Source organism: Panulirus ornatus, chromosome 3 (assembly GCF_036320965.1).
Source record: "Panulirus ornatus isolate Po-2019 chromosome 3, ASM3632096v1, whole genome shotgun sequence".
NCBI classification, from domain to species: Eukaryota; Metazoa; Arthropoda; class Malacostraca; order Decapoda; family Palinuridae; genus Panulirus; species Panulirus ornatus.
This window is the reverse complement of record NC_092226.1, coordinates 73,495,184-73,741,574: the sequence shown is the minus strand read 5'-3', so window position 1 is coordinate 73,741,574 and position 246,391 is coordinate 73,495,184. Positions and strand designations below refer to the sequence as shown.

The 246,391-nt window shown below is 38.9% G+C and overlaps 8 protein-coding genes and 1 non-coding gene across 22 annotated transcripts; 5 read left to right on the top strand and 4 right to left on the bottom strand.

The window, feature by feature from the left end:
• Window positions 1-5,031: 5,031 nt before the first annotated feature.
• Window positions 5,032-29,106, bottom strand: LOC139763610 (endoplasmic reticulum-Golgi intermediate compartment protein 1-like). Its single transcript, XM_071689830.1, has 8 exons — window positions 28,951-29,106; window positions 27,092-27,226; window positions 24,836-24,927; window positions 23,418-23,546; window positions 20,467-20,625; window positions 19,373-19,473; window positions 16,941-17,063; window positions 5,032-13,291 (listed from the first exon to the last, which is right to left on the bottom strand). The coding sequence occupies exons 1-8, from the start codon at window positions 29,004-29,006 to the stop codon at window positions 13,184-13,186; spliced, it is 903 nt and encodes a 300-aa protein (XP_071545931.1). The 5' UTR covers window positions 29,007-29,106; the 3' UTR covers window positions 5,032-13,183.
• Window positions 29,107-36,765: 7,659 nt separating this feature from the next.
• Window positions 36,766-47,186, top strand: LOC139759909 (uncharacterized). The gene is made up of 6 exons (XM_071682501.1): window positions 36,766-36,966; window positions 39,971-41,104; window positions 42,243-42,352; window positions 42,918-43,018; window positions 43,333-43,472; window positions 47,043-47,186. Exons 2-6 carry the CDS (start codon window positions 39,994-39,996, stop codon window positions 47,129-47,131), a joined length of 1,551 nt encoding a protein of 516 aa, XP_071538602.1. The 5' UTR covers window positions 36,766-36,966; window positions 39,971-39,993; the 3' UTR covers window positions 47,132-47,186.
• Window positions 47,187-49,527: 2,341 nt separating this feature from the next.
• On the top strand, window positions 49,528-60,157 carry LOC139759611 (uncharacterized). The gene is made up of 7 exons (XM_071681943.1): window positions 49,528-51,142; window positions 51,849-51,928; window positions 54,059-54,153; window positions 55,328-55,445; window positions 55,909-56,047; window positions 56,391-56,530; window positions 57,544-60,157. The coding sequence occupies exons 1-7, from the start codon at window positions 49,528-49,530 to the stop codon at window positions 57,718-57,720; spliced, it is 2,364 nt and encodes a 787-aa protein (XP_071538044.1). The 3' UTR covers window positions 57,721-60,157.
• A 1,841-nt stretch (window positions 60,158-61,998) lies between these two features.
• Window positions 61,999-67,958, top strand: Rrp4 (exosome complex component Rrp4). The gene is made up of 7 exons (XM_071689818.1): window positions 61,999-62,262; window positions 63,010-63,119; window positions 63,826-63,953; window positions 65,318-65,452; window positions 65,968-66,141; window positions 67,314-67,445; window positions 67,748-67,958. Exons 1-7 carry the CDS (start codon window positions 62,141-62,143, stop codon window positions 67,817-67,819), a joined length of 873 nt encoding a protein of 290 aa, XP_071545919.1. The 5' UTR covers window positions 61,999-62,140; the 3' UTR covers window positions 67,820-67,958.
• On the bottom strand, window positions 67,081-90,125 carry Dus2 (Dihydrouridine synthase 2). Of its 3 annotated transcripts, none has more exons than XM_071689790.1 (11): window positions 89,966-90,125; window positions 88,957-88,989; window positions 88,641-88,811; window positions 87,536-87,674; window positions 85,704-85,803; window positions 83,473-83,705; window positions 81,493-81,637; window positions 78,624-78,766; window positions 77,490-77,718; window positions 75,571-75,683; window positions 67,081-72,587 (listed from the first exon to the last, which is right to left on the bottom strand). In XM_071689790.1, the coding sequence occupies exons 2-11, from the start codon at window positions 88,973-88,975 to the stop codon at window positions 72,248-72,250; spliced, it is 1,632 nt and encodes a 543-aa protein (XP_071545891.1). In that variant the 5' UTR covers window positions 88,976-88,989; window positions 89,966-90,125; the 3' UTR covers window positions 67,081-72,247. The 3 variants fall into 3 exon arrangements, with proteins under 3 accessions (XP_071545891.1, XP_071545899.1, XP_071545907.1); XM_071689798.1 differs by having other exon boundaries at window positions 90,065-90,087; XM_071689806.1 differs by lacking the exon at window positions 88,957-88,989 and having other exon boundaries at window positions 90,098-90,101.
• A 2,046-nt stretch (window positions 90,126-92,171) lies between these two features.
• Window positions 92,172-102,279, bottom strand: LOC139759908 (translin-associated factor X-interacting protein 1-like). Its single transcript, XM_071682485.1, has 13 exons — window positions 102,036-102,279; window positions 101,308-101,457; window positions 100,675-100,758; window positions 99,995-100,101; window positions 98,883-99,058; window positions 98,445-98,538; window positions 97,937-98,081; window positions 97,538-97,707; window positions 96,548-96,626; window positions 96,072-96,188; window positions 95,416-95,568; window positions 94,922-95,087; window positions 92,172-92,859 (listed from the first exon to the last, which is right to left on the bottom strand). Exons 1-13 carry the CDS (start codon window positions 102,174-102,176, stop codon window positions 92,717-92,719), a joined length of 1,725 nt encoding a protein of 574 aa, XP_071538586.1. The 5' UTR covers window positions 102,177-102,279; the 3' UTR covers window positions 92,172-92,716.
• A 7,162-nt stretch (window positions 102,280-109,441) lies between these two features.
• LOC139763519 (uncharacterized) lies at window positions 109,442-174,188 on the bottom strand. 7 transcript variants are annotated; one of them, XM_071689708.1, is made up of 18 exons: window positions 173,479-174,095; window positions 170,931-171,002; window positions 169,163-169,204; window positions 167,276-167,519; window positions 162,727-162,965; window positions 159,599-159,716; window positions 156,882-157,314; window positions 153,862-154,093; window positions 149,482-149,706; window positions 147,190-147,331; window positions 146,356-146,564; window positions 140,538-140,765; window positions 138,323-138,487; window positions 137,226-137,499; window positions 128,034-128,581; window positions 124,198-124,407; window positions 118,841-118,981; window positions 109,442-114,590 (listed from the first exon to the last, which is right to left on the bottom strand). In XM_071689708.1, the coding sequence occupies exons 1-18, from the start codon at window positions 173,749-173,751 to the stop codon at window positions 114,444-114,446; spliced, it is 3,942 nt and encodes a 1,313-aa protein (XP_071545809.1). In that variant the 5' UTR covers window positions 173,752-174,095; the 3' UTR covers window positions 109,442-114,443. The 7 variants fall into 7 exon arrangements, with proteins under 7 accessions (XP_071545809.1, XP_071545790.1, XP_071545781.1 ...); XM_071689689.1 differs by having other exon boundaries at window positions 112,841-114,590; window positions 162,727-163,109; window positions 173,479-174,188; XM_071689680.1 differs by having other exon boundaries at window positions 112,841-114,590; window positions 162,727-163,124; window positions 173,479-173,899.
• Window positions 174,180-240,833, top strand: LOC139763543 (syntaxin-7-like). 6 transcript variants are annotated; one of them, XR_011716191.1, is made up of 10 exons: window positions 189,654-189,776; window positions 191,835-191,982; window positions 194,057-194,126; window positions 196,827-196,971; window positions 197,135-197,231; window positions 200,509-200,657; window positions 201,897-202,052; window positions 210,676-210,774; window positions 235,426-235,509; window positions 240,752-240,833. XR_011716191.1 is itself a non-coding variant. In XM_071689760.1 (9 exons), exons 2-8 carry the CDS (start codon window positions 191,880-191,882, stop codon window positions 209,834-209,836), a joined length of 813 nt encoding a protein of 270 aa, XP_071545861.1. In that variant the 5' UTR covers window positions 174,180-174,297; window positions 191,835-191,879; the 3' UTR covers window positions 209,837-209,843; window positions 210,676-210,810. The 6 variants fall into 6 exon arrangements, 5 of the variants coding, with proteins under 5 accessions (XP_071545861.1, XP_071545845.1, XP_071545876.1 ...); XM_071689760.1 differs by lacking the exons at window positions 189,654-189,776; window positions 235,426-235,509; window positions 240,752-240,833 and adding exons at window positions 174,180-174,297; window positions 209,744-209,843 and having other exon boundaries at window positions 210,676-210,810; XM_071689744.1 differs by lacking the exons at window positions 235,426-235,509; window positions 240,752-240,833 and adding an exon at window positions 209,744-209,843 and having other exon boundaries at window positions 187,275-189,776; window positions 210,676-211,178.
• On the top strand, window positions 181,943-182,024 carry TRNAS-GCU (transfer RNA serine (anticodon GCU)). Its single transcript has one exon. It is a non-coding gene; the product is annotated as a tRNA-Ser (tRNA).
• Window positions 240,834-246,391: the final 5,558 nt, after the last annotated feature.

Sequence of the window (246,391 nt, the reverse complement as noted above, 5' to 3'; positions counted from 1 at the left end):
TCTACCTTACATGCTTGATGCAATTAGTATTGCAGGTGATCACTAATTAGTCACCTTTCTGGTGAATGAAGAACACTTTTCTGAGGAGAAAATCTAAAATATGATTATTTGGTTTAGGTATATTTTGACAAACATTCATCAACTGGAAGATACTCTGAATTGGATTGTCTTTCATCTCATTATATATATATATATATATATATATATATATATATATATATATATATATATATATATATATATATATATATTGTTTTTTCCTAGCGCTACCTCGCACACATGAGGGGGGAGGGGGATGTTATTCCATGTGTGGCAAGGTGGCGATGGGAATGAATAAAGGCAGACTGTGAATTTTGTGCATGTGTATATATGTATGTGTCTGTGAGTGTATATATGTGTACATTGAGATGTATGGGTATGTATATTTGCGTGTGTGGACGTGTATGTATATACATGTGTATGGGGGTGGGTTGGGCCATTTCTTTCGTGTTTCCTTGCGCTACCTCGCAAACGCGGGAGACAGCGACAAAGCAAAATAATATATATATATATATATATATATATATATATATATATATATATGTGTGTGTGTGTGTGTGTGTATGAATATGTACATGTGTATATATGTATGTCTGTGTGTGTATGTATGTATACGTTGAGATGTATAGGTATGTATATGTACGCGTGCGGGCGTTTATGTATATACATGTGCATGTGGATGGGTTTGGCCATTCTTTCGTCTGCTGCCTTGTGCTACCTCGTTAATGTGGGAGACAGCGACTAAGTATTTTTTTCTTATGTTCCAAAAGGAGGAACAGAGAAGGGGCCAAGTGAGGATATTCCCTCTAGGGCTAAGTCCTCTGTTCTTAACGATACTTCACTAATGCGGTAAATGGTGAATTAAATATATATATATATATATACCCCAGACGCTTCACATGTCCTGATTCAATCCACTGACAGCACGTCAACCCCGGTATACCACATCGATCCAATTCACTCTATTCCTTGCCCTCCTTTCACCCTCCTGCATGTTCAGGCCCCGATCACACAAAATCTTTTTCACTCCATCTTTCCACCTCCAATTTGGTCTCCCACTTCTCCTCGCTCCCTCCACCTCCGACACATATATCCTCTTGGTCAATCTTTCCTTACTCATTCTCTCCATGTGCCCAAACCATTTCAAAACACCCTCTTCTGCTCTCTCAACCACGCTCTTTTTATTTCCACACATCTCTTACCCTTACGTTACTTACTCGATCAAACCACCTCGCACCACACATTGTCCTCAAACATCTCATTTCCAGCACATCCACCCTCCTGCGCACAACTCTATCCATAGCCCACGCCTCGCAACCATACAAAATTGTTGGAACCACTATTCCTTCAAACATACCCATTTTTGCTTTCCGAGATAATATATATATATATATATATATATATATATATATATATATATATATATATATATATATATATATATATATATAAAACACGTTCAGTATCAATTAAGAGCATTGTTGGCCTTTTTGAGTTCCAATTTTCTGAAATGTATTAAGTCACTGATATCTCCTTCCCTGCTCATCTAAACTGACCAAATATGCAATAAAAAGGTTATCATAGTATGCTTAGCGTAAGTATGAAGGTGTATTCATATTGTATATTAAAGTAATAAAATAAGGGATTACACTGTTTCATTTCCATTGTTTTATATACCTGGGTTAAGCCCACTACCAGCATGTTGCCTTCATATCCCAATGTACTACGTCAAAACAAATCAACCTATTCCATGCCTGTTTCTCACCTTCCTGTACGTCCAGGCTCTAATACACCAAAGTCTTCATTACATATTTCAAACTCCATGATCTAACCCCTTCCTCCCTCCACTGTTGACATGTAGATGTTCTAAATCTGTCTTTCTTTTTTCATCCTCTTCGTATATCTAAGCCATTTCAACACGTCCTGGTCAACCCTCTCAAAAGAGTCGCTTATCACCAGACACTGCTTACACAGTCAGTCAGTTTGTTCATGATCAATCTACCTCACACTACATATTGCCCTTAGTCATTTCATTTGTAACATGTTCATCCCCATCCATTCTTTCGCATTCATGGCCCAAGAGTCGCATTTGTTGGGCCTGCTGCATCTTCAAACATACCATTTTTTTTTCTAACAGACAACACCCCATCCTTCCACATGTTACTTAATGCACCCAGGAGTCCATATCCCACTCTCCTATCATACAACTCACATCCATCCTGGAGGTTTCCCATTTCAGGTACCTCTACAACTCCACATTCTACTTGTACTCCCCATTTACATGCACACAAACCGTCCTGTTTCAACCCCCTGCTTCACCTCATTACCTTAATTTTATTACCATTAACTCTCAACTTCTTCCCTTCATATACATAACCAGACTAATGCACCAGCTTCTGGGGTTTCTGTTTGGAGTCTCCAGTCATATTTTTGACACCCAGTAGACCTTACCATACTGTAGACATGCTCCTAGCTTCAAGACCCATCTATTCAGACTTGCTCCTCTCAAATAACTCATTTTTACAGCCTGGATTCTTGAACTTTGTGACCCATGTCCATGTTTTGGCTGCATAGATCAGGGTTGGGAGGAATATGTTGCTCCTTTTATTCTTTAGAAATGTGTAAGAATATTCATACATCAACTCAGTGGCTTGTACGAAGACAGGAATTTGAAGACCTAGTTACATCTCTTCATGAGGAAAGGTTTGGGCTGGATTATTACATTGTTATTTTGCTTATGTTTATCCATTTAGTATTACAGACTTTGTCCATTTGTCTTCTATGATCCATTCATAAAGAAACCTGAGAAAAGGTTGTTCATAGTTATTTCACATGATTTGTTTCAATGTCTGTTTGCCACATTCTGCATTAGTGAGGTATTGCCAGAAACATGAAAAAGTGTGACTTGCTCACATTTATCTCTGAAGTTATGTCCATTGCAACATTCACAGAGAAACCCCACTAACCATTCCATGGCTTCCCTTGACCAATTTAAATGCCCTAGTTAAGCCGACCGACAGTGCATCACCCCCTATATAACACATGACTCCAATTTCCTCTGTCCCATGCATGGTTCTCACCCTTCCAAGGGTTCAGGCACCAGTAACTCAAAGCTTCCTTAACTTCTCCCATCTTTTCCTTGGTCTCTCAAATGCTCCTCCACTTGTGGCATGCATGGACTCCTATGGTGTAGCATAACATTAGTGTTCCTGACCGTGACACATTCATGGGTTGCCCAGGGTCAAGCACATAGGTTCAATTCCTGGTTGTGGCAGTCGGTCCACAGTCAACCCAGTTGTTCATCCACCCCTAGGGGTTGGTCAATAAAATGGGTACCTGGCTCTGGTTTGGGTATATGACAGCTAGAGAGTGAATGTCAATGGATGTGGCCTTTTTTGTCTGTTTTCCTGATGCTACCTCGCTGAAGCAGGGGGCAGCAATGCTGTGTCCTTGTTGGATGGGATGGTGCCAGGAATGGATTGAAGGCAAGCAAGTATGAATATGTACATATATATGTATATGTCTGTGTATGTATGTGTATGTACGGTATATAAGTAGACAGGTCATTCTTTGTTTCCTGGCGCCACCTCACTGAGATGGGAAACAGCGATCAATATATGTATTAATTTATTATCATTATTATACTTTGTCACTGTCTCCCGCGTTAGCGAGGTAGCGCAAGGAAACAGACGAAAGAATGGCCCAACCCACCCACATACACATGTGTATACATACACATCCACACATGCACATATACATACCTATACATTTCAACATATACATATACATACACAAGACATATACATATATACACATGTACATAATTCATACTTGCTGCCTTTATTCATTCCCGTCATCACCCTGCCACACATGATATGACAACCTCCTCCCCCGCACTCGCGCAAGGTAGCACTAGCAAAAGACAACAAAGGCCACATTCATTCACACTCAGTCTCTAGCTGTCATGTATAATGCAATGAAACCACAGCTCCCTTTCAACATCCAGGCCCCACAAAACTTTCCATAGTTTACCCCAGACACTTCACATGCCCTGATTCAATCCACTGACAGCACATCGACCCTGGTATACCATAATGTTCCAATTCACTCTATTCCTTGCACACCTTTCACCCTCCTGCATGTTCAGGCCCCAATCGCTCAAAATCTTCACTCCATCCTTCCACCTCCAATTTGGTCTCCCACTTCTCATTCCCTCCACCTCTGACACATATATCCTCTTTGTCAATCTTTCCTCACTCATTCTCTCCCTGTGACCAAACCATGTCAATACACCCTCTTCTGCTGTCTCAACCACACCCTTTTTATTACCACACCTCTCTCTCACCCTTTCATTACTTATTCAATCAAACCACCGCACTCCATGTCTATAACAGATCACTAACCCTGTTCTCATCTTTTTTCACACTTCTTCACCATTTCCTGTGTAAACAAAATAGCACCAAGAACATATGAAAAAACTGCATCATTTGCTCCTTGTTTCATTGCTATTTTTGTCTGTTGTCTATATACAGTAAACTTAATAAAAAACAAAAACAATGTATAGTGTGCTAAAGATGGTTGAGCATGAACTAGAATCCCAGTCCTTCAGTAATGATGGAGTAAAAATTTGAATTTCAAATTGAAGAGGGATAATATTCAAGAGTGAGTAAGACATTACCAAATGACTTCGAGTCACAAGGAAGGGAGCGCAAATTGGAAATAAGGGCAAAGGGGATACTCTAATTATAAGTGTAACTATGTATGATACTGTAGCACACACACACTTGGGTGTATAAGTTCAAATATCTAGGGAAAAGTTTGTACATAAATCAGTCCTTACATATTTTCATTCCTTAAGGTCAAAGTTACTTCAAATCCATTGGATTCCAACATGCATGTCACAAAAGATTTCAAGTTTGTGATTACATATGCACCCTTCTACCAATTAAGATTCCTTAGACAGAAGCATTAGTTAAAAAAAAAAGGAAAATATTTAATTCTTGTTTTTATTAAACAAACAGTAAGAAGAGTATAAAAATACATACTAACATTATAAGATTAACAATGCTGTCAATACAGAAATGAAACTGTCCTTACCCTTATTCACTGACACATTATCAATTTAGTACATAAACAAAACACTCCCTCATAGGCTTTTATTGTTTCTGATTAATCCTGAAACCTCATAGCTGTGAAAAATATAAAGAGAATTGTATTTCTAATTATCTAATTCCATTTATTGGGGTGGATCAAGTGCACATAAGCATGCACCTTTAATGGGGGTTAAAGTTGCTGAAATATGGTCCCAACCATAACTCTACAAGCTAGCAAGAGGGAAGAGATGCCCAGTTTCCTATGAGACTTGCTGAACTGCACTTCTAAGCACATACTGCATAAACAACTGATGATTTCACTAAATATAAAATGAAAATAAACTATGCCTCCTATCTGAATAAGTTCTTATGTTTTCCCACCACAGCGAGGTAGTGCCAGATTAGACAAAGAATGGCCTCATTTCCTAACATCCAACTCTCATATATAAGGCACCAACACCAGAGCTCCCCATCCACAACAAGGTTACAAAGACCTTTCCATGGGTTCCCCTGACCACTTGATATGCCTTGGCTCAGCCCAATGATAGCACATCACAGTCTGTATACCAAATCATTCCAATTCGCCCTATCCCATGCACACCTCACACCCTCATGCAATTATGGCCTCTTCCACTCTATCGTTTCACCTCCGCCTCAGAGTCCCCCTTTTCTTTGTTTCCTCTACTACCAACATATATACCATCTTCGTCATTCTCTCCATATGTCCATAAAATTTCAGTACACCCTCTTCAACTCTTTCATACATGCTCTTACTACCACACTTCTTCCTTACTCTATCACCTCTTATTTGATACACCCTTCTCACATCACACTGTTCCCAAACACTTCCTTTCCAACACATTCACTCTTTTCTGTACCTTGTTATCTAGGGCCCAAGCCTTGCATCCATACCCTACCATCAGGACTACTATACCATCAACTGTACTAATAATTGCCCTCACAGATAGTGATCACTCTTTCCAACTTTGCCCCCTCACCCACCCTATGGCTCAATTCACTTTAAATCGAAATGGTTGCATTCACTACCATTTCCACTTCCAAGAATCTAAAACACTTCACTTCCTCAAAGTTCCCTCCATTCAAACTTACACTCCAACTGACCTGTATCTCCCCATTGCTAAACCTAAAAATCCTGCTTTCCTTCACATTTATTCTCTACTTTCTCCTTTCATAAAATTAATCTGTCTCAGAAACCAACAGTCCATGGCCCATCCACTCGTATACACATAAATATGCATAAACGCCCATATATATACATATACATTGTGCCAGGAATGGATGAAGGCAAGCATGAATGAATATGTACATGTGTATGTATGTATATGTCCTAGAGAGCAGCTAAAAAGGGAGGGAGCGGGGGGCTGGAAATCCTGCCTTCTCGTTTTTAATTTTCCAAAAGAAGGAACAGAGAAGGGGGCCAAGTGAAGATTTCCCTCAAAGGCTCAGTCCTCTGTTCTTAAGTCTACCTCGCTAATGCGGGAGATGACGAATAGTATGAAAAAAAAATTAATATTTCATACGTGTTCACCATTTCCCAAATTAGAGAAGTAGCACCAGGAACAGACGAAGAAAAGGCCTCACTTGCTAACAACTCATTTATCTGGTAAGGTACCTAGAGAAATTACATGTCAAAGCACTCAGCATCATTTACTGTCCCCTGACACATCTAGCAAAAGATAATTGACACTCCCTTCCACAAAAATGACAAACAAATTTGCAAGCTAACTTTATAACTGGCCTCTAAGCTAACGTTATTCACACAGGTTTCACCTCCAAAATTCCTAAGTTCTAAACAAAGGTTTCACCTCAAGCAGTCTTTCTCTAACCCTCTTATATCATATCCTATATTACCTCCCATCACCTGCAACAGACCAAATTGTGAAATCCCTCTCGTTTGCAAATGACTCCATAATCACATCATAGCAACATTAACATTACTCAAGCAACGACAAACATGGAATACTACATTATGCATTTTGAACTAGCTCACTTAAAATAATGCATGCATCCCTAAAACAGAAATGAATCCAACCTACACTTTCCCATAACCCTGCAGGGTCAACCACTCCCACTCAATAGGACTTCAGTCATACTGGGTGTCACAGATGAGACACACAACATGCACTCCCCACATAAACTTCAACATAAAATTCGTACACAAATTAAATACCTTCAGAAAACTTACTAGCACAAGTATTGGACATGGAAAAGAATTCCTTAGTATCCTCAACAAACATTTCATCCACTCCACCCTTAACTATGCCTCAACTGCCTAGTCATACACCCTGCCAAACACAAATACAGCAAAGTTGCAAACTACACAAAACAAGGCACTAAAAACAATCACCAGCTGCCTAGCAACCACAGACATTTTAATGAGAGTTATACCTCCAGTACAATCTCACTTTTGAATGCTCACTACTCAGTTCTCTGCAACATCATTAGACCCCTCCTACCTAAACTATTCCAATAACCACCTAGCAACCACCAACCCAAGTAAATTTCTTACTCCTGCTTCAAACTACAATAACCTATACTTACAGATCCCCCTTCAACAAATATAACACTGACAAAACATAGAAACATCCTAATAACTCAACAAGCACAAACACCTACTTATTCTTAATCTTCCCTCTACCAACTGTACACCCATCCAAAACTACACTCTTATGGCATGTATGAGGTATGCTTTCTCATATGTATTGTGGACACCAATCATCTCTCCAACATTACAAACAATGATTCAACACATAACAAGACCCTTCAAGCTCAAGTTGCACCTTCCACACTCAAGAAAATTAATGCTTCCTCCTCATCTGTATTGTGTTCATTCTATAAAGACACACACATAACTAAACTTCTTGACATGTAATCCCACCCGCTGGACATGGGGAGCTTCTAGAGACTGTGGAAGCACCATACAGAGGAAGCCTAAGGCAGGAAGTATGTAAAATCAAGCTCATCAATGCCAGAAAAACAATTACTGTACACGTTAAGCCATCCGAACTGTGAAGCATAACCAGCATTAATTTCCAAAATCCTTAAATAAAGTATAGATCAAAATGTTTCAGTAACTGGTGAAATAGAAAATAAAGTCTTATTAACCCTTAAACGTCGGGAGTTATGACAATTTGTGTAGAAAGCACTGGGAGCGATCATGTGAACACTAGTTTTCATGAGCTTATTTTGAACCTACTAACATTTTGACATTTATACAGCTGCTGTGTGTCTCTGTCATTACAGGTGCTTCCTACAGAGACTACCACTCTCTAGAAGTCATCCTGAAGTGAAAATATATATGTATAAATATCAAGAGAATCAGGTGTATGTGCAAGCAGGAAGAGGGTGAGTGGTTCTAGGTGAAATGGTGTTGTGCTGCCAATGGCCTAAACCAGGGTATATGAAGAGGTCAGGCTAAACCATAAAGAAATCTGTGAAGCTTTGCTTGAGGATAGGGAGACCTGGTTTTACGTATCAAGCATGATACCTAGAGAGTTGATGCAAGTGAATGATGCCATTCTTCATCCATTCCTAACACTACCACTCTGACCAGGGAAACAGCAAAAAAGAATGAAAAATAAAGTAAATGTGTGTATGTAAGCACTGCATGTTTAATACATGAAAATATGTGTAAATCACAACCTCTATGGCTCAGTCATCTGTTCTGGATGCTATCTCTCTCACATGGGAAGTGGTAAGCATATATGGAAGAAAAATGTACTGTGGTAAGTGTCATTTAGTAAAGTGGGTCAAATAGGAATGTGTTATCCAGTGAATATGAGTCAAGAAGCTTTCAATCACCATTTCAGGAATTACATATCCTTAGGGCTACCTTATGGCCACCAAGTTATGCTGGTTTGTTTCTACGCATCCTTTATGTTTACATGCATTTCCTTCATAAACAGTTATGACTCATTTCTGAATTTGCATCATGTGCTCACCTGCCCTTCCTCCACCTCCAACTTTCCCCCTCTGCATCCACATTGGGGGCTTTTAACTTTAGCATCATACTATGGAAAATAAATCATGTTAGCTCATTTTTTTTACACATCCTTTACTTTTATAAGTCTCTCTGAATTTGCAATGGGAAACAAAATATGAAGACTTTTTTGTTCATATATGAAGCAACTGTTACAAAAAAAAGTTATCCGGCGTTTAAGGGTTAAAGATTCTTCTATACTACGAAGTCAGTACCAAATGAGAAGCTCTATACTTTAATGACTATTCAACCTACACTATGTACAATCTTTTCATTCATTTTCGAACTCAGGAAAGTTTATGAACTTGCTCAGTAAAATCTAATATCTCTGGCTTATTACTAATGCTTTGCAGGAATAAAAATATGCCTTTGTCAGTCAACATGACAAGACGTAGTTATACACAGTGCAAATTACTAGGCAACATTAAGGAAACCATAAAAAATAAAACATATAAAATTAATGGTAAAATAATAATTTATACACACATATTGTAAACAATACTTACCATAAAATGCTTATCTTACAACATCCTTTGCACTTCCCTCTTCAACTGACAGTTAAGCGTGCAAAAAATTATTATCGGGCTAAATTGAAAAGTTATCAGGTTTGCAAATGTCTCCTCATAAAATTCAAGTAAAATTCATGCTTATTCTACAAAGGATGTTATAGATTAGTGTCACATTCCAAAAGTACAGAGTTTTCCCCCAAATTACAGAGAGAATAAATAAGAATAAATAAAGTAATCATAATTTGTGCTCTCAAAATACTCTCAAAATGAACCAGATTTGTTACATAGTTATTCCAAAAGCCTGCTTTTTGTGTTTTTCAGCTGGATAGGAATCGTGGAATCAACAGGTGGACCACTAATTTGCTACTATTTATTCCAGAGATGGATACTTCAAAATACGTCAAGTATAAAATTTGTACTTATCTTTAAGATCATTTCCATTAAAATAAAGATCATCCCATTATCAAAATAAGGGCATACATAATGTTAAGTTCAGTAACCAGTCATATAACTCACTTGACATTCATCAATTTAGTTAATAGAAAAATTAGAATGCGTTTTCTCAAACTCAAGGCTCCAAAATCAGCTGTACAACAAATCATCAATTTAAAAATAAGTTTTAAATGAAATGCTTAACCCTACATCATCAAACTCTGAAAAAGCACAACATAAATTGGAAAAAAAATAAGATCACAGTTATATGAGAATTAATGGAAGCATATCAAGAAAATGATTCATCACAGCAGTCAAAGAAACCTTTGACAGGAAGTAATCATAGTAGGAATGAAGTCCTGACAGCTCCCATACAAAATAATGCCACAAAGTTCACATTCAAACTCTTAACCCCAGTGCTTTTCACTAATTTCCAAAAGTTGGGGGAGGAACTCTTTGATAATTAGTTCACTTTGTTCCAATGCCCTAAATACATGCGTAAGCAACTAGTATAAAATATACCCTGTATAATTCTGTACATTCCCCTGAATTACATTATAGTCCCTGACCTGTTAATAATGCACAATGCCCTCTAAATTTTGATGCAACTTTTAGTTCTGAGATTAAACAAAGTTGAAGCTAAGAACTACTTATCCTGAAAATATCAAATTGCAAATACTGTCAATTACTGGAGATTAAAAAAGGCTCATATTTTCATGTACTGAGGGATAATTAGACTTTACTTATAACTTTAACAAAAACGTTATGCCACATGTAATTGATATGTTGGCATTTGTCACATGTGGATATGCAGATGAGGAAGGACTCAAGGTGATCTTTTCCTTCACTGATGCTCATTTCTTTGGCCACATTCATACTACTGACTCAACAAACTGTCTGCCATACACTTTCAAACTCTGTGAATTTAAAAAAAAAAATGTATCATCCCATTTCTCCATTTAATTCTATCTTCTGTAAATGTATTTTTTTCTATTCCTGCTTCCTTATCTTCAATCATCCCCAACATAGAAGAATTGCCCTCTTTTCATATTCTCACACTTGCTTATTTGAAAGCAAAAACATCAACAATTTGTGGATGTTGTGATTATTACAACTGGTTATATAATACGAAGGTGTGACGATGTTCAACATTCAAACTGTTGGGATGATCTTTTATATGCTACCTGGCTCTGAACATATATAAGAACATTTACAATATGCTGAAGGCCCACATTCCAAGCTTACTTTAATAATACTGATCCTGTTTAAAGATATAACATATGCCTTCTCTCACATGAAGTATAGTAGGGTAGATGAGGCACCATTTTGGCTATTAACCCTCAAAATATCTAATTTCAAAAATCAAAATAATAAGAGTTCCAATTATATGCAAAAGAATTCTTTATAATGCCTTGCATATAATCTTGATAAAGTCATCATCTACAGCCTACACTAAAAATATAAGGATAACAGAAAAAAAACTGGGTTATCACTGTAATTACAAACAGGGAACACAGTACAGGCTGGGAACTAGGTAGAGAGAAAAGAATTACCTCAAATTAAAAAAATAAATATAAACATGAAAAGAATTATCTCCAAAGGTCAATATGGAGTCTGAGATTGTGAAGGAAATCAATACAAGAAGCTGCAGTCTGCATGGGGCCAAAGAAGATAACTTTCAGTGGGAGAATGGATAAGTCCTTTACTTTCTGCATACTTGTGCTTGCAAAGGGCAATGAAGGCTAACCAATTTACTATCCAAGATTGTGAGCATTAACCTGAATGAAAGTTTTTACTGCAGAAGTAATGAAAGGGTGACATAAAATGCAACACACAAAATATTTTTCTTCAAACAAATATGTCTATACTTATGCAACTTTTTCACATTCAGAGAGCCTGAGACATGTGTTTAATAATATAAAGTGCATCCTCTCAACCAGACTAGCAGGATGCAAGGGTGTTGGGATCAAGAGGCATCTGTTTGTGGAAAAAAACCTATAGCTTTAAACTTTGGACTTTGCCCTTCCAAACCTGGATTATCTGGTTAAAGCTTGAATATCTTTATTTTAGGAGTAGAATCATGGTGCAGGAATTGCCTTACTCAGAGAAAAGGTCCATACCTAAATTTTTTTTTTTCTCTGGCAACCTGAACACCAACAGATTTTCATAATGTCCAGATTCTAGATGATTTGGTATTCAGAGTGTCAAGGTTTCAGAGGATACACTGTGAATGTGAATGTGTGTGTGTGTGTGTGTGTGTGTGTGTGTGTGTGTGTGTGTGTGTGTGTGTGAGTGTGTATTCTACATGGAAAGAATTTGAAACTTATGTTGCCCCAACTCTTATCTTACATATATGTATCATGTCTTTGCTTTAGTATAGACAGAATGAATAGCCTATGGACCCAGAATCTGAACAACTGTAAGTCCATGCTGACACATGGTCAGTGACGGCAGCAAACCACTACACTAAAGAGGCCTATGCGTGTAAGTGTGTGTGTGTAAGCATATTTGTTTATGATTCTAACAGTTAACAGATAAAATGAAATCTAGACACAGTAATATGTCTGAAGGACTTGTGCCACTTCTGCAACTTTCTTTACAACAGACTTTCTCAATACAACAAAACTCCTCAGCACTTGCATTTCCTCAAGCTATTAGTCAGATAAGTTCCCTTTGAGTAAAAACAGACACCATATTAACCAAAAAAATTACCCATATCCCAGTGTCATCTAAAAGCTCAATAATATCCTGAATGCATCTAATTTACAGATGATATAGTGAAAGACAAAAAAAAAAAAAAAAGTCAATCGACTGACCCTGTGTAGCATACTAATTTTTCAAAAATCAAAGTTAATAATATTTATATATTAGTCCTATACTCTGATTGTTATATCTCATATGACTTGCACTCTTTATCTATGATAATCTGAATAAACAATTTATATATAATATTCATAAATCATCAACTTAACCATATCATAACTGAAGCTGACTATGTAAAATTGGTAATATTAACATGATGCAATGAAATTCATATAAAGAAATATACTGAAATCATGTACATCACTATGATACCAATGAATAATATCAAAGCTAAATTTCAAGGAAATTTAACCTTGTTTGCCAATCTCTAATTTCCTGAAGATCTCTGAAGCTGTGAAGAGGAATGAATCAATGATGCCTGCAACAGTAAAAGTGCCACCAACAATAGCACACACCTGGAAGAGATTGAAATAATTTCTTGTCAGGGTTACAAATAATCAAATTTTGAGTTTCTTAAAATCATGGAAAAATTAAGGACTTATAAAAAAGGAAAATTAATGGTATCTTTAGACACATCACAGATGGCCTTGTCAGCTTAGGTAAGGCTCTTCACAGCTAACTAGGAGTCTTTACTAAGAATACAGCTGCTAAACAAGATTATCAAGATTAAGTAAAAAAAAAAAAAAATGAAAAAAGAAGGAAATAAAAATCTGAGGAATTGAGAAATGAATACATAAAATCTGTTTCAATGAGAAATATAATTAGGAGCAGAAGGACATGAAGGATACATTAAATAACACCATCTGAAGATTGGGTTACACGAAGCTGCCATAGAAGAATATGAGAATCGAACATTAAGTTACATTCTCATATGGCTGTGGTTTCGGTGCATTATTACATGAAAGCTAGAGACTTAGTGTGAATGAATGGGGCCTTTGTTGTCTTTTCCTAGCGCTACCTCGCACACACGAGGGGGAGGGTGGTTGTTATTCCATGTGTGGTGAGGTGGCGATGGGAATGAATAAAGGCAGACAGTATGAATTATGTACATGTGTATATATGTATATGTCTGTGTGTGTATATATATGTGTACATTGAGATGTATAGGTATGTATATTTGCGTGGGTGGACGTGTATGTATATACAAGTGTATGTTTCCTTGCGCTACCTCGCTAACGCGGGAGACAGTGACAAAGCAAAATAAAACATAGTAAAAAATAAACATTAAGTTGTGGTAGAAAAGAAAGAGAACGGTTCGATGAAGAAGCAAGGGAGCTGGTTGATGAGAAAGATGTTTAGGAGAATCTAAATATCTGAGTCTTGAATGTAAACTTTAAAACAATGGTGCATATGAATACTGTAATATATGAAGTGAGTATCTAGGAAAGGGAGTGCATGAAAATCTATACGGATATAATGCTTTAACCTAAATTTGTTTAAGTCCATGTAAACTTACTGAAGTTTGTGCCTAAACAAAATAGTTTACAGATGGATCGATACCAAAAAACATACAAAATAGGCTGACAACAATTTCTTTGTGCTGTTGGTTCCTGTAAAGTGAAAATTCAAACATTAAGGTTCAGAGTATTCATTATACAGTACCACCAACACTCATCAAAATACTAAAACAAGTACAAACAAGCACATGATCACAGGTAATACTCAACTACAAAGAACTCTAAGGCATAATTCCTGGCAAAAATCTTTCCTTAGCATTCATAGTTTTGAGGTAATCAGGTCCAACCTTCTTACCATTCTAACATCCCACAGATGATCTTTATGTTGCCAAGTAAACATACTTCACAAATTACGAGATGTAACTTGTGGAGAAGCATAAGAAACTTGAGTTATGTGTATGTGGCATAGATAATTACCAAATGACCAAGACTCCAAACTTAGATCACCTACAAGATTTGAAAATAAAGTTGAGTAGGGATGGCTCTTGTGATTATAAGAGGTAGCAGCCTAAATATGTGGTGTGAGGTGGTTAGACCGAGTAAGTAATGACAGGGTGAGAGAGATGTGGAAACAGAGTGAGGTTTAGAGAGCAGAAGAGGGTGTGTTGAAATGGTCTGGACATATGGAGAGAATGAGTGAGGAAAGATTGACAAAGAGGATAGATGTGTCGGAGGTGGAGGGAATAAGAAGTGGGAAACCAAATTGGAGGTGGAGGGATGGAGTGAAAAAAAGATTTTGAGCAATCAGGGCCTGAACATACAGGAGGGCAAGAGGAATGCAAGAAATAGAGTGAATTGGAACTATGAGGTATACTGGGGTTGACGTGCTGTCAATGTTCTGAACCAGGGCATGTGAAATGTCTAGGGTAAACCGTGGAAAGGTCTGTGGGACCTGGGTGTGGATAGGAAGCTGTGGTTTTGGTGCATTACACATGACAGCTAGAGACAGTGTGAACAAATGTGGCCTTTTTCTCGGTTTTCCTGCCACTAACTTGCTGACGCAGGTGGTAGCGATGCTGTTTCCTGTGGGACGGAGTGGTCTCAGGAATGGATGAAGGCAAGCAAGTATGAATGTGTACATGTGTATATATGTATATGTCTGTGTATGTGTTTGTATATGTAAGTATATGTGTATATGTTGATATGTATATGTGTGTGTGCGTGTGTATGTGTGTTTATGTATATATGTGTGTATATTGAGTGGATGGGCCATTCTTTCTTTGCCTGTTTCCTGGCACTATGTCACTGACACAGGAAACAGCAATCAAGTAAAATAAAAAACAATAAATAAACAGCAACCTAAACGCAATATGAATCTGAAGAAAGAGAATCTGGAAGTTTGGAATGAGCTGAAGTATCAAGAATAATACCTGACAAGTGTATACTGTTACTGAGAGAGCAAAAATAATGAACAGTAAAGTAAACTAATGCCTGGTAAAAGAACTGGAAGTGCTCAGGGACAGAGAGGAGTGTTGGAAATACAACAAGGTTCAATGATACAGGTCCAAAAGAATATAAAACAGTAGTTTTCCTTGGTAATGACTGGCAAGAATGAGAAGAAAGAAAATTAATAATCTTATTAACTCTGGGGGAAGTGAGAAGACATAAAACAAAGACTACATGCTGTGAAGAAGTAAATGAGGAGTCACAGGGCTGAAAATCTGTTAATATGGCACATCAGTCATGTGGAACATACTGTATACCATAAGATAAATGGGTGAAGAATTGTGATAGTACATTTTCAGGAAACCGGAAGAATTACATGTGAAAGAGATCGGACACATATAATGTGAAAACTGCAGAAAATGGCAAGAGTGTTTTGCTTGAAAATGCTAAGGAAACATTGCAAACTGTGTGCAATGGTGGCATATTGTGTGTGATGGTGCAGTGAGGCTAGACATAAGTTTCACTTGTTGAATCAACTCAGCATACAGTACGAGTAAAACATGAATTGTTCAAGTGCTGCAGATGGCTATGTATAGTATAGTAAGAAAGTTGAGAATTTGTATAAACAAATTGTGAGGCTGTTTGTATTTTGTCCAACTAACAAAAACAGGAATGGAGATTCATAAGTACATTTACTGAATGTCTTTAGCACAATACTCCCACTTAGTTGTACCTATTTTGAAAGCTATAAACCATGCTGTCCCCCATATACTGGGTAAGCACATGGTATGGCAAATTCCTATAAGTGCTACTTTAGCTTATTCTGAAGTTGTGTTAAATTAGGGTGGCCAGCTCAATACACACCATGGTGATGAACATCTCTGTTCATACTGACTGGCCCTGGGATTAGTGGCAAGTGCATACCATTACCTCTGCACCAGAGAACCTTTTTCACTTGTTCAACTTGCAGAGAACATCTCACCCAACATTTACTCAACATAAAGTTTATCTATCTGATCATGATTACATCCATCTTTAATCATTCACATCATTAGAATTTCATCTATAAACTAGGGTGGATCTGTATCAGGAGAAGGGCCTAACAACCTGCACATAATTTCTTCCTAACACCATGGACAACTTCAATATTGCTATCAACATACAGTATCATAACTAAAAGCTTTGATATACATTTTCATCATGTAAGAACATCAGCACAAATTTATTTAAAAGAAATTCACAATAAAAAGATAAAACTCACAGTGGTTATGAAGGAGTAGAATGGAGGTCTCTTCCTATGATACTTCACTGTAATGGGTGTCAGATCATACCTGAACCATACTGCTGGCACCACTCGACCTCCATGACTAAATGAAATATAACTCTGAAAGATACATATAAGCCAGCTGATATATCAAAATTACTACACATTAAAGCTGCAAGAGATGGAATGAAATACAAACAAATTCTATAAAGTAAAACTACTAAAAATTTGCATGTTAACCAGCCCAAGTCATATGTACCAGAGAAACTACTCTATGCTCATGTGGGGGACAAGTTAGAACCACACAGGGCAATATGTCTGCCATTTTCACTCATCCTCACCTTGTGTCCAAGAGGGAAAGTGAACCAACACATAATAAACACCCACAGTGATAGCATACATCCTTGATGAAGATCCATCTTCATCTAGGACCAATCCTCCTCTCTTTGTAACTGCAAACACACCTATCTATCTTGGCAAAAAGTCCTCAGTGTTTCTAATAGCTTTCCTCCCACACCATATATTCATAACTTGTTCAAAGCATCTCTATCAACCCCATCATACACTTTTTCCAGATCCATCATTACTACATACAAACTCTTCTCTCTAAAGAATTTCTCAAAAAGATTCTTGAAAGGAAATCCTCTATCATTCATGAAGCCATGCTTTTCTTCCCTAATCTGATGATCTGTGACTGCCAACACTCTTTCAATCACCATTCTTTTTGGAACTCACTTGGTATATTTAACACACTTATACCTCTTATACCCCTTTGCATTTATAAAATGGCACTATGCAGGCATTCTTTTTGGAACTCACTAGGTATATTTAACACACTTATACCTCTTATACCCCTTTGCATTTATGAAATGGCACTATACAGGCATTTCAGCACTCCTCACACACCTCACCATGAGCCATTTATACCCTGAAAATCCTGATTAACAAATCAGTAACAGTCATCTCATTTACTGAGATATCCAACTGCAATTCTATCCACTCCAGCCAAATTTGGGGTGGACTAAAAGTTCTGGGGTAAATCGAAAGATTTAACTGCAGACTGTGCAAGGGGTTTACAGGAAGGAGCACTTGCAAAGTAGTACAGAGTAATTATTTGCAGAGTATAGGTAGAATTCCCCTTACTTTCCTGTCCCAAGAGCCACTTCTACATCTTGAGGCTCCTAAAACACTCAGGAGGCTGGCCATTTGCAATAAGTGGGATCACATGTGGTAATGTTGTGTCTGTTCATGTGGAAGGGAGTGTGGGGAAACTGAGTAGTATTGTGTTCAGTGTCTTCACTGAGGCAGTTGCATCAAGGTCATGAGGGATCTTGGGATATGATGGAAATGTGTTTGTAATGTTGACAGAGTTAGGACAGATAGATGTGTGAAAGATAAGTGGTGTGAGGAAGGTATTAGAAAGGTACAGTACATAAGAGTCTTTTAGGATGGTCTTGTACAACATATGACAAATGGTAAGTGGGCACACAAAACATACAACAATACAGTTGAAGGTACAGTACAAGAGGGAAAGGCAGACAGCAAAAGACACAGATAAATATAGCAAGATAACTGCTTATGATGATGGGGATATTTCAAATGAAGTTGTTATAGAAATGATTATGGACCAAATGCAATGGATGCATTTTGTTTATGGAGTTGGCGAGAATGGAAACACTAGTCTCACTTGATGAATCAACTTGTATGAGGTGAAGCAAGAGGCATGTTTTTAACTGCAAAAATCCACTTTTCACTTTAATACAAAAAATTGGGGAAGTATGTGATTGATGTTTCTGAGGTTATATGCTCATGATCCATTTCATTAGGAATAAAGTTTTGATGATAAACAGCTAAATATTTTTAATGCTTAACACAATTATTGCTGAAAGGAATGTAATGCAACTGAACACATTTTCTGACAAGGTGTAGCTACAACCTAAACACAAATTTCGGTCTGTACAGTTGACCCTTTCACTGTTGATATTATTACCAATCTAAACCTGAGACCAAACATGTTCCATTTTGGTCAAACCATCCTAGTGGGTGGTGAACTTTTCTTGGGTTACTAAGCTTAACAGTCTAGAATGACCAAACTAGGTACCTCTCCTTGGGCTACCACCCATTTGGACCCTTTTTCAAATCTCACCCTAATAACAATTCTACTTAGTAAGGCCTTTAAAATCCTATCATTAAGAACATTAAACAACCAGGAGTATACAACTTCCTGGTCTCTCCTAACTACAACCCTCAGCCATTCACTCATTACTCAACTCATCTAAATACATGCCTCACTATCTTTGTAGAAACCCTGAAAAGCTCCAACACCTACTCCACTTCATGCCATTTCAGAACATTTCACAACCCCTTTATTGTCAGTCCTGTTATAAATTTTCTCCAAGTTATATACCAAACTCATGTATGCAACTCACCCTATAGGCATAAGAATATTGGTAGGATACAAGCTGCTTTCCACTGGATTCTTCATAAATGGTGGGCACAACTTTCATAACATAGTCATGGGACTCCAGGGCTGAAATAAAAAAAGAATAGGACCAAATGATGACAAGATAAGCACAGTATCAAGCTTATTCAATGACCCTGCCCTTTCGCTATGACTAACAAAAGTAATCTTGTGTGTTGAACTCTGGATACATCAACGATGATGAGGCTTAATTAAAGTTTTTTCAATTGTCTATTACTGCTCATGACTATCTATTTAGGGTAAGTTACTATATCATAATGCTTAATTTGATTTAGGAATCCCAGCATTAATGTTCTTATGAAACCAACTGTTACAACATTTTTGGTAGTACCTCGGCTAACATCAACACAGTTAGCATCAGTAGGTTTTGAAATACAAATCTTTTCTCACTAAGATAGAACCCTATGAACAATGAAAGTGTGCTCTGCTTACAAGGGGTTAAATTCTCCTAACCCTCTTCCATTTCAGTGGAAATCTGTGGGAATTCTCTTCCTTTTGACAACTGTTTGTGCTATTGGCCAGTCACTTGTTTGTGGTGTCCCCTTGACCAATCAGCACTGCCCTCGCCATGATGTCATCAACCTGCCAAACTTGTTGGCTCAAGCTTCCAACATTCCTCAAAATTTTCAGATCACTATGTCAAAGGAATGCAAGGCAGGGAGTTTACAAGAAAGAGTGTACAATAGTATATGATTAAAGGGGTTCCTGTGAGAGAGGGACCACCAGTGATGGGGGAAATAGAAAGGAAGAGTCCTGGAGGGAGAGAAATAGTGGAAGAATGCGTGGAATGATGCGTGCAAGTGAGGCATGTAAAGACATGGATAAGTGGAGATTCTTATGCCATGGCCACCCCATAATGGGAGTTCCCAAAGGGAATGGGTACCAGAGACATATATAGAGATAGATAGCTCATTAAATTTGAAGAGACATATATAGAGATAGGTAGCTCATTAAATTTGAAGTCATCATTTTATATATGTTTCCTTGAGTGAGCAGGACTAATCTGTAATGCAAATATGAAAATCAAGTCAAGATACTGACCATTACCATCAATCTGTGCACGCCCATAGAGTGGGTTGAAGGTCCCAGGAACATTCGGGTTATCAATCTTGCTCCCAAATCGCACTTCATGAATTACATGACCAAAGTCAATATTTTCTGGTTGCTGATCAGCTGAATGTGTTGATACATGGAAATTTCCTGCAAGCAAATGCATTTTTAATAGGTTGCTAAATTAATTATTTTGATTTTTTGTACTTAAGCTTAACCGTACAATTTTCATCTAAATGATGCTGTCATTGTTCTTTTTTGTATAACCAAATGATTCATAAACTTACCAACACACTCCACAATCACATCCTAATCCTGATCTTTTTTCCATTCAAATTCTATTATCTATATCCATATCCAATCAGCATTTCCTAATTTTCAGAAAGATATTCCAGGCAGTCTCTTTTTATTGTATCCTTAACTTCACAAAATCGCATATGATACTCCATACACACAACCCTGTTTAACCAAAAACTCCCTCACTTCCTTCCACCTTACAAATATATATTCTCTCGGTTATCCTCAACTCATCTGCATCCATACGTCACAGTTATCCAAAATATCTCTGAGCTCATATCATTTCTACCTTTCTCACTCCATTCATGACCTCAGATCATTCCTACCTCTCTCACTCCATTAATTCTCCTTACTCCACATCCTGATCTTATGAGAAAAACATCTCAAAACTTCCTATTCTCTCTATTACTATATAATGGCAAAAACATCTTTCCCTCCCACACATATGGGTAGCATGAACTATTACTTCTAATGGTTGGCAATGTTCACATTTCTACCTGTCATACCTTCCACAGACTGCCAGGAACCTTCCTGAGATAAAACACCCACCTGATCGCTTAGCATCACATCCTCGAACTTCACTGAGAAAATACAGTTATACTTTAATCAATGATCATTTTCCAACGACCACCAATCCAACTATATCTCTTACTATATGTCCATTTCTCAAACGTTATCATTTTATTCTTGTTTACATTCCATTCAACTGCATCCTTTTCATTAACACAACCAACCTCATCTATACTATCCTGGAGTTCTTTTTTTCCTATTGTTAAATTTCTTTGCCATGCAACAAAGCCCCTCCTTCTTCACCCTTCTATTCTGATCTTTTATCATATTCCTCAGCAAATTGTTCATACCACTATCTCTTTCACATTACATTTATAAAGACATTAAATAACCATGGGGATATAACACTCCTGCCTTCTCATTCCTTAATTTTTTGAGACAAACATCAGAAAATCACTTTAGTGACTCCACCAGCTTCCTCTTGCCTTCAGAACTCTAGGCATGATCCAAAGCTTATTCTTATTAACACTATTATAGGTTTTTTCCAAGTTCATAAACAGTGCATAACCACTCCAATTTTTTCATTATTTTCTCGATAATTACTCTAATAGTAAAGAGTTGTTTGACTCACTACAGTCTATTTACAACCTAATCATTTAAGGTAATTGCAATGTCTAACTTTCCTAATCACTGCTCTAGAGAATTTCTAACCTCTTCTGAGAGTAGCAAATGATAATCTACATTCAAATCAGCATATACACTAAGATTTAAAAGTATAAATGAAATAAAAAAATGCACTACATTATACACAGGTCTATTCCAGCAGTCAATGAGGAATCTAATGCCACTAATAACTTCAGATATAATTCTATAGCAATGGGGAAGATACTTTTAAATTTTTTTTAAAAGCTGTATTTATACACTCAAATCCAAGCTTCAGTAAAAGAGAAAACTTCAATATTACCTAAAAATATAACAAATGGGTGTCCCTCACAACAAAGTGCAGCATTATTACTGGGAGTGAAATATAATGATTGGAAATATAATCATGGAAATATCAAAAAAGCAAACCATAAGTGCCTACCATGCTATGCAAGCGAGACAAAACTATGGTTATGAGCATTATGCCCATTAATACTTCAGATACTGAGAAAACACTATACAATTCAGGGTCAAAGGTTAATGTTTTCAAGTTGTGAGGCTAGTTAAGTTCCAGGAAAACCTTTCTACAAGTGGCATAACCAAGCAAAATCCAAACTAGTTATGGACCATATTCTGAATGCTGGGAAACAAAACCATGTTTACTGATTATCCAATTTTGAGCTTTCAAGTGATCAAAGTTATGCTGAAAATTAAAGTGTGACTTCTGACAACAGTTGGATGGAAAGACAGACTACAGATGAATGCACAAACAAATAACAAATGGACAGATGAAAGACAGCAAACGACAATGCAAACTCTAAGCTCCTGTCATGCTATGCCAGTGACAGAAAAATGCCATGAACACCCAACATTTTAAAAACCAAACTTAGTACCTCCATGACCGATGTTTCCATCACTATATTGCACTGCAATCTAGCATTAATCCAGATGCAAAAATAAAAGTCAGATTATTGGATTACCTGTGTTTTCACCTGAGTATACATGATAAATACAAAAGCAAGCACCTAGGAGGCATACATATTTGTGTGCAACACAATATACATCTTCCAGTTTTACTCTTTAAATTACAAAATAACAAGAAAGCAAGCATAAAAAAAGCAAGCCTTATTACAACAAAATCGTATCTTAGAAATGCATTCTTGAGCCCGAAGTGGCAGGTAGACACAGACCTCTGCCTAATATTTTAATAAACAGCAAAACAAGGAATAAAAATGTTATTCTTTGAGCTATGGATGAATTACTCTCTAACTGGGAAATCTCTAATTAGTCTGAAGCTACTGCCTACATCTTCAATCAAGCCAAAACCTTAGTTCATCAACTACTGTTGCATATATGATGTGCTTGCATCATCTATAGACAAGAACCTACAAAAGCTGACAACCAACTGCAAGACTAACACGTAAACTTGCCATTTATGTCTCCTATGCCAAATTATGAGTATAACTAGACTGTAGTAATTCTTTTCAACTAACCTGGTACTTTGTTAATAAGAAAATTCGCTTCAAAGAGGCAGCCTTCTTCACCAATAGGATTTTTGACAGTGTTCTCTATAAAACCAACCTCATGTCGGCCAAGATCATCCTGGATGTCAAGACCAACATCTGCCAAAAACAAAACTGATTATCCAGCATAACACTTGTAACTTAACATAAACATTTAAGCATTAAACTTAATCATGAGTCACTGTGGTGAAAGCTTAAATGAACTGAGGCTAAAGTAAATCACAGAAAGGCTTAAACAGTGAACACATATATTTATTTCATGACTATCAAGGGGCTAAGAAGATTCTGGGTTAAAAGTCCTTCCAATGAAAAATTATTTGTTTGATTAAAAAGATGAAGCTTTCAACTGAATGTCTACCAACTGGAAATTACACAAATCAATTATCCAATCAGAGTGATATAAACAAAGTGGTAATCACAGCACTAACTCATCCCTAACACAGTGGAAAAAAATCACAATGTTTAATTCCAGAGAAGAATCATAACCACATTAGCAGGACAAATGGGAGGTAATGCACAGGCCACCCTTCTGTAAGTCTACCAATCGGTTCCCTTAATGAACCTTCCACAGGAAAAAATCTCGTCTAATTCCAGAAAGTGGCCTCTCCTAAAGCAAGAGAGGTACGAGGTAAGACTGTCAAGTTTAACACCACATAATTTTTTCACATTATCAAAGACCAATCTATCAAATATCCTAAGACCAATCTATAAAAATATCCTATCTCCCATTTGTTTATACAATGCATCATTCTATCATTACACAATTCACAGAATTAAATTGTCTTTAACACTGTATCTGGCTTCCTATCACCTGACACATTCAACAGTCCTCTGGAATACTCGGTCTATCTCTTTTTCACATCTTCTTTGCCTGTTAATAATTCCCCAGCTACTCCTTTCAATATTTCCCACATCTGTTCTCCCAACTCCATTCACCTTATTCCAAAATAGTTTCTTATTCTCAATGAAGCTGCCTGATACTCTCTATGTGACCCCTTCTCAACTTTCATATTTTTTCTTAACCCCTAGCTGCTTTTTCTTGTACTTCTCCCAATCACCCACACTCCTTCCTGAGATATATCATTAAAAATGCCTCTCTTTTCTGTCTTAATGGCAAATGAACCTCCCCTTCCATCACTCACTAACCTTTCCTATCCAACCACATCCCATCTTACATGTGCCAAACACTTCACCTGGATATGTAAGCACTCTTCTTCCACTCCCCTTGTTATCTCTGCACACTGGCCTCTTCCAAGCTCACTCTTTTTCACAAGTATGTCATTAATTCTTCCTAAAACCATTACAAACTTTGGAGTAAAGATAAATGTTACTGTTTTTAATTAAGAAATGCTCACTGGGTACATATCTTAAGATCGCAGATTACTTACAGTCACATTTAAGACGTGGTAATGATATTTTGATATAAACAGGAATCCTCTCATTTGATTCCCCTGGATTATCTACATAAAACTCTGACACACTGTAAAAGAAGAAAATACCTGATTTTAATATACTGAAGAAATACATATAAATATCCACATCTATATTGTGTCAAGACAAAATTTGCAAGTCTTGACAAGTATACAGAAACATTTCCTAAGAAAGCAATACAATATTAATAAATTCAATTAATATCTAGCAACAGGTACAGGAAATAAGAATGTGAAATATAAAGAGAATGAATGATGTTTTAATTAGGCAGCTCAATGACAGGGAAATTTTAAAATAAAATACAGGTTGCTAGAGTTGTAATAAAGGTATATTAGCAGTTTAAAACTATTTTTTATTATCTTTACTATACTTAGCCGCTGTCTCCCGCATTAGCGAGGTAGCACAAGGAAACAGACAAAAGAATGGCCCAACCCACCCACATACACATGTAAATACATAAATGCCCACACATGCACATATACATACCTATACATTTCAATGTATAAATACATATACATACACAGACATAAACATATATACACATGTACATATTCATACTTGCTGCCTTCGTCCATTAGTTCAAAACTAAAGGGATAAAACATCCTAATTGAAAAAGGGAAAACAAGTCAATGACACAGACATTATCTTTGCTTAATCCTCTTCCCAGTCAAAAACTTAGTAGAAATAACTTTTCATGAAGCCCCTATCATAGAAAACCCTCAGATTAATGGAATTACAAAGATACTGAAAACTGCAAAATACAATATAATCTCAAGAGGTCAAATCTCACTGAGGTAGGTAGATCTTTGCAATAGCCTCAGATGTGCAACTTACCTTAAGTCCAACCTTATTACCCTAATATGCCAACATAAGTTGTCTGTTTCACATGCTACATGCTATGTCCTTTTTGTGATGCAAAGTAATGTGTTTATGCCATGACTTGCACCACAAATCTGATCATTCATAGCTGCACTTTCTACTACTGATCTCAATAACTGTAATGAATAATAAAATGAATTCTGAAGTTCAACTCTTTGTCAGGCTTGAACCGTGTTGGGTAGATGAAATAAACACCAACCTAATGCAGTGGAGTATGAGTATGAAATGTGCTGATCTATCCGCATTACATTTGTTTACTGAAAGTGTAGCTTTTTTTGTTTTTAGTTCTTTTTATGTGGGACAGCCAATCAACACAACTTATAAGCTAAACATATTTTTGGTACTATAATGAGAATCAACCTCACACAATACCTTGGGTTTGCCTTAAGAAACATGGGAATTGACCTTGAAAATGGCAAGTGACAATCACGAACACAAATCCAAAATCATAATGTTTAAACTGCTCCTTTGGAATGTGCACAATACTCTCAAATTTTTCTCATTTTGACAAATATGTTTTTTGGTATTCTTTTTGCTGCAAGGTGCACTATCACCTTCACAGCATCACCAAGGGAAATAAACAGGCTAGCAGGTGGACATTCATCTGAACCTACAGGATCATTGGCCGCCTTCACCGTGGAACATTCTGTCTCTACGATGGCATCTTTTGTGGGTTCTGTTGTATCTGAATTTTCAAAATCAAAGACATGGATTTTAAACCTCTTTTGAGATGGATCTCTGCATTATTTTTCTTGTAGAAGCTGAGCAAAATTTCAACTTCACTTCGACCAACACGTCCAGAATCCTAACATATCAAGGTTCCAATGCATTTGCTATTCTGCTGGCTGGATTAGCTGCCAACTTAAACGAAGCAAACCAAATTTGACTTATCAAGAGTTTTTTGTAAATGTACAAGCTCTAAAATAATTACATCAATAAATAAATTACTAAATTCATAAAAGAAATATAACTATTGATAGATGATAATGTGTGACTCGAACATAAACATGTGACACTAGTATTACTTCAGTTTCATGATTTACCTGCAATACACCTTTAGTATCCTAGTCACCACATGTGCAAAAATAGTAAAAGTTCCCATGTGAGAAAGATTTAAAAGAAATTCATTCAATTTCCTTCCTAAAGTAATAAATGCAATGAATTACATTTCATATGGGATCATCCTGACAACTCATAATTCAAAGTGTGTATCACTAATATACTAAGGTTGTACTTATAAGTTCTTTCACAATAACATACAGTCTCTCTTTTAATATCAAAATGACAACACCTTCCATAAAGGTTAGAAAACAGAAAATAAGAATTCTACTCACATTTCTCCAGAGAGGAAGTGCAAGAGCTCGGATATGAAGAGGGTCAGCATAAATGTAATGCATGTTATACTAATCACAGCACCTGTTATGGTGGGTTGTGTCAAGTCTTTTGGCACTTTGCGATAGAAGTCAAGCCTGGAAAGTAAAGAACACTTCTTTTAATTGTACCAATATTTAGTCTCCAATACCATTTTATACAAAAAGTGAATGTCTAGTTTTCTTCTTCCACCTAGAAAACTGATATTCTGTCATGATACATCCCCAAATAAGTTCCATGAAAAACATCATTCATATGAGGCAGCTTAACCTCGGTGTATTGAAGTTCTAAAAAACAGTTCTTTACTGGGAGCAGAACCCTATGAACGTTAGAAAGATAGCATTTACTTGAACAAGAAGAAAAACACTGTTTTAACTCTTAACAATTCAGTGCAGCTAGTTCCATGCAGCAAACCTAGATTAGGCTGGGGTTTGTGCGTGCATGCACATGAGATATGCATACAAGGTTAAGAGATCGAGCAACACAAGTGTAAAACTCTCTCCCCATAACACACAAATGGTAATCACATCATTCACTATGCACTGGAACCTGTGCCTCAAGGCTGTTACTGTCATGCAAGAATTATATATACAGCAAGGAAGGAAAGGGAGAAAATAATTGGATGCTCATTATGCTCTGTCTATCCCATAGAAATGGTTTTCCATAATTCAAAATCAACATTTGTAATTTACGGCCAGAGCTGTGAGTGCATCAAAGATGGTGATGTCAAGTATGTTTGCAAAATAACTACCGAAGATTTAATAAACAGCATATGCATGTACACACATGCTGCATTTGTAAAACAAATGTGACTTTATCTATACTTATATAATGATTTGTCAGAATTATATCATACAATTTGTGACAGAAGTCCATTTCTAAATCAATATCAATTGTGATTTACTCTACAATGATAGTCTAGTGCTTAGAGACCACAAAGTTGTAGAGCATGATATGAAGCCCGTGGTCATTGGAATTAGATATGTATATCCGAAAAATTAAGTTAATAAAAAATTATGTTAAAAGAAGTGCAAAAATCAACATAATTTATGAACACCTGACCTAATAATTGTATTTCACAATGCCACTGATAATACATCAACATAAAATTGGTCTCCTGTTGGGAATTTTCACTCTATCATCTGGTTGTTGACCTTCACTATTAATGCCTCAACTTACTTTTATTCAATAAAATATAATCCTCCAAATCATGCTGTCACTGTTTCAATCTAAACACAATTCTAGCCTTGCAAAACAAAATCACTCAGTATCCAAATCTAATAGCAATGCAAAGATAACCTGGCCTTTTACCAAATACAGTAATAATGACTCAATATGATGTTGGTGCAATAGCGTCCGACCCATGGGTGCCAATATATTCATTAAATTTGTTGGAAGAACCGGTACTTGATTCAAGTCACTAATATGCAGACACTATTCATCTGTAATATACACATTTCATTTGTATTCAGAGGCATACCTCTACTTAATGTCAACATCCTACACAGTTCCATACAATTTCTTACAAGCATTCAGAGTATGTTAACGTGGTTACTTACATCTAAGTTTGTTTTGGTTACGTTAGACTACGTTCGGATACTATACGAGTTTTGCAATGATTTCAACCTACATATATATATATATATATATATATATATATATATATATATATATATATATATATATTCCATGAAATATATTTAAAATGGGGCTGTCATAATTCTTCCCTAACAAATCATTGATGTAATTTCCGTCAGGTTGTCATTTTCTAAACATATGCATTCAAAATACACATTTACCCATTTAATATATTAACACTTGCCTTCTCACGTCAAAATTATGTATCATTAACCTTCTGATATCAAATTTAAGCAGCATCTTGCGTTTGGTTGTTTCGGTACGGTGTCTGCCCCAGCTGTGTTTACGTCTGCCACGACTACATGCTGGATGGGCGTGGAGGCTTCGTAAAAGTGCATAGATCTCTTCACCAGCGACTAAATCTACTTTAATAAGTATACTTCCGTTATTTCACACTACTGATGGACATTCTTACACATTATGAATGATATTTACACTTACACAACTAAAATTTATCCGAAAAGAATTTGTCAGACATAAAATTGACAAGACGTAAAGATACTTTATTGCATATTGAAAGGTATCTGCTTTTGTCACGGCGCTCTGTCATTGGTTGAAATATTTTACCTATACTGAGTAACCAGATGCGCAATCCATTGAATACAGTTGTGTGGCCGGGGAAAAGATATCCATTTCTGCAACAAAAACCATCATTTTTTGTCAAAGATATTAATCTTATTCATCACTCTCTACCTGGTTTCCTGCTTGTGGGTTTATCGCAGGTTAAGGTGTCTAACGGTGGGGCTCCCATCACCGTCAGAGTACAAGTTTCGTTGAAGCTCTCGCTCAACAGGAATCCATCATTTTCCTGCTTCTGATTATAAAGCAGTCTTGAAACTGCAGAAACCCGAGCAGAAGCGGTCCTAGGGATATGTATGACAATGACATAATACAAATACATATTTCAAATTTCCAAGTCAGTGTCGGACTTTCACTTAACTGGCTATTAAGTTTGTATAGGCCCAACCTAATACTTATCCATGGTTAGCAGGTGCTTAAGTCTGACTTTAAATCTTTTTTTAATGCTGGCATCTTTGATACTTCAGCCTGTTCCATTCATGTACAGTTCGGTTGAAGATATTGTCTAATCTGTAGTCTGGACCTTCTTTTGTACAGTTTCACTGTATCTCCCTTCAAAGATTGATTTTGCTGTAGAAAATAGTGCCCTCAGCTTTCTATTTACATATCAATACCTTGTTTGGTCCATTTGTCCTTTTCTCCAGTGAATTGTGTCTTCAGGATCTTTAACTTCTGTTTATAACTTTTAATTTGCAGCCCACAGGCTCAAGGGTTTTACGCTAGACATTTTCGAAATGAACAGTATTGCTTCTAATAGGGTGACACTGGTGCTTCTTCATGCAGGAGGTTACACCGCGTGAAAAGTCACTTTGGGGAGGCTGTATCACTGAGAGTGCAGCCTTGTGAAAGAACTCACTCCTAAAGGAGTCTGTACTTCCCTGTTATCTGAAGTAGCGCAGTCTTGGTTTGCAGGAGCCTTTAGAGCTGGGTAAATTGGTCGCGGGGTAATTGGAAGTAAATGAATAACACGGCGACCAAGCCTGTAGACAGTGAGCACTGTGTTAAGATACCGTTTAGTCGTCTTTGTGACATTCAGTTAAGCTGTTAAATGAAGTTACTTTTAAAATATCTTCTTTGCATCGTATTTACTGAGTAGGTATCGGGAACTGAGAACATTATGATATATTTTCCATGGTTATTTCAAGTATAGATGTGTTTGAATATCTTATCTTTCAATTTTGTAACAAATAGCTTTTGAGTTAAAAAAAAAAATCCCCTCAACAATTACCTTCAATTTTTGGTATTTGTCTCAGAAAAACATTCTTTAAAAACTCATTTATAAGAATTATTTCTCATGCTGAATACAAATCTGGTGTTGAAATAACGTTTAGTCGTCTTTAAGACATTCAGTTTGCATCGTATTTACCGAATATGTATCGGGTACTGAAAACATTATATAACATATTTTCCATGATTATTTCAAGTATAGAAGTGTTTGAATATCTTATCTTTCAAATTTGAAACAAAAAGATTTTTGAGCTAGAAAATACCTTGAATTTTAGGGAATTTTCTCAAAAAAAAAAAAAAAAAAAAAGATTTCCTTTAAAAAAAATTCATTACATAAAATGTATTTTTCATGCTGAATACAAATCTGGAGTTAAAAATAATGTTTAGTCGTCTTTATGACATTCAGTCAAGCTGTTAAATGAAGTCAATCTTAAAATATTTTCTCTTCCTTTGCATCGTATTTACTGAGTATGTATCGGGTACTGAGAACATTATGATATATTTTCCAAGAATATTTCAAGTATAGAAGTGTTTGAATATCTTATTTTTCAATTTTGAAACAAAAAGTTTTTTGAGATTTTTTGACATTTTCTTCAAAGGATTGACTTCCTCAGGTGTCTGCAGACCTGACTTAAAAATAGAACGGTTACAGGAAGAGGGAAGGATAAAATACGTAAAGGTCAACTATGGTGTGGCTGAGCTCTACACATGGATAGCAGCAGCCAGACACATGTGGCAGGTCCAGTTCAAGGTAGGGTGGGGCATATGCAGACAGTTGACGATAGGAGTGGGTCCGGCCGAAATAATACCTACAGAACAGAGAGAGGGAATCACTAACGGATGGTTGGTGAGAAGCGATACGGAAGAACTGATATAAGGTGGAAGGCATAAGATTTCACTCAGGCTAAGAACAAGTAGAAACATCATCAGAAATATGCGGGCAATATTTCACACTATGGCGTATGAGTCCCCTGTAGATTCGGAATAAGAGTTCGCAGGAAAGATAACTAGGGCAGCTGTACAGCACCCTGCACCCTCCGGCTTCTCCGAAGCAGATTTTACAATGTTCATCAAGTGAGATTTCCAGGACAGAGAGGAGGGCATGGTTGTGAACCAACATGTTTTCCAATTATTTCAAGGTCGAATTTATTTTGAGACTGGACAGTAGAAAACGAGTGAGCATTAGGAAGAAAAGTCATGGCTGAATTTAAGGTCACTACTTTCCCCTTCCTCGTGGTGTTAGTCACATGGGCTCTAGATTTCTAGGATCATTAAGACCGTCAACGTCAAATCATAACTACCCATCAAAAATCCTTAAATACTTTCATATGTTCAAGACGATTCTAAAACCATGTACGTTCTCATTGCATATGACCCCTGCTTTTGTTAATGGATCGAATAGTTTTCTGGTTCCTTGGACTTTAGACCTATCTAGAGGCAAGGCCATTAGCATAATTTCAACCAGCTATCGTAAAAGTTCCATCACCTTCAGGTCTTTATGATAATGTTAACACTACATCCACACGTACATACAGCCCTTGCTGATGGATAGAGTAGAGGTGATTTTTCACACGTAAGAAATAAATAAACATACAAATATAAAACTGGAGAAATACCTAAGTTTTCTAGCTTTTCAAATGAAAAATATTCATCTACTTTATAAGAAGGACGGAAGGGGAACCAGCCGACAATAGTGAACACTGTATGTGTGTGTGGAGTGTTGACGTGGAGGGGGAGGTGGCGCAAGGGGTGTTTGCACGGGTAGGATGCATCAGACAGGAACAAATGCGTTGAACATGTGGTGAACAGACCAGCACACGTGTATTACACCTGTGCTGCACCCTTCTACAGGTCAATAACTTTGAGCGCTCGTTATTCATTTATAAATAGCGATTCGGTCACCTGGAAGATATTAAGCCGAATTGTGTTCGTTGTTTTCTGGCTGATTTTCATGTGTTGTTATAATCCGTATTTCCGTCCTGTTTATGTCTCCAATTATGTTCATCTATATACTGCTTGTCTGAAGAGATGTCAGGATTATATCTTTATATAATTTCATCGTAACAAACTTTGAATTTCTCAAATTCTAGCGAAAGAATACGAGTCTTTTTTGCGCTGTTTTGAGCCCGACGGTACGACCTTTGGGTATGATGACATGGTCTTTGGGCTAACCCTTAAGAATCAGGTCAGCCGTCTTTAGGGAATCATATGACTGATAAAGTTAAGCGGATAAGCTGTTGAAGTAAACGTGTACCTTGTCCCGTAGCAGTACACATCGGATGAAGGGATACTGGTTCGAATGGTTCAAAATTGTACGTTCCCTGTTCGTACCTAGTTCAAGGGGACAGCTTTACACCGTGGAACCGCATATCTATAACTCATTTCTATTGTGCAGGATTCTGAATTTCCAAATAATTTCATCATTCTATTCATTTTTGTCATACAGCCATTATTTTCCTCCCATAGACGAATTTTACTGGCTCTCCTTTTTATCAGCGTCCATTTAATGACCAGTAACTTTACCAATCCCATATAGCTTCAACGTGGATAAAATGACCATTATCATGATTCTAAAGGAATACGAGGATAAATTATGATACTTCCTTGATATTCTCTCCATTAATGTAAGTGATTCAAAAGCTTCTCTCCTCTCCTTGCAAATAATCCCACTTAATCATGTCACCATTTTTGACATATTCCGTTGGACCTTCTCTAAAAATGAGTATCTCCTCGTTTAGGGAGACCTACCTGGTGAGATAGCCTTTGTCTTGAGACGAGCATAACTGTTTCTGAGCATCGCCTTATTTGCGTTTAAAGGCACTTTTGACGCTAAGACGAGAACTTCCTCTTAACATCCCATTTGATATGATTTATCGAGGATAGGTTTGGCATCCAACCCTGACCTACCTAGCAGCCCTGTGCCTATTTCCCCTCCTGATTACCACACACACACACACACACTTGTCTTGAGTTGAACTTCATATTCTATCTTTGTTCGCAGGTTATCGTACTCTGTGTCCCTAACCCCTCTCATATGTTTGGAATTCAGTTTAAAATACACACAAGTATGGTTCAATTCCCTCAAGCATATCATTCGCAAGGATCATAGATAACAGTGAGGCCGAGGAACTCTATTTACACTGTCTGATAAAATACAATTGTCATCGTACGAATTCGTTATTCGTAATACTACTATCGCGTTGCGAGATCTGAGTTTTGCACATGTTGCCCCATCTCTTATATATATATATATATATATATATATATATATATATATATATATATATATATATATATACCTTAACGTTATATGGAGGCATAAGTACACATCTCAGACTACCGCTGTTTGTGGTTACGCAGAGAGTGGAAAGTCACTTCCGCGAGGTTGTATCATCGTCTGTTCACCAAAGTCAATTACAGTCTCGTCCAGGAACGTCTTCGTTCGAAGAAGTCTATCATTTCCCTACTACCGGAAGTAGCGCTGTCTCTGAAGCTGCAGGAAGCCCAGTCAGGGAAAGGGGTCCTGATGGTTCGATATTATAAGATACACACGTCCCAGCTTACGCCAGGTGCCATGTATTGATCAGCCCCAAATAGGGAGGATGAACAGCTGCGTTGGCCGTGAGCCAGCTAACCATGCTACTGTAAGCGCGCGCGCGTGTGTGTGAGTTTGTTTTATTATCTATTTGATATCTATTTGTATATATAAGGGGGGTGAGGAAGCATCAACACGTGGAACACCATCTGAATTTTCCAATGCTGCCTACATCTACATCCTCTTCACTTACCTCGTTCCACGGGTCCTTAACTCAGTTGCTTGAGAACTGCTCCCTCTCGCCCCTTCGTACACTTTCCTAAGCTAACTTTAGGCAAGCGCACTTATTTTGGGTTCTCTTCTGATTTCAAGGACTGTTCTTCTGTTCACGTCATTTTGGTCTCCTTAATGTTCATCTATGGTTATCATGTCTCTCCTTATTCATCCTTTATTCGATGGTTCTCTCTCTCTCTCTCTCTCTCTCTCTCTCTCTCTCTCTCTCTCTCTCTCTCTCTCTCTCTCTCTCTCTCTCTCTCTCTCTCTCTCCGTCCTGACTGCTACTAGTCAGTTCTCGTTTCTCTCTTTCTGGCATTTTTTGGACCCATTTCCAGTGGTTGTTTGTGACTCCTCACGCGAGAAGACCAGACTCTTCTGCCATACTCGTTTGGCTCGAATACGTAGTATATAATCTTACCTCATTTTGTCCACGGACCTGATGGCAGCTCCGACATTAACCAAATATAGAGTTTCTTTCTCCCTCATTGATCCCTCGCACGTACCAGTGACTAGATCCCTTGCACAGACTCTTGTGGTCTGTTTCCCTCAGGACAATACTCAATCCCTTGAGGGTTTAATCTCTTCTATCGTCACGGCCGCATTCTTCCAGAATCATATTCCTTACCGTTTTGTTTCACCGCTTTAAACATTTTGTTTAGGTCTCTTTGCAGGATTTTGGCCTTATTTTTTCTTACTCTACACGTCCTTCATAATTTTGGCATCATCAGCAAACGTATTCAGGCTTGATCCGCGGTAAGTCACCTACATAGATTAAAAACAGTAGTAACCACAACATTACGAGTCAAGAATCACCCTTGCCCAGCTTGAGGAGGCTCAGATAAGCTGTCAGGCCATTGATACAAGCATCCTCTAACCTCACTTCGGATGTCTAGCCTCATTAGCAACCTTCTGTTGGGAACAGCATTACAAGGCCCCTCGAGTGGTCAAAGAATGTACAATCCATCTAACCACACTTGTTTTCTATGGCGTTTCTAACTTGCTCATAGAAATCCAATAGACTCCTCTAGCAAAATCCTTATACTAGGAATCCACATTGTCTACCACATTTAAGCAACCTGTGATAGTCAAAGCAATCCTCTATCTGCTCCCCAATTCCTTTCTCCACTACTTTGCAAGCCATACTCATTAACAATATTGGTCTGCAGTTCTGGGCTTCGTCTCTGCCACCTCTCTTTCTTATAGAGTGGCAAAACACTGACTCTCCTCAGTAGTGTTGGAACATTTTCCTCGTTGACACCAGTTATAACTGTAAGATCATATGTGATCCATGAGCTATTCATGTGGCTCCAACCCCTCCGTGAGTTCCATTAATCCTAGTAGATTCCCTTCATTAACCTTTAGAGTATCGCCACATTCTCCGTTTGGTAGCAACGGGATCCAAATCCTTAAGAGTGATGCGTTTCCACTTCTGTGGAACTCCACGATCGCTGGGAAGAATGTAAACAACACGACCCCATTACCCTTGCATCTATGGTACGTGGGAGAGTCAGATAACAGACGGCCCCTTGAACGATGTCTAAATTATCCATGTATAACTTCTATCTATCCCTACTTCTAATCTAAGTGGATGAGGTACGGAGAAGGCAATAAGAAGGCTCTCTCCCTACCTTCCAGCAATGACAGTCCACAGGGGATAAATGGAAGAAAGGCATGCATTTGTAAAGAAAACCTGCATGGAATTTGACCAGAGAGCGCGAAAGGGAAAAATTCTACTCTCTGATCTTACAATACAATACCATCCTCTGCTACACCACAGTTTGTTTTTGGGTCTGGAATGAGTAAAGGAACTATTGTATACATTTTATATGTATATATTTCATTGCTATTGCACTTATTTTGCAGATTTTTTTTTCTTTAGGATTAGCAACATTTTACGACAAAGCAATACATATGTCTGCAAAGCTATTTTGGTTATGTTAGGATAACATCGTTTAAGCTTAAGCTTTATTCCATGTCCTAGTTACTGTATTTTCTTCAAAACCAAAATGATCCTTGTAAATTACGTTGTCGAATTTGTTCAGAAGTGAGCAAATTTGTATTAGGTCAATATGATGTCTATATTTCTTAGAATATTCCTCGTCTCTACTCGCGCGTTACATTTCTAACACCTGGACTCGTTTTGTCGCACGGCTTTGTACTTATTCTATTTCTTTTTTTCCCCCACAATAGTTGTAGCTTTTGGACTAGACTTGTTGGGTGAAGCTGTAGTTTTACAGAGCAGAAGTAAAAAGTGATATTTCCTCAGCAGCAGCAGTCACCGACACAGGTGCCATTTCCCGACAGCGACGATTTGTTTCGTTTTCGCTGCAGCTGCTTCACGATAAAAATCTACAGAGGCCCTTTACCGCGGTCGACGTCCACGTGTGTGGCTGCACTCAAAAGCAAGTCCGTGTGCGCTGCATATTGTTTGTGACTCGTGGACCGGTGGGAATAAGTGAGAGACCTCCATAACCGATAATGTACTTGTGCTACTTGTCTGTGTTATAGATTCAGCAGGGAGCGTCTTCAAGATCGCAAAAGCCCGAGACTTTGGGAAAACGTTCATGTGATTCTTCTATTGAGGTGAGTGCCAGGCGTATGACAAAAGACGCTTCTGTCACTAATCGCATGGTCTTGGGTTCCATATCGTGCATTTTATGCAAATGTTGTTATACTACTGTCAACCAACAATCTTCACGTGTGAAATCGGATATGGCCGAGGAGTTGGTGAACTTTTTCTCTTTCTTGAAAAGCTGTACTAAGCGTCCGGTCACCAGCAGATGTTCCGTGATCGTAATACATTCATAACGGATGAGGTATTTCGATTAATGAAGGTGATTTATAAACTATTAATAAACATTTTATGAGTAAAGTAATGCGGATACTCACTTGAATGTGAATTACACATTTTGGGTTCACCATAACTCGCAAGCTGACCTCATGATACACATTACTAAATACATACTAGGTTTATTTAGGTTATGAGAAATGGCATAGGGATTCTATTACCAACTTGTTTCTCTTTCATATCATAGGTGAATTTAAAAATGGAAATTAATATATACGTCAGGATCCAAAACATTTTTTTTTCAAAGAATTACAAATTGAATGAAGTACATCACAAAGGCTAAAATGCTTACCTAAATTACTTCAGCTTCAAGTTGATGTTATGTGTACCGTAATACACTTCGAGGAGAATGCATTTTTTTTTTTAAATATGCCAAAATGCCATTCCATTCTTATGTCGTCTCAATAGGAGAAAAAATGGAGAATTTGCCTTTTCTGCACAATTTTGTTTTGTTGACAGTTTTAGCGGCGTTTTGACGCCTCTTGCATGTTAATTTGTCGATAATGAAAGACAGTAGCAAGCACGGCCCATACATGTCCACCCAGGGAATAATGAATGTCTCTTGATATGTATCAAAACGGTAGATAATCTTAGGTAATCATTTGATCTCGAAATACAAACTAAATCATCGTACACAGGAACTCTCATACTCGAACAACAGCAAACAAGAAAAAATCGACAGCCAGAGAGTGGATGCGTGCAAATGAGGCCATTTTCCCCCCTGATGTTGCCTCACAAAGGTGGGGAAAACGTGTGTGTGTGTGTGTGTGTGTGTATATATATATATATATATATATATATATATATATATATATATATATATATATATATATATATATATATATATATGAAAATTCTCTATCACTTTCTAAAAGAAGGAACGGGAGGAGCCAAGTAGGGAGTGCTCATACTCCTCGAGAGCTCAGACTTGGGTATTAATGTGCGTGAAGACGTAACCAAGAGGACAAGAGAGGAGAAATAGGTAGAATGTTTGAAGAAAGAAACCTGGATGTTCTGGGTCTGAGTGAAACAAAGCTCAAGAGCAACAGGGAAGAATGGTTTGGAAATGTCTGAAGTGTAAAGCAGGGGTTGGAAAAAATAGTACTACTCCTGAAGCAGGAGTTGCGGGAGTGTCTGATCGGGTGTAAGGAAGTACATTCTAGACTGATGTTGGTAAAAATGAAAGTGGATGGCGGGAGATGGGTTATCACTGGTGCTTATGCAACTGGTCAGGAGAAAAAAGATCATAAGATGCAAGTGTTTTGGAAGCAGGTAAGTGAGTATGTCAGCAGTTTTGATGTAAGAAAACGGGTATTAGTGATGGGTGATTTAAATGCGGGAGAACGGTAAGGTAGGGCATCTTTGAAAAGGGACGACTATATATACTCTCCCTTTCCCTTAAAATGGTATAATGTCGTCCCACGTGACCTCCCGCTCGTGGTGCGACCACTTCCAGTCCAGTAACACACACACACACACACACACACACACACACACACACACACCTGCGCTCGCGTTTCTTTGCTTTTTCTGGAACGTTCCTCCCTTGTGTTTAGACTTCCCTCTGTATATGAAGGTAGAGGTACCCAACGTTCTTACTCCGTCATTATAAATTCTACAGAATCTTTGATCACATTACCCTGGTTACTGAACCCCTATTTCCCCAGTTTACGTTACTCTGGAAAGGTTGTCGAGTTTCGTGTAGTTTCCACGATTCGTATCCCCTAAGAGGGATAGAAGATGACCTAAGCTGGAGGGAACACAAGAGACGCATCTCGAAGGAACTACTTCAAAGGTGAGTTGAGGTCACCAGTGGAGTCCCGTAGGGTTCCTCTCTGGGATCAGCAGTCTTGATCGACGTTATGTTGGCGGGTGACCCAAAAGGTCATGAGGCCCAAAAGGTCATGAGGTGAAGTGAAAAGCGAGGAGGAGGAGGAGGTAGTTTGCATCAACGTACAGGCGGACCATGACAGATTTTCAAAAACTGGCCCGATACACGGCTGATGAAATAGAAGCCGAGTAAATGTAATGGGGATGGGTTGCACTTAAAGAGGGCCTTCTTTCCCTCCACACTCTCCTAGTCTGCTTGGGGTTACGTCGTGACTGAAAAGTCACATCTGGCTTGGCTGCATCATTATCAGTTGACGAAACGCGAGTTCTGTCTCTCCAACAGACTTCTCGTATCAAAGGAGTTCACCCTGTCTCCCTGCTACTGAGAGTAGCGCAGCCTTTCTGAAGCTGCTGGAGCCCCCTAGGCGGGAAATCCTGGGGTTCTAGCCCCAGAAACTCTGCGAAACTATCTCTGGCGTTGTATAATGATAATGAAATATAGCGTCTGGAACAGACGGGGGAAAAAAAAATGGCCAAATTTACACACGAGGTTTCGTGCTATTATAAATAATATTTCAACAACAACCGTATGCACAACTCTGACCACTTCATAATCCCTGGTTCAGTCCATTAATAGCACGTCGCCCCTCATATGCCGAATCGCTTCAATTATATATATATATATATATATATATATATATATATATATATATATATATATATATATATATATATAATGGTCATGATTTTTGTATAAGCCATCAAAAAATGATTGCACACATTTCCGTACATTACAATAAACATTAGCATCTAAGAGTTATAACAAACGTTGCCCTTATCAATCAACACATAACAGAGATCCATCCATTCCAAGAATTCTAAAATGGTGACGTCTTATGTAATTTGCAGGTTCCCGGGCCGCCACTACCAGCATGAAGCAAGGACCGCCTCTTTACCTCATCCTGGCGTTCATCCTACTCCAGGTCATGCCGAGAACCCGCTGCAAGACGACCGGGAGGCTGGAAGAGGGTGACGCTTTCGAAGAGAACAGAATCAAACACGACGTAGGAGAAGACATAAAACAGATGCTGAGGGAGCGAGCAGAGGTCCGAGACAAGGATTCCGAGAGTAAGCGCTCCGAGACGAAACTGCGGGTGGATGACGACCGTAAGAGGTCGTATAGCGGAGTAGAAATAACTGAAAACGAACAGAAAACGATGGACAAGGACAGTACACCAACAGGAAAAGAAGGAAGAAGTAGCATCTTAAAGAAAACTGAACTGAACAAGAAGTATTCCGAGAAAGATGGAATGACAGGAACCTATTTAAAGCGAGCTGGAATAGATGAGGAAAGCCCTGAGAGTTCCAGGGTGGATTCATTGTTGGCTGAGGGAATCCGGGAAACGGCAAACCGTCGTAAGAAAGTCAGAAAGGAAACAAAGTTCGACTATAACGATGAAGATAAAGATGTCTCAAAGTATCCAACAGACAGAAAGAAGAAAGTTTCATCGCGGAAACTGAGGAGGACAGGAAATAAGACGAGAAACAAGACAAAACGTAAGGGAAAATTAGGCAAGAAGAAAAAATCATCACAGAACATAGAACATGAACAAAATAAAAGTTATGACAAAAAACGTGAGGTGAAATCGGGCAGGAGGAAAAAATCATCACAAAAATCAAAGAGAGGAAAACAAAATACCAAAAGAAATAAAACAAGAATCAGGGAAGAATTAGGTAGAATGGATATCTTATCACAATCAAGAAAAAACGAAAGAAACCGAAACATTAAGGGAAATGAGACAAATTCTAAGCAAAGAGCACCAGGAGAGAAGGCAAAACAAGGTACGGAAGACGATTCAAAAAAAGCAATCGAAATCTTAGGAGATATGAGGGTTGCTTATGACGGAAATGAGACGCGAACACAGGACGAAATCATGCAGGAAACAAGCGACCAGCAGAAGAAAATCAGAGGCTTTACGACCATTAGGAAGGGAAGAAAGGAAAACAGTAACAATCAGCAAAAGAGGGATTTCAACTTCCAGTGTAAGTTTTCGATAAGAGTTCTAATAGGCTTTGATCTTGGCTAGGCTACTCGTCAGTTTCCGGGGGTCTGCCAGGACCCAAGGGGGTAAAGAACTCCCTGAGGGTAACGAAAGAAACTTTTAGATAGGTGTAGACTTTAGGGTAAATGAAGTAAGGAAGAGGAGATATACAGAAGACACTGTGAGGGGAAAATGTAGTCAGGAGAGGGACACAGAAATGGCATAAGGGAAGAGCGCTTTTTAAGCGGAGTAGACTCAAAGAAAGAGGCAGAGTTAGAGAATTGATACATATCGAAATGGGGGGCCCCAGTGGGTAATCCATCTCGTTGCTGTTTCCCGCCGAATCGAGGTGGCGCCAAGAACAGACGTCTACGCCTTCAAGGAAATATCCTGCTTGTTTTCTTCCTCCTTTCCTTATTTTCGATAATAATGCAGGAGGGAAAGATTTCCAGCCCCCGCCCCTCTTAGTCGCACCCTACGACACCAGGAGGTACGCAGCCAGTTTTCTTTCTCGCCTCTCCTCAGGGATATAGGAGAGATCATCAACATTAGATTCATTCTCTTGCTGTGAATAGCTGGTATAGGAAGTTATGTCAAAGAAACTTCTCAGTACCTAAAGAATTGAACGTGGAATATTCGAATCACACATGGGGAGACATTTAGCTCAACACCCTTCATATAACACAATGTTACGCTCTCATTCTACGCTTCAACAAATAATTGCAAAGTCTTAAATACGCAATAGACAAACACGATGGCACTACTTTATCATCTGCGTGGTGATATACTATCAGTCCTTGTTACTTTAATTAGAAAAATCATGAATTGTCAGATTCAGACGATAGTAGACATACTAACTCACACTCTTATAATGTGTTCAGCTGGCTCGGTACAGACTCTGGTCCAGTGTATTATATAACCTGGTGATGATACGTCCTTACCAAAGGAGACGCTTCAACAGTATAACCTCAAGCAGGCGGAGTCCGGTAACACCACAGCCGAGGTGTTCAACAGCAAACATAAAACACGTTACACCCAAACCAATTCTTGTATCAGACGACACAGCCTCAGGCTCTAACCTTTCGTAGCCTTGCACCTTTCGCTACACGTTTCATTCCACTGAATGTTTACCTTTGCAGATTACCAAGTGTCGACGTGTACGAAAACTTACACTGTGGCCGTCGGACGACCCTTCCTGCTCACCTCGGACGGAAGCAGAAAGAGGAGGAAGTGCCGTGTCATCTTTAAGGTCAGGTTATGGTGCTGAGACAGAGTAACTTTCAGCTAAATAGTTCACTAAATTAGTCCTATACGATGACCTAGACTTTGACCTTAAAGGGTCAGGTCAAAGGCCAGGTCATCACTGGAAAGGGTCGTACCATCGTATTCAAGGGTCGTAACGTCGTTTCCAAAGGGTTCAGCTAATGGAATCACATGAACATTTGCCCTAACGTTTTTGTAAGCTAAGTTCGTTTAAGTTTGTACTTTACCTAAAATAACTTAGCAATGACCCTAACGTTTTTCTATTCTATGCTAGGTTAGGTTCGATTAATTTAGGCTTGTACTATAACCTAACCTAGCTAGGTAGGCTAAGTTAGCTTAGATTAATCTAGCTTTGTACCTTACCTTACCTAACCTACGCTAGCTAGCTAGGGTGTTAGGTTAAATTTAGCTTTGTACCTTACCTTACCGAACCTAATCTAGCATGAAATATGGTGTTGGGTGACGAGATGCTAGAATATTCCCATGATCCAGCTAATGTCTGACCACGATTACAGTCTTGTACTTATCCCAGGGCGTTGTTTGACCTGCAGGCTCCCAAGGGTGGGTCGCTGAAGCTGTCGTGCCCAGTGATGAACTTGGCGTCCAGCGGCTGCAAGAGGGAGAAGCTCTTAGTGAAGGCGGACGGCCGCAGGTTAGGACCCACACATCATCTTTCATGACAGTGCTCCCCCCTCCTCCTGACCATGTTGGATATGAGCTAGATCACCTGAGATATATAATCCAGTGAATTATCTCTCTCTCTCTACTTGCTTGCTTATGTGCTTCTGAATCACAACTTTGCTTGTCCTGTGGGCACTGCATGCGCCACAATATTTCTGCATTCACGCATATCTAAACAGACGTGATGGTGAAACAAACTTGCACATACATAAAATCAACCAATGTCAGTAGATTCACTACCTGTGGTTATGGGTATCCAAGACGCTAAGGCATTGCTGTTTTCAGGTGGGAGTTCTGTAAGAATAACAAGTTATTGGTTGAGACCTCCGGCGAGATGCTGTCCATCAAGCACCAGAGGAATAAGATTCGCAAGAAGGATTGTACCGGCGTCTTCATGTGTGAGGTGACGCTACTCTCGAAACAAGGTGAGGTCATGGCACGACGGGCATTCAGGTCAGGATGTGGAGGGAGGCGATGCAGTGTCTTCATGCAGTGCGTCCGTCTTGGGGGAAGGAGTACTGTAGATTGTCGGGGTTGGTGTGGGAGGGGGGGTTGTGGTGTTGTGATGTGGTGTGGGGTTATGTTATGGTGGGTGGGGATATGTGATGCATGAGTACTGGTGTGGGGAGTAAAGTGGTTGCTCGTGAGTAGATGGATTCCTTTAATCCAACGATAGGTCTTCCATGTTCTTGGCCAACAGTACCTCGGATTCTCCTGCTACTTTTCTTCACGTTCCGTTATGTTTACATTTCAGTTGTCACTCCTACTCACAAAGCAACTTTTTCCGGATCTCTTCTTTTTTTTTTTTTTCTAAACGGACCTTACAGGCCTCAAACACCTCCTCAAGGCACCTCTTTTGATATGCCCCTCCTTACAGTCTATTTTCGTATAGTCCAAAGGGCATCTCTCTCTCTCTCTCTCTCTCTCTCTCTCTCTCTGGGCACACGAAATAAGGATATACAGCCGATGGTATTCTTCGTCGTGTTTTGAGGGAATGTGCTTCTGATCGTCCGCCTATGTTACCCTGCCTGTTTCGCCTCTTTCCAGAAAATGTAACTTTTCCGTCCAGGAATCATGACGCACTGTAAACAAAGAGGCCAAATGGTCTGCTACAGTGTGAACTCCTTTGTACTACCTCCTCAACACCTATTTTCTTTGAAGCGCAAACACCTTTTTTTTTTTCAGTAACCCAAAGAGAAGAATCAAAGCTTGAGTGAAACCCGTAACTTAGCAATAGATAAGGAACGATTTAAAGACCGATATCATATGACAAAAAATTGAAATCCATGGTATGCGCAGCTTCAAGGGAAGCCTCGATACAGTCCGTCTTCAAAATGCTGAGTGGCAAGTACGCTTAATAAATACTATCCTTTTTTTTTTACGTGTTAGCCATTTCCCGCGTGAGCGAGGCAGCGTCAAGAACTTAGTTGCTTGCTTTGTTCTTTCTTTTGGAAAGTAATGCAGGAAGGGAGGATATACAGTCACCCGCTCCCGCCCCTCTTTGTCGCCTTCTACGACACGTAGGGAATACATGGGCAGTATTCTACCCTGTCTCCAGAGATAAATTAGTCGCCTACTTCGACGTGCAGGGAATACGTAGGCAGTAATGTTTCTCTCTATCTTCAGGGATAACTAATCTACCTTCATGAGTTTAAAGCATTGTCAGACCGTGGAGAGCGATAACTAAGGAGGGAGGGAGGTAAGGGAAGACCTGGGTTATTCCATCCAGCGGCACCTCCACATACACACGAGTTGCACCTCCACATACACTCGAGTGGTACTTCCACGTACACTCGCAGATCTGTGCGTGCCTCTGTTCAGGGCGTCTTTTAACATGCCAAGTTTTGGATCCATTCCTCCCCAGAAGGCCCGTCCTCCTCTAATCAAGTACCCAAGAGCAAAAATCCATTTTTGGCCCCAGAATGGTATGGCCCATTTCCGTATACCAACATAAATCGTTGTATTCCTCGTGAGCTCTCTATTATCACTGATCTCCACGCGCATAAATATGCCCTTCTGAAAATCTGCCCTAATGGTGAAAATTCCTTAAAAGATGCCCCTTGGAGAGTCTTGTCCCATCAATAATCGTAGTTTTGCATCGTGTGTTGGTCAATATGAACTATAATCTACAGGAAAAGTGAGTCCATTCCAATGGCTCACCTGTGGACACAGTGTTTCCATGCTCGCGGTGGTGGAAAAAAAAAAAAAAAAAAATAGACGTTTTCAAGAACAGGGTACGCTGAGGAGAAGGGACGTGACTTCCGTTGTATTACACAACGTGGCTTTGAACCTGCATGTCTGAACAAGGAGGTATTATAAGAAGCTGCTTATAGTGACTACAAGCTATACTTTGGTGTTGATAATGGAAACGAGTTACAGTATGTATAATATATTCGTTTCTCTGAACCTCATTTGCCAATTGGGCAAGTCAAAAAGTATACCTAGTGTGTTTTGTCTTTCTTTTCTAGAATTGGACATACTGTAGGATTTGGTGTTGCTGTGAACACTAAGCGTAACGGCTGCTGCTGCGTGGGAATGAGACCTTTACACTCAATTGGACTTCCTTGGTGCAGCTGTTAGCATTCCTGACCGTGACGCATTCATGGGTCGAGCGCACGGGTTCGAAACCTGGTTGCGGAATTCGATCTACAGTCAACCCAGCTGTTCATCCACCTCTAAGAGTTGGCTGATAAAATGGGTACCTAACTCAGGTTAGAATATCTTTCTATATCTATCTATCTATCTATCTATCTATCTATCTATCTATCTATATATATATATATATATATATATATATATATATATATATATATATATATATATATATATATATATATATATAGTTAATGAGATGGCCACGATTAGGGTTTCAGTTGTCTGTACCGTCTCGGATAACGCAGAAAAACTAGTTGCTGACATGTCACACTGTTACGCAATGGCCCCACCTTTGTCGACTTGGAACAAATTAGAATCTTGTTTCTCTTTTGTTTGTGGTCTGTCGGTGAGGAAAGGATCCGAGATTCACAGATTATCTGTACAGTATAGTGATCATTTCTGCCATAGTGGAGCTTACAGTGTGGACGTTTTGCGTCCGTGGCAGTTATGACTTTTTTTTTCCCCCTAACATTTCAATTCATCTGTACATGCTCCACTGTGGTCAGTTCAAATCCCTAAACTGCACAGTTAATCTGTGAGTTTCAGACCCTTTCTCGTCCTCAGACCACACACACAAAAAAAAACAATGGCATCGCGCTGTTCTCCTTTGGTGCAAAGGTTCGGCCATGAGTACAGTGTGTTGACAATCCGTCAACTTGAGTGTATAGGTCTCATTCCCAAGCAGCAGTGACCGGTACACACACATGTGTGGTGTGAGGTGGTTTGATCGAGTAAGTAACGTAAGGGTAAGAGAGATGTGTGGAAATAAAAAGAGCGTGGTTGAGAGAGCAGAAGAGGGTGTTTTGAAATGGTTTGGGCACATGGAGAGAATGAGTGAGGAAAGATTGACCAAGAGGATATATGTGTCGGAGGTGGAGGGAACGAGGAGAAGAGGGAGACCAAATTGGAGGTGGAAAGATGGAGTGAAAAGGATTTTGTGTGATCGGGGCCTGAACATGCAGGAGGGTGAAAGGAGGGCAAGGAATAGAGTGAATTGGAGCGATGTGGTATACAGGGGTTGACGTGCTGTCAGTGGATTGAATCAAGGCATGTGAAGCGTCTGGGGTGAACCATGGAAAGCTGTGTAGGTGTGTATATTTGCGTGTGTGGACGTGTGTATGTACATGTGTATGGGGGGGTTGGGCCATTTCTTTCGTCTGTTTCCTTGCGCTACCTCGCAAACGCGGGAGACAGCGACAAAGTATAAAAAAAAAAAAAAAAAAGAGTAAAAAAAATCTATAAAAGGATTTAATGATGAACAATGTCACGTCACTATGATCAAGAAGTGAATTTGTGACCTATGATATAACTTTTGACAATGTCCTTCACTATCATTTCAGTCGGAAGAGATAGACAGCCTTCAGGCAGTTCAATCGTTGGCGCTCCAAAACTGTGCGACACAGAGTACCCGTACCAACCCGTGCCGTAAACATTACACAAACAACCTCACAAATGGTGGACTACACTGAATTTCAAGATGCATAAATTTAGTAACTGTGATGGATGACGGAAGCTTTAAGCAATAAACATCTCTAAAGAATAACATCCTTGTTTAATTTTACACTAGTTAAATAACACATGAACATTGTGCTAACTTGTGTCCCATCGTTGACTCGCTCTAACCTTAACATGAAACATGACCGGCAACTTAACACAAAAAAATTTTATGCATCTTTTTCTTTATACTTAAACGTACGTCATTCCGGTGTAGGTCGGAACAAAACCGTGCGACACATCGTATTGGCATGTATACATACCAATTAAAACGTCGAAAAGCTACGTACATCCACACAGCGAAACTTAAAGCGTTCACATGTAAACAAACAGGCTCACTGTCACCCGGTGTCTGCCAGGCCCTTTTTCCACCCGGCGCGGGTTGTCGTTGGAGTCAAATTTAAACTGTTCATTATATGCATTAAAACGACATCTAATAATACAATGGACTAATAATTTCATCTACGAGTGAGGAAAGAAATAAACCATGAAAAAGGATTAATCCACGAAATAGTATCCTAAGGACTTAAGCACTTTGAATCGTAGTCTCTTCTCCGATCATCAGTATGGTCTCACATAAGCAAGATCTACTGGTAACATCTTTTCCTATTCCAACGTCTGGTTATCCCCTTTGACGACGTGGCATTGCGTTCCTGACCGTCGAGCGCAAAGGTTCGAATCCTGGTTGCGGCAGTCAGTCCACAGTCAACCCAGCTGTTCATCCACCCTTCGGGGTTGTTCGAGAAAATGGGTACCTGGCTCAGGCGAGGGTACATATATATGCGTTAATGGGATGGCCTTGATTAGGGCCTTAGCTGCCCGTGCCGTCTCAGCTAACATGAAAGAAAAAGAAAGTCTTTTGGCTTTCTTCCTTCAGTACCTTCTTCTCTGGCAGATATTTTTCGCTACTACTGGTTGACCATCCTCTTGTCTATCAGCAGCGGTGTCCCCCAGAGTCCTGTCCTGTCTCCCACGGTCTCCATCCATTTTTTTTTCTAGTACTTTCTTTTCAGCAAATGAACACTGTATTTCCAAAATTCTGTATCACTTTGTTCTTTGTCCGTCCCTTCCCATCACAACTACGTCTACAATCTCACCCGGATAAGATTTTCTGTTGGGATAGACTTAAGTTAGGTTTAGTGCCTCAACAATCCAACCTTTTCAAATTTGTTTTTTCTGAAATCCCTCACACCTTTCCCCATCTTCTTGAGCAGCTCTATAATTCCACTGCTTAACACAATAAACATACTTGGTATCGGTCTTATCTAACATTTCCTGATAAATCCACATCATACGAACTGCTAAATCACCTGAAATATAAGGAGTTCCGTTCATATCCATAGGATTTTTCTCTTTTGAACACCTGCTGCGATTATACAAAGGATCGATTCGTCTTTATCTTCACTAATTCTCCGCATTTACGGAGGTTTTCGTACTCACTAGAGAATGTTGTGTTAAAGGCAATCTGACCTATAAATTCTCCCATTCTGACCGTAAAACTTTACCTAGTTAACCTGTGCGGACACTGGTACTTCTCCCTTCTACAGATATTGCCTTCGTTTCTGCTCTCGAGGACTCCCGAACCTTTAAAGCTCTGGGATTTTTACCACCTATGAATTTTATATTTTTTCAGATCCATGATTTCTTCCACCACTACATAATACTTCTCGTGATCTCTCATTTGATTCTTTACGTTCTTCGGCGCTTCTTCCTCTATTTGTTGTAAGTTCTGTTTTCTCTGTGACAGATAACAATTTCCTGACCCTTGTGGTTCCCAATGATTCATTCTTTAATTCTTAAGTTTTCTTTCCAGTGTCAAACCCTCACACTCCCCCTTCATCCATCCTCGTCCTAGTTCCAACTGTATATATTCTGGTGATCTAACCAGCATGATTCCACTTTTTATTTTAAAATTCTACCCTAACTTGGACTCTAGGTTTATGCGAATTATGTTCTGTGTTTAGTTTCGGCCTAATAGTGCAGAAACACCGTCACTCAAAAGTTCAAACCCGCCATGTCCACTTATCCTCTAAATGTTTATACTCAACCAGAAACATGTGAAGAGAATTATAGGCTGACATTTTGTCTTGAAACAGTCGCTAATAATCAATACTTTTTTTTTTAATGTTGTGCTGAAGGGGTATAGAGTAGGGGGTATTTGGTTTCAGTGATGGTTTCCACACAAGACACGATCATGAACTTCATGCGAAAGTGGTCTTCATCAACCGATACAGTGGGACTTCCCTTCCCAGAAAGTTTCATACCCCCCCCCTCCCCCTTCAAGTCCGCTACGGTAATAAATCAATTAACTGTAAACCCCGAACTCCATCAATGGTCACACAGCCTCCCGTACATGTAGAAGTCCTGACAGAATTATCCTCGTCCTCATCAACGGCTACAACAGGTCCTCTTTTCCCAGACATATTTCCAACGCCTACGAAGCCCTCTTCGGAAACAGTTGGAATTCCCGTTGAATCTCCAACTCTACCACTGGTCCCAGCACTTTTCCCATCACCCTCAGCAATTCCAGATGTCCAGGTAGAATTGTCTTCGCCCTCAACAACCACAACTACAAGTCCTCTTTCCCCAGAAATTACTACAACGCCCTCGAAGTCTTCTCCCAAGACAACTGGATTAACTGGTAAACCTTCAACTTCACCATTAGTCCCAACGTCTTTCCCATCATCCTCAACAGTTGTAGATATCCAGGTAGAATTGCCTTCGTCCTCACCAACCACTACTACAAGCCCTCTTTTCCCAGGAACTGATTTACCGTCCGCGACGTCCTCTTCGGAAACAACTGGATTACATACTGAGTCTCCAGCTCCACCAATAGTCCCAGCTCCTCCCCCATCACCCTCCTCTACTGCTGATGTCCCGGTAGATTTATCACCTTCGTCCTCAACGACTACTACAACAAGTCCTCTTTTCCCAGAAACTGTCACGACGCCCTCGAAGTCGTCTTCCAAGACAACTGGATTAACTGCTGAACCTTCAACTTCACCATTAGTCCCAACGTCTTTCCCATCACCCTCAACAGTTGTAGATATCCAGGTAGAACTATCTTCGTCCTCAACAACTACAAGAGGTCCTCCTCCTCTTCCAGAAACTGTTTCGACGCCTTCCAAGTCCTCTCCAGGGACAGATGAGTCACTGGCTGAATCTCCAACTCCTCCAATAATCCCAGCTCCTTCCCCATCGCTCTCAACATCTGTAGCTACCCCGGTAGACTTATCTTCGTCCTCAACAACCACTACCACCACTACAGGTCCTCCTCTCCCAGAAACTGTTCCATCATCATCGAAGTCCTCTACAGCTGGATTACCTGTTGAATCTCCAACTCCACCAATACTCCCAGCACCTTCCCCACCACCCTCAACATCTGTAGCTGCCCCGGTAACCGGTTCATTACCTACCCCACCAGGACCAGGAACCAGCTTACCAGGCAAGCCAGGACCAGCACCACCTGGGAAACCTCCGCCACCCGCCAGTAAGCCACCTGCGTCCACGCAGAAACCACCCGCCACAAACCCCATGCCGAAACCAACTACAACGACCAAACCTCCTACAACCACCACCACCACCACCACCACTACTACTACTCCCACCACCACCACTACTACCACCACCACCACTACCACCACCACCACCACCACCACCACTACTACTACTACTACTACTACTACTACTACTACTACTACTACTACTACTACACCTAAACCAACAGCAACGACTACGCCACCGAAACCAGCAACGGCAGTTGAGCTTCCAGCACCTGGCCCGCCTTCGTCACCCGCACCGCCTGCGCCACCTGCGCCAATCACACCACCTGCGCCACCCGCACCACCTGTGCTACCTCCAGGAGTTTCAGCACCAGAACCACCGCCACTGGAAACACCAGAACTGGCCGACCCAGCAGATGTACCCTCCTCACGACCGTTCTGCAGTAAGTACAGTGTGTTTACTGTAACCCACCTCTCTCTCTCCCTCTCTCTCTCTCTCTCTCTCTCTCTCTCTCTCTCTCTCTCTCTCTCTCTCTCTCTCTCTCTTAATCTCGGTCTTGGGTGACCTGCCCACTTCTTGGGCACGAGGACACGACCCTCGGTATAACACGGACTGTACGACCCACGGCTACGACGACCCTGACCTTTGACCTGACCCAAAGGTTGTGCCATCGTCTCTCGAGGAGGAGTCTATGATCTCACTTCAGAAACTCGCGACAGATACCCTCCTCTAGCTAGTCTCTGAAGCAATACATCATACAAATGTAATTCCAACATTAATACAAATGTAATTCCAACGTTCATAATACAAATGTAATTACAACGTTAATACAAATGTGATTCCAACGTTAATCATACATATGTAATTCCAACATTGATAATACAAATGTAATTCCATCATCAATCATACAAATGTCATTCCAACATTAATCATACGAATGTAATTCAAACATTAATCATACAAATGTAATCCCAAAATTATGTTGTTGTAGGAGCCTGAGAGATAACACATGCTTGCTGACTGTAGACCCAACAGACAGATTACCCCAATGGAACTGCTTTTATTTTTCTGTCGTGTGTGTGTGTGTGTGTGTGTGTGTTACACGGTTACAGGCGGGTATGTGACGTGCGCCTCCTTCCCTCCCTCAGGTAATTGCAACCGCGGCAGCATCGCCGTCACCAGGATCGTGGGCGGTGAGGACGCCCGGCCGGCCGAGTTCCCCTGGCAGGTGAGTACCATTTCCGCCCACCACCATCCCTAGCTAATAACAGCCATGGTAATCAACCCACAGATTATGGGGGTCCCCGGAGGTCCGACGATAAGGGGGACCCTGTATAGAGGCACAGTATCTCTGATGGCGAGCCACACCAATAACAGACACTGGAGCCTTTTTATTGAAATATATGTAAAAATCAAGGATAGCTGATGCCACCATGGTTATTAAGCCTTTTAATGGAGAGGGGAGTAAAGAGGAGTAAATGTATAAGGGTCTCAGAGCGAGGTGGGGGGTGAGTCCACCGCATACTGGAGTGGGAAGGGAACGGGAGGTGAATCGATTGATGTTTGCAGGTGACACAGCTCCAGTGGCAGCCTCAGAGAAGTCCGGTTGTTGGTGGCAAGTCTTGGAAGAGGGAGTGATAGGAGGAATCTTTGAGAATAAACGTGAAAAAGGTAAGGTAATGAGGTGCAATAGAAGAGGAAAAATAAATGGTCCGAGTATGGATAAGGAGGGTATGAAGGAAGTAAAGTGCGGTGCGTACTTGGAAGTGTACGTGGCAGAGGTTGAAAGAGGTGAAGTGAGTCATAGGGTGAATGAGGGGGCAAAGGTTCTGGGTGAACTGAGTCATAGGGTGAATGAGGGGGGCAAAGGTTCTGGGTGAACTGAGGAGCGTGTGGAGGGAGAGGTCAGTGTGTGAACAAAAATGGGTATGTCTGAAGGTGTGGTACTCAAGCCAGTGTGCATGGATGCAACTCTTGGGTCTTGATTTTAAAAGAACGATAGAGAGTGGACGTGCTGGAAATGAAAGGCCTAAAGACAACTGTTCACCTGCCATTTAACAAACCATTAATCATAAAGATTATGTTCTGGGTCGTCAATAAACAGTCAGTCACAATCCACTTACCAGCAACAGATATAGCTTTGATCTCATTTGGTCGGATGTTCATCGTCAACAACCCTGGCACCTTCTCGCAGTAATTCCTTAGTTGTTAGACACGATCAGACTCGCACCCAAAGCACCAACAGTTCATCCTGTGACAACGAAATAGTCTCTATGACAATAACAAAACATATGAAGCAGGAAAGATAATCTATAAAACCTACTTCCTAAACATTGTTTTCGCCATCACCGCACCCGTTAGGGTTAGCATACAGTTTCTTTCTCGACTTTCTACTGCTTTGACTGTGGATCACCGTAGAAACCAAGTGCAACACAAACTACCTCTGAGCCGTTCTCTAACGTTCCATTTGGTAAAGGAAATGAAAGGTAAATACACGGGAAACCTATCAATGATTGCAATAACACATGTACTATATCAAATGCATAGTATTCAAACTCTAATACTTAAAATGCAATTCTGCAACGACAGTTTAGTGCACGGCTAAGCTTCACACTAATTATTACGTAACCAATACAACTTAACCAATACAAAGTGGAGAACATTATCAAATAATGGAAAGTAATTTTGCTGTTATTGTCTAACATAATTCTTGTAGCAATATACTGTCCCTGTATAACATCTTTAACAAAATACTGAATAACTTCTACAAGATTACTAATGATGAGACATCTTTTCTTTATTTATCTAGAGATTACTAATGATGAGACACCTTTTCTTTATTTATCTAGAGGTATCACCCTATTAATTTTCAAATGGCTGCAGGGACCAGTTGCGAAATATCAGGCGTGTTCATGGAAATGCACGGCTTTAAGAAAATTGTTCCATGTTTATGAATAGTGACAAGTGAGAATGATACGAGACATCATAAGTATTAAGAGGTCGGAGAAAAACCGAAGTGAAACTAGAGACTGGTTATCTTTGTATTAATCTGATGATGTGGAAAGGGAACCACGGAACCAAAAAACGAAAATTGGTACATACAGCTTAGTATTATGGTGGTGGTAAGTAGTATAAATTTGACAAAGACAACATACATTCCGAACTCAGTCAAAACATAACGTATTTTAGGTAATTAAGTATTCATGATGAACGTTTATGTACCATGTCATTCTTAAGAGCTCCCACGACTTTTAGACATAAAAAAGCAGTACCCCCACACGGCGGACACCACGCTGCCAAGACATTCAAAATAATGACCTTTAGAAGATAAACTTTCCCCCCCTTTTTCCTCCATCAGGCATTGCTCTTGATTGGACAGCCGTACATCATCTGCTCGGGGTCGCTCATCATGACGAAGTGGATCTTGACCGTGGCACACTGCTACTACGATGGGTATGTTTACCTCACGAGTGACACTGCCAAACATAATCCCAAAACCTAACTTACTTTTGACAGGGGTATCCCCCCCTAAATTACGGGAACTTTTCCTTCACCTTCCTCTTAGTAAGGATGTAGGATGAGGTTTTCAGTTGTTTTTTTTCATGTATAACATACGTTAGTCTTCTGCAAGGAGAGAAGAAACGTTCGCAGTTTTCCATCATAAGATTTCTAGTCATGTTTATTGTTCTCCCACGTGCACTTCCCCAACCAATACCTGCCACTTTTCTAAATGTACTGCTTCCTCTTGTCTATCGTCTACGTATGGTGCATTCTTTTTGTTTGATGTACTGGGGGAAAATGCCCTTAATCTTGTTCATATTGGGGTTCAATCCCCCACCCCCCTTTTTCTACTGGGTATTAGGTTCCCAGATCTTCCCCTGGGTGTAATAAATTCTCCAGGTGCAAATGATATATATTCCTTCATTTCTGTCTAGAGTCAGGGTATACAACAACATTCTGGGTAAACCAAGCTTTCCACATGTCTCTAGATTGATCATGTTCTCTTTTCTCGTGTGTGGGGCACATTCCCCCCTTTTCCATCCCTTGGTTGTGATAAACTACCTTACATAATTCGTGTCTGGGGTTTTAAGTTTCTATGACTACAACAGCGCTGGTTAGGGTCTTCCGACCAAGCCTATCCTACCTCTCATTAGTCTTCCATCTGCAAGGTTTCTCAGTAGCATCTCTTCATTTGCTTTCTGAACTGCATCGTTCTCCCTCCAACGAAAGGGCACGACTTCTTTTTGCTCTAACTCCAGTCTGGAATTATTGGGTAATGTCTGGCCTGCGCATCAGCCAGTTCTGATTAATCTTTAGCTTTCTGTGCTGGAGGTTAGGATGTCCTGTTAATAAACTGGCAGCTGAATTATCTATTGCAAAAGGAAGAAAAAAATGTATAGCTTTTGCCTCTATATTTAGCCGTTCTTGCGTATATTGATGGACGATGATAATTCACACCAGTTACACGATACTTGAAGTGCTTGGAATAAAGTTGCTCGAAGATTTGAAATCCGCTACTGGTGACTGTCAAAACATTGATTAAAGACTGCGCAAACAATCTAAAAGCCTTTGATCGCAGTGATCTGTACACATCCCTCTAATGCACACTAATGCCATCTTTTCGCAGGTTCGACGAGACGGTGGTTGTCTTGGGTGAGCATGACAGAAGCAGGCAAGAAGAAGGCACCGTGAGGATAAACGCCATCAATGTGATCATTCACCCCGAGTACGACGACTGGACGTTGGTGAGCTGACTCCTCACTGTTATCTTTAAAAGTAGATTTAATGATATATAAAGTCTTTAAAATGAGTGTGAAAACTGAGGGGAAACTTTTTTGCAGAACCGCAGCTACTAACATCAGTTAATCAGTGTTTACAATCATGGGACAGGACATTTCTGGCTACATCTCACAGGATAATCGTACCCAACCTACTAAATCTTCGATAAGATAACGCCAACTGGCCCTGGGATTTTTGATGGTTCCAGACTGCTCATGGGTTCACCTCCGCATTACTGTTGACGTTTCATTCTTTACAATTAAGTATTCATTGGTAAAAAGGTGCAACCAAAGTATGTTGCTTACCTTGGCTTTATCTACGCTACGCTAGCTCTGCTGTTCTAAAAATTTGTCCGATTAGAGACTGGATGTGCGCAAATAAGGCCACTGTTCGTATTTTCTTTAACGTTGTGTTCCTTCTCGGTCACAGGACAACGATTTATCACTACTGGAGCTGGAACATCCCGTCACCCTAACCCCCAAGATAAGCCTCCTCTGCATCGCTCTGCCCAGCGAAGTGCCCAGCTCCGGTATCGCTACCATCTCCGGTTGGGGAACCATCGAATACTGTGAGTAATTGATATGCATAAAGACAATGAGAACAACCTGCTACATTTAAAACGTTGAAAATATAGCATCATTCTAATGAGAATTTTTTTTTTTTTAAGTTTTGGAGTTGATAAAACATTACCAAAGTTGTCTTTGATACTTCTTAATTGCGGAGGGAGGTTGGCTACTGCATATCATATTTGCCAGTAAAGATATTCGCCAGTGTGTGACATTTGGAGTACAAAGACATGTGACAACTAAATATGCGTTGATATCAGGAAGATATCGTACCTTCATGCTTAAGGGCCGGAACGACATTGCTCAGAGAGATAACAAATGTGATCCTGATGTTTTCTCCAACAGTGGGCCAAGAGAGCGACGTCCTGCAGAAGGTGGGACTGGAGGTAATCAGCAACACGCTGTGTCAAACCTTGTATGAAGGCTTCTACAACATCACTCCCAACATGCTCTGTACCTACACCGTAGGCAAGGACGCTTGTACGGTATGTATCGAGAGAATTTTAACCTTCTTTGGACATCTCGGAGCATCTGATCCAGTCTGGCGTAGGTTAATGCTCTCGCCGATATCTCGCAGGCCCTGTGGGCAGCCACAGGTTGTATGGTACACAAGTCCCAGATGCTGTAGGCTAGTTAATCCCCAACCTCCTATCTACTCCTAGACCACATGTAAGCGTTTCAACAATCAACAGCTCTTGCTTAAGCCAGCCCTTAGGCCCTATAGACAAACTGGGATGCTAAAATGAACATATTTCCCAGCTCTGTGGTCTAACCAGGGTTGTTCCTTTGGTTATAGTTCTGGAACCCTCCTGTGGCTAGATTTCAGGTCTGTGGTTTGGTTAGTACCTGCTATGGTGTAGAAAGAGGTAGGCTTTGTGTCCAGACCCCTTCGTGGACTGACTATTCCCAGATCCCTCATTGGATTCATTGTAGCCCACGACCTAGGCAAAGTCCTAGTACAAGTATGGTCAGTCCATAGTGGTACAACCTCTTCAGTCAGATTCCTTTCTCAATGTGGCCGTGGGGTTAGCTGGTCTTTGATCCGTCGAGCCAGTCCTAGGCCATGTAGTCCAGTTACTCCCGGTCCTGTCGTCTAAGAATACCTCCTTCTGGCTTATGGCATCGGTCTGGGTCTGGTTTTGCAGAGGCTTGACTTAAGCTCTTTGTCCATCTTAAACCTTATGTGATAACTTGCTTTGGGACCTGTAATCTGGTTAATCCCAGAGCTCTAAATTCGTGTTATTATTGGCAATTACGGTGTATTAATCTTCGAATCCAATGGTCTAGTTTCGGTCCCATGATTCAGTTAGTCCCAGACCCTATAGACATCCCACAACCTCTAGTTACTAAAGTAGCCGCGGGTCTTACCCTAGAGCCAATGTAGTAAAGGTAAGCTGGGGGAATGGGAGGTCTTATTGACAAACCAGTTTGCATAAAATAATCCTTTCATGCCGTCAGGTTCTGTGCCACTCAGGATACCTATGGGTCTCTTCTACAGAGTGACAGCGGTGGTGCCTTGATCGCGCAGATGTCGGACGGTCACTGGGTGATGATAGGGATGGCCAGCTTCGGCTACGGTTGTGCCGAGGAAGATTCGCCCGGAATCTTTACGAGGAGCCCCAACTACATTGACTGGATCAACCTCCAGACGAACAAGGAGCACTGCAATAGTTAAAAGCCCACCTGGGACACTTGCCTCTTCACTTGACAGCAAATTATGGGACACCTGTGGGACTGGCGTTTCACTGCTGACCTTCATACCAGTTTTATGACTTGATGCTTCACTGCGACACGTAGTAAGGCGTAGAGTGAAGTAAGAGTCTTACTACTAACACCAGTGACACACCTGCTTGACTCGTTCCTTACTACGACACCTGTGGCACACGTGCTTAAGTCGTCCCTTACTACCGACACCTGTGGCACACTTGCTTAACGCGTCTCTTACCACCGAAACCCGTGGCACACCTGTTTATCACGTCCCTTTCTACTGTGATGAATGATCAAGGTCACTCGCCCTGATTTCCTTTCCTATAGCCTTGTTCCTCATGTTCACAGCTCTGTTGATGAAAAAGTGTTCCCTCGTGTCTTCACTGGTCACTTGTGTTGCCTTTTTCCTTCGTCTCTTCGCAAGTCCGATTCAGTTGTGGTAACAGTTATCATTGCATTCCTCTCAGCCCCTTCCAGCAGTTGTATGTCAATTCCCGACGAGAAGGCTTGACTGTTGCACCATATTCCAGCCTGGATCAAACGTCCGCTTTGCACATCTTCCTACACATCTCACTGCTCATGTACTCAATGCTAATTTTGATGTAGACCAAAGTATAGTGTGCCTCTCTTCATGATCTCTCGCATGTTGCGCTGCGATAAGTTTAGCACTATGTCAAGTCCTCGGTCCCTAATCCGAATGAGACTTTTTAATTTGTTTTCAACAAAAACGTAAACACACTCTGATCTCATCACTTCCTTTTCCACCTTCCAACTCTGCATTTTCCAGAATCAGATTTCATTCGCCATTTGTCTGACCACTGCTGCATTTTGTCTAAACCTTTTGACAATTTTTTCGCAGTCCTTGTTACTTCGCTTTGCCTCCTTTGGCAAAACATTTACATAGACAAGAAACAGGGGTAGCCTAGCCCTGAACATTTACGGAACTTCACTTGACACCCTCGCCCAGCACCCCCCCCCCCAAAAAAAAAAAAATTTTTTTGACCCCTTCGACCATGTGTTGGGGATAATATCAAAGGCCTTCTGATAGTCCAAGAATGCAAAACTCACTCAACCGTCTCTTTTAATCACCCTTTCATAGAAATGCAGCAGGTTTGTGACGGTCAAGAAATCCTCTACCTGCTTCCTGATTACCTTCTTTACCATCTTGCAGGTCGCATACTTAAAGATATTCCATCTGTATTACAGGGCTATTTGCTATTTCTCTGTCATCTCTTTGGTTCAGTTGGCCAAAGGCCATGCGAGCTCTTGCCATCGGTTTGCGTCCGTCTTCCATCTGTTCGCCTTTCAAATTTCATTCTTCTCTGAAACTACTTGGCCAGTTTGAAGCACACTTAACAGGGATGGTTTTTAAAGGCGCCTTAGGTTACCCCGACGAACATTAAAGACAGCCACTGCTATCAAAAACGAAACATTTCCTCAAATAGATATTTTCGGCAGAATTGGTTCAAAATCAAGCAACATACAATATATACAATACGGATTTTTCAGTCATCTTCATAGTTTTGCTGATTATGCAAAGCCCTTTCATCGAAAATTCAACAAAATAAAATATACAAAATCACTGGGAAAATTTGAACCAACTTGTGAACGATGGTTTTTAGGGGTTTTTTTTTTTCTTTTTCTTGGCAATCTGACTAATGTGGTACGTGAGACTTAAGAGACTCCAGCCCCTTCATGGCCCTCAACACTTCCATAGAATTCTTGCTTCCAGTTCCGTGATGAACTTCTACACTTGCAGTGAATCCTCGCTTGCACTCCTTCATGACCCTCCACACTTCCAGTGAATTCACTTAAATAAATGTGTATGTGCGATGACGTGTGTATGTATATGTAACATATTTCGGATTTGGAGTCCCTGAATCTAACTGAAACATTTATATAAACGCTATCGTATAACCCCACCTCATTCAAAGAAATAATGATTAAGTCTACAGTAACAAGAAACAATGATACACCGATATGAATGTACCCAAAAGCCTCTCTATACCCTCTAAAAATAATGTAAATGTTTATCAGTGACCCAGGGCCTCTTAAGATGTGGGTACAGGGGATTACATAGTAGTACCTGGGCCGGGGGGCCGCGAATTTCCTGGGATCTCAGGAAATGAAGAAAATCAACAAAGCGCCCCATTCCACCCCTCTCATCTCCCATACCCTTTTTGGCCTTCCAGCTCATGGCATGAGACCATAGTGGATAAAAACAGAATTACTAATGGAGAAGGGAAGGGGACCTGAAAGAAAATTTGTTCCCCTGATAAAATTCCTCTCTGGGGCAGTGCCTTTCACAAACAAGTTTTTCAGTTTGAAAGTTAAGACCATTAGTGTCCTGTAGCCTCCCTGTACTGGAGTCTGTCTGCTGTGACTCATTTGTGGAATAAATTGGATCACCGTATTTACTGATTTCATTATTCTTTACCGACTTATTTTTTATTATGATTTGACGACGTCCTTTTAAGATTAATTACGACGAAATATTTCCAAAAGGCAGGTTTAACACGTAGCACTCACCGCAGGTGTGTGTGTGTGTATATATATATATATATATATATATATATATATATATATATATATATATATATATATATATATATACGAAGAACGAGTCGCGAGTTGTGATCGAGTCGTGTACATGGAATGATTTGTGAACTTAATATCAACAGCCCACGTGTCGGTAAAGGAGAAAAACAAGACAGCTATCCGGGCCTACGGAGTGGCATTTGACAGTCAGTGACGCGCTGGCTCACTGCACAGCCGCCATTAACCTTCCTCATACCCAAGCGGGTTGTATCAGTAATATACCTCCTTGCTACTTACTACTAGCATGGGAGAAATAACCGTGAAGCTTTTAACAAAGATCGGGCAGTGAATGAAACTGCCCTGAGAACCCAGTTACTGACTCACCCCACATCCTCGACTATCCTACAGATAGTTTTCTGGGTAGTACACCAATTTGTTGGAAAAAGTTTGACGATATGGGATAGCACCTATGTACCATAATGAGAAATACACCGGAAGCTACATCTGTAGTTAAACTGAGCACATAGGGAGGATGAAATAGAATCATTATCAGATATATACCATTATCTTAATTAAGAGTCTACTATAACGTTTTCCATATTCATTAGTAATAAAATTCTTCTACAGAACATTTCCAGCCATCTCAAGAAATATATTTTCATAGTTTTACTTCTGCCCAACATGGTCCAGTAATATCTTCGTAAAAGGGGTCACAACAACTAAAACTAACACTTGGGGCGAACCCATGCGCTACATGTCACTGCCCACTCGTAACATTAGCTATCTGACCGTCAAATATACATATTTGGCAGCAAAATCAAGCCGCCACAACAACAACCTTACATATTTAGCAGCAACATCAAGCCGCCACAACCACAACCTACCAGATGGTTCTTCACTTGACCATCAGCAGATGGATCTCTCCTCCCGTCATGGCCGAGTTCAATTCCTCTCCAACAAGGAAGGATCGCTGGCCATCACTGAGGGCCACTTCTTAGATAACCTGTAGGCCGCCAATTTCTCAAACATAAGTTATTCCTTTGACGTTGCTTCAGAAGTCCATCTCTCAACCACCAGACACAAACACAAGATTTCCGCCTACATCCTCTCGAATGACTATATACTTCAGGCTGATGTAACAGCGATCTAAACTTAGTTGAATTTAATGTTTACATATATTATCCTCCCTTCCCCCATAAAATAAACATAAACTTGCTTTTATAACACCAATAATTCCAAGGGCTCTGGATAATCCTGGATAGTTTTTTTTTTTTTTCATATTCCCGGTTTCCCAATGATACTGCCAACCCTGTTGACTCGCCATTCCAGGATTGCAACAAAGTCTCCGGATTCGGTTGCCATTAAACCTGCCTTTATCACAAGAGTATAACATGGTATTCTTATTTCTTAAGAAGCCGATGAGGCTGGGATCAAAATAAAAAATTGAATAGGAAATTGACCCAACTTTTTTTTAACCAATTTAGTTTTACTTTTGGTGAGACTAGATATGGTGAAATATCTTAGAGATCGGTAGCTTGAAAACGTATCTTGGAATGCAATTATAGTATATGCTGTCGTCATCTAAAACAGATATTTACAGCCTAATGAATCTGTGTACTGTGCCATACAAACATCCCTTTCAGCTTCCCAAAAATTGTATGCTGCAGTTATCATTTGCTAGCGAATACACTCGCTAGATAAGCTCAAACAGATGTGCGCGCTAGCAGAAAAGCAACTCGTAAACAAACACACGAGCATTTTTGCTGATAGTTGGTTTACTGTACTGTGGTCAGAGACTCTATACGAAGCATTTAGATACTTTTATACTGTGATACAAGAGTCAGACAGTCATGGAAATTCAACTCGCTTGTGAGATCCATCGGGTGAAGGCGATGGTTGGTATCCAAGTATCAGGAAGGAACAACTTGGTTACCCCAGGAGATATCATATTCAGGGATACAAGTTTTATGAGGTGTGTTGAATTTGACTTGGGTACTACCATGTGGACGTTCTGTTGCTGACTAGTCGACACCAGTAGGTCAGACAGTGCATTGCTGACTAGTTGATTTTTCGGTATTTCCATTTTATTATCTGTATTTATCAGTTTTGCTAATAGTGTCTTACTGTTTTTTTTCGAGTTTGCTGAAACAATATTTAGAGATTACAATAATGGTTGGGAGCATGGATTTGAGAATGGTAGTTTGTGAGTAATATTGAATGTGACAGTAGTTATTTGGTTAAACGTAGAGTTGATTGATTTAAAAGTAGGTAATGTTAGGATACATTTGGTTAGGTGATAACGGGTCAGAAAAGGTTTGGAGAAACAGTGCTTATATTCTAATTTCCCTTAAATAATGAAAGAATGTTTATTACCATCATTTCCACAACTGAATTACCATAAAAATTTACAGCAACTTTAATAACTCGATATCAATAAGATCTGTATAAAACAGTAATGGTTTAGAATACTATCTTTTATTATTATTCATGTAATACAGTTGTTGATGGTAATACAGTATGTCAGCCATATGGTTAGTTCAGTTAATATTGTTTCAAACGTTATGGCAGGCTGTGATTTGGTATTCCGAATATCTAAGCAATCCTCTTTATGGCACGTCCTTGGCCCTGACTATGCTGAATAAGTGGGAGTGTCCTTTATTTCAGTAATATAGCGAGTACGCATATATTATGTTGATTTGAACTTTTTTTTTTTTTACAGAGGTCATGGAACTTACATGGAAGAAGGAGTTCAGGTAGCATCAGTTGCAGGCTATGTGACAAGAGTCAATCGTCTGATAACAGTAACTCCATTGCGGCAAGTATATCAAGGTAGGGTTTGACTATGAAATGATAATTCATTTGCTTTCAGGTGACTTTTTCCAGCATTTTAGAGGTAGCACATTTCATATACTGGTCTGTATTTCAGATCAATTTGTTAATGTCTTTCTTTTAAATGTAAGCATAACGTGCTTTCTTTTACTTCCATAGGCACTAAACACATTCTAAATAAATTTTTGAACAATTTCAAGGGGATGTCACTCCTTGAACAAATTTTGAGGGACTTCAGCAGGCCCTTTTACCTGTATGGATCAAGAAACCTTTTCTGATAGTCTCAATGCTTCCCATCCTCTCTGCTGTTTAGAATCATCAGTCCTTCAAATGTCTTTCTAAACAGCTTTGTGTCCATCTTGTAAATGCTTAGATTATTTTTCCTCTATTTTTACATTTTTTTTTTTCAATTGACATCTGACCCTGATGAGAACTTTTGAGCGACTCAAGCCTTCAAAATAAAAAGAAAAATATCCCTTGTTTTTCATTAGAGTAGGTGAATCTGACTTTTTATTTCATGAAGCACTAGTGTTGTTTTGTACTCACTCTGTTCACTTTACAAAAACCATTATTCGTCATGTTATTTCAGTATTATGACCCTTGACAATTTGGTTGTTGACGAGTCCGCATGATACACAGCTGAATTATTAATGTTATTAGATATGTTAGATTCAGATGTGAATTAAATCACAACTTCTTTGAACAGGAGCAGTTGGTGACACAGTAGTTGGACGCATCACTCAAGTTCAGAATAACAGATGGAAAGTTGATGTAAATTCAAGATTGGATGCTGAATTACGACTAGTGAATATTCAGTTGCCAGGAGGAGAGCAGGTAAAATAGTTTCATATGGAAAAAATAACAAAATACATAATTTATTATCCTTCTTTACTGTCATTTTACCTGGATAGCATGCAGCTTTCAGACCTTATTTCTTTGCTTATATTGGAATTGGTAGATATCCATTTATCTCTCTTCCCTGTTTTGTCTGTTACTAGTATTTGTAACCAACTTGTTCCCCTGGAGGGATAAGAAAATTAGGGATATATCATACATTCCAGTTTGCTGCTTCTCATTTACATTTGTATTGGTTGTATTCAGATCAAGTGTTTTCTAAATATTTAGTTAATCTGGGTCTCAGGTTGTGCCTCAGAGCTTATACTTTTATTTCTGGGACCTTTATTATTATTGCTTAAGTATGACTATTAGGTTTCAGACTCTACTGTCAGTATGATAAAAGAGGGCCCATTGATCATTGTTTTGGAGGAAGAATTTGTTGACTAGGTCCAAATCAAATTAAAAAAAAATAGTTACACTAAGATCTTGTAATATTTTTGATATATGGTGCGTGCAGTTTTCCTGGATACCATGCCACAGTGTATCTATTTGTTATCTTCAACTCTTCTCCAATATATATGTTATGGATTAAGTGCTTTCAGCATTTTGCTTCTCTCCCACATATGCTCATTTTATTCAGTGTAATTAAGGTAGCACATAAATAAAAGTACTTCTTAATTTTTCAATAGCACACTGCCACTAAGTTGATTTCAGAATACCAGTTTGTGGATTAGCTGCATCACTATTTAGACCTAAAGGTATTTTGGATAAGGATGGGATACGAATAATTTTTGCGTGTATGCATTGGAGATATTTTATATTTGAAGGTGGATGTTTGAATGAGTGTGTTAGCCTCACTTGATCAGTCAACTTAATGAGGAAAGTAAATGAAATAAAAATGATGTACAGGTAAATATGAAAAAGTGAATATGTCTGTTGTTGGGAGTGCTATTAGAAAGTTCATACTAAAGTAAACTTAAAATGCCAAGTGGCTGGCTGTTATATATGAAAGCATTGATTGCCTGCCTTAATGACATCCTTCCCCCATCACCACTGCTTTACTTTTCATAATTGCTCAACAAGCATTTGAGGAGTTTAATGATCATCATGTTTGGGATGACTTTGGTAAAAGTGATCGTGATAAATTAATCCAGAGATATACAGATTTTTAACTAAGTATTGTGTTTTCTGATACTTTAATGTTTGTTTCTTCAGGGGAAGGGAGAGGCTTTCAGTTAGTTCTCTTGTTAAAATTGGTTCAGCACTAAGTCTTTGTTCAGCTGTGAATTTAAATTTGTATTGTGAGATCAGATATTGATGTATTCAGAGCAAAGCATTTAACAGGAACTCTTTTATTTTAGCGCCGCAGCAATTTGGAGGATGAACGTGGAATGCGAGGACTGTTACGAGAAGGTGATTTGGTCTGTGTGGAGGTTCAAAAGATAACTGATGATGGCTTGTTGAGACTTGCTGCAAGATCCAATAAGTTTGGAAAGGTTTGTGCACTAATTTTTTGTTACATATTTAACTTAAACAGGAGAAAATAGCATTATTGTTATTAATTGATATAGTACACAAGAATTTGAACGGATCTTACGATATTGTTCTCTTTATTTCAGCATGTGTTTGAGAACAAGTAAAAGGGGTCAGAGTTTTAGTTAGAAACCTCATTTCTCTGTCTATAACGTGTTGGATATAGTTAGTTTTATGTATTGTGTTATATAGTAAATCGTGCAAGATACATCAAAAAGCTAATTCTTCTGCTGTAGATTTAATTCTGCTTTTCTGTTCATTTATCTTATATAAAGTTTTAACATGTAACTGTTTTGTGATGAAATATATGATTAAAGGTCCTTCCATTGTAATATTACTAGATATCTGATAAGAAGATGTGTATTTTCCTGTGCTGAAAAATTTTAAGTATTTGAACTCTTGATCACATTAACATTATCTGAAATAGTTATATAAATCAGTTTTTGTTGCTCAGTCTTAAGGTTCTTGTTTTTGGCAGCTGTCCCAGGGAACTCTCCTGGCTGTGTCACCATCACTAATTGTTCAAGATAAACAGAGAATGCATGACCTTCCGTGTGGTGCAAGAGTTGTGTTTGGGGCAAATGGCTATGTTTACATAACCCCAACAGTACCCCAAGAACAGTCCTCAACTTATACAGTCAACTTTGAAGAGGTACATCTCTGTATATGACTTATTTAAACTGTCTTTTGTCATCAAGGTCCCTTGGTATGTAGCTCCACAAACTTTAAGAGTATCATGAGTACTTTCCACCTGCTGGTCCTTGCTGAGTGAGGCAGATGTGAATACAAAAGTAAATATACACATTTACAGAAATGCCAAAAATGAGAATACCTTTTACAAGAAAGACAACCCAAAAAGAGAAGGAAAGAGTGAACATATAAAGGAGAAAAATGAAATTAGATGGGAATCACGTGAGTGAACATGTGAAGGAGAAAAATGAAAATAGTGGGAATCACATTGTATATTTCACTGGGCTTGCTCTTGTAAGATTTATATCACTTCAGTGTTCCCACTTGATGAAATGATTGTATATCTCTGTATAATTTCTTTCTTCTCCATTTTTCACTTTCATACATTTATGAAGTATCCCTTCCCTTCGTACATCTATATTTTTCTTGCAGTGAGTGCTATGCACTAGTCTTGCCTTTTGGCAGAATGTTAAGAGGAATAGATAGAAGTCATATGTAGGAACATTAGGTAGAAGTAGTAGATAAAAATATTAGGTGGGAGCATTAGGTAAAATTAACAGGTTGGAAAATTAGGTTGCACTAGCTGGTAGGAACATTAGGTAGGGACCTCTGAAAGTGCTGCATTAGAGTTGCCCTCTGCCAGTAGCCTGTTAATGGTGAGGCACTAAAAGCTAAAAAGCAGCACTAGAGTTCACCAGTTATGGAGACTATTTTGCTGTGACTACCCCCTGAGGGAATTCGTGAGGGGGAACAGGCATCAGAGATAGATAATTAAAACATTATTATTATTATTATTTTGCTTTGTCGCTGTCTCCCACTTTAGTGACAAAGCAAAATAATAATAATAATAATAATTAAAACTTATATAAACTTTTATACCAGGAAAATAAAACTCCACTGGTTGACATATTTATCTTCTCTGTTGTCTCACCTCTGGCACAATTTGTAAATTGAAAACTTAGCCACAAACCTTACAATGTATTACACAACAATTCCTTAGGTGGTATTGGTTACTGTACTAAAGTATATAAATTGCATAGGTCTCTACTCAGAATTAGTGAATCTCCTACTACTCTCTGATGAACTATTTAATTACTATGTCCACTTTGTATTTTTGAAATATTTTTGCTCTAGGTGCCAGTAGACATTCGCAAGACAATTGGACGTTTACGTAACTGTATTAAACTTCTAGCACACCATTCCATCATGATTTCCCCAACGAGTGTGATGACTGCCTTTGACCTATCCACTGAGCAAGAATTTGAGGTAAGCAGCTTATAGGTTTTATTCTAATCAAGAGTGGTGGTTAGCATAACTGTAAGAGAAGATCAGGAATACAGAATGCCAAATTTTTGTAAGAGATAAGGTGAAAAGAATATATCCATTTTTGATGAGGTACAGAGCTGAACTGATTATTCTACTTGTTAGTTGACAGATGAGAACATAAATTGTACAACAATAAAGTTGTATTATCACTCACTTTTATTGCCTTACCTTATCCAGAAGAAGGCAAGCTAGATGTTAATAAAGAGAGGAATGTAATATATTATTTTTTACTATCTTTTCAGATTAAAGACTTGTTAAAACCTGATGTAATGCAGGATGTGGCCATGGCAACAGTGCAGTTGATGAATGAGTGAAATCTCACAGAAAAGGAAATAATATTTTTATATTCTTCAATGATTCAAAGGCTTTCAGTGATCCCAACAGTATTCTTGTGCATATTGATCAGTTACAGCATTTAAAGATCATGTTAGCCAAAATAAATTACACTGACTATAGCCACGTTTTAATGTTTCAACCTATAGTCATACTTGCCTTCACCTGATACACGTCTCATGGTAATTCCACAAATCTTCTCCCGTTGACTTTATCACCTGCAATAGCTAAATCTTTTAAAATTATAAGTATACAATATACCTATTTTCTCAATCAACAAACTTCCTTTCCTTATTTAGCCATGTGGCAACATGATTCAGTCTTCTTAGAGGTTTTAGGTTCACCAAATTTCAAAATGTTTTCTTCTAAGAACCTTGTTTATTTTCCCTGTTTATATATACCACCCTTTTTAACATTTTTGTAAAAGACTTCACTTTCTGCAGTCTTTTATGACAGATTCAGCTTTTTCCTCCCACTTTTATTCCTTTCCACCAACTTTATCAAGGCTTCATTCCACCATACCTCTCTTTCCAGAACCTGTATACGCTGTATCACACACCTCCCCAACAGCTTCCAATTATGCAGTCTTAAACTGCCTCCACATAATCTTGACATAATTTTTTGCTGTTTCAAATGTTCTCAGCCTTCCAACTAACTTTTGCTGGAAGGTGAGCTTCATCAGTGACTTTTCTACTCTCATCCTTCTTACATTTTCATCTATATATCTAGTCCTATCCCATGTACAACAGAGGGCTATCTTATATATTACCAACATATGAAGTGACAAATCCCCTTCCAACCCTCTCCTAGGCTGAACATAAGCACGCAACCTGTTGTATTCCTTCTTACCAAAAACATATAAATCATACTCGTGTGTACTGTGTCAGTATAATGCAATTTATGAACATCTCTATGATTTATATTATTCATAATCATCCCAGGAATAAAGGGGACAAAAGTTGTAGGAGCGCTGAAGAATGTGTGAAAAGACAGTGCAAAAATGGATGTCTGAAGGTAGGATAGTCCTAAAGATGTATGGATGCAAGTCATGGACTATAGATGAGGATGTGTGGAGGAGGAGGGTGGGTGTGTTGGAAATTAAATGTCTAAAAATGTTTGAGGTGGTCTGATTTAGTAAAAAAAAAAAAAGTTTGTGAGACAGGAGTGGCAATAAGAAGTGTGTGGTTGCGAGAGCTGAACAGAGTGTGCTAAAATGGTTTGAACATATGGGTAGAATTAGTTAAGAGAGGATGACAAAGATAATATGTGCGTGTGAGGAAACAACAAAGAGAAGGGGGAACAACGGAGTGAACATTTTTTTTGAATGCTTGGGACCTGAACATACAGAAGGGAGAAAGGTGTGCATTGGATAGAGTAAACTGGAGTAATTGTGGCACAAAAGGGGTCAATAGGTTGTCAAAGGACTAACCTAGGGTATATATATGAAGATCTATGGGGTCTGGGTGTAGATGAAGGCTATGGTTTCAATGCATTTACACATGACAGCTAAACAAAGGATGGGAATGAATGAGGCCTTTCTTTGCCTGTTCCTGGCACTACCTTGCTAATGCAGGAAATGGTGAACAAATAAATAGAAAAGAACTCCAGGACCAGTTTCTATGAAAGTTCTGTTGTCATCCAAGACTATTCTAAAACCCCCTTCAGCCCAAGGTTGTGCTACTTTCAATTACTGGGAAATGAAGACTTTTCACTAATGGTATAACCCTTAGCAGGTGGAGGCTTGCAGTACCCATTTCTATGGTTAAAGTATATATTTGCCTAAAAACATTATGAGGATCTTTTAATTATTCTTTTAAACTTCAATTATCCCTTTTGCAATCAAAGTATAATAAGATGTATGAAAATAACTTTCATATATTTCCATAGTAATAACTAAAAACATCTAAGATAAGAAACAGCTACTTTGTCCAGACATATATCAACAACTAGGTAGGGGCATCACTTGGAGAGACTGATTGGCTACTGTCACTTTTTATATACAACATGCCTTACGTTGGGTGATGTAATCTTAACACTTTTCTGGGTTTTTTTTAATTCTCCAAAAGAAGGAACAGAGAAGGGGGCCAGGTGAGGATATTCCCTCAAAGGCCCAGTCCTCTGTTCTTAACGCTACCTCGCTATTGCGGGAAATGGCGAATAGTATGAATAAAAAAATAAATATGAATATATATATATGTATATATATATATGTATATTTTTTTTTTTTTTTTTTTTATACTTTGTCGCTGTCTCCCGCGTTTGCGAGGTAGCGCAAGGAAACAGACGAAAGAAGTGGCCCAACCCCCCCCCCCCCCCATACACATGTACATACACACGTCCACACACGCAAATATACATACCTACACAGCTTTCCATGGTTTACCCCAGACGCTTCACATGCCTTGCTTCAATCCACTGACAGCACGTCAACCCCTGTATACCACATGACTCCAATTCACTCTATTTCTTGCCCTCCTTTCACCCTCCTGCATGTTCAGGCCCCGATCACACAAAATCTTTTTCACTCCATCTTTCCACCTCCAATTTGGTCTCCCTCTTCTCCTCGTTCCCTCCACCTCCGACACATATATCCTCTTGGTCAATCTCTCCTCACTCATTCTCTCCATGTGCCCAAACCATTTCAAAACACCCTCTTCTGCTCTCTCAACCACGCTCTTTTTATTTCCACACATCTCTCTTACCCTTACGTTACTTACTCGATCAAACCACCTCACACCACACATTGTCCTCAAACATCTCATTTCCAGCACATCCATCCTCCTGCGCACATCTCTATCCATAGCCCACGCCTCGCAACCATACAACATTGTTGGAACCACTATTCCCTCAAACATACCCATTTTTGCTTTCCAAGATAATGTTCTCGACTTCCACACATTTTTCAAGGCTCCCAAAATTTTCGCCCCCTCCCCCACCCTATGATCCACTTCCGCTTCCATGGTTCCATCCGCTGACAGATCCACTCCCAGATATCTAAAACACTTCACTTCCTCCAGTTTTTCTCCATTCAAACTCACCTCCCAATTGACTTGACCCTCACCCCTACTGTACCTAATATATATATATATATATGTATATATATATATATATATATATATATATATATATATATATATATATATATATATATATATATATATATATATTTTATTATTGTATTATACTTTGTCACTGTCTCCAATGTTAGCAAGGTAGTGCAAGGAAACAGAATGAAAAATGGCCCAACCCACCCACATACACATGTATATATTTATAAATTTATTTATTTCATTTTATTTTATTTTGCTTTTTTGCTGTCTCCCGCATTAGTGAGGTAGTGCAAGGAAACAGACGAAAGAATAGCCCAACCCACCCACATACACATGTATATACATACACATCCACACACGCAAATATACATACCTATACATCTCAACATATACATATATATATACACACACAGACATATACATATATACACATGTACATAATTCATACTGTCTGCCTTTATTCATTCCCATCGCCACCCTGCCACACATGAAATAAAAAAAAACCCTCCCCCCTCAAGTGTGCAAGGTAGCACTAGGAAAAGAAAACAAAGGCCACATTTGTTCACACTCAGTCTCTAGCTGTCATGTAATAATGCACTGAAACCACAGCTCCCTTTCCACATCCAGGCCCCACACAACTTTCCATGGTTTAACCAAGACGCTTCACATGCCCTGGTTCAATCCACTGACAGCACGTCGACCCCGATATACCACATCGTTCCAATTCATTCTATTCCTTGCACACCTTTCACCCTCCTGCATGTTCAGGCCCCAATCACTCAAAATCTTTTTCACTCCACTTTGGTCTCCCACTTCTTGTTCCCTCCACCTCTGACACATATATCCTCTTGGTCAATCTCTCCATGTGACCAAACCATTTCAAAACATCCTCTTCTGCTCTCTCAACCACACTCTTTTTATTACCACACATCTCTCTTACCCTATTATTACTTACTCGATCAAACCACCTCACACCACATATTGTCTTCAAACATCTCATTTCCAGCACATCCATCCTCCTCCGCACATATATATTATCCCTGGGATAGGGGAGAAAGAATACTTCCCACGTATTCTCTGCGTGTTGGGGGGGGGGGGGGGGGGGGGGGGGGGGGGGGCTGATGCAAATCCTCCCCTCTTGGTTTTTTTTTTTCCAAAAGAAGGAGCAGAGAAGGGGGCCAGGTGAGGATATTCCCTTAAAGGCCCAGTCCTCTGTTCTTAACGCTACCTCGCTATCGCTGGAAATGGCGAATGGGACGAAAGAAAAGAAATATATATATATACATAAGATATTCCCTGAATAATGTCAACCATATAAAATTTCTTTACTTAATACTAATAAATCAATTCAAACTTTCATCAAGATAATCCACTGACAATACCATTTCCTATTGCTTTTGAAGAATCATTACCCTTTTCAATTTCTTTATGCTTTACTCCATGTGTTCGCTGAAAGATGCTGGATTCTAATTTTCTCTTCTTGCTGTGTTTAACCTTCTCACAATTAGGTTCAGGATCTTCATTTTCTAAACTCTCTCTCTTGGAAGACTGTTCACTTTCATTATTAATCTTATTTATTACTTGTAGGTATTTTCTTGCACCATCAGCAGGTACAAAGCCATAAGTTTTATCAACAACTCCCAAAGCATGAAGACAAACAGCTGCTGCTCCTTGCTCTGAGTATCGTTTGCTTTTTTCCCTGCAAGATAAGTTCATCTATTATGTTACTTACAAACCTAAATAATTCTTAGTCCTTAACTTTGATTCTGTGATTCTGCTCTTCTGAGAAGCTATAATTAATTGTATTGTACTGCACTTTGATATTCAACATTTAAAACATGCAGAATATTCAACAAGTAGTTATGACCTTATCTGCAAATATTATTGTATTAAAATTAGGTAGCAGTCGGTAGACACCTACCAACTTGGGAGGTGTTTTGCCAGTACTACCTGCCTGGGTACTGGGAGGATTAGTGACAGCTGCATTGTGTGCCAGCACTTCAGTAGTTGCCAAGTTGCACTTCCTTGATCTAGGTAGCTGTCTTTTTTTCTTTCTGCCTCATCCACATGTGGATTACTGGCATTCTGTCCACAAACATACTGTCTCTCCTCGTCACACATAACACATCCATACTTAACTCACACCACTCATTTTTCGTAACTCTCAATTTTTCTAAGGAGCAATATGTGCTAGCCCTGCCTTTTGGCAAATGGTTAGGAGCATTAAATAGAAACTTAAACAAGAGCACTAAGTGGACACATTTGGTAGAAGTAGTAGATAGGAGCATTAGCTTGGAGCATTAGGTAAAGGTAACAGGTTGGAACATTATGCAGGAATATCAAGTAGATACATTAGGTAGAAGTAGTTGGTAGGAACATACGGAAGAGCCTCTGAAAACACTGTGTTAGAGTTGCCCTCTGCCAGTGGCCTGAAAAGGGTGAGGTACTAAGGTTAAGAGGCACTAGAGTTCAATAGTTATGGACTCTTTTGCTATGGCCAACCCCTTGAGGGAGCTCCCAAAGGGAACAGGTGTCAGATGGAAGGATGGAGTGAAAAAGGTTTTGAGCAATCGGGGCCTGAAAATGCAGGAGGGTGAAAGGTGTGCACGGAATAGAGTGAATTGGAATGATGTGGTATACTGGGGTTGATATCTTGTCAATGGACTAAACGAAACATCTGGGGTAAACCATGGAAAGGTCTGTGGGGCCTGGATGTGAATAGGGAGTTGTGGTTTCGGTGCATTACACATGATAGCTACTGACTGATTGTAAACAAATGTGGCCTTATATATTCTTAATGCTAAGTCGACCCTGGTATACCACATTGTTCCAATGCACTCTATTCCTTGCACACCTCTCATCCTCCTGCATGTTCAGGCCCAGATTGCTCAAAATCTTTTTCACTCCATCCTTCCATCTCCAATCTGGTCTCCCACTTCTTGTTCCCTCCACGTCTGACATATATATTCTCCATGTCAATCTTTCCTCACTCATTCTCTCCATAAGTCCAAACCATTTCAACACACCCTCTTCTGCTCTCTCAACCATACTCTTTTTATTTCCTCACATCTCTCTTACCCTTACATTACTTTCTCGATCAAACCACCTCACACCACATATTGTCCTCAAACATTTCATTTCCAACACATCCACCCTCCTCTGTACAACCCTAACAATAGCCCATGCCTTGCAACCATATAACATTGTTGGAACTACCAGTCCTTCAAATATACCCATTTTTGCTCTCCAAGATAATATTCTCTCCTTCCTCACATTTTTCATTGCTACCAGAACCTTTGCCCCCTCCCCCACCCTGTGACTAACTTCTGCCTCCATGGTTCCATCTGCTGCAAAGTCCACTCCCAGATATCTTAAACACTTCACTTCCTCCAATTTTTCTCCAATCAAACTTACCTCCCAGTTAACCCTACTGAACCTAATAATCTTGCTCTTACTCACATTTACTCTCAACTTTCTCCTTTCCCACACTTTTCCAAACTCAGTCACCAACTCCTGCAGTCTGAATCAGCCACTAGAGCTGTATCATCAGCAAACAACAACTGAGTCATTTCCCAGGCCCTCTCAACCATAAAAGACTGCATACTCACCCCTCTCTCCAAAACTCTTGCATTTACCTCCCTAACCACCCCATCCATAAACAAATTAAACAACCATGGGGATATCACACACCCCTGCTACAGACTGACATTCACTGCGAACTAATCACTCTCCTCTCTTCCTACTTGTACACGTGCTTTACATCCTTGGTAAAAGCAAACAATAACTGAGTCACTTCCCAGGCCCTCTCATCCATAAAAGACTGCATACTCACCCCTCTCCCCAAAGCTCTTGCATTTACCTCCCTAACCACCCCATCCATAAACAAATTAAACAACCATGGGGATATCACACACCCCTGCTGCAGACTGACATTCATTGGGAACTAATCACTCTCCTCTCTTCCTACTCGTACACATGCTTTACATCCTAGGTAAAAACTTTTCACTGCTTCCTGCAACTTACCTTACACCATATACTCTTAAAACCTTCCACAAAATATCTCTATCAACCTTATCATATTCTTTCTTCAGGTCCATATATGCTACATACAAATCCATCTGTTTTTCTAATTATTTCCCACATACATTCTCCAAAGCAAACAATTGATCCACACATCCTCTACCACTTCTGAAACCAAACTGCTTTTCCCCAATATGATGCTTTGTACCCTCAATACCCTCCCTAGAATTTCCCAGGAATACTCACCAAACTTATGCCTCTGTAGTTTGAACGCTCGCCTTTATCCCCTTTGCCTTTGTACAATGGCACTATGCATACATTCTGCCAATCCTCAGGCACTTCACCTTGGTCCATACATACACTGAATATCCTTACCAACCAATCCACAACACAGTCACCCCCTTTTTTAATTAATTCCACATGCAAAACATTCCATGAAAGAGGGAATCATTTAATATTTATCAACTAAGAGCCAAGAGAAGTGGTTGAAAATATAAAGCTTTACTGCACGTGAAATGAAATTATCAGAACTCATGATAATAGTTTACATATCTGGAAAAAATCATTGAAGCTGATATTTATTTATTATAAAAGTAAACTGCAGAGAAATCATTGATGAAAATGTTTTCATATGAACCACAACTTTAATCACATATACTAACCTAAGTGTTGAAGCATATTTTATGCCATCCACAACTACTGAAGCTGAGAAGAACTTGTCCAGAACAACATGACTATAGTGAGGACCTGACACTTGGTTGCGGAATATGTATGTCTGAAAAGTAGATAATTTTTCTTATACTCTGAGTTAAATGTTATTGATAAAACAATTAATGATTTTGCTATAGTTTGCCAACAGATTTATATTAAGGTTTCAGAATCTGAGTTGAGTATAATTAGCATGGAACTTATGGGAATAAGGATTATTACATTAGATGCAATGAAGGCAACTTGTATATACAAGTGGCTTGCTGGAGACTATAGTCTTATTAGAGAAATTAATTCAATGTAAGGTTCAAGAGTGAGAGGTGCTTTAGTAAGTGTCAAAGTTTACATTTTACTTTAACAAACTGGACATAGGACAAAATGGACAAATGAGAGATGGAGAGAGAGTTCTCAATTAGTTTCAGAGATAATGCATTCTGAAGTCTTACTATGCACACCAGAGAGTCAAAACTTCCTAAAGTGTATACAGTACAGTACACAATTTCCCTGTAACGTTCTCTATTACATGTCTAAGTAAAATCTGATCTACAGACCCACTTTCCTACCTAAACCAACATTATTCTTCACGAAAGGAATTCACTAATCCTTTTAACGTGATCAGTCACTATCCCACTGCATATCCTGCTAACTATGTTATGGACATTTATTCCCCGTAATTTTTGCCTTAACTCATATCAATTCTTGCAAGAATGAGCATTAATATGAACTAATATAAAGTAATGAGAAGCAGCTAGAGCATGAGACAGAATGGTTTAAGTATGAGTGTAAATGGGGAGGGCCTGGAGGAAATGGAGTGCTATAAGTACCTGAGAGTGGAAATTGCTGCAGATGGAACCTAAGTAAGTCAGTGGAAGAGGGATGCTAAAGTTCTTGGAATTTTAAGGAATGTACAGGAGATGTCAGTGTCTAAAATGGCAAAGATGGGTATATCTGCAAGTACAAAAGTCCTAAACATGTTGAATGGATGCAAGTCTTGGGCCTTGAATACAAAGGAAAGGAAGGGGAGGGTGGATGTGATGGAAATGAAATGCCTGAGGACAGCATATGGCACGAAGTGAGTTGATTTTGCGAAAATAATGGTCAGAAAAGTGTGGTAGTAAGAAAGTCTAACTAAGAGTTGAACAGGGAGTGCTAAAATGTTCAGGCACATGAAAAGGACAAGTGAAAAGAGATTGACAGAGGATCTATGTGGAACAAGAGGTAGCAAAATGGAGGGGAAAAGTAAAAAGGATATGGAGTGATTGATTTGAGAAGGCTTTTGGGCACTGGGACCTCAAATGGATGATAGATGTGCATCAGATAAAAATAACTGGAGTGACACTGCCCTCTACAAATGTAACACATATCATTAGTTCTAATGACTATTCAAAAGGTGATTTCCAAGAATTTTAAATAATTGTTGGAAAATATTCAAGGGAACTTAAAGACTATATATAGAAGAACAAATGTTAATATTTCTTCTTGCTAAGCATATTGCACAATTACATTGCATAACTGCTAAAAAGAAGCAAATACATGCTTATCATAAACATAAGATGCATGCATTACCTTCAGTTAAAAGAAGATAAAATAGTGGGATCACACAAAAAGTATAGTTGTTGGATCTTGTGAAAGGCACATTTTAGCAGTCTCACAACGCACTTGTAACACAAATACTGGTGACTGTACACCATCTAGATTCACAGAATCTGAGTAAATCCTATCAACATTTACCAACCTTTTTAATCCTTCAACAGAATTCATTTTGTAAAGTAAATCCATGCTTTGCAATGCAAAGCGTATATCTTTTAGTCAAATTAGGCAGAAAATCTACTACACTCAAAGAAAATGAAAAGGAAGAGCAACTAATATTTACATTCAAAAGCATTTTGGGAAGATCTGCATTATTGAAATTTCCACGTATAAATTGTATAGGCATCTCAACGATTTTCTGGCCATTTTCTTCTCGCTTCAAGGTCTTTACGTGGTCAGCACTTGGTGGCATTGCTGTTTTCCCATTCTTTTCCTCAAATTTCAGACATCCACGAGCTTCATTCTGCTTTTCTAACTGTGTCCTGAAGTACTCATCCAAACCCCAAATAGTACTGAAAGTAAAAGAATTAGATACAATAAACAACTTTTGAGGATATATTATGCTATACACTCTAAAATTATAACAATCATATGCCTGTAAGCTCTCTCAAAATGTGTTTTCTTAAATAAGCACAAGTGCTGCTTTGCAATATCTGTTCCCTGCATGTATGTATACCCAAATGGCCTCCAGTTAGTCATTCTAAACATAAATAATCATCTCATGAGCCTAAATACCTTAAGTTACCTTAAAGTTATTCCAAACAAACAAAGAAATCTAAATGGCCACACTGACAAGATAGTTGGATGGAAGGATGAACAAACATACTGACAAATATATGATGCTGTGGCTAGTTGAGTATCATGTGGTCAAATTAAGGGCAGGGAAACATAGAAGGCAAAATCTCATTTAATATGTATGGCATGTGAGCCAAGTTTAGAGATAAGCCTGTAATGTAGATAAGCTGAAAAGCTTTACACTTGATTCTTATAAGTATTTACTGTACTGCTAACACCTCCCCAGATGTGAGAGTAGTACACTCTGCCCAAGTATGATGGGAATAACTTTTCAGATGGGATAAAAGTCTTCAACATCTGAAAAGGACTTCAAGTTACTTACAAGCAGTCCCAAGTATTTGAGTAATGTGGGGTTTCCAAGACATGAAAAATTTTAGATACTAAATCTGCTTCCTGTGTGGAGTAGGTGGAATGGTTAGACATCACTTATCTTTGGAATGAGATGTATCAGTGCATGGTTCCAAGGTAATGTAGAAGAGGAAGAATATACAGCTAAAGGAATATATTACCCCTGTATTTCAGTTAAAACTTAAGACTTTTCAATTTACTTTGGACAGATCTCTGATTTCTCCATTTAATGAGTAACAATTAATCATAAAAAAAGATCTGCAAATAAGCTTACCTTATTTCCTGTAGAGTCTGTGTTTCTAAGAACGCCTTGCCTCTGGGAGTATCCTGAAGGTCTCGAAGCATGTTCTGAACTGCGTACTTAGTGTATGTGAAAGGATTATCATAAGCTATACTGTACTTCAAGTATGCCTCTGTCTGAAAAAGATTTATAGTGCTAGTCTAATAATGCTACTCTAATGAAATTCAATATAAAAGAAATAACTAAATATAAAACATTACAAAATTTATTCATAATGGTACAAAAGAATGTGACAAGTAAAACTGAATAATGAGGACTTTGTGTCAGAAGTGGAAGTAACATTTACCTTCGACAAGATTTTGCTAAAGGCATGACTAATGAGTAGTGCTTACTACACATCTTTCTAGATAATATTCTTTCTCTTTGTTGCTATGCTCACTGCATGAGTAATAACAATTCTGGTTTCATGTGGAATAACTTCAATCATGCATCATGCAATCTTTTAAATGTCATAGTTGTTCCATTCATGTTTATCAATTCTCCTGGTTGAATGGATGGGATGTAATATACCATCCTTAATGCATAAAATATTTTGCAGCACAAGTACCTCCAGTATTTACAGCTTATTAATATGAAGGAAATTCTCTCCTTGCCAAATAGTTATAATTCTTTCCATTGCCCAATTACTAGACTATTTGTTGTCCTCCAAGAGGATAGGTTGGTATGTAATAGGAAATTAAAGAAACTGTCCTTGTAGAATATTTACAAGTTTAATAATTTACTTACTTCATTTTCTTTCTTTACTTCAGTCTTCAAGTTTCTACGACATGGTGATAACTTGAAGCTGAGGGCGCCAGAACAGGAACCCAGGTGTTCTCTGGCTCATGTAAACCCCCTCTCTATGTCTTAGGTACTCGTCAAGGTGACCTTTGAAGATTTATACAATCAGCTAATACTACTGCATGGAAAAGGTCCCTCCAGTAGTCAATAGATGTTTATGAAAAAACAGTATTTCCTAACATCCTTTGATGCATGATGTTTGAACAATTTGTGTGTGTGTCCTCTTGAAATAGTTTCTATCCTAGAAGAAAATTTCTGGGTCAACTCTTACATGACCCTCTAGAATTTTAACTGCTTCTACAAGGTCAGCTAAAAGATGATTAGTCTCCAGTGTTGTCACATTCAGCCTTTTGAGCCTCTGATATTACTCCATGGTTCTGAAATCATGTATCATTTTACTTCTCCTCTGCACCCTCTCAATGTCATCAACATCTTTTTGAAGGTGTGGCCTGCAAGCTTGTATACAATAGTCTAAGTGAGATCTCACCAAGGACTTATGCAACTGTAGCATGACATCTTTCTCTTTGTAGACAAAGGCCCTTCTGATCATACCCAGGACTTGGTTAGCTCTCTTAGTAGCAGCTGCACCTTGATTCATCAATTTTAAAGACTGATGGATGATCACACCACGATCTTTCTTCTCAGCTAATGAATCTATGAGACTTGTCACTAAGGTAATAATCATAGTGAAATGAAAAGCACAGCCTCTCTACCTAGCATGTGCTGCCAATCTAAAGGGTACGAGTCAAGCAATCAGGAAACATGTATTATAAACATATTCATGCATGAATTCTAAGGTCCTTTTATTTTAGTCTCATGGGAAATGGTCACAGCAGAATTTCCAAAAAGTCTTGAACCATGTAAGAAATGACTGGAAACTAATCATCAACAGCAAAAGAGAAACTGATCCACGATAAGGCTCAGTCAATCATTTAAGCACTAAAGTGGAAAAAAATTCTTTATCCCTCTAATGGGTCTTTTTATAAGCTCCATTTTCACTGTAATCCATTTGGGATATAGCACAGATATTCAAACTCCACACAAACCTTTAAAAATTTCTACATTATATTTCCTTGTTGTCAGTTGTTTCTCTTTCCCTGTACAGTACTGTCCCCTAATTTCACTCTTTTACATCACCATTTTATACCAAACTCTTAAATCGTCTTTAGAGATTCTTTATTTTCCCTGTGAATTAATGAGATCTTCACTAATGACAGCCACATCTCCATGTATAGACTTGTTTAAAAAATTTTGAACACTGCTGCTACTGTGCAACACAAGATCGCATGAAGATTATACATGAAATGTATGTAGACAATTCTTTCTTTCTTTTCTTTCATACTATTCGCCATTTCCCACATTAGCGAGGTAGCGTTAAGAACAGAGGACTGGGCCTTTGAGGAAATATCCTCACCTGGCCCCCTTCTCTGTTCCTTCTTTTGGGAAAAAAAAAAAAAAAAAAAATGAGAGGGGAGGATTTCCAGCCCCCCGCTCCCTTCCCTTTTAGTCGCCTTCTACGACACGCAGGGAATACGTGGGAAGTATTCTTTCTCCCCTATCCCCAGGGATAATAGACAATTCTAAATGTGGAAAAAGCAATAATTTACTGTATCATACTGTTACCTAAGTGCAAAACTGTTTTGCAGATATTTGGTTTAGTTTTTTTGTATTCTAAGTTGAAATTTACACTGACATACTTATCCCTGGGGATAAGGGAGAAAGAATACTTCCCACGTATTCCCTGCGTGTCGTAGAAGGCGACTAAAAGGGAAGGGAGGGGGGGCTAGAAATCCTCCCCTCTCGTTTTTTTTTAATTTTCCAAAAGAAGGAACAGAGAAGAGGGCCAGGTGAGGATATTCCCTCAAAGGCCCAGTCCTCTGTTCTTAACGCTACCTCGCTATCGCGGGAAATGGCGAATAGTATGAAAAAAGAAAAAAAAATACTTAAGAATATTTTGCAAATGCCATCCAACATCCAGTGAAATTATAAAATGAATATGGCCAACACTCTTTTGAAAAATAAAATTAATGTCATACAGACTTTTGAAGGAGGCAAAACTAACCACAGTATCAAGAGGGAGTACACCTTCAGGTCTTACGATTGAACAATTCCACATGGCAGCTCGTGCAATCATCACACTTGATGCTCCAGTCTCTTGTCGAAACTTCTCAATGTCTTCATAGCACATTATTTCCTTTGAACCACCACTGCAAACAAAAATGTATTCTCATTCTAAATGTCCTGTTAGAATATCTTTTTAACAATTAAAAAAATCAAAGACAAATGAAATCACAGAAATTAACATTCTTGTATTATTCAAGAGGTTTTAAATATTTACAGCAACTGAATGGAAGCAAAGTTGAGTGCATGCTTTGTTTTAATAGTTTACTTGCTGGGGTTTAAAAATTGGTCTCAATTTGTGAGACTGGTTTCTACATTCAGGAAGGAAGTCAGACTGATTCAAGTTAGATCATTTTTTTCCAGATTTGTTCCTCTGAAACCACTGGACTGAATTGCACAAGCCTAAAGCAATCCAGTATAGGTCTATCTCCCTACACAATCTATTCTATGCAGGCCAACACATCACAAATCTAAATTACAAACACAAAAACCAATAAAACAGGGTTTTCCACATTAATGGATGAGGATGAGTCATAATTGGATAAATCAAACATGTTCCTATGACAACAGAATAATCTATGCCCTCATATATTTTCAACAGCTTATAACAGTGAAAGTTCCTCTCAAATATATACATTAACAGTATCAAGCAACTGTAATGTAGACAAGTACTTACATCTGGTCAGATATAATGGTCACAAAAACTGTGGCAATTTCCATTATGTTCTACCATGACTGATTAATAATCCACTATCTCCCCATCTCACTCTGTTCTCATGTAATGCCCCATTCCCTGGTCCCAGGGAAAAAAAGGACAATGGTGAAAGAAGACATAAATTGTGGCCCACATTGATGTTGTCAATACAGACTTTAAACAAAAGACAATGTTCACAAATACACACAGGAGTCATCTTCTAAGCTACTTAGCCCTCATTGTGAATGATATATGACAAAATATTAAATTAAAAACTATGAAAGATAAAATCTGAAAATCTGAAATGAAAGTGTGAAACATAACTTCATGAAGTTATATGAGAAGATGAGAGAATCCAAAAATAGTGAAAAAAAGGTGACAAGGAAAAAGATACAACATGATGTAATGAAAGTTCAAAAATGTTACTTAATCAGCTGAAGCTTACTTACTGGACTCAGTGATCAGAAAGCTCAGCAACCTAACCAGGCCTTTGATGTCATGCTGAGTAGGTGCGGTGATACCTAACTACAGACTCTATTCCTTCATAAAATTTTGTTAATATACAATCCATTTACTTTAAAATAAAAAGGGACCCTTTTGCTTCATCAAACAAAAATCAACAGCCCAGACCTCTATCATCTCTGCGGTCATCAAACCTGGTTGTAAAATCAATTTTTCTTTCTCCAAGAACAACATAATTTCAAAAATGCAGCATGGGTCCAGCATTGACCATTCTGCTGTAGACCTTTCTACACTCACCAACTGTGACTGTTTTTTGAAAATATCAGCAAAAATTTTCTTAATATCTTTGAATACTCCAGAGAGAGAGCTCTTCTAAAATTTCTTCACATGCCATTTAAAGTTCCTTTATCCCCTGGGCAACCTCAATTCTATCTAAGTATTTCATCTAAGCAGAGGCTGACATCTGATATACTGCCTATTTTCTTATCAATGATAGAATCTCCCTAGGCATTTCTCGCCCACATCCTCTTCCTTCACATACAAATTATCTTCTCTCAGTTAACCACAAACAATATAAATTTACATGTAGATAAAAATTACTTTTCAGACATTGTATTTTCTTTGTTTCTGTATAAACTACTTTTATGTCATTTCTCCCATTTCTTGCCTATTAGAAAAAAGCCATACATAAGGATAAAATAAAACTTTACTCTTATGACAATAAAACCAAAATAAATCATATTCAGAAAAAACTATACAACTCACTTTGCAATAACTGGGATGGTAAGAACACTAGATATAGCTCTAATCATGTCATTATGGTTGGGATGGTTAGGTCTTTCCTCCTTGGTGCGACCATGAATAGCAATGGCTGCAACTCCGCATTTCTCTACCATCTTACAAAATTCTATCGTATCTTCTAAAGAATTTAGAAGTCGGATCTTGCATGTCACTGGGATGCTAAGGCCTTGAACTAGAGTGTTCAGTATTGACTTAACCTGAAAAATAATGCATATTCATAAATATGTAGTTGATTCGTTACATAAACATCCAGCAAGAAATAGCACTTTCTTTATAAACTTTTGGGAACCATAATGTTAGTCTCTCAATAGGAAGGTACTTCAAGATATATCTAATATTATTGTAAGCCCTCCTAGGATGTAAAACATATATCACCTTAATGAGTCTATTCCACTAATATCATCACAACCAATAACAAAGAGAGCACAAGAGAAATTCAGATATACTTTGACACTCCAAAGTAAGCATGGTAGTCCCAACATTTAACATGGAGAAGAAGAAAAAGAAGGGCATAAAAATAAACAGTTAAGTTTGGAAGGCAACCACTGACCAGGGTGGTATATTACTGGTACTAACTGCCCAGGAATGTGGGGGAGGGTTTGTGACGGCTGTGTTATGAGCCAGCACTTCAGTGGTAAGGTTGCACTCTTCTGACCAAGGTAGCTTTATTTTCTTTCTGCCTCTCCCACAAATGGACTGCTGGCATTCTGTCCACAGAGACATAATCTCTCCTTGTCCCATATAACACTTGACAACACTTAACGCACACAACTTGTTCTTTGTAACTAGATTTTCCTGTGGCCTGTGCTATGCACTGATCCTGCCTTTTGGCAAAATGGAAGGAGCAATTGACGGAAGCAGTAGGAAGGATAATTAAGTAGAGACATTAGGTAGAAATAGTAGGTAGGAACATTTGGCAGGAGCATTAGCTAAAAGTAGCAGGCTGGAACATTAGGTAGAAGTAGTCGGTTGGAACATTAGGTAGCCTCTGGAAACACTGTGCTCGAGTTCCCCTCTATCAATGGCCTGTTAAGGGTGAAGCACCATAAAAGATTAAAAGTGGCATTGGGGTGCACCATTTATGGATACTCTTTTGCTGTGGCCACCCCCTTGAGGAAGCTTCAGGAGGGAACAGGCAACAGGGATAAGGTAGGTAGATAGATAGATAGACAAAGAAAAAAGTAAAAGTAAAAACAAAATCTGATATAGCATGAGCATTATGAAACAGTCTGGCTAAAGTTAGGATTATATCTATTACTCTCCTTAATTTGAGCTTCTGATAACCCAAAAGACCTTTAACAAGAATAACATTACAATAAGCAATCTTAAATGAAAGGATGTGACATTAGCCTTTACTTTCTAAACTATCTTCCTTTGGTTTTTCTCTTTGTTCCCTAATGCACAGCTTCCTCTACAGCCATTCCATTGCAATAATCATTGATGAAGCAACTTCTCCCTATTATCTTATTCAACAATGGTGTTCTTCAGCACTCTCTCCTATTGCACATTCTCTTTCCTATGTAAATAACCTACTTCTCACCCTATTCACCCCTAGGCGGCAATGCTCAAGATTCCACTTTACACACTTCAATTCATTTCCCCTCCCCTCCTCCATCTAATTCTTGTTCTCTTTCTTATACTGAACATGTTTCCTCTCTCAGTTCTGACCTGTGCAACATTTCAGAATTGGAAAGTAGTAATCAACTCATGAGCAAAGACACAGTCTGGAGCCTATGTCTGTTCAAGCAATTACTAAGAAGTACAGTATTAAGGACCACTGTGGAAAGACTCTTGGATTTCAAAAAAGACTTGACAATTTTTTCCCCATGTAATGTACCTGTCACAGCCTAGTCAAGTCCTTATCATGGATGCTTTCAAACTGAAAATGCATGGGTAAAAGACAGCACCTAATGCAGCATAAGGTATATGTAACCCATAAAACTAAGGTTCAAGCCACTAGCATCATTCACACAGTAAGTCAGACATGGTTTGGCATCATTCACAAACATGTGTCAGATATCTAAACTAGCTAAATATTCTTGCCTGTAAAGCCATCAAGTAGGCAGTTGATAATCCAAATTACAACTTATAAAAACCCAATTAAATAAAAATTACAAAATATCAAAGGTAAGTTTTCTTATCACAGAAAATCATATATACAGCTGTGAGTAATGAAAACAAAATAAATAACAGACCTTTTCTGGCTGAGTCAGAAGAGCAGCTCCCATGCCACCCTTGATGCTGAACTCTTTGGGGCATCCCATGTTAACATCCAGGCCAGCTACATGTGGTTCTCTGTTCACAGAATATTTGCAATAATCAGTAATCACATGTACATACATTTACATATAATATTTGCACAGGACCTTTTGCTTTAATAATAGAAGGAAAGAATAATGTAAAATCTATTCCAAACACTACATTATACTCAGACTTCTTAAATTACACCTATCCCCCAACACTGGAACTTTCATTATACATTTCATCCATAACTGTATGAGCTACTTCCACTTTCCCATTTGTTGTGCACCATCTCAAAAGTCCTCATTTTTCACTATTTTCATCCCTTTTAGATATCAATAAGATTTCAGCAAACTGAAACACATGTCAGTCTTGTAAACCTCACTAAAAGTATCATAAGTTAACACTGGCAATAATAATACCTTACAAAATTTCCTTTAACCAATTCCTTAACTTTTCCTGGGATTTAAAACTAGAACAAGCAGAGAATTCTTATATGAACTTTTTCTGATACCTTTTACTTCCCTAAACATGTGATGGGAAATGATAAAAATGGGCACACCAAACGTGATCAGAAACACCACATAATAAGCAAAGGTCTGGTATATATCCATCAGTGGGGCAACAAAGCTATAAGTAGAATATACAAAACAGATGGATTGATAGTAAAACAAAAAGGGCAAGAATTAACAATAACAATGAGGTAATCAAACCATATATTGCAAAGGTTGAAAGGTATCTTCCCCAAGAGAAAGAATTAAGTTTCATATTTCTAAAGAATATTTGATAGAAACAAAAGAGAGAAGACAGAGAAGCAGGTCCTCCTATTGAGTGATAACCTAAAATTTTAGATAATACTTGTGGATAGTCCACTGAAACAGGACATAATAAATAAAGTAATGGTAAGGAAAACTTGCATTTACAATCTTCCAAAATGTTTTAATACAATGGAGCATTAATTTACTGAAGATAATGATGGTACAAACAGGATGGTGTAGAAGGAAGTGAGAACAGCCCTTCTCTGAGATGGAAAAACTTTTATACAGGGGTATTCTGACTAGAGAAAAAGAATTCAGACCACCTAAATTCATACAAGGAAACCACAGGGATAAATACCCTTGAATATATTAAGGAAACTTTTCCTGTTATGTTGCTTTGTATACTTGAGTTAGACAGGCTAATATGCCATCAACCCTGGGTATCAGCTTTATGCTCAACAACATGAATATAAAAACTATCAAATCCCAATATGAAAAAGTGATTCTGTGATGCTTGAATTTGACTAGTTGGTTTGTAAAGAAATATAATGATCCGCAAAGAAACCTCACTACAAAAGGAGACAAACATGTATTAATCATAGAGCTAGAAAAAAATTCTCTATGAGCATTAAGGTGTGAAACAGAATTTCAGCATCATCTATGATGTTTTCTTGGTTTCTTCAGGAAACTGACTAAAATTCTAACTGATATCACTGCTAAATTTTCTTGCTTTCTTTGTGCTCACCTGAGTTAACGTTATGCTATTCTCAGTTACATTATCATTTGTGGTGGCATTCTCATTTCACTGATGTAGCAACACATCATCAGTGTCTTCTTAGTCTCTTATACAATCCTAAATATCAATTTATACTGATCTACCAGCAATGTACCATAATCTTTTCTTCTCACATGATAATATTTTTGGGTTCATTTACATGCTACTGAAAGAGAGGGAGAAAGATAAACAGACGGAGAAATAAACAGACAGGTACACATAAATTCATAAAGCTAAACCCTTGAAATCTTACACCATCTTTCCAACTTTGAGAGCTCTCTCTGCATCACTGGTTCCAACTTGGAATATCACTTTTGTTCGCTCTTTTTCACATGTACGAAAGAACACTGTTCCATCTGACTTGTCAATGAAATCTGTTGTTCCTAATATTTCTGAAACAAAAAAAATCGTTTCAATTCTTACACTGAAAATAAAAAATAATAGACCTTATCATGAATTGTACGTCATTATAGACACCTTATCACTAACAAACAAATCTTTTAATAATACGAATTTTGGACACATTGACAAAAGAATCTTGATAAAATCATTCAAAAAATCTCTAAATCATTGCAATTACTAAATTAAAAGCTTTTAAAATTACAATGATTGGATCATGTAAGTTTTGTCAGAATGCAACCCATTACTCTTTCAAGGGAAAATTATACTGGCAAAGATGTAACATATCTTCTGCTTTCTGACTTGAATACCCTTCTTTTTCACAGATTTCAAGGTAAACAATAAAGATTAAATGTACACAATCAAGAGAACTACTGTAAATACCTTTTTTTTTATCATTAACACTCCATCCCTAACTCCATGGGGTGCATCATAAATCAACAGCCTTACTCAAAGCCACTGCAAGCATGCTGCTTTCATCCAAGGATATATGCCCCTTTATGGTGAACATTCACACAACAGAGGTTCTCAGCCCTCAACCATGCAGAGAAGCCCAGCTCCCTAGATTCCACTTGCTAAACTGCTGGACTTTACCTTTTAAATACATATCACTTCTTACATTTTCATACAGTTCCATTCAACCAAGGAATTAATAGGAAGATACATTATGAAAAATTTTCATGAATCTATGAACATGAGCACTGGTAAATAATAGATTTGAATACACAATGTCAGGTTATATTCAAGATGTAATATGGAATTCCTCAGCAGCTGTTAGTAAGGATAATAAAAGTAAAACCTGGATGTATACAGATTCAAAATGAAGCAAGAAAACTGTCAAGCAAGGCCACGGAATAGATAAGCTGTAACCAGAAGGCACTGAAACCTATATATCTCACGTATAAATTATGATCAAATAAAAGCTATGACTCAGAGTCACAAGCTTTTGTTACACTTACCATTATTCCTTTTGATAGATCGCAGCATCTTAAAGTCAATAGTCTCCTCTGTGTATACTAGGTCTGTGCCATAATCAACTGCTAATAACCTGAATGGCAGGGTACAAACCCTCACCATTGGCGCCACTATAATCTTACCAATGTATTGATTACTCATTCTTGCCAATTCATCTGAAAAAAAAAATCATGTTTAAAAATGTATACATAAAGTGCCTATTTGATATCCAAAAACGTGCGAAATAAGAACCTGCATTTAATTTCAATAACCTGAATGGCAGGGTACAAACCCTCACCATTGGCGCCACTATAATCTTACCAATGTATTGATTACTCATTCTTGCCAATTCATCTGAAAAAAAAAATCATGTTTAAAAATGTATACATAAAGTGCCTATTTGATATCCAAAAACGTGCGAAATAAGAAACTGCATTTAATTTCAAGAACGTAAATATGGAATATTTTTCCAAGCCAGTATATATATTCAATAATCATTCAGTAAAAATCTAATTATTCTCTAATACCAATTTTAACCATTCCCATAGAGAAATAGACAAGTACAGTAAAAATGATTCTTTACTGGTGAAACACTTGTAAAACTAAAAAAAAACAATGAAAAACCTCCTCTAACATCCCCTAGCAACTAGGACATATATACAATGTACCAATGTTTGATATGCTGTAGATGAAGCAGTGGTGATAAAGAGTTAAGCAGTATGTGGGGCTTGGTTGCGGATGGTGGATGGTGCATCATATGTGACAGCTGGAGATTGAATGCATGCAAGTGAGGCCACTATCACTTTGCTCCTGATGATACCTCGCTATGGTGGGCTGGGTGGTGGACCCACAGTCCTTCAATGTGCTATTGCATATCAAAACAAAGTTTGACTGCTTGCAAAAGGTTCTCTTGATTCTCTACATGTGTATTACCTATTTTATAATAACCCCATGCTTTCCCTAATGTTCATAACAATCTTCAGTATTGTTGCTTTAATATCACTCACTGCTCAAAATCATGTTGCACAATCATTATATCACTCTATAAACATTTCATTAATATCACAGGACAAAATCAATATCCAAAACTAATTAGTATGCGAGTTAAACTGATAAATCCCCTTAAAAATACTGATGATTATGCAGTAAGACTCAAATGATGTTACTCTCCCCCTAACTAACCGTTTATGCTGAATATTACTCCAAAAGACCTCGAACATTTTAGAACTGTTCAAATTAAAGGCTATGTTATTCAACTGCTTAGTCAGTAGCAAATGGTATTCCTCTCCATATGCACATCAAGACCAGCAATGTCACCTTCTCCAAATACCTGCTACAGTCACACTGCTAGATTCCTGTTCGTGTCTTTGAAGCTCAGTTCCTTATAAACGTTTTTTTTTTGTTATATCTTTTCTCAGCAATGACTTACTTATTTACACATCTTAGCAAAACATTAACACACCCTGTTCCCGTATTGGTCACCTGGGTAAAGTAAGCTGGGAGGCGCCAGGCAGTGTGTACATCACAAACACGATCCAGCGAACCAAAAGTTCAGCGAAAACAATACCGAGGCTGAAGGTGCTATTCATTCATTCCACAGATTAACATTTTCTTTTAATCTTTTATTGGTTTTGAGCTATATTTCTATAATATCATCTCTGATCGCCCGAAATCTTGACCCTCGGACGTTTTTCTAGGATAGGTTAGGATGTTGGATGAGGTTAGATTAGGGTGAGTTATACTCAACCAAATCTAATCTAACCTCATATGTATATAAGGGCGTGAAGCTCCTGCTGGTGCAAGGTCAGGTGAAAAATGAGGCAGGTAGCAGTCCTATGGAGATGGAGCATGTTGAGGAGGACGGGAGCGTTGTCGGCGTCACACGGCGCTCCTACAGGAGAGAGGAAGGGTTGCCGAGGTCCAGTGGTGTTACTGCAAGAAAGTGTCGCTGAGATCCAGTGAACTGAAGCTATGCAGGAAGTTGAAGTCACCAATGAAGACCGTAATAAAATAAAGGCCATCTGCCGTCGACTGCTACATGACAGCTCACCTTGACACCACTAATGACATGGATGGTTGTCGCCTTCGATTCCTCCCATTTAACCTTTTTCCCAATTTCTTGTTTTCTTTTGGTATCCTGGTCAGCACACGCACCCACTGATGGATGTCCCAGTGCTGACTTCGTCCCTGTTGCCGGTTGTTCTGACATCATGCTTACTGTCCGTTGTCCCTTCGTGTCCTCCATCATTGCCTCCACCAGGATCTTTTGCCAAACACCTCTTTTGTGATGTCAGCCTCAGGGTCACCTTCCCACTGGATCCCCCAATCCAAAATGTCCTTCTTAATACGCTGCCGTATTCCAGTTCACCTTCAAGCGACTGTGCGCAATTCTATCATTCTTCGAAGACATAAAAGTATACTATGTCTGTCCCTTGAGCCTAATTTTAGGTAGAGTGGTATACAAAATGCCCGTGTCCTTACATTAAAAGGATTAGTTACCACAGATACTTTATTAGGCAATGGATTAGTACTGCATAGTCTCTGCATCCTAGCTAAAGTGTTGGATAGAGATCATATTTGGCCAGATGACATATTAAGATGGGCTCAAGTCTGAAAAGTTGAATTACATGGGTATGCTAGCGTTCTAATTATTTAGCTTCACTGAATGATTTTAAATTCTAATCCAGTGTTGATTTATTCGCTTTTCTTATGAGAACAAAGAAATTAAAGATAACCACATCAAATATTCATATTGTATGTAAAACATATGATACAATTTCTTCATACAAAGAGTGTTTTAAAGATACAGATGTACTTTTCTTTAAACAAATTCATCTTCTATCCACATTAAAAAACAACTAAGGCTAACGTTAATGCAGGCGCCACGGTTATATCAGTCTAATGTATTACTCTAGTATTCAGGTAATGTTAGCAGCATATTAGAAAGATATAATGTTAAAAACACAATTCAACATGCGCTATCTTAATTCTTTGCACTAACGATATAGCAGTTGCTAGTGCGGATCCTTGACAGACCATTTACTTAAGTCTTTCAAGATGACAACTTTTTTTTTTAGATATTTTTCTTTATAATTTTCAGGTCTTCGAGATAGTTGTAAAGTATAATAAAAATCAGAGGTAAAATTTCTATGGTATTCTGTGATACTATGGTTAGACGTAACAAGTGGAGTGCCACAAGGATAAGTCTTGGGACCAGTTCTCTTTCTCATATATTTTGATAATGAGCTGCATTGCAAGTTATCAAAATTCACTGATGATACAAAGCTGGGTAATAAATCTACAATTAAACTTGAATGTCCACAGCTTCAAACTGACTTTATATAAACACACTGATGAACTGGGCCCATTAGTGGCAAGTCCAAGGAAATCATCATTGCTCTTTACAGCTTATTGGCTCATAAACATCTTGAATATCTGTGTTCAGTGTTGGTCATTCTACCTGAGAGAGAGAGAGAGAGAGAGAGAGAGAGAGAGAGAGAGAGAGAGAGAGAGAGAGAGAGGGGGGGGGGGGGGAGTACAGCGTCGAGCAACCAAGATAATGACCGGACTGAGAAACAAATCCTACAAGATGAGGTTATACGACTTGAATCTACTAAACTTAGAGGAAAGAAAGTTGAAAAGTGATCTAATGCAATTACTCAAAATGATCAATGGCTTTGATAATCTTGACCTATCAAATTACCTAGGACTTAATTCGTCTGAGTTTACTCATGAGCAAACGATTTACCTCGAACGAAGCGAAGTACTTTTTCTTCAACAGAACTGTTAACATAAGTAACGGTTTGCCAAGTAGAGTGGTTGGTTGAAAGGTACGTTTAAGGACAGACTTGGTAAATATTTCTCTTAAGCCCATGACTTTCAGTGTTTGCGCCTCCAGAGACAAAATGACAATTTGCAGGACATTCTCTTTGAATCATCTGTATGTCTTCTAACTTTCACCACACAAACCACACAAATCTGTGAGTTCCTGATACTTGTCACTATCACAAACAGCCTCGAAAGGATCTAATGGTCTGTTTTTATTTGAAATCCTTTGTATTCCTTTGTATGGGCTCGATGCTCAGGTTCGAGAGCCAACTCTGACGATATGGCCAGTCTGCAGCCTAGCCGCCAGCAGAGGGAGTGGTATGGGAGAGATGGACTTGAGCTGGTCCTTGGTCGTATTAAACACCCACTCCAGGTAGGCATCTAGCTGACGTTGCTCTGGAAGACAGTTTAAGCCTGTATCAGATTGCAGACACGGCTATCCAATAGGGGGTCAAACTACACACATATCCATCTAGAATGAGTAGACATGGTACATATATATAAAGTTGAGAGAGAGAGAGGGTAACACAAGTGCAAAACTCTCTCCCACTAACAAGCAAATAGTAATCACACAGGGCAAGTCTATCAATATGGGTTAAGCCTCACATAGGGTAAACTAATATGTGTCAAGCCACACACAGACATGGGCGTGTATAAGTAAAGCCACACCTGTTGGGATCATGCAAATAAGAGGTCAAAAAGAGGAAATCTCATATATCGTACGTACTATTTGCTTGTTCATATTTGGCAAAGCTTTCTTTTGGTCAGATCACGGAACAGGCTTTATACACAAGGTCATTTACACAACACGCCGTATGTGGGTCAGGTCGATAGCAAACAAGCACTAGTTGTGACTGATCAGTTTGAACACCTTTCCTAACACATAAGCCAGACCTGAGACAGGTCATAGATAGTACAGACATATGAACGCTAAAAAGAGGGTATCTGCTTGCATCTTTCCCTAACGATTAGTCACAGAGAACCAACAGTAATACATCCCTCACGTATTAGAAATCGGGGGCTGGTTAATCGAATACCTGCTTTGTCGCATTCGAGACTGTGCTGTGCAACTCTTTGTCTCTTGTTTTATCGATATCTAAAAACTCGCTTCTTAAACCTCTTGGGCACGACGATCTAACCTATGAATATGACGGTATGGAGGCCGGAGACTGTGATTTGATCAAATCAAAGGCCAGGCCATTATATACCCTGCGTCACACTGTCGTTGTTGAGTCGTGCAGTTAAACTAAGGCGAGTCTTGATTTTGGAAGGATATAAAACAAGTTCATACTACGGGGCGAAAATTCTGGGAGCCTTGAAGAATGTGTGGAAGTCGAGAACATTATCTCGGAAAGCAAAAATGGGTATGTTTGAAGGAATAGTGGTTCCAACAATGTTGTATGGTTGCGAGGCGTGGGCTGTGGATAGAGTTGTGCGCAGGAGGATGGATGTGCTGGAAATGAGATGTTTGAGGACAATGTGTGGTGTGAGGTGGTTTGATCGAGTAAGTAACGTAAGGGTAAGAGAGATGTGTGGAAATAAAAAGAGCGTGGTTGAGAGAGCAGAAGAGGGTGTTTTGAAATGGTTCGGGCACATGGAGAGAATGAGTGAGGAAAGATTGACCAAGAGGATATATGTGTCGGAGGTGGAGGGAACGAGGAGAAGAGGGAGACCAAATTGGAGGTGGAAAGATGGAGTGAAAAAGATTTTGTGTGATCGGGGCCTGAACATACAGGAGGGTGAAAGGAGGGCAAGGAATAGAGTGAATTGGGTCGATGTGGTATACCGGGGTTGATGTGCTGTCAGTGGATTGAATCAGGGCATGTGAAGCGTCTGGGGTAAACCATGGAAAGCTGTGTAGGTATGCATATTTGCGTGTGTGGACGTATGTATATACATGTGTATGGGGGTGGGTTGGGCCATTTCTTTCGTCTGTTTCCTTGCGCTACCTCGCAAACGCGGGACACAGCGACAAAGCAAAAAAAAAAAAAAAAAAAAAAAACTACGGTAGATCATACATGTGGCACGTGTAACATGGGGCATGTGATTTTATATGTGGCACAGTGATACTTGCTTAATTTGATCAGTATGGAATTACAGTGTAGAAGAGAAAAAACAAATCTCTAAGGCGAAAGTGATTGTACGTTGAAAATAAACATATCTAAATAAGAGCTTCGATATAGCGAACGTCAGCAGTTGGGAAGCATTTTTTGATGCAGCGTTTGATTACTGTCGTGGGGTCAGCAAATGCAGGCATATCCTTGTGACTACCTAGACTAAGATATCCCCAAGTTAACCGTTGGTAAGTACCTATCCTGAGATAACTCTAGACTCGGTTATTTTAAGTTTACTCCACCTAGTCCATAACTGGTCACTCACCTTAGGGATAAACCAGGATACTCCCGTCCTACTAGTCTACCGTGGTTGTGTATTCATCCTACGGCAACTCAAGACCCACCTATCCTGGGATCGACCATGGTGAAAGCGCGACTCAGTTCGTTGACGGCGACGTCCATGGCGGAGTAACCAAGTTCGTCCAGCACTTCCTGAATGTAAGAGTCCTGTTCATCGCGGGCTTGCTGGAGCACTTCGGCCACCAGCGGAGTCCTGGCTCCAGAGCTACCCTAGAAATAGACGAACACCTTACCCTCACAAGGCACTTTATCGCCTCCTTAGAAGTTTGTATATCAGCACGAACAGCTGAAACAAGCAGTTCATCCGTCAGGAGTATTTTGTGTATCAAAGTTTTCCATGCAAAAGTAGGTTTCATTTCACATAATGAAGAGCGTGATTTTGAAAATTAAATATTAACCTCGCCTATCGGGATTGATACTTGATTCCTTGTCTGACTGTTAATATATCAGCAGAGATTTACCATATTACCCGGACAACCCAGCAACTGGTAACCTGGGGAACAGAACAGATTATCTCTTGTGATGGAAATGAGTTTACCTGAGAGAAGAGGTTGTGGTACTTGAGAACTGAAGGATCTTTGAGAGAGGCTGATCGCCCCGCTATGTCCATGAGAACTTGTACGTTGTTATCGGACTTGACGGGGAAGACGGCCTTGATGGCAGCCCTCAACACTTCGCGGCTCACCACACCCTGCTGCCGAAGATCCACACTGCAGTTCTTGCATTTTCGTAAAACATTTTTCTTACAATTTCCGGTGTTTGCAACCGTTTCTCTCTGTCGTTGCTTCTACTGCAACTCAAAGCCTACAGTACCTGATACAAGTCACTCTTCGGCTTCTATATACATTTTATACGAAAGAAAATTTCATAGGCCAACGACAACGAGTTCTTTTGTGATTATACAAATTGTTTAGGCTGTCGGACAACCAGCATCCTGGGGGCTGTTACTTGCGACCTGGAAATGTCAGATTAGTGCACGAAATGCATATTCAGTTAGAAATGTGGGGCTGGTTATCCTATTAAAGTGGCTGTAAATAGTGATCAGTATTATGTGCAAATGCACGGGATGTTCCTTGGATAAGATATTCACTGCTGGCACAGTCACTGCGCCATATGAGGTCGCCACCAAGGAAAATACTATGGAACATGCGAGGTTGTCTTGTGAGGAGGATGACGAGAGAGGGCAACACTAACCTTATCCTCTGGGTCACGGCTCCTGAGGGCGGCGTAGAGGGCCTTGACACTGTCGACCTGATGGTGGTACACCTGCTCCTCCACCTGGCCACATAGGATGCCCCAGAAGAGACCAATCTGACCAACAAACAACACCAACGTTCCTTTAGAGTACTGCACCACGATTATTCTGAAAATATATCTTTTGCGTCGTTTTTTCTCTCTTGCGCACAAGTGAACCTGCGTTTAACAATACCACTTATAGGCAGGGAACCTTGATATAACACGAGAGCTTAAAGGAAAGCAACAACAAGAGCAGGTTGCCCAATGGTATGTCTGATTATGTGCAAAGGTAAATATAGGCATGTCTGAGGCAGTTTAAGGAGTGGATATTTGAACTGTGTTTGTTGTGGTGGGTGTGTGTGTCCGAATGTGTGAGGAAGTATACAGGTGGGCGTCAGCAGCGGCATGTTCTGGTAACGTAGCGGTTGGCTAACCTGTTCCTCGTGCGCCAGTCGCTGGCAGGCGTCAGCCAAGGAGTAGCACCACTCAGCTCGCACCTCCTCCAGGTGGTACCTGCACCATGGGCTGGGTCTTAGCTAGGCGAGTTTATAAAGAAGGCACAATTCTGGGATGCCACACCGTGTCGGGTACTACATCAAAGGCTAGTATTTACTAATGTATAATGTACAAGGGACCAAATTCTACATATTGACAAATCGGACAAAAGCACCTTTGTTTTTTAACGCTCTGTAGACCGAGAGCTTAGAGCTTTTTGAAGAATCCACCAGAGCAGTGCGTGCTTAGAGGCTCCACAAACTGAGTAGGATTTTGTGTATTAAGCGAAATATATCATCATATGAAACAGAACAGTATGTGTCTGATCTGCCAAGAGCTCAGCAGTGAAGAACGTAAGCGTCTATTGAATGTTCTGGGACGTGGAGATAATCAAAGCTATACAGATCCTTCATGAACAGTATCAGTACTTTTAGAACTCTGAACACACTGCTGGTAACCCTGAAATTTGACGAAAACATCATAAATTACCTCAGAAAACGCCAGATCAAGTGCCAAGTGCCTGTCGTGGAAAATTCAGTTCAAGTTAATAAGAGCTTAGAGACAGACAGAACACAGCAGACAGAGGTATTGTAGCTAGTCTAAATGTCAATGGACACCTCAGTGAGTTTCAGACTCCTGCAGCAGATGACAATGTAAAGCAAGTGGCCATCAGCTGTTCATCATCATCACTCATGCGGGAAACTTGACCATAAGTTTTATCCAATGTTACATTAAGAATTTACAATGTTGGAAATGTGAAACACGTCGTTTTCGGCCTTCTAATTATCCTGTTTGATAGGTTTTATTCTAAGTTAGCTTAGGAAAGCATAGAAAAAATGGTGCTTTTGTCCAGCATGTTCATAAAGCTGGTCAGGGAGAGGATTTTTATGCATCAGTTTTAGCAGCGACACTTTGCATGACTGGCCTACCTCTCCCTGAAGTACTGGTCGACGAAGACCTCCATAGAGTCCTTGCTGGCCAGCCTCCTCTTCTCCCGCCAGATGTCGTCCACAATGAGGATCAGGTCCCTCTTTCCCAGTCGACGGTTCCTGACGCATCCCTCGTAACGCAGGTAGGCCGGTACCCCTGCCTCCATCCCCTGTCGTCATAGAGCGAAAAGCGCCCAGCGTCGTAACTTGATTCTTGAAACTAAATTTCTTATAGTTTTACGACATAGTAATTAATGTTCAAAGTGTATAGGTAGAAATTAGGTTTGTGTGTGTGTCCTTTTAGTCCAGGATGTGAAGTATGGAAAGGTTATTATCCTGCATTATATAGTCAAATACCTGTGTGTGTGTGTGTGTGTGTGTGTGTGTGTGTGTACTAACCTTACAGTCGATGAGTTCGCTGGCGGCGGAGGAGAGCTGGGCGCCCGTCAGCTCCGAGATGAGGACGTCTACCAGCTGGTCGGTGGTCTTGCCGCTGGAGACCTCCCGCCAGCGGCCGATGCCGCCCTCCACATACTCCGCCACCCTGGGCCAGCGGGAGGGGAGGGTACACAGTGAGACGGCAGAGTGACAGACGCGCAGGATGGGATGTAAAAAGGAAAGGAGACGGGATGGCATAACAAAGTAAGAAAGAGGAAAATGAAAACGTGGAGAAAAGGTAAACAGGGATGCGGTAAGAGATGTGATTGAGGGAGACATGCAATGTTTGGTGTTGAGGAGGAAGGTTAGGTTAAATTGAGTGTGTGGGGTTGTTGTTGTGGTGGTGTATTGTGTGATGATCATGGTGGTGAATGTAGCGCTGCTACTGCTGCTGCAATTAAAAGGGTATATACAAGAATGACTTTTTTTCTGTCGTATAACGTCTTCAGTATGACAGTGATCAACTGACCTGTTCCAGTCTGGTCTAGGCGTGGCTGCCCGTCGTAGGGCCTGGTTCTCCTGACTCAGCCGGTCCCTTTCCGTCACCAGCGCCTCCTGAGTACCTGGGGGAAAAATAGATATCCCTCTCTCTCTCTATTTCTGGTTCCCAATTTCGACCGGCTCGAGAACCGGCAGAATTGGGTCACACGGGAACGCATGAGTTTGAGAGAAAAAAAGACCTGTTGGTATGTAACGGATTTTTCTGTTGAAAGGTTCCTGTCTGTTTTGAAGATATACGTCTTATCAAACACAGAAGATTTCTTTGAAATATATATTGTCATTTTATATGCTTAAACTGCCTTTTCGTCAAACTACACTGTGGGGCGATTTATTCTAATGTTTAGTCTATTGATTAACTTTTCCATTCCTGTACTGAGGAAGGAATGGATAAGGAGCCGCCACTTACAGAGGATGGTCTCATGTTGCTCCTTCAGGAGATCGTGGGCGTGAGTGAGGTGTTTGTGGGTGTTGGTGAGGGCGGTAAGGCGACGCTGCTGGCGATCGTAGTCAGCTCGTGGCACCACCTCCCGGTACTGCCGCTCCATCTCAAGCAGCAGCCGCGTTTTAACGCTCAGGTCCTCCCTGGCAAGCGCCCACACAGACTCACAGCTCATTATCCACATCAAAGAGTGGTCAACTTACAGCGATTATCATCAGCAAAATTATTTTCTTCAGTGCAAATATATCACTAAAGATACTACAAAATTAAGGACACCTTATATCCTTACACTATCGTTATATAATAACTCGGTTACAACTTCCCTTACAGATTTGGAACTGTCATTACGTTATGTACTTCCCTGAATTAATTTCGCCACGTCTGCAGAATATCTATAACGTAAGATTTGTCCTATTTAACAGCAATTCGTTCCCTCTCGACTCTCCACCATAAACACTCGTATCTCCAGTTTCTATGTTGCCCTCAATACCAGGATAAGAATATTAATAAGCACTGTAATCAGAAATGCAAGATCTAATTTACAATAATGACAGAGTTCATCTCCTCAGCAATAGATGATAAATGACCTATATCATTATGACAGTCGATTCTCTAAGCTAGACTTAAACATCTGGATATACGGCAGAATTAAAGTAGTGTCAGTACACATCGCTGGCGTTCTCCCACGTTAACATTAGACCACTCACCCATACCACCACATACTCTTAACGCATCCGCCCTTATTATGATGCTCTTGACAGAATACAGAAATTTTCCACAATGTGCCAATGGTTTTAACCAAACGTGAGAACATGCGGGAATATGACTATAATTTTAAGACACGACACTAATATATTTTGTATATATTTAGACCATAAATGGAACTTCTAAGAGGAATTTTGGAAATGAGAAAAATATCAAAAAGTTCAATCGTACCAAAAAAGATGTTCGTAGCAAGTAGGGAAAGTGAGACGTATAAATCGTGTAGTTCACATCTCCATCTCTGTGCTCCCTCACCTTTATCACCCCAAGGAAGGCATATAGCATGGAAAAATGAGCAGCAGGCTGACTCGTCTGACCTGCACTTTTGGAGGGCGATCTTGAGAAGCTGCGGGTCTGAGGCAGGACCGTCCTCACCAATGAATGTTGCCAGCTTCCTCCTCAGCGCTCCGGCCTCCACCGTAGCCTGCACAGGTCATACAACACCATAACACACACTCAGGTGATACAGGTCAAACATAGAAGTCACCACTAAAATTTGACATAATTTTCTACACGATTTATTCTGTAATCAACAACCTAAGTCAGGTAACTGACATTTTCTCGATAGTTTGTGTCCTAAGTTTGTTGTAATAGAAAACACCACTTCACATACATAAACACCATCGTCACAAAGGGTCATACTGTCGTGCTCCATTGGCTACTGGACCGCATATCATCTCTTCAAAGTTAAAGACTGTCTTAACTCTAATCAGTGTTATCTGTCTGATCAAATAAAGACGAACATTCTATTTTGTTTCATAACCAGACTTACATCTCTGAAACGCAACGGTAATAGCCTAATAATGAACTCCCAGTGTTTGTGTAAGATTGTGAATGTCTTTACCTCCAGCAGGAAAGCTTAAAACACCTTCTGGCTCTCGCATGTTCATCTTTATCCCATTATATGTTACAGGTCGCTCCTTCATCCTCTCCAACAAATAAGCACTAACATCCTCTCATTAACTCTAGGGAGACAAAGCCTTCACCACACCCTCACCTCGAGTAGGTCAGCCTCCAGCCTCCGTTTCTCGTCCTCCAGGCACAGGCCGCGTCGTCGCTCCTCACCGAGGAGGACCTCCAGCTGTTGTACGTGTAAGGATTAAAACCTGTGAGATATGACTTAGATCTAAGTTTAAGAATTACTTTGATTAATCTGATTCTTGTGTTCACATTGTAAGTTTCCTTTTACTGCATCATTCATCCACCATACTCATCTTCCCTACAACTTTATCTTCACTCAACTACAATCTTCACGAGATCATCTTCAACTGACGCACATTTTCATTACGCTGACGTATTTACAAGACACTCATCTTTACTAGACTCTTAACAACTCCCTTATTTTCATTAAACCGTAATCTTCGATACTACCTCGATGCCACTGGCCTTTGACCTGACTGCTTCCGCCCGGTCTAGTGAGACTATGTAACCTCTTGCTAAACTGAATTTCAACTTATCTCCGCCTTATATACATTTAATCGACCCTCACCTTACCGATCATAACCTGACCAACAGCCTACCTCTCGATGGCTATTTTCTTCCTGACCGCCAACTGAACCTTACAATCCTAACTCACAAGCAACTTCTGCCGTTTGCAACCTGGTGCCATTCACCCCCAGCTGACCCTCACCTTGGCTAGCTCGTCCTTGCGAGCCGAACGGTCACAGTCCGCCTCCTCCAAGTGACGAGTAAGGGTTCTATTCAGAGTCTCAAGTTCTAGCGAGCGAATCCTCTCCTCCCGCAGCCGTCCGTATGGGTTGGTAGTTTGCTCCAACATCGCCTGTTTGTCATAAGATTATTCATGTGTAGCATCTGAACTTCATACTAACCATACTAGTTAATAAAATGTTTTGGATCAATTAAATAATTCTCCCCAAACGTTTTTTGAAGTTAGGTAGGTACCAACCTAATCTAACCTAGCATAGAAAAATGGGGTGCTGAAAATACTAAAGGTTTAGCCTGTTTAGGGCACGACACAGGCTGTGTGCTGCAGGACAAACGGCCTCCTTGTAAACTATGCAAGATAAGAATAAAAGGTACTGAATTATGATGGAATATCGATAAGTTACACTGTTAAACTCTAGTTCAAAATTCTGATTGTGCTGAGTTTATCAACTGTATAAACTGGCAGAATAACAAGTGCTTTTTTTTTTTAACGGTCGGTTCGCTTGTTGTGAAAGTATGTTTCGCACCTAAAAAGAAAAATGATGCATAGTTCTAAACAAAAAAAGATTTAGAAAAAATATGTCGCACATATTTCCACTAAAAGAATGGTATAAAGACTTTTACCACTTTTCACACTCCAACCAGTTACATACGCTTCATTATTGAGAAAACTATGTCGAGGATGCTTCTCACTTGGGTGGCGTGGAGCTTGTTGATGTGCGAGTGGAGGTGCTGGAGGAGGTGGCGGTAGCCATGCTGCACCAGAGCCAGCAGGAGACCGTAGGGCCGCGCCAACCCCGCCAAGCGTGCTAGTGTCTCCTCCACCGCCCGCATGCCATCAGTGTCAGTAACCTGCCTCACAACACCACTTGTTGTTAATCCTCATTCACATCAAACCTTTGCTATATGAAAGATACAAAACGGTACTCAAACTGACTGTCATCGCTCTACTCCTGTATTGTGTGTATTGAAGTTCTCTGTCTCCGTTGTAACAAAAAAGTTCAGCCACTGACAGCCAACCAGCATTTGAAAGGTATAGAAGAGAAAAAAAATTACAATAACAAGATAGCAATAGGAGGGGCAAAGCAACTCTGAGAAGAATATGGAGGAAAAGGTATATGGGAGGCCAAAAAAATAATTTGGAGTAAATTGTCAATTAAAAGAGCAATTAGGTTCATGGTTCAAATAAAGTGTCTTCATATGAACTGAAGAAGTGTGCAAATACGGTTGATAGGGTGCTTGAAATGTTCATTATGTTGCTGGCGGAAGGTATATTACAAGGGAGAGGAGGAGGACAACGGTAGCAGTAATGGAGCTATTCAATAGAAGCTTCGTTAACATGGCCGATAGCACTGGTAGTATTAGAGATGCTACAAAGGGAAAATAATAATAGTTGATAAAAGTTTTGTTTACAGTATTTTCATCAATTCTAGAATCCATATTCAGAATAAATATCACAAGTTACTGCATTGTAATATCATTAGTAGCCCATTAATGCAGCAGTCACGTCATAGATACAATGCAACGACCTCTAAAATGGGTGTCGTGTGAGCGTAGTGGTCGGCGTGTGTCTTGGGGCGACAGAAGGTATGGGTGAGGGCGGCCCGCAGATCTTGCTCTAACTGTATCACCAGACGAGGCTTACACCGTCCAGCAACACCTCCTCCCTGTCACCACAATACTAAATCAATTGTATGAAATCATCTGGAGTCGAGGGTTATCAGAAAATGATAATATTCATAAAGACAAATCTGATATCCTTTACACACATACACACACACACACACACATATATATATATATATATATATATATATATATATATATATATTTCTTCTTTTCTTTCAAACTATTCGCCATTTCCCGCATTAGCGAGGTAGCATTAAGAACAGAGGACTGGGCCTTTGAGGGAATACCTATATATATATATATATATATATATATATATATATATATATATATATATATATATATATATATATATAATTATTTTTTATTACATTTATTCGCTGTCTCCCACGTTTGCAAGGTAGCGCAAGGAAACAGACGAAAGAATAGCCCAACCCATCCACATACACATGTATATACATAAACGCCCACACTCGCACATACACATACCTATACATTTCAACGTATACATACATATACATACACAGATATATACATATATACACATGTACACACTCATACTTGCTGCCCCCATCCATTCTCGTCGCCACACCGTCCCAACAGATCCCTTTATATTGATGAGGCTCCTGCATCGCTCGGGAAGCCGGCCACGTCCACTGGTTGGAACTAAATGTCATGAAGTGTAGCTATGTCGTGTATGCGTCTACGTGCGGAGAGTGCATGCAACTAAATTCTAAGTACCTCGAGTCTTCGTTGTGGTAACTTGCAGCGTGGCCATGAAGGGTTTTGAGATGTGATGAAACGGTTACTGACAATGGTTGATGCTTAGAGCATAGAGAGGAAACTAACCCGTGTTTGTCTGGGGAGTGTAGCCTCTAATGTGTGTAAGTACGGTGGGATGGAGTTTCGGATTGAGCACTTGTAAGATTATTTCAATGTATATGTGTTTTGTTACTATTATATTTGTTAGGGTTGGGGGATACTTTAAGCAGAAGTTACTGAATTGAGGGATAATGATGAATCAGTGTGGCTTCCCATCGCTGCCAAGTCCTTACCACTAAACTGACGCTGTGCCTCTGAAAGTACATGAACAATTCACTATAGACGGATAAATCAGAAGTAAAAGATGAAAAAATGCGCCACAGGCCGGGATTGTATTGTAACCTTCTTCCTGAACAATCTAGGAGGAATAATCTACTAGATGTGAGAGAGGTGTTACGTGTCTTTTGACTGATATTTGTACAGCATAAACAGATCACTTTGAGTATCGTAAAAAACAGAAATATAGATATGGTCAAGAAAATGGCTTACACTAACTTTGGGAAGCGCCATCATGCACCACCCCGCTAGAGGTTAAGCTCCGGCTCGAGGTTATCAGTCGCGTCAACATAGGTGTTGGGAGGATATGAGTTAGGTCAACAGCGATAACACAGGTCGATAGTGTTCAGCACATCACGTCCACATACGCACAAACATAAGGATACAACCACAAATTAGATGGTATTTTGGATAGGGTCTAGAAACCCCAGGAGTAATATTACTGCATATCATTCTTTAGATTTTTGTAAATGCAGTGTAAAAGATATGTATGCGGTATAACTGATAATACATTTACAAAATGTGTTACAATAAGAAGTTTTCTGCTTTTTCGTCACCAAATACAATTATAATCTTGACTTTGCTTTGAAATGAGCCAACTGTTGTTTTGGACGTCGCTGTATTTGTAGGATCAATACAAATATTCTACTGATAGGTGTATATACAGAATCGAGAAGCAATAATCATAAACCAGCTACGATTCTTAAAATATAAAATGAAACACACACCGCGAACTAATTACGGAGACAAGTCCACACTCTGACATAGGCGTCTATACAGACCCACATGTAACGTCAAAGTGGTTTAGAATACTTACGAATGACGAGCCAGCCTCGAGCACTTCGTCACAAGAAAGAAGTTCCCTTGTAGAAGCTGCAATATTGTTGCTGCTGCTAGGAACACTGTTGGACATTTTTCCTTGTAGACGTTTTTACAGTTGTGTGCACAGCGATTTCATGTGCGAGTCCGTAGGGTATTACTGGCAGTCAGATCCTTGAAGCGAGATGTAGGTTTATATAAAATGTATTATATGATACGTTATGTACACGGGCTGTGATAAAAAGAAAATGTTTTGTAGGGTGTATTGTAAAACTCGTTGTACAAATTTGGTGTTATGTATATTTAGTGCATGTATTTTTTCAGGAATAACCGATGGTGTGTACTGCAATATGGTAATATAAAAAGTGTGGGAAAAACCTAGACACTTGATTTCCACAGCCAAACCAACCGGTCAAGTCGGCTCTGCACCTCAACACACCACAGCCCAGTATGAGGCTTAGAAGCGTGGCACAGGGATAAGCCCCTCCCCCTTCCCATGTTTGTACGAACGTAAGGCATGCCCCAACCACTTATGCGTAAAGTTGTGATTCCGTGTAAGTACAAATTAACGAATTAAACAGCAGCATTCACTGTATGCTGTGCTGGAATTTGTTCTTGAAAAATCTTAAAACATTGAGCTGGATGGTACCAATATTTAGCACTACTGTAAGACCTTGGTGCATAGTTGTATGATTTACCTGACAAAAGCATTTAGGTCAATGGGTGTAGGGGTCGTACCACTGTTTGAGGATTCAATCAATAAACCGAATATATTGTTTATCATGGGTAACTGAAATGTTTTTAGAGAGAAGATAAGGCAAAAGTGTAAGTTGGAGGGGAAGACGTGTCATCTCAGTTACGATATGCATTACGGGTGTAGTTTGACCTTGGTTATTTAGTGTTTACAGATGGGTAAATGAGAGAGGTAAAGGTTAAATCTTAGAATGTGGGGAGAGTCCACAGTATGGTGTAGCTGGTGGGCCTCGGAAGTGAATAAGCTGCTGTTTTACAGATGAAACCGATGTGGTAGCAGACTCCTAACAGAAGCTTCAGACGATGGTGACAGTTTGGGAGAAGGTGCAAGGGGAGGAAATGAAATGTACACAGAATTAAGGACTGTTTGAGTGTAAGTTTAAATGGGGAAGAAGTGTGGTGCCTTAGGTACTTTGTATGCTGAGGTGGAAGCTGAGTGTGCCTGAAAGTAATTACTGTAGTCCTGTTATGCAGATGTAAATATTAGTTCTTAAAATGAAAAATAAAAAGCGATGCTTTAGAAGTGGAATGGCTGAGTATGATATGAGGTATGAAATGGATTGAATGTATAAGGAATGACTTGTCAGTGAGGTTACAGCTTTCACAATTTACAATGCATGGATAATAATAGTTTAACATTTACTATCATATTTTATTTTATATATATATATATATATATATATATATATATATATATATATATATATATATATATATATATATATATATATTTAGGCTGTAATACATTTGATAACATATTGTATAACTGCTATTACACCAACGGTATGGTTCTCATCACACTATACTGCTTGGAAAGCCCCAAGCTATACATGACAAATGCTATGCTTCTATGATGAGTCAGGTTATAAACTGAACCTATGCACCTGCAACTGTAAATAAATATAGCATTTTATGTTTTAGCATGACCCCGATGTGTAAGAAATAAAACATCAAAAATGTAAAAAATTCTAAAATTAAATGAAATTTGATCAACATTTAATACTGGTCTTTCTCTTAAGAAAATGAAGTTAGCATTAGAATTCTAAATGGGATCTATACAAGCAAAATGTAATAATTACATTGTTTTGTATTAAGGATTAATGGTAATGTCTTAACCTTGTATAAGCACACTTCATTTCCTATGGGCTGAAGTACAGTAACCCATTTTTAAGATATATACTATGTATTATTTCATATAATATGTAAAATATGGGTATTACATCAAAAACAAGCACTGGAGATTTCTAAAAGTGAAGTTATTATGCACAACTTAAGTTAAAAAGTATTGGTAATACCTTTAGCATCACTAAATGTGCAGTTGTTCTTGTGCCACTTCTAAAGTCTGGACAAGTGATAGTAAGAAAACTAAAAACTGTATAATACGGTCATTTATTAACTTCCATATTTTCTAAAGAGAAAGAATCAAAATCATCAGTTATAACTATAATTAACTCAGGTATCAACAAGTTTTGCTGGTAGTTCATACTCACTGATGCAGAGATGTAATACAGCATTGGAATACACTTTATACAAAATCGATCGATCACTGTGAACTGTTTCATTTTACATAGGGTGGATGAAATACATACATCTTCTCAGTTACTCATACATATACTCAGTTTATGATCAACGTTCATAAAGGATTCTGCGTACAAAAGTAAATTAATGCATCTACTGCCTCTATCATAACATCTTTAAATGGTATCAACTATCAACCATATATTTAATCCTATTAGCAGCAATGGCATTGAATTACTTTCACATAAAAATCAACCACTTGAAGAAAATTAAGTTTTTGAATTCTCACAACTGTTGTGCTAATTCCTTATGCAACAATATTCTCAACACCAGAAATACCCAATCAATCAATCATATCATCCACCAAGTCAGCCAGTATTTCTGTCACACTCCATATGTGATGACCCACTACATGGCTTGGCAGTATTAGGTGAACACGTCATTTCTATATAACACTAAGTACAGAGAGAAAGCAACTTCTCCCAGATATAGCCAACAATAAGCTGAGCCACTATAGTGGATTGTACGCATTTTTCTAGCTTAATACTAGCCTACAAAAAACTTTTTGTATTTACAAAGCTTAGATTTTGCGAGTCATGAAACTTTGATTAACACTTTTCCAATTAGAATGTCAAAATATGGTCACAAATTGGTGGTGCATTTCCCACACAAGACCCTGCTTAGAAAGAAAGGACTGAAGAATATGCTTTCTGTTACTTGAAATCCAAAAAGTACAATTATTTACTTCAGATCAGTCATAATTCATAAGGTATGGTACATATACCACAAATTAAGAAAAATAGAAGTGCACATCAAACTTTTACAAAACATCATAAAAATTTAATATGCAACTCGATCATTCATTGCTCTACTACTGCTATCATAGTTAAATGATAAAACTGACATATACTGAATGATGATGAAGCCATTCACCAAGTTTATACTAATCAATTAGCCAAAAATCTCCCTGAAAGTTGGTATAAATAACAAAAATAAGAAAGACAGCATTCTTCCATATTTCCAAAATTTTTCAGAATGCACAACAAACCAAAATTCAAGGCCCACCTTGGAACATCCAACAGATAAACAAGAAAGACAGCAGAATATCACACCAGTCACTATCAATATGCTACTATGAACAGAAGATAAACGTATTTGCCTTCACAGTATATCTGTCACTGCAATTCTCCAAATCTCATCCAAACATCGGTATACCTACCAGGTATATCATGAAAAGAATTTGCAACACAATGAACTCCATGATGATCAAGCAATACATATTGACTTTGAGATAATGAAGTCTCTAACTGTACATACAAGTCAAGCAACATTTTCACTCATTGTACTTACCATATATATACTATCAAAATATGAGACAAGGTTAAATGAAAAAATTTCTGTTTATGACAGAATATATACAGTACTACACACAATTGTCGAGGAGTGGTCAGTAATGACCAAATGGCAAACTGTTTATCAATAATTTTCGAAATTTGATACAAATTCAAATAATCTGATTAGGATACCATGTACTGTGGAAAAAAAAAAAAGTTCAAATCACATAACACCAAGGTACTGTATGTCCAAGTAAAGTCTCAATTCAAATCATCATTGTTTTAAAGATGACAAATATGAAAGACAATATACACAGATGTGTACATAGACGTAATAATGATGGATGATGATGGACGGATGTATGTATGACAAGCCACAGGTAGCTGAAGTGAAAATACTTCAAGGAATTTGCTTTTTTCTAGGTATCTTACTTTTAAGTGTAAAAGGCTGAGTATAATAATCAGTCACTTATATTTAAGGTCTCCATGAAGATAGGATTAACTCATCTCTTAAGGAACAAATGCATCTGTAAAAATTACTTTTTCTATTTCTGCATCAATCTTAAATCTACCTCTGTTCTAAAAGAAGTGATATATACAAAGGAAGCCAAATAAGGAATTTTTCCCTCTATGGCTCTGGCATCTGTTCACGAACCTACCTCATTCATAATGGAAATCATGAATACATGTGAAAGTAAAGAATTAACATTTATAAACACACAAGCATTACTGGACTCCACCTGCTTGTGGTTACACCATGAGTGAAATGTCACCTTCAGTAAGGTTGTATCATCAGAGTACAATCTTCTTGAAGAACCTCTCACATGAAAAAAATCCATCCTTCCATTGCTACTGAAAGTAGCACAGCCTTGAAACTTCATGAGCCCCTTAGTAGGGGGTCCTTGAGGTTGTATTATAATAAAAGACATACAAGATGGAAAATAATAATTCAACATATATAAGGGTTTAATGTCTCTTTAGTTGACATATGTGGAATATAAAACATATTTCTATATAAACGAACTATATCTAAAACATCAATTGCATTATTCATACAACATACTACTAAAACATGAATCAAAGCATTCCTTCAAAAGAACAAAAAGCACTTGTTGCCAGAACATAAAAATACTGCATGTAGATTTATGATCATGATCCTTTTAAGCCAATGAATATTCAATGTCCTGCAGCCCAAAACTGCACTAAAATTCTGTGGCAGGGACACGATAAATTTCTTTGAGTTGAGGAAGTCTCTGACAAGACAGTACTGTTTTATCAACTGACAAATGATACACCCTCATGACTTTTAAATTATGGTGTAGTTTTGAGCATGTGGAGTATGGCAACACCTATACCTTATCCTCCTTCCCCAGGAGTCCCTTCTATCTTTATGAGGCTCTTGTAACATTTAAGGAGCTGGCAGCAACCACTAGTCAGAACCATAGGTCAAAAAGTGTTGCGTTGCATTGTGTGTGTGTGTGTGTCTAAGGGCAACAAGTAGTAAGTGTTCAGTGTCTTCTTATGGTTGCTGCATCAATGTTATGAAGGGACTTGTGATATGTTGAAATTGTGTCTGCACTGTCATAGTGATGGGTTTTGTCCAGAGCAAACACGAGTGAGACTCGTGTTTGGGGAGTGTGGTTTTTGACAGGTGTATACCTGGTGAGTTGGAGTTTAAGAATGAGATGGAAGGATGACTGCATAGTTTTTGTTGGGTCATCTCTGTATGAATGTGTTTCGTCAATGTTATATTTGTTGGGGATGGGAAGATCTGTGAGAAGTTAATGAAGAGAGGTAGGAATAAACTTTCCATTTCTACTATGGGACAGGTGGTTAGTTATACAGTGGTTTGGGTGGAAGAGGTCTAGTGCTGTTCTATAGAAATGAGTGCCGAGCATGGTGAAGTGGGACTATAAAAGGAAGATCTTTGTTTCATTGTGGTGTTGAATGTTTATTGTCGCTCAGCAGCCAGTGTTTGTTTGAGTGTACTACTTTTTGGAGTTTGTGTCTTTGTTATATTTGCTTTTGAGTGAGCAGGTTAGGCATACTTTAAAGTGAAGTGAATGCAAATGCGGCTTGTCTTTTCCACTCCTAACACAATCTCACTAACACAGGAAACAGTGGATATGTATGAAAGAAAATTTTACCTCAAATAAAATTCATTACCAAACTTTAATCAAGTTACTTAAACCTTAAGAGGTGAGTGGCCTCATGTGAGGATTGCTTTGGAAGGAGCACCTGGCCTCATTTAAGGATCAATGTTTGAAGGAACCACTTCTGTCTCGACCACAAAATATCCTACCATTAATACGTGGAGTAGCATATCATATATTGTTTCTGTACTCTACAGCCTAAACTTTTTCCATATACCAGTAAGTATGTGTGTAGATGTCAAGGATACCTGTATGGGATCTGTGCACTAATGTTATGATAGAAATTTTGTTGCTCTGTCACTCTTGCAACAGATATTCCTGATGTAAAGGCATTATCGTTCATCTTTGTTTGTAACTAAAACACAAAAATACCACACAACTCACTTGGTATGTCTGAAAATACCCAGAATACCTAATATGCCTGACAGAGGTACGGTATAAGGTAAAGAGCATATATCACTTGCAAATAATCAGGTTGAGTTGTACACCATTTTAATCTGAATATCATGTTCTAAATAATCATAATAATGCGATCTTTTTTAATCTTTCAACTTTTGTCTTCACTGTGCATGAAAAAATATTGCAACTTCCTTACTAAAGCAATAAAAAGCATATAAAAGTGCAGATTCATATGACAAACAGGTAATGGGATGTAACAACAGCACAGCCAGTAGAGTCAACTAATACTGTAAAATTCTCCTTATAAACTACCTACAACTGAAGACTGTGGTGGACCATAATAATAGGCTGTGGGCAAAAAAAAGAATAAGAAGACTAACTCAAATTAGTGCCTTAAATAAAGCAAAAATTAGGAACACTTTATATGTAGTGTGGTAATGTCTGCCACATGTCTGTGACATATCAAGTGCCGAATAACAGTTTTATAATGCAACAAAGAAACTTCTTAATCCCACTTTACTGTGGTACCTGTTGCATTTCAAATTACTCCAATTACTTTCAATATCCTTTTGCACCATAATCATTTCATGAACAAATCAATGTGATTAAAAATCATGTAAAACATATCTATTCATGTTTAAGCCGAAAAACTGTTTCAAATTACAATGGAGAATTTTCTTATGGAATTCAGTGCAATACAACTCTAATCATTTGACGTAGTTGGAACCTAGCTGAATCTGTACAGGCAGATATTCAGTTAGCTGAACTTTACTCTAAATAATAAAAAATAAATAAAAAAAATTGTAATACACAATATAATTTGATAGCTGTGCTCACTTTGAGTCTTTCCCCATTTGAAAGATGGAATCCTTTGGAAGACTTTTTTCTAGCTACCAAACAATTGCCATAATTTACCTATTTTTCCTTGATAAATCCAACCCAAAAATAGGTCATACACATTACAAAGTGTCACACTCGGAAATGTTTATGTACAAGAAGTACAGTGAAAGCTTGTAACAATGATTACCAATACACCATCTTATTTCAACACCTCTATATGAAATTTGCTGTATGAAGTGAGATAGTTAGTCATGGTAAATTCTTCAGAATAGGTCATTTCAATGTACTGTTTGATTGCAAGTGAAAAAACTGATCTCTACAAACAAAAAACTGAGGTGCTTCTATTTCACTGATAAAGCTGTGAACTTGCTAAGTATGTCAAAGTTTATCAATGGAGTGGTTCAAAGTATCTAGTTCCAGGGGAAAGCATGCTTGTTTAGTTACTGCTGAGTTCCATTAATTCTTACAGGTCAGATGCCATACGATATAAAAATGATCACCTTGCGTACTAACAACAGATGCTGTCTGAACTCAATCATCCCATCTGCATTTGCTGAAACTAATGCTTTTGTTACTAACTACAGTAATATGTTACATGCAACTTTAATCATTAAATGCTCAAGTCCTAGCCTCCCATACATAACCATGGTAGAACACAGCACACTCCAACACAGGCCCCTTCAAGCTACTCTACAGCATAAGTAGAATTTGTGTGGGGTTCAGATTATGATAACAGCTAAATATCATTTTTGAAAATGTCAGGAAACCATGAAGAGTGATTCTCAGCACAATACTTGAGGAGGACTCAAACTCCAAGGACAGAAGAGGAAAGTGCAAGTGAAGGATGAACTCTTGGGGTCACCAGACATGCACTGGGTTTAAATGACAGTGGCAGGCCAAAATTTAAGTCCCTCATCCTGTTAATTGATTTTCTTAATCTTTCATATCTTTCAAATTTTCATCTGTCTGTGGGGAGACACCATCTTCAACCCTCACCCAAATGGTTAAACCATCCATATTTTTTAGACCCACTCAACAATGCTTATCTAGTTAAATGGATCGATGTCCTGGACATACATGCATACCCATTGTCAGCTAAATGAATAATTAAGCTAAATGAATAATTTAACTAAAATGTATGAATGGCAAATTGATGGTTTTTGCTAAGATTATGCACGTGTCATTTTTTAAAATCATTAGTCTCAACTGCACCATACATTATCAAATAGTACAATTCATCTTTGCAAACAACTCATGTGAATTCTATCAGCTCTATTAAAGTACCAATATTAAATCATACTAACACCTACCTTTAAGTGCTAAACTGAGAGTTCTTGGTGGCCCACTCTGGCACCACTGTGGGAAATAATCTTCTTTTTGCTGCCTTTGCTCTCCTAAGTGACAACATAATTTTGGGAGTGTTATATTGCACAATCATTACTTTGTTACACTTGGCCTAATCTTAACAACAGTGGTAGTTCTCATGTTTTAGCATTTTAATTCTTCCCTTTTTTCTACTCTCAAAAAGGGTGAATGATAGGTGTTAACAACACCTCAGACAATAATCTTGCTGAAGGTCCTTGTGAGTGAGTAGGTGCTACTTTCCCCGAGTTATATCTTCTGCAATGTGAAGTTAAACTGGGGCTCTTGTTCTTGGAACATTTACAGTATTGCATGCACATTCAGAACATTTACAGTATTGCATGCAACATTCAGAAAACAACTGTTCCAACATGGTGAGCTATGAAGTGAAAATTCTATAATTTCATTCGCATTAACTTGTTCTCAAAGGCAAAAATACATCGCATATTGCTATGAGTGAGGGAAAGGCCCTATCTGATACAGATCGATAAGAAAACTTTTTGTGGAAGCCTATTCAATATACTGAGTGGAAAAACAAAACAGTGCTTTGCAGAAAATAAGTCCAGTATCCTTATCCTATGAAATATGCTGTTCAAACCAATGACACGGCAAAATTACTATAAAAAAAGTCCATCTGTATCATTTCTGCAATCCTTCATTACTGATAATCTCAAATATATCAACATGTATTATCATGGAAAGGAGAGAGAGAGAGAAAGAAACTAATTCCACAACACAAGGATAATGGTAACAGGGTCATGCTAACAAATAATTGGTATAATTCTTGTAATATACATGTTCAACAACAATTCAAAAATATTTTGGAATACACTACAACTATATAAAAGCTATGCATGAACATGGTCCCACTTTGGGATGTGTCATTGTTCTGCTTTATAAAAAATGTTAATCCTTATATCTAAAGCATCTTATTGACAATACAACGTAATGTAATGCTTCCTAACCAACCAGACACTACTGTCTGAATATGAAATGGCATGAATAACTGGAGAGTCATTCCTAAAACATTAAACTAAAATCATATCGAATTATGAGATGCTAAAGTAATCAATAAAAGCATTGTCAGGTCTCCCATAACACTAAAATAATATACTGTTAATACTGGTGTTATTTACTGTTTCAAACAAAGTACCTCCAGAACTGACAGTTATGAAATGAAAAGACCTGAAGTTGATTTACTGACAATTAAGAACAATAAGTTCTGCCACAGCACATGATACATCATTATTGTACTTGATAAGGAGCCGCTGGTTAACTTCACGGTTGCAGAATCCCATGTCCTCCAGCTGTTGCATTGGAGGTGGAAGTAATGATTCATCAACCTGGAGGTAAAAATCATTATTTTATTCTAATCCTGAGTACATAAAATTGTTACACTCCACAATGTATAATTCACCTTATAATGATAATGAACATGTACAAATATACACTCAACATTTTGCATGACAATAAAATCACTTTTGATGTATATCATGGCTCTCCTGAGAACAGACAAGAAAACCTAAGGATGCTTGCCTTAAAACACCTGTCAAGTTTTACTCAGGAAAAACATCAAACAAAGAAGACAATAGTATAAGGATCCCCACACCTACATGGACCAAGAGACCAATCAGAATAATTCACAACCTAAATAGACAAAATTTGTCTTCCCACCTCATGCTCTCTGTATCCATCAGATATCAGCATATTACATCCATGCCAACAACCAAAGAGCAAACAACCTAGCTAAAGTTGAAATTTCCCATATGAGAACTTAACTGCCTGATGAGGTCTTGAACCATAATACAAAAGTTCCTGATCTCATAATTCAATACTTGCCCACTTGAATGCACACAAACTCCTCAATAACATAGCCACCATAAAAACAAAATATCTACATACAGTAATTCCTTGTACTTTAACTTTCTAAAAGGGGAAACAGAGGGAGTCATGCAGGGAGTGCTCATCCTCCTCGAAGGCTCAGATTGGGGTGTCTAGATGTGTGTGGATGTAACCAAGATGAGAAAAAAGGAGAGATGGGTAGCATGTTTGAGGAACCTGGATGTTTTGGCTCTGAGTGAAATGAAGCTCAAGGGTAAAGGGAGAGAGTGGTTTGGGAATGTCTTGGGAGTAAAGTTAGGGGTTGGTAAGAGGACAAGAGCAAGGAAGGAGTAGCACTACTCCTGAAGCAGGAGCTGTGGAAGTATGTGATAGAGTGTATGAAAGTAAACTCAGACTGATATGGGAAAAACTGAAAGTGGATGGAGAGAGATGGGTGATTACTGGTGCCTATGCACCTAGTCATGAGAAGAAAGATCATGAAAGGCAAGTGTTTTAGGAGCAGCTGAGTGAGTGTGTTAGCAACTTTGATGCACGAGACTGGGTTATAGTGAGGGGTAATTTGAATGCAAAGGTAAGTAATGAGGCAGTTGAGGGTATAATTGGAGTATATGGGGTGTTCAGTGTTGTAAATGGAAATGGCGAAGAGCTTGCAGATTTGTGTGCTGAAAAAGGACTTCTGATTGGGATTACATGGTTTAAAAAGAGAGATATACACAAGTTTACCTATGTAAAAAGGAGATATGGCCAGAGAGCAATATTGGATTACATGTGAATTGATAGGCACATGCAAGAGAGACTTTTGGATGTAAATGTGCTGAGAGGGGCAACTGGAGAGACATCAGATCATAATCTTGTGGAGGCGAAGGTGAAGATTTGTAGAGGTTTTCAGAAAAGAAGAGAGAATGTTGGGGTGAAGAGAGTGGTGAGAGTAAGTGAGCTTGGAAAGGAGACTTGAGTGAGGAAGTACCAGGACAGAATGAGTGCAGAATGGAAAAACGTGAGAGCAAATGACCTAAAGAGTGGGGGAGGAGTGGGATGTATTTAGGGAAGCAGTCATGGCTAATGCAAAAGATGCTTGTGGCATGAGAAAGGTGGGAGGTGGGCAGATTAGAAAGGGTAGTCAGTGGTGGGATGAAGAAGTAAGATTGTTAGTGAAAGAGAAGAGAGAGGTATTCGGACAATTTTTGCAGGGAAATAGTGCAAATGACTGGGAGATGTATAAAAGAAAGAGGCAGGAGGTCAAGAGAAAAGTGCAAGAGGTGAAAAAGAGGGCAAATGAAAGTTGGGGTGAGAGAGTATCATCAAATTTTAGGGAGAATAAAAAGATGTTTTGGAAGGAGGTAAATAAAGTGTGTAAGACAAGAGAACAAATAGGAACAACGGTGAAGGGGAGGAAATGGGGAGGTAATAACAAGTAGTGGTGAAGTGAGAAGGAGATGGAGTGAGTATTTTGAAGGTCTGTTGAATGTGTTTGATGATAGAGTGGCAGATATAGGATGTTTTGGTCAAGGTGGTGGGTGAAGTGAGAGAGTCAGGGAGAATGGTTTGGTATATAGAGAAGAGGTAGTGAAAGTTATGCGGAAGATGAAAGCCGGCAAGGCGGCAGGTATGGAAGGTATTGCAATGGAAAGCAAAAATGGGTATGTTTGAAGGAATAGTGGTTCCAACAACGTTATATGGTTGTGAGGCATGGGCTACAGATCGGGTTGTACGCAGGAGGGTGGATGTGTTGGAAATGAGGTGTTTGAGGACAATATGTGGTGTGAGGTGGTTTGGTCACATAAGTAATGAAAGGGTACAAGAGATGTGTGGTAATAAAAAGAAAGTGGTTGAGACAGAAGACGGTGTACTGAAATGGTTTGGTCACATGGAGAAAATGAGTGAGGAAAGATTGACAAAGAGGATATATGTGTCTGAGGTGGAGGGAACGAGGAGAAGTGGGAGATGAAATTGGAGGTGGAAGGATGGAGTGAAAAAGATTTTGAGCAATTGGGGCCTAAACATACAGGAGAGTGAAAGCTGTGCAAGGAATAGAGTGAATTGGAATGATGTGGTATACTGGGGTTTACGTTCCGTCAATGGATTGAACCAGGGCATGTGAAGTGTCTGCGGTAAACCATGGAAAGTTTTGTGGGGCCTGGATGTGGAAAGGGAGCTGTGGTTTCGGAGCATTACACATAACAGCTAGAGACTGAGTGTGAACAAATGTGGCCTTTGTTGTCTTTTCCTAGCACTACCTCATGCACACGCAGGGGGAGGGGGGTGCCATTTCATGTGTGGTGGGGTGGTGCTGGGAATGGATGAAGGCAGCAAGTATGAATATGTACATGTGGATATGTCTGTGTATGTATATATATGTATACGTTGAAATGTATGAGTATGTATATATGTGCGTGTGTGGGTGTTTGTGTATATACATGTGTATGTGGGTGGGTTGGGCCATTCTTTCATCTATTTCCTTGCACTATCTCGTTAACACAGGAGATAACGACAAAGTATAATAATAAAAAAGAAAAATAGTAATTCAGCTTGAGAAAGAAATAAAACTTCCTCAAAGGAATGTAAATTTCAAGTCCTTCAAAACCTATAGCAGATAAATATATTAAAGTATCCTTGTATCATGAAAATCAGCATTAATAAGGCCCTGAATACCTTTGGAAAGCAAAAGCTATAAGATTCCCAAATGGAATTTCACAAAGCAAATTTCTTTCCTTTAAAAAGAGAACAGAAAGATTCTTTTACAATTTTAATAACTCTAAAGATAATAGTTTCTTAAAGTCCACCCCTGCAAACAATCTTGAACCAGATGCAAAACATCCTTCACTTTTTTATTCATAATGAGGATGGGGAGACAGGATACCAGCCATGTGTCTTATCTATGCAGTAGAAGGCAAATAAGGAGCAGGATAGGGGGACCTGAAAATCTTTCCCTCCACTTTTAGTTACCAAAAGAAAGATCACAGGAGAGAGCTAAGTTCCAAAAGAAAGAACAGAGAAAGGAACTAAGTTCCTAAAGAAAGAACAGATGATCTAAGTGAAGACTTTCTCCTTAAACACTCATTCATCTGTTCTAAATGTTAACACACACACATGCAGGAAACAGTAAATATATGATGACAGAAATATGGAAAAGAATGAGGAAGTCAAGAAAGATGAGAATACAGAGGTAGGTATGTTCTCAACTGCTAATTGAATTTAAAAGTCACTGGAATGACGAAGGGAAGTTCTTAATCATAGCAGAAGTCAACTAATATAATACTCTCGACTGACTGCAAAGACTGATAAGGAGATTCTGTCTTAACCTCTTGGAGCAATCAACCTTATCATTACTCTTAGAATCTTTCAAATAAGCAAAGTGTAATGATAAAAGTACCCTTATCACTATCTACACAGTGCCATGAGAACACAAAACTGAAATTAAGGTGGGAGGGTGACCCACTCACTAAAACCAATATGGTGCACAAAAAGCATGGTCAGTCAATTAGAGCTAGCAAGCAACCCAGGGATATTTCTTGTTTTAGAGCAAAAATTACCTATTCTGAACTTATGCTTGCTACCATAATTCAAGTAAGCTGTGCAAAACAAATGCAAATGATCTATAAATCATAACTTACTGATACCACAGTAAAAATATAATACGGTCTACTTTAACCTTGCTTCTTCTAAACCTCAAAATATCTAACAACATTATATGTCCTTTTCCTGTTCACTTTTCAACAGTGCATTGATTACAGAAAAATCTCACACTCACCTCTGGTGAAGAGTTACTTTCTTGCACCATCTCTTCTTGTTGAGGAGAAACTTTAGATGCTGGGCATCGAGATTCACTTCCTTGATCATCTCCACGACAATGTATTTGTCCTGGTGAGTCTGCTGATGGAGACAGCATCTCCTGTGGAAGAAAAAGTACAAGGCTTATCAGACAGTGAAGTGCAGCGCAAGCAACCACGTGGTGATGAAATATGTGTCTGTACATAAAAAATGGGAAGATTTACAGAGAAACAATTGTTTCATATGGGAAGTCTTCCAGTCTACAAAGCACCTACACTAAAGTAAAACTGAAAGTGTAATGCTGCAGCTTCTATACATAAAACATAAGGAAAACATCATCATAATCATGGTTGACAAAATAAAATTCATAATAGAAGCTGGGTAGTACCAACAGCAATATTACTAGTGATACTGATCTATCAGGTTTGCACTGACAACTCTACTGAGGGTACAGCATTATAACCACAGCTGACTCTACATAATTCAGTCTGAAATTAGGGAGACTGAATATCAAATATTCTGAGAAAGACTAGCCCTTCTTAATGTATAAAGAATTCATGATTATGGAGGAACAGGGTAGCTTCAACCAATGCAAGGGAGTTGTTGACCAGGTGGATGCTTTGAAGCATTTGTAAAAGAAATACTGCACTACAGTTGCCCCCTGCCAATGGCCTGTTAAGGGTGAGGCACTAAAGACTAAGAAATGGCACTGGAGTTCACCAGCTATGGAGGCTCTTCTGAAGGGTCCACCCAATCGAGGGAGTTCACAGTGGGAATGGGCATCATAGATAAATAAGCAGATACACAGATAGATAGATCAATAGATAGATAGAGAGATGGATAGATAGCTACCTATGAGTACCTAAGATGAGATACTGCCATGATGGCAGAACTAGCACTTAGCGCTCACCACTAGATTTGTATGTTGAATAACGATGCTCTCTCAACCAATTCTCCACATCCTATCACTTGCTTTGCCTGTTGTATAATGCTATTCTTCTTTCAGCAGCTATTCCCATGGAGAAGCTGTATATTCTTGGTTCATCCAATAATGTATTCAACCATGAGCCTAATCTTCTTTTGGATGTTTTTGTAGTCACTCCATGTACATTTGTTTATCAGTTAGCTTTCTCTTAGAGATATATCTCTTAGTTTGCTCAAACTTCCTCACTGGGAAATCATGTATCTCCCTAACTAACTGAAATCTTTACTTCATTTGACTTAACAATTCTTTATCTTCCTCACTAGGTTGCTTTCAAGATTACAACAAGGTACCTCAGCTTTCCACATGTTGCCAGGCATATAGTACCATATATCTCTCTCTTTGATGTTCTCAACTGTATAACCCTAGTTCTTTCAATCTTTCATGGTGCTATAGTTCATATGCTCCATTCGCTTAACTGTGCCTGTAAAATATTTCCTTATTCTCCTTCTGTTGTTTATTCCTATCTGCCTTACTGGCAACCATAAATCAAAGCAATTTTCAAATTACCTTCTTAAAACATACAATAAACATTTACAACATTAATTTTCAATGACTTGTTGCAAATGTTCTCAAAAATAATTCAATTCTTTCATTAGTTTGAAAGTACTATCTCATAAATGTGTTCATTTAATTAAGTTTTTCCCTTTCAATAATCACCAAATCTTTGACATTCAAGTCACACTTTATTTCTATTCCTATTGGGTCTATGTCTGTAGGCATTGAAGTATTGTAAGTTGCTCCACGACTTATTCGTACAAACTTCACTTGATTACTTCTAATAATTCTTCACATAACCAACAATGCATAATAATCAAATCTCTTCACAAGTCTTCTTTATCATCTTCACTTTCAATTGTTCTAATTGCTCTTATGTCAACTGCGGAACATTTTGACATCCTTATCAATATCTGAGATATCGACTAGACAGAATCTTTTCTGTCATAACTGTTCCTCGCAGTAACCCTGACATGCTTCAATTTGCAAGGTCTGCGCTTTGAACTTTCGGTTGCTTGGAAATTCTCTGATCCATTTTCCTATTTTTCCTTTTACATTTTACCTTGCCATTTTCTTAAGCTGAACTCCACAGTTTATCACATACTTTTGCAGTCAAAAAAATCAGTGCCCATTCTTTCACCATTCATCAGTGTTTCATATATAGAGCTAATAAATGTATCTGCATGCTTTTACCACGAAAAAAATCCGTGATGTCATCATTTAAGAATCTGTACAAAGTGAGATTTTCTTTTATCTTTTAGACTCACTCAAGTACTTTTATGTGCAAAGTTAGGCAGACTGGTTTGTAATCTTTCTTAAGTAATTTAGATCCTTCTTTGTGTACTGGCATTATGTATGTCATTTTTTGTATATCTGCTATACTTGATTGGTCTATGCTTTGTCTCAACAGCATTGTAAGAGGCTTGCCTATAGTTTCTTTCATCTTTTTTAAAATAACATTGCTGGAATTTCATCTGGCTCAGGAAGGATGGGATGAAGCAGTCAAGGTAAACTAGGAAATAGTCTAAAGGGCCTGGCTGAGGTCAGTGTGCTCTAAATTCAGTTCATTATTCCTAAATAGAGACAGATGTATGCATATGAGGCCATTGTTCACTTGTTCCTGATACTAGCTTGCTAACAAGGGAGAAACAATTACTGTAAATGTTATATTCTCATTAAATGCTATTTCTCTAATTAGGTGCACCGTGTATGAATTTGCCTAATGATTAAAAAGGGTTTAGAAGTGGGTGATCAAAGACTAAGGAAAGTATCCCTATCTCTTAAATATCATAGTGCCCAATAATATAGATATCAAATCTACATGCAATATAATGTAGTTAACTTAAATTTAAATACTTAAGTTAATAACGTATAGTTAGCAAAAAAAGTATCACTACACTTGCTGTGCCTTACATTTTAAAACACAAGGCAAAGAGTTTGGAAAAAATTTCCCTGGGGGTGGTTACTTTTTGGTATGCCTCCTCTCATTATCCAGTGATTACATTATGAAGACAGGATACAATCAGGTACCACTTCTGGAGAGGTGAAGAAAAATTTCTTATGGAATTACCTGACATATTCACATTTCTACCATCAGCAATCTGTTATATTGAAAATTTCCTTGTATTTGTAAGTAAAATATACATGAATCTTTCAATATCTATATCAAAAAGGAATAAATGACTAGTCAGCATCAAGTATACAACAGTGAAAGAATATTTTGGAAATATGGCACAGTTCTAAAACTTATATTTCATGACAAAAAAAAAAAATGCAATTATGATTCAGCAAAAATAAAGGATTTCATATCCATTTCATGTGGTCTCATTATTTCTGCATTCCATTCTTTATATGGTTTCATGGATAAATGGACTGTCCATACAATCATATACAACTTCCTGTCTCATTTACATGTAATGTGTTTTCAAATCTACATTCATATTTTTTTAACATTTATTTTCATTCTTCCTCACCCTATATTCAGAGGAAAAGTATCATGCACTGGTTTGATAATTTCCTCTTGAGCAAAATGATTATGTCATGATAATTAGTATAGTCTTGTCTAACTATTCCAATTTTTCCTTCCTACACCAAAATATGAAATTTTCTGACTATGTTAGTCAATTGTTTCATATTTTGTAACTGGAAACTCATCTTTAAACTTTCTAAAATACTTCTTACGAAGAGTATCACCAAAGTAAAATTACATGTATCTTTTCTATTTCATTAAAAATAATATCTTTAATATCATTTCAAAGATATGAGTCAAATACTATGACAGAAGGGACGGCTTTCATGATGCATATGAAATACAAATATAACCAGAAGTAACAACTACACAGAAAAAAAAGGAGAAACATTACTCATTTCAAATACCATCAAACCCAAGGGTAGCTCTACATTTTTTCACTGACTGTCGATGTACTTTAAAGTATATTTCTTGAAATTCTATTCATACTTCTAAGTGAAAAATTAGTTTGAGGAAACCTAAGTATCCCACTAAAATAAAATGGATTTCACTATATGGTGTTTCTACTTAGTTTATTTCCAGGAATGTATCTCAAATGTGAAGCAGTTGTTAGGTGTAAGATTAAATCTTACCCTCTTAGGTTTTTAAGCAAGTTAAGAACACAAAGAATAGTACATAATTTCAATGATAGCTTTAATGTGTATCATTGGCTTTCATATGCTATATAAACATGTATGGCACAAGCATGAAGTACTTGAAAACTATGAACAAATTTGATTAAATTGAATGTTATTCATCTTATTCTTCTCAAACACTATGCCTGTGTGAGGATTCAGAAAAGCATGTCAAAAAATGACATGAAACAAACAAAGCAGATTTCATGTCCATCACTCTTATGGTGAGATGAGGAAAGATCATACTACATTATGTGCATCTTCCTCCCACTACAACAAATCATAACAAAGGTAGAGATATAAAATTTTTGTGTATTTCTAAGCTGTGTACCAATAAAACAAAGCTTAAAGTGTCCCTAAAAGTGCAGCATAAAATATCATATAAGTTTAATGTGTATTAAAGTAGAAAGTCTGATAAATATGTAAGTACTGCTCAGTGCAAATACTAATCTTATTCACCACCAATCTCATGCCTAAGTAAGAAATCAGTGTAATGTGTGATACAATGTGACAGGGAAAACTAAAGGAGAAAAACTGACCAGATTTCAACCCCTCTTTTTATGAAGTGAGGAAAGCCTGTTCCTAACTCAATTGCGCAATACTTTACTGCAGCTTCTTCCCATTATCATCTTATGTTTTTTCATGCTTTCTTTATTTCAGATAAAACAAAAACTGTGTAAGAACACCAACACTCTATGTTATGAAGAGACAGTGAGCCTAGGAATAATTTAGATTATGTCTATCTGCACATTCATAAACTGAAATCCAGTGGTTTGGAAAATTCCCAATTTCGTCAATAGTCTGGTCCCCTAGCTGCTAGATTAAAAAGGCTTGGCCACATAAACATATAGATACTTTTGGTATGGTGGTGTAGTATTCAACCAAGTACATTGGTAAAGTATGACTGCAATGGCAACACAGTTAAAATGATGACCAAAATGCAAAATATGAGAAGTTATAGTGACAGATGTACTTGTAGCACCATATCAATGGTTACTTCTCATGATCACCAATACACTTCCCAACATAGGACTGGAAAAATATCTACCCCATCAGTATCTATTGTAACTATATAGTAAGTGTACTGACAATATCAAAAAAGACATTTCTACTGAAACTACATGGAAATACTAGAACGCTTTGTATGGATTGCCCTGCACACAGTGGGCACTGCATTAAGCCTACATGAACTATATCAAGTTCAAACTTCTGACCTGATTGATGCGAGTAATAAAGGTGCGAGCAGTATTCCATACACCACGCACCAGATCCTCAGGGATGATGCTCACCAGTTCATCTGGCAATGCACCCACAAGGTCAACAGGTAGCTCCCGCAATTCTGGGATTTGATTTGTGGCTGCTGCTTGACTTGCACCAGAATCCTTGCCATCTTGGCTCCCTGAGGTATGCCCTTGTTTTTGGTGCTGCAAATACAATCAAAATTTTCCTCACTTTGGGAGATGAGCAGTCTCAGTAAAAGTGTCAGACACTATCAATATCCTTCTAAAAAATGCCACTTGAGCCTACAGAACCTCTATCAAGAGTAAGGTTAGTGGTGCCAACAGGAAGAGTGTCCTAAAAACTCTCTTCTTCCCAAACTATAACAGAAATCCTCCACCAGTTGCTAATGAGTGTATGAGTTATTCTTACCACAACAAATCCCATTCATGTTGATCCCCATTTCTCTACTCTAATTGTCATTCTACTACTCTCCTTGCATCCCTTTGATAACTTCACCCAAAAAGAGATTTTCTTATTCTCTGTAGACAGAGACATGACTAATTTTTTTACTTTTTACTTTAGTCAGCTAGATTTCCAAGGCCAAATGCATTGGTTCTTGGTGTAGGATCTCTACCAGATGATGCAAGAGAATATTCAGTGACCAATGTTTGAAAGAATTTGTGCACATAGCAATAAGGTATGAATCTAACACTCAATGAATATGGAAAACCAAGTATCTAAATAAACTACATACCTATCATTATCAATTCAGATTTCAAAAGATTCTCATGAGAAACAAAATACCATTCAAAATACAGTGAGGTGCCTGCATTACAGTAATACCAGTTGCAACTGGCTGTGCAGGTATATCAGTGCAACCTCATAATGGCAGAAGAAACAACTATTGATAAAAAACATAATTATATTTACATTAAGTATTCATTCTACAAAAATTCTTTCACAATCAACAAAGCCACATTTTAAATGTATGTGCAATTTTAGTCTCTATTAGCACATTAAAACTTATCTCCATCCATTAATATAGTCTTACATTTTCACAAAACTGCAAATTGTCTTTTGCTGACTTGGCATCCTTAAAAAACAAATATCTAATTTACTTTCCTATGAGGAATTAACAACTAATCCTAACAAGCTTCCTTGAATCCAACACCACTGAGAATGATTTCAAAATTTTTTGTTCTCTACCAGTAAATACAGCAACTTGGGAACGAGTTGCATGGTAAAGCAACCTCTTCCTTAAAGACATACCAGAAATGTACAAAGACCTGGGTTTCCTGCTGCTGATACCTTAAGCAACTATGTAGTGGGCCAACATCTGAACAGTGTTAAAATGAAAGGAAGAAAATACTGCACAATAAGAAAGCAAGATCAGAGAAACGCTGAGAAGAATACTGAAGACATGGCTAAAGACAATAAAAATCTTTTCCTTAAATTCTTCATGAGCAGTTTGTCATAGTTAGGCAAAGGAATTTAGATAGGAGAACTCCTAACAATGAGGAGGAAATATGCAACGAGGTGACAGATAAATTCAAGTTTTCAGAGTGGAGGACACTACTATCCTAACACCAACAGGATGGGATGGAGAAGTTTTGAAAGGCACTGAAACTGACAGAAAGGACCAGACTATTTAACTCTCAAATAGCAGTATTACTTCCATGTTTGATCCCCATATGTGCTACATAAAACTTTAGAATACTTTCCTCTATGTTGGTGTGGCAGGGTGTTGATTGGTTGGGGATGTCATTTATCTATGAAAGCATATGAAAATTATACTATTCTTCCAGGCATGATTACACTCTATGTGCAATTCATGATTTTTCCCATGACTTGATCACACTAAACAAACATATCTTCAGTTTCACATTCCATTTTTTTGTTAGCAGCAAGTATGTCATGTCTAATGCACTGAAACCACAACTCCCTTTCCACATCCAGGCCCCACAAAACTTTCCATGGTTTACTCCACACACTTCACATGCCCTGGTTCAATCCATTGATGGCACATCCACCCCGGTATACCACATCGTTCCAATTCACTCTATCCTTGTACACCTTTCACCCTCCTGTATGTTCAGGCCCTGATTGCTCAAAATCTTTTTCACTCCATCCATGCACCTCCAATTTGGTCTCCCACTTCTCCTCACTCCCTCCACCTCTGACATATATCTCCTCTTTGTCAATCTTTCCTCACTCATTCTCTCCATGTGACCAAACCATTTCAATACACCCTCTTCTGCTCTCTCAACCAAATATTTTTATTACCACACCATTTCAATACACACTCTTCTGCTCTCTCAACCACACTATTTTTATTACCACAAATCTCTCAATCTAGAGTTTACTTTCTTACACTTCTGCAAACACTGCACAATTGTTGCTATCTGCCAGTAGCGTGTTAAGGGTGAAGCACAAAAGGCCAAGAAGTGGCACTGGAGTTCTCTAATTATGGAGAGACTATTATCGTGGTCACCCGCTTGAGGGAGCTCCAGGTGGGAACAGGCATCAGTGATAAAGGTAAAGAGATAGACTGGGTAAGTAGGTACTTTGTTCATGTGCATCCACATTCATATTCCCTCTCAAACCCACCAACTCAGGTAGGTACTTTGTTCATATGCATCTCCATTTATATTCCCTTTCATATCCTCCATCATGATGGGTCTCTGTCTCCACACTTTGTAGAGCTATGGGAATGCCTTTATAAAATTATCTCTAATGTATACATATATATACGAATAAAGTGAATATGAACGCGCACCTTCATAGAACATACAAACCTCCAACAGCCAGGATCGAACCCGGGACTCCTGTGCAACAGGCAGGCATGCTAACCGCTAGGCTATGGGACTGTATAATAGGAAACAACTATTCGAAATACTAAGTACTCGAATACCCTTCGTCTCACAATGGTGAGCAACGGGGTCTATACCGGTTATTTCCGAACAGACGCACATAGCCAGCTGATAGCGTTTTACTGAACCTAACTGTACAACGTGGAGGTATATGAATACAAATAAAGTGCATATGAACGCGCACCTTCATAGAACATACAAACCTCCAACAGCCAGGATCGAACCCGGGACCCCTGTGCAAGAGGCAGGCATGCTAACCGCTAGGCTATGGGACTGTTTCCTATTATACAGTCCCATAGCCTAGCGGTTAGCACGCCTGCCTCTTGCACAGGGGTCCCGGGTTCAATCCTGGCTGTTGGAGGTTTGTATGTTCTATGAAGATACATATATATATGAACATAGTGCATAGAAACGGACACCCTCATAGAACATACAAACCTCCAACAGCCAGGATCAAACCCCGGACCCCTGTGCAAGAATCGGGAATGCTAACCGCTAGGCTATGGGCCTGGCAGGTAGCACCAAGAGCAGACAAAGAAAGGCCACATTTGCAGACATACATTCTCTAGTTGTCATGTGTAATGCACTGAAACAACAGCTCTCTATCCACAACCAGATCCTACAAACCTTCCATGGTTTACCTTAGATACTTCACATACCCTGGTTCAGTCTACTAACAGCATGTCGACCCCTGTATGCCACATTGTTCTAATTTATTCTATATTCACATATGTGTGTAAAACTCTTCTTTTGAACAAATTTTTCTATCTAAAAAAGAAAATTTTCATTATAACAACGCCTTATTGTTTCATCTAATATATCAGCATGAAAGAGGAACAGGGAGCACAAAGCTAAAGAAAATGATACTGCTGACACATGCGTGACATCAAAATGTTAATCATTAATATGATACTTATATTGTGAACTACTGTTAGTTAAGTAAATTAGAGAACACTTACTTGAGCTGAGCTTGGCTGTTCACACACAACGCTCTGCATCCTATCTGGTGTGGTGGTCCATGCTGTTTGGTCCTGTTCTTGTTGCTGTAACTGATTATCATGGTTAATTTTACCAGCAACAGTCTGCTGGCGTACAGCATATTCTAGATATGTTTTTATTGCTTCTGCTGGTATATCCATAAAAGGCTTTGTTTCAGTGGGAGGATGTGGCATTGGGGTCTTGTATACTTCAGCTTCCTTTGAATCATCACTCAACCCTGCAGCTCTATTCTGATCTTTAATAGTACTACTTTCAATACTCAATGCTCCTGACTGGGAAGTTCCCTTGACTGTTGTTCCTGTATGACTAATGTCCTGGCTAGTCTCTGAAGAAGTCTTAGAACTATTTTTCAAACACTTTGTTTTTTCATCTGGTGAGTCATATACAACTGCAGTTGTTCTTTCATCTTCATCTGCAGTAAGAAAGTCAGGGGAGTCCGGTCGTTCAGCTTCTACATAAACAGCAGGTGTGTTTTCTGGTGATTCTGGCCCAACAGCTTCAACAAGACCTGTTAGCAAAGTGATATGGAAAGAAAATTACATAGATAGGACTGTTCAAAGGCTAGCTTTGTTTATCATAAGTTTGGGGTTATGGGAGATCACATTATTCTACAAGCAGAGAGAAAAGATGATCAGAATAAAGATACTCTCCAACAATACAAATGAGATAAGAATATGATTGAGATGGTAAACAAGAAAACAAAGCAGTTAACAGCTTTTCTTTTAAGACAATAAGAATGTTCACTCTTGAATAGTGCTCAATTGAATCTATGGCAAGACAGCAACAAAGTAGATTATGGACGAATATGCTACAGTGAAGTTCAATCTGGGAAATGGTTGTTACGAACAATGTGGCTGGATAGGAAAGGTTCTCATAATGAAATAACTAGTTCAAAATTTCTAATCTATATACTGGTATCTATCATCTACGTTTTCATGAAACTAGTTCATACAACCATTCAATTCACTGTTACCCATCAATGTGTCTAACATAGTAGTTAATGATGGTTTCCACATAAAAAATTTCCAATTTTTCAATTTGCATAGTAATTTCCTTCAACAAAAGACTAACTTCTCTATTCGCTAAAACCTCATTTACAAACTGTTTTCATTGTGCTGATAAAAAATCATTCCTCTGGCAATCACATCTGAAATACCAGTTGGCCAAAATCATTCAAACACTGTATCTGTCCACCTCTTTTGCAGTCTTGTAAATGGCTAAAGAATTTCCAAGTATATTATGACTATAAATGATTATTTATGCAGTACAGCAATGCAAAGTGTATCATTCAGGTTGTTTTTTTTTTTTTTTTTTTTTTTTATACTTTGTCGCTGTCTCCCGCGTTTGCGAGGTAGCGCGAGGAAACAGACGAAAGAAATGGCCCAACCCCCATACACACGTACATACACACGTCCACACACGCAAATATACATACCTACACAGCTTTCCATGGTTTACCCCAGACGCTTCACATGCCTTGATTCAATCCACTGACAGCACGTCAACCCCTGTATACCACATCGCTCCAATTCACTCTATTCCTTGCCCTCCTTTCACCCTCCTGCATGTTCAGGCCCCGATCACACAAAATCTTTTTCACTCCATCTTTCCACCTCCAATTTGGTCTCCCTCTTCTCCTCGTTCCCTCCACCTCCGACACATATATCCTCTTGGTCAATCTTTCCTCACTCATTCTCTCCATGTGCCCAAACCATTTCAAAACACCCTCTTCTGCTCTCTCAACCACGCTCTTTTTATTTCCACACATCTCTCTTACCCTTACGTTACTTACTCGATCAAACCACCTCACACCACACATTGTCCTCAAACATCTCATTTCCAGCACATCCATCCTCCTGCGCACAACTCTATCCATAGCCCACGCCTCGCAACCATACAACATTGTTGGAACCACTATTCCTTCAAACATACCCATTTTTGCTTTCCGAGATAATGTTCTCGACTTCCACACATTTTTCAAGGCTCCCAAAATTTTCGCCCCCTCCCCCACCCTATGATCCACTTCCGCTTCCATGGTTCCATCCGCTGACAGATCCACTCCCAGATATCTAAAACACTTCACTTCCTCCAGTTTTTCTCCATTCAAACTCACCTCCCAATTGACTTGACCCTCAACCCTACTGTACCTAATAACCTTGCTCTTATTCACATTTACTCTTAACTTTCTTCTTCCACACACTTTACCAAACTCAGTCACCAGCTTCTGCAGTTTCTCACATGAATCAGCCACCAGCGCTGTATCATCAGCGAACAACAACTGACTCACTTCCCAAGCTCTCTCATCCCCAACAGACTTCATACTTGCCCCTCTTTCCAGGACTCTTGCATTTACCTCCCTAACAACCCCATCCATAAACAAATTAAACAACCATGGAGACATCACACACCCCTGCCGCAAACCTACTTTCACTGAGAACCAATCACTTTCCTCTCTTCCTACACGTACACAGGTTGTATACTGTAATATTTTTACTTTTTCTTTTGTTATTCACCACCAATGCTGTGCCTGTGAATGAAAAAGGTGTACAGTGTAATTCCAAGCTCATGAAAGAATCGAAAATCTTCACTTCCTTCCAGATCATGCCGTCAGATGTGTCAGCAACACCTTGGCACTCTATCAAGCCAGCAAAAAGGCTGTTATATTACTCTGGATATTTATGTATATATATGTGTTTGTGAGTGGATGGGCCATTCTTCATCTGTTTCCTTGGCACTACCTTGCAGACATGGGAAACAGCAATCAAGTATAATAGAAAAAAAAAAAAAATCTATTTTTGCATGCAAATCTATCAGTGCATAGAGGACTTTTTCCACATGGTGAATGGATTTCTGAAACTAAACTGCCATTTAAGGGTTACAACATCAGTGATCCTTCAAAAGTCAAACTAACTTCCAGTGATCCACAGATCAATCAGTACAAAGATGGAGAAATACCCCACAAACTCATTACTTAACTTCTCAACCTTAATCTTCACGCTTTTTTGCTCATATATCTTATCTTAAACATCTTTACTACATCACATATTTATATTGCAGGAAAGTTGCTTTACTTAACCGGCATCTGCTCGACCAAAACAGTAACAGATATGTTAATATAATGTTATAGGAACTATATCACATTCATCTATTATTCTTGATCGCTGTTTCCCGCATCAGCGAGGTAGTGCCAGGAAACAGACGAAGAATGGCCCATCCACTCATACACACACATATATATACATAAATGCCCACACACATACATATACATATCAACATACACATATACATACACATAAACAGACATATACATATATACACTTTTACATATCTATACTTGCTTGCCCTCATCCATTTCTGGCGACACCACATATATATATATATATATATATATATATATATATATATATATATATATATATATATATATATATATATATATAGGCCGGAAATCCTCCCCTCCTTGTATTAACTTTCTAAAATGGGAAACAGAAGAAGGAGTCACGCGGGGAGTGCTCATCCTCCTCGAAGGCTCAGAGTGGGGTGCCTAAATGTGTGTGGATGTAACCAAGATGTGAAAAAAGGAGAGATAGGTAGTATGTTTGAGGAAAGGAACCTGGATGTTTTGGCTCTGAGTGAAACGAAGCTCAAGGGTAAAGGGGAAGAGTGGTTTGGAAATGTCTGGGGAGTGAAGTCAGGGGTTAGTGAGAGGACAAGAGCAAGGGAAGGAGTAGCAATACTCCTGAAACAGGAGTTGTGGGAGTATGTGATAGAATGTAAGAAAGTAAATTCTCGATTAATATAGGTAAAATTGAAAGTTGATGGAGAGAGGTGGGTGATTATTGGTGCATATGCACCTGGGCATGAGAAGAAAGATCATGAGAGGCAAGTGTTTTGGGAGCAGCTAAATGAGTGTGTTAGCGGTTTTGATGCACGAGACCGGGTTATAGTGATGGGTGATTTGAATGCAAAGGTGAGTAATGTGGCAGTTGAGGGAATAATTGGTATGCATGGGGTGTTCAGTGTTGTAAATGGAAATGGTGAAGAGCTTGTAGATTTATGTGCTGAAAAAGGACTGATGATTGGGAATACCTGGTTTAAAAAGCGAGATATACATAAGTATACTTATGTAAGTAGGAGAGATGGCCAGAGAGCATTATTGGATTACGTGTTAATTGACAGGCGTGCGAAAGAGAGACTTGTGGATGTCAATGTGCTGAGAGGTGCAACTGGAGGGATGTCTGATCATTATCTTGTGGAGGCTAAGGTGAAGATTAGTATGGGTTTTCAGAAAAGAAGAGTGAATGTTGGGGTGAAGAAGGTGGTGAGAGTAAGTGAGCTTGGGAAGGAGACCTGTGTGAAGAAGTATCAGGAGAGACTGTGTACAGAATGGAAAAAGGTGAGAACAATGGAAGTAAGGGGAGTGGGGGAGGAATGGGATGTATTTAGGGAATCAGTGATGGATTGCGCAAAAGATGCTTGTGGCATGAGAAGAGTGGGAAGTGGGCTGTTTAGAAAGGGTAGTGAGTGGTGGGATGAAGAAGTAAGAGTATTAGTGAAAGAGAAGAGAGAGGCATTTGGACGATTTTTGCAGGGAAAAAATGCAATTGAGTGGGAGAAGTATAAAAGAAAGAGACAGGAGGTCAAGAGAAAGGTGCAAGAGGTGAAAAAAAGGGCAAATGAGAGTTGGGGTGAGAGACTATCATTAAATTTTAGGGAGAATAAAAAGATGTTCTGGAAGGAGGTAAATAGGGTGCGTAAGACAAGGGAGCAAATGGGAACTTCAGTGAAGGGCGTAAATGGGGAGGTGATAACAAGTAGTGGTGATGTGAGAAGGAGATGGAATGAGTATTTTGAAGGTTTGTTGAATGTGTCTGATGACAGAGTGGCAGATATAGGGTGTTTGGGTCGAGGTGGTGTGCAAAGTGAGAGGGTTAGGGAAAATGATTTGGTAAACAGAGAAGAGGTAGTAAAAGCTTTGCGGAAGATGAAAGCCGGCAAGGCAGCAGGTTTGGATGGTATTGCTGTGGAATTTATTAAAAAAGGGGGTGACTGTATTGTTGACTGGTTGGTAAGGTTATTTAATGTATGTATGACTCATGGTGAGGTGCCTGAGGATTGGCGGAATGCGTGCATAGTGCCATTGTACAAAGGCAAAGGGGATAAGAGTGAGTGCTCAAATTACAGAGGTATAAGTTTGTTGAGTATTCCTGGTAAATTATATGGGAGGGTATTGATTGAGAGGGTGAAGGCATGTACAGAGCATCAGATTGGGGAAGAGCAGTGTGGTTTCAGAAGTGGTAGAGGATGTGTGGATCAGGTGTTTGCTTTGAAGAATGTATGTGAGAAATACTTAGAAAAGCAAATGGATTTGTATGTAGCATTTATGGATCTGGAGAAGGCATATGATAGAGTTGATAGAGATGCTCTGTGGAAGGTATTAAGAATATATGGTGTGGGAGGCAAGTTGTTAGAAGCAGTGAAAAGTTTTTATCGAGGATGTAAGGCATGTGTACGTGTAGGAAGAGAGGAAAGTGATTGGTTCTCAGTGAATGTAGGTTTGCGGCAGGGGTGTGTGATGTCTCCATGGTTGTTTAATTTGTTTATGGATGGGGTTGTTAGGGAGGTAAATGCAAGAGTCTTGGAAAGAGGGGCAAGTATGAAGTCTGTTGGGGATGAGAGAGCTTGGGAAGTGAGTCAGTTGTTGTTCGCTGATGATACAGCGCTGGTGGCGGATTCAGGTGAGAAACTGCAGAAGCTGGTGACGGAGTTTGGTAAAGTGTGTGGAAGAAGAAAGTTAAGAGTAAATGTGAATAAGAGCAAGGTTATTAGGTACAGTAGGGTTGAGGGTCAAGTCAATTGGGAGGTGAGTTTGAATGGTGAAAAACTGGAGGAAGTGAAGTGTTTTAGATATCTGGGAGTGGATCTGTCAGCGGATGGAACCATGGAAGCGGAAGTGGATCATAGGGTGGGGGAGGGGGCGAAAATTTTGGGAGCCTTGAAAAATGTGTGGAAGTCGAGAACATTATCCCGGAAAGCAAAAATGGGTATGTTTGAAGGATTAGTAGTTCCAACAATGTTGTATGGTTGCGAGGCGTGGGCTATGGATAGAGTTGTGCGCAGGAGGATGGATGTGCTGGAAATGAGATGTTTGAGGATAATGTGTGGTGTGATGTGGTTTGATCGAGTAAGTAACGTAAGGGTAAGAGAGATGTGTGGAAATAAAAAGAGCGTGGTTGAGAGAGCAGAAGAGGGTGTTTTAAAATGGTTTGGGCACATGGAGAGAATGAGTGAGGAAAGATTGACCAAGAGGATATATGTGTCGGAGGTGGAGGGAATGAGGAGAAGAGGGAGACCAAATTGGAGGTGGAAAGATGGAGTGAAAAAGATTTTGTGTGATCGGGGCCTGAACATGCAGGAGGGTGAAAGGAGGGCAAGGAATAGAGTGAATTGGAGCGATGTGGTATACAGGGGTTGACGTGCTGTCAGTGGATTGAATCAAGGCATGTGAAGCGTCCGGGGTAAACCATGGAAAGCTGTGTAGGTATGTATATTTGTGTGTGTGGACGTGTGTATGTACATGTGTATGGGGGGGGTTGGGCCATTTCTTTCGTCTGTTTCCTTGCGCTACCTCGCAAACGCGGGAGACAGCGACAAAGTATAAAAAAAAAAATAAAAAAAAAAAAAAAAAAAATATGTATATATATATATATATATATATATATATATATATATATATATATATATATATATATATATATATATATATATCCCTGGGGATAGGGGAGAAAGAATACTTCCCACGTATTCCCTGCGTGTCGCAGAAGGCGACTAAAAGGGAAGGGAGCGGGGGGCTGGAAATCCTCCCCTCTCTTTTTTTTTTTTTTTTTTTCCCAAAAGAAGGAACAGAGAAGAGGTCCAGGTGAGGATATTCCCTCAAAGGCCCAGTCCTCTGTTCTTAACGCTACCTCGCTATCGCGGGAAATAGCGAATAGTATGAAAAAAAAAAAAAAAAAATATATATATATATATATATATATATATATATATATATATATATATCCCTGGGGATAGGGGAGAAAGAATACTTCCCACGTATTCCCTGCGTGTCGTAGAAGGCGACTAAAAGGGGAGGGAGCGGGGGGCTGGAAATCCTCCCCTCTCACTTTTTTTTATTTTCCAAAAGAGGAACAGAGAAGGGGGCCAGGTGAGGATATTCCCTCAAGGGCCCAGTCCTCTGTTCTCAACGCTACCTCGCTAATGCGGGAAATGGCGAATAGTACGAAAAGAAAGATATATATATATATATATATATATATATATATATATATATATATATATATATATATATATATATATATATATATATCCCTGGGGATAGGGGAGAAAGAATACTTCCCACGTATTCCCTGCGTGTCGTAGAAGGCGACTAAAAGGGGAGGGAGCGGGTGGCTGGAAATCCTCCCCTCTCGTTTTTTTTTTTAATTTTCCAAAAGAAGGAACAGAGAAGGGGGCCAGGTGAGGATTTTCCCTCTAAGGCCCAGTCCTCTGTTCTTAACGCTACCTCGCAAATGCGGGAAATGGCGAATCGTATGAAAATATATATATATATACATATATATAAAAGGCCTCATTCGTTTACACTCAGTCACTAGCTGTGATATGTTATACATGAAAACCACAACTCCCTTATTCACATCCAGGTCCCATAGGAATATTTCTCAAAAGTACTTGGAGAAATTTCTAACACTATATTAATGTTTCAATGTACTGCATTTCTCTTGCAATCTATGATAATAACTAACTTAAACAATAATAAAAGTACAAATCAAACCATAAATTAATCATAAATGTCCTCAAATTGGTGCACCCTCAGTGCTGCTTCAGTTCAGAACTGGCTAGAGTTTTCCAACCAGCAATAGTTTTTTGTCAGTCTAATTCAGCAAAAAAACTTGAATAACTAGTTGCTCTTAATGGGCTTTACTTTCCTGAATAGTTGCTGAAACAACATTAAATTCTCTTTTACAATCAGAACTCCCATCTTTCTGCAATCATTTACTAATTTTGATTTTATAATGTTGTTTGTCCAATAACTTCTTGCTGGACTATGATGACATAATTACAGGATACATGAAATAATCATATACAAATTGGCCCATATGATGAGTATGGACCACTTTAATGGTAAGAGTCAATTAAAGCTAGCAGAGAAGACTATAAACAACAATGTAAAGTGGCAATGTTAGCTACTGAACAACTGTAGAGGTGGAAACTTTAGATAAGCATAGAGAGTATGCCGTAATAGCTTGATTATATCATATGGATACCTTCTACTATAAAATGCACTGGTACTGAAAGATACTAGGAATTTCATATGCAGTGGCATTCCAATTATCTGTGCTGGACAAAAAAACACTATCTGTATTCCTGACATATTCAATGCCTTTTCTGTTGTTTCTTAAGACAAATATATCACATACTATTTTGTTTATGTCTTATGTCTGACACCCATTCCCTCCAGGAACTCCCATCAAGGGTGCGGATGCAGCAAAAGAGTCTGCTTATGCCTGTCCTTATATGCCTTGCTCACATGCACCATTCCACACATTCTCCCACAATTTCTCTCCCTGCAATACTCTTCCACTCTATTCTTCCATGTCAGATGTGGTCTTCCTTTCACACCAACCTCTTCAATCATACTATCATACACTAACCATGTAAACTACCTATCTCACATTCTTTCCACCTGCCCAAACTACCTCAAAGTATTGTTTCACCCACTCTAACACTCTGTAATTCATTCTCTTTACATTCCTTATCATGGTAAATTTCTCATACACCCTCTCATTACTTTCTTCATTCCATCCAGTCATACCAAATACAATATCTCCTCTTAAATAACTCATATATATACCTATAACACTTGTATCTATTTATATCTGTTTAAAGATGTACACCCTAAAATTGTATTCCAGAATCCTGCGTATCCCTTTAACTACAATCATCTCCATGCTGGACCCCATACATATCCATCTCATTTTACTTTATGAGACAATCATCCACTCTTGTCAACTTCTCCATGACCATCAAAAGTACATGCAACTAGTAAGGGGAAAATTTCATTTTTCAGTACACAAAATCTGTGCTACACTTACCACTGTGAGATGAGCTCAAGTTGAAACACTCAGGTAGGTTGACCACATAGTATTCATGGTCAGATGCTTCAGAATCAGACTCATTCAATATAGCTTGGTCTTCCGAGTCCAATTCTGAAAATGACCCACTAGAAATGCTTACTGAATCAGACTGAAATGTCTTGGAAATGACAGTCTCTTCACACTGAGATGTAGTTATCACTAGCTGATCCTTATCAACTACCGATTCTCTTAGTGACTCAACAGATTCTTTGGCCATTTCTTTTAGAGGCACCTGCATGGAAGTAAAACATTTAATGAGACAGACTTTTTACAGTACCATGTTACAACATCCTTCATCTGCCACCCTACTGTTTAACATATTTAACACTTTCAAAGTATTCATTCAATCTCTTCACCTCTTTGTCTGAAGCCACTTCTCAATCTGTTCCCCTCAATGATGCCAAAAAGATATGCAAAAATTACAAAAGCCCTGAAAAAAGATGGAAAGACCATTCAATATACATACATCCAGATATAATAAGATAAACATTTAGCACAACTATAAAAATATTTAAAATAAGATATATAATTGAAGTCAGTCCCACATGAACCAAGGATACATAATGAGTGTAGCATCAGAAAATGTCCACCTAATATATTTGCAGTTAGCACTAATCACTACACTTATTTGGCAAAATCTTATCACAGGCTCTCATAGGCATTCCCCCTTCCTCCCTCCATTTCTAGCATATTTATCCTCATTGCTCATCATTTCTATGTCCAAACCATATCAGAACATCCTAGTCAGCTCTCTATCATAATGAACATACTATCACAACTCTCACTTTGTCATTCTTTATATGATCAAACCACTTAACATGATATACTGTACTCATACATTTCATTTCTAGCACATCTATCTTTTTCCTTTCTTTTGCATTTAAGGACTCACAACCTCCAACAGTGTCAGGATTACTAAACATTCAAACATATTATCTCTCCCCTAACTGACACTGTCCTCTCACTCCACTCAACCACCCTATGACTACATCTTGTCTCCATGCTAATAAAGCAACTTTTGAAGTTTTTGCAAATGACTAACAATAGCCACTAACCACAGCATGTGCCTGAGGTATGGACTGAATGATTTCTGGGGATGAAACTCTTGATGAAACTAACTCAGCGTCTTCCTCAAATGTGATAAGGTCACGCTCTATCCTCTTTGTGTCCACAGCATCAGATACAACATCAGGGCAGGATAAAGTCAGACATTGTAGGCTCTATCAAAGTAAACGAAAACACATGAAAATGCAGTTCATGGCAGAAAAAGAACAATAATACATAGATCTGTCAAGCAATTCTGACTACTAAATCATAAATTTCTGCAATCATAACATGTCAAAATGAAATGCCTCCAGTGGAATGAGTTATCTTCCATTAGTATTAACATCTGAAGAGATGTTTACACATTTCAAGTTTCATAATTACTTACATGCAGACAACTGATATGAAACTAGATCAGCAAGGCTATATAACTGGGAGAATACAACTTTATGACCTTACTGAAAATCATAATTCATACTTCAAGCCATCAACATCAAGGTTTCTTCAGCATTTTTTAACACAACTGTAACATCACAGTAACAGTTATCCAAAAAACCTCACCACCTTGTACTATTTCACCAACCCTTTTGGTGTGCAAATGAGTTTTATGGCCCTCACCCTCAGTGCTCAAAAAACAAAATTATATATCTTTTTTCAGTTTATGAACAGCTGCACAAAAATCATAAAAAACATTCTTCTTTTCCTCATGAATTAAGACCATTACTAGTTTAGCTATACGATATTACATTTATTTATGATTAAGGGCATATTCATGATTAAGGGCAAACATCAAAACAATTACTTTCTTCTACTTAGAAGTTTATCATTCCTAGTTTAGGAAAACCTAACTTCACTGCTCCAGAAATAAAATGTTACTTCTTATGAACAGCTGCAAAAAATCATAAAAAAACATCTTTCTCATGAATTAAGGCTTAACCATTCCTAGTTTATTAAAAGTGCCATCATCATTATATACAATTAAGTGCCAATATCAAAACCATTATTCATTTGTAATTAGGAGCTCCTTCTGGGTGGTGGTGGTTGCCACGGGTGGCTGGGGCACAGCAGTGGGTGCCAAGGGTTGTGGGAACCAAAGGCTACAGGAGCACAGAGGGGGTGCCACACACATGGAAAATACCAAGTGACCTCCTGGCAGCTTCAAAGAATCACTCCTTGTTTGGGTTGCAGTCTATCTCCAGCAAACAAATTCTACACAGTGCATGAAATCCAATTTCTGGTGGGATATTACATATGTACATTGACACCAATATCAAACTGCTAAGTAGAGACTGACATCCAAAGAAATATAGGGGTTCATCAATATTCTTTACTCCAAATCCTTCTTATATCACTTCATATTCTAATCAAACAATAAAGAAAGTACTTCATGCATGTATTTTTTTCAAACCTGTTCATCATTTCCCATGTAGTGAGGTAGTACAAGGAGCACACAAAAAATGGCCTTATTTGTTTACATCCACTCTCCTCTAGCTGTCATGTATAATGCATCAAAACTAGAGCACCCTATCCAATGCCAAGAACCACAGGCCTCTCCATGGTTTCCCTCTACCACTTCATAAACCCTGATTCAGCCCACTGACAGCATAATGCCACCTGTATACCACATCACTCCAATCTGCTTTTACCATGCATACCTCACATCCTCCTGCATGTTCATGCCTCATTTACTCAAAGCATCTCTCACTCCATCCATCCATCTTCAATTCATGTTCATGCCTCATTTACTCAAAGCGTCTCTCACTCCATCCATCCATCTTCAATTCAGTCTCCCCTTTTCCCTTGTCCCCTCCAATTCTGACATATATATCCTTGCTCCACTCATCCTCTCTACATGTCCAAACCTTTCCAGCACACCCTCTACTTACTACCAAACCTCTCTCTATCTATATCATTTCTTAATCTCTCAACATCCCTCACACAACATACTTCTTTAAGCATTTAATATCCAAGACATCCAACCTCTTTTGTACTTTTTTATCAACAGCCCATGCCTCGTATACATACAACACCCCCATAGACTATTAAGCAGTCAAACATACCAATCTTTGCCCTTACTGACATGAGATCTAACATGCATAACATGAATAGGTTAATATCATATATGTCAATCAATCATTTAATATGGTCCAAATGAGTGAACAATATGCCATTACCATAGTGTTAAGTTTGCAACCTACATCCAATAAAAGCAGAACGGATACATACCTGTGTAAGTTCTTTCTGTGATGGGTCTTCAGCATCATAATAGTTTTCAACAATGCCAACCTCAAGGTCAACCTCAGATGAATTATCTCCAGACTGACTACAAACATCCTCTCTAATATGTCTGTGTAGCTCACATGTTGAGTCAGAGACCACATGTGCTTCTTCTTCAACAGGAACTCGTTGCCACACTGGATCTTCTTTGGCAGTGTCTAGTAAATCCTTTATTTCCTGAAAAAGGCACACAGTGGTAGATCTTATCCATTTTGAACAGCTGTACAATATCATCAGTAACAGCTACTGAGGCATAAAAGAGCAGAGCTGTCCTGGTGAAAAGGTTCAGAAAAAATATAGGTAAACATTGACTTTTCGTTACTGCATGCATATGATCCCATGCACAGTACAGTATTTCTGAAAAATCAAATATATCATTTTCAATACTCTGACTGTGCCACCAAACATTTTTCCTACAATAAAAAATGTAAAACTCAATAATCATTACTTCTGTCCACTACTAGGTGTTACTTTTTTGGCCATCATAAGGGTTTACTGCAATGGCTGAGGTACAATGTGTGGTTGTCTGGTAAAGGTCTTCAGAATTCTCCCTGGCCTTCCAGAAATGACCAATCACCACTAACAGAAAACTTACCTGAATCAATTTGCGTCAACCATCCAATGGCATAGTTAATCACCACTTACAAAGTTTGTCTCTGAGGCAAGAAATGAAGGCCAGGGTGACCTGCTATAGATAGAATGCTTTGGTGCATGCATGATCATCAGTAAGCATCTGCTCACAAAGTTACGCATGATCATCAATAAGCATCAGCTCACGAAGTTACGCATGATCACCAATAAGCATCTCCTCACGAAGTTACATGTCCATACCTCATACAATGGCTGATAAATGAATTCAACTGTAAAACTAAACTGAGGTGTGGACATGCAAATATGTAAGGACATGGAGGTATATGCAAAGAGTAGAATAACAATTCTTCTATTACTCAGACACAAACTAATTATAAGGTATCTTGTAACACTGCTGGGTGTCACTTTGTTACACCATAAGCCTAAAAGCCACATTTTGTCTGTGCTAATTGTGATGTTAACATCTCATCTGGCATCTCTGCTGTGAGTGAAAGGAATTCAAAATTTCTTACCTAAAATGGGTCAGCAGCAGTGAAAAAAAATTAACATTTAAAAGGTTAAAATGGGTCAGCAGCAATGGAAAAAAAAAAAAAAGGTTATTAGCACTGAAAAGGTTAATAAAAAGATGAATTACAATCAGGGTCCTTAAGTTGAGGACAGGGTAGGAATACCAATACTTGGGGTCCTTAGAATGATCAACTATGACAAAATAATACTATAAGTGCATTGCGTTCATCAGCAGGTTTGAGTCTGTCTACCTAAATAAATATCAACATAAATATATTCGAATATACACAATGGACAGATATAAGGAGGGTATGGCACATAAGAACAGGAGTGACATGTTTCTCATATCAAAAATATGACAAGTGTGGATGATGTGCAGGTTGAGAAAGCATACAGGAAGTCTTGTCATATGAAATGTTAGTAATATTTAGGTTAGCCCTTTATTTTTGATAGCACAAAATAAGAAATGTAAATAATGAACCTCACCTCCACCAAAAAATAAATAAATGACAATACATGTATACACAAAAATTATTCATTTATATATTTATTACACATTGTCGCTGTCTCCCGCATTAGCGAGGTAGTGCAAGGAAACAGACGAAAGAATGGCCCAACCCACCCACATACACATGTATATACATACATGTCCACACACGCACATACGCATACCTATACATTTCAACATATACATATATATACATACACAGACATATACACATATACACATGTACATAATTCATATTGTCTGCCTTTATTCATTCCCATCGCCACCCCGCCACACATGAAATAAATGACAATCCCCTCCCCTGCATGCGCGTGAGGTAGCACTAGGAAAAGATAACAAAGGCCCCATTCGTTCACACTCAGTCTCTAGCTGTCATATATAATGCCCGAAATCACAGCTCCCTTTCCACATCCAGGCCCCACAAAACTTTCCACGGTTTAACGAAGACGCTTCACATGCCCTGGTTCAATCCATTGACAGCACGTCAACCACGGTATACCACATCGTTCCAATTCACTCTATTCCTTGCACGCCTTTCACCCTCCTGCATGTTCAGGCTGTGATCACTCAAAATCTTTTTCACTCCATCTTTCCACTTCCAATTTGGTCTCCCACTTCTCCTCGTTCCCTCCACCTCTGACACATATCCTCTTGTCAATCTTTCCTCAATCATTCTCTCCATGTAACCAAACATTTCAAAACACCCTCTTCTGCTCTCTCAACCACACTCTTTTTATTACGACACATCTCTCTTACCCTTTCACTCAATCAAACCACCTTACACCACATATTGTCCTCAAACATCTCATTTCCAACAAATCCACCCTCCTCCGCACCACTCTATCTATAGCCCACTCCTCGCAACCATATAACATTGTGGGAACCACTATTCCTTCAAACATACCCATTTTTGCTTTCAGAGATAATGTTCTCGCCTTCCACACATTTTTCAACATTCCCTGAACTTTCTCCCCCTCCCCAACCCTGTGATTCACTTCTGCTTCCATGGTTCCATCCGCTGCCAAATCCACTCCCAGATATCTAAAACACTTTACTTCCTCCAGTTTTTCTCCATTCAAACTTACCTCCCAATTGACTTGTCCCTCAACCCTACTGTACCTAATAACCTTGCTCTTATTCACATTTACTCTCAGCTTTCTTCTTTCACACACTTTACCAGACTCAGTCAACAGCTTCTGCAGTTTCTCACATGAATCAGCCACCAGTGTTGTATCATCAGCAAACAACAACTGACTCACTTCCCAAGCCCTCTCATCCACAACAGACTGCATACTTGCCCCTCTTTCCAAAACTCTTGCATTCACCTCCCTAACAACCCCATCCATAAACAAATTAAACAACCATGGAGACATCACACACCACTGCCGCAAACCAACATTCACTGAGAACCAATCACTTTCCTCTCTTGTACACTTGCCATACATCCTCGATAAGAACTTTTCACTGCTTCTAGCAATTTGCCTCCTACACCATGTATTCTTAATACCTTCCACAGAGCATCTCTATCAACTCTAGCATATGCCTTCTCCAGACCCATAAATGCTACATAACATTCTCACATGCATCCTTCAAAGCAAGCACCTGATACACACATACTCTTCCACTTCTGGAACCACACTGCTCTTCCCCAATCTGATGTTCTGTACATGCTTTCACCCTCTCAGTCAATACCCTCCCATATAATTTACCAGGAATACTCAACAAACTTATACCTCTGTAATTTGAGCACTCACCTTTATCCCCTTTGCCTTTGTAAAATGGCACTATACATGCATTCTGACAATCCTCAGGCACCTCAATGTGAGTCATACATACATTAAATATCCTTACCAACCAGTCAACAATATAGCCACCCCCTTTTTTAATAAATTCCACTGCAATACCATCCAAACCCACTGCCTTGCCGGCTTTCAACTTCCGCAAAGCTTTTACTACCCTCTCTGTTTACCAAATCATTCTCCCTAACCCTCTCACTTCGCACACCACCTCAACCAAAACACCCTATATCTGCCACTCTATCATCTAACACATTCAACAAACCTTCAAAATACTCCTCCATCTCCTCACATCACCACTCCTTGTTATTACCATTCCATTAGCCCCCTTCACCGATGTTCCCATTTGTTCTCTTGTCTTACGCACTTTATTTACCTCCTTCCAAAACATCTTTTTATTCTCCCTAAAATTTAATGATACTCTCTCACCCCAACTCTCATTTGCCCTCTTTTTCACCTCTTGCATCTTTCTCTTGACCTCCTGCCTCTTTCTTTTATACATCTCCTAGTCATTTGCACTATTTCTCTGCAAAAATCGTCCAAATGCCTCTCTCTTCTCTTTCACTAATAATCTTACTTCTTCATCCCACCACTCACTATCCTTTCTAATCTGCCCTCCTTCCACGCTTCTCATGCCACAAGCATCTTTTGCGCAAGCCATCAACGCTTCCCTAAATACATCCCATTCCTCCCCCACTCCCTTTACGTCCTTTGTTCTCACCTTTTTCCATTCTGCACTCAGTCTCTCCTGGTACTTCCTCACACAAGTCTCCTTCCCAAGCTCACATACTCTCACCACTCTCTTCACCCCAACATTCTCTCTTCTTTTCTGAAAACCTCTACAAATCTTCACCTTCGCCTCCACAAGATAATGATCAGACATCCTTCCAGTTGCACGTCTCAGCACATTAACATCTAAAAGTCTCTCTTTCATGTGCCTATCAATTAACATGTAATCCAATAACGCTCTTTGGCCATCTCTCCTACTTACATATGTTTCTTTTTTTTTTTTTTTATACTTTGTCGCTGTCTCCCGCGTTTGCGAGGTAGCGCAAGGAAACAGACGAAAGAAATGGCCCAACCCCCCCCCATACACATGTATATACATACGTCCACACACGCAAATATACATACCTACACAGCTTTCCATGGTTTACCCCAGACGCTTCACATGCCTTGATTCAATCCACTGACAGCACGTCAGCCCCAGTATACCACATCACTCCATACTTATATATATCTCTCTTTTTAAACCAGGTATTCCCAATCACCAGTCCTTTTTCAGCATACAAATCTACAAGCTCTTCACCATTTCCATTTACAACAATGAACATCCCATGTACACCAATTATTCCCTCAACTGCCACATTACCCACCTTTGCATTCAAATCACCCATCACTATAACCCGGTCTCATGCATCAAAACTACTAACACACTCACTCAGCTGCTCCCAAAACACTTGCTTCTCATGATCTTTCTTATGCCCAGGTGCATAGGCACCAACAATCACCCATCTCTCTCCATCCACTTTCAGTTTTACTCATATCAATCTAGAGTTTACTTTCTTACATTCTATCACATACTCCCACCATTCCTGTTTCAAGAGTAGTGCTACTCCTTCCCTTGCTCTTGTCCTTTCACCAACCCCTGACTTTACTCCCAAATCATTCCCAAACCACTCTTCCCCTTTACCCTTCGAGGTTCATTTCACTCAGAGCCAAAACATCCAGGTTCCTTTCCTCAAACATACTACCTATCTCTCCTTTTTTTCTCATCTTAGTTACATCCACACATATCTAGACCCCCTAATCTGAGCCTTCGAGGAGAATGAGCACTCCCCAAGTGATTCCTTCTGTTTCCTCTTTAAGAAAGTTAAAATACAAGGAGGGGAGGGTTTCTAGCCTCTGCTCCCGTCCCCTTTAGTCGCCTTCTATGACACATGAATGCGTGGGAAGTATTCTTTCTCCCCTATCCCCAGGAATAGAACAAAACACAAAAATGACCCAACAAATAGTAGACAATTGCCATCCCAACCCAGTTCTAAACACCAACCCCTCTGAAACAAGATTACCCAGGCATGCATGAGCTACATTTTTCCATCTAAGCTCAAGATAGCACAAATCAGTTCAACAAAATAAACAATGTTTCATCATATCACAATACAATTCATTCCCAGGATATAACTACTAATATGAAGACACTGAAGACTTGTTATTCCCCAACTGCCCTGCAGACTCCCCATATAGACACACACTATATGACTATGCAAAAGTAAAAAGAACTGAAAATCAGTCTATCAGTCAAACTGCTTCTTATATAAAAAGTCTTGCATGAAGTTTCATAAATCTTGATAATTACTCTTACCTGTGCAACCGAAACTGGAGCTATAAAAGACTCGTCATCAGCACATACTCCCTCCATTCTTTTCTTATGATCACAATGTTCTGGTGGTTTATGCTGTGGTCTGTCAGCTGATGCATCATCTGTAACATGTATCGCACACCACATCTGGTTCCCAAAAACTCGACCTCGCTGACAGAAACGCCAGTGCGTCGCGTACCATCCTGGTTCACCTAAATCAATCAAAGCATTAATAATTCTTGAACACAGTTCAATCCTACATCATTTCTTTACTTGATTACACTTTTCACTGTTCACAAGCTTCTACTGTAGTTCACATATATCACACATCCAACTGAAATTAACTCATGTCTTTATTTAGAACACTTCTACCACTAAAGAACATAAACACTGAAAAAACCAATATGAAAAATTCTTTTACATTAATCATCTTACCACTGTGTATAGATTTAACATAACGCAAAGCACTGAACAAGAATTTTGTTTCCCTTATCAAAGCTAACAAAAGATTAAGTGAAAATAAGTTCTGAGCCTAAAAACCTTTCTTCTCTTAACACTCATTATAATTATGAAGGTTATTTAATGGATGCCTCAAGCATACTACGTACATACAAAAGAGGTAAAACAATGATTATGAAACTAGCAGTCCACTTGTAATGAAAATGAAGCTAGCAATCCACAACAGAATTCTGGTTTTTACTTAAAAATAATCATATGCATAATGTATATGTACATAATACATGCATAAAAAAATAACATTCCATGCAATGAAAGGATTGTAGATATAAATAATCCTATTAATGCTATGAAGCATGGTAAACAGTCTTCAAGACTCACTTGGTGCTGTGAATGTTATGGAGATGTCACTTTCCTCACCAGGTTTCAAAGGAGGACACACCACCTTTTTAAGGGATGGTTTCAACTTCCAGCCAGCTGGTGAACCACGGAAACGCACTTGAGTCCATTTACATAGTGTTGTCTGCAACACAATCATTTTTGGTAGATATTAGTTCTAACTTATAACTTCAAAAGAAGCTGACAGCAATTTCCCACACAACTGATTCCCAGCAAATGGAAAGAAACCCTCTCAAAGGGATAGATTAGCTCATCCATGGCACTTAAATAATATGAAGCAGACATGGTGCAGAAAGTCCATCACCAAGTGAACAAAAAAAGAGATCCTTCATGAAATAAATGACCAGCATTCAAAAGTTAAGATAATACCCACGAATTTGTATACACATTACTATGTTAAGTGAGAGAGCTGAGGAGCAATGGCTGGCAAGGGAGGGTACAGAGATTGTTTATTACTTTGTCGTGATCTTGGTTTCATTTCTATCGATCTATATCTCTGACACCTGTTCCAACTAGAATCGAAAGAGGTGGCCATGGCAGTATAGTCTCCATAACTCTTTACTCTTTATCATAAACAGATTAGTCAAAATTTTTCTTATATATGCTGGACCTAAAAAGCAAGTAATTCTTATCTTTTTGGAATTGAATATATTAAGACTCCAACACTGATTACAAGATATTGTAAAAAATGTACTTCCAAACAAACTGAACGATAAATATTTATAAATTTATTTATCATACTTTGTCGCTGTCTCCCACGTCAGCGAGGTAGCGCAAGGAAACAGACGAAAGAATGGCCCAACCCACCCACATACACATGTATATACATACACATCCACACACGCACATATACATACCTATACATTTCAATGTATACACATATATATATACATACACAGACATATACGTATATACACATATGTACATAATTCATACTTGCTGCCTTTATTCATTCCCGTCGCCACCCCACACACATGAAATGACACCTCCCCTTCCCCGCATGCACGCGAGGTAGCGCTAAGAAAAGACAACAAAGGCCACATTCATTCACAATCAGTCTCTAGCTGTCATGAGTATTGCACTGAAACCACAGCTCCCTTTCCACATCCAGGCCCCACAAAACTTTCCATGGTTTACCCCAGACTCTTCACATGCCCTGATTCAATCCATTGACAGCACATCAACCCCAGTATACCACATCATTCCAATTCACTCTATTCCTTGCATGCCTTTCACCCTCCTGCATGTTCAGGCCCCGATTGCTCAAAATCTTTTTCACACCATCCTTCTATCTCCAATTTGGTCTCCCACTTCCCCTCATTCCCTCCACCTCTGACACATATATCCTCTTGGTCAATCATTCCTCACTCATTCTCTCCATGTGACAATTTCAATATACCCTCTTCTGCTCTCTCAACCACACTCTTTTTATTACCACATATCTCTCTTAACCTTTCATTACTTACTCGATCAAACCACCTCACACCACATACTGTCCTCAAACATCTCATTTCCAACACATCCACCCTCCTCTGCACAACCCTACATATATATAGCCCAAGCCTTGCAACCATATAACATTGTTGGAACCAGTATTCCTTCAAACATACCCATTTTTGCTTTCCGAGATAATGTTCTACCCTTCCACACATTCTTCAATGCTCCCAGAACCTTCGCCCCCTCCCCCACCCTGTGACTCACTTCCGCTTCCATGGTTCCATCCGCTGCCAAATCCACTCCAAGGTATCTAAAACACTTCATTTCCTCCAGTTTTTCTCCATTCATACTTACCTCCCAACTGACTTGTTCCTCAACCCTACTGTACCTAATAACCTTGCTCTTATTCACATTTACTTTCAGCTTTCTTCTTTCACATACATTACCAAACTCAGTCACCAGCTTCTGCAGTTTCTCACCTGAATCAGCCACCAGCGCTGTATCATCAGCGAACAACAACAGAATCACTTCCACAACAACTGACTCTCATCTACAGCAGACTGCATACTTGCTCCTCTCTCCAAAACTCTTGCATTCACCTACCTAACAACCCCATCCATAAACAAATTAAACAACCGTGGAGACATCACGCACCCCTGTTACAAACCAACATTCACTGGGAATCAATCACTTTCCTCTCTTCCTACTCGTACACATGCCTTACATCCTTGATAAAAACTTTTCACTAATTCTAGCAACTTACCTCCCACACCATGTACCTAATAAAATGAATTTCTTTCAACATCCTAAGAACACAAATGATACAAAATGTCTTACTTTTTCATTCCATGGCATTACTCCAGAGTTAGCTACCCGCCAGGTCTTGACAAACTCCGTTCCAGGGGTCACTTGAGAGCCATCCGGGTAAGTTATATCCTTCAAGTAAAGAGCATCATACCCACGCGTGGCAGCACCTCCATTGCCCTCACTTGGAGAATCTTCAGCTAAGGCCTCTAACTCTTGTAGGGCTGCATGCAAGAAAGATGAATCCACAGGGAATCCCTAAAACAAAGAAATTCTTCTTTCACTATTTTAAAGTTGAAGGTTACAGTCAAGGACAAAAGTCCTAGCCAAGGATAGGACTAATCTAAAATACATGGCATTATCAGTGGGGAAAAAAGAGATAAGGAAAAGTAATTAAGAATAATGGAAGGAGTAAAAAAAAATTCTTTCTAAATGTGCGAGGTCATTTTTTTTTTTTCTTTTTTTTATACCTTGTCGCTGTCTCCCGCGGTTGCGAGGTAGCGCAAGGAAACAGACGAAAGAAATGGCCCAACCCCCCCATACACATGTACATACACACGTCCACACACGCAAATATACATACCTACACAGCTTTCCATGGTTTACCCCGGACGCTTCACATGCCTTGATTCAATCCACTGACAGCACGTCAACCCCTGTATACCACATCGCTCCAATTCACTCTACTCCTTGCCCTCCCTTCACCCTCCTGCATGTTCAGGCCCCGATCACACAAAATCCTTTTCACTCCATCTTTCCACCTCCAATTTGGTCTCCCTCTTCTCCTCGTTCCCTCCACCTCCGACACATATATCCTCTTGGTCAATCTTTCCTCACTCATTCTTTCCATGTGCCCAAACCATTTCAAAACACCCTCTTATGCTCTCTCAACCACGCTCTTTTTATTTCCACACATCTCTCTTACCCTTACGTTACTTACTCGAGGTCATATCTATTGGAAAAGACATAAGGTAAAAGTTTCCAAAGCTTTGAGGTGTAGTGAAAAAAAACAGTCATCAATAGAGCCCACCCTTGAATTACCAACAGCCACAAAGTAATCAAGTGACACAGATTGCTGAATAATGTGTGTTCTAGATTGTGGTAAGGGCAAACAAGCAAAAACCAAAGAAATACTCGTACAGTCATCTCTTTCCCAATTACTGTTTCAGTTGCCTATCATATTTTGTTCAGTTTTCTGTGATAAGGTATAGAATATACTCCTTTGACTGTCATATGCTAAAATGTGAAATTTTGTTTATCTGATTGTGTATAAATCAATAATATGTATCATTACTATTTTTGCAATTAAAAAAAATAGTAATGATACACAGTAAGGAAAGGGTAAGAGAGATGTGTGGTAATAAAAAGAGTGTGGTTGAGATAGAGCAAAAGAGGGTGTGTTGAAATGGTTTGGACACATGGAGAGAGTGAGGAAAGATTGACAAGGAGGATACATATGTCAGAGGTGGAGGGAAGAAGAGGCATGAGACCAAATTGGAGGTGGAAGAATGGAGTGAAAAAGATTTTGAATGATCAGGGCCTGAGCATACAGGAGGGTGAAAAGCATGCAAGGAATAGAGTGAATTGGAACGATGTGGTGTACCAGGGTCGATGTGCTGTCGATGGATTGAACCAGCGCACGTGAAGTGTCTGGGGGAACCATGGAAAGGTTTGTGGTGCCTGGATGTGTTAAGGAAGATGTGGTTCCAGTCCCTTACACATGACAGCTAGAGACTGAGTGTGAACAAATGTGGCCTTTTGTGTCTATTCCTGGTGTTGCCTTGCTTTTATTTTTAGGGGGGGGGGGGGATATTTTGTGTGTGGTGGGGTGGCAACGGGAATGGATGAAGGCAGCAAGTATGGATATGTATATATGTAGAGGTCTGTGTATGTATATCTATGTATACATTGAAATGCATATGTATGTATATGTGCGTGTGTGGGTGTTTATGTATATCAATGTGTATGTGGGTGGGTTGAGCCATTCTTCGTCTGTTTCCTTGCACTACCTTGCTAACGTGGGAGATGGTGGTCAAGATAATAAAATAAAATAATAATCATTACTATTTTTACAATTTATGGGAGACCAAGAAGCATGCAAGATATAAGAAAAATTAACAGAAAATACTTACATACAAAAGTAGAAAACAAATTGGAATATTCTGTTTTTCTCTGTTTCTCTGGTTTAGGTTTTGATAAGATGTGGTACAATGCTGGTCTGGTAAATGTACAAGGTCATCTCAATGCATCTTGATTTCAAAGAATTATATTGTAAACTGAGGTCACCATAGTTGCATATAACTGAGCAAATGAGATAAACATAGAGAGAGCACTGTATTTGGAGTAAATTATGTTACATTTATACATTCAGAGAGCATATGTTATTTTTGATGATGCAAATATAATTCTATTCTTACAGACCTACGTCTGATATCTAACCAGAGTTTGATGAAATGTTTTTAATATCAAGCAGCCATCAGCTGTCAGATGTTGGCCAGATGGTAAGGGGAATCTGTGTCTAGCCCAAATCTCTCTGTTAACAGAAGCCCTTATTACAGATTTCTGATCTAATGGGCCTATGGGCTGAATATGTACAATTAAAGGAAAAGGGCGAGGTCATAATAATACCTCCAGAAGAGGGAAAGTGAACCAACACTGCAGCATAGGGCAAGCAGGTCAAGTTTTGAAGTTACCTTGTGAGAGTTTATAGGTTGGACCACTTTTGACTCAACTCTGTCAAATAAGGATGCACAGCTAGAGTCATCCCAGATGTGAGAGCAGTACTCCATATAAAAGAGAATCAAACCTCTGTATAAGTGAAGCAACTGTTCAGAGGATGAGAAATGTTGATATCTAAAGAGAATTCCCAGATACTTAGAGGCTATTCATTTACATAATGTGGGGTTTCCAAGATGGAGTGGATGTTACCGTAATGCTAAGTTTGTTCATGGAGTCAAGAGGTGGAATTACAGAATCGTCAAAGGAGAGATGAGAATTGTGAGGAGCATAAGAGTGCACTTGGTTATCTTGTGGAAAATCGGATATCATTGAGAAGGAAGAGAAAAAGCATAGGAGATAGGACAGAACTTAAGGACACTGCTGTTGACAGAGGAAGGGGAAGGTTGATCCATTAACAATCATGGAGATGGAATGGCCAGAGAGAAAGCTAGTTATGGGGTAAACCTTTCCATGGTTCACCCCAGATGTTTCACATCCCCTGGTTCAGTCCAATGACAGTACATTAACCCCAGTAGTCCACATTGTTCCAATTCACTCTATTCCTTGCACACCTTTAATCCTCTCGTATGCTCAGGCCCTGATCGCTCTGAATCTTTTTCACTACATCCTCCCACCTCCAATTTGATATCCTGCTTCTACATGTTCCCTCCACTTCTGACACATATCCTCTTTATCAACCTTTCCTTACTAATTCTCTCCATATGTCCAAACCATTTAAACACACCCTCTTCTGCTATTTCAACCACACTCTTTTTACATCCCCACATCTCTCTCACCCTTTCATAACTTAATCAAACCACCTCACACCACAGGTTGTCCTCAAACATTTCATTTCCAACACATCCACCCTCCTCCGTACAACCCTATCTATAGCCCATGCCTCGCAACCATATAATATTGTTGGAAATACTATTCCTTTAAACATACCCATTTTTGCTCTCTGAGATAACGTTCTCTCCTTCCAAATATTCTTCATCGCTCCCTGAAACTTTGCCTCCTCCCCCACCCTATGACTCACTTCCTTTTTCATGATTCCATTTGCTGCCAATTCCACTCCCAGACATCTAGAACACTTTACTTTCTCTAATTTTTCTCCACTCAAACATATATCCCAATTAACTCATCCCTTAACCCTTCTGAACCTAATAACCTTGCTCTTATATTTACTCTTAACTTTCTCCTTTCACTCACTTTCTGAGCCCAGTCACCAACTTCTGCAGTTTTTCACTTGAATCAGCCACCAATGCTGTATCATCAGCGAACAACAACTGACTCACTTCCCAGGCCCTCTCGTCCCCAACAGACTGCATACTTGCCTCTCTCTCTCCAAAACTCTTGCTTTTACCTCCCTAACCACCCCATCAATAAACAAATTAAACAACCAAGGGGACATCACACACCCCTGCGGCAGACTGACCTTCACTGGGAACCAATCACTCTCCTCTCTTCCTACTCATACACATGCCTTTATGATACCAGAGTATGAAGTCACCTTATATTTATAAATGGTGGTCACTTTAACTATTTAAGCATTTACTAATACTGATTCATGAAAGAGATATCTTCTCTACCTTTCTAATTACAAGGATCAAATAAAACATTGTTGCTCTTCAACACTTCCTATTCTCATGCCAATATCACTTTGATAAACATCAAGAACTTTACTAAAAATACCTTATTATCAATGCTGATTTTCTTCGACTTTCCTGCCTTCCAGTTTCCAGCTTTACGTTCATTGCGCCTTTGTTGCCTCTGCTCTGTTGTAATTACTCTGTGATGCTTATCAACCATTTTCCGTAGTTTGCTAAGCTCCTCTGGAGAACATGACTGCTTCTTTCGAAGTCCTTCCATCTTAGCTAAAACTTTTTCTTGGGTACGACTAGCTCTATCCAATTCATCAGGATACCTGTTTAGAAAGGCAATTTTTACAAATATTGCTTCTTTCTCAGGAACATTTACCAATTCTCTTTTCATTGGTTATTGATTCAGACTCTTAAGAGAATGGGCTATTTACTTATTTGGGACATGAGCTTAATTCCTTACCTTAAAGTTGGTTCTAGTCCACACTGAGAGACAATGTAAATCAACCACTACCTTTCAATAAAGACTAGTTAGTAGTCATCATTTAAAGGACTCACTGTTTGGTCCTCCAGATTCTAAAATTGTTCTGAAAATTCTTGAACATCACAGCATGTTATACTGAGCAATCATACTGAACTAAAGTAAACCCTTCATGTTCTGAATCTGTAAAGCCTGAAGTAGTTTGGATATTAGTTTACATCATAATCACACGGTAGTAAATAGTGAAATCTATATCAGTACAGAATTAGTGGATGTGAGTAATTAGGGAGAGTACAAGAGAAAGCTGCATTAAGTAATGAATAAGGTACATGACCTGAAAAATATTCACATGCAGTTGTTTAAGTCAAGGTGATAGTGAGAGTCATATAGTCACGATGAAAAGGTTGGTGAAGAAAGGAAGCAAGTGGGTGATCTTCAGCAGCCTTCTCCTGCACATCATCCAATAAATCATAATTCTTCCCAGCTGGTATTGCCCATAAAACATTCTTTTCTCTTTCACCAGCACCTCATCCTACCACTCACAACCCATTCTCAAATGCACATTTCCCAACTTCAGCATGCTACGCACTTCACCTACAAACATAGGGTGTGGTTACATGAATACTTTCCATTTCTCATCCATTCCCCTAGGTTTGTTTAGTCTCAACTTTTACCATTCTTCACCCAACCTCTCTTGGTATCTCTAAACACAAGCCTCTTTTCTAGGCTCACTCATTCTCGCCATCCTCTTTCCACCTGCCATTTCTTCTTTTCCTAAAGCCAATGCAAACTTTCACTCTTGCCTTTACTGAGAAGTGATCAGACATCCCACCAGCTGCCCCTCTCAGCCCATTCACATTTAACAGTCTTTTCTTTGCATGTTTATCCATTAAGACATAACCAAAAAATGTCCACTCAGTTAACCTCACTCAACTATGTATCTTTAAGTACTTATGTATACACCCATTCTTAATGCAGGAATTTGTAATTGCTGATCCTTTTTCAGTATACAGCTTTATGAGTTGTTTAACATTTTCATATACCCTGATACCCTATGCTCCCATACTATACACCCAACTATCACATCCCCAGGTTTTGCATTCAAATCTCCCCAGACAAATACTCAATCCCTTGCTTCATTTATTAGTAGGTGCATAAGCAATGACAGTCACCTAATTCTCAGTCTAACCCAGATCAGTATGGGCCTCACTTCCTTAGCATACAATCTTTGACACATTTCCACAATTCCTTTACATAAGTGCCACTCTCCTTCTATGCCCTCATTCTCAAACCAACTTCAGACTTTCTACCTAAGACACTTCTAAAGCAATCTTCCCCTTTCCCTTGAGCTTAGTTTCACTGAAAGCCAAATAATCCACGATTCTCTTCCCTTACATACTGTCCATCTCTCCATTCTCATCCTCACTACATCCTCACATGCTAGCTTGAGTTTTCAGGTAGGATGAGCACTCCTGGAGTGCCTCCTTTAGCATCCATTTAGAAACTGAAATATAATGAGACGAGGGTTTCCATTCCCTGCTCTTGCCCCTTTTACATGCCTTTAATGACACACAGGAGATTGGAAGGTAGCATTCTTTCTCCTCTATCCCTACGGATATACATGTATGCATAAAATCAATCCAACTGTAGCTGGTCTCAAAAAACTAATACACTAAATACAAAATCTAGTTACATTCACTCTCCTGTCAAAGTCTCATTTCCATTCTTATATAAAGACACCAAGGCAGAGGCCAAACTGACTTTCTGCTCTCAGAGGAGAGGGGAACCTTTTTAAATATTCACAATCATAATGCATTAATCATTATTCTATCTATTTATGTATCTATATCTCTGGTGCCTGTTCCCTCTGGGAACTCCTTCTAGGGGGTGGCCATTGCAAAAGTCTCCATACTTGGTGAACTCCAGTGCCGCTACTTAGCCTTTTGTGCCCTAAACTTAGTGGGCCACAGGCAAAGGGCAACTCTAGTGCAGTGTTTTCAAAGGCTCCTACTTAATGTTCCCACCAACTCCAATTACCTAATGTGTCCATCTAATGTTCTAACCTACTACTTCTACATGATGTCCCAAGCTAAACATTCCTGTCCACCACTTCTACTAAATATTTCTACATAATGCCCCTGTCTAATGTTCTTACCTACTCCTTCTATCCATTGCTCCAATCATTTGGCCAAAAGGTAGGGATAGTGCATAGCAGACACCACAAAAAATCTAGAGTTAAGAAGAATGAGATGTATAAGTTAAGTGTTTGTCAAGGAAAGACTGTATGTTTGTGGAAAGAATGCAAGCAATCCATATGTAGGTGAGGCAGAAAGGAAAGAAAACTACCTGGGTCAAAGGAGTGCAACTTGAAAGCTAAAGCTACTGAAGTAATCTCTATGCACTCATCACTGACCCTCCTGATACCCAGGCAGGCACTACCACTAATATAACTCCCCAGTCAATGTCTGCATACCAACTACTACCATCATCATTCACAGCAAGTAAATGATTGCCCATAAACCTGTAACTCATTAACTGTCATTTACAAAAAAACTATTTTACAGTTAAAAATTGCCAATCTAATTACGGTTGGTCCTCAAAATGGACATAACACAGGAACAAGTTAAACTTACTTTGCTGTCAATTTCTTCCTGTCCACCTTCTCTTGCTGCTTTAAGAGTCTCTCTGCTAACTTTTCCTGTTTCTTTATAATTCTTTCTTCCATCTTTTCTTGCTTCCTAGTGAGTCGTTCTTCTGCCTTTTCTTGTTTTTTAGCAAGTCTTTCTTCCACCTTTTCTTGCTTCCTGTTAACTTCTTCTCTAGCTAACTTCTTGCGTTTTACTCCAGTATCTGCATCTTCAATCTTTTCCTTTGTTTTCTTCATTCTTGTGTCACATTCTGATGTTTTCAAAAGATTTTCCAGACCCTCCATTTTATCCTTCTTTGCTTTAGTGTCACAACAGGGAGTGTCCAGGTTTGCTCTTACAGTGTCTGTGGCCTTTATCTCATGAGAGATTATTGCATCTATCAAGTCTACAGCAGTCAGTTGGCGTTTCATTGTCTGATCTGTGAATATATTAGCCATATTAGGAAAGGTAACTCTCAGTATGTTTGTAGTAACTGGATACTGAAAGCGAATGTAAGTTGAAGTAAAATATTAGTTTTAGAGAGAAATGAGAAGCCAGAGCACAGTAATAGTCTGAGTGGCAAAGAATTAGGTGTGGACAAGTTTGTCATCAAAAGATAACTTGAGTATGAAACTTAATGAAAAATCTAAGTTTAGTTAGAGAACAAGCTGACAAAAGGCTAAAGTTCACTCCTGACAAATCTCCCAAAGCGAACAAGTTGAAATCAAGAATATGGACTTGTAAAGGAGAAAAATTGGAGGTGTAATAAGAGGTCTGGTGACTGAAAAAACATAAGCATAAGGCAAATAAGAAGCTTGTATATTAGAGTACCTGTCCGGGTGCCAATGAAAAACATGAAACTAATGTTTACATACTTTAGGGGGGGTATTTACTGTGTGGCAGGGTAGCACCAGGAATGGATGTAAGCAAGCAAGTATGAATATGTAGGTGTATATGTCTGATATGTGTAGTATGGACAATCACGTGTTTACCAAATGGCGTCCTAGCTACGTCTCTTCATTGTATATAAGCTGACTTATATTTCTTTCTTGTATCTCCCCTGATGATGTGATCATTACACGAAAGTGCACTTCGGAACTTATCGTGTTTCATTTTCCCCGTGGACTCAGGAATATACTTGATCATGCCCAAAATTGTGATCCTTTCCAATATACATACATATTCAAACTTGCTTGTCTTCATCCATTCCTGGTGTTACCCCGCCACAGAGGAAATGGTATCACTAATCCCCGCTTCATCAAGGCAGCGCCAGGAATACAGACAAAAAAGGCCACATTAGTTCACACTCAGTCTCTTGCAGTCATGTGTAATGCACTGAAACCACAGCTCCCTATCCACATCCAGGCCCCACAGACCTTTCCATTCTTCACCCCAGATGTTTCACATGCCCTGGTTCAGTCCACTGGCAGCACATTGACCCTGGCATACCACATGAACCTAATTTAATCAATTCCTTGCACACCTCTCACCCACTGTTTGTTCAGGCCCAGATTGCCCAAAATCTTTTTCACTCCATCCTTCCACCTCCAAATTGGTCTCCTGTTTTTCCTTGTTCCCTTTACCTCTGATACATATATCCTCTTTGTTAATCTTTCCTCACTCATTCTCTCCATATGGGTGAACTATGCCAGGCACAGGCAACCACAGCCAGAAATACTTGAACAGGAGATGGGAAGCCCATGAAAGAGAATGGGTCTGGGGAAAGGAGGGCTGTGCTGGGGTGTGGTAGCCCAGGAAGGGAGGATCATGCAAGGCGTTGAGGTATGTGGAGGGGAGGGCTATGCACAGGTGGGGTGCTCACGGGAGAGGAGGGTCTTGCAAGGAGGGAGGTCAGGGGTGGGGAAGGCAACACTGAGGGATGGGAATGGGGAGGGGAGGGCCATGCAGACAAGGGAAAAGGTCTTGGGAGGGGATTGCAATGCAGGGAGTAGGGATTTGGAGAGGAGAGGGGTGTGTGTGTGTTAAGGGCTTTGGGGAGAGGAGGCTGGTGTTAAGGATAATTGCAAGAACATTTACACTCTCAGGTAAGGTAAAGCAAGGGGTGGGGGTCTGGAAGGGAATGCCAAGCTTGGTTGGGAGTTGGAGGGAAAGGAAGGCCATGCAGGGGGTGAGGTTTGGGGGAGAAGGCTGTGCAGTGGGTGTGGGTTGGAAGAAACAAGGACCACGTAGGGGATGGTGATCATGAAGGGAAGGACCATGCAGGGGTTGGTGGTCTTGAGAGCAACATTCATGTATGCATGGAGTTTGGGGAACTGACAGCCATGCAGGTGATGGAGGTAAGGGGATGGGAGGGGAGGGGAGTGCAAGGGGTGTAGAGTCATGGGAAGTCATGTGGGGATTAGACTCTGGGTAGGGAAGAGCCTCAATGGGAGTGGGGGTAGGCCTCAAGGGAGGGGAGGTCAGTGCAAGGGGTGGGGTCATCAGAAGGGAGGGCCATAAAGGAAGTGGGGTCCAGGGAGGGGAAAACAGATAATGATATGGGAGAGGAGGGATGTGTTGGGGAATCAGGGTAGTGGACAAGCATGATGTGCTGTAGTTTGAATAATAGAAACATATGATCCATCAATGAAAGAAATGGCAGTCCCCCTTAAATGCTCACACAGTTGACGAAGGATAACAAATAATATCACTCTTAGAGATGCTTATTCAAACCCAATGATGAGAACACTTTATTTAGCTTATGAAACTTATCCAGGACTTACTAGTTTGCGAATCTTCAGTGACTGGTAGGGATGATGGATTGCTCTTGAGGTCTTGCAACACCTCAGTAACTTTCACTGCAACCAGACGACTCACATCCTCACAGACCTCCAAACGAAACTGAAAATAACGAGACAATTTCAAATTAATGGAGAACATCCTATCATTATCTAACTTAATTCAATACCAATGATCACAATCAGCAAATCTTCCACATCACCACAAATTTTTTTTTAAGAAACTATAAAATCTCACCTCAACTTTCCTTAGTCACTACACATCAATAAACTTTCTATGGATAGTTTCCACTCATTCCATTCTGATAAATGCTTAATATGCCTCTAGACTCGTTTTATCTACCCTATACATTCTTCTTCACATATCTCAGTTTTCATTAAGTCATTGTTAATGATGTTCTTCAACTGGGTTAAAAGCACTCCGAGTACAAATGCTGGGTTGCTGTTGGAGATGTAAATTTTCTTTACTGTTCACCAGAATTGGGTGCATTTGGTTTTGTTATGCATCATGTTAAGGATGAAATGCCAATTTACTGTAAATGTTGGTTTTTCTGTAATTTGGCTGATGATTGTGTTTATCAGTATTATTTTGATCTGAAGCCTTGTGTTGAAGGTGAGTGGTTTTGTCTAAGACTTGTGAGGGAAAATCTGGGTTCTACCATTTTCTATGTCCTTGTGGTGAGTGATATTTCGCTGGCTTTATCAATCAGTTAAAACTGTATCAATCAATACAATTTACCATCATTTATGTACACTATCCTATTGCACTAAAATCCTGGTCAGTGCTACCCCATAGAACTCTGTTTCTTTATTGTGCCCTTGCTTGCATCTTAGAGCTCTGGTTTTACAAAAAAAATTGATGAAAACCCGTAAAGGACATCAAATGTCATGACTGAATACTTACAACATGATGAGCAGCTCTTTTTTTCTATATTCACTCGGTCAATCAGAGCACCATACACACACACACACACACACACATTCAATAAGTATCAAGTGCTCTCCTCCATTAGTACAGTACAAATTTTGCTGTGCTTACACTGCACATATTCCTGCTGACTTGCTAAATTTTCTATATAATTGTGACTATATATTTCCCATCATGTCTGGAATAATATATATACCATTATTAAATGTGCAGACAAAATAATTTTCAACAATGCAAACAAGATAAAAGCTTCTGCTATGACCAACACAATGCCTGCAAGAACAGTGACTTGCTCAAGGAGTAGTTTGTTAGAAAATCATGGTAGACAAGTTATAAGAGGAGTACTTGGCAATACAACTGATGCATGTTACCATATCCTTCCACTTCAACACTAATCATCCTCATCCTTCCACTTTCTTGCTTATTTCAAAATGTTATGTAATGTAATGTTGAAGGGATACACTGTTGCTCATTCATACTTACATTCAAGTCTGTGTGTAGATATTAGCTGTTCACCACTTACATAATCTCCCTCACCACCATCTCCATCATTACTACTTCTATTAGCACCATCTAAATCATAATTTCAGTGACACAGAGATGGACTAGCTTCTGCCAGAGCAGAGCCATATGACATCCACTGTCTTCCACCTCCCAACCACCCACTGCATTTCACCAAGATGCTGCATCTCTCACTCTTTCTACAACAAGAATCACTATTCATTAAACAACTGTCATTCATGATATAATATTGTAAACTGTTTATTTGTGTTTCATTAATTAGTAAAGACATGTTCCAACAATCTCATATGGGTGCGAGGCATTGGCTATAGATAGGGGTGTGCAGAGGACAGTGGATGTGTTGGAAATGAAATGTTTGATGACAATATGTGGTGTAAGGTGGTTTGATCGAGTAAGTAATGAAAGGGTAAGAGAGGTGTGTGGTAATAAAAAGAGTGTGGTTGAGACAGTAGAAGAGGGTGTATTGAAATGGTTTGGTCACATGGAGAGAATGAGTGACAAAAGATTGACAATGAGGATATATGTGTCAGAGGTGGAGGGAACGAGAAGTGACAGACCAAAATGGAGGTGGAAGGATAGAGTGAAAAAGATTTTGAGCGATCGGGGCCTGAACATAAAGGAGGGTGAAAGGTGTAGAAGGAATAAAGCAAATTGGAACGATGTAGTATACCGGGGTTGACGTGCTGTCAATGGATTGAACCAGGGCATGTGATGCGTCTGCGGTAAATCATGGAAAGTTTTGTGGGGCCTGGATGTGGAAAGGGAGCTGTGGTTTTGGTGCATTACAAATGACAGCTAGAGACTGAGTGTGAACAAATGTGGCCTTTGTTGTCTTTTCCTAGGACTACCTCACGCACGCATGGGGTGAGGGGGTGCCATTTCGTGTGTGGCTGGGTGGCGACGGGAATGGATGAAGGCAGCAAGTATGAATATGAACATGTGTATAAGTGTATATGTCTGTGTATGTACATGTATGTACACATTGAAATGTATTGGTATGTATATGTGCCTGTGTGTGCCTTTATGTATATACATGTGTGTGTGGGTGAGTTGGGCCATTCTGACGTCTGTTTCCTTGCACTACCTCGCTAACGCAGGAAACAGTGACTAAGTATAACAAATAAAAAAATGTTACTGTAATAATCTATGTCTATCAATACCTGTAACCCTCATATACAATACCATATATATCTCATAGGGATTGTCATCAGGATCACATCTCCATTTATGCAATGGCATAACAAACCCACAGAGAGATGTTTCACTTAGCACTACATTTTCCAGGAACATACCCATAGTGCTAACTGGGATATTAGTGTATACAATAAAATATCCATTTACCAGCCTCCACCTACATAAGGTAACACCAGAAGTGGAAAGTAATCTTTGGTTAGGCTGCCCCATTGGGAGTGCTGTCTTTTCAGAGTTTCTCATAACAAAGGAGTCTTTATTTCCCTGCTGCTGGAGGTAGTACAGTCTTGGGATTCAGGAACTTTAGAAAGGTTCTAAGTACAAACCTGTTTCATAGAAATTGGTCCTGGTGTAATCATAAAGAAAATAAACATGTTTCTGAGGAAGGGGTAGAATGATTTGCATCGCTGTTCATGAAGATTATCTTCTTAATAATAAGTGCAAGTTTTTTTATTCAATTTTCACTTCTTACCTTAGCCATATAGGAGGTAAACCATTCAGGCGGCTGGTCACTGTTGTGTTTCTCCTTCTGTGTCACTCTCGGCCTAGCTCCACCACCAGGTGATTCCCCACTACCTGCACCAAAGATATCTTGACTGGCAGTAGTGTCTATGGGTTTATTCTTAGCATTACAGCTAGATGCATCTAACTTGAAAGGTAAATTCCGAGGAGAGCTGCACAGTCCTTGAACTGGTGGCCCCTTTTTGCAGTCTGTGCATGAAGGGGATATAGATGCAGTAGAGGCTGCTGTGGTTTTGATACAGGTTGTGGCTGAAGTGGTGAGGGGCTTACCATAATCTAGTGCTTCATCACAGTCATAACCCCACATACCCTGGACATGACCTGGGATTGGACCTATGGGCACAGACACTAAAAAAATTAACTTTTAAAAAAAATCACATCCACTAAGAATTTACAAAGCCATGAAAGAATCTCATATAATACATTGTTTCCCATCTATAGGTGGCATCCAGGCTTCCACAATCACTGGGGACATTAACAGAAGTGAGAAAAGTGAAAGCTTAACCTCCATACATATGGTCAAAGAGCAACTGCAGGCATCTTTTAGGCTGCCTGCAAATGATGATGATGATTGATGATGACAATAATAATAATAATAATAATAATAATAATAATAATTATAACTGATCACCAGAGATAGGGGAGAAAGAATACTGCCCACATATTCCCTGCATGTTGCATGAGGCAATTAAGAGGGGTGGTGGGAGCAGGTGGCTGGAAACTCTCCCTTCATGTTTTACTTTTCAAAAGAAGGAACACAGTAAGAAACCAAGTGGGAAAATTTCCCTCTAAGGCTCAGTCATCTGTTCTTGTTGCTACCTCACTTATGCGGGAAATGGCAAGCATGTATAAAAAAAAAAAAAAAAATCATCTTTTCTCTGTATAACCCTACCTACAGTCCATGCTTCACATCCACACAACATTGTTTGGACTACCATATCTTCAACATACCTATTTTCCCCTCCTAAGTAGTGACCTCTCTTTCCTCGTATTCTTCAATGCTCCCAGAACTTCACCACTTCAATCACCCTATGTAGTTAGTCAGACATTGAGTAAGGGAGCAATGGTTCAGGAAGCACTGAATAACATGAGAAAAGAAAGGTCATCATAGGGTGAGTGAGGGGCAAAGGTTCTAGGAGCACTGAAGAATGTGTGGAAAGAAAGGTCATTACCTGAGAGGGCAAAACTGGGTATGTTATTCCTTCCAATAACCTGCATACCTTACCTACAGATACCAACCGTAAACCTCTCTCTTTCTTTCATGGGAAACTTAATTTACTACCACTCTGCAATTTTTCATATATTTACATCCCACCATCTGCATATCATACACTTCATACACAATGTAATTACTCGTTCCCTATATGCATTACAATCCCCATGTTTGATTTACTCTCATCCCATGCTACTCTTTTACCCACGTTCCTTTCTGTATTTTAGCACAGAATATATTTGAGCTAAACACTTACACAACTTCTTTTCATCAAACGTTATTTCTTCTCTCCCTAAAAACCTTTAAAACTTTAACACTCATCACAAATACATGATTACACATCCCACCTGCCATCCCCCTCAGTAATATCACATCCAATATCCTCTTTTCTGTAAGCTTTTAATCATAATGCAATTCAATAATGTCCGCAAACCCTGAATGCCAATTACCCGCAAACACTAACAATATGTACACACCTTTCAAGAAGCCAAGTATTCTGAGACAACATTTTTCATTCAACATACAATTCCACAAACTTCTCCCTACATCCACTTACAATGGACCTCATGTCCCCTCATTATACCCTCAACATGAACATCATTCACTCTTGCATTCAGATCATCTACCACCTACAATCAATACCTATTATAAAAACTGATAAAGCCCTCACTCACCTCCTCTCAAAAAGCACCTATTTCTTCTTCACTCCTCTAACTACCAGGTGCATGTGCTGTAACAAGCATCCACCTCTTGTTTACTTTCATTCTAACCTATATCAATCATGAACTCACTTCCTTGCACTCTTTAACAGTCCCTCAGTTCCTCCTTTATCACAAGTGTCATCCCAATTCACTCATCCTTTCACAAAACCAAACTTTAATCCCCTGAATACTCCCAAACTACTTCATCTTGTTTCCCTTCAACTCACTCTGAGACAAAGCAACAAGGTTTCCCTCATCAAATATAAAACCTATCTCTCTATTTCTTTTATAAGACATATCTCTTCCTTTCCTCACCCCGGTTACATCCATACATGAAAAAAAAAAAAAAAAAAAAAAAAAAAAAAAAAAAAAAAAATTTTTTTTAAACCCAATAACAAAAACTTTTTTAAAACCAAAAAAAAAAAAAAAAACCAAAACCCAAAAAACAAAAAAACAAAATAAAAATAAAAAAAAAAAAAAACAAAAAAATTTTTAAAAAAACCAAAAAAAAAAAAAAAAAAAAAAACCAAATTTTTTTTAAAAAAAAAAACAAAAAACCCCCAAAAAAAAAAAAAACCCCAAAAAAAAAAAAAAAAAAAAAATTTTTAAAAAAAAACCCCCAAAAACCCCCAAAATTTAAATTTAAAAAAAAAAAAAAACAAAAAAAAAAAAACCCAAAAAAAAATTAAAACCCCAAATAAAAAGAAAAAAAAAAAACCCCAAACCCAAAATTTGGAAAACAAATAAAAAAATTTAAACAAATGGGAAAAAAAAACTTACCCCCAAACAAAACAAAAACCAAAAAAAATAAAATAAAAAAAAAACACCCCAATTTAAGACACACCAACCAAATCCTTCACAGAAAATTCAATTTGGCTCTTCCTTCTGCAATTTTTACCTTTTAATTACCCATCAACTGTCTTCTCTCTCTAGTCTAGACCACACACACACAAAAAAAAAAAAAAAAAATCTAGCACTAGCACCATGCCAATGGTTACTTACAACCTGATGTTATCAAGAGTTTCCCAAACCATAAACTTTCTCTGCTGGTTCATATAACAGACACTGTAGAGAATCCTCAATTTAATTCTTCTAAGGCTTACACATTCACCTAAAAATGTACTTTTTTGTTAACACAAAAACGAGGAGAAGTGGGAGACCAAATTGGAGGTGGAAAGATGGAGTGAAAAAGATTTTGAGTGATCGGGGCCTGGGCATGCAGGAGGGTGAAAGGCGTGCAAGGAATAGAGTGAAGTGGAATGATGTGGTATACCAGGGTTGACGTGCTGTCAGTGGATTGAATCAGGGCATGTGAAGCGTCTGGGGTAAACCATGGAAAGTTGTGTGGGGCCTGGAGGTGGAAAGGGAGCTATGGTTTCGGGCATTATTGCATGACAGCTAGAGACTGAGTGTGAACGAATGGGGCCTTTGTTGTCTTTTCCTAGCGCTACCTCGCACACATGAGGAGGGAGGGGGTTGGTATTCCATGTGTGGCGAGGTGGCGATGGGAATGAATAAAGGCAGACAGTATGAATTATGTGCATGGGTATATATGTATGTGTCTGTGTGTGTATATATATATGTGTATATTGAGATGTATAGGTACGTATATTTGCGTGTGTGGACGTGTATATATATATACATGTGTAAGGGGGTGGTTTGGGCCATTTATTTCGTCTGTTTCCTTGCGCTACCTCGCAAACGCGGGAGACAGCGACAAAGCAAAATAATAATAATAATAATAGATATATATACAAGGAAGTATACTTATTTGGTCAGCCAAAAGGCATTTGCTTGAAGGCTAAATGCATGATGGCATTTCAATAGCCAATTCAATGATTATGGTGATCACCATACCCTAGAATTTTCAAAACCATAATTTTTCTCAAAGCAACAAAATTTCACAATATTCTCAGTACAGTGTATGACACCATCAACTCCAAAATAACTTTAAATGCCACAGGATGTAGTAAGCAACAAGCCTATAAAGTACTATCTTGCCTTAGGTGCTGAAAAGGAGCCTAGAACTATTCTACACCTTCTGTGTAAGACCTGCTGGTCTTCATTTTCTCACCACTTCTTTCTCATATCTTTCTTCCCCTATTTCACATCCTAGCATAATAAGGCCTTATGTCTGCGACTAAAGCCAGTCACAAAATATAAAATGACCAGTAGTATGTTTTCAAATGAATTATTACTAAACCTGCCCACATTCTCTCACATCTATGTATATTTTATATCATTTGGCCTTTACAATCACATTTAGACACCCATCATCAACATCTCAATAAACATTCCTTTAGTATGTAAAACCTCACTCATAGTCACAACATTTAAAACTGTGACTATCCATCAGAATCTTATCATCTGTGTAAGAAGTAACATTACTTACTCAATGTTACCAACTCCCCTAAATCATTCCAAAAAAAGCACAGTACACAGATTTTCATCAAGAGAGCATCACACTTAACGGAGAACATTGCATCAAAACTTTTTTAATTTTCAGTTTGGTAAAATGAAACTAAGGCCTCTCACATGCTACAGGAAAAATCAAACTAACAAAAATAACATGCAATTATATTAACCTCTGTCAGGTGAGAAAAATCCTGGGAACAGTTTCCTTTCTGTGCCTACTGCCTTTGCCATAAACCCTGTAGACTCCTTTGGCGGTGAAGATGGCTTGAAAAATGAAATCCCTCCTTCTTTTGGGGGTGATGAACTAACTCTTTTTATTCCAGATGAAACAAGTGACAGCATGGTAGGAAGGCCACCCTGACGAGTAATATCTAATACCATTTTGTCGTGTGTTTCTGCCTTCTTCTTTGCAATCTGAAAAATACCCAAACAGTTATGAAGCAAAGTTCAACTTCAAAATATCTTCCACAGATATCTAAAAAGTGCTAAGAATATCGAAAAAGTCTGAAGAACATGTAAAAAGTGTTAAGCAAAAAAAAGGCAGGGCATCATGGGCATTATCAAGAGCACTTGATTACAGCACCATTCTACTCCTTAAAATAGTGTATATATCTATCTATTTATGTCTGATTCCCATTTGTGAACTCCCTCAAGGGAGTGGCTAAGGAAACAAAGTCTCCATACCTGGTGAACTTCAGTGCTGTTTCTTAGCCTTTAGTGTCTCACTCTTAACAGGCAACTGGCTGAGGGCAACTCTGTGCAATGTGCTCAGAGGCTCTGACCTAATGCTCCTATCAACTATTTCTCCATAATGTTTTTACCTAATGTTCCTGCCTCCTACATCTACATGATAATCCAGCTAATGTTCCTACCATATACTTCTACCTAATGTTTCTACCCAATGCTCCTGTCTAAAATTCCTACCTACTTCAATCTATTGCTCCTACAGTTTTGCTAAATGGCAGGGCTAGCACATAGCACTCACTGCAGGAAAATCAAGAGTTACAAAGGATGAGTTGTGTGAGTTAACTATCAAGGTTATGTATGACGAGGAGAGACTGCATGCTTGTGTACAAAATGCCAGCAGTCCAGCTGTGTAATGCACCAAAACCACAGCCTATTATTCACAACTAGGCCCCACAGATCTTTCCGTGGTTTCCCCCGACTGCTTCATGTGCCAAGGTTAAGTCCAATGACAACACATTGCCCCATGCATACCACATCATTTCAATTTACTATCCCATAAATGACTTTCACCATCCTGCATGTTCAGACCCCAAGCACTCAAAACCCCATTCACTCCACCTCCAATTAGGTACCCCCACTCTCCTAGTCCCCTCGAACCCTGAAACACATTTTCTTAGTCAACCTCTCCCCACTCATTCTCTCTGTATCTATCCACACTATTTCAGCACACTCTCCCCAGTTCACTAACCACAGTTCTTACTACCACACCTCTCTCCCACCTTATCACTTCTTATACAATCAATCTTGATCACACCAAACACTGTCCTCAAACACCCAACTTACAACATACTCACCCTCCTCTGTGCATTCTCATCTATAGCTCATGCCTATTTGCATCCAAATGATGTCAAGATTACTAAACCTTCAAGCATACTCATCTTTGCCCTCCCAGACAGTGAACTATACCTTCTACACACCGTCAATGTTCCTAGGACCCCCACACCCACTAGACTCACCTCAGCATCCATATTTCCATTTGCTATCATGTCCACTCCTAAGCATCAAAAAACCACTTCATTTCATCCATGTCTTCTCCATTCAAAACTAACACTTTTATCATCAGGCTTATGATGCAGTAGTTACATGCATTTATAGTTAAACAGACTCTGCTTTAAATGATTTAAAAGATATTCTCATAAAAGTCAAAGTGATATCATGCCAATTCAAATATTATACAATATATAATATAACCTCATGCATAAGTAAACCATCAAATAAATTCACATATCAAACATACCTCTCTTATCTTAAAGAAATTAATATTCATCAAATATAAAGTAAATGCAACAAAAGAACATTAGCTGTCATACCTTCAATGCTTCCCGGTACTCTTCATCTGACTCTATTGGAAGCTGAAAAAAGTACAATCATATATTGAAGTACATATCAAAAACTAATGCAAGCTATCTGATCTAACTGTCAATAACATTATTATCCCAATCTCACTTGATCCCATTCTTTTTCTTTGCAAGTAAAATCATAATATGGCCTCTCAAAAACCAAATTCCTCAGCTATTTAAGTACAGGTTGTACCTCTTTTTTAATCTAGCAACCTTGGGACCTGGCCACTGCTGGGCCACAGAAAATGCCGGAAAACAGGAATTTACCTTTAAGTCAAACACAGTTGATGATCCAATCTCATAGTACTCGCACAAAAGTTCCTTTATCTAATTTTTTTCGGTAGCTCCTCCTTTTGAAGCACTGATAATGATTAATGCTTATGCTTATTGGCACTAGCACTATCTTCTGAACCTCTTGAATGACATCCTGAAGGGCTAAAATACAGCTGAATCTAATAAATGAACAGGACTGTTTATTAGCTAGGCTGTAGTGTAAACAGATTTTGGTGCCTTAGCACTGCTAACAGCACCACTTTGGTGGTAGATCCAAAAACTAATAACTAATGGCGACAGATTCAAAATGTGCCAGACCACAGAGCGCCGGATTAGAGAGATACAATCTGTATTCCAATAAAAATGCATTTATCTCCATTTTCAGGTACAGTAACATGCAGATCACTTACAGAAACCTAGTCATGCTCCAAAAAGATTAAAAACTTGCTTCACCACAGGAACAGTTATGATTACCATCTGACAAATGCTCCATCTGACCCCATCAGTAAACATTGGTTTGATTCATTAATCTAGTAGTAAAAAACAATATACATGATATGGCTCCAAGTGAATTGACACATCATTCATACTTCACACAAAAGAAGGGCAAGTAGAAGAAACTATTCAGTTTCATAATCTCTATCACTCTTTTCTGGAGAATAGTTCTTTTACAGATACATGGCAGTCTATGTCAAGGTCTTACCAGTCATCTAATTAATGCTTCACCTATAACAACTTGTCCCATCTAGGTAGATACCAATGAACCTGAAAGTGCCATAAGTCCTTGAAAAAGAATAAAAATCTAATTGCAAATGAAAAAAATGCAAAATACAACCATCTTCAAAGTTCAGATAAACATACTTGTCTTCATGGTTCTGCACCATTCAAGCCAACAGCAACAAGAGAAAATGCAATATCTAATCTTAATCTACTAAGATTTGTGATATATGTAATGCTACTTGGATCACATATGAAGCAACCAACCTCAACCTAGTGCAGTGACATGACAGAGGTTAGGAATGTCAACATTTTAAGGCTCATCTTTAACTCAACTCTGTACATGACTGAGCTGCTATTACTCTTCTCACAGTCAGGTTGTTTAAGCCTAAGACCCACATATTTAAACATCCTCTCAAACCTGGTTGATTTAGTAACTTTTGTAGATATGTTTGGCGAGTTCTTCAATTTCTGCACTCAGCATGCAAATCTGGCAATAAGCCAAACTAACATACATGGAAACCTTAATATATGCAACATCTTATTTCACAGTCCTCTAAAGCAAAATCATATACCGTAGGCCATCTACAATATTAACTGGTAATGCCCAGGAATGTTTCTAAAAATTTCAGAGCCAGCATTTAAAATCAGGGTCATTCGAATTACCAGAAATTTTTCCTTTTTACCAAATCACGCCAATTTTTTTTTCAACAAATATTAAGCAGAAAACATTTCGTACAATACATACCTTATCACCTTCATCATCATTATAACTGACACAGATATTTTCCTGGTGATTCATACTCAGCAAGTTCTGAAACTAAAGATGTTTTGGTTACATATCATTTCGAGAAAATTTCTGAATATTACATAAGAAAAATGCAGTTATTAAAACTCACTTCCAACATGCATGAAAGACAAAAGAGCAAAGGAATCTGTAGCTACTTCAATATATTGTGTAAACAAATAAAATTACTCTGAACCAAAAACTACTTCATATAATTAATACAATATGTTTACCTCAATTATACCATAATCTTGCTCATATTCATAAACTCTCAACATGACAGTCTTCTCTAATATCACAGAAAATATAATGCTCCCATCCACATTTTGTAATTTCATTCTGTTCTCTAAATACTTCATTATTACTGCAGAATAAAATCACTTCATATCAAAAGCTAACTGATGTGTACCTAAAATGGCAACTTACCACAATAAGGTAAATAATAGCGGCTATAAAAGGTCACATAATGTTCTCGTGTTCTGCTGATTCTTTTTTACGTTGCACATATATCTACATTGATTAACTCCACATCTTCCATATCTAAATCCCTCACTACTGCCTTAACTATAATTCAAAACAAAATACATTACAATGCTCTGCATCATGCTCTGAAACTGATATTCAAATCCCTCATCACTACTGTCTTATTTACCATTGCAAAGTGGAATACAGTTGAGTGCTTTGCATCAAGCTTGAAAACTTTTATTCCATATCCACTAAGCACTCCACAACCCAAGCAGAAAAAAAAGCACATTATCCAAATATAGTTTCCATGTGAAGTTAAAATGATGAACAATAGATGAATCTGAAGAGGAGGACTGAGACGCATAGGTAAGGAACATGAAACAATCAAATCCCAACATCAGACCTGCCTAGAAAGCAAACATTGTCATGAAATTTGTACAGAGGTCTTTTAAACATACACAAACATATTCTTAATATGTTTAAAGTTTTCCCACGTCCACACCTTAAATACCGATATCAAGACTGATCTCTGTACTACAAGGAAAATACAGTATCAACCATCTGGAAGAAGACCTTTGGAAAGCCATCCAACACTGTATCACAAAAGCTTGGGTAAGGCTAAATAATTAGATGCTATAATCATGGGTGGAGATTCAAAGAAGTTCAGCAGAGAGGTCTACACAGCTATGTATATAATACACACATGTTTGCCACTGCAAAGGAAAGACCTCCTAAAGTGCAAGTGACTGCACTGAACTTATAAGGTGACAAGTTCAACATTTATTCTTACTGATGGGATACTCTCAAACTGAACTTTACCTAAAATTGTACCAATGAGAGTAAATTACACAGTGAACTATATATTGTAATTCACCAATCATGATCTATTCATCCTTATGGACAAGTTTTCCATTACAGCAGCAGTCTACATTCCCTGCATAACTTTATAACTGGATTTACCGATTTTTGCTTATAGAAAACATTTGAGTAATTTATCAGCCTAGCTACAAAAAAAGTAGCTTTGGTCAATGAGAAACTTTTGCAATGGTAGTATCTGCATGTTTAGAGAACAAATAAGTTGCTGTACATAATTTGGTTTTATATTTTTTTCTGTGGTACCAAATAAGGCAACAGTGGTGAGCATTATGAATATTAGGGCAGATATGGAATTAAAATAAAAATGGGTAAAACTGTATAAAGAAAATATCAACAGAATCAAAACAAACTTTACTTCACCTCCCTATCATCTACAATTATCAACATTCTAATCAAAGTATACCCATGACTGAGCACTGCATCAACTACTGCCCAATGTCAACAAACAAATGACGACCAAGATATTGTCTGAGCCATCACCCAGCCTCCCGACAAGCAGCCATTCTATGTAGTCTCTAGCAGCATACCCCATTAATGACACAAATTTCTACTGCAAATCTTGGCTGCTAAGGTAAGTTGGGTGAGGTTTACACAGTTTTGCCGATTTCACACAAGTGTTTAACCCATTTAAGCATTCTTTAACCCCACTTTTTCCCAAAATATACTACTGCCGCTTTACTCAGTATCATTTAGTACTCCTTAAAATCGATCCCAATATCAAAAAACAGCCTCAAAAAGGCACTATTACCTAAGGTGAGGAGTCAAAGGTAAAAGCCCTCTTCAGATGAGTTCCACAAACGTTAGTCAAAAACTCCTCCAGTTTTCACGAGATTCAAAATTCAACTTTGAAACTTCAAGACTCGAGAAGCATCTGCTAAATAAGAGTACATGCACTGCTAGGTATAAATACAGAATCGCTAAATGCAAGTGCAGATCAGAATATATTCTTACTCCAATCCCACCGATAACAAAAACTTCCCTCTCTAGTAGAAGTCGGTACAGTCTATATAAAATGGCACAGAAAAAGCAATTATGACTATTACCCTCACAAATGCTGTTAACTGGAGATATTCGAGCTTTTAAAGAAGAAATTACATGCTGTTGCGACCGACCCAACTTTTTCTAAAGCCTAATAAACATAACACAAATCATTATCATAAAGACTTACAAGGTATGATTTGAATTTCTTCCAGTCCAGTTCTGACAAGTCTTGATCCATTAATCCCACTTCACCAATTGCTTTGCCATAGAACTGAATGCTGAAGACAACAGCGTCTGACTCTGAAACGCAAGAAATTTTGGTAGAGTTCGCCATGGCAGCATCGCTGGCCGGGGCTGCCATAGGCGTCACGATCCGGTTGTCATCCTTTTCAGTTAAATGATCCTTCTCGATACCATCCATGGCAACGTCATCCGAAGAGCCAATAATTCCGTATTTCATTGTTTCAGAGGTTCACTGATCATACAGTTCGACGTGACTGGTACGGTATATACCATATAAACAGTTCAGAAGACATGGAACTGCGTATTGCCTACGGACGACAGACCTGCGCGACTATTGTGGAGGCGACGTTCGTGTTACTACATGAACTTGTATCCATGAATAACAGCCTTCTACATCTTACATATCTTCTACTGTACCTTTGATTACATTCTATATAAGCATACTTTATAAACTATTCAATAGTGGGGTGAAGATACTGAATGATAGAGTCAATATGAGGTACTGAAGATATAGATAATAGACTTCGGACACTAGCAACACAGCTGATGACTGACGCATGCGCATATGCAGCAGCTGTTAACTGTAAACAAACAAAGGCCACAACAAATAACAATAACAGCCAACGTATGTACTCTAAAGGGAGGCACTTACTGATGCCTGAACATCTTAGTTTTCTCAATAGAGAAGCCATTACTGCCGATAGATTCTAAAATCATTGCGTCCCATTACGACACTAGCTTTCATCATAATGGTCATGCGCAGGTGAGTTGCCCTCAGAATTTCAGTCAGTGGTGTAATTTCTTTCCCGGTTTTGCTTCCCGTTTGTTGGATATAGTACATAACTAGTATAAAATCTAATGAGGTAATGAAATTGTAGCAAATCAAGGACATATAACTGAGTGGAGATATCAATAAACTTTGGTAGAATAGGTAGATAAACAGGTAATGATAACTTGTGAAATTTATCAAATATTTTCCATTTTTTTACGCTTAGTTCATTTCCTATTTACATGATGTTGACTAAATCAAGTCAAGAATGTATGAGAATTTATCTTGTTGAATTAATTGACTGTGGGATTTGTGGCTCTGTCTGGGCGATAATCTAATAATAGTGAAGCGATGCTGAGTGTTATTCTAGTGCTTTAGAAGGGTCTTGTTGCCGAGAGCCTGTCATTGTTCCAAGGGCGTGTCATTGTGCTGCAGGAGGGAGGAGACGGAGCCAAGGGCCTGTGACTGTGCTGTAGGAGGGAGGAAACGATGCCGAGGGCCTATGGTTTTGCTACAAGAGGGAGGAAACGGTGCCGAGGGCCTGCCATTGTGTTGCAGGAGGGAGGAGACGGTGCTTAGGGGCCTATGGTTTTGCTGCAGGAGGGAGGACACGGTGCCTAACCTGTGGTTGTGCTGCAGAAAGGAGGACACGGTACCTAACCTGTGGTTGTGCTGCAGGAGGGAGGACACGGTACCTAACCTGTGGTTGTGCTGCAGGAGGGAGGAGACGGTGCTGAGGTTTTGTGGTTGTACTGCACGAGGGAGGAAAGGGAGGAAGCGATATCGAGGTCTTGTGGTTGTGCTGCACGAGGGAGGAGACGGAGCCAAGGTCTCGTGATTGTGCTGCACGAGGGAGGAGGCAGTGCCAAGGTCTCGTGGTTGTGCTGCACGAGGGAGGAGACGGCGCTGAGGTCCCGTGGTTGTGTTGTCGGAGGGAGGAGACGGTGTCTTTGACCTACGGTTGTGCTGCAGGAGGGAGGAGGGGGTGCCGAGGTCTCGTGATTGTACTGCAGGGGGGAGGAAGTATTAACATGATTAGTCAAACTAACAAGTCACTAAGCATAAGACGGATATGCAAACATGTAAAACTTTTAATAGACTTACATTTATAAGCAAGAAATATGGAAGAAGAGGCGAGAAAGCTCTCGTCATACGACTCGCGTTGAACAATCTTAACTTTTAGGGAATATTCTCATTTTTTTATCGTCTTCGCACAATTTTATCGTGCTTATGAGATTACGGTAAACGTATTGATCACTCCTTAACAAACTCTGTAGAAATTGATTCCAAATGCATCTGTACATCTAAGTTGCAAATTAAGTACTACTTATTTCCCCGTTAATCAAAATATAACCAAAATTCAACTACCAGAACACGGGCCGAGACAAGGTGCTACAACTTCATACCCCAGCACCACGTTACAGTGTGCACGCAGCATTTATCCACGTCCGCCTTGAGAGTTTGGGTGAGCGAGTATCAGTAAACTTTAGGGAGAATGTTTTGGAAGGTTAATAATGTGCGAAAACCAAGAGAACAAACAGGAACGTCAGTGAAGGGGGCAAAAGTGAGAGAGAGAGATGGAGTATTTTGAAGGACTGTTGAATGTATTTGATGAAAGATGGCAGGTGTAGTGTGAAGTGAGTCATGGAGAGTGTTTTGGTGGAGAGAGAAGAGGCAGTGAAATCCTTAGTAAGATGAAATGTGGCAAGGCGGCTGGAGTGGATGTTATAGTTGTTGAATTTATAAAGTGAGTGACTGTGTTGTTGATTGGTTGGTAAGGATTTTCACTGCATGTATGGATCAAGGTGAGGTGCCTAAGGATTGGCAGAATGCATGTATAGTGCTACTGTATAATGGCAAGGTGGACAAAGGTAAGTATTCAAACTAAAGAAGTATAAATTTGTTGAGTATACCTGTTAAGTTGTATTGGAGATTATTGACAAATGGTGAAGGCATGCACTGAATATCAGACTGGGGAGGAGCAGTGAAACAGATGAATTTGTATGTGGCGTCTATGGATATGGAGAAAGTATGTGATAGGATTGATAGAGATGTCTTGTGGAAGGTCTTAAGAATATACACTGTAAGAAGAAAGCTTCTGTATTTTATTGTAATTATAAGTAGGAATTGTAAATGAAAGACATTTTAGGTATGTTAAATTGTGTATAAGATGCATGACAATTTCACATTACATTTATGGACCATTGTTTTGGAGCGTTGGATTGCTCTAAGCTCTACGCTATCGCTTTTTCTGAAACATAATTTTGCCTCTCCGCCTTACTCCTTCGTCGTTTTCGCCATTTTGGTTTCATTTAAAGCTCCAGAACCCCCTTTTATGGTACTTCTGCATCTTCATGGCTGCGCTACAAGGAAAGCAAGGAAATGATGGACTTCTTTGAAGCGCCAAGTTCCTAAGCGAGCTGCACTGTGTAGTGACGTTACAGCCCTGTCAATAGGTTAAGTGCATTAACAAGATTTCTCTTGCACTTTTGAATTAGTGTTTTAGTTGTTACTCGCAGGTGTGTTAGGATGCATGACATATTTCTACATGTCATTAGAATTAAGTATTAAATGTAAGAATATTCGCGGCCTTTCCTTTGCCTACAGGAAGTGAGTGGTCACTGTATGCTTAGCAGTCCATTGGCCTAGTTGGATCATTAATGTCTTTATGAAGGGGTTGTACTAAAACTATGGCTGTGGGCCCCCATAGTAATCTGACTTGATCATCATTAATTATCTAGTAGTAATTAGATTTTTTCTTTTTTCTTACCTATATATACTTTACCCTGAGCCAATTATCTTTTTGATCAACGAACCCTTAGGGGTGGATGAACAACTGGGTTGACTGTGGACCGACTTTCGCAACTAGGATTCGAACCTATGTGCTCGACCTTGGACTGCCCGTGAATGTTCCATGGTCAGTAACGCCAACCGTGAAACATGGAGATACATCATCTCTGGGATATTCTGTGGTTGCAAGATTAATATGGGATCCTCATAACCAGACAGAGAGTTGATATTAAACTCACTCTGGGTCATACAGAACTCAGTGATTCAGAAAATTATAGCAAGATGAGAGAAAATTTTCTCTATCTTTTAGGGGTTTAGCGAGTGAACGTTCTGGTTCGGATTGTTGAGGTAGCAAGATGAGAGGAAAATGTTCTTTAATCTTTTGAGGGTTTAGCGAGTGTTCTTGTTCGGATTGTTGTAGTGATATATCAGAGAAGACGCGGAAACATGTTAAGCAATTACAAAAATACTTTATTGTGTAGGTTGTACAAGGTAACACAGGGCAATGGCTTCCTGGAGGTGTAGGATTATGGTGAAGAGATAAAGCTAGGTAGGCCAAGTAATTTGAAGCAGACGTGGCAAGGGTCCTGTAATTCTGGTGACTGTAGGCGATAAATGAAGCAGGAGCATGTGGAAGTGCAAGGATTCCGAATCATCATGGAGTTCCTGTAGGAGCAGGTGGGTCTGGCCCGTATCGCGGCTAGTAGGGTGTGCGGTGGTGCCGGATAGTGTTAGGGTTGCAGGAGGCTCCTGGAGAGACGCTAGGGATGCAGGAGTACCGCGGACGTGGCCGTTGGCCCCTTGTTACAGCTCCTGCCCGTGACGGGCGAAGGCTATGTTCCATGCGATTCCTGCCGAAGGTAGACTTGGGATAAAGAGGCAGCGTTTGACCTGCCACTGCCGACGTCGAGGAGTGTAGGTGTGAGGGATTAGTACTGCGGGTGCAGATATGATGATGGGCCACCAAACACGTTCTTCCGAAGATTATTAAGTCAGGTGAGGACACAACTGTCACCCAGTCAGTAGCGAAGTCATTAAGGTGACCTTGGGTCACCTTAAAGAGGTTTTCCTAGCAATAAGACTAAATTCATTCTTTTTCTTGCATGTTAACAGAGATCCTCCTATTTTGTCACGGATAATTGTCTAGTGCTGGGACACACCCTCTTCATAATGATGTTTAAGGAGCTGCCTGTATCGTAAACGGTACTTGATATACTTGTAAAAAGGCGGATGGGCGACACATGTTCTGTAGGGCAGGTTTTCTTATTCACAGAGTAAGAAACGAGCAGTTTAACCACTTGAGCACGACATTCTGATGCCGTGACCTTTGAATCCAACTGCAATGACTGTCAGAGTTCACCTTATACTCAAAGGTCGCTAATGTGTCGTAACGTCGTATGAGTCCTAAATATGTATTAATTTACGAAAGTAGTCAGTTTTTTTTGTTTTTTTTTGGATAGGTGAGTGTGTGTGTGTGTGTGGGGGGGGGGGGGGGGGTTGGGCGGGAAGTGAAGGAATGATGTTGACAGCCTAGCTGCTCACGGGAGACTTACGGTACTCGGGACACGCCGCCTTCATATGGTGAGATATTGTCAACACCTATCTGTACCTCTCCCCGCCATTCGGTTTACTTTTTTCCTACAGACATTTGCGTTGGAATGCGGTACATTTAGTCACTCTACAGACAGATGGTCATGAAGAAATAACTAATTTTGAGCAACAGTAACTGTTCAGTGGTGAAGGCCATGCCCGGGCTGATCGATCTACACCACTCACGTGTTAGGTGTGTATGTTGTCCCATCTCGGTCAACAGCTGACTATGAAGCCAGAGTTTGTACCAAACGTGAGAAAAAGATTCCAAACTTTTATCCCCCCCCCCCTCCCTTTAAACATGAAGTCGTGGGGCGCAAAACGTTCAACCTGGCAATCTTTGCTCTCTCGTGTAGTTTGACATTCACAGTGAAATGAAGCCAGTTGATGTTTGAAATCAATTTCTGTTTTATACTGAATTACTTGAAGGGTGTGGATTTATTGATTTCATGTAACTGTGTGAGGCTGGGTAATACGTGTATGCGTAAGTGCATGTAACGCTGTGCACTCATTGGCTGTTGTGTGGTGCTGGAGCATGTAGTTGTAGCATAACGTCTTTGCCCGTGTTCTGGTTTTTATTTTAGGGTGGTACTTTTTGACTAGTCTGCCACTCATTCATGTGTTCAATTTTCAATGGATGATAACCTCAACGATGAAATTCAGGATCTTTGAGAGAATCTTATGCTTTTGATTTAGGCGAAAATACAAAATCAACTCATTAAAAAGTCACCGAGAAAAATATTAGATATCTTTCAGATTTACATTAACAAATATGAACTCTGGACAACTTGTATTCTAAGTTCTCAGTCCGACGTTGAGATTGAAATAGTCCTGAGAACATTAGAGCACACTGTCACGATCCCATCATGGTATGATTTAAATTCTTGACCATCAGGAACCTCTCCTTGGTAGCAACGGAAGCTTTACCAGAGTCAGGTTTCTTCCCTCGACGACCAGCTTACAGCCAGCCGAGGAAAGATAAACAATCGTGTCACTAGCTAAGATATCGATGAATTAGAGGACCGTGTCCGTGGGGCCTAATTTTCAAGCAGTAAAATTCTAGGGTTAATATTTCTTTTGGGACCAGTAAGTCCTATAATTAAACACTGAAATGATTGCTTGTTTAAGATATCACTTGTTCGAATTTTTTTTTTTTGGCTTGTAAATACACTGAATTTTTGTTTGAAATGAGTACATGTTTAAAGTATTTCACGATGTCATTTTTTTATTTTTTTTCCCTCCAAAATCTTAGGATAGGGACTAATTTTCATGCTAGATATGATTCGGGGGCTGAAATTTTGTCTGGGAGCCATCAAGTTCTGTAATTACGTAACAAATTACATGTTTAAGTATTTCATTACCATGCACTTTATCCTCATGTGATGTCAGGGAGGAGGCATTTGACATATTTTACATTATGATATGCTAAGTATAAAAGCCTCATTATATTCCAGTTTTGAAAGATTCTTTTATTTTTGGCTGATTTATTACCTCTTTTTTTTCAATTTTTGATGTGGAAAATATATATGCTTCAAAATCTTTAAAAAGTGTGTGATATATGATGATGAACACTTGGTGTACTTATTATCGGTTAGCTTTTACAGTGACATCATTTTCGGTTCTCTGTAAGAAATGTGATTTGATAATTTCATTTATAATTTGTCTTTAACTGAATATAAAAAACAATGCATAGTAGCATAAGATGCGTGTCAGCCATTCATAAAAAAAGTAATAGTAGATACTTTTTTACTGTATCTGATAGCTGCTGTACACCAGGCACTGTCGAGGAATCTATTGCTGCAGTTGTGCATATATTCCCAGAAAACTTTTGACACTACACAACACAGGATGTTGAGAGAGAAACTTAGTCTTCAGTCAAGAATAAGTTGGAGGATGCCACAGTGGATGGAATATTATCTTAGTGGAAGGGAGCAAAGGACACACAAGTCGGGGGAGCATTCTTAAGAGAGCGATTCACAAGCAGCGTACCTCATGGCTCAGCATTAGCACCACTACTGCTCTCGGTTTGTCTACAGGTCTTGCCACATGGGCTGAACTCTGATATGTGTGCGTTGACGCCAGGGTCATGAGAGGAGGAAAGAATAAGGATTGCATTAAGATTGCAAGGGGACCTGCACCAACTCCAAATTTGGTCTGGAATATGGTTGGTGAAATTCACCCCTAATAGATGCTAAGTAATGAGGGCGGAACACAGTGACAAAAGGCCCCATTACCGTTATCATTAGTCTGAGATAAACTACAGAAATCTAAGTGTGAGGAAGATCTGGGATTGGACATTGCACCTAATCTGTCGCCAGAGGTATCCGTATCAGGATTATCAAGGAGACAAACTGTCTACAGGCAAATAATAAAGCATCGCTTAAGTATGTACAATTGTCCACGAGACCAAAAGTTGAGTATGCTTGTCATTTCCGATTACCCAACCTGAAGATCCACTACGATTGGCCCAAGAAGGTCAGAAGGAGGGCGACAAAATGGACCTTGAATTAAGGGAAGTGAGATACAGAGATAAGCCAGAGACTGCTGATTTACCCGCCAAAGAAAAGAGAAAAGCGAGGAGTGACCTGATCACAACCTTTAAGGTTCTTCGTCCATTTGATGACCGACGACGATCAGCTCCTGGTGAAGGGCGGCGGCATAGCAACCAGAGGGCACACACACACACACACACACACACACACACACACACAAGCTAAGATAAAGGAAGCTTGTTGGAAAGGTCGTGTGGGGAGGTACCTCTACAGCGTGAGGGTCGTGGTCTGGCGGGTGACCGAAATGAATCATGTGATGCAACTGCCCGTGTTGGCGGCATTAAGAAAATTCAGGAGTTAAGTGACAGTAGAGAAAGTTCATAAGATGGGAATTCCATGGGGGTGGAACTACCTTCCAGCAGTGAAACATTAGGTGATTATTCGCGCGCACATACACACACACACACACAGTCTAGGGTGTGTGTGTGTGTGTATACATACAGAAAAGTGACATAGTAAATATATACAGGGTTAAGCAATGGAGCAAAACAGTAGTCACACACACACACACACACACACACACACACACACACACACACACACACACACACACACACACACACACACACACACACGTACATTCTAAAATACAGATACAAATATTCCAAGAAAGAGACCAGCCTTGTAGAGCAGATACTGCAGCTTTAAGATAACCTACTCTCGTCTTCTTCCATCATATTGTCTACAATCCATACATCATATTGTAGGACGAGGTGGCCGAGTGGTTAAGGCGTTGGACTGCTAATCCAATAGGGTCTCCCTGCGTGGGTTCGAATCCCATCCTCGTCGAAATGTTTTCCGGTGGCGCCTCTTGTAACTGTGGACGAAGTACAACACTGCGTCTGGCTCAGTGTTCTGCCGACGCACCATGACGACCCCGGTCGATTCTCGCTGCTTTTTCTGATATCGTCACGTACCTCGTGTGGGAATAAAGCAAAATGAACGCAATCGTGTGTAATGAACTCCCAAAGGCTGAGAATCGAAGTCGGGCCCATTGACTGATAGCAAACGTGTTTACCACTGAACCACCATCGAGTGTTAAAACCTGGTGCATTGGTTCGCTTGAACTTTATATTTCTGTATGATAACGGAATGAACAGTTTTTATTTATGATAAGCGTGTGTTCAGCTTAACCCCTTGAGCACGACGGTACGGCCCTTAAGCACGACGGTACGGCCCTTGAACTTGAAGGTACGGACCTTGAATAAGATGGTACGGACCTTGAAGAAGATGGTACGGACCTTGAATAAGGTGGCACAGCGCCTGTGCACGATGGTACGGCCCTTAAGCACGACGGTATGGCCCTTGAACGTGATGGTACGGCCCTTGAACACGACGGTACGGCCTTTAAGTTAGGTGGCATAACCTTCCACCTGACCCTTAAGAGTTAGGTCAACGGTCAGGCCATGATACCCCCAAGAGCCATACAGTCGTGCCCCAGGGTCGTACAGTCGTGCATAAGGATAGTACCGTCGCACTCAGGGTCGTACTGTCGTTCCCAAGGATAGTACCATCTTCAAGGGTCGTGCCGTCATCCTCAAGGGTATAACCGTCGTGCACAAGGGTGATACCGTCGCCCTCAATCGTCGTAACGTTGTTCAAAGGTCGTACCGTCGTGCTCAAGGGTTGTAACTTCGTGCTTAAGGGGCGTACCCTCGTGCTTAAGGCACTAAGCGAGGGACAAAAGGCAATATAGAAGAATGAAACATGGTTTATACCAGGTATCTGAGAGTGTTGTAGAGTGCAACAATATTTGCGAATATTGTGTTTCTCTTTTTGCGAATATCATGTTTCCCTATTCTCAAATACCTGTGTTTTCCTTTACAGTGGAAATATAGAAAACGTAGCTATTTCCTCCTCAGAAAGCTTTCAGGGTATACGATATATATATATATATATATATATATATATATATATATATATATATATATATATATGCAAAGAAGTACACAGCGAGTGTACGCACGACGGAGATAGAACAATTATTCGCCGTTTCCCGCGTTCGCGAGGTAGCGTCAAGAACAGATGCCCGAGCCTCAAGGGTTGACTCTCCGCTTGGCCTCTATCTCTGTTCCTTCATTTGGGAAAATAAAAACTGGAGGGGAGGATTTCCAGTGACCCACTCCATATATATATATATATATATATATATATATATATATATATATATATATATATATATATATATATATTTTTTTTTTTTTTTTTTTATACTTTGTCGCTGTCTCCCGCGTTTGCGAGGTAGCGCAAGGAAACAGACGAAAGAAATGGCCCAACCCCTCCCCATACACACGTACATACACACGTCCACACACGCAAATATACATACCTACACAGCTTTCCATGGTTTACCCCGAGACGCTTCACATGCCCTGATTCACTCCACTGACAGCACGTCAACCCCTGTATACCACATCGCTCCAATTCACTCTATTCCTTGCCCTCCTTACACCCTCCTGCATGTTCAGGCCCCGATCACACAAAATCTTTTTCACTCCATCTTTCCACCTCCAATTTGGTCTCCCTCTTCTCCTCGTTCCCTCCACCTCCGACACATATATCCTCTTGGTCAATCTTTCCTCACTCATTCTCTCCATGTGACCAAACCATTTCAAAACACCCTCTTCTGCTCTCTCAACCACGCTCTTTTTATTTCCACACATCTCTCTTACCCTTACGTTACTTACTCGATCAAACCACCTCACACCACACATTGTCCTCAAACATCTCATTTCCAGCACATCCATCCTCCTGCGCACAACTCTATCCATAGCCCACGCCTCGCAACCATACAACATTGTTGGAACCACTATTCCTTCAAACATACCCATTTTTGCTTTCCGAGATACTGTTCTCGACTTCCACACATTTTTCAAGGCTCCCAAAATTTTCGCCCCCTCCCCCACCCTATGATCCACTTCCGCTTCCATGGTTCCATCCGCTGACAGATCCACTCCCAGATATCTAAAACACCTCACTTCCTCCAGTTTTTCTCCATTCAAACTCACCTCCCAATTGACTTGACCCTCAACCCTACTGTACCTAATATATATATATATATTATCCCTGGGGATAGGGGATTAAGAATACTTCCCACGTATTCCCTGCGTGTCGTAGAAGGCGACTAAAAGGGGAGGGAGCGGGGGGGGGCTGGAAATCCTCCCCTCTCGTTTTTTTTTAATTTTCCAAAAGAAGGAACAGAGGGGGCCAGGTGAGGATATTCCAAAAAAGGCCCAGTCCTCTGTTCTTAACGCTACCTCGCTAACGCGGGAAATGGCTAATAGTTTAAAAGAAAGAAAGAATATATATATATATATATATATATATATATATATATATATATATATATATATATATATATATATATATGTGTGTGTGTGTGTGTGTGTGTGTGTGTATGTGTGTGTGTGTGTCTGCAGTAAATAGGAAAAGGCAAAATTTTAGGTGTGGTTGGTGGATGATATATTGAGGTGGGTCTGAGCCGAAAAGCGAATCACAGATGTGAATTATTCCTATGTAGTCGTTGCCTCGTTAAGGAATACAGTCAAACAGGGACCGTTAGACTGTTGCAACCACACAGGCTGTTGGTTCTCAGTCACAGTAATGGGTTGGGGGAAGGGGTGAATTTGAAGTCACAGTGAACAGATGTGTTACCAGACATGAGCCTCTTGACGTCCAGTCCCGGGACGTGGGCGGGGTCTGTCCTCGGTGTGGGACGGACGACTTGTAGCAGCAGGTCGGCACGTTGCCCAGTCGACCCCCTTGGGGCGTCTCTGGGCAAGGGAGTCGAAACCACGGGACTACTCCTCCCATACCGGTCATGATCACACACACACACACACACACACACACACACACACACACACACACACGAGCCATAAGACATCAGCCATGTTGAACTGACATGATCGTAAGCCTCAGGTGAAGGTGGCCCGTCAGCTGGAAGGTGATATGCCTGCCCACCTTCCTCACTGGTCACGCTGGTTACACTCAAGTGTTGGGTGTCTGCTGGTTCGCCTCGCCTCACTTGATATATTTACTTTTATGGGAGATGAGACGGCACGGCCAACTGAATGTCCTTAATATGGCCATTTGTCATATATATATATATATATATATATATATATATATATATATATATATATATATATATATATATATATATATATATGCAGAGGGAGAGAGCCTGGTTGAAAGGGCCATCATCTCGGGTGTGTAGAATGGCTCGGGCACATGGAGAAGATGAGAGAAGAAACATTGATGTAGAGGACGTGTGTGTCAGAGGCGGAGGAAGCGAGGAAGTCGATGGAAGGATGGAGTGGAGGGGGCTTTGAGGTATCGGGATCTGAACATTCAAGAGGGCGAAGCGATTACTAGGTAGAATGAAGTGAAGGCAAACCATACAGTGGTCTGTGGGGCTCCGCCGTGGCAGTGGATTATGGTTTCATTGCAAAATTAATATAAAACTCATCCGACCTTGCTATACGCATTTTTATGTTCTACATATAGGCATCAAACAGTATAGCACCCTCCTGATATTGTGATACTGCTAATGGAAATACTCAGCTGATGTTCGTATGTACCTTGTTTTATGTTGTTTTCTTTTGGTATATAAGGTGTAAAAGTATCAAGGGTTATAAGAAGCATTTGTCCAATTTTTATTGTTTAGTGCCATTTTCTTTACCAAAGAAATGTTGTCTCCAGTAGTGTTGTTGGGGAGGTCTGTACAAGCCTGGGGTTGGGAATATAACACACTGGCGTCAGGTGTGTTGCCTTTAGTAGTGTTGCTGGGGACGTCTGTACCCTTGGGCTGTGAAGGTTAACCAGCCGGGTTCACCTACTCAAGCAAGTTTCTTATCATTTATCTGACTTCTCTGGTCAGTTAATAACAGATGAAGCTGGTTATTGATCCTCTCTGCTGTCTCAAAAGTTCGACCAACTCTGGATCGTATGATTGATCTTGTACTGCTTGATGTATCAAATATTAATCTGGAATAATTGTCGTACACCATATGATTATTTTTGAACGCGCAAATTGTAATAGAATATTTGTTAAAGCCAGGCTGAAGTTAGGCCTCTCGAGTCGAGAATCATTAGATATAAAGATAGATTATTCCATGATTAACATAGCATTATGCGTCCTCAAAAACGATAGATTATCCAGGTTCCTGGGGGATGAAATATATATAATCTTGAATGAAATTCTGACGATTATGAAGATTTCCGTTTTCGGTTTACACCATTGTAACTACTATGTAAATTATCTATACTTATTATTATACTTTGTCGCTGTCTCCCGTGTTAGCGAGGTAGCGCAAGGAAACGGGAGATAATGGCCCAACCTACCCATACACATGTATATACATACATGACCACACATGCACACATACATACCTATACATTTCAACGTATACATACATATAAATGCTCAGACATACAAATATACACATGCACATATTCATACTTGCTCCTTCTTCCATTCTCGTCGCCACCCCGCCACACATGAAATAGCATTATGTATATTATGTATATCATGTATATTATGTATTATGTATAGTATGTATATTATCTCTCCTAAATGTGCAGAAACTCACTTCTGTGCCTTGATTTAAACGTCGTGCATAGGTGCCTTACGGTCGTGTTAAAAAAAAATTAGTATTATGAAATATTGAATAAAAGTTTTTGTTTTGACTCCCACAGTATGATAATGTGTATCTGAACCCACAAGCATTTCTTCCTTATACACAAACAGTAATTACAAAAGAATTATGCACATCAGCACAGAAGGGTAGAAAACAGACAAAATTTGCTTTTAAGATGTAGATTTCTTTTTCAGGAATTGTCTGACTCAAAAACTTTCTTTGGTGTTATTGATACACATTGGAATCTCTTATTTTAAAGATATCTTCTAATATACCTTTCCATACGTAGCAACGTAGGGAATGTGTCGCTTGAAAACCCTTCTTAAACGCAATAATAGCTCACTTGTATGGCAGGAATTTTGGTGTTTATAACTATGGTTCACCTAAACACAACCAGATGGCGCGAGTGACCTCGGTGCCCAGTGCATACCTAATGGAGTCATGTGGAATATCAGCGGGCCTTATAAGCTTCGCTCCGCCGCCATGTCCGTTGTCGTTGGTTAACTTACGAACTAAAACGGACATTCAGCCTGACATATCCACCTGAAAACTTCTCGAATCACTCCATGAATTCGGCCAGACCTCGCCTCTCCTGTAGCAGCACCATGAGATCCGGCCAAAGCCTCATCGCTTTGGAGCAGCACCTCAAGACATTGCACCACCACCACGAGAGAACACCTTCTTCACCTCTATATCATCTCCGGCACCAGCAGTAGCTACTGTCTGTGTACCTGCACTCCTTCGTGAATTTCAGCGTAACATTGTTGTGCTACCTGTATTTCTGTACCCTCTTGTAATTCTGGATGCTACAGAGTAATACAGGTAATGCGTCTTTACCTGCTCAGTAGCACGGTCGCATGTGACACGAATCACATTTCGATCACGAATGTGACACACTAACGCCACGCCCACGGCTGTAGCGTCAGCACACTCACGTTATGTATTTGTTGGCATGATACGTTCTTACACTGACGTAATGCACTTTGTGACGTAATACGTATGTACGATAGACTCAGTACCTGAAAAATGTGCAAAAGACTCAGTAACTGACACATATACGATAGACTCAGTGCCTGACACATTTGTACGATAGACTCAGTCCCCGACACATGCTATGTACGATAGACTTAGTATCTATCACGTGTGCTCTGTACGTCTGACAGTATGATATCAGGTTTGTAGTGATTATGTATGAGGCTGAATGTAATTAATTACATAATTCTGAGTGATTGTAGTTATTGAAAATGAGAACTAATTGTAATTGTCATTTCTTGTTCATGTTTAATTCCACTGTAATGACATCATGAGACTGGGGCATTGTAAAGAAATACTGACAATATGAAAATGAGTCTGCATGAAATGCTTCCATGTGCACTTGACTCACACATGAGTAAGTGCGAGTACTTGTACCCCAAGCATGAACCCATAATCTTGGAGTAATCATGATAATGTAATCAATTACATTTTATGTAACTTTCATTATAATTTGAGATTATTGTGACCTAGTAATTGTATATGATCTAAAGTTTGCATGGGCAGCTGTAAATGACTGTAACTGATCTAAATCATGTAATTGCTCCAAGCCTGCCTGATTTATATGTATGGTAGACGCATCACGGACACATATATACGATATAGTTTTTAAGACATACATGAGATAGACTCGGCACTCGACACATATATACGCCGGGCCGGTTTCTTAGCCATATATGTGATAGATTCGGTACCTGACATACGTGCGATATGCTCGGTACCTGACACATGTGCGATAGACTCGGTACCTGACACATATACGATAGACTCAATATTTGATACGTATGTATAGTATACTAATAAAATGACATACAATGAACTCAAGTTAATGATTCATATACGATAGTTTGCACAATGTTGATAAGATCTTAGGGGAGATAAGATAGTACGGAAACTTACAAGAATTCAAGAATGCTTCCATATTAAACGCATTTTAAATTTCAAAAGTTTATGCTCAAGAGAAACGGGACGCCATCCTCAGTTCTTCAAGGCTAAAAGAAACTCCAGAACAAGAGTGAACAACTGGAAGTTAGATAAAGATGAATTGGGGAACGACATATGAGGAAGCATTTCTTCAGCAACACGGTTGTGGACTTGTGGCACAAGCAATGCAACCAGCAAGTAAATTCACACATCATTATATAGATAAACCTGTGGCAATGGAAGATTCATAAGCCGCAAAGATGCGTCTCTTATACGCAGATAGATTATAACATGTACTTCTGGCAGATTCAGGGTGTGATATAACTGCTTTTTGATATCATCGGTTGTTATAGTTGCCATAAATGCTTTGTACTGTTATGTTTACCTTATGACAATGCTAAATTTATCTTATGGTATTATTATATCATGGTGTTGACATCAAAGATTTCACTAAGGAAATGTCATTTGTAGAGATAATTTAATTCGACTGTAAGGGCAAAATAGACTACCATCGCATTTTCTTAAACGAACGGAAGCTCTAATGCCACTAACTTATGCCACGACCGTATTAACTGTGTGAAATTATCTAAATATTGGATAATACGTTTTAGAAAATCACGAATATGTAGAGAAATTTTGTTACAATCAACATTAGAAAAATATTTCTTAAAAGATTTCGATAAGGTTACCTTAAAAATCGTACGGATTGCAATCCATGAACCCAGAAAGAAATATGCATATAGGATTAAACATCATCTTAGATCATATTGTGTAAGAAGATATAAATATGTGCATTAATTATTCAGTGTTTAGATATATCTAAACATACGCAATTACCTCAAGATGTATGAGAATGACGTGTGAGTTCGTTCCGACGGTCGTGTTTCCAAGCCAGCGCCGAAGGTACGGGATGAGACGAAGCGTTGGAGGCCTGTAGACGTCAGTGAGTCACCTGACTTTTCTCTCAGACTCTCTTAGTTTTACCATTACCTTGTCATTGGCATTGTGCACGCCTTACAGTTAAGTATTGTGTATATAGTATATAGCAAAAGTTGGAGGTGGTATGGTGAAGAGTGTGGAGGTGTAGGGTAAAGGAGTTGTTCGTCAGCCTTACTGATGACTTCCTGTTATTAGAGGAAAGTGGGTGTAACTAGAACCTTTTTTCGAGAGACGTTAATGTTTTAGTAGTGATTTTATGTCACTGTAGAGATGTGTAAGTCTTTATCCGGAGGTACTACGTGGCGTAGGCATAGTATGGGAGGCGGTGTCCCAGATCTCTCAATTCAAGAAGTCTGTCGAGGTGAACCTAATTAGGGTGATTAGACCATACTCCCCACGTATAAAGGAAAGAGTAGTATTTGTTCATCCTTTATCAGTATATTGTATTCTAGCTGACGTTGACAAGAACTTAATTTGTGTCTGTGCTAACATTCCAATTCTGAATTGGGGTGTTCCAACAAATTTCATGTTTTAGGTATTTTGAAGAACTTACAAGTATTAAGGAAAGCTTAGGAGCCTGGAGGTTATTTTAAAGTATTTGCCTGTTGGAATTCTGTAACTATGCTTGTGCTTTAGCTTGACCCATAACTAAACTGGTGATATGCCATTGTCACGTAAAATAACTCATGATAATTATTAACTTTGTCTAAGACACTTTATTACTTGATCTGTCGAGTTACCCTCACGAGAAAAGTAATTGTAGGTATTAAGGGTATTGTTTTGTTTAGATGTGCCACTTTATAACTGAATTCTACCTTTTGACTGTCGCTCCTATAGAAATTTAGTGCTCGCAGGTGGCACTTTTGAGAAAACGTCAAATAAATTGTAGTTTTTTGTACCACTCAAAAGAGCTTCATGCACGCAAAAAAGAAATATGTATATATATATATATATATATATATATATATATTTTTTTTTTTTTTTTTTTTTTTTTTTCATACTATTCGCCATTTCCCGCATTAGCGAGGTAGCGTTAAGAACAGAGGACTGGGCCTTTGAGGGAATATCCTCATATGGCCCCCTTCTCTGTTCCTTCTTTTGGAAAATTTAAAAAAAAAATGAGAGGGGAGGATTTCCAGCCCCCCGCTCCCATATATATATATATATATATATATATATATATATATATATATATATATATATATATATATATATATATATATATTCTTTTTTCTTTTCTTTCATACTATTTGCCATTTCCCACATTGGCGAGGTAGCGTTGAGAACAGAGGACTGGGCCTTTGAGGGAATATTCTCACCTGGCCCCCTTCTCTGTTCCTTCTTTTTTTGAAAAAAAAGAAACGAGAGGGGAGGATTTCCAGCCCCCTGCTCCCTCCCCTTTTAGTCGCCTTCTTTGACACGCAGGGAATACGTGGGAGGTATTTTTTCTCCCCTATATATATATATCAGTATGATACCATACCAATGGCACAATGAAATTATCAGATGAATAGATGTTTAGGTTGCAGAATGGCTAGGCTAAAGAAGTGTTCCCCTGGTGGTGTGATATATACAATCATGTTATATTTTCCAATAATTTTTTGTTTACATTTATTTATAGCTGTAAACATTATGTAAATACATGTACATTATCTATATATAGTTTGCTGCTTGCACAGAGCAAAAATGGTCAGTTACCCTCCAGGATGTTTTGATGGTTATTGATATTTAGGTTAATAAAAATATGACATGTATGGCAGGAAGGCGGTTTTGCTGTTTAGAGGATTGGTTTACAGCTCTCTCACCTATGGTGAGCAGATCTAGTCCAAGAAATCATATATGACATGGTTAAAGTAAGTTGGCAAGAAGTGATATATTTGATTTGTCCACAGTGGATGAGTTAATGGCTTAATATATAGGAGAACAGAAGCAGTAAGTCCCAGTTAATAGAGATACTGAGGGAGAAAGTACTGTACTGGGATGTATGTATTGTACTGTACTGTATTGGATGTATACTGTTGTATTATTTATATGCTTACATTCATTCATATTTCCTTTTCAGGGCTTTACTTAATAGTTAAATAGCATCAGCAGCAGATAGTTGAAAATGGATGGTATGTCATCATACCAGAGTGGAGGCATCCGTAATGGTGACCTTCAGAAATATTCACACAGCATTGGTTCTAATATACAAAAGATTTCACAGAATGGTATGTCATATATAGTTTTGTGCATTATTCAGAGAAACTGGCTAAAACCTTCAAAGGTGGCAGGTGCTTCCACTTTTGAATATTGTGCTGTTTGTATTTATTATTAGTTTTATCTTTATCTCATTCTAAAGTTAGGCTTCCTCTTCTTTTTTTTGCTTTTACCAGTGCCACTCTCATTCATTGTATGTATTGTTCAGTGTGAGGAGCCAGGGGTTGACAGATTGCTTGTATAGTTTAAGTGTATAAAGGCAAGGGGGACAAAAGTTAATATTTGAATTACAGACGTATAAGCTGCTTGAGCATAAAATGTAAGTTACATGAGAGAGTGGTGATTGAGAGAGTGGTGGCATGCACCATGCATCAGACTTGGTAGGAATAGTATGACTTTGGGAATAAAAGAGGATATCAGGTGATCAGGTGTTTTCTTTCGAAAATCCGTGTGAGAAATACTCAGAGAAAGATAAGAATGGCATTTATGGATCTGGAGAAAGCATATGATGTAAGAAGGTTGATAGAAATGCTTTGAGGAAGGTGTTTTGAATATATTGTGTTAGAGGAAAACTACTAGAAGAAGCAAAGATTTTCAATCGAGAGTAAGGCATGTATGTGAAGTAGGAAGAAGGGAAGGTGATTGGTTCCAGGTGAAGTTGGGTCTGCAGCAAGGATGTGTGATGTTACCATGGCTACTTAATCTGTTTATGAGTGCGGCTGGTGGGTTTGCAGTATGTTTGGGGAGGGGGAGTCTTGGGAAATGAGTCTCTTGCTTTTTGCTCATGATGCTTCTCTGGTAGCATACTGAAGAGAGAAACTTTTGAAGCTGGTATTTTGGTATGGAAAAGTATATGAAAGGAAGCTGAGAGTTGATATAGATAAAAGTAAGGTTATAAAATCTAGGAGGAGAGAGTGAGTTGGAGTGTGAGTTTGAATGGAGGAAGTGGATAATTACAGATACCTGAAACTGTCCACTTTAAACCATAGGATGAGTGAGGGGGACTAAGGACCTGTATTTACTAAAGAATGTATGGAAAGGAAGGTCACTGATTGTGGTGGCAAGAATGGTTATTTGTGATGATAGAGTAGTCCTGACAGTTTTGTATGAACCATAATCCATCGATAAAAAAATGTAAGTGGGTGGATCTGTTGGAAATTAAATGCTTAAGGAAAATTATGTGGTGTGAGGAGAGTTAGATTTATTAAGTGAGAAATGATAAAGCATGCTGTAGTGATAAGAAGATGGTCTAGAGAGCTGAAGATGATGTGAAGAGTTGGTTTGGATATTTGGAGATGCTGACAAAGTTGGTATATGTGTTAGAAGCAAGGGAGGGGGGAGGTAGATAACAAATTGGAGGTGCATGGATGGAAAGAAAAATGCTTTAAAAGATCAGGGCCTGAACAGAAAGGAGGATATGAAGCATGCCTACAAAAGAGTGAATTGAAGGGATATCAGATACAGGGGACAGCATGCTGTCAGTGGGTTGAACTAGGGTATATGAAGCAGTAGGAGAAACTACAGAAATGGTTGTGGATAGGATGTTTTAGTTTCTGTGCATTATACTTGATAGTTAAAGAGTTGATGAGAGTAAGTGAAACCATTCTTTATATGTTCCTGGCACTACCTCACTATGCAGGAAATATTGAATAAATGTTAAAAAGTAACCTCCAAAGTTCTCATTATTCATGTGAGTGCCACTGTCTTGTAATCAAACTACCTTTATATCTGTTATTTTCTGCTTGGTTGCCATTTTTGTGCGATAGCCCAAGTACTCAATCTTGTACTCTTTCAGGTTTTCCTTAAGCTTGTTTAGTGTAATAAAGTGAATGCAGTGTACCATAAGATTATAATTTATGGCTTATTTAATTAAATGATTCTAGAAGATGAAAATGTATTTAATCAGTTTTTATACTATCAAAATTTATGTTAATCTATCAATATAAGCTAAATGAATGATTAGAGCATAGTATTTTGAATAATTTAATATTTATTATGAACATAGATTTTATTTGATCTCTTTATATACAATAAATGCAAAGTACTTGGTGCTTTGAATTGTGATTGTAAATATCTTTTTTTCAGTAAAGTCCATGCAGCAGCTGGTAAACCAGCTAGGGACAGATCAAGATAATCAGCAACTGCGAGCTCAGCTGTAAGTATCCATGACAAAAATTACTTGAATCAGTTAAAATTTTCACTATATATTTGAATCATGGTGAGGTGTGTTGTGCTTGGCAGAATGCATGTACAGTGCTATTATATCAAGGCAAAGGGGGATAAAGTTGAGTATTCAAACTAGACTAGGGAGGTACAAGTTTGGTGAGTGTACCTAATGAGTTGTATGGGAGGGTAGTGATTGATTGGGTAAAGGCATGTATAGAGCATCAGACTAGGGAGAAGCAGTGTGGTTTCACAAGTGGCAAAGGATGTGTAGACCAGGTGTTTGTTCAAAAGAATGTGTGAAAAATACTTAAGAGAAACATATGGATTTGTATGTGGCATTAAAAATACAGAGAAACAGGTGGATTTGTATGTGGCATTTTGGATCTGGAGAAAGCTGATGATATGGGTAATAGAGAGCCTTGTGGAAGTTTTTAAGAATTTATGTTGTTGGAGGAAAGCTTCTAGAAACGGTGAAAAGTTTTTATCAGATGTGTAAGACGTGTACAAGTAGGAAGAGAGGATAGTGAATAGTTTCAAGTGAATGTTGGTCTGTGGCTGTGGTGTGTAATGTCACTATGAATAGGGTGATGAGGGAAGTAAATGTGAGAGTCATGGAGAGAGGGATGTGTATGGAGTCTATAGATGAGAGGGCCTATAAAGTGATTCATTTGTTGTTTGTTGTTGGTACTGCACTGGTGGAAGAGTTCAGTGAGAATTTGCAGAAGTTGGTGCTGAATTTGGAAGAGTATCTGGAAGGAGGAAGTTGAGAGTAAATGTGAAGAAAAACAAGGTTATTAGGTTTATTGTGGTTGAGAGACAGGTTAGTTGGGATGTGAGTTTGAACAAAGGAAACTTCGAGGAAATGAAAAGTTTTAAATACCTGGGAGTAGACACAGCAATGAATGGATCATGGAATGGAAGTAAGTCTTGGGGTGGGTAGGGGACAAAGATTCTTGAGAGTGCTGAAGAATGTGTTGAAAGAGAGACCATTACCTGGGAGAGCATAATGGGTATGTTTGAAGGTATTATATTCCCAGCTATATTATATCAAGGCATGGGCAATAGAAATGGCTGTGCAGAAGAGGGTAGATAAGTTGGAAATAATATGTTGTGTAAGATGGTTCGAGAGAGATTTCATACTAAAAAGAGTGTGGTTCAGAGAGCTGAACAGGGTGTGCTGAAAATTTTGGTAAGGGCATATGAAGAGAATGAGTAAAGAAAGGTTGACAGTATGTGAAAGAAGAAAGCTGAGAGTAAATGTGAATAAGAGCAAGGTTATTAGGTACAGTAGGGTTGAGGGTCAAGTCAATTGGGAGGTAAGTTTGAATGGAGAAAAACTGGAGGAAGTAAAGTGTTTTAGATATCTGGGAGTGGATCTGGCAGCGGATGGAACCATGGAAGCGGAAGTGAATCATAGGGTGCGGGGAGGGGGCGAAAATCCTGGGAGCCTTGAAGAATGTTTGGAAGTCGAGAACATTATCTCGGAAAGCAAAAATGGGTATGTTTGAAGGAATAGTGGTTCCAACAATGTTGTATGGTTGCGAGGCGTGGGCTGTGGATAGAGTTGTGCGCAGGAGGGTGGATGTGCTGGAAATGAGATGTTTGAGGACAATATGTGGTGTGAGGTGGTTTGATCAAGTAAGTAATGTAAGGGTAAGAGAGATGTGTGGAAATAAAAAGAGTGTGGTTGAGAGAGCTGAAGAGGGTATTTTGAAATGGTTTTGGCACATGGAGAGAATGAGTGAGGAAAGATTGACCAAGAGGATATATGTGTCAGAGGTGGAGGGAACGAGGAGAAGTGGGAGACCAAATTGGAGGTGGAAAGATGGAGTGAAAAAGATTTTGAGTGATCGGGGCCTGAACATGCATGAGGGTGAAAGGCGGGCAAGGAATTGGATCGATGTGGTATACCGGGGTTGACGTGCTGTCAATGGATTGAATCAGGGCATGTGAAGCTCTGGGGTAAACCATGGAAAGTTTTGTGGGGCCTGGATTTGGAAAGGGAGCTGTGGTTTCGGTGCATTATTACATGACAGCTAGAGACTGAGTGTGAACGAATGTGGCCTTTGTTGTCTTTTCCTTGCGCTACCTCGCACACATGAGGGGGGAGGGGGATGTTATTCCATGTGTGGCGAGGTGGTGATGGGAATAAATAAAGGCAGACAGTATGAATTATGTACATGTGTATATATGTATATGTCTGTGTGTTTATATATATGTGTACATTGAGATGTATAGGTATGTATATTTGCGTGTGTGGACGTGTATGTATATACATGTGTATGGGGTGGGTTGGGCCATTTCTTTCGTCTGTTTCCTTGCGCTACCTCGCAAACGTGGGAGACAGAGACAAAGCAAAGTAAAATAAAATAAATATAAATAGATATATATATTTGTCTGGAATTGGAAAAAAGGTCGTGCTGTTACAGTCATATTTATCTCTTCTCTGTGTGATCATAGATTTAACTATAAAACTTTTTAATTTCGTTTTCAAACTTGGCTCATTAATTCTATTCATAATTCTTCACAACATATAGTACAGTAGTTATTTGTCCATGCCCTTTACCCAGATATGTAATTGTTTTACTTGATATGTAGAATGATGTGTATTAGGTATCTTAGAGGCACCAGTTTCAGGACCTCACAGGAGCATGAACCTTAATTCTGAATTACTGTATTTGACTTTCAGACACCAGGTTCAGCACTACACCGGAGGTTTGGCTAAGGACACAACTGTAGAATTGCGTTTATTCAAATCCTTAGCTGTTCCCCATGGCCAAGATTCTCGAACTTGGCACATGCAAACAGAACGACTCACTAGGGAGTTTTCTCAGGTAAGGCTGCAGGCGTTCTTAATCTGATTATAAGTTATACAAGAGAATTAATTATTCATAACATTTTTAGGTTGAATTTTGTATATTTGTGAAGGAAAAAGTGATTTTATTATCAGAACTGGTGTAGCTTTTTGTAAGTACCTCCATATGTCTTCCTTTTCAGGCCCTCAGTGACTTCCAGAATGCTCAGCGATTGGCAGCATCTAAAGAAAAAGAAGCGCTGAATAAAGCTAGAGCTGATTCAGATGCTCATTTCTTTGGTTAGTCCAAGTTTCATTTATCTTCAGTTGGTATTTTAACCTCCGAGGAAGTATAGTTATTCTTGATAGATTGAAGAACAATAGCATGTTTGACATAACATTATGCACTTTGCAGTCATATTTTTTTTCATACTTGATCGCTGTTTTCTGCATTAGCAAGATAGCACCAGGAACAGACGAAGAAAGGCCGCATTTGCTCACATCCATTCTCAATCTGTCATGTGTGGTACATTGAAACCACAGCTCCCTATCCACAGCCATGCACCACAGACCTTTCCATACACATATGTATTTTTTTCTAAACCCAGTTACCCTCTTATCCTTAGCAAGGTAGGATCAGGAGCAAGCAAACAATGACCTCACATGCACACCTCCAGTTTCTAGGTGTCATTTTTAATGCACCATATGCAGAGCCTGGTGAGTCAGTTGTTTGCAAAGGACACATCTCTGATGGGAGATTTGAGTGAGAAACTGCAGAAACTGGTGTTTGAGCTTGGGAGATTGCATGAAAGGAGGAAATTAAGAATTGATATGAATAGAAATAAGATTATGAGGCTCACCAGAATCTAGAGGATGTGGAGTGTCCCAGATACCTGGGAGTGGACATGGCAGTAGATCCAGCATGGAAATTAAAGTTAACCATATGATAGGTGAAGGAACAATGGACTTGTGTGCATTCAGAAGTGTGTGAAAAGGGAGGTCACTGTCTGTGAGCAGAAAAGTGGTTATGCTTGATGGTGTAGTTTTCTCAGCAGTGTTGTGTGGGTATGAGCCCTAAATGCAGAAGAATGGAAAGGGATGGAAGTGTTGGAAATCAAATGCTTAGGACGTTGTGTGGTGTAGGAAAGGTTGATCATGTAAGGAATGACATGAGAGGTGTGCCAATAAACTGAATATTATTGAGAGCTGAATATGGTGTCATGAAATAATTTGGGCACAGGGAGAGTATGAGTGAAGAGATACTAAGAAAATTTAAGTGTCAGAAGTGGAGACTGGAATGATGATGATTTAACTCATGGTGAACTGAGTAATAATGGATATATGAGTGTACATTGGTAGGTTTTCTATATATGCTAAACTTAAACTTGTTTCCATCCCTATGGATCCTGCAATCTAAAAATGGTAACATATCATCATTTTCATTCTCTACAGTAAATTTGATGGAAGGTACTAAATTGTTAAATAAAGGGAGAAATGTTAATTTTCATTTGTTGACCAAATTGCATTAGGAGGTAAGATATCCTTTAGTAACTTTGTTTCAAAGAATTCCATATAAAGATTACCTAATACAGGTGAAAGAGGGTTGCCCATTGCCATACCAAATTTTTTAGCATGATATTCCCTGTTAAATTGAAATAGTCTTTTGTACACAATTTTATCAATTCAGTAGAAACAGACTTTGAAACAGGTAAATGAATATCATTCAATACATCAAATAAATATTCCAAAAGGTCATCAACTGGAACTTTTGTGAACAGAGATGAAACATCAAAGCTAACCAATTTGAAATCAAAATTATTAAGCTTGTTAACTAAATCTACATTGTTCATATTATAATTTGATATTTTACCCACTAATGGACTTACTAAAGAAACTAACCACTTTGACAATTTATATGTGATGGAACCCACTGAACTCTGTAGATCTTGCTGGAAAATTTGTTTTATGTGTTTTGATAAGTCCATACATGTATGGCAATGATGGGTACAGAGATGGCAAACTTTTGATTAGAGAACTGTGACCTTTCAACAACAACTTCAGTTCTGTATTGAAATGGTGTGAGGTGGTTTGACTGAGTAAGAGATGTGTGGTAATAAAAAGACTGTGGTTGAGAGAGCAGAAGAGGGTTTGTTGAAATGGTTTACACATACGGGAGAATGAGTAAAGAAAGGTTAACAAAGAGGATATATGTGTCAGAGGTGGAGGGAACTAGGAGAAGCAGAAGAGCAAATATATACTTGCTGTCACTGAACTGAATCTGGGCTTGTGAAGCATACAGGGTAAGCCATGGAAAGGTCTGTGGGGCCTGGTTATGGATTGGGAACTGAGGCTTCAATGTATTGCACACCACAGCTGGAGAATAAATGTTCACATATGTAGCCTTTCTTCATCTGTTCCTGTTGCTACTTCACTAACACAGGAAATGGTGATTGAATATGAAAAAAGAAAAAAATATATATATGAATAAGTATAACTATGTAGATTGGGCCCAAAATGCACAGTAGTGCAATGTATGGGGAAGCAGAAAGCAAGAATGTTGATGAATGAACAAGATATGTGATAATGGGTACTTGCTGTTCCTAGCTTGTTGTAAAATTTCATGTATTTTTTCTACATTCATCTCTAACCAGCTTGCAGAATTCTGCATCAAACACATCTTTTTATTTTTTTTTTTCAACATATTTGCCATTTTCCATGTCAGCGAGGTAGTATCAAGAATACATGACTGAGCCTAAGAGGGAAAAATCCTCACTTGGTCCCCTTCTCTGTTCCTTCCTTTGGAAAGAATGAGTAAGGAAAAGTTAACAAAGAGGATATATGTGTCAGAGGTGGAGGGAACAAGAAGCAGGAGACCAAATATACAGGGTAAACCATGGAAAGGTCTATGGGGCCTGGTTATGGATTGGGACATGAGGCTTCAGTGTATTGCATACCACAGCTGGAGAATGAATGTGCGCATATGCAGCCTTTCTTCGTCTGTTCCTGTTACTACCTCACTAACACAGGAAATGGTGATTGAATATGAAAAAAGAAAAAAAAATATATATGAATATGTATAACTATGTAGATTGGACCCAAAATACACAGTAGTGCAATGTATGGGGAAGCAGAAAGCAAGGTTGTTGATGAACAAACAAGATATGTGATAATGGGTACTTGCTGTTCCTGGCTTGTCATAAAATGTCATGTATTTTTTCCACATTCATCACTAACCATGATTATAACTTCTGTCACAGTACAGGTAAAGGTAGCCATTGACTATATATGGTTATTAAGCCAGCTTGCAGAATTCTGCATCAAACACATCTTTTTATTTTTATTTTTTCAACATATTTGCCATTTTCCGTGTCAGCAAGGTAGTATCAAGAATACATGAATGAGTCTAAGAGGGAAAAATCCTCACTTGATCCCCTTCTCTGTTCCATCTTTTGGAAAGTTTTTATATCCTTGTGATTGCATACTAAAACTTGTACCTTTTTTTGTTTTTACTGCTCCTGTGCTTAGAGTAAACATGAAGTAACCTGCTGCTTTTTTGACTTGATAAAATTATATTCAGATGATCCTCATCATGGAGCAGCCCTCCTGGATCTTGGGGACACAGGCAACAAAGGTCGGTCACAACAATCCCAAATGCAGATTCAAATGGAGCAGGAGCAAGAAATGCAAGCACTCCAGGAACGAGAGACACAGATACGCCAGTTAGAGGTAAGCTTTTTACAGGATTTTATAATATGGCTAATAATACAGTGCACCTGGTAATTTAGACAGATGATAATTGATGGTAGTGAAATAGCTTTTGAAGTAAACATAATAGGATTTATTTGTAATCTTTTTGATAATGTTTTCTCAAAAATAAGTGCTACTGTGAACCAAGTATTTATCATTTCAAAAACGTTTACCTACTAGACATATTTCTTTGTCCAATTTTGTTTGTTCAACAATCTAACCCTTTCCTTGGCTGCCCATTTACATAGTATGCTTGTATGCATTTGTTTTAGTTGAATAACTTCTCCAAGCACTGCTATAAAAAGCATATTTCTATTTGTACACTAGAGAATCAGCTTTCTTGGCACCCTCAAGATGAACAAGAAACAGAGCTAGCAGTAGCTGCACATAAGATATTCATGTTAGAAGATTTTTCGGCTATTTTTTGGTTTTGCATTATTTCTCATTACATGTATTTCTGTGTAAATGATTGCTGTATGGTACTTTATGTACTTTATACTAAATTTAATGGCAACAATAGAATTACAGTAAGTTTGTTGGGTTACATACTCTATTGCATATTGCAGTAATTCAAATTTATGGTCTTACATTTTTTCTATTTTCATTTATGATAATATTGTGTACACCAAATGGTAAATCTCATACCAACATTTATAAATAAAGTTTGTTGATCACCACTGTAGGTATTCATGGCAGTCAGCAGACTTAATTCATACTGGTAATGTTGCCATAAGATATACTAATTGGCATATATAGTACCATGGAACAACAATTTAAAAAAAAATGCACATAAGGCAAAAGTAAGACATAAAAAATTTCATTTATCGTTAATGTTTAAGAGCAACTGATTGCTTTTTCACTGCCTGGTTATACGGAATATTTCTTTTTACCTGTTTTTTTTTGTTTTACTTGATTTTTATGCTGCATTATCTTATCTGCCTATCCATATATATCTCTGATGCCTGTTCCCTTGGGGAACTCCCCTCAAGGGGGTGGCCATGGCAAAAGAGTCTCAACTTATCCCTAACCAGCACACATCTTGTCAGTGACTGCCATTTAATCCAAGTCTTACTCTCAATCATCAAACAGAATGTCATTATCGTCTCCATACTGGAACTGGAGTAGTTTCTATTCTGTTCCACCATGGTGCAGCTGTATGCTGCACTCTTTTGAAGGTTGTTTAGTTTCTTAATCTGTATGTGCCTTTTCCCCTTTCAGTCTGACATCATGGATGTTAATCAGATCTTCAAAGATTTAGCGACAATGGTTCATGAGCAGGGAGAGGTTGTTGACTCAATTGAAGCAAATGTGGAGGCTGCTCAGGTTCATGTTTCCCAAGCATCTGGACAGCTTTCACAAGCTAGGCAATATCAGGTTTGTCTTTGTTTTGTGTTTTTGGTTGATATATTTGTACCTTCAGGTATTAGGCATCTGTTCTTCTATCAGCAGATTGAAAGCATTGTGTAAGTCTTGCTTACTTTATCTTCTTTTTAATAACATTTAGAGGAGGCATGTTTTCTGTTTCATGTCCACATTGGTACCTAGAACAAAAAGATGACATTTCTGACGTCTCCAACGTATTTATTACATACCTTTTCAAACAAACGTTTTTACATGGGCAAGCCAATCATAATCTTGAAAAATTAATGCGTCAGTCATTACATTCACCTGGGAAATTTAACACACATCTTAGGACTGCCGGATTCATTCATATTCACCTGTCATGCAAATGGACAGGAGTGATGACTATATAATTAGCATTGTGTATGATTCTTGGTGAGGTGCCTGAGGATTGGTGGAATGCTTGCATAGTGCCATTGTACGAAGGCAAAGGGGATAAGAGTGAGTGCTCAAATTACAGAGGTATAAGTTTGTTGAGTATTCCTGGTAAATTATATGGGAGGGTATTGATTGAGAGGGTGAAGGCATGTACAGAGCATCAGATTGGGGAAGAGCAGTGTGGTTTCAGAAGTGGTAGAGGATGTGTGGATCAGGTGTTTGCTTTGAAGAATGTATGTGAGAAATACTTAGAAAAACAAATGGATTTTTATGTAGCATTTATGGGTCTGGAGAAGGCATATGATAGAGTTGATAGAGATGCTCTGTGGAAGGTTTTAAGAATATATGGTGTGGGAGGCAAGTTGTTAGAAGCAGTGAAAAGTTTTTATCGAGGATGTAAGGCATGTGTACTTGTAGGAAGAGAGGAAAGTGATTGGTTCTCAGTGAATGTAGGTTTACGGCAGGGGTGTGTGATGTCTCCATGGTTGTTTAATTTGTTTATGGATGGGGTTGTTAGGGGGGTGAATGCAAGAGTTTTGGAAAGAGGGGCAAGTATGCAGTCTGTTGCGGATGAGAGAGCTTGGAAAGTGAGTCAGTTGTTGTTCACTGATGATACAGCGCTGGTGGCTGATTCATGTAAGAAACTGCAGAAGCTGGTGACTGAGTTTGGTAAAGTGTGTGAAAGAAGAAAGTTAAGAGTAAATGTGAATAAGAGCAAGGTTATTAGGTACAGTAGGGTTGAGGGTCAAGTCAATTGGGAGGTAAGTTTGAATGGAGAAAAACTGGAGGAAGTAAAGTGTTTTAGATATCTGGGAGTGGATCTGGCAGCGGATGGAACCATGGAAGTGGAAGTGAATCATAGGGTGGGGGAGGGGGCGAAAATTCTGGGAGCCTTGAAGAATGTTTGGAAGTCGAGAACATTATCTCGGAAAGCAAAAATGGGTATGTTTGAAGGAATAGTGGTTCCAACAATGCTGTATGGTTGCGAGGCGTGGGCTATGGATAGAGCTGTGCGCAGGAGGGTGGATGTGCTGGAAATGAGATGTTTGAGGACAATATGTGATGTGAGGTGGTTTGATCGAGTAAGTAATGTAAGGGTGAGAGAGATGTGTGGAAATAAAAAGAGTGTGGTTGAGAGAGCAGAAGAGGGTGTTTTGAAATGGTTTGGTCACATGGAGAGAATGAGTGAGGAAAGATTGACCAAGAGGATATATGTGTCAGAGGTGGAGGGAACGAGGAGAAGTGGGAGACCAAATTGGAGGTGGAAAGATGGAGTGAAAAAGATTTTGTGTGATCGGGGCCTGAACATGCAGGAGCATGAAAGGCGTGCAAGGAATAGAGTGAATTGGATCGATGTGGTATACCGGGGTCGACGTGCTGTCAATGGATTGAACCAGGGCACGTGAAGCGTCTGGGGTAAACCATGGAAAGTTGTGTGGGGCCTGGATGTGGAAAGGGTGCTGTGGTTTCGGTGCATTATTACATGACAGCTAGAGACTGAGTGTGAACGAATGGGGCCTTTGTTATCTTTTCCTAGCGCAACCTCGCACACATGAGGGGGGAGGGGGATGTTATTCCATGTGTGGTGAGGTGGCGATGGGAACAAATAAAGGTAGACTATGAATTATGTACATGTGTATATATGTATATGTCTGTGTGTTTATATATATATGTACATTGAGATGTATAGGTATGTATATTTGCGTGTGTGGACGTGTATGTATATACATGTGTATGTGGGCGGGTTGGGCCATTCTTTCGTCTGTTTCCTTGCGCTACCTCGCTAACACGGGAGACAGCGACAAAGCAAAATGAATAAATATAAATAATAAAGCAAAATAAGAAAAAAAAATAATTGCTGTCTTTTGTTTTAAATGTCCTAATTTCTAATTAGATCATACATAAGATACCTGAATGCAGATTAATTGTAATGTTGAGGCATTAACTCTTACACAATAGGATATGTTCAGAAATCCCATCTCCCTGTAGAAAACATGAATTAAAAGATTGGCGTGCAAAAGAAAATGAGAGTACTGGAAAATCAGTGTGACCATCTTTGATGTACTTTACTTACTATATAAAGTGCTTGGTAATTATGTGGTCACTGGTACATTTTGGTACTCTGAATACGTGGAATATCATCATCCTGATAGTCAGGCTTTTATGAGTGGTAAGAATAAAAATTTCCTTTTGTTTAGGCTCATATTGCTATTTAAACTTAGCCTTTTATTTTGCTTAAAATTGCAGTGTGCAGTATGCATTATTGCCTTTAGTTACATACATGTTTTGAAGTAAGTTGATAATGGAGCACAAATAATTTTTGTATGATTTTTGTTAACATACTCTCAAAAGTTATTCTCTCTCCCTCTGGATGTGTTGCAAACGAAATGTTTAAGGATAGTGTGTGGTGTGGGGTGATGTCATTGTGTACATAACGAAAGGTTAAGAGAGGTGTGTGGTAATAAAAAGATCGTGGTTGAAAGAGCAGAAGATGGTATGCTGAAATGGTTTGGACATATGGAGGGAATTAGTAAGGAACAGTTGACAAAGAAGATATATGTGTCAGAAGTGGATGGGACAAGGAGAACAGGAAGACCAAGTGGAGATGGAAGGATGGAGTGAAAAAGACTTTCAGGGATCGGGGCCTAAGTGTGTAGGAGGGTGAAAGGCATGCACAGGATAGAGTGAATTGGAATAATGTTGTATACTGGGGTTGACATGCTGTTAATGGACTGAACCAGGACATGTGAAATGTCCATGGTAAACCATGAAAAGTCTGTGGGGATGTGGACATGTGAAGCGACTGGGGTAAATCATGGAAAGTTTTGTGGGGCCTGGATGTGGAAAGGGAGCTGTGGTTTCGGTGCATTATTCATGACAGCTAGAGACTGAGTGTGAACGAATGTGGCCTTTGTTGTCTTTTCCTAGTGCTACCTTGTGCACATGTGGGGGGAGGGGGTTGTCATTTCATGTGTGGCGGGGTGGCGACGGGAATGAATAAGGGCAGACAGTATGAATTATGTACATGTGTAAATATGTATATGTCTGTGTGTGTATATATATGTATATGTTGAGATGTATAAGTATGTATATGTGTGTGTGTGGACGTGTATGTATATACATGTGTATGTGGGTGGGTTGGGCCATTCTTTTGTCTGTTTCCTTGCGCTACCTCGCTAACACGGGAGACAGTGACAAAGTATATTAAATAGATAAAATATATATATATATATATATATATATATATATATATATATATATATATATATATATATATATATATATATATCCCTGGGGATAGGGGAGAAGGAATACTTCCCACGTATTCCCTGCGTGTCGTGGAAGGCGACTAGAAGGGGAGGGAGTGGGTGGCTGGAAATCCTCCCCCTCTCGTTTTTTTTTTTTTTTAATTTTCCCAAAGAAGGAACAGAGAAGGGGGCCAGGTGAGGATATTCCCTCAAAGGCCCAGTCCTCTGTTCCTAACACTATCTTGCTAATGCGGGACATGGTGAATAATATGAAAGAAAGATAGATACATATGTATTTTTTTTTCTTTCTTTCTTCTTCATACTATACCTGCATTAGCAAGGTAGCGTTAAGAACAGAGGACTGAGCCTTTGAGGGAAATCCTCATGTGGCCCCCTTCACTGTTTCTTCTTTTGGAAAATCAAAAATGAGAGGGGAGGATTTCCAGCCCCCCACTCCCATATATATATATATTTTTATTTTATTTTTTTTTATTTTGCTTTGTCGCTGTCTCCCGCGTTTGCAAGGTAGCGCAAGGAAACAGACGAAAGAAATAGCCCAACCCACCCCCATACACAATGTATACACACACACACGTCCACACACGCAAATATACATACCTATACATCTCAATGTACACATATATATACATACACAGATTTTTTTTTTTTTTTTTTTTTTTTTTTTTTTTTTTTACCTCGTCGCTGTCTCCCGCGGTTGCGAGGTAGCGCAAGGAAACAGACGAAAGAAATGGCCCAACCCCCCCCATACACATGTACATACACACGTCCACACACGCAAATATACATACCTACACAGCTTTCCATGGCCCACCCCGGACGCTTCACATGCCTTGATTCAATCCACTGACAGCACGTCAACCCCTGTATACCACATCGCTCCAATTCACTCTATTCCTTGCCCTCCTTTCACCCTCCTGCATGTTCAGGCCCCGATCACACAAAATCCTTTTCACTCCATCTTTCCACCTCCAATTTGGTCTCCCTCTTCTCCTCGTTCCCTCCACCTCCGACACATATATCCTCTTGGTCAATCTTTCCTCACTCATTCTCTCCATGTGCCCAAACCATTTCAAAACACCCTCTTCTGCTCTCTCAACCACGCTCTTTTTATTTCCACACATCTCTCTTACCCTTACGATACTTACTCGATCAAACCACCTCACACCACACATTGTCCTCAGACATCTCATTTCCAGCACCTCCATCCTCCTGTGCACAACTCTATCCATAGCCCACGCCTCGCAACCATACAACATTGTTGGAACCACTATTCCTTCAAACATACCCATTTTTGCTTTCCGAGATAATGTTCTCGACTTCCACACATTTTTCAAGGCTCAAAAAATTCGCCCCCTCCCCCACCCTATGATCCACTTCCGCTTCCATGGTTCCATGCGCTGACAGATCCACTCCCAGATATCTAAAACACTTCACTTCCTCCAGTTTTTCTCCATTCAAATTCACCTCCCAATTGACTTGACCCTCAACCCTACTGTACCTAATAACCTTGCTCTTATTCACATTTACTCTTAACTTTCTTCTTTCACACACTTTACCAAACTCCGTCACCAGCTTCTGCAGTTTCTCACATGAATCCGCCACCAGCGCTGTATCATCAGCGAACAACAACTGACTCACTTCCCAAGCTCTCTCATCCCCAACAGACTTCATACTTGCCCCTCTTTCCAAGACTCTTGCATTTACCTCCCTAACAACCCCATCCATAAACAAATTAAACAACCATGGAGACATCACACACCCCTGCCGCAAACCTACATTCACTGAGAACCAATCACTTTCCTCTCTTCCTACACGTACACATGCCTTACATCCTCGATAAAAACTTTTCACTGCTTCTAACAACTTGCCTCCCACACCATATATTCTTAATACCTTCCACAGAGCATCTCTATCAACTCTATCATATGCCTTCTCCAGATCCATAAATGCTACATACAAATCCATTTGCTTTTCTAAGTATTTCTCACATACACTCTTCAAAGCAAACACCTGATCCACACATCCTGTACCACTTCTGAAACCACACTGCTCTTCCCCAATCTGATGCTCTGTACCTGCCTTCACCCTCTCAATCAATACCCTCCCATATAATTTACCAGGAATACTCAACAAACTTATACCTCTGTAATTTGAGCACTCACTCTTATCCCCTTTGCCTTTGTACAATGGCACTATGCACGCATTCCGCCAATCCTCAGGCACCTCACCATGAGTCATACATACATTAAATAACCTTACCAACCAGTCAACAATACAGTCACCCCCTTTTTTAATAAATTCCACTGCAATACCCATGCACACAATTCACACTGTCTGCCCCCATTCACTCCCATCGCCACCTTGCCACACATGGAATACCATACCCCTCCCCCCTCATGTGTGCGAGGTAGCACTAGGAAAAGACAACAAAAGCCCCATTCGTTCACACTCAGTCTCTAGCTGCCACACAATAATGCCCGAAACCACAGCTCCCTTTCCACATCCAGGCGCCACACAACTTTCCATGGTTTACCCCAGACGCTTCACATGCCCTGATTCAATCCACTGACAACACGTCAACCCCGGTATACCACATCGATCCAATTCACTTTATTCCTTGCCCTCCTTTCACCCTCATGCATGTTCAGGCCTCGATCACACAAAATCTTTTTCACTCCATCTTTCCACCTCCAATTTTGTCTCCCACTTCTCCTCGTTCCCTCCACCTCTGACACATATATCCTCTTGGTCAATCTTTCCTCACTCATTCTCTCCATGTGCCCAAACCATTTCAAAACACCCACTTCTGCTCTCTCAACCATGCTCTTTTTATTTCCACACATCTCTCTTGCCCTTACATTACTTACTCGATCAAACCACCTCACACCACACATTGTCCTCAAACATCTCATTTCCAGCACATCCACCCTCATATATATATATATATATATATATATATATATATGAAAAAAGAAACCATTATGTATTATCAACTGTTCTTCATGCATTTTTAAAGTATCTAAGCTATTTAGCAGTTTTAGGTCTTTTGCAAAACAGCTTTTTTTTCTAAAGTTTTTGTTGTTATTATGTATATCATAGTATTTACAGTAAATTCATCAGTTATAAAAAATATGAAGAAAATTAATTTGATGAAAATCACTTTCATCTTGACAAAGAGAACCAGTCTGCTGAAGTTTTCATGTAAAATGTTTTTTATATGCATAGTTACAAAAGGCATACACTAACAATGTACCTTATGTACTAATGTTACAGTTACAGTAGAACTTAGGGACACATAATAATTACAGACAATTTAATCAGAAGTACTCATATGGAGTTTTTTATGTAAAAAAGCTAAGCTTCTAGAATAGTTCCTAAGTAAATTTTGTTGCTAAGATACACTTCTCCCTACTTGTTTTTGTTATTTGGAGAGTTTGCTGTAATTTATCTGATTTTTATTTACAAGTGAAATGTATTTACCCAAGGCCAAACACTTTCAATGCTTGATCCTCAGTGACTCAGACCTTTTAATGACTTGAAAGTGTCCAGGTTTTGTCTTAGTTGAAAGAGGTAAAAAAAATACACCATTGCAGGTTATAGACTTTTGTCCAAGTCTTGAAATTATTGGTGTGTTATTCTTTCTTATCTGTATCTCTGATGCCCACTCCCTCCAGGAACTCCAGTCAAAGGGGTGGCCACGGCAAAAGAGTCTCAGCTTATCCCTGTCCTTGCATGCCTCTCTTGCTTTCACCATTCTTTGCATCCCAGATCTGGACCAAATATTATTATCCAGGTTTTGGATGATGTAGTCCAGTTGTGGATGGATGTAAATTTTCTCCCAAAACCTGAAATAAGTCTCAAACCTGACACTCTCACACACCAAAAAGTTTGGGCTTGGGAGAATACAATACATATGCTTGTTGTGCTAAAGATCATTACAACACCCTTTAAAAGCTACATATGTGGCTGTCTACACAGTTATTTTGATTTAATTGTTCCTTTTTCTTTTTTTTTTAGAACAAAACACGTAGAAAGAAGATTTGCCTGTGTGCTATTGGTATAGTAGTGTTGGCTATTGTTATTGGACTCATTGCCTGGTCTGCATCTTAGAATTCAGGTGAGTTACTGATTTCCCTAGATAGTTATTGATATGTTATGTTATAAGATGAAGACCTTTTCTAAGGTCAGTAGCACAGATTAATCCTTTACACAAAGTCTCACCAAAACCACATGTTCTTATTATGGAAATGAATGTTTTCAGTATAGGTATTTCCTGCGCCAGATCTGAAGGTTGACAAGGGCAGGAATTCTTATTCTGTGGGATCTTGCTAGTTGCTATGCTGCCAGAATATGTTTTCTTTAAAAGATATCAACATATGTTGGGGATTTTTGCCTTCATTTATATACAGAAACACTGCAGCATTTGTGTGAAGCACTCATTGTTGGTTCTTTTTCTTCATTAACATTCCCACTGCATCCACTTATCTACTCCACACTAACCTTCCCATGTGTCTATTATTTGTTGCCTTGTCTTGTTTTGTTTTTGTACTTTTTCATGTTTGATTGTTACCTTAATGTTGCAATAATGTATTCTTTATACTTTTTGGTCACGTTTCTCATACTTGAATGTTAAACCAGCATCACTGATTCTTTGAGGTGTGAAGATATCTGTTGTCCTTATTATTCCTGGGAAATTTATTATTCATATGTTTCTCTTCTGTGGACATGGACTGCATCAGATATTAACATAAATTGTATCTTTTGTATTATATTTCATTGTATCTTTACATCAACAGTATTAGTGGAAGTTGACATTACCATGTGAATTTGAGTGTTTCTAGTTTGTAGTTCCATGCTTTTGTTGTTTTTCCTTCTTCTTTTATGCGGTAAAAAAGAATGTTGCTCTGTTACTATAGAAATGTGTCATAGGCTATATTTTATTGTTTCAGGATAAATCAAAACGAAAGGTGGTTCTCCTTACTCTTACCTGCCTCATGATTGCCCTTGTGATTGGTCTCATTGTGTGGGCTAGCAACTGAGGGGAAGTGGTAAGTGAGTAAAATGTGATTTACCACAAGGTGTTGGTGATGATAAAATGATCTTGTTCTTGTAAGTTTCATTCATCTCTAGGCAAAATATGGAAGGGTTCATCATTGTACATGATTTTCAGTAGCTGAAGATCGCCAGAATTTTGTATTCCTAACCACAGTTTTTCATACTTCATACACATTTTTAAGACCTAGAATCATGAAGGGAAAGAATATCAAGTGCATTAGTAAAGATATATAATCTTGAGTGTAATTTAGAGATTATGCTGACTAATTAGTTGTGTAGAAAATTGAAAAGTTTCCCTCCTATTTAACCCTGCCAGTGCTCTCTCTCTCTCTCTCTCTCTCTCTCTCTCTCTCTCTCTCTCTCTCTCTCTCTCTCTCTCTCTCTCTAAAAGTAAAAAGCCTAAGTTTAAAAAAAAACAAGTGAAAGAAATTATGGCTATATATAGTTTTAGTTTCGGAGCGGATATGGACATCAAGTAGATATGTTTTTGATGTAATATTTAATGGGTCATGAAAGTGAAAGGTATCATGATAAAACGAAAAATGAAAGAGAGCCTAGTGCAGAGGTTTTTGTGTTAACATATTGAGTACTTATACCAGAAATGATGTAATACTGTATATTTGGTTACATTGTTTATACCTGACTGTTAAGCCCTCTGACACTTAATTCATTTATTTATTAAATTAATGTGCACATTTTTTGTATAGTAATGTTTAAGAGTAACAGAAAATGACAAATGTGTGCATAGACGATCATGCACAACTAATAAACGATAAAAAGCACCTGAATACTCGTCTATATCTGTGTAGTAATTGGGCATCCTACTTGTAACTGCTGTAAACTTGTGATTAACCATGTACACTACATCATCTCTCTTTTAAATGCCTTGTAGAGCTCTCATATCCATTCAGTGCAATGTCATGGGTTGCAGTGTCAAAAATAAGCAAAGCTTGTCTTTTTTAGACAGTCCTCAGAAAATACTTGCACCAAACCCCATCCTTCTTATATGAGATGCAATTTCTTTGTGGTTATCATAGTTTTGATATTGTTGAGATCTAATAATTCAGACCATTTATATAGCAACACATTTTTCTTTAGGAAGAGTGTCAAAAATATTGTATTCATTGACAAACAAAGTAAAAGTAAATCAGATTATTATTTACTGATGATTATTAATTTTTTTATTGATGCCTTAGCCTGGTGCTGCTTTTTGTTTTGATTTGGTGGTTTGTGGAGTGACCTTATCTTTCTTTCATATATTATTATTATTATCTTAAAACAGTGATATGACAGGTAATCAAGTTAGTTCATGCATCATATTAACATTCCATATCTTATTTTGGAAACAACTTCTACCATTATCATTGGGATATTGAGAATACTTTTTTATTTATGATTGTAAGTACCTATTTGCACAGTACAAGGAGAGAATTTTACACATGTGTGGCCCCATCTCTTGAACTTTCATTACCATCAAGTAGCTTTTTAAACTTTTGCATGCTGCTTGCATACAGTTTCTTTATACACTTTATTTTGGTCATCCACCACCCTTACACTAAAGTTGCCACAGACATATATACACCATGTCACTACACATCTGGACCTGTGGTCCCTTCTGGTGGATGTGGCCAGCTTTCTATGGAAGCCTCATAGAGAGGGATCTTAGGGTAGGAAAGTAAGGCCACAGTTACAAACACACACACACACACACACACGCGCACTTGATGAATTGTAAGCTGAGTAAATGTAGTTATGTTGGGTTACAGCAAAAGAAGGCCTTGGTATGATTGCCATCTATCAGGAAATAAACTGCAGGAATTTCTACTAGAGATAGACTAGGGAGTTGATATTCCTAACCTGTCACCAGAATCCTACTTTTGGATGACAGAGAAACTAATTCTGCTTGCAAACAATAGAATTGCATTAGAGTTCATGGATAAGCAAATATTTAGCAAGCTGTTTACATCTTATACAAGTCCAAAAGTGGAGTGTCCTTTTCTAGTTTGGTCGCCACATCTAAAGAAACACGAAGAGCTATTCGAGATAGTCCAGTGAAAAGCAACAAAGATGGTGTCACAGTTAAGAGAATTTAGTTACAGGGAAAGTAAGAGGCCTTGAATTTGTGCACCTTGGAAGAAAGGAGTCGGGGTTAATCTGATCACAACCCATACATAGTTAAAATGGATTGATGATGTAGACAATTAGTAGTTCTTTGAGAGATGTAGGGATAGAACAGGCAAAGGACTTGTAGATTAAACAGCAGATTAAGGAAAAATGTGAAGAATGAAATAATGAAGACATGGTTAAAGCAGACAGCATGCAGAAATTTAAGAAGTTGTATAGCTTTGGAGAATGTTTAAGTGTAAAACTCCATTCCTGGACAGTACAAATAAGTAATTACATGCATACTGGCATGCATGCATTCAGGAGAATTGTTAAGAAAGCAAACTGTCTTTTGACAAATATTAGAATCATATTTATTCCTTTAACTTTCACAAACAAAAATTTCTACCATATGATCAGAATCTACTAATGAAGATCTCCACATTGAAAATTCTCACAACAGTGTCTAGGTATGATGTGGGTAGACTTAGGGAGAAAGACACATATGGGTGCCAAATGGTTCCACAGGAAAACCACTTTGTTACCAAGAGGAGATGATGGGGGAGGGAAATGTGCAGTTTGTATTGATGATGCCACATTTCTGTCTTTATAAATATCTAAGGGGCCTGGTAGTGGGTAGATAGCTATGGTTTCAATGCATAACACATGACAGCTAGAGAATGGGTGTTAGCGGATGCAGCATTTCTTTTTCTGTTCCTGGCACTACCTTATCGACATGGGAAGTGGCAATCAAGTATGAAAAGAATAAATGTTACTGATAAGGTATATTTATAGATTATTTTTTCATGAACTGATAACTGCAGAATCTGGTTGCCTGAGTTTGGGAGAGTGTGTGAAAGGAAGAAGTTGAAAACTGATATGAATAGAGGTAAGGAATGAGCTTTAGCAGGGGAGAGAGACAGGCTGGTTTAGAAAGTGAACCTGTGGGAAGTAAAGTGATTTAGATCCCAAGCATTAGAAATTTTAGCAGATGTTAGGAGCTGAAGTGAACAATAGGGTGCACCAAGGAAAAGTCCTTGGTGCATTGAAGATAGTGTCAGGTCACAGGTCACTGCCTATGAAGGAAAAGATGGGTATGTTTTATGGTTTAGTAGTCTTGATAGTATCCTTAGGATGCAATCCGAGGGATGGAAAAGTACGGAAGAGATTGGATGTGTTGGAAATAGAATGCTTTTTGACAGCATATGGTGTAAAGAGGGTTGACTGAATCAGAAATAAGAGAATGAGGGACATGTGGTAATAAGAATTTTATGGTTGAGAGAGGTGAAAGAGTGTGCTGAAATGGTTTGGACATGTGGAAAGGTTGAGTGAAGAGAAGCTGACTAATAGGGTATATGTGTCAGAAATGGAGAGAACATGGAGGAATGGAGAATGGTGTGAAATATGCTTAGATTTACTGGAGCCTGAACATGAATGAGTGTGTGAGGTGTGCATGTAATAAAGCAAATTGGGGCATTGTAGTATACAAGGGATGACATGCTGTCAGTGGGCTGAACCAGGGCATATGAAGTAGTATAGGGAGACCAGGGAAAGGTCTGTGGGGCATAACTTTGGATAGAGGGTACTAGTTTCAGTGCATCAGAGTAGAAAGTGGATGTGAGCAGATAAGACTGTTCTACATCTCTTCTTGCCACTACCTTTCAAATGTGGGAATGGCAAACAAGTATGAAAGAAATAATGAAAAATTTGTGACTGAATACAGATTAATACTTGTATCATCATTATGTAAGGTGTGAAAAATAACTATAGGAGGGGAGACTTTTCAGCCCACACCTTAGTTGCCTTTAGTGATGTAAATGAGATATGTGAGTTGTACTTTCTCCCTTTTTGCCAAGGATGATTAGTAAACTGTGTAACCCCTGGACCACTTTTAAGGGACTTTTGTAGCTATGAGGCTATGGTACATGTTGGAATAGCATAAGGTAAGCTGCTCTGGGGCAAATAGGTCCTCGATGATTCTGTACTCCTTTCCATTTGCTGATGATGATACAGCCTCATCAGAAGTGACTTCCAACTCACTGTGTTAGTGCTTGCATATGTAAAGGCTCTGGTTTCAATACATTTTCCTTGACTGAGTCATACATCACTACACTTTTATGGCCTCTGGTCCCTCCTGGTGGATGTGGCTTGCTTCCTGAGTGCTATAGGAGTTTCATAGAGATAGAAGCAACTCCTGAAGTAGGAAGGAAATAATTAATTGATGCAATTTCCTTTTGTTCCTAAAGCTTCCTCTGAATAAGGAGAGAAATCTTCCCTCCAGCTTTACTTTTCCAAAAGAAGGAACAGAGAAGGGGTCCAAGTGAGGTTATTCCTTCAAAGGCCCAGTCCTCTGTTCTTAAAGCTACCTAGCAAATGTGGGAAATGGCGAGTGTGTATGAAAAAAAGAAAAGTATGATTTATTTATTTATCATACTTTGTCGCTGTCTCCCGCGTTAGCGAGGTAGTGCCAGGAAACAGACAAAGAAAGAATGGCCCATCCACTCATATACACATATATATACTTAAATGCACATATACATATTAGCATATACACATATTAACATATACATATATATACTTATGTACATATTCATACTTGCTTGCCTTCATCCTTTCCTGGCCCCACCCTGTCCCACAGGAAACAGCAGAAGTGAGTCATAGGGTGGGGGAGTGTGTGAAGATTCTGGAAGTGATGAAGAATGTGTGGAAAGAGAAAACATTATCTCGGAGGGCAAAAATGGGTATGTTTGAAGGAATCATAGTCCCAACGATATTATATGGTTGCAAGGCATGGGCTATAGGTAGGGTTGTACAGAGGAGGGTGGATGTGGTGGAAATGTTTGAGGACAGTATGTATGTGGTGTGGGAATGAGTAAGGAAAGTTTGACAGATAAGATATATGTGTTAGAGGTGGAGGGAACAAGAAGCAGGAGATCAGATTAAAGGCGGAAGGATGGAGTGAAAAAGATTTTAAGTGATTGGGGCCTGAACATGCATGTGAGGAATAGAGTGAATTGGAATGATGTGGTATACCGGGGTCGATGTGCTGTCAATGGGCTGAACCAGGACATGTAAAATGTATGGGGTAAACCATGGAAAGGTTTGTGGGGCCCGGATGTGGGTAGGGAGTTGTGGTTTCGATGCACTACACATGACAGCTAGAGACTGAGTGTGAATGAATGTGGCCTTTTTTGTCTGTTTTCCATCCACTACCTCTCTTATGCAGAGGTAGACGATGCTGTTTCCTGTGGGGTGGGGTGGTGCTGGGAATGGACAAAGGCATACAAGTATGAATATGTACATGGGTAGATATATGTATATGGCTGTGTATGTATATATGTTATGTATATTTATGTTTGGGGTTATAACTGAGGACCCCTTATCAAAGGGATCCTGCAACTTCAAGGCTGCTGTAGCCATACAATCATTAGTAGGTACAGGGTGGACTCCTTTGAAGTGAGAGGTTTACAAGACTGTGCTATATTTTGTCAACTGACAATGACACAGCATTAGAAAAGATGACCACTTCATTCACCGTATATCTTCAAGCAGAAAGAGTCTGGTAACATATATGGGCTTCCATGGTCCCTTGGTTATCCTTAGTGGCTGTGAATCCACAAGTCATCTTAGGATTAGACACACATGGGTTTGAATCCTCAGCATGGCTTTCGGCTTACATTGAACCCAGGTGTTCATTTTCCCCTCAAGGTTGGTAAGTAAATGGGTACCTGGCCTAGGCTAGTGTGTGTGTGTGTGTGTGTGTTTGTGTGTGCATAAGAGGAAAGATATGGTACAAATAATCAGAGTTAAGAGATGAGGCAACACAAACATAAAACTCTTTCCCCATAATACACAAGTAGTTATCATGCACACACACACACACACACACTTGATCAACATTTCCAGCATTAGCGAACTAGTGCCAGGAACAGGCAAAATAAGATATCCAATCTTTAGCTGTCATATATATGTATATGTTATTATACTTAATTGCTGTTTCCTGCATCAGCAAGTTTGTGCCAGGAAACAGACGAAGAATGGCCTATCCTCTCTTAGACACATATATATACTTAAGTGCCCATACACACACACATATACATACCTATACATATCAACATATACATACACATACATACACATGTACATATTAATACTTGCTTGCCTTCATCCATACCTGTTGCTACCCTGCCACACGAGAAATAACATCCCTCCCCACCCTCCTTCAGTGAGGTAGCGCCAGGAAAAGACGGAAAAGGCCACATTCGTTCACACTCCGTCTCTTGCTGTCTTGCGTAATGAACCAAAACCACAGCTCCCTATCCACATCCAGGCCCCACAGACCTTTCCATGGTTTACCCTAGATGCTTCACATACCCTGTGTTGTAGAAGGCGATTAAAAGGGGTGGGAGTTGGGGGGCTGGAAATCCTCCCCTCTAGTTTTTACTTTTCCAACAGAAGGAACAGAGAAGGGGGCAAAGTGAGGATTTTCCCTCCAAAGCTCAGTCCTCTGTTCTTGACACTACCTTGTTAACTTGGGAATTGGCAAATATGTATGAAAAAAAAATGCACATATATCCTAGCCTGAGCCAGGTACCCATTTTATCGACAAACTCTAAGGGGTGGGTAAACAGCTGGGTTCACTATGGACCAACTGCCGTAATCAGGATTCGAACTTATGTGCTCGACTATGGGTGCCCTGCAAATGTTTCAAGGTCAGGAACACTAACCACTACATTTCACATGCTCGTGCCCATCCCAAAATGATTCATACCGTCAATACTACTGCCATAAAAAAGATGCTGAGCACTTGTTATTCGACTGCCCTGCACTCTTCATATAGACATGCACACAAAATTGCAACACTATATAACCTCTGGTTCTGGCTGGTGGACGTAGCCACCTTCCTTAGTACTGCAGGAGCCTCATAAGCATAGAAGGGACCGCTGGGCAGGAAGTAAGTAATTGCAACTGAGAAGTCTTCATTCGCACAGTTGTACCATCATCAGTGGATGGAAAGGAATGCAGTCTCATTAGGGAGCTTGTCACCCAAGAGGAGTTCATCATTTCTTTGCCCCTGATTGGAGCATATCCTTGAAGGTGCAGAAGTCGCATAAAAATGGTCCTAGAGCTGAATGATCGATTCAAACTTTAACACATGCACACCCACACACAACCATTTTCTCTCACCTATTTGTAAGAAACTTGTGGTGAGAAATTGTGAAGGAGTTAAGTTAGGGTTTGACAGTATTGTCATTAGGTTGTCATTTTACTCGTTGAGATGAAACTGAAAAGAATGTTCGCTGATTTGTCTGGTGATATTATTATTATTATTATTATTATTATTATTATTATTATTATTATTATCATTATTATTATTACTATCATTATTATTGTTGTTATTATTATTATATTATTGTTATTATATTATTGTTATTATATAGGGGAAGAGCAGTGTGGTTTCAGAAGTGGTAGAGGATGTGTGGATCAGGTGTTTGGTTCGAAGAATGTATATGAGAAATACTTAGAAAAGCAAATGGATTCGTATGTAGCATTTATGGATCTGGAGATGGCATATGGTAGAGTTGATAGAGATGCTCTGTGGAAGGTATTAAGAATATATGGTGTGGGAGTTAAGTTGTTAGAAGCAGTGAAAAGTTTGTATCGAGGATGTAAGGCATGTGTACGAGTAGGAAGAGAGGAAAGTGATTGGTTCTTAGTGAATGTCGGTTTGCGGCAGGGGTGCGTGATGTCTCCATGGTTGTTTAATTTGTTTATGGATGGGGTTGTTAGGGAGGTGAAAGCAAGAGTTTTGGAGAGAGGGGCAAGTATGCAGTTGGTTGTGGATGAGAGAGCTTGGGAAGTGAGTCAGTTGTTGTTCGCTGATGATACAGCGCTGGTGGCTGATTCCGGTGAGAAACTGCAGTAACTGGTGACTGAGTTTGGTAAAATGTGTGAAAGAAGAAAGCTGAGAGTAAATGTGAATAAGAGCAAGGTTATTAGGTACATTAGGATTGATGGACAAGTCAGAAGCAAATTAAGATTAAAGGGTTAACTCCCTGGAAAAAAAAGATTTTCACAAGATCTGCAGTTTATATTTCAGAAAATGACATCATTTAGTCAGCAGAAAATATATGTATTTGTGATCATATTTAAAACTATCTCCTTGGTTTCTTTTTATTTCATTGTATGAACTGTGTTGTATACACTGATGATATTTTCAGTATGTGGATTGGTGTCAGTATAGTTTAATAACCATATTTGCATATAGTTTTTAGCTAGAGTTAAAAGTAGATAAAGGTATAGATCAAGAATGCAATTGACTGAGATAAATCTGTTAGGTTTGTTGCAGAATAAAAAACATTCCCCATTTGAAAAGCTGTATCATTGATGTTCTTTGTACAGAGTAGACTCCCAGGTACAAAGTGTTAATACACGTGTGGGTCATAATTGGAGGTCCGATCTTCATGGAGGAGTTGAATGCTGATGATTTGTATCCTTGGTGACATGTATCATTGTGGTCTCATTCAAATACTGAATGAAAATTGTTCCCTTGGTGACATATGTTCCATTGTGTCCATTCTGTTTTACTACATTCATTCCTTTGGGATATGTGAGTCAAATTTGCAGGGCATCAACTTATGAAATATTGAAGTGCATCAGTATTAAAAGTTTAATCCTTACCATTTTATTTTGTAGAAATAATCATCTCTTTTCTATACATCTTATTTTATACATTCGTGAGACAGTGGCTTAAAGGAAAAGTAATTTTATAAAGCTGAGGGTGCTAAAGTGTTAGAGAATTTGAGATATGTTAAACAAATGCTAAGATGATGAAAACAACATTTGCTTGATTTAAGCACCAGGAAAGAACTGTGGATGAATGGTTAAGATAGAATTTAGTCTCCCCCCCACCCACCCACCCACACACACACACACACACACACACACACACAAAAAAAAAAAAAAAATGAAGAGTTTGATAACAGGTATCTGAAATGAAGAATATGATTGGATGAAAAGGACATAGAACACAAGTTTAGTCTTTTGATGGTAGAGTCAGCAAGAATAGTGGAATAGAGGCCCAGGTATTATGAAGTGATGAAATAGAGGCATGTTGATGGAATTTTTTTTTAAGAGCTTTGAAATAAATCCAACAGGTGTAAGAGTAGCAAAATGTGTATGAATTTGTGGTAGAACCCACATTGTAATATGCATGTAAAATATGATTACTCCTAAGCAGAATGCATAGTATATTATAAGTAGTTTTGATGAATTTCATAGCAGCTGTTGTGGAAGAGGAGGGTAAGATTAAGAAATATGATTATGGGAAAATAAATACCTACAGGAGAAGAGTTAAGAAATAATAGGAGCATTGAGCCAGTGTAGATGCATGACCATAAAAGTATGGTTGATGAAATGTGCATTTTTGAACAAGTGTAGGCTTGTGAATAGAGTTACTGTAAACAAAATTTTTTGAAGTTGGTGTGCTTAGAAATTGAGTTAAACTGGAAATGAAGAGGAAGAATATGGAGTCAGGGTGTAAATGGGAAAGAGTATTGCATGTCTCTAGAAATCTTTAGAAAGATGCAGAAATAGTGATGCTTAGTGGTTTAGTTTGACATGTGGAATATATTGGATTTAATAAACGAGGATCATTAAGTTGCATCCCATGAGAGTACATTTTTTTTTTTTTTTTTCACAGTCTTTAAATGTGATCACTTTTATGTAATACAAAGATTTGTCTTCAGGTAAACCATAATCAAGTCAATTGGGTTTCCCACATAGGGGAAATTGTTCATTAAGGTTTATTGGTGGCTAAAGGTATGCCTTGGATATAAGCTTATGACATTGTTTCCGTTATCAGAATTATGACAGGTTTAAAACTCATTATTCAGTACATATGTATGTGTTGGATTGTTATTTATTCAATACTTGCATCATTTGGGATGCAGTTGTTGATAATTAGTTAAGTTTTGACTTATAAATGTCAAAGAAACCTTTTATATGGAAATGTATAAGGAACCATTTCAATGTTTTGGATATACATAACTGAGACATTCAGTTTTGATAGTATTCATTTAGATATAAGCATTTCCTCTGCTATCATTTTTCTGATTAAGAGTGATATGATTTGAACTTGTCAAGCATCTGACCACTTTCAGTCACCACACATTTAGGTTTCAAAGACCCAACAGAATGTTTGACATGTCACTGATATTGTTATGAGTGAAATTTAATGTTTGTTTAGCATGAATTATGTGAAAGGTCCCACTTTTTTGTGCCTTAGTGTGATGTGATTTTGGCATATTAAAAAAGGTATTGGATCACAAAGCTAACTGTTTGACATAGTTATGATACTGAAATTCCAAGTGGGATGTAAGAGATGGAGAATTGTATTTCATATTGTACGTATATCAGTTGACACCTTAATGGAGACCAAGGTCTTGTTAGGAAGATATAGTGAAAAAGTATGTTGGTAGTGAAAGTAGAATTGTTTTATGAGAAAATATTTTAAAAAGTTCCATATGGACTCACAATAGGTGAGAGACACTTTCAAAGTGAATGCTAAAGCTTAAACCACATGGTAATTGTTGAAACTTAAACCACATGATGAATGTTGAAGCTTAAACCAAAGATTATAACTATAAAGACTATATTTAACAGTGATGGGTGCCATAAGTTAGAGCTATGCCTTAATTTTGTAATGAACTTTATCTTTTCAGTACCAGCCAAGGATAAAAGAGAATAAAGTCCCACAGGATGGGCAAAATTAGCTAAATGATGACTGCACTGTTTCATTTATTCACATAATACCTGGACCTTGTTGAAGGAAATGCAGCATAAAGATAATGAATATGAAAGTTTTGAAAATGAACTTTGTCACCTTAATACTTGAAGATGCTGGGAATCCATACTTTCAAATGTTTGCGATTAACATAGCTGTACAAGTATTATCCCAGCTGTAAGATTTCAAAAAGCTATTTCTGTAAATAAGTGCATTGGAGTGATGATATGGTGGCACAGTTAAGGTGTGAGAGTACATGTTAAATGTTTGTTCATCAGTTGAGTGAATGACATATGGTGAAGTGAATGAAGTGACACATATATATATAATAGGTGTAGATCCAGATAAACTCATGGAGATAGATAAATGCTCTGTTCCAAGATTTTTCTCAGGTAAATGTGGTCAAAAAGCAGTGAAGTGCACTTTTTCAAGTAAATATATTTGTCTGTATAGAAAAATATGTTAAATTACATTTCATGGAAAGTTCCAGTTGGTTGTTTTAAATTTAAGAGTCTCATCTGTGTTGCATTTTATTAATTTTTGATTTTGCTACAGTTAGAGCAAATTTCTTTTGCATCATTCTGTAAGTAATTTGAAGAAGGTTGTACTTTCTGTGGTGATGTTTAGTAAATAAATGTTTGGTGCTTGGATCACAGTTTAAAATTTTTTTGATAGGTCCATAAATGCAATATTGCTAATATACACTTTAACCATACATGCTCTTTTTATGGGCCAGTAGATTCAATAGTTTGTGCTTAAGGAACAGTCATATTCACATTCATTACATCTGGTGTGACAGCAATTTTTCAGTACCTATGCCCAAGATGAGAATCATTTTACTGACTAGAAATGCCAATTGCTGTCAAGTCAACTACCCAACCCAGCCATGAGAAAAACAAGTCTTTTTACTCTCAGTAAATATATCTTCACTTTATTGTTGACAAATGTATCTTCTTGAAGCCCTCATTAAACCTAAATTAACTCTACCCTCTACAAATGCATCTCCTCTTCACCCATAACAAATGCACCTTCACTGTACACATCACCTTTGATTAACACATTTCAACAGTACCCCCAATACCCCTATCCTTTAATTTGAGTAAGGGTCAGGTAGACAGTTAGTGTTAGGTTGTTGATTGCTGGAAATTTAGGAAGAGATGAGCAAAACAAAAATGTTCTTCATCCTTTTAAGGGAGATGTAAATGCAAGTACTAGGGTTGTCAGCCAAGGAGGCAGCAGTAACAAAAAATTTGAGGGATTACCTCTTTCATTATTAGTTAATTTCTTTAGGTCAGTAGACAGTGCAAACTATCTCATGGTAAGCCACATATGCTAAAACTATACAGTGAATTGCAGTTTTCCATTTCACTTTTTTATTGTTTTCCAATGTATCGCCCATTCTGGTTTTAAGATAATCTTATTATTGTATTTCTTTACTTCATGGTACAAGTAAGTGATATTTTTTCCCATTTGTGATAACCATACCTACATACCAAAGGTCTCAGCATAATTTTTAGTTTTGTTGTTGGGTCTTTTAAGTAAGATAATGTATGCACTATCTGTCTCTTAACTGAAGAAGGTATACATGATATGAGTATTTAGAATTAATTTGTAGCAAATTATCTTTATCAATCTCTTGTAGTCTTCTTAAATTCATTCTTCTTTAATCTAGTTTATATTTACAAGTAGCTGATGGTTTTATTCGCTCTTGGCAAAGCTCATGAATTAATCGAACAAGGTTTCTTTGTACATTACCTTTTTTATATTTTGGCTTAGTATATTAATGATACATTGCCTCTAAAAGTGAATAATACCCTTAGTGTTTCACTGGATGATGATTTAAGTAAGAGTTTAGTGGGTCATTGTGATATTTTAAATTACTTACGCAAGCTTACATTGTTCCTGGTCTTACAAAACGATGAAGTTTGAGGTTACTTGGTAAACTGGTAAGCTGCTCTGTTTTAATGATTTATTTGATCATCCTGGAAAAGTTGATCATCTTGTGTCTGTTGTCTTAATCATTTTGATGTCTTAGTAAAGGTGTGTCTGTTTGATGTGATTTTTATGATGTACTTTGTTTGTACCTCTATCTTGTCAGTAGTTCTGCCAAAGCATTGGATGTAATTTATTTACTAGTAATGATATTAGGCAGTAGATACAAAGATTTTGTATACAGTGAGGTAACTTTTGTCTGAAAATTGTGATACCTTATTATTACTTGATATTCCAAAGTCCATCTTTGAAATGCCTTGTTCATCCAACTGTATTAGATGGATTAGGGTTTGGTGTATTAGGGTGATTTTTGTAATATGGTGTCTTGTAATTGAAGAAGTCTCGTGTATATATTTAGTGAATGTTAATCTTTCCAAGAAAATTTCTTCTAAGGGATGGACTGATTTGATGTTTAGCAACATGTACACATAATGAGAAACTGAGGGTAATTTCTGAATGTGTTTGGAAAACCTAACATTACAGATATACATATATTAATGATGTGTACAACAAAAGGGGTTACTGAAGTAGAAAATTATGTGTTAATTTTATTTCAACAAGGATCAGTCAAAAAGATATTCACAAACATGTTATAAAGTAACATGGCATGATTCTAATTTTTATGTATCATAAAGTAAACTTTTAGATGATAGGTTTGATTTCACTAATTTTATATTATTGTTTTTTCGCTTAAGATCTTCTAAATTTGACTAGTGAGAGAATTATATATATTCACAAACCATGGCATTAGAGCATCATAAAGGTCTTACCTGAAGATGGTATACTGGTTGTGTTTAGTGATTGGGCTGCTTGACATGTTTGTCAGAAGATGGGTCAAAGGGTTCTAATATGGTCATGAGATAGTCTTGAGGAGGACCCTCAGTCAAGGTGGCCTACAAGTGATACTAATATCGGAACTGTGACCTAAGTTTACAGCTGTACTATGACAGAACAGTGGATAAAGATCAAATGAAATTAACACTAAATTTAGAAATCTAGTGAAACATGCATAGAAATATTGTGGTCATCATCCATGAGTTTTTAGGTATAATTGAGATTTTGGCACGATGGATCCTCAGAATCCTCAGCACTTAGAATCAGCACCATAGGATTTTCTCAAACATTAATTTGTTTGAAATGAACAAACCAATCCATCCAGTTTTCTATCCCATTTAGTTACCTGAATCCATAAGCTGTTAAGAACATGGATTCATTTTTCTGGGATGTCAAAGGAATTGTGCTGATTGATCTTATGCCACATAAAATAGTAATCCCCAGTGACTTGTATGCTATTCTGGTTCATAAATAATGTATTACAATCAAGGAGAAATGGCTCAACATGATAACGTAAGGAGTGTCCATGTTCCTTGATATTGTGCCATTCCACAAGGACCATATTGCATAAGTTGCAGATCATGCCTGTAGTTCTGAGTAGCTCAGCCACCCTCCTTACATCTCAGACCAGACCCCAGATGACTTATCTCTTTCAACAGTTGTATTCTCACGGAAGTCTGTTTTATCTAGTAGTTGGAAGACTTTTATAAGACTAGCATCACAAGCTTTAATGAGGAATGAAGCAAGTGCATGAAGAATTCTTGAGGCTATAATGAAAAATGAAATAAGAATTGTTTCTTTCCTTGCACTTTTAATTCATAATTTTTTTTTTCAAAACTGTTTGACTGCTCATCATTTCTACCTTGTTTATATTAGTCAAGCTATGATATTGTCATGGTTGGATCTTATTTACAGCTTTCCTTTTCCTGGTGAATTAGATGCTTCCAAAAAATTAGAAACTATGCTTTGCTTAAATTCATAAGTTAAGTTAATTAAAACTTTACTATTTTCATTATTGCTTTTTATTTTTGTTTGATTTTTGATGTGTAACTATATATATATATATATATATATATATATATATATATATATATGTAGGAAGAGAGGAAAGTGATTGGTTCTCAGTGAATGTAGGTTTGCGGCAGGGGTGTGTGATGTCTCCATGGTTGTTTAATTTGTTTATGGATGGGGTTGTTAGGGAGGTGAATGCAAGAGTTTTGGAAAGAGGCGCAAGTATGAAGTCTGTTGGGGATGAGAGAGCTTGGGAAGTGAGTCAGTTGTTGTTCGCTGATGATACAGCGCTGGTGGCTGATTCATGTGAGAAACTGCAGAAGCTGGTGACTGAGTTTGGTAAAGTGTGTGAAAGAAGAAAGTTAAGAGTAAATGTGAATAAGAGCAAGGTTATTAGGTACAGTAGGGTTGAGGGTCAAGTCAATTGGGAGGTGAGTTTGAATGGAGAAAAACTGGAGGAAGTGAAGTGTTTTAGATATCTGGGAGTGGATCTGGCAGCGGATGGAACCATGGAAGCGGAAGTGGATCATAGGGTGGGGGAGGGGGGCGAAAATTCTGGGAGCCTTGAAGAATGTGTGGAAGTCGAGAACATTATCTCGGAAAGCAAAAATGGGTATGTTTGAGGGAATAGTGGTTCCAACAATGTTGTATGGTTGCGAGGCGTGGGCTATGGATAGAGTTGTGCGCAGGAGGATGGATGTGCTGGAAATGAGATGTTTGAGGACAATGTGTGGTGTGAGGTGGTTTGATCGAGTAAGTAACGTAAGGGTAAGAGAGATGTGTGGAAATAAAAAGAGCGTGGTTGAGAGAGCAGAAGAGGGTGTTTTGAAATGGTTTTGGCACATGGAGAGAATGAGTGAGGAGAGATTGACCAAGAGGATATATGTGTCGGAGGTGGAGGGAACGAGGAGAAGAGGGAGACCAAATTGGAGGTGGAAAGATGGAGTGAAAAAGATTTTGTGTGATCGGGGCCTGAACATGCAGGAGGGTGAAAGGAGGGCAAGGAATAGAGTGAATTGGAGTCGATGTGGTATACAGGGGTTGACGTGCTGTCAGTGGATTGAAGCAAGGCATGTGAAGCGTCTGGGGTAAACCATGGAAAGCTGTGTAGGTATGTATATTTGCGTGTGTGGACGTGTGTATATACATGTGTATGGGGGTGGGTTGGGCCATTTCTTTCGTCTGTTTCCTTGCGCTACCTCGCAAACGCGGGAGACAGCGACAAAGCAAAAAAAAAAAAATATATATATATATATATATATATATATATATATATATATATATATATATATATTCATGTGAGAAACTGCAGAAGCTGGTGACTGAGTTTGGTAAAGTGTGTGAAAGAAGAAAGTTAAGAGTAAATGTGAATAAGAGCAAGGTTATTAGGTACAGTAGGGTTGAGGGTCAAGTCAATTGGGAAGTAAGTTTGAATGGAGAAAAACTGGAGGAAGTAAAGTGTTTTAGATATCTGGGAGTGGATCTGGCAGCGGATGGAACCATGGAAGTGGAAGTGGATCATAGGGTGGGGGAGGGGGCAAAAATTCTGGGAGCCTTGAAGAATGTGTGGAAGTCGAGAACATTATCTCGTGGGCGTGGGCTATGGATAGAGTTGTGCACAGGAGGATGGATGTGCTGGAAATGAGATGTTTGAGGACAATGTGTGGTGTGAGGTGGTTTGATCGAGTGAGTAACGTAAGGGTAAGAGAGATGTGTGGAAATAAAAAGAGCGTGGTTGAGAGAGCAGAAGAGGGTGTTTTGAAGTGGTTTGGGCACATGGAGAGAATGAGTGAGGAAAGATTGACCAAGAGGATATATGTGTCGGAGGTGGAGGGAACGAGGAGAAGAGGGAGACCAAATTGGAGGTGGAAAGATGGAGTGAAAAAGATTTTGTGTGATCGGGGCCTGAACATGCAGGAGGGTGAAAGGAGGGCAAGGAATAGAGTGAATTGGAGTGATGTGGTATACCGGGGTTGACGTGCTGTCAGTGGATTGAATCAGGGCATGTGAAGCGTCTGGGGTAAACCATAGAAAGCTGTGTAGGTATGTATATTTGCGTGTGTGGACGTATGTATATACATGTGTATGGGGGGGTTGGGCCATTTCTTTCGTCTGTTTCCTTGCGCTACCTCGCAAACGCGGGAGACAGCGACAAAGTATAATAAAAAAAAAATATATATATATATAAGAAGGAACAGAGAAGGGGGCCAGGGGAGGGTATTCCCTCAAAGGCCCAGTCCTCTGTTCTTAACGCTACCTCGCTAATGTGGGAAATGGCGAATAGTTTGAAAAAAGAAAATATATATATAAAGGGAGCTGTGGTTTCGGGCATTATTGCGTGGCAGCTAGAGAGTGAGTGTGAACGAATGGGGCCTTTGTTGTCTTTTCCTAGTGCTACCTCGCACACATGAGGGGGGAGGGGGATGGTATTCCATGTATGGCGAGGTGGCGATTGGAGTGAATTTCCTCAGTCATTCTCATCATGTGTACATACCATTTCAACACACCCTCTTCTACTCTCTCAACCACACTCTTATTTCCACAACTCTCTCTTGCCCTTTCACTATTTACTCAATCAAACCACCTCACACCACATACTGCCCTCAAACATTTCATTTCCATCACATCCACCCTCCTCCACACAACCCTATAGATTCTATAGCCTATGCCTTGCAACCATATGATATTGTTGTATCTACTGTTCCTTTAACATACCCATTTATGCTCCCTGAGATAACATTCTCTTTCCATACATTCTTCATCGCTCCCAGGACCTTCGCCCCTTCCTTCACCCAGTGACTCACTTCCTTCACTTTTTCTTCATTCAAACTTACATCCCAGCTAACTTATCCCTCAACCTTGGTGAACCTAATAACCTTGCTTTTATTCGCATTAAACCTCAACTATTTCGTTTCACACACAATTTCAAAACCTAGTCACCAACTTGTGCAATCTCTCACTCGAATCAGCCCCTAGTGCTGTATCTTTGGTGAACATCAACTGACTAACTTCCCAGGCCCTTTCATCCTCCACAGACTGCATACTTGCCCCTTTCTCCAAAACTCTTGCATTTACCTCCCCCACCTCCCCATCCAAAAACAACTATTGTGACATCATGCACCCCTGCTGCAGACCAGTTTCCATTTGAAACCATTCACTCTCCTCTCTTCCTACTTGTATGCAATCCTTATACTCTTGATATAAGCTCTCTGCTTCAGGCAGCTTGCTTCCTCCACCATATATTCTTAAGACCTTCCACAAAGTATCTCTATCAATCCTATCATATTCCCTCTCCAGATTTATGGCCACACACAAATCTCATCTGCTTTTCTAAGTATTTCTCACATTTTTAAAGCTAACACTTGCACCACACATTCTCTACTGCTTCTGAAAGCACACTGCTCCACCCCAATCTGATGCTCTGTACAGGCCTTCACCCTCTCAATCAGTACCCTCCCATACAATTTATCAGGTATACTCAATAAAACTCATACTTCTGTAGGTTAAACACATACCTTTCTACCCCTTGCCTTTGTACATTGGCACTAGACATTAATTCTCCCAATCCTCAGGCACACCTCATCATGACCCATACATACATTGGATATCCTTACCTACCAATCAACAACACAATCACCTACTTTCTCAATAAATTCAAATGCAATACCATCCAATCCTGCCACCTTGCTACATTTCATCTTGCGCAAGGCTTTCACTGACTCTTCTCTCTTCACAAAACCACTCTCCATGATTATCTCGCTTCACATACCACCCTGACAAAACACCATACAACTGCTACACTATCATTAAACACATTTGACAGTCCTTCAAAATACTCACTCCTCCTCACTTCATCACTACCTGTTATCACTTCCCCATTTGTCCCTTTCACCAATGTTCCCATTTAGTCTCTTGTCCTTCACACATTTTTTACAACCTTCCTAAACATCTTTTTATTCTCTTTAAAGTTTAATGATACTCTCTCACCCCAATTCTCATTTACCCTGTTTTTCAACCCCAGCACCTTCCTCTCAACCTCCTGCCACTTTCTTTTATACATCTCCCAGTTATATGCACTCCTTCGTAAGCACTGCCCAAATGCCTCTCTTTTTTCTTTCACTAGCAACTTTACTTCTTCATCCCACCACTCACTACTCTTTCTAATCTGTCTACCTCCCATGTTTCTCATGCATCTCTTGCACATGCCATCACTGCTTCCCTAAAGATATCCCATTTCTCATCCACTCCCCACACTTCATTTGCTCTCACCTTTTGCCATTCTCCATTCAGTCTCTCCCGGTATTTCTTCATGAAAGTCTCCTTTTCAAGCTCACTTACTCTCACCACTCTGCTTCCCAACCTTGTTTCCTCTTTTTCTAAAACCTCTACAAATCTTCACCCTTGCCTCCACAAGATAGGGATCAGACATCCCACCAGCAGCTCTCTCTCCACATTTACATCCAAAAGTTTCTCATTTACATGCCTATTGATTAATCAATACATAATGTAGTAATGCTCTTTGACCATCTTTCCTACTTGTGTATGTCTCTTTTTAAACCAGGTATTTCCATTCACCAGTCTGTTTTCAGCATACAGTATACTCCACAAGCTCTTCACCATTTTCATTCATAATACATTTAAATCGCCCATCACAAATACCCGGTCTCGTGCACCAACACTGCTGACACAATCAATCAGCTGCTCCCAAAACACTTGCCTCTCATGATCTTTCTTTTCATGGCCAGGTGCATAAACACCAATAATCTCCCATCTCTCATCATCCACTTTCAGTTTTACCCACATCAGTCTAGAATTTACTTTCCTACATTCTTTCACTCACTTCCACAGCTCCTGCTTCAGTAGTACTACACCTTCCTTAGCTCTTATCCTCCCACCAGACCCTGACTTTACTGCTAAGACATTTCCAAACCATTCTTCCCCTTTACCCTTGAGATTTGTTTCACTCAGAACCAGAACATCCAGGTTTCTTTGCTCAAACATGCTACCTATTTCTCTCTCTCTCCTTTCTTCTCATCTTTGTTGCATCCACACATTTGGACACCCCAATCTGAGCCTTTGAGGAGGATGAGCACTCCCTACCTGGTTCCTTCTTTCATTTCCTCTTGTGGTAATTGAAATACAAGAAGGGGAGGGTTTGCAGCAGCAAGTGCAACCCCTCCCCCCCACTGCTTGGAAATATACATTCTTGCAGGTGTTTATCAGACTCCCACATACATGAGATTTCACTGAGAATGAAAAATCACCTTTGGAGAAGTTGTCTTATCACCAGTGAATGTAAAAGATTATAATCTTGTTAAAGAACATCCCATTAGTTTGTTAGGATTTTCAGTGTATGTATGGATCATCATGGGGTGCCTGAGGATTGGTGGAATAAATGTATAGTGACATTGTATAAAGGCAAGGGGAACAAAGGTGAGTGTTTGAACTACAGAGGTTTAAGCCTGTTGAGTGTTCCTGATAATTTTCTTGGGAGAGTGGTGATTGAAAGAATGAAGTTTGGACGAAAAGTGAGTGGAAGTCGTGGAAAGTTTTTATCAACAGTGTAAAGCATGTGCACAAGTATGAAGACAGATGAAGGTTTGTGTGCAGCGGGGATGTGTGATGTAAGTATGGCTGTTTGATTTGTTTATGGATGAGATAGTGAGGGAGATAAATGTAAGGGTTGCGAAGAGACAGTTGGAGATGCAGTTTGTAAGGGATGACAGGGCCTGGGAAGTGTTGGTTGTTGTTGGCTGATGATAGCATTGGTGGCAGATTTGAGTGAAAAGCTATGATAAGGATGTGCAGAGGAGGGTGGATTTGTTGGATATGAAATGTTTGAGGACAGTATGGGTTGAGGTGTTTTGATTAAGTAATCAAGGGTGAGAGAGAGGTGCAGCAATAAAAAGTATGTGGTTGAGAGAGCTGAAGAGGAAGTGCTGAAATGGTTTGGACACATGGAGAGAATGCATGATGGGAGGCTGACAAAGTGGATATGTGTCAAAAATAGAGGGGATGGACAAGGAAAAGGGGGAGATGAAATTTGAGATGGAATTAAAAAGAATCTGAGTGACTGGGACATGAACATGCAGGAAGGTGAAAGGTGTGCATGTGATAGTGCATTGGAATGATGTGGCAACTCGATGTAACGTGCTGTCATTGGTACTGAACCAGTACATGTGAAGCGGCCAATGGAAATCAAGGAAAGGTATTTGAAGCCTGGTTTTGGAGGGGGCTGTGGCTTTGGAGAATTGCACATGACAGCTAGAGAATGAATGTGAGCAAATGCAGCTTTTCTTCATGTGTTCCTAGCATTACCTCAGTAACAGAAATGGTGAACAATATTTTATTTATTTATTTATCGTACTTAATCACTGTTTCCCATGTCAGCGAGGTAGTGCCAGGAAACAGATGAAGAATATGAATATATTTCTATATGGTATATTCTTTTTAGCTGTCATGTGTAATGTTCTGAGTAAGTAAATGAGGCCATCTCGTCATCTGTTCTTGGCACTGCCTTGCTATACCAGGGTCGACATGCTGTCAATGGAATGAACCAGGGCATGTGAAACGTCTGGGGTAAACCATGGAAAGGTCTCTGGGGTCTGGATGTGGATAGGGAGCTGTGGTTTCAGTGCATTACATGACAGCTAAAGACTGAGTGTGATTGATTGTGACCTTTTTTGTCTTTTCCTGGAGCTACCTCGCTGAAGCAGGGGATAGTGATGTTGTTTCCTGTGGGGTGGGGTGTTGCCAGGAATGGATGATGGCAAGCAAGTATGAATATGTACATGTGTATATATGTATATGTCTGTGTATGTATATGTGTATATGTTGAAATGCATATATATGTATATGTGCATGTATGGGCATTTATGTATATATGTGTATATGAGTGGATGAGCCATTCTTCGTCTGTTTTCTGGCGCTACCTCACTGACGCAGGAAATGGCGATCAAGTATGATAGATATAAATAGATAAATGTATATATTAGCCTTGAAACTGCAGAATACCCTTGAGGAGGGTTCCTAGGGTTGTATAATGATAATATTGAATATATATATGTATGTACGTATATATATGATTCCCGTTAAACAATGTAGAGTTGACTGTACAATTGTCAAAAGTCAAAATTGTTTAGCAAAAGTATTGGTTTTTGTTGTCAGGCATGAACTCTCTGGCCACTCTTGGACAGTGCTCAGTTGTAGGTAAGCTACCTTCATATATCTAGATTTGAACTTTTAAACAAAGTCTTAAGAAAAACACAACCAAAGTCACACTGTTCAGTTATCATGTTGTATGGGTACATTAGGGCTGCAATATTCCTCAAACTGTCATCATACGGTATTTCAGCTAAATGTTGTATTTGTTGAGTATTGTTATTATACAAGTGATAATGCAGGGGTGTTATAATTATATACTGTAAAGTAGCATTCCTGATGCTCTAAATACTGTAATATATATTGATTAGAGCATATATGCAGTGTATATATAGTAAATTACATGTTCATTGTGGTTAGGCTCATTTATATTGCATATAATGAAAGTAGGGTAGTTACAAGCTTCTTTATGTATCTATGAGTAAATAAATTATGAATATATATATATATATTATAAAATATTTTTATGTTATTAAAGTGGTCCCTGTTCTAACTGGTAGTTATTGTTGTGATTTATGCACAAACTTTTTTTTTGCAATTCTTGTTACTTTTGAGCAAATATCTCATATGCCATTTACCCCTGTAGGTATGTAAAGCATTTGAAGCCATATTGGTCGACAGCATCAAGATGAGGAAGAACACAACGAAAAATGGCACAGTTAACAAAATGCAAGCAAAAATAGTATATGTAATGTGTCTTGAGGGGCACTTTGATAAAACCACTTAGTGATGCTGTTCTTAACACCTACTAAAGGTGGACTCCTGTACTTTATCTTTGATGTCACACTTCTGCTTTCCTGCACTCAGCCATTCTCGTAGTCTTCAAGTCAGTGAAGTTGAGCTTCATTCCTTTCAAGGTTAAACCTGATTATAAGTTTGCCTTCTCAGTAACCTGACCTTTTGTTTTCTTGAATATTGTTGTTCTTTCTGTATTAATACTGGTATTGTTTTTGATGATTACATGGTATGAAATTCATTCCTTTGCTAGCAGGCTAATGTCAACATTTGACCCACCAGGTTACTATTCTAAGTGAACACATTTTTTTACCATTTTTGTAACTGATGACAATGGCAAATAAGGTAGTAAGGCTTGTAAATGATTTATTATGTGTTATAAAATCTGTGTTGAGGATAAAGTCCATTACGGCAGGTACTGACGTTGAGATCACACCTGCCTTTTTTTCATGTTTAGGGCACCCATTATATTCTCTCTTGGTGATTGATAATGGTGGGCCCAAAATTAAACATGCTTTATCAAACAATTATTACAGTTATAAGAAACAAATGTGTGTGGATGTATCCAAGACGAAAAGAAAGAAGAAATAGGTAGTATATTTTGATGTTCTGGATGTTAGTGAAAGAAAGCTCAAGGGTAAAGGGGAAGAATGATGTGGAAATGTCTTAGGGGTAAAGTCAGGTGTTAGTGAGAGGACAAGAGATAAGGAAGGAGTAGCACTATTCCTGAAGCAGGGGTTGTGGGAATGTGTGAAGGAGTGTAAGGATGTAAGCTCCAGACTAATGTGGGTAAAAATGAAAGTGGATGGTAAGAGATGGGTGATTATTAGTGCTTATACACCTGGTCATGAGATGAGAAATTGTGAGGGTTAAGTGTTTTCGGAGCAGCTTAGTGAGTGTCAGCCATTGATGCAAGAGACTAGGTATTAGTGGTGGATGATGTAAATGTGAAGGTAAGTAATGTGGCAGTTGAGGGTATAATTAGGGGCATGGAGTATGCATGCAGTAAAGTGAATGGAAATGGTGAACAGTTTGTGGCATTGTTTGCTGAAAAAGGATTGCTGATTGGGAATATTTAGTTTAAAAATAGGGAAATACAGAAGTATATGTATGCGAGTATGAAAGATGATCAGTGGGCATTATTGGATTACATATTGTTTGATAAACCTGTAAAAGAGAGACTTTTTTTTAGATGTGAATGTGCTGAGAAGGGCATCTGGTGGGACATGTGATAATTACCTTTTGGAGGCAAGTGTGAAGATTTATAGATGTTTTCTGAAAAGAGGAAACAGTATTGGCAAGAATAGAGTGTGAGTAAGTGGACTTGAAAAAGAGACCTTTGTGAAGAAATACCAGGAGGGATTGAAAATGCAGAGTTACATAGGCATTTCTTACAGGGAAGGAGTGCAGATGATTGGGAGTTGTATAAGAGAAAGTGGTGGAAGATCAAGAGGAAGGTAACGGGGGTTGAAAAAGAGGACAAATGAGAGTTGGGATGAGCAAGTATCAGTAAGCTTTACAGAGAATAAGATATTTTAGAAGAAGTGCATGTAAAACATGAGAAGAAATGATGAAGGGAAATAATGGGGAAGTGGTAGCAGGTAGTGATGAAGTGAGGAGGAGACGGAGTGAGAATTTAAAAGACTTGAGTGTGTTCTATGATAGGATGGCAAATGTCGGGTGCTTGGGCTGGGGTGTTATGTGAAGTGAGAGAGTCAAGGAGAGTGGTTTGGTGAAGATATGGTGAAAGCCTTATGTAAGATGAAATGTGGCAAGGCAGCTGGAGTGGTTGGTATTACTGTTGAATCTATTAAGAAAGGGGAGTGATTGTATTACTGATTGGTTAGGATTTTCAATGTAAGTATGAGTCATGGTAAGTGCCTGAGGATTGGCAGAATGTATGTATAGTGCCATATAAAGGCAATGGGGATAAAAGTGAGTGTTCAAACTATCATTTTACTTTTTTAAAGAAAAGTGTTTAATTACAGGCCTTAATGACCTCTAAACAATATTTCATCCCCAGATTCGTATTCAGCATGAAAAGCAGTCCATATACTGAGGTTTTCAAGGAATTTTATTACCCTCCAAAAAATACCAAAAATTGCAGGTAATAGTTCTTTTTTTTTCCCAAAAAGCTTTTTCTTGTAAAATTGTAACAACACATACTGAAACATTTCTATTCTTTAATGATCACAAAAAATATCTCATAATGCCTCCCTTAGCCAACAGGTGCCCAATAAATAGGAAGCGAATAATGACACAGTCTTTGTGAAATGGAATCGCGTAATTGCAGGTCTTAATAACCCTCAAACATAATTTCAACCCCATATTTATATTCATTATGAAAATTAGTCCTTATACTGAGGTTTTAAAGCAAATTTATTACCCTATGAAAAATACCAAAAATGGCAGATAATAGTCCTGGGGATTTTTTTAGACCAAATAACTTTTTCCTTTGAAACTGTTATATAACGTAATGAAACACTTCCATTCTTGAAATAATCATGGCAAATATCTCAGTACATACCTAGTAAGTATGAGGCAAATAATCAGGCAGTACTTTTAAAAGGTGATTGTTTAATTACAGGCCATGATGACCCCTAAACAATATCTCAACCCCAGATTCATATTCAGCATGCAAAATTAGTTCTTATCCACAGGTTTTCAAGGAAATCTTTTACTCTCCAAAAATGCTAAAAAGCAGGACAATTTTTAGCCCCCCCCTTTTTTTGTTATTAGTAATATAACAATGAAAATCTTCCATACTTGATATGATCACAGGAAATTTCTCATAATGTTTCCCCAAGCTAACAGATACTACTAAGGTATAAGTTTGTGGAGTGAACCTGGTAAGTTGGATGAGAGAGTAGTGATTTAGAGGGTGAAGGCATGTTCAGAGCATCAGATTTGGGAGAAACAGTATGGTTTCAGAAGTGGTAGAGAATGTGTGGATCCAGTTTTTGCTTTGAAGAAGGTGTGTGAGAAATACTTAGATGGATTTGTACGTGACATTTGTGAATCTGGTAAAGCACATAACAGATGCCTTGTCAGAGATATTAAGAATACATGGTGTGGGAGGAAAGCTGTTAGAAGTAGAGAAGTTTTTTTTATCAAGGATTAAGGAATGTTTACAAGTAAGAAGAACAGAGAATGAATGGTTCAAAGTGAAGGCTAGTCTGCAGCAGGGATGTGTGATGACACCATGGCTGTTTAATTTCTTCATGAATTGGGTGGTTGGGGAGGTAAATACGAGAGTCTCGGTGTGTGTGTGTGGGCGTGGTGGGGGGGTGAGTATGCAGTCTGTAGAGAATCAGCCAGCTTGGGAAGTGAGTTGTTTGCTGATGATACAGCACTGATGGCAGATTCGAGTAAGAAACTGCAGAAGTTTGTGGCTAAGTTTGGAAGGGTGCATGAAAGGAGGAAGTTAAGTGTAAGTGTGAATAAAAGCAAGGTTACTTGGTTCAGCCAGGTTTGAACCAAGAAAAATTAGAAGAAGTGAAGTGTTTTAGATATCCAAGAGTGGACATGGCAGCAAGTGGAACCATGGAAGTAGAAGTGAGTCATAGGATGGGTGAGGGGATGGTTCTGGGGCCTTTGAGGAATGTGTGGAAAGAGAAATTATTACATTTAGGGGCAAAAATAAGTATGTTTAAAGCTATAGTAGTCCCAACAATATTATATGGATGCAGGGCATAAGGTGTTGATGAGGATGTACAGAGGAGGGTGGATGTGTTGGAAATTAGATGTTTGAGGACACTGTATTGTGTGAAGTAGTTTGATTGAATGTGATAGATGGGTAAGAGAGAGGTGTGGTAAAAAAAAGTGTGGTTGAGAGAACTGAAGAGGGTGTATTGAAATGGTTTGGACATATGAAGAGAGTAAGCGTGGAAAGGTTGAGAGTCAGAATTGGAGAGAACATGGAGAAAGGTGAGACTAAACTGGAGATGGAGCAATGGAGCAAAAAAGATTTTGAATGATCAGAGCCTGAACTTACGTGAGAGTGAAAGACATGCAGTAAATACAACTGATGTGGCATACAGGGGTCGATGTGTTGTCAGTGGACTGAATCAGGACAAGTGAAGCAGCTAGGGTAAATCATGGAAAGGTCATTGGGGCCTGGTTGTGGATAGGGATCTGTAGTTTCATTGCATTACACATAACAGCTAGAGAATGCATGAGAGCAAATGCGGCCTTTCTTTGTCTGTTCTTGGCACTATATTGCAAACACAGGAAGCAGTGATCAAGTGTCAAAATAAAATCTCAATAAACCATGTACTCAGCAAGAGACACACATGACATACTGTTATGTGTTTGGCTGTACAGTATCATGTGTTAAGTGTCAAGCAGTACAGCTGATGACATGCAGTAAAAAATATTTTCCGGATCTCATGATTCTTACAGTTTCATCATGACTCATTCAGTAAATACCAGTGAGCATTAATGACAGTAGTGGATCAGCCATTTGTTTCCAAAATGAAAGATATGTGCCTTCCTCTGTTTGATGATAACGTTAAGTACCTTAAGAAGGAAACATGGTTCAAACAGTCATTTCCGTATCTTGTTTGAAAAAGAAAATCTAGATTACCTTTCCATGTAAATGTACCCATGCACCTTCCCAGTTACAGGATATAAGAACAAGAGAAGTGTATGACATATCAAGGAGGATAGTGTGTACTTACTTACCTTTACTGGCATACTGTTATCCTATGATGGGTCAAGCACCATAACACCTACTGACGTGCCTGAATGCAAAGGGTCTTGTTTTATGTCAAGTAAAGCAGCACAGGCATCTCCTGACATGCCTGTACTGATACAGTTTCTCATCCTGAGACAGTCAAGGAGAAGAGTATGCCCTGATGTATCCCTCACTAAATGAGATTTCCTCTAAGTAGCACTTTTTATGACTTGATGTCTTTTAAGTATTCAAGGTCATCAGTGACATGTTTAGATGCACATTTCTTACTAATGCATCACTGACTATACATGATCTCCTCCTGTGATGGGATCAGTACAGTGTGGTGAAAATTATTGATTATCTGAAGTCTTCTCGTAAGATTCATGTAGAAGTCTCTTACTGTGTCTTCTCTTATGCTTTGGTGAGCAACACCACATACTGATATGTCTTTGCCAAGACCCTGATGGTTAGGCTTTAATGACAGAAACTCTTGATGCTTGTATCTCTGCTGGGATACATTAGTGTGTAACAAAAGTTATTTTGAAATGAGATAATTAGCATCAGATTGGGTGCTGTAGACGGTCTTATTCTTAGTGGTACAAAATATCAGGTGATGAACTTGCTGTCAGTGATTATCCTGACATATGCATGATGTGATCATGCATGACCAGTGCCACCATATGTGAAAGGGTTCATATGATGATCAGATTTACACACCTACTATTCCATCCACTATAATTTTTTATACACATTGTCATGTTTAGAGGCACATAGGTTCTGGTGAAGCATCATCTCAACATACCATTCAAATCCATAAGGATACTTATGATAGATCATGTATTGGGTGTTAGTTACTTCTGTTGGCAACCTGATGGTTCAGCTCTTAACAGCAATAATGTTAATGCATCACCTGGCTCTATATGTGCCCCTGCATAAAATGTTCACACATCTTCCCCTTTAAGGACATGAAGCAGCAGCAGGTTTTGTGTTCACCTGTAATGTACAGGGATGTACATTTCAGTGCATTTGACTGTCTTGCAGTCATTCCCATTGTGAATGAATACATTATACAATAAGTGGATTAATATTGTGACATAAAAGTTACTACTGCATTTGTGAATGAGTAACCTCTCCAGTTCTGAAGCAGTGAAAAGGATGATGTGTTTAAACGTCACTTACATAGTACCACCAGTTTACAGAATATCAGCTTTAAACATTTTGGGAATAAACACAAAGTATAAGGGGTTGTGTTATTTCCCAGAATACTGTAAATTTTGCTCTTGATTATAAATTCTGGTTAATGAAAGTTGAAGGTTGTCAGCATGAGAAAATATTACAGAGGACATGTATTTGAAGAAAGTGGTTGTTGTGACCATAAGTTTAGAAATCATAAATGCTCTGGAAGGAAAAACCAGAATGCTGAAAAGAGTGTTATTAGACAAAATTGTTAGATGGTACATAAAGCCCACAACTTAATTTTTAGGTTGAATATCAGGACATAATGGAATTGGATGGTGAAATCATTTTAATGGAAAGGACTTTAGCTGTCCAAGTTAACTAAGAGGTATTTTGATTTTTCATATGAATGGGTCAGTGAAAGGAGTGAGAAAAGATAAAAGAAAATTATCATCAAGCACTGGAATGATGACTGACATTCATGGAGATGATCTGATCTTGAAAAGGCATGCTCTGGGTCAAATTCCATTAGGTTTACTTAATGCCCAACAACAGTCTGAATATATATTTAACCTTGTCACTTCTGATTGTGTGAGTTGTCTCAACCAGCCTGGGGAACATTAGCACTATTTTAAACAGAAAAAAGTAAGCCGCTTGAACAGCCAAAATCGTTTGATCGAAATGCTTCATAGAATTTAAAACCTGCCTTGATGCATAAGCATTTAAATTTTAGCATGCCATAGTTGTTGCAATCCTCAATTACTGTAAGACCCACTGCATCATCGTCAGGTCTCATTTTCCTCATCCCTTTTTGAAGACTTAATCTTCTTGTGATAATATATGTAAGATTACAACTTTTGATCTCATGTCCATCTTAACCCTACTGAGTCACATTTTTGTTTGTGCTGTGGAGTAGTGTAGGGTGCACATACTGTGTTCCTGTATATTATTTTGTGGGTAACAAAGCCTTGTGGATACTTAGTACACGTTAGTCAAGTTGGTGACATTTCACATCTATACCTGGCATTTGTTGTTGGTCCCCTCAAATGTGGGAAGGAAAATTTGGAATGTATGCTGCACATGGTTAGGACTCTACCTATTGGTTGTATGTTGTATGCTGCAATTTGTTAGGACTGGAAGTGATAAAGCATACATAAGCAATCCCTGTTAGGAGAGTTAGAAATACTCATAGAGTGTAATCTAACACACACAACCAATCTTATATCCAAGGGTCCATAAGGTCCAAGTGTTGCTCAGTTATCAAGAGTAGGGTATGGACCAAGGGCTTAAAAATTTTATTAAATTTTTGTAAAAAGATTCACAGCCCAGAACCCAGAATTTGATACTCTAGCATCTTGGTAGCATTCTTGGACAAAAGGCTGCTCTCATCTGTTGTCTTGCTCCCACTTGGTATTGTTTTATGCTCTTTGGTGTCTATACCCATTTTATCCACATTATTTCCATTAACTGTTTTCATACAAATTAAACCATTACTCAGGACAGGTTGTGTTGATGATTCCAGTCTGGTTGAATCAACTGTGGTTCCTGAACCAGAGAAAAGCAAAAAAAAAAAAAAAAAAAAAAATCAGTGGGAACATCCTTATTTAAGGAATTCATTTGAAGGTTAGTACACATTAGTTAGTTATTGAAGTCTTTTGAGAATTCATATTTGTTCAAAAATTAACTCAAGGGCCAATCTCAATAAAAATCTACATTTTTAACTGCTATTGTGGGTGTGACTGATTTCCATACAAAAGATACTGAGTTGAGCTTTATACCATTTATTAAATATATAACCTAATCCTTTGCTTTGACTTGCTATTAGAATGCTTCATTTAACTTAAAACACTTTAAGGAAAAGCTTTACAACAGGTTTGAAGAAGTATTTAAGGTCAGCTGACAAGGGACTTCATGTAGGCCACTCAGATTGGAAATACAAATTCCATTATAAACCCTTCCACTGCAGATGGAACAAATACAGTCTTTCTCTTTTTTTTTTGTACATTGTTGGGATTTCCACTTGTAACCTAATGACTCCTGATGTGCCATACATTGTACAGGGTGTCTGGGAATTGACTGCAAGTATACTTTATACAGTCTGGGGCATTTAAAAATCCTGAATGTGATGAACAGTGGAGTAGTGAATTGGGAAACAGTCACTGAGTACTCAGACAATATTACTACATCTTTTCTTTTCAACTTGGCTGGTCAATAACCATTAAAATGCCTCAAAGTAGGATAGAGCCTCAAAGTAGGATAGATCTTTTTTATGCTGTCCTAGCAGCAAAGGGGGCGAAGATTCTAAGATTGGTGAAGAATGTGTGGGAGAGAACATTATCTCAGAGAGCAAAAATTGATATGCTTGAAGGAATAGTAGTTCTAACAATATTATATGGTTGTGAGACATTGTCTATAGATAGGGTTGTATGGAGGAGGGTCGATGTATTAGAAGTGAAGTGTTTGGAAAATATGTCCTGTGAGGTGGTTTGGTCAAGTAAGTAATGAAAGGGTAAGAGAAATGTGTGGAAATAAAAAGAGTGTGGTTGAGAAAGCAGAAGATGGTGTGTTGAAATGGTTTGGATATATGGAGAGAATGAGCGAGAAAAGATTGACAGAGCGGATATATGTGTCAGAAGTGAAGGGAAAAGGGAGAAACTTGAGACCAAATTGGGATAGAAGGGTAGAGTGATAAAGAATTTGAGTGATCGAGGCCTGAACAAACAGGAGGATGAGAGGCGTGCATGGAATAGAGTGAATTGGAACGATGAGGTATACTGGGGTTGACATGCTGTCAATGGACTGAATCAGGGTGTGTGAAACATCTGGGGTAAACCATGGAAAGGTCTGTAAGGCCTGGATGTGGATGGGGACCTGTGGTTTCAGTGCTTTACACATGATAGCCAGAGACAATGTATTGCAGAAGAAATGGGTGACATCATAAGACTGCTGCATTAAAAAAGTTTTCAATTTTTTTTTCATTTATTATTTGGCAGGACCCTCATGATTCTTTTTTCTTCATAAAAAGGTGCTGCCCTGAGAAAGTTAGTGTTTTGTTAATACCACAAAATGAGGAAGACTCTTAAGATGATCATCTATAGGAGACAAGTAAGTGGAGAGACTTGTTCTATTGTTGGTTACAGTAGGATTTACTGCTAATAGAGCCTCTTCCCATTAGTTTACTGTGGTATGACCATATGTGTGGAGGGAGAGAAAGGGTTTTGCCCCCAAAAGTTACCTTTGATTTTGTGAAGTACATATTTGAGTAAGAAAACTCGCTAGCCCTACATCTCTTGTGCACCAACCCACCTTACACTGTGGAGTTAAGTCAACCTCACATGTACCTTTGAAGATTCGAGACGCGGTGGAAATGTGGCAAAAGACATTGGATAAGGTCAAGGAGTGGTACAAATTTAGCAGGTGATTACAATAGTATCCTTCAAGACATAGTACAATTTTTTCAAACTGTGATTGTAGCATTTTATGTCAGGCATGCACTTGTTTCAACACTGTCAGCTGAAGCGTTTCAGTGGCTCTATTCTTGAATTGCATTAATGGAAGGCACAAATGACTTGCTTTTTACACTTGTTACATAAACACAAACTGAACCACCTCAGAACCTTTACTAGCACCAGTTGTGGACAGGGCCAATAATCACTCTATATCATATTCAAACAATTCATTTACTTCACCCTTTACCTTCTCGGTCTTCTGCCCAGTCATAGGCAAACACAACAAAGCTGCAAACCACACAAAATCGGACATATTTCTTAATTACCTGGAGCTTAACAACAGTCAAGAATTGTCAAACGAAAAGGCTTCCAATATAGTAGGTTGATATGAATATACTGGGCCCTTTGTTCTTTTGCAACAGCATTTGACTCCAACCCATAACCTACCACAAAGTCATCTAGAAACAAACAAAAAAAAAAAACGATCGCCCTTCGTCCATTAGATACAATATTTGATAAAACGTATTCCACGATGGCTTGATTAGCACTAAACACCGCCCTCCCAACTCAGTCTTTCTCACTGCTCCAGCAGACATACCCATATGAAACTACACTCCCAAGGCATGCACTAGTTACATTTCCTCATCAGTTTTCTGGAAACCACCCTTTTCCCTAGCAAGAAGAACAACGATTCTACAAACCACAAGACCCCTCATGCCTAAGATGCAACTTCCTGGAAGAGGGGATTCTCAAAGTGATCAAGTGTTTTTTAGGGTTTTTATTTCTTCCAGTTGTCTTAGGGCTAAATAATTTCAGATAACACCTACAAGTATATCTGAAAATGCTTTCCGATTCCAGATGTTTTATCAATTCTTTTTCATCACGTATATCGTGGATCAAGTTAGAGTCTGCTCATTTCAGTTGATCGATGATTAATTGTCGTATTGGTAAGAAAACGTTCGAGTTCCATGTCCAGCAACGTTATTGTTTCATGTACGAATGCTGTTCAGGAGCCTTTGTGTGTGGTATTGACATTCATTTGTATTTCGACTTGAACAGATGATTTATTCTTTATACACATACTGGTCTAGTGTATCCTAGCTAGTGTACTTGACCAGTTTCATACGTGTGTATGCTAATTTCATTTGTGAAATGATCACCGCTTGGATTATGGCAAAATTTGTGACAAACTACATTTAGGGAATCGAAAGGGTTTCGTTATAATGTTTGATCATTTGACCTTGTTGACCGTAATGATGGTGGAACTTACCGCCAGTAAGGAATGTTTGATCATTTGACCTTGTTGACCGTAATGATGGTGGAACTACCGCCAGTAAGGAGATGACATCGGTGTGCAGGTTATGTGGTTTGGTGGTCAGATGCAATTGCCTCGGTACAATACACGCCAACAAGGCCGAGGTTCGTGTAGCTGCATTACTCTGACCTGGATAGACTACATCCCATAAATCATGCATGGTATTCTACCTGCATCTTGGTCATTCCTCTCCACCTGTGCAAATATGAATGGTGTCCTACGTCTATACCACCTTGCATATCGGTGTGTCTTCCATTAATGGCGTCGATTGACCGACCATTTGTGTCCTACATTAATGTTACACTTGTATATCCACCACGTTGGCATATGCCAATCTCTTAGGTCTTAGATCTCCTTCCACTCAGGTGACGGGATAACTGGAGGTGGAAATGGTCATTGGAGGGTGGATAAGTAGAGAGTACGCAGTGGTTAGTAGGTGATGAGTACCGTGTATGTTACATGATCTGGGCAGGAGGCTGATGAAGAGAGTTGCCCGCTCTGTTATTTGCATATTCCTGTCAAGAAGTCCAAGGAAGAGACTGTGTCGCTGTGAAGCCTTTTTTCTCTCACTTTTATAAAATTCAGTAACGGGGCGATTAAAAATGTGTAATATTATTGATTTTTACATTTTTAGTTGATTGATATTATAGTTGAACATATGCAGGTGGCAATTTTTAGGTTTTCGTATGGTGTGCATAGCATTTAGGATGAAAGAAAGTGCGGAGTTAAAGTGGAAGGTGAAATATTTAAAAATCAACGGAACCTATGGTCAGCTCAACTGAATCTACGTTATTAAACACAAAATGTAAGTTGTTTTCGCCTGGAATGGAATTCGGGTGAGGTTTCATAGGCTCTTAATTTTAACGAAGCCACTTTTTTTTATGTATTCACGTTTAACCTCACATTTTTCATGTTTACTGCCCTGCAAACTTGTCAGTTTGTTATAGTGTGAGAATATTGCCACTTGCGGATTAAACTGCGTTTTCCTAACATTAAATTAACACTGTAGAACTTTATGTATAATGTTAAACATTTTTGATTGTCACTAAATAATTACAAGGTCGTGCCTTAAAGGAAACATAAAAATGCAGCAAGATGAATTGAGAAGGAAGGATAGGAAAGATTATCCCCGAGTATTTGAAGTGAAAAAATATGCCTCTTATAAAGGGCCAGATATCGTAACTTTTTTGAGCAAGACATAATGGCATCATCCTTTAAAGGCATGAAGTATTGTATCCTTGAAAGGCATAAGGTGTAGAGGCAAATTTCCAAAGCGCCGTGTTACAGCAACAAAGTCACAGTAATCACGATATATATCGATTTGATATTTTTATTCATCTTTTACCTCCAAAACACGATTGTTACGACCCGTGGGATGATGTACTGATGTAGGACATCGACCATTACACCATCATAACCAAGGGTCGTACTGTTTTAATCAAGGGTCGTTCTGTTGTACTTGAATGGTTAAAGGTCCTAGCTTATAAGTAAACGATGAAACGTGGATTATTAACTTCATAGGAAAGTCCAAAGCTCGTAATAAGTTATAAGAAAAGCTTGGTCAGGAGTGTGGTCATGATGGTTGTTGGCGGGGATCTTTGGGGTTAGGTGTTGCAAGGTCAACCTAGGACGTGGATGGGTAGATTCTCGCTGAAGTATACTTAGACTATCTAGATCTGTCTGGAGTTAACTGTGAGTAGTCACATACTCTCGCTTGTGACATTTATTCAGTTATGTTTGACGTTATTGAGTAAACCCACTTCTGCAGTTTGTATATGCGCCGTAGTAGAAGGCGAAATGAAATGTACATTAAAAGATAGATTATAACAATCACGTTAACGTCATGTTGAAGGAAAATTGAGGTACGGCTCTTAAAACATTCCTTCAAATCGTAACAATTATGTTTACACCAAAGCTGAAGTAAGATTGAGGTAAAAGTAATTCTTCGTAAGATTCACTTGAGATGAAGTGAAAGTCAACTAACTGATTGACCATCAGTTAACTTGTCTATCGTTATATGGAACGAACTTGGCCTCATGGCCATAATTACGTCACATCCACAGTATAAAAAGATAAGTCTAACCATCTGGATTCCCTGCTGTAACAATGCCATCATTATGTAATGTTTAAGGAGACCTCGACTGTAAAAGGTGGCTTCCCTTTCACTAATTTAACCATTACCCACGTAGGATAAGTGAATTGCCTCAAGGCCGTCATCGCTACACAGGCATTCATCTCTTCTTTTCTTGGTTCCATTCATGATGAGCAGACACTGAATGTAATGAAATTATTACAAGTACTTCCGTTGCCGTATGTCCAGCCATGAGTTGAAAATCTGGCTAAAAAAAAGCTAATGAACTCATTTTTCTTTTTT

Coding starts and splice junctions, on each gene's coding strand:
- LOC139763610 (XM_071689830.1), bottom strand. CDS start 29,006: ATGCTGCTTAAATTTGATATCAGAAGGTTAATGATACATAATTTTGAC. Junction 24,928..27,091: donor CACTTCCTCTCTGGAGAAAT/GTGAGTAGAATT, acceptor CTTCTTTTACAG/TGTGTCAGAGTTTTATGTAG. Junction 17,064..19,372: donor AATATTCTTATGCCTATAGG/GTGAGTTGCATA, acceptor TGTATCTTTCAG/AGTTATATTTCATTTAGTCA.
- LOC139759909 (XM_071682501.1), top strand. CDS start 39,994: ATGAAGCAAGGACCGCCTCTTTACCTCATCCTGGCGTTCATCCTACTC. Junction 43,019..43,332: donor GTGAAGGCGGACGGCCGCAG/GTTAGGACCCAC, acceptor TGCTGTTTTCAG/GTGGGAGTTCTGTAAGAATA. Junction 43,473..47,042: donor GACGCTACTCTCGAAACAAG/GTGAGGTCATGG, acceptor CTATCATTTCAG/TCGGAAGAGATAGACAGCCT.
- LOC139759611 (XM_071681943.1), top strand. CDS start 49,528: ATGGTCACACAGCCTCCCGTACATGTAGAAGTCCTGACAGAATTATCC. Junction 54,154..55,327: donor GCACACTGCTACTACGATGG/GTATGTTTACCT, acceptor ATCTTTTCGCAG/GTTCGACGAGACGGTGGTTG. Junction 56,531..57,543: donor TAGGCAAGGACGCTTGTACG/GTATGTATCGAG, acceptor TCTCTTCTACAG/AGTGACAGCGGTGGTGCCTT.
- Rrp4 (XM_071689818.1), top strand. CDS start 62,141: ATGGAAATTCAACTCGCTTGTGAGATCCATCGGGTGAAGGCGATGGTT. Junction 63,954..65,317: donor AGTTGCCAGGAGGAGAGCAG/GTAAAATAGTTT, acceptor CTTTTATTTTAG/CGCCGCAGCAATTTGGAGGA. Junction 66,142..67,313: donor ATACAGTCAACTTTGAAGAG/GTACATCTCTGT, acceptor TTTTTGCTCTAG/GTGCCAGTAGACATTCGCAA.
- Dus2 (XM_071689790.1), bottom strand. Junction 83,706..85,703: donor TTCTGACTCAGCCAGAAAAG/GTCTGTTATTTA, acceptor ATTATTTTTCAG/GTTAAGTCAATACTGAACAC. Junction 75,684..77,489: donor TTCCCAAAATGCTTTTGAAT/GTAAATATTAGT, acceptor TCTACTTTTCAG/ACATACATATTCCGCAACCA.
- LOC139759908 (XM_071682485.1), bottom strand. CDS start 102,176: ATGCGGGCGGTGGAGGAGACACTAGCACGCTTGGCGGGGTTGGCGCGG. Junction 99,059..99,994: donor ATCGCCCTCCAAAAGTGCAG/GTCAGACGAGTC, acceptor GGCGCTTGCCAG/GGAGGACCTGAGCGTTAAAA. Junction 98,082..98,444: donor CCTAGACCAGACTGGAACAG/GTCAGTTGATCA, acceptor CCGCTGGCCCAG/GGTGGCGGAGTATGTGGAGG.
- LOC139763519 (XM_071689680.1), bottom strand. CDS start 173,751: ATGAAATACGGAATTATTGGCTCTTCGGATGACGTTGCCATGGATGGT. Junction 147,332..149,481: donor TAATGCCATGGAATGAAAAA/GTAAGACATTTT, acceptor ATTGTGTTGCAG/ACAACACTATGTAAATGGAC. Junction 137,500..138,322: donor TACCTCAGGCACATGCTGTG/GTTAGTGGCTAT, acceptor ACTTCCATGCAG/GTGCCTCTAAAAGAAATGGC.
- LOC139763543 (XM_071689744.1), top strand. CDS start 191,880: ATGGATGGTATGTCATCATACCAGAGTGGAGGCATCCGTAATGGTGAC. Junction 191,983..194,056: donor ACAAAAGATTTCACAGAATG/GTATGTCATATA, acceptor TCTTTTTTTCAG/TAAAGTCCATGCAGCAGCTG. Junction 202,053..209,743: donor CACAAGCTAGGCAATATCAG/GTTTGTCTTTGT, acceptor TTTTTTTTTTAG/AACAAAACACGTAGAAAGAA.